This window comes from Pogoniulus pusillus, chromosome 15, assembly GCF_015220805.1.
Source record: "Pogoniulus pusillus isolate bPogPus1 chromosome 15, bPogPus1.pri, whole genome shotgun sequence".
Classification (NCBI taxonomy): domain Eukaryota; kingdom Metazoa; phylum Chordata; class Aves; order Piciformes; family Lybiidae; genus Pogoniulus; species Pogoniulus pusillus.
The window spans coordinates 14,185,667-14,471,094 of NC_087278.1; the positions used below are offsets into that span (position 1 = coordinate 14,185,667).

A 285,428-nucleotide genomic window follows, 5' to 3' on the forward strand; every position below is an offset into this window, starting at 1 on the left:
CAGTATGTCCGTACCATAAGTACGCCTCACCACGTCGCATGGTCAACACCGTAAGAGTAGAGACAAATAAAAGAAACCATATAGTCTAAACCCTTGTTGCCTTCTGGCGTTGAACTCCTTGGGAAGGCACAGAATAAGCCGCGTAGAAGCGGGAGTCAGCGATGGCCGGAGCATACCGCCAGCCCGACAAAGCCTGACGGCGGGTGGCACTCCTCCACAGAGCAAGAGCGGCCCGTCCACTGCCGCCAGGTGGCGCCGCAGCGGCGACGGAAGCAGGGCGGGCGCTGAGAGGGGCGGGCCCTGGCCGCCCGGCGGTCCCGGCGCACGACAGGGCGGTGACGCGCGCCGGGCCGCGCCGGGTGAGGCGGCGGTAGTGGTGGCCGCCGGCGGGTCATGCTGCTAAAGCTCCTGCAGCGCCAAACCTATACCTGCTTGTCGCACAGGTATGGGCCCTGTCTCTGCCTCGGAGGCCTCGTCCTCATGATCGTCTCCGCCCTGCAGTTCGGGGAGGTCAGTACGGCGCCGCGCCGGCGTGGCGTGGCTGCCTGCCCGCCGTTCCCTCTCTCCCTTCCTTCGAACAGTCCCGCCTGTGCCGAGCGGTTTTGTATCAGGGCTTCATTCCCTTTCGGGAGCCGGGTAGTTACCACGTCTTATAAGCAGAGAGTTCCTTCAGCGAGCAGCTTGCAAATGTATGCTGGGTGTATAGATATAGATATGCACACACACATATACAGGCATGTATTTAGCACGTAAGCATGCTTTGCAGTAGTGATGCTCGCGTTTTGTTCCAAGCTATTAACCATCGCGGTTGAGAAGCGCCGTGTGCTGCGTTTTCGGTGTGGCGAGCTGGGCTGGCAGTAGGCCTGCCGTAGCCCTAAAGGCTGCTTCGCTCATAGCCCGGAGAGCAGCTGTGTGGCAGCTCCCTTTCTTCAGGCGGCCTTCGGCGCACTTGGCGCGGGTCGTGCCCGAACTGCGCCCGTGAGGAGAATATCGCCGTTCTGCTGCCCATGCCTGTGTGACGCGGGCGTTAAGTGCCCCCCGGAGGGTTGTTAGGTGGCTTCTAACAGCCTTGGCAGGTCCTGGCAGAGGAGAGGTGATAAAATCTGCCTGCTCCAGGAGCTTCTTCTTCTTTTTTTTTTTTTTTTTTTCTTTTTTTCTTGTGCAGTTTTTTCCACATCCCTTGTTTGGTGATTTTTTTTGCTGTATTTTTCATTTATTTGAGTATTTTGAAGCCGGTGTTAGGTGGTATCTGGGAGTGGCAATCTTTTTCTTGTCTGGAGTTGAAGTCGTTAAATGTCGACTCCCGAACTGCCTGCAGCTCAGCAGGGTCTGTATTACATTGTGGCCCGCTGCATTATTACTCAGTTTACGTGCTATTTAGTAAATTATGCACTATAAAATCTACATTTGCTAGGTGTAAGTTTATACAGATAGGTTTTGAAGCTTCATTTGCCAATTTCTGAAGTCATCGGTGAAAGAATCTCGAGAGGGGGAAAACCACCAATGTTGATTCAATGTGGCATTTCAGAATATATTAAGTATTTAGAGAATTTAAGTGTTTTTGCCAGTGTAGAAGTATTGCAGTGTTAAATGCAATCAGACTGGCAGTTCCTGATTCCTAACTTGTTCTTTGCCCTCTCCCTCATGTTTTGATGGGCGATTTCAGATACAGGAAGGAAAATGAACAGCCATAAAGAATATTATCTGAAACCCTTTGTAGCACAATCAGAACTTTTATTTTGCTTTCTTTACGTGAAGTATTTGTCTGCTGTCTCGCAGAGTTCAGAAGTTCCTGAAACACCTCCAAGCTATGAGAAAAGTAGTTGTATGGTACTCCCAGAAACCTCTTTGTACATGATTATCAACTTGGATCAGTATATATACCTGTTGGTGCTGTGAAACTTTTGAGTGTAGTTTTGCCTTTCTTCAGGACAAGGACTTAAACCTGACAGTAGGGTTTGTTAGAATTTTGAAAGTTTTAAAACCACTTCAGTAGCAAAGTTATGGCTAGTTTTGGTCAAGCTTGGTCAAAATCACTGCTCACTATCACATCTTAGTTTGCTGCTTTCCACACCGTATTTGGAAAGCTTGTAAAGTATTTAAAGAGTGAGCAAAGAACTGTCATTCATGTAGGAGTATATTTTCAAAATTATATATTAAGAAAAAGAAAAGTAACCAGCAGTGGGGTTTAAAAAAAAAAAAAAGAACAAAACACCACCAAAACCCTGTCCTTTGTGGAACAATTATGCCATATGGAACTATAGAAAACTAGAAAGCCTCTCTTCTTTTTTTCTGGTAAGAGCCTGATAAGAGATGTTTGTATGCAGTATGCTTTTCCCTTCTATGATTTAAACTTGTGTATTTTGATAAATGGTGGTAGTTCAAAGATTTACGAGAGATGAGGCTTGTAAAAGTGAAAACTTTCATGTGTCCTCTGACAAGAGTGGAAATGGAAAACACTTATTCAGTGCAGAGTCTACAGGACAGCAACTAATAAAAATATCTAAGACTGCTTTGACAATTAAGAAATCTTTCCAGTAATTATTAGCTCAACTGTTTTTAGCAATGTATGAGGAACTGTCAAGCAACAAAAAGTAGCATGAGCCAACGCTTATCAGACCCTGGTATCTGAGCAGCATTTGCAGTTCTGCTTTTCTCCTACGCCTAGGGACAGCTTTTTTGTCCTCATAGGCAAAATTAAATCTGCCTACTTAGATTCATGCTAATACAAATAGTGATGGCTAGGGCAAATAATTTGAGATTGGTAATGATATCCTCACAACCTCAAACTGGAAAAGAGCTTCATTTCAAGAAAATGAAAACACTTTGAGTTGTATGAAATAACAGTGCATCATGCATGATTCAGATGCATTTCCGCAAAAACACGTAGGGTAGCCAAGTCTAAGTCAATGCACTTGAAGCTTTAGGATGGTTTGGTTGGAAATTCTTTGATGGCCTTCTGTAAGTTTTTTGGTAAGTGGAACATACCAGAGCCGCTGTTATCACCTGTCTAATACAGTCTCCTAATAGAATGTGTGTCTCTCTGCATATTTTTTTTAATGTTGTTCTTTTAGTGGTTTTATAATACCAGAATGTAAATTCAAAGCAAAGTGGCCTGCAGGCTTTATTGCAACACAAATAATAGAAGAGGAGGAAAAAGTTGCAGGAAAAGAATGTGTCAAATGGGAAGACCATCAGTTTTTTCCTAACTCTTTTTAATGACATCAGTCTTGGATGCTGTTGGTTATGGTTGCACAAAAGTAAAAAGCAAAGTTAATGCTTTTTTTCCCTGGAGTGCTGTGTTATTAATACAATGAATTACGTTCTTATTCAAAATATTTCTGTCTTAAATTTTGATCAGTCTGTGTGTCAGTTCATCATTATCAGCAGTAGCAAATGTTTCTGTCCTTCAGTGTGTGCTGTATAAAAATAGGGTATTTAGCAGAAAGATTTGCAGATGAAAAAGTGGGGTAGTGTGTTTTTAAGATGCCTCCTGACTCTTGATGTTTAATAGAGATTTTATGCTCGCCTGGGATATCGTGTCCTTTATACAAAGGGAGCGAACTTGTACACATGTCTTCTTGGTTACAAAGAGACTGTGGCTTTAGCAGGAATTGTTTGTGTTTATAAATCAGCCACATGATGGGGCTTCATTACTCTGTAGAAGGATTTAATTTGCCTTAATGGGCATGAGGGTAAGAGATATGTATCTTCTTAAAAGGGAAGGAATTAGTTTTTATGGTTTTGAACGCTATCTTAGAGAAATTGTGTATTTTATAGTTCATGTAATACAAGAAATAAGCAACAGTAAAATTTTAGATCTGGGAAGAGTGGTGTTCAATATCTTTATTGATGGTTTGGACCAGGGGATTGAGTACAGCATCAGTAAGTTTGCAGATGACACCAAGCTAGGAGCAGATGTTGATCTACTGAAAGGTAGGAGAGCCCTGCAGAGGGACCTGGACAGGCTGGATGGGTGGGCAGAATCCATTGGGATGAGATTTAACAAGGCCAAGTGCAGGGTCCTACACTTTGGCCACAACAACCCTAAGCAGCACTACAAGCTGGGGACAGAGTGGCTGGAGAGCAGCCAGACAGAAAGGGACCTGGGGGTACTGGTAGATACTGGGCTGAACACGAGCCAGCAGTGTGCTCAGGTGGCCAAGAGAGCCAGTGGCATCCTGGCCTGCATCAGGAACAGTGTGGCCAGTAGGACAAGGGAGGTTATTCTTTCCCTGTACTCAGCACTGATCAGGCCACACCTTGAGTGCCGTGTCCAGTTCTGGCTCCCCAATTCAAGAGAGATGTTGAGTTACTGGAATGTGGCCAAAGAAGGGTGGCAGAGCTGGTGAGAGGCCTGGAACACAGCCCTGTGAGGAGAGGCTGAGAGAGCTGAGGTTGTTTAGCCTGGAGGAGAGGAGGCTTAGGGGTGACCTCATTACTGTCAATAGATATCGGAAGGGAGGCTGTAGTCAAGCAGGGGTTGGTCTCTTGTGCCAGGCAACCAGCAACAGAACAAGGGGACACAGTCTCAAGTTGTGCCAGGGGACATCTAGCCTGGCTATTAGGAGGAAGTTGTTCCCAGAGGGAGTGATTTGCCATTGGAATGGGCTGCCCAGGGAGGTGGTGGAGTCACCATCCCTGGAGGTGTTCAAGAAAAGACTGGCTGAGGCATTTAGTGCCATGGTCTAGTTGATTGGATAGTGCTGGGTGCTAGGTTGGACTGGATTATCTTGGAGGTCTCTTCTTGGAGGATTCTGTGATTCTATGATTCTACTGTATTTTCCTTTCAAACACACAGTTATCCAGGTAAAATTGTTGCGGTAGGCCTATACATGTCCTGTCTTGCCCAGACATGTTTTTCAGCTCTCCTTCCTTCTGTTTTGGGGAGAAGCAACTGTGGGAAAGAGGACAAAGAACATGGAGCCACTGAGTCTGAGGGCTCTGGCATGCCCAGGCTTGTTTACATTCTGTGGTAAACAAGGTACACATGCTTAGCTTGTGCCTGCCTTGTGCAAGGCCTATGCTTTTCCCAAATTTGGGTAAAGCAAGCCTATGGTTTCACCTAATATGGTCAAGCTTGGATAACTGCCATTCTGTTTGGTTATTCTATGTCCAAAGGCCCACTAGTCTTGGTCTGTATTGATAAAAAGACTTGAGCAGGTAATGCATTGTGCTCTGCCATTGTACTCATGTGTGCTGTTGCCTACTGCTGTTGCTTACTGCCTTATTGCATCTTGCCATGCTATGCTATGCTAAGCTGTAAGCTGGCTCTGCCACACAGTAACAAACTCAGATGCTCTGAGTTTATTTGCCTGGAAACTACACTGCCTCATACCAGGAACAGTCTCTAAATGCCTCCCTGAGATCAGCCTGCATAGCCAGCATGACATTGTGCTAAGACTGCACATTGCAAGACATTCTACCTACACCTGAAAGTCTCCTGCCAAGATGAGAAGTCCTAGATACACAGAACATCCAGAGAAGCCAGGACAAGGTTAGAGATTGTCTGCCTCCTTTCCCCAGAAGCCTGGGAAGAATCAGGAGCCTCAGTGACTGATAAGACAATAACAGAATTCCTTGAAAGTCTTTGGGTACTGTCTGAAGCTGTAGCTAGCCCCACAAGTTGGGAAATAATATTTTTGTGAGTAAATACTTAAAGCCTCTTGTAATTCACTGTAGCCTTCTGCCATATGCAGAAAGGAGCTCCTTGAGTCCATCTAGTGAGCAAGCAGTATATTGACCGCAAGTGGTATTTGATGGCAGGAACCTTCTCTTCCAGTTCAATTAATGTTTAAATTTTTGCTAGTTATTACTAGATCTAGTTATTCCTCTGCATGTTTCCATGACCTTGTGAAGAACCTATTACTATTAAAATTAGTGGCCAAGTGTGGGGAGAGTTCTGAATATGAACATTAATAATAAATATTAATTTTGGAAAGATATAATCTTGCATTAATTACCTCTCCGTTACAAAAATATACCACCATGCCTTCATACCTGAAGCTGCACAAGATGCAAGTTTTTAAGGTTGGACTTTCACTGTATGAATTACCGTAGCAAATTCATCTTCAAGTAGAACCTAAATGCCTTAGATTATTTTAATCGCAAATTACTTATGCTGCGCTGTATTTAAACATGCATTTTTAGTGTTGAAAAGTTCTCAACGTTTTTTTCCCATGATAGTTTGTTAGTTAAGGAAATGCAACTACGTGACTTTGGTTTGCATGTGTACAAGTACATTTTGGAATGGGAACGTAAAGCTGCAGCTATGTATGGATTAGCTTGTGATTGATTTTTTTCCATAGAACTGGTTTATGAAAGTGCCTGGGAATGGAAGTGGCTGGCAAAAGGTATTTAAGTGGGGTGCAGGTTGATCTTTTAGATAAACAGCTTTGATAGCTGGATGAAGTTCTGCCTTCAAGTGTCTTCCCATCATTTATTGTCTTCCAGATAGGGGAACGTCAAGTGCTCTGTGTTTTGAAGTTTCATCTTTCTGTTTGTTTAACTTGGTGACTTGGCTCACCTTAGGGTCAGGTGAACTTGTATGAAGCTACAAGACGATGGCTGAAATGCAAGGGAATGGAAGAGAGGCTGCAGCCTGGAGAAGCACTTTGTTGTTAGGTTAGTCAGGTTGTAATGTAAGACATCCCCTGAACTGCAAAAGAGCTATTGTGTTTTAAATTTCTGGCCTGGTCCATTAGCATAATTTGATGTGCCTTGGCCTGACTGTTTATTTTCGAAGCTCATATTTCAGAGGTGTGTATACTTCAATCCGAGAGTAGAAAAGATGAGAAACATTATGCAGGTGAGGGTGGGTAGGGATTTATTGATTGTATTGAAGTATATTTGGTTTAGGTCTCAATTTTGGGAAAACATTGCTGATTTTTTTAAAGCCTGAGAGACATAAACCACAAGATTTTCAGCATTTTTTTTAAGTTTGAAAAAAAAAAGTTTGTTTAAATCAGTTGTGCTCTTAAGTTCTGGGTCTGATTACTGCCAGTGTAATAACTTGATCTGGATTAAGGTCTGATGATTTACATATTAAAGGTTAGACCAATTTGTATTAAACTGATTGTGACTAAAGATTTCAAATAGAGAAAATTTAAGTGTCTAATTTTATAAAGCAACATAATTTTGTGCATTTTATTTTTTTTTCTATTTTTTTTGCAGGTTGTCTTGGAGTGGAGTAGAGACCAGTATCATGTTATGTTTGATTCATACAGAGACAATGTTGCTGGCAAATCATTTCAGAATCGGTGAGGTTTACCTGCAGTTAACAGCACTGCACTCTTTACTGTTTGATGAGTTTTCAAATATTTAAATTGAACATCATAGGTGAAGTAGCATACTGTGGAGGAGGACCTTAATGTGTGCACTCTAAATCTGTGACATGTTATATGCTTAGTCATTTTAAAATAGTGAGTTAGTGCATACTATCCCAACTTGGAAAATATTTGGCATTTGGAAGCTCTTAGTCATATTAGCAGTCTACATTTTAAATGCATTTAATTCATCTAGTCTCAAATGAAACATGAGAACTACAATAATGTTAACAATAAAGGGAGGACATGGCATGTTTTCTGTGTTAAGACAGGAAAAGTACTGTTCCTGTATGCTTAGAATTCCAACTTTCAGTGCTTTGTAAATTTATTTTTCATTTACCTTACATTCTCTGTGACATCTCATGAGGGACATGATTTAACAGAGAAGTCTCAAAGCTAGTAAGGAGAAGCTTTTTAAAGCTAGGTGTGGAGGAGAAGTCATAGCGATTTGGAAACCAAGTCATATAGGTCAGTTGTGTTAACTATTCCATGTTTTTTTCTTGTTTCATCATTTGTATCTGAATAGTTATGAGGTTTATTGTCTCAGGAAGTTGGTGGACTGTGAACTGGTAGGTTTACTGGTAGGAAGAAGCTACTAAGGAGATACTATTTTACTCTTCAAGTGTTGGTACACTTGACTGAAAAGAAAAAAAAACCTCAACCCCCAAGAAAAAACCTGAAAGCAGATGCTTAATCTGCCTTGAGGTTTGTTTAGTCACAGGACAGTGGAAATTATCAGATCAGTTTGGTCATGCTTTAGCTGGTGCGAGATAACAGTGTAAAAGTGCATTGCATGGTGTCAGTGAATCCTGTGCATCTCTATAATCTCATCTCTTCCTCCCCTCCTCCATTTTCGAAAGGATGACAAATGAAAGCAGTGTGGTACAACTCATAAGGATGATTATTTTAATGTTTATATGTTTCTTCAGTACTGAAATGAAAGAATGGTGGTTTGTTCCTCTCAATACTAAAATACTTGACTTCTCGATAATTAAGTACAGTGCTTCCATAAAATGGTCAAGTTCATCCAAAACAAAACCACAAGTCTTAAGGTTCTGACATAGGTATAGTCGGTTTCTGCAGTGTGTTTTCTTACTTGGTTTTGGTGGTGTAAACCGCTCTGTAGGGAGTGTTGATTTCTGTGAATTTTGAGCAAAACATTCAGTGCCTCTGGAGGAGCTGTTGGCTGCCTGAGATAAATTTCATGTTGTGTACTTAATGAAGCTGGAAGGAAGTTGTCTACATGTGCAGTGGAAGGTGGAGGATATAGTTGCCTATAAGCTCTGTTTGTTTTGAAGGATGCGGTGGATGGAGACAGACTGTCTCTCCTTAAATCTCACTGTGTTGACCCTGTAGATTTTAGCATTAGAGAAGTGCTGTAGTTTGCTGGACCATCTACAGTTTAGGATGGTATTAAACAAGTTGACACTGGAACTTCTGAAAATAACATTTGGAGCATCCTCCTACTGTCTGGCACTGAGGTTCACCTATGGCAACAGCCTGGAATGTCTGCTGAAAAAAAAACCCTGTAGGCCTCAGAACTTATTGTAGACAAATGGAAAAAAAGGTATCCAAACTCTTTTCGTCTGCTTTAGGCATGCTAGCAAATCTGCAACTGTCCAGAAACTCATCCAGTGTGTTGAATTGTGTCAAGAATGACTTCCATTGCTGTGTCTAGGGTCAGAACTCATACCCTACTTTTCATCGCTGGTTTATTAAATGCCTTGTTGTTAACATCTAAGAGGCATGGTCCTGCTGAGATCTCGCTGGCTCTGTGCAGTTGAGTATGGTTTAAGTCTTTATACTTTCTGCTGTTCTGTCTAATATGAGTGCTGAATTAAAGATGTGCCTGGGTGCTGGTGCTGGTTTGAGAATGATTTTAGTGGGTTCATAGGAGTTAGGTTATAGACTCCTGTCAGTGAAACTTAGACTTCATTTAGTTACTGAACTGTTACAGCCACTTTATGTGCTATTTGGTTTCATGTCTGTGTTGTTTTGTCAAAGGCTTATGTATAATTAATGGGTTATATATATAGCAAAAGAGAAGCTTTTTGCTTTGTCTTGTTTGCAGCGCCGACACCAGGTATTTCTGTTGTTAGATAGAAATTGCTATTGTAGGATGCTACAAACACTTAATATTTTACATCTCATGTAGCTTTCATTTGGATTATGCAGGCTTTGTTTACCTATGCCAATTGATGTGGTATACACCTGGGTGAATGGCACAGATGTTGAACTGATCAAAGAATTGCAACAGGTCAGAGAACAGATGGAGGAAGAACAGAAAATAATGAGGTGGTAATATTTCATGTATTTTTCTCTTTACCTGACAGCAGTAATCTAATCTGTACTATCCCTCTTTGTTTTACTCCTGTGTTACTCAAAGTGAAAATTCAAAGCACATTTCCTCACTTCTTCATTTACTTATTCTCATAGCCTTGTTTCAGTTCTACATTTATCTATGAAGTACTGTCTAATATAAAAATTATTTAAGATACAAAGCATAGTAATTAAGGCTCTTCTGTCTTGAATTCATAAAATGCCATGCAGAGATGTGTTTTGTGTATGTCATTTTGTATGGATTTCTATAACTCAGCTTGTAAATGATACTAAAACTGTTTCTCAAATATATATCCTCTTTCTGTTCCTTATTTCCTTTTCACTCTTCCCTCAGTATTTCTTTTTATAATAGGCTTAATAAAATCTTAAGCATATGCTTCTTAAAGGCTTTTTTAAAAACAGTTAAGATTTGTTGTCTCCCAAACACTGAAACTGAAAAGGAGGAAATTAAGTTATTCATATATAAAGATGAGTCAGCCTTCTGAGGAGGGAAAGACATGTATTGCTGCCTTTGGTGTTACAAATTGTGCTATATTGTTCTGCAAAATCATTGATCTAAGGCTTCAAGCACAAGCTGCTACGGATACCTTGGATTGTGTCTTGTAACCATTCATTTAGTTTTTAAAAAGGGGTTTTGTGTTCAGATAGTCTTTTGGGGCATGAAAATGTGCTAAATGGAAGAACAAGCTTGTTTTTAAGGGTTATAATAGTTTAATTCAAGATCATCTGACATTCAGAAGTGGGCAAATTGATCTGATTTTTGGTGTGATGTGACTTGGAGTACCACTGACAATGTAATCGCAAGTGAAATTCTGATTTTTGTTTTGCTATGTAAGCAATGAAATTATTAGTACAAATTATTAGTACAAATTTTAAAATATATTAGACATGGTCTCTGCTCTGAAAAGCTTTCATATTTATACTGATTTTTCCCTAGGAGTTCATACAGCAAATGTTAGTGTTTTAGCTTTGTCATTGCTCATGCTCTGATTCCCATTTTACAAGGGGAAAACCAGATGTCAGTTTTTTTCTTTTTTCCAGAACACTGATTTGGAAAGTTGGTATCAAGGTTATGAGTAAGACTCATGTCCATGCCACACTTATGATCTACAGGAGCACATGTTTTTGTCCCTTATAGGTGACTTTTATTTCATGCACTTTGAAATCATTTAGCATTGCTAAAAAGAAATGTTTCATGACATCAAAATAACTAGAGAAGACACATGCAACAGTGCTATAACTCTCTGCTAGTGAGTGTATATTTTGTATTGCACAGAAAAACTTGGTAAGCTGTAACTTTTAATATGCCTGAATTGGCATATGTTGTGGTCTAGTGGGAGACAGTAGTTTGATGGATGGTGATTTTCTTTTTTGTTGGTGTGTGCCCTTCTCTGAAATTACTATGATTATTATTATGCATCAGCACTGCATTACCTTTGCATTAATCCTCATTAGTTTTGATGTGCGTATGGCAAATGCATGATAGACCTTAACCAAATATGTATGTGTGATGGTTTGGGTGTTACCCTCCTCCCCCCCCCCCCCCCCCCCCCCCCCCCACTTTAGAAGTCACCCAGACTAGACTCAGCCAGCTCTGGAAGTTGAATGAAGCTTATTATTTACAGCTTAGCAGAATATACAAGCAGGTATTTACAGCATATACAGTCATATACAGAAATATACAAGGTGAAAGGTAATACAGAAACACAGTTCCCCTCCCAGAAACCTGAGTCCCCAGGAGGGGCTCCCAACCACCACTTCACCTTCCCTCTACCCCTCTCAACCTTACCCCAGTCCCAAGGAAGAATGGGGGTTTGGCCAGGGGGTTAGGAAGCAAAGTGGATTAATCAGAAAATCAGAGGGTGAGGTTAGAGAGAGAGATGCAGCTTAGAGCTCCCCAGCAGAAGAAGTGAGTGCTTCATCTATGTTTTGGTTCTTCTTCTTGTATCTCTCAGTAAGCCTATGAGTGAAGAAGACATCACCATTGTTTTCCTTTCACAGCCTGTAATCTAGTTCTTCTCACCAAAACATTCTAGCTAGGCTCAAATTAGCACAGCATGTTAGGCAAAACAGCCAAGCCAGCCTAGTTATAGATCATTCTGGTTTCTTAATGTTTTTCATTTCAATATGAGTTTTATTAAGTAATCTAGTAACAGCTGAAAATCATGTTAGCAACAATCCTGACGCCACATCTGTCAGCATAGCCAAGAATTTTTGAACTATTGCTGTATAAGGGTGAGTAGTGAGGGTTACATGTGTCAGCTTGTGCTTGCCTTGGCAAGGCCTTTGCAATTTTATAACTGGGTTATTGGTGCTTTCACAATATGCTTCTGACTCAATGAACAATCTGAAGTTAGACTAAATTCCTTACTGTTGACTCAGTGTTATTGAATGTAATTGTTTTAACTTTGTAACAGGGAAATCCTTGGAAAGAATGCAACGGAACCAACGAAGAAGAGGTGAGTTTTTGTAGGTTTGGGTATAAATGTGTATAAACAATGTCCTACTTGGTGTTATCTGAAAGCAGACAGACTTAGGTGACCGGAGAGGTTGTTTTGCCTTCCATGGCCTGTGCATACTTACCTTCTATGTCACTTGAAGAGGAGTTTACATCATGATAATAAATATTTTCAATAAAGGGATGTTACTATGACAGAAATGAATGAGCTCCTTTAAAATGTGACAGTTTCAGTCCAGAAGGCATATACTTGTCATTGGTTAGGCATAGTTCCCATTCTGAAAGTGATTTTTTAGTGCATATGTATATTTAATGCATAATTCAAAAGCAACAACTTTTTTTTTTAGTGTTCCTTTCACCTACCATTTGTATACATGACATTGCAAGAATTGTCTGAGGAGGCTTCAAGCCTCTTGTGGTTGTGCTGCCAGGAAGGGACCGGGCCTGATCTGTCTCATTCTTCATTTGGTCACATAGCCTAGTTAGAGATCTTTATATAAGGTCTCTGTGGGCAAACTATGGGAGCGAAATAATGTGTAAAAGATAGTTGTGTTCTGCAGCAAAAGAAGCATGCTCTTAGTAATTTCCCCCTGCCCAATAGATGTTTAAAAAAAGACCAGATTTTGCAGAAGCATCTCTCATTGCATGTAACACTGATTTTTCTTTTAAGTTTTCTATTAGTGTTAAATATATCTTTGGTATTTTGCTGTAGTGAGAAGCAACTGGAGTGTTTGCTGACACACTGCATCAAAGTGCCAATGCTTGTCCTGGATCCTGCGCTGCCGGCAAATGTCACGCTGAAAGACCTGCTGTCTATTCATCCTGCTTTACAAGCTGCTAACAATATGTTCTTTGTAGCAAAACCAAAAAATCCTTCTACCAATGTGACAGTAATTGTTTTTGATAGTCCTAAGGATGGTAAGAACCTACTTGTCAGATCCAGCCAGTTTTCTGGAGGAAGCTTTTTAGTAAGGTTCTCTGAATTAGGGTGGGGTTCTATTACTCCAATACTGAGTGACACTAATTTTCTGTTTGAATTTAGCAAGTCATTCAACCTCTTTTGCCCTCAGTCTGTTTCTCTAGATGATGATGTTAATGACAGATTGCTTATCTCCCAGACAACTGATTATAGGTGATTAGAGTTGCATGTTTTAAAAGACTATTGCAAAACAGGTTTGATACCTGAATATCTGTTGCACTGATAATCTCAGAAGACTGAGGTTTAGACTGGGGAAGATTAGTTCTAGAAATCCTCTTTTAATTGCTGTGAAGTCTGGTTTGAATATTGTACAATAAATTCTGGTCTTGCTCAAAGGACTGCATAGCTTGAACACATGGGTAATTGTTTCAACATACATAAGTAGGATCTTACAGCAGATATGGGCTGCTTACTTTGGTTAATATGTAGTGTCTACCCACAATTACCACCCTCTAGCCCAACCAGTCATGTTTATTTTAATGTTAAAAATGATTTACCACTTACAAAGACAACTCTTCATGCCAGGAATATCCAAATATTTTTAATTTGCAAAGTGTGTCTTAGTTACTATAATATATAAAGGAAGTGGTTTCAGTTCTTAATTTGCATTTTATGTTTCCTAGCTGATGTTGCCCATACTGGAATGTTGAAAGACAGCAGTAAACAGATAGTATGGAGGGGCTACTTGGTATGTATTTTTAAAATACATTGATTAGCTTTTGTATATGTTAAGCTTTTTGTACATTTCTGGAGAGAGTTTCTGTGCTATCTTTCCAGTTTATTTGTGGTAGCAAATGAAAGCTTTTAAAATAATACTTATTTCAGTTTTGAAATGTAAGTGAGAAAATAAACACTATTAAATGTGTTATCGGGTGAAGGAGTGACAGATAGATAAAATGATCTTTATACCTTGTTCTGTCATTTTTAGACTACAGACAAAGAAGTTCCGGGTCTAGTATTAATGCAAGACTTAGCCTTTCTTAGTGGATTTCCAGCTACATTCAAAGAAACAAGTCAGCTACGAACAAAACTACCAGAGAGCCTGGCCTCTAAAGTAAAACTGGTAAGGGTGTGGAGGAAAGGTTGACTTTGCTGGTTTTCTTTTTTTATATATATTTTTTATGATTCAAATGAGATCTCACCTAAGCAACTAAGGATGTTTCTTACTTACTGTTGTAATTCTGTTTTCTTGAGTTGTGAAGAGTAGAAAATAGTGACTCAAATAGTTGCTTTCAAAAGGCCAATTATGTATTCTGTCACTACAAGTTATTAGGCATGAGATTTGGCAGTCTGCAACTGATTTAAAAGTATCAGCCTTACAAGTTTCTTCAGGTGGTTTGTTACACACTGTTGTTTTGCTGAAGTATACTGTATCACTGACTTGCTTAATATAATTTTTTTTTTAGGTAGCTTAGCTTTTTCATCTGTTTTTGCATTTAGAAGAATTATTTTCATAGCGATACAAGATCGTATTGCTTCACAGCTGAATGCTATATTTCTCTCTGTAAAGTATTTCCTACAGTCTTGAGCAAATTGGCACTTTCACTTATCCACCTGCAAGGCAGTGCCAAATCAGAAATTTGTGACTGTGCCATCCGTTAACATTTCATGCCTTCCACTCTCCCCAGTCCTTTTGACACCTTTTCCATCCACTTTTAATAGATAGGTGAAAGTTTAAAAAGCTTGTGAAAATCACTGACTTCTGTTTTGGAATGAAATGTGATTGGTGGTGTGAAAGGGACTAAGACCGGGAAACTTGTGAAGGAGGATGAGTTAGCAGGAATAAAGGAATGTCAGTCCATTGTGGCCCAATGGTCACCTATAGGATGTGCCAATCCATGTTACCACTGGTTTTTGGTGCTTGAGTGAGCATGACTTCCTTTACTTTTTTAGCAGGCTATGTGAACAAACCATGCATTTTTCTATTGCAGAAAAAGTATTGGGTAATTGCTTTTGTATGCTGGTCACACTCCAACTTCAGTGCAAGCTGAATATCTTCTTTCTTGTTTCAGCTTGTGTTAGCAGGATTAGAGTCTTGCTGATGGTAGAAACCTTTGAAGTAAACATATTGCACCTCTCTTCCAACGGGCTTTTCAACAGTGTAATAGAGCTTTTAAACAGCTATTTAAGCTTAAACAGATCTTCACTTTTGCGTTTTGTTTACATCTCTAGTGTATTCATAGAGTGGCTGTGGCTCTTCCTAGCCTTTGTTTTACTAAGTTAATCAGGCAGTGCTCAACCCACAGCATTGTCTCTCTGTTCCTTTTATCCTTCTGACAGCCCTTCCCTGCCACATTGGTTGTGGATTTGGCTCCCTTCAACAACTGACTGGAATTTTGTACAGCATTTTGTATGTGGCATCAGCAGAATTTACATGATTAAAAATGCATAGTAGGTAGCTAGTCCAAGGTTGGCAGAATGTCAGAGGCTTCCTGTGTACTGGATTATGCTCATTACAAACAGTGCTGCCACATTTTGTGTAACCTGTTTTATATCCTTCCTCTACTATGTGTTAGTGCTGTTCATAAAAATTGTTCCTTGCTTTTGTGAATTGGTGGCTAGTTTGAGTGATGGCAAATGTACTCTAGTGTGGCCAAGGCATCCATTCTTTTCTGCCTTATTGGTTAAATAGCTGTAGATACTCGTATGGTAAATCTGCCAGTCCCTGCTTATTTTATATGCTATGAAGCTTTCTTAATAACTTTAATGAAATGGTATGGTTATTGTAGAGAAATGGGTTTATTTTCCAGCAGGAGATGGTATGTCACTTTTGCTGTCTGAGACGCAAGGTTCTTCACTTCAAATTTGCACAAGGAACTTTCTTAGTTAAATCTTCCTGGCTTTGAGCAACCCTTTGAGTGCAGGTTCATCCATTTGTATTTACATTTCTGCTTCCTCACCGCACTTTAGGTTGCAGATTCCTGGTAATTTTACCACATTTGAGTTAATGGAGCTGAAGGGCTCAGAACATCTGTAACTTAACTACCAGCTCTTTTAATTTGTTAAACTTGCCCATCAACACTTAAGAAGTTTGTTCCTGTTTTTTTTTCCCTGTTTAAATTTAAAATCAATTAGCTGATGATTTCTTGACTTAGTTTATTTTCTAGGAGCAGATCTTTTGTAACATTCTCATTAACAGATTGGTGTCTGAAATAATTCTGCCTCTGTCAGTTCGAAGATTATTTGGTGGAGAAGAAATCTGTCTGCTTCCACCTCTGGGAATAAATTGGAGAAATATCCTGGGCAATATTTGTTCTCTGATTTAACATCATAGATAAAAGCCTCTCATAGAAACATAATTCTGAAGAATGTTCCCTCCTCAAATAACACTTGGAATTTCACTCTCTGTCCCTTAGTCCATAAGAGAATGCTTCATGCTTCCTGATGTTTTTTCCCCAAAATACTGTTGCTTTTAATCAGTTACTTTATTATAGTACTTCCTTTGGCATAAGAGTACCTGTTGCAGTTTTAGGTGGTTTTGGTTTTCCTTTTTTCCTTAGCTATCGCCTGGTATGTATTAGTTGTGGTTGTTTCTCCAATTGCATTATCTACTACTGAAGTCAGGGTGGATGATTTGTGTCATTAATACTCCTATGTAGATTTTTGCTTTCTGCACTGTGAAATTCATAGTTTCCTTCAGGAATTGTGCTGTAAATAGGTCAAGCACAGACCTTATTCTTAGACTAGCCTGTATCTCCTGTGCTAAAATAGAGATCTTCCATCTGTCATGAATACTTTAAAAGAAGAAAATACCTAGATTTCTCCTAATTACTTTTGAGCCGTCTGCTGGGATTTTTTTAATTACCCTTTGGTTCTAAGACTTGTGGGGCACTTCTGCTTGAATCTTAAGGGCTTTTTCATTGCAGTAATCTTTAAAAAAATAGTTTTAAAATTTCATTAGATGATCACTTTTGGAAACAATTATGATTCTATATATCTTTTCCATTCCAGTAGGCTCTCTTAGAAAAATAAGTCCTACAGAAAATATGATGGATGAATTCTTTCAGTTCTGTTTGATTTTCCCATGCCCTGCCTTGGCTGTGTTTTTTTCTTGTCATCTGTCATATGTTACCCAGTTAATCACAAATCTTTCTGTTTGTGCTGGTTGTATTTTCCTTGGTGTGTTCTTACCTTTGTGTAAAGATTACAATTGTGATCTGCTCACTATCTGTGCCTAGGAGCTCTTTTTCTGGAATTTGATTAGATATATCTATGTACTGACATTTTATTCTCAGGTATTTACAGTATTCTGCAGTTTCTCTGTCCAGTGGTAATTGTTGTCTATTTTCCTGGTGGTGGACCCTTTAGAAGTTAAATTGAGATTGCTATACCCTGTGTGGTCGTAGTGCTGGATTCTTCCCTGACCAGTTCTCTGTTATTGATAGCAGCAATTTATGTTATACCTGCAGTGAAATATATGTATATAAATGTAAGAACTGTTTTATTTGCAAGGATAAAAACATTTATATACAAAGTGTGGATGCAGTTGTTTTTGTAGAAGTCTTTGCTAAGATCCTAGCTTAGAATCAGTTCTTCATTTAGTGGATATTATAGGTAGACAGTTATGGTAGACAAAACGAAGTGTGGTTTTCTCCTTACCAAAGAGAGACGCCAGATTAATGCTACAGTTAAATAGAAGACAGGTTGTTGAGTTGTACAGTAGCGGAGATCTGCAGCAATTTATCTGCTACTGATCCCTTCTGGAATCTAAAGCTGGTGAAGTGGTGTGAGATTCACAGTGGAGAGGAGGAAGGTTGCACCTGAATTTAGGCTAGATGCATGTCTGATAGCCACCTCCTGATGCTTAATAGGTTTCTGCATGCTCTACATGGTTGCTTCTTAGTGCGATGTAGAAGCAAAGGAGTAATAATTGATAATTTCAATAACGCTGCTATTAAAAGAAAAGCGTGTAGCTGTTAGTGTGTGTTGAATGTTGTGCTGCTTTAATTGGATTGCTTCAGATTGTTTCATTGAAATAATTCCTGAATCCAAAATTATTTGGAATCTGGACCAGGTGTTCCTTTTTCTAAAAGTCTAAAAATCTCTGAGAAAAGTTGCTGAGATAGAATCATAGAATCAACCAGGTTGGAAGAGACCTCCAGGATAAATCAATCCAACTTAGCACCCAGCACTATCCAGTCAACTAGACCATAGCACTAAGTCCTCATCCAGGCTTTTCCTGAACACCTCCAGGGATGGTGACTCCACTACCTCCCTGGGCAGCCCATTCCAATGCCAATCACTCTCTCTGGGCAGAACTTCTCCTAACATCCAGCCTATACTTCCCCTGGCACAACTTGAGACTCTGTCCCCTTGTTCTGCTGGTTGCCTGGCAGAAGAGACCAACCCCCACCTGTCTACAACCTCCCTTCAGGTAGTTGTAGACAGCAATGAGGTCACCCCTGAGCCTCCTCTTCTGGAAGAACAAGAGGGGGTCAAATTGTGAATATTTAGTGTATAATGAAAGCATTTCCAAGTTAAGTTATGTGTCTTGCAGTCTACTCTAAATGCACCGTAACGAATGATTTGGAAGTCTGTTTCAGTATGGAGAGTAAGCAGTGGTGTGCCTATGGATTGGATCTATCGTTTTAAGTTGTGTTACGATAGGTGTGGTGGAAAAAGACGTTTGGCTACTTTTTGAGTTCTTAATTGTGCATTAGTAAGCCACTAGATGGTGGTGTTGTACTGGTTGTGTAGTTGTGTGCTGCTATGCCCCAATTTATTTTTGAAGGCTGTGCACCTACACATGAGGAACAACTTGTCTCATTCTCCAGTGCATAACACAAATGCGCACAGGTAGTGGTCTCTGTGTGTGCCCACACAATGTGTTTTCAGCCTTCTTGTGTTAGAAGGCTGAGGCTCACCTGGTCACAGTGATTCTATGCATCTACCATCTCTGATTTTTCAGCTCTGCTTCCACAATACTTTTGTGTCTGCTGTCCTGTTTTGCCAGGATGAAGATGATCTCTAGAAGATATTTCAAGGGAATAGGCAGTTGCTTGCATAGGATGATAATACCTGTGAGACACTGAAAAATGTGCCAGAGAGAATTCCATTTTGAACATACCAGCAACAAAATATATGTGACTGAAATGCTTATACTCACAATTTATTAAAATCTAGTCATGTCACCAGGTAACTTCACTGAAATCTGATGTGATTATAAACACTCTACAGTAATCTGTTCACTGTAGAAGTTATCTTAATGCCGATGCTGAGCAGTGAAGCACATTTTTCCACTATTTCTTGTTTGTGCACAGACTCTTAGATACCTGGAACATATATAGTGTGTTAGAGTAAGGAAGTGTTTGTAATAAATACATTTAGGAATCTGTGATACTGTTATCTATTTTGCTGACTTTGGAAAACAAACAGAAACTGAATGTTCTTGAATGCTTTTGGAGCTCTAGAATGGTAATATTTTTGGTGTGTTTTATGTATATTTAAAATGAGAGGTTCTAAGGGGCTGTTTGACACTGTTGTATTGCTAAATAAAGCACATACCCAGTGATGGCAGCTTTGCAATCTGTAGCATTTTGGTACTGATATTTTTGGAGGTTGCTAGCTGCAGTCCGTAACTATACCTCAGCCATTTAGCTACCAAAGCCATCCTTTCCACTCATAGGTTCAGATGATTCCCTGGAAGGGATGGGATTTATCAGATTTTTCTAATGGCAAGCCTCATAAGTCAGATTGAAAGATCTCAAATAGCATATGAGTCAAAGCATCAACAGCTTTAAAATGTCACAAGTGAGACAGCTGGTCTTGCTAAGGGAAGGGGTGCTAACTGTGGGACAAGTGGTGTTTTAAAATGACCAGAATGGGTCAGGTTTAATGAAAAAAAAAATCACTTAAGGGTGTTAGAAAATAATTTTTTGCTGGTTTAGAACATGCCAGTATTTGATTTTCCTTAATTTATGAATTGCATTTACAGATCTTATGAAACTGAAAATCTGGTAGCTGTGTTTATTTGTCTTACATTGCATGACAGAACAAAAAATAAATATATTGTCTAATGAATGTTTGTAAGCATTAGCTGTATTTATGGTCAATCTGCTGAAAACATGCACTTTGAGAATCAAAGCACAGCTCTGCTTTTAGCTCATGCTACTTTATACAGTAAACAGCATTTTTTTGGATTATGCTATGTTTCTAGTGAATTGTTTTGATGCCCTGCAATTTGTAAACTACACTAGCTATTAGAGAGAATATGTAGTGCAAGCCCCTTCTTATCATGTGCGTTATGAAATCTGATGCATGGGCTTACTAGTGGCAAGAGATAAAACAGCAAACAGATCAAACAGTCCCCAACTATGAAATGACCTTAACAGCATATTGGCAACTACCATTAAGGACTTGGAGACCCATGTGGATTAGTTCTGGAGCCCTTTGTATCTCATATTTCTGAGCTGTAGGTTGATCTGTAAACCATTCTGAAAATTTCATGCTTCTGACAGTAGCAATGAATTGGTGGCCTTAATTTTCTGAGAAGAGCATTGCTTGATTAAGATTGGAGGAAAAAAAGTACAATTCTTTTGGTCATATAATAAAGATGTAATAAAATTCAAAATTTGTTATTGGGACTGTGGCAATATGCTTGAGGACTTACTGTTCACTGACTCCAGAAATACTATAACATAGATACCCTTACTATTGCTGGATAAAGGCATACAGAGGAATTTTCTTTGGAAAGGGAAAATTAAGGATCTGTAGATGTTCTGTATCTTGAAATGTTTTTCATTTCCCGTTTTACTAACAGTTTTTATGTTCTTACAAATTTGTAGTTCTTTAAAAACAATGTTTACCAGTTGTTGTTATTATTAATTGTAGTACTAAAAGCATGACAAAAGATGCAGTTGGCAGAGGAAGAGTGCTGCTGTGGGTGCATGCCAGAAATTATTTTCTCTTGTATAGTTGCAGCTGTATTCAGAAGCCAGTGTTGCTCTCCTGCAGCTGAATAACCCTAAGGGTTTCCAGGAACTGAGCAAGCAAGCAAAGAAGAACATGACTATAGATGGAAAAGAACTGGTGCTTAATCCTGCTTATTTACTATGGGACCTCAGCTCTATCAGTCAGGTAGGTAAATTCTGCTACAGAATGTGAAGGTTGCAGCATTTAAAAACTGCCAAATAGAGGCTAACTAGTCAGTGACGACGAACATGGGATTTCTTCCAGAAGCTTGGAAGTGTTAAAAAAATCCAGTATTTTGTTGTGTTTGAAGAAAACATGACAAGTACATTGTCAAATTCTGAAATTGAAATTCCTGTTCTCCACCAAATGGAAAATTTTGCTCTCTTTGTATATTCTGATAAAGTTGTGTGCAGTCAAGCCTTGAAAAGCTTAACTGTCTGTCAGATAAGCAGGTTTCTTGTATGGGGAAGGCAGAGAGCTTTATTAAAAAACAGGATTATCTTCTTCTTGATAGATTTCTTAAGAATTGAGCAAATGATAATTACTTTCCTAACAAAAATTTTGAAGACCTGAAATGCAGATGTCTGTAAGGAAAGTTTTACTTTGAATACTTTTGATACAAGCAAGGATGTTCTGTTTAGCAACAGGAAATAAAATAACAGTGTCTGTTTCAACATAAGATCTTTTAAAATCTTGGATTTTTTCCTCCTGTTGGACTTCAGTAAACGCTTACTTCGTAAAGCTTCCAGTCTTTCTTTGTGCCCTGTAAGCCTTGCTTTTGGGGAACTTTTCTTTTTTAATACAAACCTTGAACTCAAATTTTATACTTCCTTGTGTTGAAATTTTGCATTGTTATGTAAATGGATGCTGAAATATGTTCAGTTGTCTTGGTTTTGAGAATGCCTAAGCTGTGTTACTGCACATATTAAATAAGAAGCCTTATTTATAATGTATGGAATCTGCAGTCAACATGGTGATTGTTAAATGTTCAGTTTTGTTTGTTTGTTTGTTTCATTTGGACATACTTCTAGAAATGTTCCTTTTATGTAGCTATAATTGTTTTTAGAAGAGGTCATTAAGTCTTCAAAAATTGGAAAAGAAACATGTAAGAGTGTCATATAACCCAATTTTATTACTTACCTGATGAGTTTCTCATTAAAACGTTTTCTTTCTAACAAAAGTATGAGTAGCATGCAGCTATGTGATAGTGAACATTAGGCTAAATTGTTGAAAATAAAAGAGCAGGGAATAATTGAAGGGCTGCTACCTCAGGATACTTCCAGTGTATCTGTATTAGGTGACATTTATATATGGCCTATGATGCAGTGTACTTGGAAGGCCCCAGCCTCTTCAAACTGGATTTCTGAAATGTGATGTAACTGAATTGAAATGCAACTTGACTTTTGGTCAAGATCAGGAATAACTGAACCTAATCATCCAGGAAAACAGGAGGACATAAGTTTTTCTCAGGGTTTTTTCTTCAAAAGCTGGGTTTACACAAGACACTGTCACTTTGCAGTGTGGCCAAGAGACAACCAAATGATACCAGGCAGTCAGCTGCTGATGGTTGAAGATTGTATTCTTCACCTGGGTATTCAGAGGAATGTGATCCTTCAGAAGAATAAAGGTACTCAATCAATGCAGTTTTATCTTCCAGCGTTTAAATCCTCAAGTGTTCAGGCACCCACGTACTTAGCTGGATCAGAACTGGAGTATTTTATTTAAAATCTAAGAAAGGTTTTTCTCTTTTTGTAGTCTAAACAGGATGAAGATATTTCTGCCAGCCGTTTCGAAGATAATGAAGAGCTGAGATACTCATTACGATCAATAGAGAGACATGCCCCTTGGGTACGACACATTTTCATCGTCACTAATGGGCAGATCCCTTCTTGGCTTAACCTGGATAATCCTCGGATAAGCATAGTGACACATCAGGTAAAACCTGCACAAAAGCCAAATAAAAATCCTACAGTCAAACAAAAATACCAGCATTAAAGTGCCACAAGTAAAACATTCTGTGTCTGTTTTGAAGTGAAGTTATCCCCCCTTCTGCTAATGGCTGCATTTATTTGGATGGTGGGTGTGACCCCTCCTCCCCAGGTTTTTTATAAGTAGATGTGTACATGTTATCTGAAGTCTCAATATTTGGAGAAGTGGACTAAATGAAGGCGCTTATATATATGTATCAAAAATTATAACTTCATCCCTCCACTTAGCCAAAACATGAAGATGTAGTGGGGTTTAATAAAATGGGGAAGAAGAACATTTAATTGGAATTCATAAATACACTCACAGAATCAGTAAGAACCTAAGAAGTTTTTGTTGAGATAGAATGGTTTACAATTACTGAAACTAAGCAGATGACTGTAAAAATCTTACTTGAAAAGAGAAGAGAAACCTTTAAACTTCCTGAATAAGTGAAACAAAAATACTCTAGTAGCTTCTTAATCCCAGTTTAGGACCAATTTTGGTATCTGGACATGCCATAGGAGCCCTGAGCAATCCAAGTTGTAGCAAGATTTCTTTTGCTGTGTACTTGTGAAATCTCTTGAAAGAGATGGGAGAATCCTGACTCTTTGAATGCTGAAACAGATTCAACTTGCTTGAAATGTTGTGCAACCTGTACTGCATGAGAAGTATAAATATGGGTACTTCTGATCCAGTACCTAACAGGAGAGGAGTTTGTGTCTTTGTATCGAACCAGGTGTAGGCATTTTTAGTTAAGCAGCAGACTTGAAAGTGGTTTTGGGGGGGGGGGAATGAGAGCAAAATTTTTCTTCTTCTGCTGAAATATTTTCATTTTTCTTTCATATCTCTCCTTGTTCTTGATAACACTTTTTCTTCTTATTAGATAGGTATCAAATTTATCTGGTGTGCCTGATATTTTTATGGTTTGTGTTTTTTATTTATTTTTACCTTCTGAAACTGGTTTGGTGGCTTTTTGGTTTAGGAAATATTTCAGAATGTGAGTCACTTGCCTACCTTCAGTTCACCAGCTATTGAAAGTCACATTCATCGTATCAGTGGCCTCTCTCAGAAGTTTATCTATCTCAATGACGATGTTATGTTTGGGAAGGATGTTTGGCCTGATGATTTTTACAGTCACTCTAAAGGTCAAAAGGTAAGCCATTGCGAAAGAGCATTCTACCAGAGCTAAATGTAAAACTTTTCTATGCTAATATAATAGAAATCAAAGAAATACTACTTTGAAAGGGAGAACAAATAGAAGGTGATTTTCCCTCAGTCCTTACTCCCCATTTTACCTACCTCATTATTCATAGTTAGAAAATTGTTATCAAATGTCCAGGGTGGAGAGGGCTCTGTCTTTTTTAATCTCTATGTGTGGTGGTATTTGGGTTGCAGAACTACTTCTTTTGATAGTCACTCACAGATTTCTGGCGATGTTATGGTTCCTCTGTCAGGCTACATGCTTTATGTTCAGTATAATTCTTTAATTCTCTCACTTTCTGTTGGAGCCCTGGTATGACCAATGTGATGTCTGACAACTGTCAGTCTTTCCCCCTTTTTAAATTCATTTTGTTTTATGGGAAATCCTAAACACACTGAATGGAGTTTTTCCTGGGAACACTGAGGTGAGATGACATTCAAACTGGTCTAATAGTTAAATATACTATTAATTATCTCTGTTCCAGACATGCGTAATACCTTTGCCCAATCTATGTGTATTTATAATCATTTACTGCAAGATATATGTTTAACATATTAAACAACTGGAGTTAAGCAAGGAAAGCAGGTTGAGCAAACGTTAGCAGTAGTCATGCATAAAAATCCTGGTTGCCAGCAGTTTTCATCCTTGAGCTTGATCTACAAGAGTGACATAAAAATAAATTACACTTAATGTATACTTATTTGTATTAAAGCAGTGAGTACAGAAGATATGAGAGACCACTGAATTGAACATAGCGTGCAGAGAGCAGTGAGAAGGGTTGTAAAAATTTAAGGGTTCCCGAAGATTATTTCAGTAGTTGAGACTGTTAGAAGGCTTTCAGTTTAAAATCTTTAGGGAGGTAGGCATAAAATTGGAAAACCATATTGTTAGTGTGTTTTTATTGTTCTACAGTTACTCTGCCCAGGTATGATGATGAAGTGCTTCAGTATGAAATGGACTACTCAAATCTTGAAACAACAAGACCTAAAGGAAAATGTGATTGTTCTTAATGCCCACCTCCCCACACTTCTATTTTAGCAATCCTTTGAATTATTTAAGTCATAGAGGATCAGAAGCTTCAGGGATTATGTTCAACATGAGCTGCTTATCACATGACTGGTTAGTGACGAAGAAATATTTTGAGTCAGGAGAACAAGCAAACTGCAGAGCTATTTCAGAGTTTACTTTTCTATTACTTGATAAAAGTTAGAATATTGTCACCGGAATGTGACTTGCAGAAGTAGATTTCGCAAGTCCCACTTTCTATTTCTGGACATTGCTAACTTGCTGCATGGCCTTGGGAATTCCTCCTTCTGTTCAAAAAGGATAACATGTGGAAGGTTTAAATGCTCTTTGTAGATCTGTGTGAACATTTAGGGCACAGGAAAGCATTATTTTAAATTCCTATTCCAAGAAACAAGCTCAGATGACTTCTGTTTGCCAGCTCCTGTCTCAGACTGTAACATTGTTCCAGGTTTACTTGACTTGGCCTGTGCCAAACTGTGCTGAGGGATGTCCTGGCTCATGGATTAAAGATGGTTACTGTGATAAAGCCTGTAATAACTCAGCATGTGATTGGGATGGAGGTGATTGCATTGGTAAGACAATAATTTAGAAAAAGTGAGCTGTTTGTTTCTCTTTACAAGAATAATTCTCTATTTTGTCCTATAACTACGAAAGTTGCCTCTTTATTAAGAAAAAGAAAAAAATCAGTTAGGGAACAAAGAGCTTAATTCTTGCAAACTACAAAGTTCTGTGGATAATGACAGCAAATAGTAAGTAGGGCATAGAGAATCTTTCTTTGGGTACCAAATATGACTAGCTGAAAGGAAGGTTTTTGAAATTCATATTATTATTAGATAATACTGTATAATATATAGCTGTATACATACACACAAAATTATGTATTGTTGTACTTAGAATCCAATTAATAACTAGAATCTGAAGCTGCACCATTAGTTTCTAGATGGAATTTTTATGACTGCAGTGTAAGAAAATGAAATTAACTGATGGAGTTATACCACTCTAGGAGTCTGTAATGTCAAGACTGCAAGCACAATAAGAAGTAAATCAGTTTTCTGCTTGCCTTTTTGTAATCGAGACACAATATATTGGGGATTTTGTTGCAACTTTAAGTTGGTTCCTGAGCTTCTACATGGAGGTTGTGGACACTATATTTTACACTAACTCACAGAGCTCTAATTAGCATTTGTCTCATTTTAATTTCACAGATGATAAATAAGACTGACTCTCTAGTCTAGTGTTAACACTGTGGCTTACCATGTGCCTTTCCTCAGAAAGAAGGGTTTGAAATGACTGAGGTTTTCTGTTTTGTTTTCCCTCCCTGTAGGTAACAGTGCGGGTAGTCGCTATGTTGCTGGTGGAGGTGCTGTTGGAGGTATTGGGAATGGACCACCATGGCAGTTTGGTGCAGGAATAAGTGGTGTTTCTTACTGTAACCAAGGCTGTGCTAATTCCTGGCTAGCAGACAAATTCTGTGATCAGGCCTGCAATGTCCTCTCCTGTGGATTTGATGCTGGTGACTGTGGCCAGGGTATGTAAAATACATTGTTGGTGAACTTACTGACCATTTGAGTTAATCGTTACTCTCAGACTGGACTAAGATTCCCTGTGTGAAGTCATGGAGAAATGCTGCTTGCAGATGAAGTCTGATGCTTCTTATAGTCACTAAATCAAACCTGAATTAGTGTTATGTAATACTTTTATTTAATAAAATTATTAATAACCAAGCATGGGTGGGATACTTGATACCTTACGGAGCAGCAAGCACTAAAGTCCTTGCCCCAGGAAGCTTGTGTTTTAAATGGAGAAACAACATTTCAGCTATGCAAACAGTCTTCACCTGAATGAAGACAGCTGACTTGATGATTACCAGCACAAGTTCAAGTCTGGCTCTGGTCTTGCTAAAGGCTACTTTCAGTTTATTTTGATATGAAAGACTAGCAGGAGTGAATGAAGTGATTGAGAGTACTGTCTGGTATAGGCAAGGGAACAGAAATGGAAGAATTTAGGTTGTTTGGAAGAATACAATGTCCCCTGTGTCTCAACCTTGACAGATTTGTTGCTGACAGTGAGGTTTTATTTATGTGATAGTTGTCAGATAATCTTTTTTCTGTTGTAGGAGGGAGAAGTTGGATTCAACCCACCTAAGTTTAGAAGTCTGAAATCAAGATGCAGTCTTGTGGAGAAATGCAACCAGCATAACATTAATCTACTAAAATGGGGCAAAAAAGTGTAGCATGGACGTTTTAGTTGTGACTGATACATAATTTTAAGTGATGTGATAGCAAGCTATTCTGCAGTTAAAGCCTGAACATAGTAAATTATGCAGACTTTTAGAATTACCGCTGGAGTGTCTGGCAGCTTTATATACTTGAGTATATGTGCTGCTCATTCGTTATTGAAGATACGTGAGCAAGAAATAAAGCTACAGTAAATATTCTTTCAGAACACTGTCTCCATGGTAATACAGTGAATCTAGCTGGGCATACTACATTTCCAAAAGACTGAAAGGTAATTGTCACACTGCAAATTGACAGAAATTTGTTTTGTTTCCTCTTTCCTTTTTTGCTCCCCAGATCATTTTGAGGAGATGTACAAGGTGACACTTCAGCTTAATCAGACCTACTATGTTATCCCCAAAGGTGAATGTCTGCCCTACTTCAGTTTCAGTGAAATAGCCAAGAAAGGAACTGAGGGTTCATACAGTGATAATCCAATTATCCGACATGCTTCAATTGCTAACAAATGGAAGACTATCCACCTCATCATGAATAGTGGCATGAATGCAACTGTGATCTATTTCAACCTTACATTTCTAAACAAAAATGATGAAGAATTCAAAATGCAGTTAGTTGTCGAAGTTGATACTAGAGAGGAACCAAAACTGAATGCAACTTCTGTGCAGAAATCCAGCTCTGATGTTAAAACTGCAACTTCAGTACCAGAAGCTGAACTGATATTTGAAGATATTCCTGAAGAAAAACGTTTTCCAAGAGTCAAGAGACGTCGAAATGGCACAAAAGAGAATCTACATGAAGAGGTGTTAATACCCTCAGTAAATGTATCTCTCCTTCCTGAAGATGTTCAGCTAGCACTGCAGAGCCTGGACTTAAAACTATTAAATGGTGATATCACTCAGAAAGGATTTAACCTATCCAAGGCTACTCTCCTGAGACCCTTCCAGTTTTTAACTACAATAAGGACTATTGTAGGCCTGGAAAAGAAGGGCATGCATAATCATTCAGAAGCTCCGAAGAACTATACCAGCTGGCAGAATCCTTATAAGGATGTAAACAATAGCAAAATAAAGTCGATAAACGCAAATGAAGAAGTTCCTTCAAAGCTTACAGGAACACAGAGGACTGTTGTGACAATGAACACAAATAAAGTATTGAATGCACTCATATTAAAGGAAACCCAGAAATCAAAGCAAACTCAGAATTTAGATGCTGGAGAAGATAAACAGCAGATGGAAGGAGGAAAAGGCCGTGTGCAAATGGGAACTACTGTAAGGGGGAGATTAGTGCAAAGAAAATTACAGTCTTATGCTGGAAGCTACCAAGGCTTTTTACCATGGGAGAGAAAGAAGTATTTCCAGGACCTTCTTGATGTGAGTATCGTAACACATCACTGCTTATTGGAATAGTTGCATCTCTCTGCCTTTAGTGCAATATTGCTAATGTGATCTGTAAATTTGGCATGTGCCCTGCCTTTGAAGCAATTACTGAGATTTTTTCAAAGCAAATCTAATTTGCTTGTGCTCTGGGCCTCTCTTAGACATTTCAATTCCTTTTCCACTGCCTCTTCTTTTTTTTGTCAGGTTTACTGTTTATTCTTTGTGTGTTGGCACAGTGCTGTTATTCAGACATACATAACACTATAACAGAAAGCTTACATTTTGTTTTGATTGCCTTCATGCAAGTAATGACTCTAGTTTACTTTAAAAAAAAAAGTAAAAATATACTTGGGTTCCAGAAGTTACATTGAAAGCCTGCCAACAAAGCTGAATATCTAGGCCACATCAAGAAAACATGTAGGAAGCTTCCTCTGCTTCCAGTCAAAGCATTTTGGCAATTTTGAAAACGTCTAGAAGAGATGTTTGTGCTACAGCTGGTAGCAACTGCTTTGCGCTACCCCCAGTAGCAAAGGAGCTATGTTTTGAAAAGCCTACACCTTTCTGTTCATCTGACATGGCATTTTATCTGAGGAATCTTTATATTCATGGTATTGCTGTTTGTGAATATGGATGTATAATCAACAGAAAAAAAGGGTGGTATTATGAATAAATCTAATTGCTAACAGGGACTTTTTGTGTGAGCTGTCAGAGCACAAATACTGATTTTGTGTTCTTCATCAATGTCATTGATGAGGGCACAGAGTGTCTGCTCAGCAAGTTTGCTGATGACACCAAGATGGGAAGCTTGGCTGATACAGCTGAAGGCTGTGTAGCCATCCAGCGAGACCTGGGCAGACTGGAGAGCTGGGCACAGAGGAACCAGATGAAGTTCAACAAGGACAAGTGCAGAGTCCTGCATCTGGGGAGGAATAACAAACTGCACCAGTACAGGCTGGGAGGTGATCTGCTGGAAAGCAGTCCTGTGGAGAGGGACCTGAGGGTCCTGGTGGATAGCAAGTTAACCATGGCACAGCAATGTGCCCTTGTGGCCGAAAAGGCCAGTGGGATTCTGGAGTGTATTAGGGAGAAGTGTGTCCAGCAGATCAAGGGAGGTTCTCCTCTGCCTCTACTCTGCTCTGGTGAGACCTCATCTTGAATACTGTGTTCAGTTTTGGGCTCCCCAGTTGAAAAGGGGCAGGGATCTGCTGGAAAGGGTCCAGCAGAGGGCTACGAGGATGATTAGGGGACAGGAGGGCATGGCTTATGAGGAGAGGCTGAGGGATGTGGGGCTGTATAGTCTGGAGAAAAGAAGATTTAGAGGGGATTTGATAGATGTTTGTAAGTCTCTGAGGGCTGGCCAGGATGGGGGGGACAGGCTCTGCTCACTTGCTCCCTGTGACAGGACAAGGAGCAATGGGTGTAAATTACAGCAAAAGAGGTTCCACCTCGACACAAGGGGGAACTTCTTTCCTGTAAGGGTCACAGAGCACTGGAACAAGCTCCCCAGGGAGGTCGTGGAGTCTCCTTCTCTGAAAACTTTCAAGGCCTGTCTGGATATGTTCCTCTGTGATCTGTGTTAGATAGTATTGTCCTGCTCTGGCAGGAGGGTTCGTCTCGATGATCTCTTTGGGTCCTTTCCAACCACAAACATCCTGTGATCCTATGATCATCAAAATATCAACATATTAAGGAAAGGGTTAACTTTTTTCTTTTTCAAAAGGAAATGAATACAAAGCAAAATGTTCAAAACTTCCATTTTCAGATACTGAAAGGAGTTGGCCTCTGGCTGAAACATGATTTCTTTTTGTCCTGTGTTTAATGTTTTCAGTCTTTTAGTAATGTAATCTTGATTTATTTCTGTTCTGCTGTTTAGGAAGAAGAGTCCTTACTCAAACAAATGTCATACTTTACTGATGGTAAACATTTTGGAAGGCAGCTGAAAGATACATTTGCTGATTCCCTTCGATATGTAAATAAGCTTTTAAACAGCAAATTTGGGTTTACATCTCGGAAAGTCCCTGCTCACATGCCTCACATGATTGACCGCACTGTTATGCAAGAGCTACAGGATATGTGAGTAGGTTTTTGTTTAGAGTAATGTAAAATGGTAGATAATTCCACTTTTCTGTTGATGCTTTGCAATAGCTGTTTCCAATATAATGTTTCAATAAAATTGTATTTTGAAAGAAGAAATAAGGAATTTATTCCAACACGGAGGCTGTGGTAAAATGAGGAAACTTTAGAGGACCTTTTAAAACTCTAGGTGAAAACTTGCTTTTAGGTAATGAACATTCTAGTTGAAGAAACTGGAGTACTAAATAAGTTTACATTCTTACATAGGTTTCCTGAGGAGTTTGACAAGACATCATTCCACAAAGTGCGGCACTCAGAAGATATGCAGTTTGCTTTTTCATATTTCTACTATCTTATGAGTGCAGTCCAACTACTGAACGTTTCTCAGATCTTTGATGAGGTTGACACGGACCAGTCAGGCATTTTGTCTGACCGAGAGATTCGCACATTGGCTACGAGAATCCACGAACTACCTTTAAGTTTGCAGGTACTCTTTCCTTACCAATAACTTTCAGAGTAACTTCAGTCTTGAAGCCCAAAACTGATAAAATGAGTCAGATCTGCATTTCTCCTTGAGTATAGTGTCTGTAACATTTGACAGTTACTAAATTTTATCTGAAGACTATGACATTGTGCTCTACTATACCATTTTCTGTGGAGGCAACAATGAAATTGAATTGTAGCAGTATTGGAAAAGTAGATCACTGGTGTCTAAGTGCAAGAGAGCAGTTAGTATGAGTTTGTTATAAGCCACTGTGAAGAGTGGAATCTTGCTGTGCTTGATCCTTTTCTTGCTCATAGTAAATGACAGTTCTTGCCCTGAGGAATTTGTGGTCTACATAAAGAACTGCAAAAAATGGTAGTGAAGAAGTAATACTAGCAGATACGAAGACCATATGTAATAACTCACACTTCTTACTGGAGACATGGCCTTTGTAGGACATACACTCTAATGGACAGTTGGTTGACAGCAAATTATACTATTTGTTATGTCCAGAGAGCAATTGGCATAAACCAAATAAATAATTTGTCCTTGGAACAGCACACAGTCATTGGCATAGCTGGAATACAGATCTCTGCTTTAGTGTGCTCCTAGCCTATACCTTAATCAGAAAGTTATTTTTTTTCCTGTCCTTCCAGTTCACTTTTCTATTTCTTTGCTTGATTTGGAATTTAATATGGCACTTCTAGTTTGGGAATTCTGTACTGTCCTGACAGGTGTGGTTTTAATTTTAAATTAAAATGACATTAAATAATAAGTTTTATATGGTCTCAGTTCAGCCATGCACTGAACATTTACTTTAGACACACACAGATTTCCACTGAGTTCAGCACTTACTGGACTGGGTTCTGCTGAACGTTCAGCAAGTCTTTTCTTTTTTTTCTTCCCCAGCACTAACATGGAAAATTAAGTTGTGACTGTGCACCTTGGATTTTTAGACCTGTCAATAAGAAAACAGGATTATCTTTCTGTTTCTTTTTTTCTTCATTTTCTTTTAGGATTTGACAGGTCTAGAACAAATGCTAATAAATTGCTCTAAAGCTCTTCCTGCCAACATCACTCAGATCCATGTCATTCCACCAACTCAGGAAGCATATTATGATCCCAATCTGGTAAGAAACATTGTTCTTAAAAGGTCCTTGGTTTATTTTCTGAGCATGTATTTACTGTTCTTGAAAAGCTGTTTTGATTTGTGGAATCTATTTACAAAAAATCTGCCTGTGTGTACATGCAGTGTTATAAAATGAAAATTTTACAAGCTATTTCCTAACTTACAAAATCTTATAAACAGGAAAAACTGAGCTTTTAGAGTATTGTTATATATGGGATTTAAACAGTCATCCTTGTTAGGAAAATTCACTGTTGTCAACCAAAAAGGCAATGTACCAAATACCCCTCTGACTAGTACTTTCTGGTAAAACTTTATCTAAATTTTGACCCAGGTATTTAAAAACAAAACAAAACCCAAAACATCAAACCATCAGTTGTGCATCTTTAGAATAATTCTTTCCAATTTAAAGGCTTCAGACTAACTCCTTTTAACATCCAAAGATGGGCGGGCAGGAACCTCATGAAGCAAACTACATGAAGTGTCTTGCAGGTATGGAGGAACATGCTCATGCACCAGTGTTTTGCTAGGTCCTGCTCAGCTGGTAAGAAAGGACCTAAGGCACATGAGCTAGTAGTGTGTCCTTGCTGCAAAGAAGGCTCATGGTAGAACTTAGCCTGGATTAGGAATGTTGCCAGCAAGTAGAGGAAGGTGACTCAGGACTCTTGAGGCCATACCTGAAGTGCTGCATCCAAGTCTAGGTTCCTCAGTAAAAGGGACACATGGGCATACTGGATGGGCCATGAAGGTCTGGGTCATTTCTCTTAAGAGTAAAGGCCATAGGTGCTGGGGCTCTTTAGCTTAAAAAAAAGCAGTCTCAAGGGCAACATCTCATCAGTCCACATAAATACATGAAGGGAGGGTGCAAAGATGATGGAGTCAGTCTTTTCTCAGCTGTGCTGAGTGACAGGATCCACTTGGCACAATCTGAAAACACAGGAAGTTCTCTCTGAACATCAGGAATCACTTTTTTACTGTGAGGAGGACCATGTACTGGTGCAGGTTGCTCATTTGTGGGCAGTCCAATGAGCTTCTGTGTGTTTTCCAGTCCAAAGCATACTGTGAAAAGGGAGATCTTAGGACTAGATGTTACTTAAGGATTTGAATTCTTTATTTCTAGTTTAGTAATTAAGTTCTCATTTAAAACCTGCTGGGTTTGGAAACTAGAATCTTTAAGTCTATGGAATATTTAGACATTGAGAATTTAATTTCTGCATCAGCCTGTGCTTTTGAAAAAAATGTGTGCATGTACTTTGCTAAATCGATGACCTGGTATTTTATACTTTCAATGCTAAATGAAAGTAAAAATAATTTTGAATACAGGTGATGAGCTTCTGCATAGTAGAAGAGCATTACTGATGCTAAACACTGCCAAATCATAGTACAGAAATCTATGTTGTGTGTGAAAATGGATGTATATAGATGTTGACTGGGGGTTTTTGGTCTTCTTTTTTTTTTTTTCCTTCTTCCCTCTGGACATCCATCCTGCCTTGTTTTGTTATTCATTTTAAAACCTTACAAGGTTTTACAAATATTACAAGGTTTTACAAATATTTTACCCTAAGTTTGAATTCCAGTGAAGTTCTATATAAGGCCATTCTGTCAGCCTGTTTTGAAAATGGGAGGTGTGGATTTGAGAGTCATGCACAGTCTTGAGGCCATTACATCCAGTATAGCCTTGCTTCATTTGCCTCTTTATGAATCAATTCAATCTGCAAAATTCTGTGAACTAAAGACTTTGAAGAGTAGTAGTTAAAGTTGGCTGCTATCAATAAGATGGGATTAAAACTAAGACTCAATAGTTTGGAACAATGTCAAATGACTTTAATCTTTTTGGAGACTTAGTAAAATAGCACTAATCTGAGTAGTAATGCTTAATGTATTAATATTATCAGTCAGTTCAAATAGCAACAAAATAGTGCTTGTGTTAGCACAGAGGCCTGAATGATTTTTACTTGCCTTGTCTGCAACATCTAGATTTCTTGTAGTGAGTCTACTACCACTGAAATACCCCTTGGGAACAGGGGTTTTATTTCTCATTTGTTTCTGTGCACTTTGTGTTAGATTTAAAGCTTCATGTGCATCCACAGATCCAGAGAGCAGTACTGGTGAGCTCCATGAGAGGAGCATCAGATACTTGCCAAATGAGCTACAGTGGTTTTGCAGTATTTGTACACATGGAAAATTGTGGTGTTATGCACTGGTATATTTTTAGTTGTTTGTTTTTTCCCTCAGCAGTTGATTAAGAAACTATTGCTATTCATTCCAGGAGGGAAAAACATATGCAGGCCTTTCCAGCTGAAATACAATTGTTCTACAAAGTGCATCTCTGTAACAGACTCTGTAATTTTCAGTAACCTATAATCTAAGCAATGTTTTCTTCCAGCCTCCAGTGACTAAAAACCTAGTGACCAATTGCAAACCTGTGACTGACAGAATCCGTAAGGCATACAAGGACAAAAACAAATACAGGTATGATGTTATAGTCCTGTGGGAAGCCATGCTAGGTTTTGTGAAGCACTAGGAAAAAGTATAAATACACACATGACCAGAGATTATACATGCATGTTAACAAACCGTAGCTCAATTTATTTTGCCAGTGTAACTGAAGAAACATACTGATACTTATGTATGTTTCATTGTGCAAAATTATATAATTCTGGGTTTTTTTAAACTTAGTAGACTAAATACTTCTGTGCTACTTGTGTCATCTGGAACTATATCCTAATTGGTGTTGTGCAACAGTAAGCCAGAGCATCTTTAAGTGTCTGTGTAAACTGTGTATGTGTTAAGTGAGGGCAGTTAAAGTAGCATAAAACAGAATGAGAGAGCTTGTCTGTAAGTCTGATTCATCTTTTCTTCTACTGAAGCTTAAAAAAAAGAAAATAACAGAAAAATCATTTTAGCCCCTAACAGCCTTGTAGTTTTTCTGCAAGGAGGAGGAATGACAGGTGGGAAGGCAGGGAGGGGTAAGGGAATGACCAGAAAAAGTTTCCATCTCCTTTTGGAAGGACTGAAAAATTATGGTGTTCATGGGTTTGTTTAAATAATTGCATTTGCTTAGGTCTGCCTGAGATCAGGTTCTTAGGTTTGCAGGTTTCACAGAAGAAAGATCTGTCACATGCCCATGAGACCATTTGCTGGCAAGGATCTTGCAGCCTTGTCTCCTGTCCACTGCTGCATCAGCAGTGTTGGGCAGAGGAGACTGGTGGGGCATCTCTGAAGCTTGCAAGAGTGGCCACAAAGTCAAATAAAGCTTTAGAATGAAAAAAGTTACAGATGCTGCTAAGGACAGTTTTTGAACATTAGTGTATATTAATTCATAGTACCTTAGGTTGTGCTATAAGCTTTATGGTATTACAAACAATTCTCTCTCCAAGAGAGTTTATAGTAAAACTGAAAATCTGACACAATGAAATTGAAAAATTTTGAGTTGGGGGCAAGAATTTGCTGTACCAATTTATAGTAAATATATTTATATCATTAGGATATACACTTCTCTTCGGTTTCCTTGAACTTTGATATTAAACAATTGTAACTAATAATTGTGTGATTTTTAGAAATGGAGCAGATTCTCAGGTGAGACTTCAAGGGCTGGGCAAGAGCTTTTCTTAGGTCAACATAAGAAAGGTGAAAAATGCAAGTAGTACCTCTAGTAAACTGGGGTCAAATGTTCCTTCAAACTCAAGGTGTCCTTCAGACATGATACAGTTCTTCATTTGATATAATTGTTTTGTGTTCAAGTTGATGATTAAGTGGATGAGGGAGGTGTTGTTTGCATTTAAGACTGTAGTTTTATATACCCTTCTTTGATTTTATGTTAAGATTTCTCAGGGCTAGAAATATAAATGTGTCTTCTTGTGTCTTAAATATAATTATAATGTAAATCAAGTTGGCCAGTCAGATTAGAAGTCAATAAATAAAATACTACTATTCATTGAACGTGGCTTTAGGTTGTTTTATTAATGTATATTTTTTTATGAGTAAGGTTTGAAATCATGGGAGAAGAGGAAATTGCCTTCAAAATGATTCGCACAAATGTTTCTCATGTGGTCGGTCAGTTGGACGACATACGAAAAAATCCCAGGTATCCTGTTTCTTGGTTCTATGAAGTTTTGAGGTGCTTTTAATTTTCTGCTTCTACGGTTCACATCTAAAATGTTTGAAAACTTAGAGATTAACTTTGCTGGTTTTGAGACTTTCACTTATTGCCATTCTAGAGAGCATACAATTTATACTGCAAGCAATCTTATGATGCTTGCAGTATAAATTGTATATATATATTTATATTATATATATTTATATATATTTATATTTTTATGTTATATATAATTTTATATATTTTTATTATATGTATATATACACTGTATATAAATATGATGTACAGGCGTGCTATTATGGACTCAGCTTGAGACTCCATATATGCATATCCTTTTGTCGTTGTTGTAGTTAGGGTTTTTTTTGCTCTTAAGGAACAGTAGTGTATTATAGTCCCAGATTGTTGGATGGTTTGTGAAGCTGACTTAATTGCTTGGACTCTCCTCCTGCAAAATGTAGTCACACCTTGTTAGCAAAGGAGAGCTCTCTCCTTCTTGCTGTGTTTGAGTAGAAAACAGTAATTGTGCAGTCTCTAAAACCAGCTATTCAGTACCTCTTTTAAAATGAATTAGAAGTATTGTTCACCTGCTGATCTGCCTAAAATGTTTGGTTTGCATCTTTAAGGAAATTGACCTGTAATTGTCTAGGCATTAATTCTAGAATATCCAAATTTAAAAACAGATTTTGATTTTTTTGAGTGGATTAAAACAGTTCTTTACATTTGAAACTGATTAACAGTCTCGTTGCTGCCACTTACTGCGCTTTGGTTTGCTATGCTTAGCAACTTTTCTGTTTGTAAACTGCATCTTCTTCAAATGAGGCTAAACAGGGATGCATGCACTGCAGGTGTGTAACTACTGCATTCCCAGGGCTAACGAGCTTCCAGTCCAAGGAACAAGGTTAGGAAAAGTTCAGGGTGAACTCCCAAAATGGTTACAGTGTAGACACATTTGCCACAACTTGAGAGCATAGACATACCCTACTCATCTTTGAAAAGGAGAGGCATAATTTTTTTCTTGTCTATATAACAATTTGAAGGACTGTTTATCCTCTGTACTTAATTACCTAAAGCAAAGTGGCAAATTGTGCTAGATTCAGTACAGGCTTAGGACCAGTGGCAATGCTCTATGCAGGCCAATTCACATGCTCTCTAGTGTTATTTCCAGCTTCACACAGGAAGTCTGAACTTTGCTTTTCAGAAAGAGCACACCATTACTATAGGGAATGCAGCTGACTGCAGCTACTTACTTACAAAGGTTAGCAATTACAAGGCATATGTCACCAGATATGATTTCTCCCTCTGGGGAAAATGTAAGGGTCTTGTATCTCACAATATAAATAAAGCACATAACCTTGCCCATGTGTGGGAAAGAGAATTTTTGCTACTAAGCACCAGGTCAAAGTGGCCAAGGGTGCACAGCAGTCAAGCACACTAGCTGCTGCTTTAGTTTCAGTAGTTTGCAGTAGCTTGGATAGTTGTGTCTTTCTTATACAAGCAATAACTCTCTGAAACAAGCATTAGTGTGAGCACGCTTATTTGGTCCTGTGATTTCCATATAGGTTCTGTCCAAGTTTCTGTTTTGGTTGATTAAGACTTAAGTATTTCCATTCTCTATTATATTACAAAAGTCCTGGCAGTCGGGTGAAGTCCCCACTGACTGGAAAAAGGGAAACATAACCCTCATTTTCAAAAAGGGTGGTGGAGGCCCCGTCTCTGGAGGTGTTTAAGACCAAGCTGGATGAGGCTCTGGCCAGCCTGATCTAGGGCAGGGAGTTGGAACTAGATGATCCCTGTGGTCCCTTCCAACCCTGACTGATTCTATGACTCATGTTTACCATCTATAGTTGGAGCTCGGTTTGGTCTAAACTGTAACAAATCCTTACTGAAATCATAATGCTGGCCTTCTAACTTGCTGTCTGTATCTAGTGGTGGGGGCTGGATTGATGCAGAGTAGAGCCCATTAGATGGCAGCATTATATAAAGAGAGAGAGAAATGTACTTTTGGTGCAGTTAGAATGAAAATCATATCACTTTAAAATAATGCAGCAATAAGGCAACTGCCAGTATCCAATATGTCAATGTGGGTTTAAAAGGATACTGAATCAATTTTGTTTAAAAAGATTCTGTTTCTATTTCCAGTGTGCCGATACCTTTCTGTGTTATTAAACGAATATTCTAACAGCAACTTCTTGTTTTCTAGAAAATTTGTTTGCCTAAATGACAATATTGATCACAGTCATAAGGATGCTCCAACAGTGAAAGCAGTGCTTAGAGATTTTTATGAATCAATGTTTCCAGTACCTTCCCAATTTGAACTTCCAAGAGAGTATCGGAATCGTTTTCTTCACATGCATGAACTCCAAGAATGGTAGGTTACACAGTTCCTCTTCAAGGCTTTGTTGTGTGAAAATACACCATTTTAGAATGAACTGGTACAAGCCATTCCCCCTCTTTCCCTGTACCCAAAAACATTGTTGTGAAGGAAAGTGAAAATATGGGAAACTATTTGAATGGACTAAAACTTGAGGTTTGCAGGATTTGAGTTTTTCTGGTGCTCATTGTCATTAATTGGCTTTAAACTACTTCACAGAAAAGTTGTGCTTTTAAAAAAAAAAAAAGTAATTCAAGTGTCATGGCTTTCTTTAAGAAAACAAAACCAAAATCTCACTGTTTGGAATTCCCTTTGCACAGGATCTGTATTTTTGAACTGTTGTGTTTCTTACAAAGTGATTTTTTTTTTGTAATCTGTCAGCAATAATCAGCTAGACAATGATCAGAAAAGATACACATCTCTGTTTTTTACCTTATGTGTGAAATTTTTGTGTGTTTACCTCTTGCCACTTTAATAACTTCAGAAATTGGAGTGGTTGATTGGAGAAAATGAGCAAAAGGTCGGCAAGTGTAGTGATAAGTCTGAGACTTTATAGTAATTCTTTTGCTGATCACCAAATAGTGGGAAATAGCTGTTAGTTAGCAAAGCAGAAATATTAGAGGAACTGTAGAAGGAGTCAGAAGGATTGTGCCTGACAAGAATAGGTGTTGATTGTAGTGCTACAAGTCCTGCTGCAGACAGTGGCAGAGTGTCAGGGGGAAGCACATTTCTGCAGTCAAATGTAGATACTTGGTACTGGAGGGTTAAACATATTGTTGGCTCCCTTTTTGAGGACATCCAACAAGATCTTGTTAGCTTCATGGGAAGACTTTATTTTGATTTCTTTATAGCCAAAGCAGATTTCTACCTAGGTGGGTTGAGGCATGCTTAAGTGCTGGTAGACAGTCATGTTTATCAAAATGTTTTACAGAATCTCATAGGACAGCCCAATTTGGAAGGGACTTCAAAAGAACATCTGGTCCAACATGTTGTGGGAGAGGGAGCCTAGATGACATTATCTAGCACCCATAACCAGTTGAATTCTGAAAACCTGGTGGCGAATTCACTCCTGAGTGAATGATTGCTTGTTCAGTGAATGATTGCTCTCACTGCACAAAATTTTTTCAGATACAAAGATGAAACCTTCCCTAGCCCAACTTCTACTCTCTACTACCCCTTGGTAATCTCCATGTGGCTCTTAATGAAATGAGAGCCTCCATTCTCTTCCTAGTCACCCTCTAAGTGCTGAAAAAACTCTTTGCTGTTTATGAAAGCTTTATATATTTGCATTTGTAATACATTAAGATGATTTTTCTCTTCTGTTTGTACAGGAGGGCATATAGAGACAAGCTCAAATTCTGGACCCATTGTGTTCTAGTAATACTTATTGTATTTACAGTCATCTCATTTTTTGCTGAACAGGTAATGTCTTATTAAATGTGTAGCACTTGGTAGATGTATCTTCAAGAATGTATAGGGTGGATTTTTTGAAGAGTAGCTAGGAATTGTCTTACATAAAGGAGTGAAGGTGTTAAATGACTAATAACTAGGTTGCTTCAATTATTAAGTCGTCATGTTGAGATTCCTTGAAAAGAAAGCCATATAAAGAGAGAAGTGTATTCCCATTTTCAAGCACCTTGTGGCTATCAAGTCCATTGTCATTGTGCTAAATGTGGATGCTTTAAAATTCTTTGCCTATTAACACAAATACTGGGAAATTTGCTAAGTCAACAGTAAGTAATACTAATACTTCCTAGTCTTGAAGAGACTTCAGGTGTTTAGAGGCCTTATATAAATCTCATTCCTAAGTAATTGCAGGGAGTTTGAATGTAAAAGATTTTGAATCTGACTTGAAGGAAAAAAAAAGTCCTGTTCTGCAAGCATATAATGGCTTTCTTGAACATGATTAATCCTGCTAAACTTAGAGGGAGTCAATGGAACAAATCATATGGGTAATTCTTTGCAGGTGGGGTCCTTAAGTAACACTTTCCGTGGTCTGATGAAGAGGGTGTAATTCTTGAAAGGTTGGCTTTTGATTATTTTTTTTTTCCCACCTGTAACTTTTGCATGAATCTTTCCTTTGATTTTCAGACTTTGGTATGGAGTAGAAATGGCTTGGTTTGGGAGTACTCAGCTTCAGTAGTACAGCTAGGTATATAAATACTGGTTTCAGTTACTAGTGTTGCGTCGATCTTTTAGAAACTGAATGTTGCCTGCTGTTATATTAAATTAAATATGCACATTAATTTTAAAATGGTCAGAATAGAGGCAGTCTGATTTCTCACTTTCTGCTGGTACTGTGCTAATTGATAAGTCCAGTTGGAAATGTGCACGCCTAGTACATGAATTTGAGTAAATAACTTTTTTGTGCTGCGAAAAAGAGAGGACATTATTAACTTAATTACCATGGATGGTACAGATTTTGTATTTTCTAGGATGAAAGCCTGACCAGCAGTACACCTCTAGCCCAGCTGAGGACTAAATACTGTATTTTTTTCTCTCCTCAGTTAATTGCACTTAAGCGAAAGATTTTTCCAAGGAGAAGGATCCAAAAGGAAGCTGGTCATGAACAAATCAAAGTATAGAAGAGCTTTATTTTGGAGATCGGTCTACCTCAAGATGTGATAAGCATTTAAAATATCTCTTAAGTGTCTTTTATGGTTTGACATTTAGCTGTGTTGATATGAAGAAAACAATCATGCATCTGCAGTTTGAATCTCCACAGCACACTCTTCACAATACAAAACTGCTGGAGCTTTGACAACAAGCAAACAGAATTGCAGGAAATCTATACATAGGCAGATTTCATCAGGTCTTGCTTTTCAGCTGTTAGTTCATGGCCATGTTATCCTTTTTTATAAAAAGGGTTACCTAAAGAAATATAACTGCATTTATTGCAGTGGATATTGCCAACTAGGTAAAATATTGGAAGGCAAAGTTGTTTGGGATCAGCTTAACAGGTCCTTGATCTTGCATTCCAAAACGTTTTGCAAATTTTTGTCATTGCTGCTTTTTTAGCCCTATGGGAAAATTGAGAATTAGGTAGCTTATCAATTTAGGTGTAGTACATGTTTATGGATGTTGGCATTCTTTAAAGCATAGTGACAATGCGTATCTGTATGTGTAATATTTAATTGGGCTTTTTAAGAATTGGATACTAATAAAAAAACCTACTAGTGGTTATTTGAAGGCTACATCTGGTATCCTTTATTCCAAAGAATACAATACTGTTATTTTTGGTTTGATTATAAAAGAGAGTTGTAGTCAAATGAAACTGATCAAGGTGTGGCATTTTACAAGCATTGTAAATATGAAACGAAAGTGCCTCTCTATCTGAATGAGTAATAAACTGCTTTTAGCAATGTGCGGGAGCAGTGTTTCACTTCAGAAAACAATATTTGTAAAGACACAAAGCTTTGGTGTTTTTCAATTTAACAGGGCTTGGCCTTGTATTTTGCTGAGATACCAGCATAGTGCATTTATATGTGGGAAAGGATAAATCTTTTCAAGCAGAAATCTTGATGTTGTATCTCAAAAAAAAAATGCATTAGCTATTACAATTGCTATTTTAAAAAAGCATTCATTTTTTAATCAGATGATGTACAAAATGCACGTGTATCTGTATTGTAAGGTAACCAGTTTGCTTTGAATTTGAATTGTTGTAGCACTTTTTGTTGTTGCTTCTGTTTCAGGGTAAGCAAAAATTCACCCGTTTTGATCAATCACCCATTACGAAACTTTAAAAACTCTTCATTTTCCCTTTAAAAACTTTCAGCAGTAATTTAACGTTAATTTGAAGCATTAATTGGATTTTCAAAGTAGAATCAACATTCTGAGCATTGTAAAAATGCTTTTAATTGTGAAGGTTTTATTTCATGCTGGCTATATATAGTGCTGAAACACAAATACAGCGTATTAAATATACAGTATTTTGGACTAACAGAATACGAGACATTGCAAGAAAACTTTCATAGCTTCTTACACTTCAAACTATTATTAAGTGTATTCAAGTTTTGACTGGGATCTGGTTTTTAAATTATATTTGGCGTTTTAATCAAAATAGTTGGAAAAAAATTGATTGGCAGTTCTCCTGCTGAAGTTCTATATAAATAAACAGATCGTTTAAACGAATTTTTGAAGGTACATTCATGTCTTTTTCAGTACAGTGTTAAGAGCCCAAAGGATGTTGCATAAACTTACTGAGAAGCTTTCACTGAACATTACTCCTGAATTCTGTGTGCACAGTACTTGGGCAGTGAAAATGACTTCCTTGACGTCGTACCCTAGCCTACATACATCCGAACAACCTCGTTTGCATGTTTTTGTGTGTCCTGAATGAAAAAGTAGAGATTTCTTAGAACAAAGGGTAGGACCGGCTTAGAGCAGGGGAGATTTGAAGTTCAATGCTGCATCTGCCAGACGGGCCCGGCCCGGCGCGACGTTGCCGCTTCTGAGGAGCCCGTGGTGGGCGCTGCTGTCCGTGCGCAGTGCCGTGTGTGAGGGCCGCTCCGCTTCCCGCCTTTTCCCGGAGCGGCCGAGGCGGGGCCGCAGCCTGTCTCGTCCCTGCCGCCTTCTCGCCCGCCAGAGGGGCAGGGGTACGTAAGGCAGCTTGCGGGCTGCGATTTGGAGCGAGGGGTTTGGGACCGAGCAGCGTTCTCTTTGCCGCTGGTGAGTCCTCTCCGTGTGAGGCCGCAGGGGCGCTGTACAAAGGTGAGACCTTAAGAATGGGGAAGAGGCCATCGGTGAGCAGAAGGAGATGAATAAAAGGCTTGGGGCCGACAGTAGGGAACAGAGATACCGTGGTGGCCCCTCAGCCTTTTAGACGCCAGCGGCTTCCCTCAGAAATCAGATGTGCTCTAAGTCTCCCTCGCTGCTTGAGATAGAAGCAGATGGACACCCACGATGAAAAGCCCCACAAAAAAATCTCGGAAGTACTGGTTTATTTTACATTTTCTTTTGGCAGGATGAAAAAAGGAGACCAGTTTCTTAGAAAAAATCGTTGTTAAATACACTGTAACAGAGTAGGAAGAAAATCTCATTATGGCACCATCAGGAAGAAAGCATGGAGGAAAAGCTGCCAAACCAGTGCAGGAACATCGAGCATTACCTGCTTACGACTTTGAGGAAAGAAAAGAGCTAAGTGGATCAGAAGAAGATATTAGAGAAGGTGTGTATTTAAGGTATTTTTGTTCCTTTGTTTAAAGTGAAGGTTACAGTATTTCTGGCTGTGAATAGAAATGAAGACACTTCCCTGTTAGTGTGGTTCATAACACTTGTGACAGTTTGCCCTTGTTGTGTTATGTTGATTGGTTAAGAGAACACAACAGCTCTGTGTGGTGTGCTACTGTCTTAAAATTATAGATGGACTATGTAACAGAGTAGGATTTTGTTATGTGATTTTTTCGCCTTATTTTAATGTGGTCTTTTCATCACCTGACTTCCAATAACACTGTGAGATTAGAACAGAAGAGCTCTGCTTGCTTGTATGATGAGCTGAGTTGGGTAGGGGAGTTAGAGACCTAATGCTGGGAGGGTTGAGAGTAATTCAGGAAGAATTCTTTGCTTCAGTCTTTACACCTAAGGCTGAACTCTCCTATGTACTTCAGACTCTGGATGAAGGAGGGGAAGCCTGGAGAAGGGAATGGGCCAGTGCAGACTGGGTTAGGGATCAGTAATACAAATTAAACAAGTCCATGGGGCCTGATGGGATGCACCCAGAGGTGCTGAGAGAACTGGCTGATATTATTGCTCTACCACTCTCCATCATCTTTGCCAAATTGTGGCAGACAGGGGAGGTGCCTGAGGACTGGAGGAGAGCCAATGTCACTCCAGTCTTCAAAAAGGGCAAGAAAGAGGTTCCAGGGAACTATAGACCACTCAGCCTCACCTCCATCCCTGGAAAAACGATGGAGTGGCTCCTGCTGGAGGGCATCTCAAGGCACTTGGAAGAGAAGAAGGTTATCAGGAGTAGTCAGCATGGATTTACCAAGAGGAAGTCATGCTTAACTAACCTGATAGCATTCTGTGATGCCATAACTGAATGGGCAGATTCAGGGAAACCAGTGGATGTAGTCTACCTTGACCTTAGCAAGGCCTTTGACACCATCTCCCATGACATTTTAGTGAGCAAGCTGAGGAAGTGTGGGATGGAAGAGCGGACAGAGAGGTGGGTTAGGAGCTGGTTGCAAGATACAGTTCAGAAGGTGGTGATCAATGGTGCCAGGTCTAGCTGGAGAGCTGTGACTAGTGGTGTCCCCCAGGGATCAGTGCTGGGGCCGGTCCCGTTCAACATCTTCATCAATGACATTGATGAGGGCACAGAGTGTCTGCTCAGCAAGTTTGCTGATGACACCAAGCTGGGAGGCTTGGCTGATACAGCTGAAGGCTGTGTGGCCATCCAGCGAGATCTGGACAGACTGGAGAGCTGGGCACAGAGGAACCAGATGAAGTTCAACAAGGACAAGTGCAGAGTCCTGCATCTGGGGAGGAATAACAAACTGCACCAGTACAGGCTGGGAGGTGATCTGCTGGAAAGCAGTCCTGTGGAGAGGGACCTGGGGGTCCTGGTGGATAGCAAGTTAACCATGGCACAGCAATCTACCCTTGTGGCCAAAAAGGCCAATGGGATCCTGGGGTGTATTAGGGAGAGTGTGTCCAGCAGATCAAGGGAGGTTCTCCTCTGCCTCTACTCTGCTCTGGTGAGACCTCATCTTGAATACTGTGTTCAGTTTTGGGCTCCCCAGTTGAAGAGGGACAGGGATCTGCTGGAGAGGGTCCAGTGGAGGAATATGAGTTTGATTAGGGGACAGGAGGGCATGGCTTATGAGGAGAGGCTGAGGGATGTGGGGCTGTTTAGTCTGGAGAAGAGAAGATTTAGAGGGGATTTGATAAATGTTTGTAAGTATCTGAGGGCTGGCCAGGATGGGGAGGACAGGCTCTGCTCACTTGCTCCCTGTGATAGGACAAGGATCAACAGGTGTAAGTTGAAGCACAGGAGGTTCCGCCTCAACACAAGGCGAAACTTCTTTACTGTAAGGGTCACAGATCACTGGAACAGGCTCCCCAGGGTGGTCGTGGGTCTCCTCTGGAGCCTTTCAAGGCCTGTCTGGATGTGTTCCTCTGTGATCTGTGTTAGATAGTATTGTCCTGCTTTGGCAGGGAGGTTGGACTCGATGATCTCTTTGGGTCCCTTCAAACCTTAACATCGTATGATCCTAAGAATTCGAACCAAAGAAAATAAAGTGGAAGAAGCAGAGAAAAATGAGGGGAAAAGAAAAGAAGTTAAGCAATGCATTGTTGTTTCATTTTGAGGGCATGTAAAAAAAAATTGCACTTCAGTTGAAATGCAGGTCTTATTCATCACATTGTTTTTTGTGTAGTTTGATATAACTCCATTTCCCGATTTAGCCTCAGCAGGGTTTGTTTCTCTTAGTATCTCCTATCATTTATTTGTTCAGACTAAATTACCCCTGCCCAGTTAACAGAAATATGATAGTCATATATTTTTTTTTAAAGAATATACATTTCTGTTTGTGATTTTGCCTTTTTTAAAGGTCAGAGTACACAATTTCAGTATTTATTTTAAAAACTACATTCTTACCAATTGGACTTTTGCAATATGCAAAATAGGCAGTTATTTATTGTTTTTCCCATGGTTGATGCATTTTGATTTGGGAGTAAGGGTGTAGCGGGGACAGAAAAACAAAGCTGGTTGAGACTAGTCTAGAGGAACTCAAGGCAGTGCCAGCTCCAATATAGCCTTGCAGGATTCACTACCATCTGTCAGCTTGAGATTCAAAGTTTTAGGAGCTGCATGTATTATGGATGGGAACTGAGACCCATGAGAATGTTCAGAGAAGTAGCATTACAGAAAAGTAATTACACTTTAAATAACTCAAATGATATCCCCAAAGTAGAACTTGTTTTTGTAAGTCTTTGTCAAATTTGTATTAAGGTGAAACACCAGTAATGGACAAGCATGGAAAGAAGAGACCTTTGGTCAATACTCATGTTGTTGCAGATGATGTGGGGTAAGGTTAGAATTTACTTATTTAGCTATTTTTCAAAATTAGCAAGTTTTGAATAGGTACCTGTTTAAGTTATTTACTATGTATGTTTTGCCTTTTTTTATTGTTAGAAGTTGATTCAAAAAGCAGGTGACATAGTGTCATGGGTTTAGCCAGGGCAAGTAGCTCTAGGTAAAAATGTTACATTTTAGAATTAGTAATTCCATGGTTTCCTTGTAGATACTTTTGAACATGCATTAAAATGATATATTTCCACGAGTCCTTAAAATTATTTTAAAAGGTGATTTAAATTTTAGCCTACATTGTTGATAACTTATTTTTGTCTCTCTGATATTAGCTACTTGAAGATGCTAACAGTGCTTCAGGTGATCAAACTATTGCATGAAAAATAAATTATCTTTACAGATAAAATAATATGAAATTTCAGGGGGTTTGCTTGGGTTTTGGCTGTGTGGTTTTGTTTTGTTTTGTTTTTTCTAACTCTTCTGGAAAAAAAGTGATACTCTGTAGAGCAGATGCTATAAAACCAAGATAAATATTTTCTTTACCTACCATGTGTCTTTATGGACTTGTCAGCTATTGTACCACTGCCTTACATGCCAGTGTTATCATCTTAAAAGTCTTGTAAAATCCAGGATAATATTTGTCTTGGATTTTTCTTACTGTGCCACTCATGCTAACTTTCATGGACTTGTTTTCATTTGATGTTCCAGGTACCTTTAGTGTTTGTTTTCCTTCTCTGTTTAAAGAATGTTCAATTTTATTTACTGTCATCCTTCCCTCAAGACCATTTAAATGCCTAATACTGCCTTTTTACTGGGGAGGAACTTACCAGATTCTAGTGAGTTTTTTTTAAAGCAACTGATTCTAAAAGAGAGACTCCCCCATATCAGGAGAATAGGAGTGTCACTTTTTGGTCTTGCAGGGCAGTAACAGCTATTTGCAAGTAATAGGCACATGAATAAACTTAGCTTTAATCATATGTAACAGGTCTTTAAAGTCAGAAAACAAGCGAATAAAAATTTTGTGCACTGTTTTGTAGGGGTGAAGTACAGAATATGTTGGAAAGATTTGGAGGTAAGTATGTTTACATTGTAATAAATTAAAAGCCAGTTCATGTTTAAGTTGCAGAATTGGCAGCAGTTCTCTACCATTCCTTACCTGCCCATGACAGGGAGGTTGGATTAGATGATCTCTAGGGTCTCTTCCAGCCTAAGCCTTTCTATGATAAAATATTCAAGACTTTATACAAAGTTGTTGTAGCATGTGTTCAGTATTTCTGCAAAGAAAAAAAACAACCTGATGATTTTTAGAAAAAAATACAAGTTGTATCTAAGTAGAGCAAAGAGAAAGAAGGGAACACCTGCATACAAATAAGATGTATTAGTCTAGGTAATTACAAAGGAAAAAAGGAAACATGCATGAGTGCTTTTGACTATCAATTCAAATTTCAAGATGAAGTTTAAGAGGTACTGTTTATATTGTAGAGAAAAGGGACAATATGAGTGAGATGTTACTAATTTTTTTGTTGCAGTGACATAGAAGAGCCTGGGTAGTGCAAGACTTGAGTGAAAAATTAGAAGTAGTTAATAGAAGCAGTTAAATGGAACAAAATAGTTTAAATTCTAGACAAGGAATTTTGGAAGAAGTGTAGTTGTACAGAATGAGCTAGATAGTAGATGGTACTCTCTAAGAAATGTAGAGAAGAGGGAATAAGTAGAGAAGATAATAGGAAAACAAATAGAAGTTTCTAGAAGAGCTAAAGAATGTGAGCAAGTAATGCTAGTCATCTAGTGATGAGAGGTTTTATGCATGTTGCCAAGTTGGATTTAGTTCAGTCATAGTCAGAGCCTCAGATGGATTTACTTGCACTTACATTTCCAGGGGGAATGGTTTTAAGCTGCAGTAAAGTAGGTTTAGACTGGGTCTTAGGAAGAAGTTCTTCAGTACAAGGGTGGTGAGACTCTGGAATAGGTTGCCTAGGGAAGTTGTGGATGCCTTCTCCCTGGGGGGTGTTCAAGGTCCAGCTGGATGAAGCCTTGAGCAGCCAAGTCTAGTTGAGAGGTATCCCTGCCCCTGGCAGGGAGATGGGCGTAGATGATCTGTAGGGTCACTTTCAACCTAAGCCAATCTATGATTCATTGCATACTTAACAGCTGTTTAATACTTCCATTGCATGCACAAGGAGATGCTGTATACAGTCATTACTTGCATGTAAATCATAAGGAGAAAAGAGAAATTAAATAAATTCCATAATTAATCCATGAATTGCTGCTAAAATACATATTGGAATGATTTTGTAGATCTAGCAAACTAGATAGGAAGACGATTTCAATATTGGAAAGCTAGGATTGCTTATTATTGGAGACTCAAAGGTAGGATGGAAGTAAGGAAAGTAAATGGATCAGAGGATGCTCTGAGCTCAAAAATAATAGGTTTGGCATTATCAGGGGCAGATGCCTCAGCAGATTAGAGAGAGGTTTGACAGAGGTTTCCTGAAATCTACAGTTATATTTGTATTGCTGTGCTGACCTTAAGCTATGATTCCTTGAATTTTCAGACATAAATTAATGTGAAACAAACATGCTAACTTACATTAACTTAAATACTTTTAAGCTCTCTCCGAAGTATGAAAATATTTTGTCATTCATTATGTTCACAGTGAGAGTAATCACATGCTACCTTTATTTGGAAATAGAAGTAATCCAAATATTACCCTGGAACATGTGTTTTTCTAGAAAAAAAATACATTTAAAAGTGTCAGCATAACTAAATTCCTTGAAGGTCTGCAAACTCTGAGCTGGTATTGCAGTCATGTAGCTTAACTATCAAAGATTTTTACTATGTGACATAGAAGGATTGGAAAGGACCTCTGGAGTCCAACCTCCCTGCCAAAGTAGGATCACCTAGGGCAGACCACACAGGAATGTATGCAGACAGGTCTTGAAAAGTCTCTAAAGAAGTAGACTCCACAACCTCTCTGGGCAGCCTGTTTCAGTGCTCCATCACCCGTACAATAAAGTTTTTTCTTATATTGCGGTAGAACTTCTGTGTTCCAGTTTATATTCATTGCCCCATATCCTATCACAGAGAACACCATTCAGAAGACATCATTAGATACTAAAGAGCAACGTGTCCATATGCAGTCAGGTTTGTGCAAGGTGTCCCTGTCTTTGAAGAATTTACAGACTGTGAGATACGCAGTGTGAACTGATACAGTGCTTCTGGTGTTGGAAGCATATACATGTGCTTCTTGTATGATGGTATAATATGTTAGAAGTTCATGTTGGGCTGATTTAAGCATACATAATAGAAGCACTGCAGCTACTCAGACTGCCGAGCAATTTCAGTTCTCTGTGTGTGTCTACTCAATGTCTCTACTCTGTCTACATCATTCCTGCTAACATTCTTCCCAGAATGAGAAAAGGTAAAGCAAAGTCACAGCCTAGTGGGTCTTGTTTGGTCTGGCCCCTGAGACTCCAAGCAGATGCTGGAGTAGTTGGTGTGTGAGGAGATTAGGGAAGCAGCTCTCACACCAGTGCCAACAGCAGCTTAAAGGGCTCTGAACACAGCAGCCAGAAGCCTGGATCATATTAGCTTCCTTCCATTAGAACTCACCCTATTTGCTTCTCCAAAGCATCACTCATCAGTGTTTTTAATGAAAGAGACAATGTGTTTTGGTATGCTTGATTTCTAAGTATTCTTTGTTTTTTTAGCTGACATTAACAAGGCTCTCTTAGCAAAGAGGAGAAGATTAGAGATGTATACAAAAGCCTCACTCAAAACCAGTAACCAGAAGATAGAACATGTTTGGAAAATGCAGCAAGACCAACGGTAACATTTACCATTGTTATTCCAAATTGTGAAGTCAAATTCCTTTTTGTGTCATAGTGTGGATAGTTGGTCCATCTTCCTGAGTTAAACAGCAAGCAATGTATCTACTAGCTTAAATATTTCCTCAGGTCCTCTGTTTCTGCTGCCTCAAGCTGTGTCCACTTGGTTAAATGGACAGTACTAGTTCAGCATAGTGCTGATTTCAATGGAGAAACAAATATTTAAGATTTGGAATTTTAAGAGCAAGGTATCTTAAAGAGGTAGTTTTACTTTTGCTTTATCTTTTTGGAAAATTGCCTTTGATGTTGGTTTTGTCTTTTAAACCAGCGTTGATATTTTCCTCTTCAGTTGGAATTTCCTGACACCATTAGGAACAAGAATTGTAGTTTTTTTAACCTGAGTTTTGTATGATTGCTGTCTCCTTATAGATACATAACCCACATAGGCTCAGGAAGTGTGTGTGTGTGTGTCTGCATATTCAGTTTTTCACAGCATACTCAGGCTCAGCTGTCAGAACAACTGTAAATATGGCAACTCATTTTATTCTATTCCATGTATGTGTTGAACCTTGAAGATTGCCTTGCAATTAAGAGCATTTGTCATACTTATGGCTAGTATCTGTTTATAGGCTGAAGCTCAATCATGAGTTCTCCCAGCAGTTCCTGAATTTATTTCAGCAATGGGATGTAGATTTGCAGAAAGCAGAGGAGCAGGAAGAAAAACTAGCGGTGGGTTTTAAGCATGATATGATTTCTGTGGTGTTTTCCTAGGGAGGGAGTATTGTTCTGACACTCAAAAAATGTGAAAACACTTTATGCAGCTTAAACCAACATATGATTGTTTGCCTCAATTAAAATCATTCAAGTGTGGTGGCTCTCAACATTGAAATATTTAAGTTTTGAAATAAGGTGGAGTGCAATTCTTAATTTCATTGCGAGTTTATAAATGGCAGTAAGTGATGCCCTAGGCCAGCATACAGCTTGAGAAAAGATGAGAGCATTCATAGAGAAGGAAGGTGTGTGCTGTTCGTGGACTAAAGCAGTTGTCTTTCAGAACATGCTGCTTAAAAATATGCCTGCACCTACAATAAATGCATGAGAATTTGATCGCTAAATAGAGTATGAGCTATATACAATGCAATATATAATAACATGTTGCTGCATCTTTAGTCCCAGTGCATTTGCAATTTTTGGTGTTCCCTGGGTAGCAAGTTTCCTGGGATATCCTCAAGAATTGTGTTAACAGCAGTCTTTGTAGGATCTCAGAGGGATAATTCAGGTCGTAAGGGACTTCAGGGCTTAATCCAATCTTTAGTCTTTCCCTCATTAGCAAGAACAAGGCAGAGATCTGTATTACATAACCCAGATTTCCAGTGAAGGCATAATTTCTGATTCTGATAAATGATGTTGGTGTTGCTGCCCAAGCACTTTCAGTTAACTAATGCAATTACTTTTTTCTTTTGCTTCTGATGCAGAATGTGTTTCGTCAGCAACAAAAAGTTTTTCAACAGGCAAGAATAGTCCAAAGTCAGAGACTGAAAACCATTAAGCAACTCTATGAGCATTTCTTAAAGGTAGGAGAATTTTTTTTCTTAGAGGGCAACTATGATTATTATATCACTTAAGAAAAGGGAAGATAACCAGCAACCTTTATTTGGCTTATCTGGGGACAAATGTGCAAAGAGAATGAATGGAATTTATTATAGTCCTTACCTCGAGTCTCCAAGCTTGCTGTAATATTAAAACCCTATTGTTCCCAACATAATCTATTTAATCTTTTCTTGTAGAACTCTTATCTTTACTGAAAGATAGGCCTACTAGGTGAGATCTCACAGCTGCTGAGTGGAAGGGACCTCTTCCTTCACATAGTCTATATTGTTTAAACAGGAATGTAGATTGGAGTGCAAAGTCCTGTACTATCGGTGTGTCAAGCTTGTGACAAAATTCAATTATCTGACCTCTGTTGCTGTAAAAATTAAACTGCAGTCTGAATCATGATTTGTTTGTTTTAAATTAACCCTTTGACATTGAACACTTCTAAATTAAGATTATTCTTAACTTCAGAGCATGGAAGAGCTGGAGAAGACCAATGAAAATCTTCTAGTTGGTGCACAAAGTGAACTTCGCAAAGAAATGGCTATGTTGCAGAAGAAGATTATGATGGACACCGTGAGTATTAGATCTGTGAAGAAGTTAGTTAAATGCAAAAATAGAACATTCTATAAAAATGTCCTTTGACATTCATTTAATTAGCTCCAAGAAACTGTATTGATATGGCATTTGTTCAGTGTTATCTCCTTTTCTTGTACCAGCAACAGCAGGAGATGGCAACTGTTCGCAAGTCTCTTCAGTCCATGTTATTCTGATGGCTCATTGGAGAAACAACTTGTACCTAAGTAACATGATATAAGTACAGGCATTAGCCATGGAGAAGTATGTTAAGATTTGAATGTTTTAAAGTTCCTAATAATTAATCTTTTCATGGATTGTTCTAATCTTCTTGTATGAACATGTATTAATAAATTTATTACTCTGGAGGTTATGGACCCCAAACAATTCACTGTCTGTCGAATTAATCTTTAACTACTTAATATTTCCAATAGCATTGGACTGGTTGAATTGTTTCACCTTTTATAATGCCAAATCATAACAAGAGGAGAGCTTTTACAGCTTTTAAATCATAACTTTAGGCACATTGTGCAAATAGACGCATTTTTCCCAAGCTGCAGACTTTAAATGCCAAAATGATGAAAATCTTAAACTGCTCATATACCAGCAGTTACAGAGGTTCACAGAGCATGACACAGCTCATGTGAGATTCTTTCAAGATGATACTATGGGAAACTGAATCTTTTTAACTCTTTGTTAGGCTGGCATTGTCTAGCAATCTCTTACTAATCTCTGTACTATTAAGGGAGTTATGAACTGCTGTAATTCAGCTGAAAAGCAGATTTCTTTTGTTGAATTGTTAGCTGTTTCACAGCTTTATGTGACATATACTCCATTAAGCCAAATCAACATTATGTATTTCAGACTATATGGTTCTTGCAGAACCACTGCTAGAAGTAAATTATCTCATTTATTACTATATTAAAGTTATTGCATGCCTTTGAGATCACAGAATCATGAAGTTGTTTTGGTTGGAAAAGACCTTTAAGATCATTGAGTCCAACCATTACCTAACTCTACCAACTCTGGCACCAAACCATGTCTCATCTCTTCATCTTTTAAACACCTCCAGGGATGGGATTAAACCAGCTTCCTGGGGACCCTATTCTTCTGTGTCAAATATGACCTTTTGCAATTCCATATGATTAGCACTTTTAGGGAGGCATAAGTTTTAAGGATAAAGGATTTCATGTATCTCATTACAGTAAATCATTATCAATTCAACACTTGGCTTAGCTCATATACAGTTTGTTTTTACAGAAAGCCATTATGGCTAAGCCACCTTTACAAATTAGACAGTTCCTAACATATTTAAGGCTTAGATTTAATACAATTACAGATAAAGAAAAGCCATCCACACAGCCACACACACCAATGTTCTGTTTTCATAACAATGTATTTCAAAGCCAGTGCTTACAGATACTTCTCCTCAGCTTAATACCACTTCTTATTCAGAATCAAATCATTTGATGGTGGTCATCCAGTTATGGGAGCCACATTAAGAATATCTTACCAAAATTTCAGCTATTAGGTTGCAAGAGAAGCTTAACAAGCAACTGGCATGGATCTCCTGCATCAGCAAAGATGCAGGGAAGAAGTTACATTGCTAGAATGATGCTAATTTGCTACTGTGCTGATGAGTCTCAGCCCTCTAAGGATGATGAGATGATACTTATGAAATGCAGTTACCAGTGTGTGCTTCTTGTTTTCACAGTATCACAGTATCACAGTATCACAGTATCACCAAGGTTGGAAGAGACCTCACAGATCATCTAGTCCAACCCTTTACCACAGTGCCCAAGGCTAGACCATGGCACCAAGTTTTCTGTAGCAGGTTACTTGTTAGTATTGACTCAGGTTTCTGGTTAGTATTGCTTCTTGTTTCTGCTTTTCTGACAGATTTCTGCATTAGTTTCCTATCATGAACATCTCTCAATCATATCCTTAAAAGTACTTAATACCTATTGGTACATGGCACATTTTTGTGCATTCTCTCCCTAAAAGAGGCTGCCTACATCTTTTCATCAGTCAAACTGATACAGTCTTTAACGTCTTCTCTTCTATTTGTTCATGGCCTAGGTTCAGTGCACTTGCAGATGCCATGTCTTCTGCAGTCTCAAACAAGTGTAGCAAGATTAATTTGGAGCTCATGACAGTGCTAGTAATTTGGCCGTTACTGTTACCCATAAGTGTCCCAGCATATGCTTTTTGGCAGGAGTGTGGTAGGTGGCACCTTTATTCCCCCCCACATTTAGCAGACAATACACCATTTCTAAAGTTCCTCGAGCACCTCACAAAGCCTTTTTGAATTAATGTGCAGCTGGAAAGCTGCAAGGATAATATTTTAAGAACAAACCATAGCATTCTTTATTGTACAGTTCAGGATGGACTTTATACAGCTCAGCTACATATCAGCAACTGCAAGCAGTAACGAATACTTACATTCAAAAGCTTCTTACAAAATTCATATTCTGAGAGTACCTTTTCAAATGAGCCTAAGCTTACTGGGTTTGTTTACAAGTCATGATTTGCTCATACAGATAATAAACTACTTTTGTTCAGCTTTTCTCTAATGCAAACAGCCCTTTAGCTAGCCCCATTATGTTAGTCAGTGGGTCTGTTCTTAAAAGAAAGAAAAGCTGATAATGGGCCCGATTTCCTTTTCTGGACAGTTTTACTATACAGTACAATTGGTTTAGTTCCATGCAGTTTTGTTTGGATAAAGTACACTGATAGCTACAAGAAAAAAATTACATAGATAAGGTAGATAAATGCAGTAATAGCAAACACACTTCAGAGGGAATTATGGATGGGATGCATTGTCACAGTCAAAACAATCACAGTCATTTAAGTTTATGAATTCATTTTGTCATTCACTTGTATAGTTCACAGATATAAATTAGGATAAAGTCACTGTCCTTGAAGTGCACCCTAGAGTCAGTCTAGGTCATGTGTACCATGAGGCAAAAATTATGGACACAGAACCTGACCTTCAAAGAAAAAAAATAAACTACAGCTATTAAGTTATTTACTTAGATGCTAGAGAATGCATGAATCCTAAAGGCACAGTATTAACAGTATTTTGAAATAGAAGAAAATTTTCCTGAGCTCTACCTCCTTCATCCTGTTGATCCAGTAGCCTGTTCTTCAGAAATAGCAGAATGGATTGAGTAGTTTTACCTCATGGATGCCTCATTTTAACAGTCCTAACACTGCAGTATGTATTCATTGATACCTCTGACTACCTCGTCACAGCAGTTCCAAGAATATTAAGAAACTAACTCTAGAAGATTAGTCAGGTGCTTTAGGGGAAAAGTGAGATTCCTCTTTGACTTCTGGTTGGTAGCACTTTGATTTGCAGTCTACATTCATCAGACCAAAGTACAAAATTAAGGTTTTTCAACGGGAAATGGCAAAGTTTCAAATGTGGTATCATGGTATGAAATGGCAGCTGCAATGTCTAGAATACAGGGGGAAATAATACATCCTGGTTCAGAAGTATTCATCTCAATAGAATCTGCAGGACTTGGTATTTAGTAATTCTAATTCATTTGGTAGTCTGTGGCATAGAGTGAGCTTTCTCATAAAACTCTTTAAAAAAAAAAAAAAAGCTTAATGTGTCTCCCCCTCCCCCCCAAAAAAAGTAGTCTGCTCTTCATTCAGCATTCCCCTAACTGCTTCTTCTCTTGTCCTTGACCTATTTAATCAGTCATTATGGTTCTGAACCTGTTCAGGAGCTTGATGAGATGAAATTCTGAAGACATGTATATGAAGATGAGCAGCAATCTGCAGGCATACACCAGTAGCATATCTCAGCATATCAATCAAGGATATGAACTTCAAAAAAACAAAACAGAACAGATTAAAAATAATGTATTTTAATTGTTCCACCTATAAATTAATCTACATTTTAATCTATCCAAGTGACATTTTAACATAGTGGCCTATTTTAGAAGAAAAAAAACACCAACAAAGAAGAAACCCAAATGAAAACACTTACAGAGTCTGATAAACAAATGTTAGTCTGCAGTTAGCAGAATAACTTGAATCACCTGAACTAAAAGCATAGATACGGAAGAGATCTGTAATTTTACTCTCAGATCTCTGTTTCAAGGAAACAAAGCTAGCCAGAACAAGGGTCATTCTCAATCCATTCCTTTCAGTACACTCCAACTAAAGAGCATAGAAAGTACTTACCAATGCTATCCACAGAACAATGTATTCATCAATGAAACTGTTGAAATATTGGTCCAAAAACAGAAGTCCTGGCCCAATAAATGCAGTCTCCTGAAGACAGATTTCACTTTTTGTCATGTGAGCCACCTATGTTAAAAAAAAAGAAAACACAGGAGGAAAAATGAGACAGTGTCAGCAACACACCACTACAAGATGAAGGTAACTACCAGAAAATCTCCACCTTAGTTGTGAAAGAGCATGATGACATGCTGATGTCCTCAGCCAGCAACACCTTGCTGTCCCTGACTTCAGAAGCCATCAGCAGGCAAGCCAAAGGCTGCATAAGTGCTTCAGGGCCTGCTGATCCCTGACAGTTTCTTTCCCAACGACCAAGTAACCTCTTTCCTGGTTGTTCAACGCAGCACTTTAATCAGTGATAACAGCTATTTGCATTATCAGCTAGTATCGTTTTACTTGATAAGAAATGTGTTCATGTCCTTCAGAGTTCTGCATAGCATTTTAGCTAAACTGCAGGTTTCCCACTGTTTTTTCAGTGTGGCATTTGAAGGGTAAGGCTGTGCAAGTGTATTACTGAAAGTACTTTTTGCCTGAAAAAGTGTTTACAAATCTAACTTGAAAATGTTGGCCTTGCTTGGCCAAAAGCTAACTAAAACTCAGGCTTTTGCTTACTTGACAGGACTTGTTTTCACTGTTGAGTAGAGACTCTTTACAGAAATGACCAAGAGAAAAAGGAAAATCAATAGGGACAGAATGTTTTCTCCCTCCCTCACCTTGAACCTTCTGTATTTGGCATACTTAGGGACAACTTAAGCTCACCTTTGATTGAGAGACAGAAGAAGAGTTGTGTAAAAAGTTGGAGACCTAATAAAGGACATATGACAAGTCCATACTAGGAAGCTGAAACATGGCAGAAGGAAGGTAGTAAAAGCACCAAGACTGCCATAAGAAATGTGTGATGGTTTGGGTGTTCCCTGCCCGCCCCCCACTTTAGAAATACTCAGCCGGCTCCAGGAATATAAATGAAGCTATTTATTTACAGCTAGCACAATATACAAGCAGATATTTACAGTATATACAGAAATCTACAAGGTAAAAGGTAATACAGAAACACAACTCCCCTCCCAGAAACCTGAGTCCCCAGGAGAGGCTCTCAACCACCCCTGCACCTTCCCCCTGCCCCTCTCAACCTTACCCCAGTCCTAAGAAAGACTAGAGGTTCAGCCAAGAGTTTAAGAAGCAAAGGTGAGTGGAAGGTGAGGTTAGGGAGCTGCAGCTCAGTCAGTGCCCAGCCAGAGAGTGAAGACAAAATGGTGAGAGTGTTATCTAATGTTTACATTCTTCTTCAGCAAGACTGAGGGAAGCAGACATCACCACTGTTTTCCTTTCACAGCCTATCATCTAGTTTTTCTCACCAAAACATTCTAGCCTTCTTCAAACTAGCACAAAATGACCCTGTCATTCCTTCTTTTCTTCCTTGTGGATATTTGGCGTATATGATTGATATACTAGGAGGTTCCTGTGAACAGAGTGGTCTCTTAGCAATTACAAACCATGTTGAACAGCAACATTCACAAAAAGCCTGTGAGTGTCCCAGTCTAAAGTCAAACCAGAGAAGAGCTGACAACAGCTTCCACTCTAAGCCTGCTAAGGATGCATCTCCCCCTCCTAAAGGGACCCGCAGCAGGGAGTAATTCATGGCTTATGTCTGGTGGGACGTGCAACAGCTACGCAGGGTTGGCATCCATAAAGCAGCTCTGGCAGATTCACACAAACTTCACAGACCCTGGCTCATGTCTCCCCCCCACCCCGCCAGTTACAGCTGAAGATTCTACTGCAGTTTGCTTACTCTGGCATGCCAGAAGGACAAGGCATCCTGAAATAGTTTCAGAAAACTGAGAACTAACCCCCCACCCCATATCCTTTGCCCACTGTCTTTACAGGTTTGCCTCTGGAGCAGGCTATTCTCAAAGCTACACATACAGCACTGACATACACATAGTGATGAATGGGCGATTACAGGGGGTCCTCTCACTGAGCAAAGGAGCCAAGGGGTTTCACAGAATAGATGAGCTCACTCGAGTTCAACCTTAAAGCTCCATCTTCTTACCAGCATTCTCTCTTTAAAGAAGTTAGTAGCTCACTAGGTGAACTGCTGAAAGTCTGTAGAATACCCATTTTGTTTGGAAAATGTCATGCCAGAAAAAAAAAGTCAGCTAGTTGGATTACTGTTATTAGCAATTGTGTAAACTAAGGCAGGTATTTTCTTTTTTAATCCACTGATGAGGTTTGTAGTTGCAACAGAGATAAAAAAAGTTTATCTTGTCATTGTAATGATTAAATTCCTATTTCAGAAAATTAAATCAGACATCACAGCACTGTTACTAAGGCTTCAGGGACCACACTTATGCTGAAGGCAGACCATTCTAGGAGTAAGTTAAACAGAACAAAGTTCCAACCAACGCATTCAACAGTAAATAGGTGTTTGCATCATTACCATCTGTAATCCCGGTCTAGAAGCATGAGCCTAGTTCACAATCTTGATCGTAATGAACCTGGTAATACAGTAGCAGAGCAGAACGGGAAAGCTTGCCATGCACACTGATCCAGTAATCATTAAGCCCAGAACCAGTTTAGTTTTAGGAACTTTAGGACTCAAACAAGATTCCTTACCACCAACTTCTGTGAGATTTTAGCATTCACAAATCCAAATGTCAGGACATACAGGCAAGAATGTTTTTCAAACAGCTGAGTTGTAGACTTTTTGTATATCACAACTGCCAATGTAATAAGTAGTCCAATGTGCAGGGCTGGTGAGAGAACACTTGTTCCCTGGAATACAAATGGACAGAAAAAGTTGTCTTAGGCTTCAGTCACACCACTAGGTCTAGGTTTTATATATATAGCAAATCCCATTAAACAAAATGAGAGTTGTCAAAATCAGGGGAAGCCTACTAGCACTCTGCCAATGCTGTTAGTATCCTTTGCAGTGGCCACTAATCAACTTTGTAAGAAAATTCATTCCTGGTCTCTGCAACAGAAATTCAGTAACAAGTAGAGAGAAGGTAGATAATGAAGTCTTTGCTTTAGCCACCCAACACTTGTGTGCTTGTCTGCTTAACGGATAAAACCTTTGTGATCACCTGAAATGCAATAAATTACGGACATACAGTACTGAAAGCCTTCTCAGATTTTTAAAGCAACTTACTGCTATTGTAGATCCATTCTTTCCAACCCCTCCACCAAAGATAACACGGAAGTAATTGAAAAAAGAAAGTGCTGTTCCACACAGTATGCCAAAAACTGCCAAGAACTTCAGTTCTAAGCCCACCAAAGGAACCTTTGCAGGAAAAACAACAGAAAGATATTAGAAATTAACACCTTTTTAAACAAGTGATTAGAGAAAAACCTACTGATACCTAATAAACAGTTGTTTTATTTGAACTCACTTTCCTGGGAACAAGCTCAAGAGGACAGTGTTTGGAATTTGTTTACTTAGTAAGGAGACAACAAATCCTTTGTAATGTTTAAACTCAACTTTTGAGTACTTAAGTTCTGGTCTAGAAATTCCGATCTTATTGTATTTGTCCTTATGATGTCACTACACAAGCAAAAACCTAGCACAGACTGCTGCATCACCAAAGCATGGGACGGGGGGGAAAGGGTAGCTCACTCTATTTCACTGGCTAACACAACACTGAAACAAAGGAAACACAAACACCATCTGCCTGCTTTGTATTTTGGAATTTGTTATTTGTATGCTGTATCTTTGAATAGTCTCCAGATACAAATTTTAACTAAGCAGTTACCTTTCAGAATCAATTGCAGTTTCAAGGAAACTTCCAAAGGCAGCAAAAGAGTTAAAAAAAGTAGCAATAAATTGAAACCATTAACTATATTTTTGAGAATATCTTGAGATACAGCATAACTAACACATATGTTAATACTCAAGTGAAAAAAAATAATCCACCAGTGCACCTACTTAATTTTTCCAACATGAATGCAAGCTTTAAAAGAAGAAAAAGCATCTCACAGGATGAGGAAAGGAAAAAAAAAATCAGCTAAACATTTCTTAATTGCTAAGTGAACTCATGAATTTATTTGAATTATCTGGTGATTTAATTTGCATTGATTACCAATAGCATGGAATGGTCTCAGCTCTTCCATGTGCTGTAATCAAGCAGAACTGTACATTTCTGAGTAAAGACCCTAGAAAGGATCTCATCCACCAAAGTGCATCTCTAAAGATCAGAATACACGGCACAGATTAAAAAAAATAGATCTTTATATATGGACATTTAAGTTGGCTCTGACATAACTGTTAATAATCAGTATATCTCCTCTGGCATGTAAATATGGATTACCTAACCAAAACATGGATTACTTAATCCCTAACTTCATCCCATGATTTTGTTAAAGCGTTTCATATTTAAATTTTAAAATAAAGTGTCCTAGAAATCACTGAACTGGAATGTATGTCTTAAAGTAAATGATACAAAAGAAATACAACCAACAATTGATTTACTGTTAAAGCTTAAGTATATACAGAGGATTCATTCCGGATAAGAAGTTCCTACATGGCAGATGGGGTCTTTTTTCCCAAGTTCAAGCATGGGAAATCACACCATTACATCTAAATTGACTACAACACAGAGATAATCTACATTTGGACAGTAACCCACAACATTAGACAACTACTAGGCATCGATGGTACTTGCACAGGAGATCTTGCAATACCAGTGGAACACTGAATGCTTACCAAGAACCGAATACTCATCAGGAAGTCTGAAATCTTATTACCTTATAGTCCCATACTGCTGTTCCACCATATGCAGATATCAAGAGCAGCATTGTTATGGCTATCTGAACTTCAGTTACATCAATTCTACGAAGGAAAAAGAAAGGTGAGATTTAGTTAAACAAAAAGGTCTTTTTGTTTTAAGTATAAGACAGTGGGGTGGGGAGGAAATAAAAATAACCACTGACTTCAAATTATCTCCTTCGAAGTACTTTAGATAACATCAATGTATATTGTATGATTTTCCTTGACTGAGAAGTTTACTTTGTATGGAGCAGATCTTTGGCTGAGATATAAAGTTAAATCTATGCTCCTTGTCTAGAGCAAGCTACATACAACTTCAATTCTTAATGAATATATTGGTAATTATTTGAGAATTTTGTATAAATTTACAGACTTGCTGATGTGCGAGTATCAAATCAAAGTTTAAGGCAAGCTCACAGTAAAAGCAACCAAACATTTCCTTTAAAAACATACAGTATAAAAGTATGGACTGTGAAGAGTGCACTAGGACAGAAGGGATTTCTTTCAGTCATCATATCATGAAATCTTGACAGATACAGCCTGCAAAATGTGAGGGCAGTGGACACACGTTTCAGAGGACATAATTTATATCTTGCTTGTACACCCTCTAAAGTCTAGACTCTTATTTCCACCTTTATTTTCCTCCTCAGACAGGATAGCTAACTCTTCACTACTGTATTTGATTGATGAAGTGTTGTAAGAAGACCTGAATATATAAAAAAAGTGTAGTAGAGGCTCATGAGAAAAAAAAATTAAATTGTACTTTCTATAAAACTTTAGAAACGTAGATGTGTACATCTAAACTAACTTCTGTCACCAGCTACCTGATCTTTGTACTGAAGTCACTCGGGAACAGTGATAATGAATGTTTAAATTACACTTCTTTAAGCTGTTAGAATAAAGTTGCTGGTTTTAAGGAATTAGAACCAAAGTCAACAAGTATTGTTACTTGCTTAGCATGTGAACAGCTTGCACAGGAAACTGTTTTCAAAGGGAGATAGGAATCAGCTCTTGGTTAATGGAAAACATTTATCTGATCTTGGTAATCACAGTACCATTAAAGTATCTTCTTTCATTGGAAGGATAGTGATAAAATATGCTTAGTTTTATCACGAGCTTCAGACTCCTAGTCTCAGATGCAACTAGATGATATGCTGAGGTGCTTGTCACTGCTCAAAGCCATTGGAATGGGAATTCCTCCCCTTCCTGCACGGTGTTGTCCTCACACTTGTATCAGTTTTAAGGTGAACCAGTTCAGATTGCTAGCCTTGCATCAACCTTTAATCTTCTGCCTGTTTCATGAATTGACTTGAAGTCAACTGACAGAGTTTGTGCACGGCAGAAACAGGACAGAGGTGCCAGGATTGGGCTCTCCACTCTAATGGGGAGTCATGGCTGCATCTGTACCAACTGAACTCTTCGGTTAAGTCATACAAAAGCATCTGTATGTAAGTGCAAGCATCTAGAGTTTGCAATCTGTAGTACTAAAACCTAGACTTTTGCTGTGGGTGGTGGGAACAGACTTGAAGTGGACTCACTGCATGTGCCAAAGTTCAGTACTTAATTTTAGAGGCTCAGACTGTTGGTTGCAGCATAACCAAATCAGAATCCCAAGATTTTAATTAAACTCTTTGCAGTATTCTACATAATTTGACAACGGCACAGTACTCAGCTGGCTCTGATCCTTCCCTGCCATCATCACTAGGACTCTCTCATCTGTCATTTGACTTCTAAAGTGCTGCTAATCCAAGAAAAGCAGCAGTGAAAGCTTCTGTGTTATTATGTGTTATCATATTGGGAACAATATACTAAATGTCTTCATTTAGACTCCCACCTGTATGCTTAAATAAAAACACAAGCCTTAAAAAATTCTGGCCTGTTCTCACTGAACATGACTAAGTTACCCTGGAGAACAGTCATGTCTAGCTTCAAACAGGAAGCATGAAGTACCAGGCCACAACGAACAGCTTGTACTATCACTGTATTTACACAGAAACCATTAGGTTTTTAATGAAGATGTTTTTACATAGGACAGGAGTCTCAGTGCCTTCTTGACACAGGGGAATCTTCATCACAAAAATATTCTGTGAACAAAATCCTATGTGCAAAATCCCAGAGCTCATGGCACAGTCTATCTCCCCTCAGTATAGTCCTATGTCATGTATAGAAATTTCCCCATTTTAGCCATTACTCTAAAGCATCTATTTTTGTCTGCAGTACAGGTTGTCTTTTTAAACAAGCAGGCTGGGTAAGCAGGCATAATAGTTAGTTTGTGTGATAAAATGCATTATCAGCAAAATAAAAAAAAAGCTCATAGCATTACCACAGGGACAGCTGTATTTTGACAGACATTGAACAGTAGGCAAGAGTAGCTGATCACCAAGCCTTTCTGCCCAATGATGCTCAAATTTGTTAAGGTGCTTCTTGCAGGTTAGGGGTGAGCAGGATGAGGAACAGGTGACTTAGCAAGTGACTACAATTAGCAGAAGGATAGCCTTTGTCTGTCACATACCTCCAACTTGGCTGCTACAGAAGTCTCTGATCTTTTCAGAAATCACTACTAAAGCACAGCTGTTGTTTTAAAAGCAGCAAAAGGCCATAGCTAGGCCACATGCATGAAAGGGTGCAGCAATCCCACTGCATTAGGAGTTACTGAAATTGTTATCTTCTACGTGAATATCGTGACTCCTCTTTCTACACTGCAGTCAGAACAGATGCAGTAAGAAACAGCACCACGCCAATTTCTAGAACAGTGACCTACCACAAAACCTAAAGGACATTAAAGGCAGCATGAGCCAGATTAAAAGCAAAGCCCCCATATAAACCTGGGGCCATAGCTCTACAGAACTCCTTGCTGAAGGATGCAGAGAGTTCACTTTAGTATCTCTAAAAATGCATGTTGTTCAGTGTACCCTGTCCTGGAACTGTTCTGTGGCTAGAGGATTACAAAGGGAAGTACTGCAGATGCTTGCCCTGTCCCTAACTCCTACTTAAGCCTGTTTACACTGCAGGCAAGACTCCTCTGGCCTGAGCAATATGCACTGCTTGTGTGGGTTCTGAGAACAGATTTGCAGGTAAGAGACAAACAAACACATGAAAACAAAGCGTATACCACTAAAATCAGCTGCTAAAAAAGCAAATCCTCTATTCACCATTATGCAAGGGTTTAAAGTTTTTGCCAGGTAAAACACAAGTATGCAAGGAAAGAAGGATGATAAGTAAGAGAGTTCATATGAAGAGCGAGCAAGGGAAAAAAAAAACAGAAATGGAAATGAAGTAGCTAACGGTTTCAGACATTAAGCCACAGGTACTTCTAACAATACCTACTTACTTTCCAAACCTTAGTATGCCTGATACATATGTCTGCCAGTGAGCAGAATAGAACATGAACAGTCCCACAAAACAACAGAAAAACAACCAGTCAGGATTTGTTCCTAGTCGGATTGCTATGCAGGATCCAAGGACAACAAAAACTGAAAGGCAGAAAGGAACAAGTTAGTTTGTATATCCTCTTTTCTTGCAGTTATAGAGAAAACATAGTAATAAAAATCACAAGGTGTTTGACATCACTGTAATTATGTGACTGACATTTACTGCCTAGCTAACCTCTAGGACAGTCCTGGCAGCAGCTACCAAAACACAGGAATCCTTTTCTTCCAAACAAGGGCCCCACCTTCTAGCCTACAGCAGTTATTCTCTCTACTTCTGGCCTTGTCATCTCACATCTCCCACATACACTGACAGCTTTACCAAAAGAGCTCAGCTCAGACAGCTGGTAGTCACACTACTTTGGGAGGTGAGGCACCAAGAATGAGCTTCCAGGGCAAATGCTTCAGCCATTAAGCTTTTATAGTAGTGAAGTAGAAGTAAAGGCATTACCACCAACAGAGGCCAAGTTACAGAAAGTAAAGCTGAGCAAGGCTTACTTTTTAAGGACTCAAACTTCTACTAAGCTCATTTGTCTAAGCACTACCCTTCTCCTCAGTGCCAAGTTAAATGCCTTATTACCAAGCTTTTATTTGGGCACCTCATTCCTAAAGCAGAATCCTCAATTTCACATGCCAGCATCATGTCCTGAAAACCTTTATTTGGCATTGCCTGTACCTGACTGGAAAACACAGGCTATGTATAATAAAGAATCTCTAAACACACTTTTAGGGTATTCTTTGTTCTGTTCACCACCTAGCTCATTCAAAGAGCACGGTATGTGAAGATGCACAGTAAGTATGAGCATAGCATGTTACCTAGTATCTGCTAAAGGCACTTGTAAAACATCATCCCTGGTCAACTCCCTGGGAGTCAGCCTTGGCTGCAGTGACCAGAAAATGGTGAACTTGTCCTGAAAAGAAGACAATATGCTGACCCTGCTCTGAGAAAGGGGTTGGACACGATGATCTCCAGTGGTCCTTTCCAACTTCAACAAATCTGTGATTAATCAGCTCCTCTTGAAAACAATTTGTTTTTAAACTAGGATGGGTAATAGTGGGATAGGACTACCTGTGGAAATCGAGTCGCAACCATGATCAAAGAGTTCTCCTAGAGGAGAACTACTGTTTGTTCTTCTGGCTTGCTTCCCATCAATGGCATCCAGAGACTGGTAGATAAAAAGTCCTAATGCACCCAGGATGTATGCCCAAAAAGGTGCCTGGAAGAGATTCACATGAAAGGTCACTAGGCAGTTCCCAAATTCTGTTTTGCTAAGGCTACAATACTGTTCAGCACAAAACTATGCTACATTGTGCTATTAGTTAATGGAGAAACAAAAATTGCTTATGGTAGTCTCTACATGAATTGTAGTAACTACTATAATGAACTACTCCAGATAAACCAGTGAAACACAGCTCCTTCCAGTTACTTAAAAGAAAACCAAACAACTTTTAACCTCTCTTCTGCTGTTATTTTTACAGCTTAAATCTACAATATTCCATAATTATTTATATTTTTTGTGCTGAAAAATGTTATGAAAATAAATCTTTAAAAAGGAAAATAATAGCAAGACACACACTAAAGTGATAGACATTTAGATGATCTGCTCAAGTTTGCAACATACAGACATGAAATCTTACTATATTTTACTGAATAAGACATCAGCTTTTAAGGAAATATTATTTTCCAACATATAAAAATTGACTACATAGGTGCTTTGGACAAAGGAATGAAGAAATAAATTCATTAAATATGAAGAAGCAACTATCTACTTAATACAGACTATCAGTTTCAAAGCAAGCTGTGAATCACTTATGTTACTACCAGTCTTAAGTTCAAGGGAACTATCCCACAGTAGTACCTTTCAAAAGCATTATTTTCACATGCACAATCAGTATGTCTTTGTGTAAATAACATTTTTGCCTCCAGTAGTTTCCACTGGTATCCTTAACACTTAAAAGCACTGCTCACAGAAAGAGATTTAGGTATAAATGCTGGAAATTCAGTGTGCAGGTTAAACAAGTGAACAGCCAGAGGCAATCACAGAGCTGGATCCCTTCCCACTCCCAGGTAAGGGACAGCTGCTGTGACTCCACATCTCTGTGATTCCTCTCCGGTCACAAACTGACCAATATGACTATTTATTTCCTAAGTCCAGTAAAGACTGTTAAACAGATTTGAACAACAGCTCTAATTTCAGTATGCTGAGATTTGTCCACATTCACATAAACCCAGTGCCACTGCTGGGGAGAAAGGACAAATGGCAGCTGCCAATCAGTTCATAAGCAGGGACAGGAAAAGGCTGCAGAAGAATGCTGCTTGCCTGGAGAAGACACTCACATAATGTGTTTTCTCGTTACTGACTTGAGTTAGAAAAAAAAGCTACACCTCCAGTTGGACTGATCACAAAACACATCCTTCCCAAGAACCAGGACACTTAAGGAAGGTTAGTTCTGAAGAGTTTGGGTTTTTTTGCTGTTAAGACTTCCTCATGTATTCGAGAATGGCTTGTACACTATGTTATTACTTGTTTTGTGGAAACAGATTTATGATTTTTCTGTTGCCCAGTACTTGGATAATTTAATAAAACAGTCCACCATTTAAAGTCAAATGGTTAGCTGTTTCACACAGCTTTGAGGTAAAAGAGTGAAAAAATTAGGGACTCCAGCTGCAGGTGGTAAGTCTGGATTTAAATGTACGGACAAATCTAGAAGACTTAAGAGAATTCTTCCAAACAGGCAAGGCCTTAATCCAAAAATCCTAAGAAAAATATTAATCTCAGATCGTGTTGAAGCTTTGAACAGGTGAAAATAGGTAAGTAGATATTCTCACTCCAATGGATAGTTAACATACTGGTATCAAAAAATCTCCCCTAGAAATCCAGGTCACATGACAGCAGCAATACATTTGATGCTTACCGATGGAATGAGCAGAGTTATTCAGGTTTCTTCTCCCTAGTTAGTCCAAGTAAATGAATTTTGTCCTGGGGCATGAGGCTAAACAGGGAGTGTGTTCTTGGCCATCTTTTGAAATAACATCTTTCCCCTGAACCTGAGGGAAGGACAATGCCTGTGGACAACAGGAGCAGTCTACTACCACCCTGTGTTCATGTACCACTCCAGAGACATATGGAAGAACAGAGAGCTCAAGGGTCTCTTCCTGGTACAAGCTTGCTTGGTCAGATGTTCTGCAGGGTGGCAGCAGCTAACCTGTTGACTCCTGTTCTTCCTTTCCACCTTTCCAAAACAGGCCTGTCGGCCATTGCTCAGGTATTTCAGAACATAAAAGCCTGTTGAAGGTAAGCTCATTTTACTTGCGATACAATGCATGTACCAAATCTACCACAGTAGCCACTCTCCCTGTTTCAGAATAACTCTGTTGTACGAGTAAGAGAGATTCCCAAACAAGGCACTCCTGACACAGACCTGTGAATGAAGCATTATAAGCTGTAAGACTAGGAAAAGCCACTGTAGTCCTTTAAAGTAATAAAGACATTTCCAAGTTCATCATCAATATTACTGTGAAGTGCCACAATGGGGAGGGACCTGCAGTGCTTGACACAGCATCCTGACTGTGAAATACTTCTACTAGTTACAAAAAGATAGCTCAGGATACCTGATTCTAGCAAGTTAACCAGGTCAACCTGCCAATTGTCCAGGACACCAATGGTTTGTTGATTGCAAAAGTTGGGTGGAGCCTAATGCAACCACCTACCTACAACTGGCATAGATTTTAACATTCTTGAAAGTCATCAGGTTCTCCACATCACAGACAAAAGCAGACAGTATCCAGTGCTAAACATGTTACCCAAATTCCTTACTCACTGTGCATTCACATACAGCCTCCATTGTGGGGCACATCACCAACTGAGTCAAATGCCAGTGTGGGCAGTTTCTTATTGATGTGCATCACTTCCACTATTGAAAATACCAGTCATAACAGAAACCTGCTATGGCATCTTTTTTTATCGTTAGCCATACCACTGTATGCTACTGGCATCAGCTCCTGCTGAGACAAATCCTTGGATTCCAAAATAAAATAAGCTCTACTCCTTGACCATCTGGAAAGAGGGGGAGAGTTTTCATCCTCTTTCCAATAAGGATCATCTGTATCCATTAACAACTGTAGTAGAGGCATCTGTATCCCTGCAGTTGTGGGGAAGAGAACAAGATTCTACTACAAACAAGGAAAGAGTTGTCTGAGAGAGCTCAAAGACACAATCTGAAGCATTTAATCTCTAGGCTGTCAGTTCAAATTTAATCCAAATGTCACTTGTGATCAACTATACATCTGGCAGATTAAATGAATGCTCTCATGTTTTTACTGGTAAGATAATAGTTTTCCAAATCACCAAAGGTGCATAGAGGTTTCCAAAGTTCCAAATAACCATGAACTCTCTCTGCCATCCACCCTCTTAGCTGGCATTTCCTCTGCCTTCTCACATGCCTGGCTGTCCATCCAGGGATGTCCCTTGCTAGCTTCCCACGCTGCACACAAGTAGCTTGCAAATTAGAGAAGTGGGAGCATTTGAGAATGCTGACATGGCTGACAGACTCAGCAGAAAGGTCAAGAGGCTCCCAATAATCATCAGCTTTTCACTGATGAGGTGTTTATTGCCTCTGCCCAAAGTTACATCCTGTATATGCAAACATATTACTGGCCAGAGATAGATGCTCTTGTCACGGAACCAGAAGAAAACAAAAACCAGGTGCTTCTTTGCTTCAGTCAAAAAGAATGCCAGAAAGACGATACACACCCATAATCTTGTCACAGATCTGGTACAGCAGGTCAGCTCATCTACTGAACCAGAAGGTGTTAAAACAAAACCATGTGCATATAGTGTTTGACAGGTACGTGTAGCATCCCTGTCCTTCAAGAAAAAGCTCAGGTTGAACAACAGTCCTTACTCTTCTGCTCCTGTGATTCTACCCCAAAGAAGAACATGGTCAGCTGCAAAAGACTACCTGTACAGGATCTCTTACCACTTATTTCAAGCAAAGCTCTCAAGCCCAGACAGTTTACAAGTCCAAACTTTCCCAGTACTTAGAATCAGCCTACCACATTTCATCATAAGAGGGGCCACAGTTTGTGTGGTCCCTCCCTGGAGCAGATACAAAATAGAGAGACACATTTTCATCTTTCCCCTAAGTACAGATTATTTCCCCCTCTTTCGTTCAGCACAAAGCAATAAGTACAACTGCACATAGCAGAAGGGAAGGGGCTGTTTAAACATGCATTACAGCAGAGAGAAATGGCAGAGAGGGAAAAAAAACCCAAATCCAAACAACTACTAATGAAATAATTATACTATAGCCCAAATGCAGGTCATGCACTCCAGGGATTCCCTGCATTTCTTTAGCATATTCTTCTCCCCAGCAAGCTCCCTCTGAAAGACCTCCTGTCCTTCTGTGTTGGGGATCCTGAAACTTTGCTGTCTTACTTTGTGCCAAACACCTCTTTCTCTCATTCTGTACTGAGTGCTCTGTTCTTCACTCCTGGATATTGTCTAGATCTCACTCTGCTTCACAATACTCCTCTACTAGGCCAGAGGCTTAATGCTTCTTCACATTCTTATCCCCCCACATCAGCTGGTTCATACCAGCTCCTCCAGTTCATCCTCTTTTCCATTTCTTTATTGCCTTGCTTTCGAAGCTCAGTTATGTTTTTGCTATCTACGTAATGTCATGCCTGTCAATATCACCTCCTCCTTTCTCTCTCTGGCAGGACAAGAAACCTCAAGATAATTCCTCTTTCAATTTAAAAGGTGGAAGGTTGAGGTTTTTTTGTTTAGAGTGGTGGTAATGGTATTTTAATGGGCTTTTTTTAAAAAGGAGAAAGAAGCAGACAGCACCCCACCAGCATTGCTCCTAATAGTTAAATATAGACCTAGCTGCAGTCATTTAGATTCTCCCCTGCTTTTTGGTCTCTTTAGATGTATGGCTTTCTAAATGGCACATTTCAGCATGGTATGACACCCTTTCAGTGCAGCATTTCTGAAACAATTCTTCAGTTACCCATTACAGGCCTCTCTTCCCTCCTCTGCTCTCTGCATGAGAACTCTTGGACCTCTGTTCACTTTTGTCATCACTGCCCAAATTGCAAATCCATAATTCACCTTTTTCTCTTCCTGTCTTCCTCTGTCCCAATGAGCCACATGGAATTATAGACAACAGAAACAAAGGCTTTAAACAACTCAAATAAGTGAGGCACAAGTAACCTATGAAGGCGAGTGCCAGCAGGACAAATCTTTATCACTGGATGAAATCTTCTGTGACCAAGTTTGGAGAGAGTCACTGCTTAAGATCCTGATGTAACTGCTCCAAGATTTTTAATTAAATATATGTAAATTCAACACAGAGTCATAAGTAGTACTAGCATGAACTTCTTCCCTGAAACACTAGCTTCCCAGGGTATTTTAGAGAGACCTGTGACTGTGCTTGAAGGATTACTGAAGCTTGGCCACCCCATGTGGAACCATGAAGGTAGCAGGATCAGTTTGCTTTCTCACTTTTGAAAAGATGGAGAATTAGTCAGTTTTATTTCTAGTGTTGATGCAAGGAAAAAAATAACATGTCAGTTGTCCCAAGAACGGGAAAGCCTAATGAAGTAACTGTAGCTACTTCAGTCAGCTGAGAGTAAAGCAAAAGAGTTCCCTATCAGATGGTAGGGCCTAAAATGGAAATTCTCACCTAAGTGCTCCTTTTACACACTAATGCAGCAAATACACACTGTTCATATTTAAAGCCAGTAAAACTTTTGATTCCTAGATATTTCATAATTAGTGTTTGTTTGGTGGATTTTTTTGCACAACAACAAACCAGAACACATGCATTTACAGGAGACAGTGATGTTCCTACTAGAAAAGACAACATTACTGAAGCAGACAATATCTTACAAATCAAAAACATATCATGCCAGTCAGTAACAAACTGGCTTTTAGTGGCTACTAAGATGAAGTGGCTACTATGAAGATGAAATGGTGTATTAGGAAATAATGGCTACAGAGTAAGAGAACAAGGGAGCGCTGTACCAGTTTAGCCATTAATTACACTGTATTTGAGAAAAGTAATTGTGAAATTCATTACAAATTCATGTGGTGGGAGATGTCTATGGAGAAATAAGTCTATCAGTTCCTGTTCTAGCAAATAACTTAAGTAGAATCTCTGGCTGGTAACCGCCTAACCAATCTGATTTTGGCAGCTGGAAGGTATAGCAGAGAAAGATTCTTTTTTTCCCCCTAAACTTCTGCTAGCAGCTACTCTCTGAACCACCAACCAACCAGCCACACAAACCAACTCAAAAAACCCACAACACCTAAACCCCAAACCTGCTTGTTACTTCACCTGAGTCTTCTATACACTGCTCCTGCACTTCCACAAAGAGACTCTAATAAGCTCTTGTTAGTGCATCAAGACTCAGTTATGAATGAAAGAAGTGGCTTGACAGTATAGACAGATGATGTTGAAGTGCACTGTGCTGTTAGATCAGCCAGGGATTCAATCACCTTCAAACATTATTTTCAGCTCCACCTTCCTCCTAGCTCTTCCAGCCTGCACATGCTAGTACAAAGCAGGTATTACAGCAGTCCATGTATCACCCATTTAGTGTTCCAACAGTTTCAGCTTTTTAACAAAGCCACCTAGAACCATGGCATCTTGAGTGGAAGGCAATCTGAGTCATGAAACAAGCAGAAGAGAAGTAATGATGACCCAAGTGATGAGGCAAGAAAAAAGTGAGGGCAAGAGGCAAAAAAAACTGTTACAGGATGAGGAATCTGGCTTTACAGTACACATTCATAAAGGATATACTGATATCTGCCCAAACTATAGATTCTTACACAATTCAGCTTCCACAATTAAAAATACCCAAACACTACAGTTTCTAAAACTCAATTTGAGCTTTCTTGGAAGGACTAATTATCTGGATGTCTGCAGCACAACCTTTTTCTTCTAATATCGCTTTCTTTTCACCCTCGAGGGTCAAAAACAACTGAAAATTTACTTCCTGTACTTTCTAAAATTTATTGTCTGAATAGCAAAGAGGAAAAGCTAAAACGAACATCCAGACACAGAGCTGGCACATGACTGATATCTACATCACAAAACTAAGCTGAATGTAGCAGTTCCACAAGCGTTTTAATTCTGGAAGTGCCACTAGAAGACAATCTGCAGTTTCCAACCATTCACTCTCATTTATATGCTCCCTTCTACTGCCTGCAGGGAAGTGACTAGGGTGAGACCAAAACAAAGAACTTTGATCCGGAACCGTTTCCTGACACAAACATCTCTGCTAACACAAAGGACAAAGCAACTAGAGAAAAAGAAGGGTTCTTCTGTTAACAAGGACACTCGAAGTATACAGAAGTTACTAAGAAACCCAAATCCAGCTGCCACCTCTGACATTAGGATTTAGGCCCATCAGAATGCAAGAAAAAACACTGGCCACCCTTCAAGATATTTTACCTACACAGTGCAATTTTCCTGTGATTGTTCACAGCCTAACTACCACGAAGACTCTGCACCAGGAAACTGGTTAACAGCCTGGCAAGCTCCAACAGAGCTCTTAAAACTCTCAGGGAAACTGTAGGCAGCATAAAGTTAACCCAGCATCAGCCCATGTTTTTAACAAGCCTGTTTTCCCTTCAGAAGCTAAAGCATTTAAATGTTTCCCATCTGAGGATGGGAGGCAGTTCAGCCACTGTCAACTAACCTTTCTAGTACACAAACCTCAATTCTGACCTCGCAGATGCTTAAATGGTCAGCTCTGCCCTGCTCCCGGTCACGTCCCGTACCCTCTACTGGCCACTTGCTGTTTCTACCCCTATGGCCTCTCTGTTACAGACTGGAGGAGGCTGAGGCCCCACGCACCTTAGTGAGTCCAGCTACAATCTCGTTCCACAGGATGTGGTGCAGGCCAAGCACCCGATCAAAGCTCCAGCCTCAAGGGATGCTCAAGCAACGAAGGCTAAGGGAGGAGTGGCGAGCCCGCTGAAACTCGCCTTTTTAACTTTATCCGCCTAAGCATTTCAAGCATTCAAATCTTAACACCTATCTCCAGCTTGACCCTTTCTACTCCAAATCTTCTCTCCCGCATCGCCACTCCCCTGATTTCTCGGGACAAACCCGTAGCGCTGCCTTAGCCCTCCTTCCCTCCCATCGGAAGGGCCACGATTACCGCGGCAGAGGCACAAGTGGCAGGGCACCGCACCCTGCCGTGGGCATGGGCCCGAGCGCTCCAGGTACTGTTTCGGGGCGGCTCCCCCACACTCGGCCGCCCGGAGCCGAGCTGCGGCGCCCGCAGCGCAAAGGGGCACCGGGGCCTTGCGGGTTGTCCGTCGGGGTAAGGCCGCCGTGCTGAGGCGAGGCAGTACTAGGCGAAGGCTGTGGCAGGCAGGGGAAAGGGTCAAGCTCTAACGGAGAGACGGCGACGGACTGCGGCGGGCGGTACCTGCTCGGTGGCGCTGGGGCAGCAGGCGATGAGCGGCAGCGCCGTCAAGCAGTTCAGCAGGAGGCCGCTCAGGGTGATGGCGTTGGGGGCCAGTCCCAGAGGGACTTGCTCCACCAGCCAGGCCCAGTAGGGCTGCAACCACGGCTCCAACAGCGAGCGCCCAGCCGCGCTGTAGCGATGCTGCTCCAGGCGCTTGAGCTGCGCTGGGCTGAGGGGCGCGGGCAAAGCCCAGGGCACGGCCATGCCGCCCCGCCGCGGGGGCTGTCGCTCGCCGCGGACCGATGGGACCCGGGGTCAGACCGCCGCCGTTCGGGGCGGGGCTGAGTTGAGGGCAGCAGCAAGAGGCGGAAGAGGCCGACGCCCAGGGGCGGCTTCACTGGAACTGAGCAGCGCCCCGCGGTAGCTAACGCAGGGTGGGCGTCCTGGTCCTTGGGCAGCTGTGCGTTCCTTCACCCTGTGTGCGCCGATTCCGCCTTTGGGAGCCCCGTTTCAGGGCGGGTGGTGTTGGCTGTGGCTGATCCGCCAGCCCGGCCTTGCTATGAAGGGCTGGGATCCCTGGGCGGCAGGGGGAAGCCCACAGTCGTCGAGAGGATGCGCCTCAGGAGGGCCCGTCCTGCCTGCTGCCATTTCCCCGGGCTGGTGGGCAATTTCGACCGCAAGTTGCTGAGGACAGATGTAGAGAGCCTGTGCGCCTGCGTCTTGCCACTGCTGGATGCGGGCGTGGTCCTTGAATTCCTCTGCCCTGTGATTTTCTTTACTGTGATTTCTCACGTTTTGTGATATAGCTGAGGGCCGTGGCAGGGCTGCACGCAGCAGGTGGCTGGGGAGGCGTTTTCTTTGAGCAAAGCATAAAGGCAGGACTTTCCCCGCAGTCAGCAGAACACTATAGCTATGTTTGGACGGAGGTGATCCCCACGTTATCAGCGAAGGCGTCCTCCGCCATTCGGAGGAGACCTGCTGCCCAGGTATTAGCTGGAAAGTGAGGCTGTTCACCGTGTGTGTACCAGCCCACATGCACAGAGAGCGGAGGTACTGTACTTATTTAAAGTTCGTAGAAAGATGGGTGCTAGGTGGTAGAGCCACAAATCAAGCCCAACGATAGCACTAACAGTGCTTTATATACAGTACGAATTACAAAGATATTCTTGATAGTCGTGTGATTTGACATGACATTGATCTTTGTATGCATGCTCTATTATAAACTACTTAATTCGCTATACTTTTAGTTAATTATAATAAGGTGGTCTTATATAGAATATAAGAGCTGTGGAATTTTAGTGTTAAAATCACCATGGGTTATGTAGAGGACACCTTGATCTTTGTCAAAATCTGCCTCTGGTTTATGTAAAGACGCCGTAATGAGGCGTCTGCAAAAGCTGACAGAATCTTTAGATACTGCTCTTAACTACCCTTGTCTTGTTTGTGGTATCTTAACCTTGGCTTTTAGTCATAAAGGCCTTCCATCCTTCTTGTCCTGGTTTCAGACCAGTTCATTATAAGGTTATTCACCCTTAAAATTTTTAACTCTGTCCTTGCAGCATCTCAGGATTGGCAGTCTTGCACGTTATGAGGCACCTGGTCACCTCCATGACCTGCTTGGAGAAGGTGCTTCAAAACAAATACTCCTTTCAGAAATGGTGGCATGTCAAATTACTTGAATTGGTCTTGTGATGGATTTTAGATGCATCACTGAATCTCTAGGATGGTATGTGGTTTCTGAAGGTGGCCAAGGAGAGGTAAGCGCTGTTTGAAGAATGAAGTAGAATGTGTAAAATACAGCCTCTAGTGAGTATTATATCATCTAATGGCATGTTAGAATGAGGAATAATTTTTAAAGTTACTGCATTGTGAGACAGAGGCTGCATTTTTCTATCCAGGCACAACGATTTTCTGGACAGAGTAATTTCCTGTTATTCACATAGAGCTGATTCATTTCGATAAAGTTAATCTCTACTGAAAAGGTCGTGAATGCTTGACAAATGCAAAAGGTCCATTTCAAGATCCCTTGATGTCATATGTGTGTCCCAAGTGCTGTGTTATTCATCAGCTGATTTCACTTAGAGATGACTAAAGTGTGATAGTTGGTTTAGGGGTCAAAACAGAGAAGAGAGGAACTGTCTGCAAAGGAAGAGATAATATATAACATAACAAAGATTCAATAGCAGCCAGCTACAGAATAGCAAAAGGGAAATGTGACAGATGCACGACTACCAGTCCACTGGATTTACAGGGTTTGGAGAAAGATAAAACATTGTTTCTTTTAATATGCTGTACATTGCTGTTGTCAGTGGTTGTAATGGTATTTATGGAGAGATTAATCAAGCCCTTTGTGACACCAATAGAATAAGAAGAGAAAACAAACTGGGAAAAGAAGTGGAAGGGAAAGTACATGGTGTTAAAAGTGGTGGCCACATGAGCAAAGGAAGAAATAGATTCCCTACTGAATTTATTACTGAGCTTGGAAAAGGTTTGTGTTAATTTAAAAAGTATTCAACAACAAAACATAGAGAACATAGAATTTAAGTCCAGTGCATTTAGACTTACAGTACTTCATCAGTATTCAGGATGGATTTTTCTTCCAAGTGCTCTCTGCTTCAGCAAAGTGGCAGCTTTCCTTGTCAGTCAAGTGACACTAAGTACATTGTGCTTAAAATAGAAGGCCTTTTGCTCTAGAATCTCAATATGCAGCAGAAGAAGTTTGTAGAGTAAAGCCTCCCTTAACAAGGCCCTGTAAAAGCCACTCCTTTTAAAAAACATTTTTAATAAAAACATTTTAAAAAAATCTGACTCTCAGTAAAGGCCTCCTTGTGAACAACATATCTTTATTTAAACATTCTTAAAAAGATTTGCCTTTTTTTTTTCTTTCTATGTTTGTGAGTCTGTATGCAGTGAGACAAAAATGAGCTGTTGCTGGCCATGATCTTTAATGCCATTTGAAAGTGGGTCTGTATTTATACAACATTTATGTATGGCAGATACCGTTCCATGGGCAAGGAAAGCAAGCCAGGAGATGACAAAGTATTTTCATCTAGCTTCCTTAAAACAAAACCCTTCTGTTAATTCACTTTGATGCTTCTTTCTCTGTGTGTGCATAATGCTTGGGTCTGCATTTTATTCCAAGTAGTTGTTTTACTTGACCTGTATAAGTCAAACTGAACACCAAGGCAGAATTTCCAAAACCACAACATTCCTGCCAGATATACAAAAGTGTGCTGAAAATAAAAGCCTTATTAAGGTACTACTGAACTATAACCCCAGAACATACTAGTTGATGGAGAGTGTGCCTGGCAAGCAGGCAATACGAAAAATGCAACTAGATGAAGACTTCACCTGGTTTCACGTATTGTGGGAAATCAGGGAACACAACCATAAGCCATAAAGCATTACTAGTTTCACTCCTCCTAGAGCTTTTGCATTTTGCTGTTACTTTATCTGATACATCCAGGTTTGATTTGCTCTCCTCTGTTACTCCTAGGTCTCTTTCAGGCTCAGTAATGTCCTCGAAATTCCATGAGAACTGACTTTGGAGAAATTTATTGTTGGGAGTATTGGGTCGTATCTTCTACAGCATTATATTCTGCTGCTTCTGTTCTCTCTGGGTTGTTTTGTCTGTAGATTTTGTTGTCCTTGGTATTTTCCCAAGCACATTGCATTAACGCTTTCTCAACTCTGTGGTTTTGATGACATCATTTATCTGTCTTGTTTGAGCTAGAACAGAACCCCTTGTCTGTTCAGTGATTTTACTTTTCAGCTAAGTTCTAAGTGACTACACTTTCTGAAGTTAATTGTAATTTTGTAGGTAGTGTCTGTCTCCCAAAGTGCTAATGCTTAATGTTTCTACTACTAAGGACTGGTATGCAGAAAGGCTCTTACTTATACTGGCTTCTATTGAAACCAAGGTCACTGCTGAATCTTGTATAGCACATTGGAGTACCCTAAGTGAAAGGCTCTTAAGGAAAGAGGTCGTGCTTGCAGGGAGGAGTGGAGAGGACAGGTGACCCAAACCTGGCCAACAGGATATTTTGTTCCTTGTTTGTCATGCTCAGGATAAAGCCTAGGAATCACAAGGGTTCAGCCTTTCAATGGCCAGTGTCTAAGGACTCTGTCCCTTCTGCCTTCAATCTCAATTAGTCTCTTCCTGAATCCAAGTCCCATCTGCTACTGAGTCCATCCTGGACTCTGGAGGAGTTTGTGCAAGAAACTTATTTGCGAAGTCCCCTGGGCAGCAGTCCTTAAGAACAAAGGGGTCCAGGATGGTCGGACCTACTTTAAACAGGAGCTCTTGAAGGCACAGGAACTGGCAGTTCCCATGTGCCGAAAGACGAGCCGGCAGGGAAGGCAACCAGCCTGGATGGGCAAACAGCTCCTGAAGGAATTAGGGGGAAGAAAGAGGGTGTATCACCTTTGGAAGGAGGGGAAGGCTTCTTCTGGCATGTTTAAGGATGTAGCCAGGTTATGTAGGAGAAAAATTAGAGAGGCTAAGGCCCAGTTAGATCTTAGGCTGGCCACCTCTGTGAGGGATAAGAAAAAGCACTTTTATAAATTTATCAATTGTAAAAAAGAAGGGCAAGAAGAGCCTCCACTCCTTACTGGACCAGGAGGGGAACATTATAACTGACAGGAAAAGGCTGAGGTCCTGAATACCTTCTTTGCCTCAGTTTTCAACAGTGAGGAGGGAGGAGTTCAGGGCAGGTGGCCTCTTGAACTGGGGGATGGGGTTGGGGAGCGGTGTGTTGCCCTGGAAATTCATGAGGAATTAGTTCAGGACCTGCTGAGCCACCTGGACACCCACAAGTCCATGGGACCAGATGGGATCCATCCCAGGGTGCTGAGAGAGCTGGCAGCTGAGCTGGCCAAGCCACTCTCCATCATTTTCCAGCAGTCCTGGCTCACCGGAGAGGTCCCAGGAGACTGGAAAGTGGCCAACGTGGTCCCCATCCACAAGAAGGGTCAGATGGAGGAACCTGGGAACTATAGACCCATTAACCTGACCTCAGTGCCAGGGAAACTGATGGAGCAGGTTATCTTGGGGGTGATAAGAGCACACCTGAGGGATGGCAAAGGGCTCATGTCCAGCCAGCATGGGTTTAGGAAGGGCAGATCCTGCCTCTCCAACCTGATCTCCTTCTATGATCAGGTGACCCGCTTGGTGGATGTGGGGAGGCTGTGGATGTGGTCTATCTGGACTTCAGCAAGGCCTTTGACACTGCCCCCCGCAGCAAACTGCTGGCTAAGCTGTCAGCCCATGGCTTGGATGGCAACACTCTGTGCTGGGTTAGGAACTGGCTGGAGGGCTGGACCCAGAGAGTGGTGGTGAATGGTGCCACATCCAGCTGGCGGCCAGTCACTAGTGGTGTCCCTCAGGGATCAGTGCTGGGCCCCATCCTCTTTAACATCTTCATAGATGATCTGGATGAAGGCATGGAGTCAGTCATCAGCGAGTTTGCAGATGACACCAAGCTGGGGGCAGATGTGGCTGGGTTGGAGGGGCAGAAGGGCTCTGCAGCGGGACCTTGACTGCCTGCACAGATGGGCAGAGTCCAATGGGATGGGGTTCAATAGCTCCAAGTGCAGGGTGCTGCACTTTGGCCACAACCCCATGCAGAGATACACCTGAAGGGTGGTTGTGGCCAGGAGGAGGTTGCTCTCTTCTCTCATATGGCCAGCACCAGAACAAGAGGACACAGCCTCAAGCTACACCAGGAGAAATTTAGGCTTGAGGTGAGGAGAAAGTTCTTCACTGAGAGAGTCATTGGCTACTGGAATGGGCTGCCCGGAGAGGTGGTGGAGTCGCTGCCCCTGGAGCTGTTCAAGGCAGGATTGGATGTGGCACTTGGTGCCATGGTCTGGCCTTGAGCTCTGTGGTAAAGGGTTGGACTTGATGATCTGTGAGGTCTCTTCAACCTTGGTGATACTGTGATACTGTGACATTGGTTTTGTATGTATTTGTATAGATTTCATTATTTTTTCTTATTAGCATTTTTTCTTTTTATTTATTCTTTTTATTCATTAAAACTGGTATGGGTTGGTTGGTTTATTACTGTGGTGTCACCCCCTGTGCTAGTTTGAAGCAGGGTAGAATGTTTTGGTGAGAAGAACTAGATCATAGGCTGTGAAAGGAAAACAGTGGTGATGTCTACTCCCCTCAGAGTTATGCTGAAGAAGGACCGAAAACATTAGATATCACTCTCGCCATTTTCTCTCACTCTCTGCCTTGGGCTTCTGACTGAGCTGCATCTCTCTAACACACCCTCCACTCACCTTTGTTTCTTAACCTCTTGGCTGAACCTCTGTTCTTCCTTGGGACTAGGGTAAGGTTGAGAGGGGCAGGGGGAAGGTGCAAGGGTGGTTGAGAGCCCCTCCTGGGGACTCAGGTTTCTGGGAGGGGAGTTGTGTTTATTACCTTTTCATTTGTATATTTCTGTCTCTAACTGTATATACTGTAAATATCTGCTTGTATATTGTGCTAGCTGTAAATAAATAGCTTCATTTATATTCCCAGAGCCAGCTGAGACTAGTCTGGGTGATTTCTAAAGTGTCGGGGGGCGGGGAACACCCAAACCATCACACCCTCCCATCTCATAAGTCTTCCTTATTGCCTTTGTCTTTCCCTTTCTGGGAAGAGAGAGGGGTTAATAGATTTTACTTTTTTCAGTGGCCAGCCCAGTCTCAACCGATGACACTAGGAGACACCATCTCTGCAGAATCCCATTAGGCAAATCACCATAAACCAACAGTTTACATTTTATTATTTTCTCTTTAAGGTACAGCAGCCTGGTTTAGATCTAGGAGGAATCCCTTTCCTACCTTACCTTGTCGTTCCTCTCAAAGTATTTTCCAATTAATTTTTAATCCAGAGGCTTGGCTGGTCAGCAGAGTTAGCGAGGGAATGAATTTATAGCACACTAATGGCCATTCATCTTGGTGCTGCCCAGGGGCCGATACCCTGTGCTCCCTATTGGCGCGGCACATCTTGAGCCCGCAAGACAGCCAATGGCAAATGCTGGGTGACGCAGGTCGGGAGGAATTAAGGGCAGTCCAATGTAATGCTTGCCGTACTCAGGGTGAAAAGTAGCTTAGTTCAGCTTGTATTTTAACACTTCTGGTATCTGGCAGAAATTAGAGTGGCTAATTCCATTGGCAGGGAGCCTACAGAAGCTGAGATTTATGCTGGCTTCCGGGTTATTATACACAGTATATTAAGACTGAGCAGGCAGATAGAAACACAAGCATGAAGCTGTAAACATCTTTGCATGCAAAGTGTCCTTTGTGTCCTTTTTAGCTTACTGAAAGGCACAAACTCACAGTAACTATTTTTTGGTGCTGACTATGATGTATCTCCACAGACCGAGACTGTTTTAAATGTGTGCTTAAATGCTTAAACCTGGAGTTTATATACAAACTAACCCTCTCCCACAGCCTTGTGTGCTGTAAAACATGAATGGAGTCCTGATTCACTGATGCAATGCAAGATAAATTATCTGTTATTTATCAAATGTTTCTTCTTAGTAGAGGTGTTGCCTTCTTTCATGTGTAGGTGTGAATGAAAGTGCAGGAGAAAATTGGTTTTGACAGGAGCAAGGTGAAACAAGTGCAGGTGGAGAGATGTCCAGGATCACTGGGAATAGATGATTTCTTTGCACTATTTTCAGCACAGAAGAAATCACAAAAATAGAAAGGAGAGAAAGAAGAAAAATTGTCTCAGAATGAGTGTGGTTTACAGAACAAAGTGAGAAAATGTATTCAGATCCCGAGACTGAAAGAAGTGGTAATTCAAGTGCAAAAACACCAGTTCAACAGGGGTGGCTTGTAGTGACATGTTCTTTTATTATTGCATAATTACTGACTGCTGGGTGTTTGAAAATGTACTGACATCAAATAACCTTCTCATTATCTACTACTGGTCTAAGCAGGCCTTTATCTTTATAAACCATAACTGGAAATCAATCATTAGTCAGCTAGCACATGACCTATCTTGTCTACACAGCTAGAGTGAGAACTGGTAAATAAGTGACAGGGAAATAGGGAATCAACAATCCAGCCAAATTATGTGTGACCTTGTGTTTCACGTTGCTTCAGTTTGCTGGAGGCTTACACACCTCCACTACTGAAATACTTGGAGGTTAATGATGCTAGAGTTGGAAAGGTAACAAAGCCATTTTACCTTATCTAAGTTTTTTTTGTCTTGTCCAGTAAACTTAGTAGTGATATGATCCAAGTCCCTCTTCTACTGTGATACCTGCAAGAGTTCCATGAATTGCCGGGGGTGTAGATGCATCCAGAATGACAAAAGCTGTTTGTGATTGGCATTTATAATATTTTAAATATTGAAAACATACAGACATAAAATTGCATGTGTCTGTAGCGTGTGTCTTGAAGTATGAGCCCTTTGGGTTAGGCAAGTGCTTGATACTGTTTTTCCACAGTGCGGTGGGCTCAGATTCCTGCTTTATAGTTTGTGGAACTTAAACAAGAAATAGGGTAAGATGAGATAGGAAAAAAGGCCCTACGAATACAAGTAAACAAATCTGATAGTTCTTAAACACTTCATATTTATTGTACATTAAATAGAACAGTTTCAGTTCAGTTGAGAGACTGATGGGTCATTTTTAGGAAATCAAAACTTCTAAAGGATATGTTCAGCTTAAATGATCATTTAGTACATAAGTATCAATTATATTATCATATTCTGTTAAACAACTCTCAGGTGAACCAGATACCTTATCAAAGTGGTATGTATTCCAGGGGTGGTATTGCACAGCTACTAATTAATCCATGTATTTTCAGTCTCAGAAAGCCATATTTTTTTACCACCAAGTACAAACTGCCTGCTGCCTCATGTTTATTACACAGCTTCTCCTCTTTCCTCATTAAAAACAGAACACAGTATCAACCAGAGAATAAAGCTAAACATTACAAAACCCATGTTGTCTTCAGTTCATTTCATTTCAGCCACAAAGCAATCCATGCGTATTCTTTCTTTGCAGTAAGAGCAGGTAGGAAAAACAAAACAACACATAAGAAACAGAACAACAACAACAGAAAGGAAAAAGAAGAAGGGGTGGGAAATACAAAGAAGATCTCCAACCACACATTTGTTCTGTCATTGCAAGAGCTAAAATGCTGTAGTTTTGCTACCAATTTCCGGCGTGTGGGAGGAGACGCTGTGGACGGACTCTCACTTCCCCTCAGTTCTGCCTGCCTGCACTTCACGCATATATGAATCAACAATATGCGGAGGCACTCCATCCATCAATAGTCTGAAGAATGAAAGCCCACCTAGAACAAGGAATAAGACAAGATTCAGGTTCAAGGGCCTTGGAGAAACAGCTTCATGCCTTTATTTTCAGGCATAAGCAACAAAGGTTTAGTCAGTTCCCTACTGCATATTTCATTTTGAGATGTGGTGAAATTCATCCCTGTTCAGAAGTCCAGCAGGAGAACTGACTGTTATGTAACCTCTGTGCTGTACAGAACTTTCCTGTCCTCTTGCACAGGGTGAATTTCATGTCTAGGACATCATATATTCAGTCATTTATCTCATCCCATGCAATTGTCTGTGATAAGCTTCAGGTCAAATTACCCTGCTCAATTTCCATCAGACAGAGTGTAGTATATTCAGAGATGGAAGTCATCCCAGAAGCAACGATGCAGAAAACACCTGACTATGAGGAGTTGTGGAAAACATGCAGACATTCAAATTATTCTGATGTTGAATGGTTTATACTTATATATAGCAAAATATTTACCATGTTGATTGAAAATAGCAGGTGAGGTGACATATGTAAATGAATCATATTTAAAAAAAGGATTTTAGTTGTAGGTGCCTTTAGACTGTACAGAGAGGTGATGAAAGTCAAAACTCATCTGCTGGGAAAGCCTGAAGAATCATTTTGGATTAGCTTTTTGAATGAAAAAATAGGCTACATGCAATCACCTTGGATCCAAATGCTTACTCCCTGAAAACTCTGGAGTCTTCCTAGTGCTTAAAGCTATTGGCATCTGATCTCAAAGCTGTGGGAGCTCCTGTGCCAATCCATGGTGGAGACTTGCTCCACGCTTCTTGCTAGTGTCTTCTTTGCTGCAGCAGTCAGTGTCCACATATGCAAGCTCCACTGATAAACAGGAGCCTTTTGTATGTAGTGTTTCTTCTAGCCCTGCCAAACCTTTGTTTCCTGTCTCTGTGAAGCTAATGTTTTTGAGTTTTCTTCCTGGTACCATTCACAGCCTTTTAGCTCTGTGTGGTTTATGCCTGTGGTTTGGCTACTTTGAACAAAAAAAAATTAACCAAATCTATTTTAAATCATTGCACCACAAACCTGGGCTTGTAAGAAAGCCATTGGAAGTATTCAAAGATTTCTTTCATCTTCCGGAAAGAGGGATGTGGCAAAAGGCTTTAAAAACACTAATTTTCAGCAATCCAAGACATTTCTTTCCGTGCCCAGAAAAACATGTATCTAGTGTCTAAACCACTAAAGTGTGCCCCAGGTGGGGGCATCCCAGATGCCACTGATGTAGTAGCAGTAATGTAGTACAAAATAATCTATATTAGGAGTGAGTTTTCAAGCCATTGAAAAAAAATATGGCATGGGAGCTAAACACATGGATATTCTTGTTAATCTCATTGAAATCAAATAACATTTGGAAGGAACAGTAGAGAAAAGATAAATATTTTGCTAAAGACATTAGTCTGCCCTTTCTCAAGGTGAAGGATGGCATTTGTAAGAAAGCTACATACCATTACTATTGCTTTTAAAAATCTGCATGAGTATTCTGTTCTGCAAGATGCAAACCCACTTACTAATAGCTGCACTTACCTTCTGATCCTTTTCAGGAGCACACCAAAAGCTTTAAAGCAAAAGTACATTGGCAGGATGAAGATATCATTGTCAGTGAATGCTTCAGCTAAATGCAATTGAGGTGATACTTACATACAGCATTTATCCCGAGTACAGATTTTAGGAGTTTATAACCTTTATTAACTTGAGGATTATCCAATTAAAATGCTATTAGTTACTAGGGATTATGAGACTGCACTATCTCATTGAACACCATCATTGTTGCAGAACTGCTTGCTCCAACCTTAGGTAGATGCACAATACAAACCAAAAGAAAAAAACATGCTTTTTGGCATTCTTTTAAAGTCCTGTAGTGCAAGCTGTAATGTGAATCATTAATTTTAACATTAAATTAGCTGTGGAATAAATACTTCATTTATGTAGAGATATATTCCTGTATGAAAGTAACTGTCTGCAAATGCAAAATGCTCTTTTAATGCATTTCCTTGCATTTTATTCATACTAATTAATCATGCTAACTCATGCACTGTTAAACTCCATTGAAACATGCACTTTTAGAAGGTAGGGGGTGTCTTACTAAGAGGAATTACTGGAACAAACAATTTTAAAACCATCTGGATTTATATGCATTAAAACTATCATGCTACTAATTAAAAAAAACCCAAACATTTTCATTAAGTGAAATAATGAAAATCATGCCATACTAGGCAGACATTGTATGACCTGCAAACAGACATAAGCTTCATATGCAAGGATCATATGAAAGCTTACCTTAGATGACAATATACATTCAAAAATCCTTATTGTGTAACTAAGGGAGAAAGAGAAAGAGAAGTAACAATTTAATTGCAGACACAAAAGTAGAGAGAAAATGTTGAGTGAAATTATGCTAACAATTATGTCAGGAGGATGTTTTAATCCTTAGTCATGTAAAATATGTAGGAGTAGAAGCACATGAAAAGTAAATGGTAGGGATCCAGTTCCACTTCAAAATGATCATTAATATTTAGAAGCTAGATTAATATGTACAAGTAACTGTAAAACCTGCAATTAGTCTGAGGTATAGATTGGAACCAAATTATGCGACTAATATTTTACAGTAAAAGTTTCCAAACATAGCTTCAAGGAAGCTAACACACATGCATATATATATATATATGTATGTATATATAGTATTTTCCACCAGGGAAAAGAGGCACACACATAACACTGAAGCATATATATATATATATTGAAACTCTGTAAGGCAAAATAATCAAGTACAGACTAATTACATACCTGTGCACTAAAGTAACCACTTTGTCACATATCTGCATTTATATTACGTATAGCATGCTATTTACTCTGTAGGAGCCCTTACCTTTAAGTAAACATTTTTCTTCTATAAAACACCAAGATACATGTATTTGTGTATAAAAAATGATGAGCTTTGTACCTGTTGTAGCCTTCTAAGAAAAATACCTTAATACTTCAAAACCTATAGGAACATTATCTAGCCTCTTAACCTGGTTTAGGTTTGAAATAGTAAATTTGGATGCATAATATACTAGAGACTGGTTTCTGGGCATCTTTGTAATTTCAAAAGTGCACTTTCAATATTGTGGATTTGGGCTAGGTTATAAGCAAATGTGTTTCTACAGAAAGAGCCAAATTCTCTGAACTTCATCAAACCTGAATTAAAAGTAAATTCCAGAGGAAATGGAGTAAAATTGTGTGTTTGTAAGTAAAAGGTTTGCATTGGTTTCAACTGGATCAAGATTTCATCCTTAGATTCTGTAAATTAAGATCAAGCAAGAATTACCATTCTGAGCACTAGTTTGTATCCAAACATTAATCTGTAACAATGAATTCCTTTTAAGCACTGCAAATGACTTTGTGATATTTCTCTTCTTTCAATAATTCTACAGAGAGCTGCGTTTTGAGAGGCAGATCCTGGAAGGGGCCAAATGTTGTGCTCAAATGTAGCCTCAGTGATTAAATAAATTCTTTGTAATTACAGACAGCTCTCTGCCCAGTGGCATAGCAGAAATATGTCTAAAACCTTTTTAACCCTGATGTTAAATACTCATTCTTGATTAATTTGGCCTTCTTTGCTCATGACATTGACATAGCAGTATGCCATGAGATGCTAGCTAGTTTAATATAAAAGAGCAAAAAAAATACACACTTTGCATGCAGAAAATGCGTTTGCATGTGGAGAGGAAGGGAATGAAATGGAATGTCCAGGGTATGCTTATTATAAACCTGATTATTTTCCGACAAGAAGAATGGTTCTCCTGGGTTAATTACTCCTTGATATATCACTGTAGAATCAGAATATTTATAGTGATATTTATTCACATTTGCAATTATTCCCAGTTGATCTTAACATCTTTTTAAACAACATTTCTCATACAGCATCTTTGCTATCATCAGCCTATTAGAATGATAACCAACCTTGATTTTGCTCTTAAGATAAATAATCTCCAGAAACATTTCCTTCATAATAATAGAATCATAGAATCAACCAGGTTGGAAGAGACCTCCAAGAGCATCCAGTCCAACCTATCCCCCAGCCCTATCCAGTCAACTAGACCATGGCACCAAGTGCCTCATCCAGGCTTTTCTTGAACACCTCCAGGGACGGTGACTCCACCACCTCCCTGGGCAGCCCATTCCAATGGCAAATCACTCTCTCTGGCAAGAACTTCCTCCTAACATGCAGCCTATACTTCCCCCAGCACAACTTGAGCCTGTGTCCCCTTGTTCTCTTGCTGGTTGTCTGGGAGAAGAGACCAACCCCCACCTGGCTACAGCCTCCCTTCAGATAGTTGTAGACAGCAATGAGGTCCCCCCTGAGCCTCCTCTTCTGCAGGCTAAACAACCCCAGCTCCCACAGCCTCTCCTTGTAGGATTTGTGTCCAGGCCTTTCACCAGCTTTGTCACCAAAGCTGGCACTTTATCTTAATCTTTTCACTGACCTCAGTGAAGCTGGTAAGAAATTAGATGCTTCCTGCTTGTAATGAGAGATTTTCAACCATATTTAGGGATCTACATCAATAAACTTAGGACACAGGTACATTGTTTCCATGATAAGATGAGTATCCAGCATGTATCATGACATTTGTGTATGTGTCATCTTTCAAGATAGATGAGGTAGAGTTATTATTTTTTCTAAGATCTAAGACTTTTTGCAAGGAGCTAGTATTGAGAAAAAAACAAACCCAAAAGGTGCTATTGTATGTGCAATTGTATTGAGCAGCTCCTAAAACTGCCAGCTGTAAGTTCACTCAGCAAAACTTAAACCAGAAGGCTGAAGAGCTGTCTACATGAAATAGCATCGATATATGCAAGACCTATTTTGGGGAGGGAGAGAATAAAGTGTTGTTATTTTTATTATTGTGCCCGTAATTATCACTAAAACTTCTTCAGGAAATGAGCATTAAATTTAGTAACAACTAGGGGTTTTAATTTTACACCTAAAATAATGCAAGCAAATGGTTTAAAAAGGTAGAAAAATGTAGCACACTAATAACATTCATTGCTACTCAGCTGTTCAAATACTATGGCAAAATCAGAAATCTTAGACTGTTGTGTGAGAAATACCCAGCACATATGTATGTGCTTAAGACTGTCACATATATGCATGATAAAATTCATATCTACAATGCCTCTGAAATAGATAGGTAAAAGAAATTCCAGCCAACATAAGGAAAATTAATTTACTACAAATATATATTGTTGCATGACATAGTGGCCTTTAGCATGACCTATTACCCAGAGATCTGTAACAATAGCACTGCAGATAGTATGTTGACCAGATAGGTAGCATAGCCCTGAACCTATTTGTCTTCCTCAGGCAACAAGCAGCTATATCTCACGATTTTACAATTCCACACCCTGATGGATACTTGCTGGAATAAAGCTTATGAAAACACACACACAATCTGCAATCCACTTCCAGTGAGTCAGAAATCCGTAACTCTTTGCTCCAGATCAGTGTGATGAGCAGCCGTCTGAAGAACCGCCCTAAATGAACAAACAGGCTGCAAACTTAAGAGACTGGTAATTCAACATGTAAGGCAATAGAGGAGTGAAATACGATGTAATTGTGTTTTTATGTTCCAGCTCTTTACTGCTTATTTGTGTTTGTCTGTATCATTCCTTTTACACAGTCTGCCCTGCTTTTCCAAGCTACAGCTGTTGTATTCACTCAGTCTTGTTCCCTTTAAATTCAGCAGTTGAACTGCCAGTCATGTTAACAGTGTCGACACTGAGCCCTTACAATGTCTGTCCTGTGCTTAAGCCCTACAAATCACCATGCTAGGCAGTTCAAAAAAGGGAGTCAAAAGTAATGGCTGAACCTGCCAGGGTGGAGAGAGGACAGTGAAAGCAGAGGTGACCACTCACAGCCCATACCACCCAGAGAGAACCACAAAGATGGTGGGAGACAGTGGGACTGCCTCAGGCTAAGGTTGATATGAAATTGGCTTCAGAAGCCAACCATCAACTAAGGAGGGTGGAGTTTAGGTTGAGAAACCAGCCCATGACATAGTTGATTGGTGGGATTCTAAGAGCCTGTGTTGTTTGGGACTTTTTCCAGAAGTACTGCTCTGATTAAGGTGCCTATGGCATAATATTGCATTTTTTTTCAGTTGATCTTTTGAATACTTATTGCTTTCTTTAAGAAGAAGGCTCTCTTTGAGTCTAGAAGTATCTCTGCTTACAGGCCTTCTGTATTCAGTGGTAAGAGATTTTGTTTAAAAATGGGGAGGGATAAACTAAATCTTGTTCTAATCCTCACAGCCTCATTTTTGTGGTAGCAATGGTATGTTCAACTGCATTCCCAAGGCACCAGAGAAATTGAGGCTGTAGGGTGTGCTGCAACCAGCTGATAGGATGATTAATGCAACCCTCAGATCATGATGCAAATCTCATGCATCCATCTGAGGTTTCCTGTAGGATGAATGATTGAGAGATACTTGAATCTAACTGAGGTGCTACAGTATTTTGGCAATGTTAAGAACTGTTAAGAACATTTTGGCAATGTTAAAAATCTCAAAATTACGGAGTTGGAAGCAATCTTGAGGTGTCAATTGATGCATTTTAGAATCCTAACCAACTGTACTGCTGTCATTCTTCTAAGCTGCTCTTGAAGGCTCTACAACCTCTGCAGGAAGTTGCTCTAGTGCTTCACTGCTCTTAAAAAAATCTAACATAGAGCAGTTTCCACTGCTGGTAAACAATTTCTTGGAAATCACTGCTTGTTAAAAGAGAGTCTGAATGATGACATGGTGTTTGTATTGTGCTTCATCCTGATATTCAGCCAAAACAAATCCCAAGATCAACAAAAGCATTTACATTTCACAATAGCTGAAAAGAGAATTACTGAAGAATAATATGTAATGCATGGCAACATTTCAGTTGGACTTTTCCTAAAATGGAGAGATATTAAATTATTTCTTATCTCTTAAATGTTTTGCAACATTTTGCACATTGTATGTGAAACGTTCTTTGTAAAACAAAAGACAGAAATAAATAGTTTCTCATGTTTAAAATGTAGCATTTGGTTATACTACAAGCAGAGTGCTAAAGGCTAAGAAGTTACAACTGGATCTAAACACACATGAAAACTTCAGGCGTAGCAAACTAACTTGGCCTTTCACTGTAAAGAAATAGATAAAGAAATCCTCTCAAATGATGAGGTCTGCTGTTACACTGTGAAATAGGACGTTTGCTTGTGATTAAGGAAAGCAATCATATGTCCAGGATGAGGACACCATCTTTTAAACACATCATCTCAAAAATAAATCATGTAAATAAAGACACATATTACACATATTTGCATTACATTCATTAAATGTTCAACTTCCCAGACCAAACATTTATTGTAGTAGCTTCTTGCTGGCAGATTTGAGCTGTGGGATAAGAGTTATCAGAAAATACAGAATATAGAAAGCGAAATCCAAAATAAACACAATACAATCCATAAGGTTATTAAATATTATGGTTTTTGCTATAAACTAGCATGAAGGAAATAATATAATTGGAACCATCTTCAGCTAGCCTGAATTCCCAAGTCAGGCACTTCCCATCAGCTGGTTTTAGGCAGTCAGATTAATTTTTCAGAGATACTTAGGTTCTTCCACTGTTGAAACAAAAGCCTGTGGTAGAAGTTAGACCAGCCAAATATGATCCCATATTTTGATAGCAAATAACTTTCTGAAAAGTATGATTCTGATTATTCAGTAGTAGTCCAATTCAGATCCTATCTCCATTCACAATTAGCATTCTCAGTCAATGCTAAGCTACCTGGGTTTCTATAGTGGAAACACAGAAATGTGTTCAGTTGTATAAAGCTAACCTACTTCATCCTCTTTCCCTCTATTTGCAAACTAGATGATGTTCTTAATGTTTTTGCCAAGAGCTCTATAGTCACTTTTAATGGAGTTTCTCAGGTAAGTGACATTGCTCTGAGAATTACACTCTACTATGCTGTCACTTGTGGAAAAGTCCTTGCAGTCACTGAACATGTAACTCAACATGGGAGTTAAAATGACAATATAGCATAAACACAGCATATTGATCACCCAAAAGAAAACAAAGCAAGAAATCTAGTGTATTTTGTCCCAATTGAATTACTCTTTTCATCTGAGAAAGTTAAAAGAGTTGTTTGAGCTCTCTCTTGCACACTTGTGATTGCTGTGTAGATGGTTTCAAGACAAACAGGGCATTTTCAATGTTTTAGATCTCTTACCTTTTACTTCCAGTTTGCAATCAACTTCTGCCTCTCCGAGTTCATTGACTGCTCGGCAGGTGTAAGTACCTCCGTCATAGGGACTTGGTTTGCGAATCTCCAAGGTACAGACACCTTGGTTGCTGAACATTCGGTACCTTGGGTCATTCATTATGAGGACTTTGTTTTTCATCCAAGTTATTTTGGGCTGTGGTTAAAATAATAATAACAAAAGAAAAAAAATTAAAATCACATGCACAAACCTATGAACTGAAGTGTTCAACCACTTTTTGTGGTTCAGTTAAAGCTGAATAATCCAGACATGATACAAACCATATCACGTAGTCACAGCAAGAAAGCTAATTCTTAACACAAAATTAAACACTGTCTGCACCATGCATCTGATTTTAAGTTGTTTTTGTTTTTTTTCAGGGCAGCTATTGTTACATAATTAAAGTAATAAATATAAACCCATTCCTGGTATAATAGGTGCCATGTAATGATAGCAAACATCTGGGCAATGGCTTTTGACTTCTGATTGCTCTCATTCCATAAACATGCATCTTCACAGCAATTTGCACAGTCAAACTCTGACAGTGAAGAGTGAGCAGCAGACTTGTTCTTAAACACTCTCTAGTTCTCATTTTGCTAGGTCAGTTCAGTTTCTCACAACAGAAAGTAGATTACAGAAAAATACAACTGAAAAGAAACTGTAAGATGCATTGCACAGTGGGTCTGAGAACCAATGCAGCTCTGCAGTGCACTTACTAAAGCATAATTGGCTTTTCACAGTATAATTATGGCTTTATTTACTGTACAGTTGTTGTCAGTGTTGCTCCCTGTGCAGTCCAACCTTTGTCACTGAGTTACTGGTGGATTTAGTAACTACTATAATGCCTGTAACCCAGGTAAGCGAGTCTTTTTTTGTGTTCTTTAGAGCTCACACCACTTTTGGCCTCCAGCCAAGCTTGTGAGTGAGAGAAATAGTAAAAAAAGGTATTACAATTTTTGTTGCCAGGTTAAATTCTCTCGAGTTTTAACTGATACTGTTACGCTGTACCTTGGGATTGCCCCGAACGCTGCAGTTCAACGTAGCATTGTAACCAGCTACAGCAAATGTGTTGACTAGAGGCTGAGTAAACAATGGCCGCTCACTGAAGTCAAAATCATCGTAAACTGGATATTTGTAGACTTTACCTATGAAAGGAAAACAAACCATTTAAAAAGAGTGCGTTGGCATGTAGCTAAGTACCCGAGCATCTTAAACTACTGCAACTTCAGTTCTGATCTGCACTGCTTTAGCTGCCAGTGTGACTTGTGATTACACTTGTAGGGGAGGGTGGAAGTGAGCCTGCAAAGTGCCTCTGTCCCTTGGTTATGCTATAGTGTAGATATCTGAGACTTTCTCTTTGTTTTCTGAGTAGATGGTATGCAAAGCAATGCACATCTCTGGTATGTCTTTTCCTGCATGCCCTGCATGTTACAGAACAGGATGGATCCTGACTCATGTACGGGGGGATGGCTTCCTCAACAAGCCTTGTTTGCTTTCTTGCAAGTTGCTTTTCAAAGTTTGTTCTCATAACAGACCGGCTCTGTGTCTGAAAATCCATTTTTCTTTCTGCTTCTTAAAGTGCACTAACAACACATATATCTGAATAGTTGTCGTTTCTGTACAATAAAAACACAGTAGTAAAATGTAGTTTCTGTCACTTTGTCCCTGCTCCACCTTGGAAAGTACCATCAATACATCATCTTCACCCACAAAGTAAGCTGGCATGTAAAACAGCTGGACAGACTGACATCTGCTTCACCGAAATCTGAGCCAAGCTCTTACACTGACTTCAGTACAAAGCCTGATACTTGCTCTCATCACAAGAGTCATGTGCTGAAAAGCAATCCTCATAGTAATACTTTTGTTCATGATCCCATTTCTAAAAGAGAGGTAGGTAGCTTTCTTTTCAATAATGGAAGTGGAGTTCAGTACCCTGGACCTCCAGTCCTTCAGCCTGACTGTATGAGTTGCACAGGCTGGCTTTCCTTCCTTTCAGACATACCAGATGGTCTGGTTTGATTTTCTTCTTTTAAACCATCCGTTTGTAGAATTTCCCCTTCCATAAAGGAACAGTTATTTATTTAAAAACAAAAACAAAACCTTTACAGTAGCATTTCAAACTGACAGTTTCTGAAACGGCAGGATTTCTGACCACAGAAACAGAACTACTCCAGCTCCACCTGCAAGAGATGTGAGGGATTACACTTATCTGTTGGGTCAGGGACCGGAGCACTTGCACAGTTGGTGACAAGTCTCCACTGGGAGGCAGTGACCCACCACTTCTAACAGAACCGCTGCTTTAGTGCTTTCCAGGACTAAAGTCTGGGTGGTCTGGGACCCAAGACCGCACAAAATGTCAGAACACGGGGAACAGTTTCTCATCTATCAGCACCTCCAAGTCCTTCCCTGCAGAGAAGGACTTAAAAGTATTTGTGGACACAAAAAACGAATATGAGCCAGCAGTGCGTGCTCGCAGCCCAGAAGAGCAGACACATTCTGGGCTGCATCAAAAGAAGCATGGCCAGCAGGCTGCGGGAGGTGATTCTTCTCTTCTCTCTTAGGAAACCCCACCTCGAGTATTGTGTTCACCTCTGGGGCCCCCAGCATAAGAAAGACATGAACCTGTGCAATCAGGTCCGGAGGATTACAGGGCTGGAGCACCTCTCCTTTGATAACAGGCTGAGAAAGTTTGGGTTGTTCAGCCTGGAGAAGACAAGACTCTGGGGGAACTTTCTAGTGGTGATGGTGGTGGCTGCAGGAAAGGTGAGGAGGGACTCTATGAGACTGTAGTGACAGAATGAGGAGTAATGTTTTGAAACTGAAAGAGCATAGATTTAGATTAGATACTGTAAGACATTCTTTGTTGTATGGGTGGTAAGGCACTGCAACAGGTTGCCCAGAGAAGTTGTGGATGTCCACTGCCTGGAATTGTTCAAGGCCAGGTTAGACAGGACTTTGAGCAGTCTCATCTAGTGGAAGGTGTTCCTGCCTATGGTAGAGGGGCTGGGCTTAGATAATCTTTATGGTCCCTTCCAACCTATGAAAGTGTCCTACTCATGATTAAAAAAAAACACCTAACAACACCACCACCACCCCCCAACCCCCAAACCAACTATGAACTATTTGGACCAACCAAGAAGTCCTCATATGAAACGTCCAAACTGTTGTACCTGGTGTTTGGGCTAGAAATAGATCTGAGTACTTTATCAACACGTTCTTTACTCCTAGTCACCTTCCAGCCACTAAACAACCCCCTTCCCTTTTGACAAGGAATGGATAATTGGCTGACCATCCTTTGCAATCAAAGCACTCTCTTTGGTCATCGTTGCATCCTCGCTGAGGCCGCACATGTTCTCAGCAAAGATCCGGAAGTAGTACTCGTTCCCTATGACGAGCTCGTTAATGGTGGCACTGGTGCGGTGGTAGTGCTCCATGACTGTGAACCATTCCTGAAAGCCACAAACACAGGCAGTCAGCTTCTCCCCAGTGCTCTGCACTTCCCAGACAGTAACTGCAAGATTCAGCACGTCGGTGGGAGTAAGGTTTTTCACTCAAGGGAGTGTTAACGAATACTAAAAGAGTGAATCTAACAACAATTAGTGGAGTGAGTGATAATGAGAATACCACAGGGCTCACTGGTGAGTGGTGAAGGCCAGATGGAAATTTACTATGCTCTGTTAGCTGAAAGGCCTCATTTTAGGAAATACAGTCTTACAAAGGTTGTATTGTGTGATGCAAGGCAGGCTCCTTCATTCCTAGCCCATGCTGCTGACAGAAAAGATACTGCTGCAGATAAGTAAACTGTAGGGTTGGGAAGAAAAGTAGTAGCACGTCCTGGTCTGCAGTAATGTACCACACAAGGCCAATGCACTAGTCTGCCCCCTGTTCCACCAGCTGGGTGTCCATAAGAAATGTAATTTTATGCAAGTGGTCCTCTGAGATTTAAAGACTCAGCTGGGAAGGTGTCTTTTAGTGCTTTAGGGTTGCAGCAGTAACAAGACATGTGAATTCAATCCTAGTACACAATATCTAAAAATAAACTGGGATGAAAGAGGTTAATGCTAAAAATCCAGTGGCTCTATTGTGTAACATGGCCACAGCAGTGTTTTTACTTTTCTTTTTTGTCCTACATAGCTTTCTTGTTTTTCTGAAGGTTGCCATGGTTGGCATTGATATTTGACCATCTTTAAGAGCTGAAGTGCCTTTTGGGAGAACAGTTTTCTGTAAAAGGCCAGCTGTGCCAGAACTGCAGAATTCCTACAATAGAGAATGTGGGAAGACTATGACCTGAATGATTCATGACACACTGGACCCTAGGCACTACTGTTGTGGCTTTCTCCTTAATACAGTAATTTAGGGACAGAGGATGTCATCGTTCTTGTCACTGTACAGACAAAATCTCTTCTTACAATCTGAAGAGAAAGGGGAAAAAATGAAGAATAGAAAAGGAAACTGTGGCATAGTAAAGACAAACGGATCAGGCCATGATGCAGATCAACATATTAAAGGGGAGGTAGGATGCGGGTGTCAAAAAGACAACTGAAATAAGGTAACTCCCAAAATATTGTTCTAGATTTCCAGTGTCTGTAAATACTGGATTCCAGCTGCAGTTTAATGAAAATAAACATCTCTGTATTGCAGTTTTCCTCTGTAAATTTCAAGGCAGTTTATGAATTACAGATGTACCATTTTGCCATGGCTAGGGAGTGTCAGTGACTTACACAATGTGATATTACAGGTGTGAAACCAACAGGACTACATTTTGATTCTGGTATCAATCTGCTGGCTTCAGAATTGATATTTGGGATTTTTATTTTCTCTACTGAAACAGGAAAAAAAACTCAAGAGAATTACATCCCTCAAATCCATCTGTCCTTTCCTTTTCAGCCTTTCTCTTTGACACCATCTGAAAACATATACAGTTCTAGGCTTTAGATACAGTGAGCAGATGTTTGTAATTTTGAGAGTTGCCTTGCAGTTTTTCTGAATGCTGACAATGCTCTGTCCACCTACTGTGTAAGGCTTTTTTTGTATTTAAAAGGGAGCATTCATGAGTATATCAGCCTTTTAAACATCTCCTTATTACTTACCATACTCTTCTTATCTGCTTTTTGAATAGTGTACCCAGTAATGGCAGAATTGCCATCATCTTTTGGTGGCTTCCATGATAAATTTACATTCTCTCCCCAGACATCCTCAATAGTTACAACCTCTGGTGGGCCTGGGCGATCTGTAATGGAAAAAAGCATCTGAAATTTTCCACTGTTTGCTGTCTCAGTTTCTGTCTTTCCTACACACATCATACACTTAGTTTGATTTTCTCTCTTCCTTACAATGCATACATGCCAAAGTCAACATCAGAAGAAGGCTGAAGTTGCAAAATAAAACTTTTCAAAGTTAAGACATGTCAGAACTATGAAAATCTAAATTTGACCACTTTGTGAGTGTACTTTCTAATGTAAGTTTGCTGTTGAATTGCATGAGGGTATGATACCGTGGAAAAGATTAAGCCCATTGGAGATGTGTTGCTAAAAGACAAAGCCAGGCAGTCATTATAAGGGCAGTGCTACAAATTTCCTCTGTTATGTGGAAAAAAAAAAAAGATAAAAATGGGAAGGAAATGTGTTTTCTTGTTTGTCTTTCAACATTCAGGATTTCTTTCACATTACACTTGTGATGACATTACTATGAATTTGCTACCATTTCTGGCTATGGATAAGCTCAATGGGAAAAAGCTTGCACCCTGGAAAGACCAGAACGTGGAAAGCATAACAGTGGAAAAAAGAGACTGGTGTGTTCCATCAAGCTCTTGCCATTGTGTAAGAAGGTTTACTTAAGAGACCACAAATCTATAGCTAAGTAATTGGATGGTGGAGAGTTATCACCGTTGAGAAAGTCTTTGAGAGTCCTCTGTCTTCCTATAGCGTTGGAATAGATGGAGTCTGCTTCTCTGGCATACCTTTACTTCTGTTTCTCAAAACATACCAACAATCTGAATATCTATTGTAGCTTTGTCCTCCAAATTCTCTACTTCCACTTTCATGTCGTATTCTCCAGAGTGGCTCCTTTCCGCCTTTCGGATGAAGATGATAGTGTCATTTTCAGTGTTGCGGATGTTGATTTCATTCTTGTCAATAGGAGAACCATTTTTCTGCCATGATACTTTTGCCCTTGGTCTTCCCTGTACGTAGCCAAGAAACAATTTGTGTATGATTTTGGAGAGAAAACAGAATTATTTATCATTTTTCCCAAACGTCATTTGAGATGAAATCACATTAATTTGACTAAAATCCTGTTTCTTTTTACAAGAGACTGAAAACATTTGTGAATTCTGGCCAAATTGGACAATTAATTTCCAGTTTCCAAAAAGAAAAAGGAGAAGAAATCAGAAATGACAGAACAAAGTATTTCACCTTCTGGAAGTGCCATATTCTCTGCATTGCCAGTGAAAGAGGAAAGTAGTGAGCTAAATCTTCAGGAATCCTGGACTCTCTTCTTTCACTGCTGTTGGAATTGTTTTTAGCTAGACTGGACTGACATTCTTGTGGAACTTTTTGTCAGCCTAATAGTACTTAAATCAGAGCAAGTTGTGTCTAATTTAGCATGGGATTTGCCTTCCAGAGGCAAGCAATTTACAGATCCTGTCCAAAAAGAGTCATCCTACACCTTTTCTAATGCCTTGTCTTAAAGAATAATCACAGAATATTCCCTTGATTTCTGAAGAGCAGTGTATCTTGCAAAGTACTGCTGATCAAGGGGGGGGGGGGGGTGGTTGGCTTTTAACAGCTTTTAGAAGCCAGATTATGGCCACCCAGTGGCCACCGAGTATCTTCAGGTGTGAAGACATGTAATAGAAATGAATTCTGCCATACTTCTTGCATTTGGAAGAAAAAGGACCCTGCAAGTGGAAAGGTAATCACTGTTGCAGAAGGCATGAAAATGAAGGCTAACATGGTGCAATGAGAAAATGTGCTACATCCTTAGAAATAGCCATATTATAGGTATGATGATTTCAGGGATTTAGATGTGGCAATTTCTACAAGAGGCAGTGAAATTCTGCCTACTCTTGCTTCTCTTTTCCTCTCTTATGACAAGAAAGTGATTAAATTCTGATGTTGTGCCTTGATACCATGTTCAACTACTGCCGGTGTAATTGCTTTGCATTGTGCTAGCAATTATCTCGCATGTGATATCTACTATGAGGATTTATAAATGTGTTTTGCAGGACTGTTGACAAATCAATCTAAGCTAGTTACCCAATTCATTAATTGGCTTAACATAATTTCTTTGAGATGTTAAAGTAAAAGCTTCCAAACACCTATGTATGTCAATGTGCTTCCATATCAGCACTGGTCTTGCAAAGAGAGAAAAATAGGTGAAATAGCAGCAATATAAAATAGAGTATTTAATAAAAATGAGAATTAAAACCAGAATATTTTCTGGTCAGTATTTTTAGGTCTTACCTGGAAGGGAATAACAAGATTCACAGTTTCTCCAACTCTTCGAGTATAGGTTTGTTTTAAGTGTCTTGGTAGACGAATCTTTGGAGGTTCTGAAAAAAGCCAAAAGCTTGTGTTTGCCATTTATCTTTTTTGATTGTTTGTTTTTCCCTAACTGTGCTAGTTTGAAGCTAGCTAGAATGTTTTGGTGAGAAGGATTAGGCCACAGGCTGTGAAAGAGAAAACAATGGTGATGTTTTCACACACAGGCTTGCTGAGAGGTATAAGAGCAAGAATTCAAACATAGATAAGGGAGTTTGAGCACTGCCTGAGCTCTGAGGTGCATTTTTTTTTCTCTCTAACCTCACCCTCCATCTCTCTGATTAATCCACTTTGCTTCCTAACCCCCCTGGCCAACCCTCCATTCTTCCTTGGGGCACAAGGGTAAGGTAGGGGAGTGGGAGAAGGCGGAAGGGTGGTTGGGAGCCCCTCCTGGGGTCTCAGGTTTCTGGGAGGGGAGTTGTGTTTCTGTATTATCTTTTACCTTGTATATTTCTGTATATAAATGCATATACTGTAAATATCTGCTTGTATATTCTGCTAAGCTGTAAATATAAGCTTCATTCATTAGAGCCGGCTGAGTCTAGTCTGGGTGATTTCCAAAGTGTATGGGAGCAGGTAACACCCAAACCACCACACTAACTGAGGCAGCACTGATGAGAATCAGCGTAAATAGGAGACTTTTGTGATCTATAATCCCCGGAAGTGACTAAGGAGTGAAGTATCTTAAATTTCTTGGTCTTACAGTGTCACATTGTAAGTGTGAAAGTGTAAGTGTAAAACCACTATTGTGTTTTTGTAACGCTAAATGTTGGTGGGCAAGAAACTTAGTGCAGCTTTTGAAAAGTAATGTCAAGTGTAACTTCTGCATAAAAAAAGAAAAAGCCTGGAAAGCCTAAGCAATGAAAGCTTGAAAATCAAACAAATACAAAGGCTTAATGAATTTTGGTTTAGTCAGTTTCATGATTTCTGACCCCAACACGATGGCTTTGTAAAGCCATATTGGCAATTTCCAACAATGAGCAAGTTTTAGCCTTAAGAGAAAAAAAAAAGCCCAAGCATGGAAGCAGAGTGTATTTGTGGGTGAGCGTAGGCAGGAGGATCTTACCTATCACTTCCTTGACTAAAATAGGCTGTGGGTGGTACCTGGGATCACTTTCACCAGCGGCATTCACAGCTTTTACTCTCACAAGGATTTTTGAGCCAGTCGGCAGGCCATTGATAGTAAACTTCATTTTGTCTGTCAGCTCTGGGTTAGCCACGATCCATTCATCAGCTGGTTGAAGGAAAAGAGGGGAGAATCAATCAAAGGAATAGGGAATTAAAAATACATCCACGCTGCAAATGAGGAAAATTACAGAACAGTTATAGATGCATGATACTGGAATCAGGACCTCTATTTCACTTTTCTAATTGTGCTATAATGTGATTTTGATTCACTTTTATACTTAGAAGGAATGTCTCAAACCTTAGAGGGTTTCTGCTGATTATATATTTATATTTAGATAAATATATGCTTTTAGAATGCCTATCATTTAATTGTATCAGATAAAACAGATTAGTTTTTTAATTCTGCTGATAGAAAACAAGGGGGCCACAGAATATATTGCCAAAAGCACTCTTTCTTGCATTAACTGCTTCCTTGGAGAGAAATGGGGTTTACAATTAATTGCAACCAGTACTGAATATCCTCGAAAGTAGCACTGGGAAGACAGGAATGAGAGAAACAGATAATATTTCCAGATTTCAGTGAAATGCCATCTCTCCTCATAACTTCTAAAACAGGAAAGCTGTGTCAAAATTATTCATATATCCAGAACATTCTGGGAGCTTTTATCGTACCCCTAGGTAGTCACAAGTAATCCTCAGAGCAATCATATCAGTGCAATCTTTCAGAAAAGCTTCAATTATAAATGATATTTTCTTTTTCAGCCTGTCCTCCAAATGTAGCATCCTCTAACATTGCTGTCACTTTGACATTTGAAGTCAGATTTATGTGGTAGCAAGTCAGTATCAATATTTTCCACATCATATAAAGAAAGGATTGTAAAGTTGGCACAGAAGACAAAGAAACAACTATAAACTAGAGAGCCTTGCAGATTGGGAGTGCAGTACTTTCATAACTGTGTGTCTTACTTTTAGGAATTAAGTTCTCTTTCAAGCTGCTTCTTTCAGCTTCTAGCAGAAGAGGATTACAATCAATGAGTTTCCTGAGTACCTCCCCCACCCTCTACACATGTACTACAGAACATTTCTTAGGCTGTAGCCCCTAAAATTCGCTCTCATAATATCATCTTTACTATCAAAAGAGAGTTTTTCTTTGAATAAAGAACATTTATATCCTTTATTGAATACTGTACCTTCCGTGTTAAAAGGTGGCTCCACCAATTCCTCAGACAGATCTGTCGATATACCTTGTGAGAATCCATCTTTAAAATTAATCAGAGACACCCACTTTCACACAGATGGAGCATTTTGTCAGTGGTTAGCAATTCCTGTTAGTAAGTATGCAAAGATAGATGATGGGCTTTAAAGATTTAGAGGACCCAATTTAGAGAGACTTCAAAGAGGAAAGAGATGGGAAGAAGGCACCTAGGTCTGAGAACAGTTATGCATGTTGCTCACAGGAACGATAAAAGATAAAGAAGGAGGAGGTGCTAAGGTTTGTTGTTCTTTAAAAAAATTAATAGGCCTTATCACAGCCCTGGAAAGGGGAAAAGAGAGACAAAAGGAACATTTGGAAGAGAGAAATGATATGAAATGATGACGGCAGAAAGTATAGGAGTAGGAGGAAACACATCATAGAGGAGAGAAGAAATGCTGAGTAAAAGAGACAGAAGAAGAGAAGTCTTGCAAAAAAACTTGAAACAGAGGAAGAGAACACATTTAGCTAAAGACAACATAGGAGGAAAATGAAAGCAGGAAGAGAGCACATTCAGCTAAGAGTGACATAGAAGGAAAATGAAAGAAGGCCCAAATCATAGGTGATGGTAGATACTATGTAATTACTAAGGCTTCATTTCCTGGACAAAGCTTCCAGTGCCCTGGGTTTCCTGGGACCCTGCACTTGGATATTTTCAGAAAAATAAAAATACAGTTCTAGTATCTGTACATGGTGCTGAATGGGTACACTGGCTAAGCCATCAGAGACTCTCCAAAGTGCTTAGTTACCAACTGTTGAAACAGAACATCTGCAGATGCAATGACCCTATAAATGCAGATAGACATAATGTCCTAGGGCCAAGCTTATCAGACTACCCTTGAAATGTCAAACAAGAATGAGATAGCAGCATAGAGTACTAGGAACTGACTTCTCCAATGTCAACAAGATTTGTTCTGCTCCACATCACCACAGCAAGAGGTTCAAGTTAGATGTTATAAAATGACCCTCGGGAGTTCTGTATTTATGCTATTCACACCTTTGTTTGCAGCTCCGGATCCAGTCCTGATGAATCTCCAGTTCAGTAATATGCACAGAGAACTGGCAAAGTTCCTACCAGAGTTTAGGAAGACCAAGAATCCACCATGTTGATCAAGTTACCAGGTCCAGATTTCGGGGGGGGAATATCAATTTTTGTGAAGGCAAACCAATGCTCATGGTACATAACTTCTCTAAATTATAATTATATGCATAGTCTTTCTGTCTGGAGCTTGTGATTTCTCCTAATGATTGCTATGATACTGAAGTTTTGAAAAGGCCCTCTTTAAAACTACTTCAGTGACAAGGATGAAAGAATGGAGAAGGTAAAGACAAAAGAGTTTACAAACAGATAAGTAAAAGAACAGCAGAATGAATATAGACAGTCATAAGAAGTACCTTGAAATTAAAAAGAATTATTAAACATTATAGAATAAATTAGTTTGAGGCAAAACAGGCACTGAAAGAACCAAGAAAAGGAGGCACTGCAATATTACAAGAAAGGGAAAAAAGGGCTGAACACAGGGGAAAAGGGCATAAATTCTAATAACACTTTTTCCTTTAAAAAAAAAAAGAATTCTACTAAGTTTGCTTCTTTCTAACCATTTTCATAACATATATACATAGAGTCAGTTGTGTATATATAGATGTATATGCATATATAGGAAGCATATATAGATATACATAAACACTCAGAAAGCTATGTAAAATACACTGTACCCATTGTATTTTAACTGGGGTGGGTAAAGGTAACAATAAAATGACAGCCTTGACTGTCATTTTGTTGTATCTTCATTTGTTTTAAGCCTATCTGGAAAAAAAAAAAAGTAAATAATTTGTTCCAATCAGTGGATATGCAATGATCTTCTGTCTAATAGTCCCTAAAAGAGAGATTTGGAAGATTTCTCTAAAAACCATATGCATTAGCAGATATATATTTCTCATCCTATCATGTCACCTAATTTGGATATCACAAGCTGTAATCCCAGAGAGTAGCATATTATAAACCCTTTAAACTTTCCCCCATCATCTTGCTAATGCTAAACAGATGCTATACAGCATACACTGAAGTCCTCACATTGGAAATCTCCTTTATATCCTCATACATCTCACCTGTACAATGGAAACTTGATAGGAATGCTGCATCTTCACATAAGACTGCATGCTTACTCCTTCTGAGCTGTTCCCGCAGCTCCCTCCCAATATATAAAGAAAACCCTTCCTACCATTTCAGCTGTGTCTGCCTTCAGGTAATCTTCTCCAGACCTCTGAACTTCTTGCAGTCTGCTCCTGCTTCTTACAGATATTCAGCTCAATACTACAAGATTCTGAGAAAAGACAGTGGATCTTCTTCACTCCCTCTCCCACTCGCCTGAGTGAGAGCTGAGGCCACTCTGCTCCTGTAGTATCTGACCACTTTTGTGAACTACTGTATTCCTGGATTGTATGAATCTGAAACACGTGACAATGTGAATGACAAGTTCTGTCCTCTACTTCTTGTCTCCAGGCTCTAGACTGCATTCATGAAAAGCTTTCGTTGGAAAAGATGCCTTTACCAAAGCAGATGTCCAACGCAACACTTGATTTACAGCGTAGTTAAGAACAGTAGCCCGTGGAGCTGATGACAACTGTCCCATTCATCCAAACAGACAACATTGCTGGAGTCCTGCTGATTGGGATTCCTTGGACTTGAGGCTATTCTATACTTACTCAGGTGTTGGTGGATTTTACTTTTTAAAAATAAATTTCATTTGATGCCAATTCAGAAGCAAATCTGATGGAAAATCCTGAGTTTCTCATGCTTGATCACCAAAGACTCTTAGTTGTAAAAAATAACAGATATTTCCTTATTCCTTGTTACTGTAATCTCATAAATTTATTCAGTCTCTTCTATTTTTCTCTTTCAGCTCTGCACAGATTTATGTCTTAGAAGGACATAGTAAAAGATCCTGCATCTAACTACACTGACACACTAGAGAAATTCAATATCCAGACATGAACTTTGCATGCCTAGATAACCTCCATAGTCAGCTATTGACTGCATTGGTTTCATGTCCTCAGTATGGGGAAGTAGCACATGAAGTAGCCACTCAGAAATGTGCCAAGACAGGAATTACCACACTGAGGCACTTCTGCTCCTAAATCCCAGCCAACCTGCACATATTTTGGACCACACTTAGGGCCGTTTATTATCTTCTATTCACTCATCCATCTGTCCACTCTTTACAGGATGAACTCTTCATTTAGCTCAAAAAAGAGGATGGTGATTAACAGGACACTTGGTACTTCAGCAGATTATAAGACTTTTCATTTGGATTTCGGATCAAATGGAAAATGGGTTAAGCTACAATCAATGAGTGGGATCTGGAATACAAACCAAAAGAAGTCTGAACAAAACCTTGCTGCTTGAGGTCTTCTGACTGATTAGTATCTCCCTTGAAGTAAGAGCACTGGATTTCCACAGAGAAAAAATGGAGAGAGTGTCACCTGGTTTCACTGTGAATAACATACCACGATCGTTGTCACTTACTTCCTTCAAAGCAGTACTCTATAACATAGCCGTCTAACCCTGCTGCTCCAATGTGGTCTGGTGGCCTCCATTTCATTGTAACTGAAGTATCAGTCACTCCATCCACTGCCAGGAGGGTTGGCGGACTCGTAACAGCTGAAGCAAGCAGGCAGCAGGGAGAAGGTAGAAAACTGTATTACAACTCAAGGATTACATTTATAGTGTGTATTCATAGGTGACAATTTAAATCCTGCCTGCTAGACATTTCTAGTCATCCCTGGCACATCTTTCCCAATTAGCACCAAACTAGGAGGAGCAGGTACCTGTCCTGCATACCCCAAATTCCTCTCTTCTCCCTCTCACTCTGTGAGAGAAGAAAGGCATGATAACCTGTTTCCCCTTCCCCTGCCCTGCAGGCTTAAAAGGGGCAGCAAAAGGTCCTTCCTGCAAATGGGCTGACGCGTGCAGAAGCCCGCTCTGAAATCAGGCTGGTGATTGGCTGTGTTTTTGCACCCAGTGTTAATGGTAAATGGACACTTTGTATAGAAAAAGGGATAAATAGAGCAAGGGTTCCCGCCTTGATAGTTCTCACCCTCTTGATAGTTCTGCCTGAAAGAGCTTCTGCCCTAAGAGTGTCCAGACAGATAGGCTTCTGCTGTGACTGGACCGCCCCTGCTTTTGGACGGCTCCTACCTTTTGTATGGCTCTTGATTTTTTATCCCGTCCCTGCTTTTGAACGGCTGTCCTCACTTATGCACTCTTTTGTGCAAGCCAGCAGGCTTGGCAAGCCTCACGTCCATAGAGAGAGAGCCAGCAGCATCAGTAGCCAACTTCCTGGCTGCCTCCCCGACTAGGGGACCCTAGCAGTTTTTGGCTTTCCCCTGCCGTTCTGAGGGCAGCATCATCCCATGACCATCCCATTCAGGAAGAAGTGCTCAAGACATTTCTGAGTTTGGCGGCTCATCTCGGACTTCTGTGGCATGGATCTCTATTATTGGATGTTGTTGGCAATGTCAGAAGGGTGCTCTTGCAGAAGAATTCAGCAAGGGACCACTGCCGAATGCCTACCTCACCTTCGTGAGTAACTTTCCCCTTAATCTTCTGCTCAGCCTGATTGATAGTGGGGTAAAGCTGTTTATAGCTTAGCCTTTTCCATCTCCTGAATTTATTGATAATATCCTTTTTGTAGAAGATATTCCTGATTGAACTGAGTCTGCAAATAAACTAAACTAATTTTCTATGTAGTTTTGGGTGCATGGTTCCAGGAGCATAAAATAATTCTTTTTTTTTTTTTTATTTCCTGACTCAACCACATTAATTCACTGCCTCCATGACAGTACCTCATCCCATATCTGCTCATAGCCTAACTCAGAGCTAAATTCCTCCTGCTGAAGACTGAAAAGGATAATGAACATGGAAGTGGTAGTTCTGGTCCTTGAAACACACTGATCATAGATTGACCATATCAAAGAATCATAGAATCAACCAGGTTGGAAGAGACCTGCAAGATCATCCAGTCCAACCTAGCACTCAGCCCTAGCCAGTCAACTAGACCATGGCACTAAGTGCCTCATCCAGGCTTTTCTTGAACACCTCCAGGGATGGCAACTCCACCACCTCCCTGGGCAGCCCACTCCAATGCCAATCACTCTCTCTGTGAAAAACTTCCTCCTAACATCCAGCCTATGCCTCCCCTGGCACAACTTGAGACTGTGTCCCCTTGTTCTGTTGCTGGTTGCCTGGGAAAAGAGACCAACCCCCACCTAGCTACAAGCTCCCTTCAGGTTGTTGTAGACATCAATGAGGTCCCCCCTGAGCCTCCTCTTCTCCAGGCTAAACAACCCCAGCTCCCTCAGCCTCTCCTCATAGGGTTTGTGTACCAGGCCTCTCACCAGCTTCAGCTCCCTTCTCTGGGCACGTTCCAGTATATCTCAGCATCTCTCCTGACTTGAGGAGCCCAGAACTGGACACAGGACTCAAGGTGTGGCCTGACTAGTGCTGAGTACAGGGGGAGAATAACCTCCCTTGTCCTGCTGGCCACACTGTTCCTGTGCCATTGGCTCTCCTGGCCACCTGGGCACACTGCTGCCTCATCTTCAGCTACTATCTACCAGTACCTCCAGGTCTCTTGACAGGAGCTTGTTGTGGCAGATGGTGTCAAAGGCTTTGCTGAAGTCCAGGCAGACTATATCCACAGCCTGCTACACATTCACCAGGAAGGTAACCTGATCATACAAGGAGATGAAGTTGGTCAGGCACGACCTGCCCTTCCTAAACCCATGCTGGTTGAGCCTGATCCCTTGGCCATCCTGTAGGTGCTTTGTGATGGCACTCAAGATGACCTCTTCCATGACCTTGCCTTCCCAGTTCCTCTTTCTAGCCCTTCTCATGGATGGGCATCACATTGGCCAGTTTCCAGTCTTCGGGGACCTCTCCATATCATGCTCACCTAGAGCATGACATTGTTTTATTGTAGTGCATCATCTTTCTGCCTATGCATCCTTGCTTTTTGTGTAGAAAAGACTGCAAACCTTCAGAGATGGACGTGCAGTTTATGCAGCACCTAATAAAGACAAGTCCTGAGCAACATAGGTGCAACAAGAACCACAGTCATGTAATTGGATCACTCTAATAATGCATTAATTACAATTTTCTGAATCCATGCCTCTCTATGCTCTTGATTACTTACCTATAGGAACAAAGGACTTCGAAGGCATGCTTGGTTTGGAAATGCCTATTGCATTAACAGCAAATACACGGACCTCATAAGCAACACCTTCAATCATCTTCTTTGGCTCAAAAGTTGTTTCCTTACACAGTTCAAAATTCAGCCTCATCCACCTGGAGCTTTGTTTCTTTTTCCTTTCAATGAAATATCCTATTGACCAAATAAAATCTTATTATTGTAAGTGATAAAAGTCAATAGTGGGGTGTCTATTCGTTGAGTGCCCAATGGTGTTCTTCTTAATTACATGTTAACAGTCACTCCTAGCCTCAGACTGGCTTAGGGATTGCTGTTAAAGAGTGCAAGCCATGTGGGAGTCAACTGTTTGGCTTTCATGGCCACGTGTGAGCTTTGTTCAAACTTCACTTACAACTTCAGAGTGAAAAGGACCTGATTCTGGGTCTCTCTGACTTTTCTCCTGGTTCAGTGTGTTAGAAGGTATTCCAATATACTCAGTAACTTGTTTCTGAAATTTCTGCTAATATACAAACAGGCTAACTGCTCAAAGTTTGATATTATAATAGGTCACCTTTTAAGTAGGGGGACTGGCAATAAGACAACATGTAAAATGGCAAATCTCAAAGCATTAGGAAAGCAAGTACCAAAAAAAATTGAAGATTGGGTAGAACATTCTTGCAATGAGATACTCAGAATGTATTTCTGCAAGGCATAAGCTAAACTTTGATCCTGGAGTGTCCCTTATTTGGGATTGGTTTCTTTTGTCTGTTTTAGAGCATCACAGTGAAAAAAGTATGTACCTAAGATAGGTGATCCCCCATCATTTGCTGGAGGTTCCCAGGTCATAACACACCAGTCTTCACCCACCTCAGTCACGTTTGGTGCCTCAGGAGGATCAGGGACATCTGTTATAAACAAAGTAAGTATTATTAAAAACCTATCAAGCAAACAAACAAAAAAACTTTCTTTTTGCTTAGGTTGAGACACAAATTGTCAAATCAGAAAAAAAAATATGAATAGTTTTTGAAGTCAACAGGACTTCTAAGGAGGAGAGAGAGAGAGAAATTCTTTGTGGATGGTGGTTAGGAAGGAATAAATGCCAAGCTCTTCACCACTTGTGGTAACACAGAGTCTACAGCTGCATGGAGAATGGAGATTTTTAAGGGCAGCCTGAGATGACTGCACAAGTTTGGCCCTTGCAGCATGAGGTGGCAGTGGGCTGAGAATTAACTCCTGTTTAAATCCCACTCTAAGCTCCTGTGTACTTCACTAACACTGGGCCTTAGTATTCTTTCACCTCAGTTCCACATCTGACAATGGGAATAAAATCAGAAGTTTTCTGAGAATTAACAACAGCTTGGTAGTGAGGGAGGAGAGCATCTACAGAAGAGACCCTTCAGATAGAGGAAGAAGAATGTATCTCCTCTTGTCAGAGTGCAGAAAAGGAGGGTTCTTCAAGGAGCATTTATTGAAAAGGTCTGTGATAAGATGTGGCTCATGTGCACCATTCCACACGACTTACCAACCACTTTAATGTTGATTAGAGCTGTGTCCTCTCCAGCCTCATTCTTTAATGTTATTCTGAAAGCACCTGAGTCATCCCTTTCAGCTGCATCAATGACCAGGCAGCTGCTGTCTGAGTATGTTTCTGACCGTATTCTTCCACTGTCTGTGATACCCTGGGAAACAAAGCAAGCAGAGGGAAAGCAGTATTTTCTGGATTTAGAATCAAAATGCTGAAAAGTCAAAATACAAATGCAGTGAAGGGCACTTCAGCAAAAGTACTAGAGCAACCACTGCAAAAATTACAGTGAAGCTCAGAATTTCAGTTACCTAATGATCACAAAAATGACAAAGTAACTGGAGGACAAATAAATTACTTCCAAATATGGTAACTGTCTGGTACTCAGTCCAACCATTGCCTCTCAAAGTAAGACATGCTAGGTTTACTTGCCCCATGAGTAAGGAGATGCTTTTTTCAACACAGTCATTAAACAAGTCAGAAAGAGATTTCACATGCTGACACGTAATTTGGAGTAAGAGCTCTCCTAGAATAATTCCCTATTGAGAGAAGTCCACGAAGGTGACACTACAGTTAGTATTTGGAAAATGGTAGCCAGAGATTTGAGCAGATAGTTTTGACAAACCTACTATTGGAAAATAGTAGCCAGAGATTTGAGCAGATAGGTTTGACAAACCTACTATTGGAAAATAGTAGCCAGAGATTTGAGCAGATAGGTTTGACAAACCTACTATTGGAAAATAGTAGCCAGAGATTTGAGCAGATAGGTTTGACAAACCTAGAAATAATAATGTGTTCTGACTTCCTCATATTGCAATGACAATTTAAATGTGAAAAGTGGCTTTTTGGTATTGTGCAGCTAAGGATTGATCTGTGCAAAGTTTTGCATTAGGACACCAGGTGCAAGATGCCAATTGCCCAGCCTATGGTTTTATTTGAGATTTGACACTCCATCAGAATTCATCATTCATTTTCCAAAACCAGACCTGTCAGCCATTCTGGGCAGTATGTACAAAAGTAGCCATCTGGTAGATTTTCACTACTACCCTTCTGTGTTTTGTGTGTCACTCTTCTTTACAATTTATTTATTGAAAAAATATATATATTTTTGCTTTCTTAATCCTGATCTTTCCTCAAAAAGACCTAGAAGATACTAAATAATTATCCATTTTACTTCTTTTTGAGCTAGGAGAGGGGGTTTTTTTAGGCAAAATGCATTGCTTCCTTATTTTCTCCCATTAAAGTCAATGTCTTTGCAAGGCTAAAGGCTATTTTATAGAGGAAAATGCATCTTGTTAAGCTAAAGAAATGCATATAATGACAATGTACCTTATCGCCTCTACTCCACACCACTTTTGGTGTTGGCTCGCCAGTGATGGGGATCTCCAGTCGTAGTTTGCTTCCTGCCACAACTGTCACAGTGTTATTTTCCCCAAGACCATCCAGGTGGAGTTTAGGAGGATCTGAAAAAGGAGAGATTGTCCAGATTTGCCCTGTGGCTGCCACTTTGGACAGATCAGTGACTTGGTGCAGGTCTGCAGCACAGAGAAACACGCTCTAAGTTTTGTTGTTTGTAGGTGTTTTAGTCGAATGATTTTTTGTTTGTAAGAAAAGATATCTTTAAGAAAGTAATTGTCCAAGGACAAACAACTCACAGTGCCATATAAATTTTGGAATAGTAAGATCATTAAAAAAAAACCAAAACCTTCCTAAGGTAAAATTGTGTATAATCAGGTAACTTCTGAGAGAGATTTCCTTTAAATGGCTCTTGAGAATTTCCCTTGCAGGCTTTTTACACACTTTTTACCACACTTCACTCATCACTGTTCTTATGATTTAAAATTTATCTTAACCCAAATTATTTTTACAAAAGGGAATGATCATTTTTATCTTATTCCAAATGTTCAGAGAACAAACGAGGAATGTCCTCTTACTACATTTTTAATGTATGGGAAGCTATATCAGTTGGCACATCCTTCTAGTGCCTTTCACCCTTCATTCTCTCTGAACCTTGTCAGTACTTTTTCTACTACAGATGTCCCACTTCTTTCAGATTAGAACATCTTCTCTAAAACTTCGGTCATTTAAATTGCTCTCCTTTTGATTCTGAGGTGCTGGTTGCAGTTAAAATCTGGTGAGGTATTGTTGTGGGAAGAGTCAATGCTTTGGTTTATTTTTGTTTGAAAGATTGAGGTTATTAAATAATGTTCTGCTCTACCAAGTGAATAAAACCCATCCAGAAACATTTTCTTTCTAGGTATCATTCAATACATTTAGGGAATAGGTGAATATGCACCTGTTATACCAATCTTTTACCAAACTGACATTTTGCAATGTCAGCAAGCCAGGTCTTCAAAGATGATGACACTGTGTATCTGGAAAGAGGACAGCAACAACTGTTTCACAGAAACTCTTAACAGTGTTTTATATTTAAGGATTTAACTTCAAGAAGACTCTTCTGGGAGCTCCCACTGGCTTTTAAACTATGAGCAGATCCTAAGCACAGGCAAAGTGCATTATGACCAGATCTCTTGTGCTCTGCCCAAGCATCAAGTTTATTTTCTCTGTCAGATACCTGCTTTGAAGAAACAAACTGTTTGCAATTAAGTGTATTTCACACTGCTTTTAATGTCTAAAGGTCAGATGTTGTACATAAGCCATTGTGCCACATACTTACCCACAATGTGTACTTTGCATGGAATATTAACCTCATATTCATCTGGTACAAACATATATTCACCCTCATCATCAACAGCAGAGCTTGCTATAACAAATCTGTGGATTCTGCAAAGAATTGAAAAAGAAACCTGCATAAATTATTTTTGCAGGCTGCTTGAAGCTGTAAGGAAAACAATCTGAATATTAGATCTGCAGAAGTGTGTAAAATAACTGACTCAAATTACTTTTCTGTCTGTTTAGTGGCATTTTAGCTGATTAAATACTGTGTGATTTGTACAAAACAACCATCAAATTATGTAAACAAATCTAGGGGTTTTTTTGTTTGAACAGAGAAGTAGAAAAATACAGGAGTGTAATCTCTTTGACCCAGGAGGTCTCTGCTGCTGCCATTAGTTGGTAATTTGGATGTCAAAGAAGAGATCTTGAGGTCACCTGCTGTGGGAATATTCTGACTTTTCACAGGATCACAGGATGTTAGGGGTTGGAAGTGACATCCTTAGATCATCAAGTCCAACCCCCCCTGCCAGGGCAGGATCATAGAATCTAACTCAGGTCACACAGGAACACATCCAGACAGTTAGAACATCTTTGTGTCAGGATTCAGTTTACTGTTGGTTTGTCAGAATAAAGAAATAGGTGAGAAAAGCATATGCTGCTCTTATTACCTAACTGTGTCTGCCTGTTTGAGGGTATTTTTGGTTTCTACAACTTGCTGTGACTAAGCTTTATTCAAGATAGGACTCACTTCTGTGCCTTTCTTGCTTCCTTTTCCCTCACCTCACGCTATGAGAGTACTTTGTGTCAATTCAAGGGACAGTGGGCACTTGCTCCTTATTGTAACCTAGCAAGCATTATGAAGTTCATAGCCCTTTTAGGAACATCTTCACAAGTGCAGCTCCCGGCTGTATGTTGTAGTTCTGCTAAGCTGAAGTGAGAGGGGTGTCATTAAAGGCACGACCTGTTTTTGTGATATTTTTTAAACTGACAAACTTTCAGTGAAAATGGAAAGATTATTAAATGCAAAAGAGCCTGATATGGCCACCTACTTCACATGGGTGTGGAGCTGGGATTTGGGAAAATCCAGAGACAACTCAATATGAGTTAGCTGCAAGATAGTCCACCGTTTATTGCAAGCATCAGGCTTTTATACTCTGAGCATCAGCGTGCATGTTAAGTGCAAGCCCAGCATGCTACCTAGTGATTGGTGCATCTAAAGGTTGGAATTTGCATGGTCCTCCTACTTGCAGTTCTCTGCTGAAGCTGGTTCCTCATTCTATGTGGACACAGCCCCGCAGAAGTTGTTTATCTGAAAGCTCAAGGACAAGTGTCTTTGAGCCTCATCACATACGCCACTGTGGCTTACTGCGTTTCAATATACTCAGAACTCATGGCAAGGCCTGGATTGTACAGAGCTTCCAGGGACCCATGTCCCCTATCCTTTAACCATTTCTCAGCACATGGGCAGAGATACGTGGTCTGAGTTGATACACACCAAACAGAAGCTTTCAGATACACACACATTTAAAGGCCATATATTTCTATGAATGGTTAACAATTATTTTATGTTACTATTTAATATCCCATGCTGACAGCAACAGCAATGCTAAGAAAAATTAATATATATTGAACTTAGATGGATCAAAGATTTGATTGTTTTCCTCCACAGCTGAGAGACATAAAATGAAAGGAGGCAAGAAGACTTGGGCTTTATGATTAAAAAAAAATAAAATGTTTGAGGAACATAGGTTAGTCTTGGTTACCAGATAAATTTCAGAGAAATACCCTGCATGTTGGCACATCTCTATGGAGTCATTCCTTCAAAAGCCACGTTAACATGCAATAGACATTACCTTCCTTTGTGATAAATCTTTACACGATCACTAGCTTCAACCAGTTGCCCATTTTTGTACCATTTCCCTTCCACATTCTCAGATATCTCACACTTGAGATGGATTTCCTGTCCAAGCCTCACAGTCTGGTCTTCTAGTGCAAGTGATATCTTCAGTGGTCTCACTTAGGGAAACAGAAGCAGAGGTATTAATGCTAATGTCAATAAATAGCTCATGATTCTGCCATGAAGCTGCTACTGGCCTTCACAATAGTCTTCAGATCAGAAAAACATCACCAGTAAAAAATTTTTTTAGTCAAAATATTTGTAAAAGATACATGAAAACTGCATAATTTAATCTCTTTTCATGTAGTCTGATGACTTAGAAAGGATGATCTAATATACCCATGCCCTGATTGGGGAAATTCCATAGATATTGATGGTAGAAGACTTAAGCCCAGGAGCTGTCCTTTGAATGTGCTGCAGGTGGAATGTTTAGCCAGTAAGAAACTTCCAAGAAGTGAGAGACCTGTATCCTCAGACCTAAGCAATACAAGGGATTGGAAGGCACTTTTCCTGTAATCTAACCTCTTTTATAGCTCTCCCAGCTGATTTGAGGTAGTTTAGAGACTTGCCAAACTATTTCTTTACAAGTGAGGACTGTAAGATACCGGTTTCATCTGTTGGGTGGAAAATGCTGACTGGCCATTAAGCTTAACTTCATACACTACTTGAGTTTGAGTTTGCTAAACTGCCTTAATTCACCCTGTGAACACCCGCAGATATTACTAACTTTTCTAAAACTTGAGTCTTAGAACTGGTGGCTCAAATCAGTTCCAATTTCTGAAAGGCTGGGTGCTCTAGACCAGAGTTCCTGCTGAACACACAGTGCCAGCTGTATGCAGTAAATAATCTCTGACGTGGGAAATAAAGAATGGGCAAGGCAGTGTTTTACAGAGAGCCAGCTGGGACATCCTCAGAAGAAGCTGCATGAAAAGAAAGACGATGCAGCTCAGTAGCCATGCAGGATAACCTCAAAGGTATTAATACAACAGCCTGAGTTTGCTGTGCTTAGGGTGCCAATTTGTACAAACCGGTCACAAGCAGTGTATTACCAAACAGTGTATGCTTGTGCATGGTATGATATGGTAGGAGAGGGTGGGCACATGCATTTTGCTAGAAACCACAGGTGTTTTAAAGAGATCCTGCACCAACATACTGAGGGAGCTATATAGCCACACGTTTGTGCTTATGAGTTCAGGCCATTTGGCAGTCTTCCTAGTTACACAACCACTTTTTTTTATCCCAACATACTATTCTTTCTGATTCTGGCTAAAAATCCTTGGTTTGTATTTCCTGCGAAAAGATTAAAGCAAAAGCAAACACTTCCCTTGAAATTTCACTTTATTGACCTATTATATCTTTGAATAAGTAGCTTTGTTTTCCACCTTACTGGGGTGACAAAAAGTTTTCATTGTCTGCTACTGTATACTGCATAGTGTTGGTACGGAAGTTAAATGTCCCTTTAAGGCCTCAGAAAAAGACAAACTAATTATTTGTTTCTGTAAGCTAAGTACACTGTGGCATATGAATACAAGAGCAAGATGGGTGATACTTACAACCAACTGAAAGCTTAGCTTCTGACTGGCCTCCAGTTGTCATCACTGAGTAAGTTGCATTGTCATTTTTTGCAGCTTCCTCTATGACCAAAGTGTGTTTTTTACCCTCAACCTTGATCCGATACCGAGATTTAGGATCATTGGGAAGTTCTACACCATTCCTGAACCTAATACAAAACACAGAATATTTGTTTTCCCAATAGAAATCCTGTGCAAATGAGACTCCTGTAAACTGAAACTCCCAGAGAAGACTTTGGAAAACAAGAAAAAGTTAAATTCAACCATGAATCTGTAAGGACATTTTTGTTGTTGCTACATTTTTACATAATGTTTTCTTGAGTTTTTCTTAATTTCAGATTCACTCCTGCAGAAAAAGCTGTCCACATTTTTGCCTCCAATAAAATATTCTAAACTTTATTCTCAAGGAGACCAATATCTGCTCAAAGTGTGGCTTACCATTTCACATTTGCATCATCTTCAGAGACTTCACAGCTCAGTTCTACTCGTTCACCAACATAAGTACTGGTATCTTCCAGGCCTTTGGTCACCAAAATTGGGGGATCTTTGGAAAAAGAAAACTTCAGATTTATAATCTGAGAAAGAAATCTAAATGAAAGGGGATTTCAGGATCATGCTATAGAAGATGACATTATTTTAAAATGCTAGTATCAATCTCAGTGCAGCTTTTCCTGCCTTAAATCAGGAAAGCAATTTTTCACTCAATGCTAAACCAAACCAAACCAAACCAAAAACATATTTTCAGATTAAGACCCTTCTTGCCTCCCCCAGATCCCTCTCATAAAACTGCATTTTCATTATGTCCTATAGCCCATTAAACACAATGAGATGACCTGGTGACATAACACAGTCCTCTTACTAGTTTAACCCATTCCTGCAGTCAAAATTCAAGTTAATTTAATAGGAAGAGATCATACAATAGTTATTTTATGATAATTATAGGGCCAGTGAGCTCCATTACTTTAAATATGTTCCAGAAATACTTGATGATTTTTTTCTCTGACTGTGAGGTTTGAGCTCCTGAGGATTTTTATTGTACATGTATAATGCCATGAATATTATCAGTAAGACTATCAATACTGTAGAAGCAAAAAGGGTCAGGTAATGGTGACTTGTGCATATCTTTTGATAGAATCTTTCCTTAAATTTGTGCAGATGGAATGAAAACTGCCAGAAAGCTTGATCTAAAGGTACTTGAAACAAAAGTATCAGAGTCATCAGGCACCTAAATGTGGTAAAGCCAACACTATGACAAATGAGTCTCCAAAATGGCTTTAAAATTGTGAAGGAAACCACAGCCCCACTAGATCCCAATGCACAGTATGAAACTAAACTGTCTCCCCATTTCAGGGCTTTCACTAAATTGATAAGTACAGAATAAGCAAAATAAAAGTGGTCAGGGAGCACAAAAATGCAGAGTGATCCTAAGGACTGCTAACACAAGTACACCACCACACTGAACCAGGTGCTCCCTGTTGATTTTTGCTGGTGCCAAAGAAGTCACACCAATGTACCTCAAGGGAAAAAGGAGCAAGCAGGTGTAGTTACCTCTCACAAACAATTCCGTGGAGCATTTCTCATCCCCAGCTGTTACATAATAGCGAGCATCATCTGCCATTGAACAGTTATTGATGAACAAAATTCTCTGGTTGCCTTTGTGCTCAAAAATGTATCTGTTTGAACAGGAATGCAGCAAAGATACATTAGAAAAACTGATGGACCCCTTTTGCTTTGTGTAGAAAGTGATTTAAGTGCTGTCACAGACTTTTTAGCAAAAAGAGCTATGGTGTAGAGTGACAACGACCATATTCTGGCTTTTCCCAAGACCCCAGACATAGGTGATATAAAAAAATAAGAAAATGAGGAGGCTCTGGAGGATGGCAGATAAAATGGAGTCCGAAACTCTAGATGAGTAAAGATGAAAATAACCAGTAACAGGACACCATCCTCATTCCAACACTCTTAACATTTTTGTGAAGTATAATAATAGCCAAAGTTAAGAAGTTAGTATTATTGGTAGGCCAGATGGCACAAGAGATCAGTAATGGGATATGGGCTTTTGGTAATGAGATATGGAGCCTTTCACCTTTATGTCACCAGTTTAGATCTGCTCCAGGTTTGTAATGACCAAAGCTCATTAGCATCTGACAGCTGCTTCAGCAGCCTGGAAGAAATGCACTGGTACATTCAATCCAGGTCCTTCTGCTGGAGAAGTATCCATTTAGCTGCTTGTGAAACAGTTCTGAACTGCTCATGGCAGATACAGAGTTACTCTATTTATTACACATTTTTTGTCAACTATGAATATTAATTGAAATACTTTGTTGACTTTTGCAGCCTTCTGCCCTTTCTCTATTAGAGGACTTTTGCCTTTTCTATAGGACCAGAGGACAAAGTTGTTGTGTTTTTGTGCTCTGGAGAGATATTCAGGACCATTACATTGCTGTGCATTGCTGCTTGCACATTGTTATTCCTAGCTCTTTCTGACCTTGGAATGGGATTTTCTACACCAGGTTGTAAGGGCTGGTAGTAGCCACACTAGGGACTAGGCTCAACTTTCAGCCATTGCTCTACCTGTACTCAAGTGTCTGCACCTAGAAAGTTACTTCCTTTAGATAAAGTCAGGGAGTAAACCAGGAGGCAGGCAATACAGTTGATGAAGTACACAGGGTACACCAGACTGGCTGCATATGACTGAAGTCACTTTGTACTAATGCAGGCTGTTGACTTCATTGTGGGTAGTGGATGATGAGACAAACCTCAATTCTCTTCCTTCAGGTGATAATTATGTGATCTTAAACATCTGTCCTCTTAGCACCCAATTGTTGTAGAAAGATTCTGACCTCCTTCAGACATAGGACTGAGGACAAGAGATTTGTTTATTCATAGTACTTTCTGATATTTTAGAAATTACTGACTAGGAATTTGCTCCATGTTACTAAGGATGTTTAATCAATTGCTCTTGAGCCAAAGAAGCCAATATGCATTAACATATAGCATGCAGTGGACTTTTCTGGGTTGCGAGCATACCCATACCCATTATTTGCACACTTTTCATGTATAATGAAAGCTGGTCCAGCCTGAGCAAAGAGAGATTTATGCAGCACACTTGTCAAACAAGTGCATGTGTACCCATGTGATTGCTCACATACAATAGAAATACTTACTTTGCACTCGGTCGTATTTCTTGCCCATTTTTATACCACTTGAGTTCCACTGTTGGATCTGCTAACTCCACCATGAACCTTACTTTACCTCCTTTGTCCACCTGATATGCAGGATCAAGACCTTTGGCAAAAGCTGTTGTGGAAACCAGGTGTTATTATAAAAGAAGATTAGAAAGCTAGAACATGAATGCTGAAATGACATTGCATCAACCTCATCAAAATTTTCACAATGCATGCACACAATGTGATCTGCCACCCTTCATTCTTAGACTAGTCTACAGAAATCAGCTTGCTTTCCAGAAACATTGGAATAACTGCAAAGCTTTGCAGATCTGATCATCCTGACTATGTTCAAGCTAGTATCTCATCATGATTTTGCAGTGTGACTACATTCTGAATAGGGCTGGATAGACACAGCATTGACAGTTGTGTGTGTATATACACATTTATTTTACATACACATACATGTATACACCTATACATATAACCAGCTATCTATATTTATGTATGTGTTACACCACTCGTGCTGTTTAGTAGCGTAGATGGGAAAAGACATGTCTTCATTGAATGTCCTCACTCAATGCAGGATGGAGCTGGGACTTCACAGAATCATTTCAGATGGAAAAGACCTTTAAGACCAGTGAGTCCAATCCTTATCTACCTCTACCAAGTCTGGTTCTAAAGCATGCCCTTTAGCACCATATCTATGCATCTTTTAAACACCTCCAGGGAGGTGATCCAATCATAGAACCATAGAATCAACCAGGTTGGAAGAGACCTCCAAGATCATCCAGTCCAACCTACCCCCCAGCCCTAGCCAGTCAACTAGACCATGGCACTAAGTGCCTCATACAGTCTTTTCTTGAAGACACCTCCCTGGAGAGCCTAATCCAGTCTCTGATAACCCTTTCAGTGAAGAAGTTTCTTCTAATGTCTGATGTAAATCTCCCCTGTTGTAACTTGAGGCCATTTCCTCTCATCCTATCACTTGTCACAACAGGTAGTTGTAGAAAGCAGTAAGGTCTCCCCTTTGCCTCCTTTTCTCCAGGCTAAACAACTCCAGTTCCCTCAGCTGCTCCTCATAAGACCTATTCTGCAGACCCTTCACCAATTTCATTGCCTTTCTCTGGACCTGCTCCACCACTTCAATGCCTTGCTTGTAATAAGGGCTTGCAATGATTTGAGAGCACTCCCAGATTAAGTGCAAAATGAAATGCTGAAGAGTAAATGTATCTGCATGGAGTAACTCTATTTTAGAGCAGAAGATGTTAATTATAACACAAAGTCTACTTTGCATACTTTTGGATCAGATAACACCTTTCCATTCAACTTGGGGACTTTGTTCTGATTATAAGTGCTGTTTGGCCAAAAAGGAGGGACATGTTTGCTAAATGCTATGGGATAGGCTGTTTATACTAACCGCAGGGTACCAAAGCCACCTTCTGGCTGACTCATTGCAGTAATGAAAATTTAATTGTAGTGTGCAAGTGCTTTCACATGGAAATTAAGAAAGTTTGGATTTTTAAGGGTGTTTGACTACTGAACATAAGAATTTATTCTGCTTTATCCATACCTGCACTCTTCTTCACCTCCCTGCGCATGCGCTTCAGACGCTTTAACATGCCTCTCAGGTCAGTGATACCATACTGAAAAGCAATCTTCTCATATTCACTGGGATTTGCATTCTTCAGGAGCTCCCATACATCTACCTCAGGTTCTTCCTCTTGCTGTTTTACCTCCCTAACAGTAGCAAAATAAAATTATGGGGGAAGAGTTAGCAAGGCTTTATGACACTGTATGGAAAGGTGAAGCTGAATCTACATTGAGGCTAGAAATGGTTTGATCAAAATTTGAAGACCACCATCATATTTTTTTTTTAATTTCACTCAGTCCAAGTGAAATAGCCCAGAATGGCATTCACACCTGACTTTACGTTTCTTCACAGCAGAATTTGGATATACATTTTTATTTGCCTTTTTCTGATGTAGTAAGTTGTAAGAGTTTTTATATTGCTTCAGTATTAAAAGAAAAAAAAAAGGAAAGAAAAGAAAAAAAAAGAAAGAAAAGGGGAAAAAAGAAAGAAAAGGGGAAAAAAGAAAGAAAAGGGGAAAAAAGAAAGAAAAGGGGAAAAAAGAAAGAAAAGGGGAAAAAAGAAAGAAAAGGGAAAAAAAGAAAGAAAAGGGAAAAAAGAAAGAAAAGGGAAAAAAAGAAAGAAAAGGGAAAAAAAGAAAGAAAAGGGAAAAAAAGAAAGAAAAGGGGAAAAAAGAAAGAAAAGGGGAAAAAAGAAAGAAAAGGGGAAAAAAGAAAGAAAAGGGGAAAAAAGAAAGAAAAGGGGAAAAAAGAAAGAAAAGGGAAAAAAAGAAAGAAAAGGGAAAAAAAGAAAGAAAAGGGAAAAAAAGAAAGAAAAGAAAAAAAAAAGAAAGAAAAGAAAAAAAAAAGAAAGAAAAGAAAAAGAGTTTGGAAATGTAGCACTATAATAGCACAGGGGCTAATCCCCTTAAATCCATTTTATCTGTTGTAACCTGAGCAGAGCCAGTTACAGTTTCTGGTGGCACCACTGAGATCTGAGTCTAGTCCTTATATTTAATAATTGTATAAAAATGCTTTCAAACCCTGAGTCCCTGTAACTGCTAACCAGGTGTGACCAGTGAAAGGACAGTGAAATACAAGGGAACCGGAGTCTCATTATAGTTACACCAGTGCTTCTCGGAGTTACTTAAAGTTGGCATATGGATAGGAATTGAAGATTTCCACACCAGCTTGGACTTGCAAGATGGATCTGTTGACTTCCCAGTTTGTCTCAGTCTTAAGAGCAGAAAATGTTTTCAGAGGCCTGTGTGAATAGCATCACCTTTATACAGAAGCTTCAGTACCATATTTACTATCAGCAACTCCAGGCTAAGGCAACCAATAAAGAGAAGCATTTTTTTTTCCACAATGGCAGCCAATATATGAGGGAACAATGGAGGCATTCAAAACAAAACGATAATTTTTGAGATTGACTGCTGAGTTCAAAACAGTGATCTGCTAGAACAGTCCAGGAACTGGAAAAGAAATCTGGATTTTTTTTTCCAGTAAATTCATTATGATCATATCCGGATCATTCTAGGCAAACTAGCTCAGGTATGTAATTTTATGTTTCTTTCTTTTTATCTGTGATCATGCTTTTTTCTCACTGACTGGTGTTTCAGTGAGATTCCTTCTGAATGGCAGCAACTCAAAATCAGCTTGCAAACATATGTAAAAGCTGACACACTCTATGGATGGCATTCTCCTTTCCCAGGGCTGGCCACTTGCCATGCATTCAATCCCTGTCCATGCGCAGAAGAGGGACACTCCATGGGAATTGAGATAATATACCCCTTTAAATGAGGCAGTAGCTGAAAATGAGGATGAGTATCCTGATTTTCAACCAACTTGAAATAATTCATTTCAGATTCTTTTTTTTTTTTTTCTCTTGTGTAACTGGAGAACAAATTTTGACACTTGGAGCAAGCAAACTTTGTTCTGAGACCACAACAGGTTCTGCTGTGAGTAGTGAACAAACAATGCTTGGTATTTCTCAAGGAAACAGATATCTTCACAAAATCACCTTCAGATCTTTTCCCCAAAAAGGTGCATTTCACTGAAAGATGTACTTTTGTAAAAAGAGGACCTAAATGTTTGAGTGCTTTTGAGGTATTGTGCCTTTTGGAATTTCGTGACATTACTGATCTACTGCCTCGATGAAGCAGAACCAGTTTCAGAGTGGATTACTGAGGGAAGAACTGGTTTCTCTTCCTGCAAGATCAGTAAGAAATTAGAAAACAGGCAGTATACAGATTCTATGCATTTAGGACTACTTTTTCAAAGAACATGTTTCAAGTATTATGCACCACAGGTGAAAACTTCTAGCTCTTTCCTTGGTAACCATACAAAAGTTTGCGTTGCCCATTAATCACACAGTAAGTATACTCTGTTTATAGGGCTGTATAATATTGGTCTTACAAAACATGTGAGTTATTTGCTAGTGAAGTGATAATGGCTCTCTTAAATCATGTTTCTTTTTCCACAAAACCACCAAGACCTCTTGCATGCAACTCTCATGTTGTTCATAAAACACCCCACAGGCAATCATGAGATCTGGTGTGTTAAGTTGTATTAGTGTCATAAAAAGTCAAACTGAAGATTCTAATTAGGGATGAGAAGATCAAAAATAATCGAAGTCCTGGTGGATTTTAATTGGTTCAGGCAATAATTTCACTACTTCAACCTCCAGCCATTCCTGTGTGCTTTAGTTGCTTAAATACTATCCTTAGCATCATGGCCTATGAGTCCAATGGGAAATTTTTATATAGTTAATACTGGATGTTTGGGTTTCCTCTTTCAGAGCAAAAGGTAGATAAGACAAAGGATCTAGTTCCTTTTTCAATTCTCTGTGGTCAGTTGCCATTGGTTTCCATGGCATATAGAATTTCTGTGATAAATTTCCAAAAATGACAAATTAACTATCTTGTCTTAACCTGTTAATAGACTAAACTGAATTTAAGATCTGAAATAGGTAAAGGTGTAACTATTGAGACATCAGATGTTCAAGGTAAGAAGAGAAATATGCCCATATTTTTCCCCATTGCACCATTTAAGTTGAACAAAACACAATTGAATGTTTGGTGTGCACATATTGGAACAAAAAGCTACCAAGGATTAATACCTGTGTCTATGGTATGACAGCATAATATATGATTCTTTTGTATCAGGATGCCTATAAAATGAAATTAAGATGTACTAAAATTTAACCCTTGCAGTCTTTTACTTTTCCACCAGGCTCAATTTTCTGAACTGCTCATCCCTGTGTAGGAAATAGTCTCCCTCCACCCTCCATGCAAACACAAAAGAAATGGCAAGTAAACTAAATATTATTTATCTCTTTAGGTTGTGGCTCACTTTTTTTTTTTCCCAGTGTGTTTAAATCTCAGGTTTCTTTTCTGCACACTCAAAGGCACAGTTAACTGAACATTCATAGAGGGTACTATGAGAAGAATAGTTAGAATCATTAAAAAAGTGAAAAGTCAGAAAATTCTTAAGAGGTTATTAATGCTACACCTGACTCTTTTCTGTGTGCTAACCTAATGGTTTGCAATCCACACCTGCTCACTGCATCACTTGGTTCTCACCTACGTTTCAGGAGACCACTAAAGTCAAGTTCTCCTGCATCCTCTTGTCCTTCACCGCTGTTATTAATAGAAAGAGATCAAATCTTTGTTTAATACAAGAAGACTTAGACAACACACATTGCAAGCACTCTACCATGTCTCATATACTCAACACTCTCCAGACACACAAATAGTGGTATTTAATCAACACAAACTTGTATTCTTTTTCACACAAATTATGTTTCCTTAGGCAGTTGTGAAAAATAACACAAAGGTTTGTATTGCTTGGTGTTATACTTTGATGGCAAATTTTTGCAACTGCGTACATAAATTTGCCAAGATTTGTGTTAGATTTCAGTAACACAAATAAATATGAGCTAGTCAGCACAACCAGCTTTGTTTTTCATTTTCATAGTGGATGTGTGTAAAAACAAAGGGCTTGTGCTGGTCTTTTGCTACGAATGTAAACCAAAGATTTGCGTTGTTGGGTGGTGATTCCAACTGCATAGCTGTGTCAAGTTCTAATTGCAAAGCATGACACCTAAGATTGAACATTTCTGTAAATGAAGGAAGAAATCAGTTTTCAATAAAAGAAGAAACAGTACTTTGCATATTTTTACGGATAGACTCACAGTCCTGTGAAGGTGCATTTCTTTCTATAATGTGATCTTAAGCAGTAGGTCTTTACTGTAAAGCACACATAGACGAAAGATTTGCCCTTAATATCACAGTATCACAGTATCATCAGGGTTGGAAAAGACCTCACAGATCATCAAGTCCAACCCTTTACCACAGAGCTCAAGGCTAGACCATGGCACCAAGTGCCACGTCCAATATTTGCACAAGTGGCAAAATCCTGCAGATGTTAAATCAAACAATGCTGATATTTCATCTCATATTTTGCATATATTACTTTAAAACCCCAGAAAATATTCAGGTATCCTCATCTGCTTGAGCAAAATAGTTATTGAAGTATTTTAAAACTGTGCTTAAGAAAGGAGTGCACCTTGAAGGTAACATCTAAATTTACTCTTTAAAGCAAATCCCTCTAAATAAAAGCAGTGATTTCTAAATCACAACTTTGCTTGTGTATGTAAATTAACCAGCTGCATTGATTTTCTGTTTGTAAAACATTTTCACTCTGATTATTTCTGTTCTTGTAAGACTATTCTCTCTGTACCATGTAAAAATGACATCTATACTGATTTGAATCGCTGTGTCATTACAAAGGTAATAAAACTCAAAACAGTGCTTTATCTTATGTCCTCTGCAAGGTGTTATTTGTAGTTTTTCCATAACAATGGCCTTATGACACACTTTCTTACTGTAAGATAGCATAAAGCCATATTCCGTTTTCTTGGAATCGGTGTGAATTTCCTCTTTGACTTAGTTCAGGATTGAGACCAGAAAATTTCATGTTGTAGCTGACAATTTTCAGGAAATATGCAGTAGAATATTTTCATGCATGGAAATATAATTTTCAAAACATCTAAATAAACATACATGTAATCATCTTAGGTATTCCATCTTCCTGGAAATCAATAACACTTTAACTTCACCGCAGAGTGTTTAATATCATGTATACTGTCTTTGGTTTACCTGTTTCATTCTACCCTAAACCCCACTTCTTTAGTTTTTATTTACAAAAAACCATTTTTTTGAGCACTTGATACAATTTTCTGCCAAAACTGGTGTGAGTTCTGTGCATGCTACCAGCATCTGTTACTGAGGAGCTTCATGGGATCACTGTTTCCAGTTACCTTCTTTTGAAAGCAGATCTGATGTCAATGGATGGAGTAGCTTGGGAAGATTCTAGGAAATGACAGCAATACAGGAATTAAGATTAATTTGAAGTTAATATAATTTAGGGAATCATTGTAATTCATCATATGAGATTTATTCAGTTTCCTGCTAAGTGACCACGGTTTGTGCTGCTTCTTTGGAATTGAGTTGCCTTAATTATAAAGCTGCTCAGTGTGAATTTCTCTAAACTGCTTTCTGCAATTCTGCATAGTTAGTGTCTCAGTGATGATTCTCTCTGATTGTCTTTCTGCCCATACACAGGCTCTGCCCTTTTTGTACTCCAATTTCCTATGCTTTCTCTCCTGCGTGGATCTTGGTCTTTCTCAGTATGCTCAGCATCAGAAGAAAGAGACAGCTACTGCCTTATGTTGACTCTCGGTGCAGGGATGAATCCCCTTTGTATGAATTGCTCATCAGTGCTACTTTGAACTAAATGTAATAGGTCTGATCCACAGGTAGTGAATGGATGCCTCTGACAGCTGTCAGTCAGCTGCCAAGTGTCCTCTTAATTGTGACGTCCTTCTCGACCTGTGAAGGAGCAGTCTGGTCTAGGCTGTTTGGTAGGCATGCTTTATGGGTGTGAACAACTATTCTGTCTGCTGACTGCTGGCTCTGGCATTTCAGAAGACATCTTTCTCAATCTGACCATGCAGGTTTGTGTATGTAGTTGCACTGGCAGAAGTGCTCTTGAAGGAAAAGATAATCCTGTGGGTTAATGTTTGCCAGAGTAAGGCCCTTTATAACACAGAAGCAGACAAAGGCATGACTCTCCAATACTCTCCATATTGTGCTGTTCTTTATTTTTGTGAAGAGTGGAAGAAATAGCTTTCTGGAGTGTGATCATACCATGCCAGATCAGGGTGCAAAGCGAGCCATGACCATTTGATATCCCTCTTCTCAAATGTTGCCAGATGAAGCCTCACTCTCTAGAACAGCCTTCAGTCTAGATTTCTGTCTCACGTGTCAGCATTTGATTTGAATTCAACAGTAATTTTATCTACCAGCTTATTTTTGGATAAATGCCTTACATGCTATCTATCCCAATAGTCATTGAAACAATAAATTACAGATGCTTAAGATTCTCTGAATTCTGTGCTAAAAATGTTCACTGTAAGCATTACTTCATTTAACATTTCTGAACAAAAGTAAAGTGGCATTTCAGGTTAAAAAAAGGGAGAAGCGGGAGGAGAGGGAGGAGAGGGAGGAGAGGGAGGAGAGGGAGGAGAGGGAGGAGAGGGAGGAGAGGGAGGGAAAGAAATTTCTATAAGACTTTACAAACACAGGTAGAAACTTACCAGTGACTTCAAGGTCAAAAGAGCAACTGTCAAACTTGTCCTTATAAGAAACTTCACAGCGATAGTTGCCTGCATAGTTTAATTTGGCTTGAATAATATGCATCTCAAATGTGTGAATCTAAGAATCAAACAAAGTTATTCATCAGTATGAGGAATAAATTTGCTCAAAACATCTTTCACACCTAAACCAGGAGAAAGGAATAACTTGGATAAGGGGCTCTGGAAAGAACTTGGAAACCAGGAATGGCAATGGAAAACTTTTATTTCCTCACCACTGCTTGTTGCACACTGGCAGAGCAAGGAAGTCAAGGACAAGGTCAGAGATCACTGAAACCTGCATGGGGAAGCCATACTTAGAATCCACTACTCTTGAATTTCTTAATTTGATCTTTAAATTCTCTTTGGAGCTTTGTTACTGTGAGAAGGAAAAACAAAGACACACCTTAGTGTGACGCTCAAAGGACTCTTTCAGCTGTAGGTGCTTCCCTGCTTTACTGGCCAAATCCATCCATTTTCCTTTAAACCACTTAACATTTGGCTTTCGGAGAAGATCTTTAGCTTCTACTTTGGCTATAAAGGTAATATTCCCACCTTTTAAAAAGGAAAAAAAAGATGTAGTCATTGAGGAACATGTGGTTTGTCAGTCACATCTGTACAAGTTACTTTTACTACTGCTCCTATCAGTCTCCATGTACTAGCTCTGCCACAACTCTAAGAATCAAATGAGAGTCACACAGGCTATGAAAATACTGTAGTGTTACAGAGATTAATGATTTTGGGTTTGGAAGTGTTCTGCCCATGTAAGTGTGGAGATTAAGATACTGAGAAGCCAAACAAATTAGTAGAGGCAAAACTCTATCTGTCCTGGGTGAATTGTTCCAAATGTTTGATTTTCTGTGCTTAAAAAACAAAAAAAGCACAGGTGTTCCTAGGCTACGAAGCATGTAACATGAATAAATTCCACTATGGAAAAGAAAACTTGGACCTCTCGATGCATTTTTATCAATAATTCCTTAAACTGAGAAGAAAGGGAGAAGAGTCTTCTCTAAACAATTATTTCAAAATAGTGAAAGTTAGCTCAATTTTCAGAACACCACTGCCCAGTGCCAAATAAATCCTCCCTAAACGTTCTTTTTCTACTCAGAAACTGAGAAAAAACAACAGGCTTGCAAAATTGCAACACATCTGACAACATCTTTGTGTATCCAAGTACACAATGGACATATTAAGCAGTCTGTACTGAACTTCGCATCATTGTTGATACCCTGCTTAGGGTGCAGCCAGCTTACCAGGATAGTATGGTTCAGGAGTGCAGTTTGGAGGTGAACCTCCTAACCATCCTCATGTAGCGTGCTCTGGTTCACAGCACAGATTGTCTTCTCAGTGCTTTACCTGGATCCTCTGGGGTGGAACTGAAACTAAAGCTGTGCCCTAGGAGTTTGCCACCTGAGTTCCAATTGCTAATATCTGTATAGACCACAGGACTACGCCAGTGCTAGTCCGAGAGTAAATCCCCCCCGAATGGTTACGGCAGAGGTCATCTTAGCAGATTTCCTACAGAGCTGATTATTTCACTCTGCTTGTTAATTTATACACAGCTGTAGGGTTAAAATGTTGACCCAGCAATCTCTAAGCTGCAGGCCTTCCTGACATCAGTAACAATACACCCAACAGCATCATAGTAACTGGCTCTCTTCTCCAGAAGCTATACCTCGTACACATTGTGCTCAGTAAACGATTAGATTTTGAGCTTGTCTTGAATTAGATAATTCGATTTTGCTTCTCTTCATACAATTCTTTTTGCCTTCAGAGAGTGGAATTCACATCCAGCTAAAATCAGTGGAATTACTCACAGCTGAGGGCAGAAGCTGACTGTCATAGGAACTTTGCATTTCTTTCCTGCCTCTGCCTCAGTATCTGACTTTCTGGAGTGGCTTTTGAGTTTGTTTCGAAGCACTTACCAACACTAACTGTACCAGTCTGAGGTTTTTCAACAAACAAGGTGGATCTTTGGGCATCATCACGTTTTTCTGTCTCTTCTCCTTCTCCAACAGACCATACTGAGATGTAGAGAGAGAGAGTCATATGTCAGTTATCTGAATGTCTTTTATTCCCTCCAAAATACACTTACCTGAACTTACTAAACTCTCTAACCCTATTACCTCTCCTCAGATGTCCTGTAAGATATCTATGTTTTTGTTCACACTGACATCCATTGCTTTGCTGTCACATTGTGTACAGTTCCTGTAACAATGCTCTCTGTGGTGACAGAAAATGCAGCTATCAGGGAGGAAGAAAGGGGAACGTGATCAGCCAAGATGGGTACTGAGCATCTCGAATAGCACCAGCATTCAACCATGGGTGCTTTACAGAGGCAGTGCACAAAGGTCAGCTCTTTGTTTTTCAGAAGAGATGGAGGTTCTGAAAACACAAACAGCTAAATGGACAAACGGAACACGTTATGATGCATAGTTTCAGTGTGGCTCTCCCAAGACTAAACTCAGTCAAAATTGTTCAAGCTAGTTTATCCTCTGCTGTTCTGCAAAATAAGGCAGAGGTGAAGCTTACTTTTGAGTTCTGTTCTCTTGTACCTTGCCAAAAGTGGAGAGTTTGGAGATCAGTCAGTACCATATCCTGCCATGTGCATTGGCTGTTACTTTACAGAAAAAAGCAATTTGTCAGAAGGAAATAATTTTGTCATATCTTCAGATGCAGCACCTTTTCTTCTGGGAACTGGGATTTCCAATTGGAAATGAACAATGATACTGAGAGAAGCAGTAAATGATTGATCTCCCCAGGGCTGAGAGCTCTACCATCACAACTGTGTGTTTCTGTTCTTTGCACTCCTCTTACAGCCCTGGCTTTGTGCTGTGCAGTTACATCTCAAATAAGTACATGCAAAACTGTGGTCAAAGCTAATTCCTAACAGAAAAAATGGGGAGAGCAAGACGGTGAATGACATTGTGTTTCTTGCTCACTTTCTGCAGAGGCAAAGCACACGTCTCATATTTCAAGTGAGAGCTTGTAAAGTCCAGGTGCCACAGCTTCTTTTTGAGGGGTGCATAGGGGAAACTGGGTACAGCCAATGCTGCCATGGTAGTAGTAGTACTGAAAAGCAGTGCAAATATGGAAAGGTGCAGCTGTAATTAACAAAGCCATCTGTCTCTTTCAAAGAGAGTTGCATCTCTTTTGTTCCTTCTTGTTGTTTCAGAAGCCAAGGCAGCTTTTTATAGTTATTCCAAAGCTCTTATGGTTCTGGTTTCATAATTAGTACAAATGAGGAACCAGTCATACAATGCTTCTCACTTAAGTCAAATCCTGGTCTCAAAACTAGTTCCTTTCCCTGCTCTGTATTTTCTGTGGAAACTCATTTGCCAGAGGTCAGTTGTCTTTCTACTATGTAAAGATTTCCACTGTTGGATTACTTTTAACTCATAAAAATTTCCATCATCAACAAATGCAATATAATGACCATAGGAAAAGGCAAACTGTGTTTATTATCCTAGAGCCTGCCAGGAATTAAACAAACAAAAAAAAAAGGTATGGAAGTGTATAAAATCTTTGCCTTTCTGTCTTTCAGAGAATTAGGTGTAGTGTGCCTAACAGCTCTGTATGTGCCTGCTTGTACATCAGTTCTTACAAAGACATCCATGTATATACATACTCACGTATATACACTTACACAAAAATATACACACAGACATACACCAACACACACATATATACATACACATCTATATATAATCTCTCCATAATCTAAATGTTTAGGTTACACCAGTATAACATGCTAGTATGTGGAAACAGTGTAAGAACAATTGATAGTTACTGGTGTGAATACAGGACCTGGTCATGTGCAGTAACAAACCTAGCACACCACAGGGTGAGATGGAAAAAGGGTTATTAAGAAATGGAAGAAGCTTACATAGAGTCATTAATTTGATACCACATAACACCTAAATATTATCATCACCTTTAGATATTAACATTTTCCTATTTATTAAACAAACAGAACAAAACGTGGGTTTGACGTTGGCTCAAGGGGCTGGCATAGGTGACTATGCCACGTCAGTAACCATGGTTGAAGTGCTGCTCATTTTGTTCCAGAGGCTGCAAATCCTGAAACCACAAAAGTGGGTGTAATATGCATCACCTGCCAGGGTAGGAAGAAAGAGGTTATGAATTCACTAAGTTTTTCCCACCATCCATTGGCCTGTGAGAAGAAGCCATTCTCTTACAGTCTCCTGGGGCTTGTGTGTGAGACTCAGGTAATCCACTGTCACCCTGTGGATGACCTGGAAGGGCTGGAAGGGAATAGCTGTGTATCTATCTATATAGAAATAGAGATATAGATAGATAGGTATGTATGTATGTGTACAGTACTGATATGTGTCCTGTCTTGTGCAGCAGAGCCTTCTCTCACTCCTGGTTTAGTTCCTAGAAATCTGTTTGCTCTGATACATAAAAAATACGTAGTTACAGTCCAGTACTGCATAAATGATGAAAATAAGACAAAAAGAGTTAGAAACAATTGTATTATGTAAATTTGGGAGTGTTTCATCATGTTTTCAGGAGGGCTCACCTGAATCTTTTCTTTCCGCTGGCTTAGACATCCCATCTGAAAGGGAAGAGCAATTAAGATGACACCAGCTCAGAGATGACAGCTTAACTGACCTCAGATCACCGGGATTTTAGGGTAATTGTCTCTTCATGCAAGATTAGACCAGATATATAGGACCATACCTGTGAGGAGCTACTAATATGCCAAACAAAGGAAGTGAACAGATGGAAAAAAAAGTCAGGAATCTTTTCCCTTTTTCTCTCAAAAAAGTAAATTAGTTTAGTTAAATTCCCATTCAATATTTCTCTTTTAGTAGTTCATGTTTAGAAGGGTTCTATGAAGGTGTCTTTCTTAATGGTGTGTGTAGTTGCAGATAACAGATTAATTTATGTTGTTAAATATGTATCTGAGGGGACAGTACTTAGAATCATTTAAATAGTCTATTTATTTATTTAGATTGAGCAAAATAATGATGAATAGTTAGTTTTTAGGGGGTTGTGGTTAAGAATCTAATTTATATATTTAGCTTTTGCCAATGAGGTCTTAAATGCAAGGAAATGCACTGCTACTGACTTTACAGAGAGCATTCAGCTCTTCAGTTAATAATGCAAATTCTTTTGGAAGAAATCAAGAAAATACAATCATTTAGAGCATGGAGATGAACAGGAGCATGTTTATCATCTGAAAAATCAAAACCAATTTCTAGTGTTCAAAATCTATGTTTTGTCCATAGTGTATTTTTAAGCACATATGAGGCAAGAAATGAAGAAATTCTGCCCGTGCCACATTTATCATGATAAACTTCTGTGTTGTTGCTTTTCTTTTACTGTCAATAATTAAAGGCATTTTGTCTGCCAGATGGACAGCAATGGCTTGGAGCAGTGTGTTCAAACTACCTTATAGGTCAGATGGCTTAAGGTGAGGAGATAGACAATTATGTGGATTAACCTGTTTTGAAGTCATAAGGCATCTGCTTTATTTGTAATTATGGAATTTAGTCTCAAGACTAACCTTGAAAGCATGTTGCATGTTTGTTGATAGGAAAAGTGAAGTTGCTTTCAGAGCTGCTAACCCATATTTTATCTTCTGACATTTGCAGAAGTTCTATGAAAGACCTCAAGGCAGGGCTGGAAAGGAATTTATCTGGTGTGAAGGTCTTGTACTTCTGAACAGAGATTAATTTAATGTAGGGCACTTAAAAAAAAAACTAATCAGTATGTTTTGAGTTCAGTGTAATGGTTTGGACTCTTTCTCCGTTCATAGTCAAGAGGGAAATACATACATACATACACACAAAGCACTATCACAGTCCTAACCTGCTGGTGGAGTACTAACTGAAGTATCATCTTCATCTGTAAAAAGAAATACAAATAGAAAAGCACATAAAGAAATTGAAAGCACAGATGATCATCTGCTTTGTAACAACTATGTGAAAATGTAAAACCTGCAAAAGAAAGGGAAAGAAATCTAAATAGTCAGGAGCATTCACAATGGAAGCCTCAAACTGATGAAGAAAGCTTTGCATAATTCAGTAGGTGAAATGGTAAACCTTAATTTTTCAAGCAAGTGAAAAAAAAAAATGAGATGTGGTCTGTGATCTATTATTAAATCATGAGTTTGTATGAAAGCTGCTGTTTGTTAGAGATGTAATCCACAGTGAATACAAAAAGCCGCAATGAAATGAAGGTCAACCACATATCTGACCTGAGGAAGATGCCATTTCTCTGATGTCCATGTCTGCAATTAGAATGTGCACCATATATGCATTCAGCACCATGAAACCATGATATGCAACAGTTTTAAAAGTCTCCTGTATTTGTACTTTGCAATTTCTCTATCAGAATATTAATTTTAAATGCAAGAATAAACAACCCATTTTTTCTATATTATAGGAAAATCATTTGAAATAAGGACAGAACTATTATCATCACACTGCATTTTCCTTTTAATCACACAAAAAATTGTCTGTCATCCGGTATTAAATCACTACAAGCAATTGTTATCCAGGTTTAAAAAGATATTTAATCTCATACAGTACAGTGGGTTATGTATTTACATAAATCAAAGCCTGAAAAAGATGTGAAGCTGGCATTAAACCTGAAACACTGTAATTACAGTTATTAGAAATCAGAACAAGTTAAAAAACATCTTTACAATAATCTCCTACACATCTTTGAATTTTAGATGTTGAATAGAAACTTCAGGCATATCCATTTCTGATAAAAATATCAAGATGACTTAATGCCTAATGCTAAAAAAAGAGGTATCAATGAAGCATTTGAAAGACTAGAATAAACTAGGTATATTTAGTGTTTAATTCACATGCAATATAAAGGTAACTTGTCTTTTATCTAGTATCAGAAATTCTTCTGGAGAACATTTCAAAGTGGAAGAAACAAACTGAACAAGAACAACTTCAGGAAAATATTAACCCTCAGTGTTAAAGAGAATTCTCTCAAAAAATAAAATTGGGCTTCCACAATCAAATTTGAACTTTGAAGCTATCCTTCAGTTTTAACCTTAAATTTATAAGACAAATTTATAACAAGACAAATGTAATAACTACAACAAAACCATGTGCTTGCCTAATCACTTGAGGCTAATTGAAGGTCTTTTAAAAGAATTTAGCTACTAAGATGTAACATTTTACTCATTCCTTTTTAATGATTCATCAAACTTCTTTCCAACTTCTTTTTAAAAGCCTCTCAAGAGGACTGTGTCAGTTGTAAAGGGTAGGATTAATGTGTGATCTTCCACAAATTATTCTTATTCACAGAAAAAAACAAAAATATTTTTTTAGTGGAAGTGTTCTCACTGCCCACATCATCCAATGGCACAAGCAGACATTGGAGATGTTGATTTTCAGCGAAAGCATAGTGATAGTAAAGTCATGTCAGATGTTTTAGTGTGTACTGGCAACTAAATGAATGCAAGGCTAAATAATTGCACTATAAATCTCTCTCCGTGTTTCATGAAAGTATCAAGTGTACTTTCATTCTTTTTGTCAATAGGGCCACTGTTGTGGTCGATGATGGCTTAAAAGGGTACAGAACATTCTTTCTGATACAGTCAGTGTGCCCAGGTGGCCAAGAGAGCCAGTGGCATCCTGGCCTGCATCAAGAATGGTGTGGTCAGCAGGAGCAGGGAGGTCATTCTGCCCCTGTACTCTGCACTGGTTAGACCACACCTTGAGTGCTGTGTTCAGTTCTGGGCCCCCCAGTTTAGGAGGGACATTGAGATGCTTGAGCGTGTCCAGAGAAGGGCGACGAGGCTGGGGAGAGGCCTTGAGCACAGCCCTACGAGGAGAGGCTGAGGGAGCTGGGATTGGTTAGCCTGGAGAAGAGGAGGCTCAGGGGTGACCTTATTGCTGTATACAGCTACCTGAGGGGTGGTTGTGGCCAGGGGGAGGTTGCTCTCTTCTCTCAGGTGGCCAGCACCAGAACAAGAGGACACAGCCTCAAGCTATGCCAGGGGAGATTTAGGCTTGAGGTGAGGAGAAAGTTCTTCACTGAGAGAGTCATTGGACACTGGAATGGGCTGCCCGGGGAGGTGGTGGAGTCGCCGTCCCTGGGGCTGTTCAAGGCAGGATTGGACGTGGCACTTGGTGCCATGGTCTAGCCTTGAGCTCTGTGGTAAAGGGTTGGACTTGATGATCTGTGAGGTCTCTTCCAACCTTGGTGATACTGTGATACTGTGATACTGTGATCATAAAACATTTGATGTGACACACCCTATATTATGGTATATCATAATGACATTATTAAAGGCCCACTCTATTTCACTTCTCTTTTTTAGAAACATTTGAAAACCAAACTCAACAAGGAGGAGTTATTAGTTTTTCAGAGGGATTGCTGGGGTTTCTCCAGGGTAGCCTATAATTTCACAAACACAAATCAAACAGACAAGCATTTCAGAAGTATCCATACGAAAGCACAATTGAAAGTGCTGTATGTGCAAAGAATGTGAAAATGATCCATGCCAGTAGGATTCTTTTGATAGATTGGTAACAATCAATCCTCGTATCTCAGCATTTTAGGGCTAAATGAACCAACTAGTGAATGAGTATGAAAAATGGTTCAACAGCTTTAACTGACTGGGTTTTTTTGGCATGAATGTTTGTTTATGTTAGCAATAACTGCTATTTAAAGATGACAAAATTCACAAAAATATCGAACCATGTGGTTGATCTGTACTTTTTGGGTTACTGTCCTTACCTTCTGCAAGTAAACTTTTAATGGAATGCATTTGACAATCTGTTGCATGACAAGAGCAATGTAGGTATGAAGAAATCACAGTATCACAGTATCACCAAGGTTGGAAGAGACCTCACAGATCATCAAGTCCAACCCTTTACCACAGTGCCCAAGGTTGACAGTAAACCAGTAGGATTATTACTCTATAGTGATTTTTTTTCTGGTTTCTATTCATCTATGATGTATTTTCATTATCAAATAGGATTTTTACATTTATTTCCTCATATTGAAATGATCATATTAACTGAGGACCAGGTCTCTTGGAGGTCCATCAGGAATAGAGTCCTGTAGGAGGAAAGAAGTAGCTAATCTAAAATTTCTGACTGATAAGACAGTAAAAGTATAGAAAAAGCTGTAAAAACAAAAGTAATAACTACTAATTTATGTATGAGCTGCTGATAGGAATTTTTGACCCTTCATTTTCCCTCGGCTTGAAATAGGCCACACAAATGTGGGAGCTGCTATTTTGTCTTCAGACACATTGCTGATAGTATTTTGCAGGAGAGACAAAATCATACCAGTCGTGTATTTTACTTGCTGCTTCTTAGCTGTTTAGAAGAACACTTGAAAGCTGTGTGTCAGAAAGCCTGACACTACACAATCAAATGGGAATTTTGGAACTGGCTCCACTGAAACAGCATCTCAAGATTGATCTAATCAGACAACAAAGCCAAGAAATTAATTACTCTTTCTTGTTATTCCCTGCTCTCACTCAACTGAGAGCCAATGGAGATAGCATGAGAGATATGCCAAGTGTGTATGTGCAGAGTGGTAAATAGGGAAGAGATGATGTTTTGCAGTTTTAGAGTGACTTACAATTTATCTGGACAAGTTCAAGGCTAAGACAAGAGGTAGATGACCATAAAGAGCAAAGCCTTATCTTTATTAATAAATAGAGAGTAATTTGACCCATGTCCTGGGTTATCTTAGTTTATGCTGAAGTTACTGGGCACAGTTTAAGCAGTCTGAGACTGAGTTTAAAGTTTAGTTGCTTTCAGTTTTGCATCTGATTTTCAAAGTATTCAGTGGTCCCATCAAGGGGACTTGGCACTTTGGAAATGGTAAATGAATGACATACATAGAGCAGTGGAAGTTTAGTGGAGGGATAAATGGATAAGCAAAACCTGGGAAGACATAATGATGAAACATGCAAATGTTTTAGTAGGTGGTTGAATGGAACCTAGAGAGAAAGGTATCACGAAAACATGCAGAAAGTTTAGTAGTCCTCTGAATGGCTGGATGGGACCTAAAAAAGGAATGAGCAAATTGATATAAAAAAATGAATTATTATTTCAGCAAGTGGGAACATGATTATGACAAGACTCAATCTGTAAGACAATGCTAAAATTAAAAAAAAAAATTAAAAGGCAAAAGAATTTAAAGCAAGTGAATAGTGGATACTCTAGTAAGTTTGGTGGGATTTCTACTGAGTCACTTCTTTTCTCTGAAAAGAAAACAAATTATCATGTATATCCTGAACTTTTAACAATAATGGTTTTGAAATTTGAAATGCTCTAGAAGATTATTCTATGCAAAAATATTTTTTTTACTGATCTGACCTACTAACTTATAGCAAGACAAACAAAAAGTAGCAAAGAATTTATTGCACTGCCATCACTTAACTTTACAGTGAACATATAGGAACATAAATATGTAATTGCACACAGACAATAAATACTAAAGAGAAGTAGAACAGCAAAACAGACACACAGAGAAGTATGCTCTATTTTCCAAACTTCTGCTGTTTACTTTGTCTTTGAAGTACAAAGTGAAAATTATGATCTGTGTGGTTTACATGGACTACCAAACTCTCCTTTTTTAGTGCAAAGTTCCATCACAGTCTGACTGCACTGCAGAGAAGAGCTGACCTAGGCTGCTGTGGTACACTCATCTTACAGGGAAAATAACTTGAGAGTTTGGAAAAAAACCAACCTTTTCCTGGTTTGTAAATTGTTCTCACCATTACAAACATTTTCTTCTGGCAAACAAACAAGAAGAAATCACTCTAAGAAAAAAATATGCTTTCCCACACTTAGTGAAATTTTGCAGCAAAACAGGAGTTGATAGGAACAATTGCACTATACCTAACTTAAAAAAGACAACCCTCCACATTACTACCAAGTGTCTATCAATGACGTCTGCATTTGCTTTGCAGAGGTAACACTTTTACTGGAGCTTGGCAGAAGGTCATCATTTCTACCAATTTGTGTTCAGCCTTTCACTGGTATTCCTGCTGAGGTGGCTGCTGGCACCATTGACCATAACTGGAAACACTTCCCGTACTGGGACCTCAGACAATTTGTTTTATAACAAAATCACCCTATAGAGGGTAAGCACAAAATAAGCATTTTCCCCCTTAGGAAATAACTGTGTCCTTCACTAAATTTAAACCAGAAACATTGTAATGTATAAAAAGATAATAGGAGTATTTGATAAGATACCTACCATGTTTTCTTTGCTATTCAGTGAAATGTAGGCTTGGAAGCAGTTGGGAAAATATTTTTCATGTTCAGTTCAGGGACAAATATTTCTCAGTTATCAAAATTAAAGCAAGCTGAACTGACTGCTGGAATAGCTTGAGGCAAGATCTTCGTCTTTTCTCTATCATTAGGCATGCAAATTATTCATGAATTATGTTTCCATTATCAAGATGACAGATTTGATTACTCACACAAAATTTGGTGTGTCAAAATAATTGCTCGATGCAAAGATAGCTGGCAAAATAACATGCACAGAATCCTGCTTCAGCAGTTTTCTTTTCAAAAGAATACTTGAATCACACGCTCTCACTGTTTATGTTTTGACTTTGATGAGAAAAAAAGTCATGCAAGCCTTTGCCAAATAAATCTACAAGCATCAAATATGCATTCAGTCTGTCTGTAAGGCAAGAATTTGTCTGGAAGGTATCAAAAGCTGGAATATGTTTCAACCAAGCCATTTCTTGATTTGCCATAAAGAAGCATAACCATGCCAAATGAAAAGCAAGCATCCCATCAGTTTCAGCATATTTAGGTCTGGTTTAGCCTTTTATCTGAATGAAGAAAAAAAAGATTGTTCATTTAAAAAGCTGATGATGAGCTGTTTGAATTCCTCTTTGGCAGTGAGTACAAAAAGGAGTGCAGTTTGTCACAGTTCCCTCAAAATGTATCTTCATACCCAGAAGAATTGCCAAAAGAGCTGGAGTTTAATCTTATCAGCACAAACAAATGTATCAAAACTGGAGCTGATTTTTGCACACGTTGCTAGTGGAACAGTCCTATGTTTGTTCACAGCAGACAGTCCTCCAAGACACATTTCAGAACTTGTGAGCTCAAATACTGGACTTTCAATGAGAACAGAAAGGCTTATTGTGTGGTTTCATAAGAAAAAAAAAATCTACTGGACTTTGTGGAAAGGTAAAACATGCAATAGAAAGGTTTTGTGGGAGAATAGAAACAGCTTAGAGTATAGGAGACTGTCCACTTTAATTTGAAAGCTACCAGTGTATATGATACCCGAGTGTTAACAAGTGTGGTCAAGTATCAGCATCCAAGCCCACTTAAACATGGCTTTCTGCTCATGCAAATCACTTGAAATCTGATCTAGTAATTAAGCAGTCCATATAAATATTGTTGCTAAAATGTCAGTCTTGCTTGCAGAAGTTTTGAAGATATTCATAATTATCTTAATTCACTTGTGCTGGATAAGTCATGCAAAAAATGGATCCAGGAAACTTCTGAATTTTGGCACTAAAGATCTGCTTTAAATCTCAAGCAATCCAGCATCAGAACAGAATTTAGGAATATTCTCTTTAGGGTCCATTTTTCAAATATGTTTTCAGACTCACCTTTACCCTTTTCAGTTCCACCCTCCTCTGGTGATTTTTGTTCTGTTTGGGAAGGACAAGTATATTTTTGAGAGGATCTTAAGGTAAAAAGAAAAACTTACACAGTATTAAAAATAAAGAAATAGGGGGTTTGTTAGTATTGAAACCCCCAAATTATGAATTATTGCTATACAGATACATGTAATATGCAATTGTAATGCCACAAAGCAATGTACAGCTCTGCATATCAATGCATTTTCTATGTTTGGAATGAGTCATCTAAGACTGATGTTCCTGTACACAGTAGAAGAAGAATAGTGTGATTTTTACAAATAGCAAGTGTTAGGCTCTTCTCCTTGGGATTAATTGCAAAGCCTTTGAAATGAGTGACATATCATTGTGAATTTGAATGGAATTGTAAGAAACATAAGATGCTGCCAAATATTTGTCTGCCAGAGCTCCATAGAATTGTAGAATCACCCAGCCCTGTCCAATCAACTTGACCGTGGCACTAAGTGCCACATTCAGTCTTTTCTTGAACACCTGCAGGGACGGTGATTCCACCACCTCCCTGGGCAGCCCATTCCAATGCCAATCACTCTCTCTGGGCAGAACTTCCTCCTACCATCCAGCCTATACTTTATCATTATAATAATATTTTTTCCTAAAGCTATTTGGTTTTAGCTTTCTTGATGGAAAGTTGCCATCCTGTCCTGTACTCCAAGAAGGTGATCATGAGTTATCTTTGACCTCATAAGACTGGACTGTATTTTCTACAAAACACAAATGTTTGTGTTTTATTTGTTTCAGGATTTGATAGAATTCCTGTTCTCTTTGGCTTCCTGTCCAAATCAGTTTGTGTAAAAAGTCCTTTAAAAACTTGTTAAATCATATAAATTCTGTTCATATGTGTAGGTGTAGTCAACATTCTATTGCCTGTTTACAAAGACTTTCTGTGGCAAGCTTATCTGGCAATCACCCAATAGAACATGGGTCTGGGTGAAAATCGATAGACTAACATCATCAAGACATTAAGAGAACTTTTGTATCATGGAGGAAACAGCTGCAAGAGCCATCTGATATTTTGAGTGTCCTAATTTCTTGTCCACATGTGCACAGATTTGGCAAATTCACATAATTAACATAATTCACAGATTGATATGGGTTGGAAGGGACCTCTGAGATTACCAGTTCAACCCCCTCCACTGGAATAAGTTCACCTAGAGCAGCCTGCACGGGGCAATGTGGGTTTTCCATGACTCCAGAGATGGAGACTCCACCACCTCTCTGGGCAGCCCATTCCAGTGCTCTACCACCCTCAAAGTAAAGAAGTTCCTCCTCATGTTTAGATGTAACTTCCTATGTTGAAGTTTTTTCCCCTTGCCTCTTGTGTTGTCACTGGGCAATACTGAAAAAGACTCCTCCTGACACCCTCCCTTTATGTATTTATAAGCATTGAAAAGATGTCCCTCAGCCTTCTCTTCTCTGGACTAAAAGGCGCCAGGTCCCTCAGCCTTTCTACCTGAGAGAGATGTTCCAGTTCCATAACAAAAATATAACATATGAAAATAAAACTTAAAATTTGGAAGACAAGTCCATGTTTTGGAAGAACAACAGATTCCCATATGCTTCTGTCTGGTTTCCCTAAATTTCCAAGGTTCATTTGTCAGGTTGTCCAACTTGGCCAGATGATCAAACTTCTTCCTTTTTAATGGGGATTTTCCTATACTAACGCTTCCCTTTCCAGCTATGAACTGGGATTAGTTCACTGTTCTTTGCAGGTAGTAGCATGTCAAAATCCCGTTTAAAATCTCCATAAGGCCCAAGTATACAAATCTGTTGGCTTGATATTGAGATCTAGAAGGAGACCTTAAAGTGGCTTCCCAAAAATTTCTGGTAGTTCATACGCTGATCGTGCCAAAGAAAATAGTTATGTTACTGCATTTAGGCTCTTGAACAATTTCCCTCTTTGTATGAGAGCACTTGGAAATCCAGGCTGACAGCAACTTGAGTCAGGCAGAAGGAAGCTTGGAGAAGTGACCACTGCTTTCAGCTTAGAAATAGTCCAGCTTGATATGACTATAAAGGCCTGATGATATTATACTTGTTTCATAGAAGAAGTACAGGTATGGGGACAAAGCCCAGGATTCCAGGAGTGATCACAGATTGAATCATGTGTACTTAAGCAGAAATGAAGATGCTATTGATTTTCAAATGCTAACATTTGAAAATTATATTTTTAATATAGTGCTTCAAAGACACTTTTCCTTTCTGTCTACAAAAAACAGTTTCTCAGTGCATTTGTACTTAAAAGTTAAGGTTGATAAATAGCATGAATTCAGATACAGAGTGCATCAGATAAGAACCCTCAGTGTGAATATTTTGAAATTAATTACTTTAATATCAACTGGACAGATTTTATGGTTGAGTAAAACACAACCATAATGAAGAAACATCATTTTTCCTTACAAATATGTGCAAAATGAAAGAGTTTACCCTAACATAAAAATAATATATGGGTTATTTAAACACAAAACTCCTTGTGGCATATGATGATGCTATGTCCAGACATTGCTGCTTTTTAATTAGTATATCATTTAAACAAAAAAGTTTTGAATCAGTCTCATGGAATGCCAGTTTGCAAGACTGCAGGTAAATGCAGGTTTAACACCTGGGGAGTATTTATTCTGTTTGTTATTGCTGTTTAGGTGGTTATACAGAGTAGAAAACTCACCAAACAGTTAAATTAGACATGAAGAATGTATATATGTAGTAACCAACATCTGAGAATATAACTCAAGTTACTCAATGCAAATAGAACCCAGAAGGCAAAGGCTTGCCTACTTTTCCAGTTCCCACTAAAGGAAAAGTAGCAGCTTTGCACAGATCTTCCATTTTACCTGAAGCCCTACTCTTTCACCCATTCCAGCTTAGACAACCAGACTCCCCAAGGTGATTGCCTATACATAGACATCCAGTGACATTTTAGACAGGTTATCCAGGAAATGTCAATTGGCCGAGCATGTATGACCCCAGGATCTGCTCCACTGTTTATAGGTGGAGCACTGCTGAACATCTTGGACAAGATGCTTAATCTTCAGGTGGCTAAAATTAGGTAAAATGAATCCCATGCTTGATTCTGTAAACTACTCATGGCACACTTTTGAGGAGAAATGAAGGATACTATTTTGGTGGTTAGATGGTGTTCTTTATCAGAGATGACAGCATAATTTAGACACAGTATTTAAGCAGCAATAATTTTCTTGTATCCTGAAGGACATTTGCATCATCACACAAACAAACCTTTCACAAACAAAAAGTGAGTCTGAAAAATCAATACACAGGCAAAGTGAAGTAAGAACATCATATTTGGGCAGGTTTTCTCACTTTTCATACTTTCCTCTTGCTTTCAAAAGGACAATGAACACAAACTATATTAGGGCTATGTACTGTCTAGTCTCATGAAACCGTTGTTAGTGTTACAGCATAAATTAGTGATTTTTACACTAACCTGGAGGTGGTGGTGGTGCACTTTCAGTTTCAGTCTCTGAAAAATGAGGAAAGAAGACAGTTATTTAGCTTCAAGGAGAAACAAATACTTCTAACACATCTGATACATGTTTGTTGAACTGAGATATCGTTTGGATTTATTTAATATTTTAATACAGTTATCAAATATTTTTCTTTGCTTTCACACACACAATACATGGCAACTTCAGAGTGACACGGCCAGAGGTCTGAAGCTTATCACCTCAGAAGAGAGGGCACTGAATTTCTTCAGTCTGGAGAGAAATAATAGCATAGATTCTCAGTATCACCTAGGTTGGCGTTTTGGTTTTGAGCACACAGAAGCTCTTTTACCTCTTCCAGAAAGGGGTAAAAGAAAAATGCTTTGCAGAATTGGAGAGAAATGCAGAATTGCATTAAAAAAAAAAAAAAATATATATATATATATATGTAAAAGATACAGAATGAGTAAATCTGTAATACACACCAAGCAGCCTTCCCCCCAGCCATACCTTAATACCCAGGACTAAGTGCTCCTTTCTTCCCCCCAGCCCCATTTCTCCTGAATTCAGGTCTGAATTGCATAGAAAAAAAAATATCCAGGCTGCTCAAGGCCACAGATAGGCTGCTCAGATCCTCCCCCATAGCAGATAAGATCTGACACCTTCCCAGGAGAGCAGAGGAGGGGGAAAAGAGAAGGAGCTGGCTGTACAGTCAGCTTACAAAGACATGGCAGAACAAGCCACAATTTCCTGGCCCCTGTCTAGCCCTCTGGAGGTCTGTACTGTATAATTTAAGACATCTCAGTGCCTCAAACCCACGAAAGTTGGAAAATATCTTTAAGGTAAGCAAGGCCAATCGTTGAACTAAGACTGCCAAATCCACAGCTAAACCATGTCCCTGACTGGCACACCTCCATGTCATTCAAAATACCTCGGGGGGTGGTGACCCAACCATTTCCTTGGGCAGCCTATTCCAGTGCTTCATAACCCTTTCAGTGAATAGAACTTTTCCTAATATCCAATCTAAAGTCCCTATTACAAGAGGGATGTGGAGATGCTGGAGCATGTCCAGAGAAGGGCCACGAGGATGATCAGAGGGCTGGAGCAGCTCTGCTATGAGGACAGACTGACAGAGTTGGGGCTGCTCAGTCCGGAGAAGAGGAGGCTCAGGGCTGATCTTATTACTGTCTACAACTACCTGAAGGGGCATTGTAGCCAGGTGGGGGGTGGCCTCTTCTCCCAGGCAACCAGCAATAGAACAAGGGGACACAGTCTCAAGTTGTGCTGGGGTAGGTATAGACTGGATATTAGGAAGAAGTTCTTCACAGAGAGAGTGATTGGCATTGGAATGGGCTGCCCAGGGAGGTGGTGGAGGCACCGTCCCTGGGGGTCTTCAAGAAAAGACTGGATGAGGCACTTGGTGCCATGGTCTAGTTGATTGGTTAGGGCTGGGTGATAGGTTGGACTGGATGATCTTGGAGGTCTCTTCCAACCTGGTTGATTCTATGATTCTATGATTCTCAATAGAACTTCCTTCCAAGTAGCTGTAGAGAGTGAGGAGGTCTTTCTCCGACATGCATGTCATCTACCTGTATATATTCATAGAAGCTTATATAGGTGGAACCCAGTACAGTTCAGGATCTTCTGGAAATTCCAGTTTATGGCAGTTCTGGAATACCATAGAATCCAAGCTGAATTTCAAGTTTAGGTTTGATTTGTGTAAGTCAACTGGTCTTGAACCTATGCTTATATATAATGCTTCTGGCAGATAGTATCTTATGTTTAAACAAGAGTTCCACTGACTTGTATAATATCTGATATGACTTTAATCATGTAGGGTAATCAATCCATTAACTGAAGAGGATCATGCACAGTGAATCTAGAGACATTCATCCCATTTTCACCACACCATAAGATCTGAAGTTCAGTGTTCAGTGCAGACAGAAAGAGAAAAAGTCATCTTAGCTGATTTTCATGTGACCTACAGTATGTTTGGTTTTCTTTCTTTCAATCACATTTTTAAATAAGAATCACTTCCTTTTCCCATATTAGATACAACACCCAGGCTTTTCTGTCCAAATGTTATCCTTCTGGAATGACACCAATCCAGAAACAAAAGGACAAATTAATTAGATAAAATTTACCTTTAAAGGAAGCTAATTTTCAACCTATAAATGTCTGAGGACTAGAGGCTAGTTGAAATCAGTGATATTTATACAAGATAGTGCATTGACTTACAGCTCAACTGCTTGCAAGATTTAAGAGGTTGAAATCCTTAACTGTAACAGTAGATGGCTCTTACTAGCCTTTGTCATATTATGGATATTAACCTCTGAGACCTCATACCAGGTCATATTCAGGAAAGAAAGTTGAATTTCTGCCACAGAGAAGTGCTGGTAAGGCTGTTCCTTTGCACTCACATCTAAATATAGCTAAACCATGCTTGAGAAAGGTAAATACTTTTACAAATGTAAGTTTAAGCTACATCTGTGAGCCTGATACAGTTTGGGAACTTCCTGCCACATACACAGATGGTACAGCAAATCCTTGTCAAGGGACCAAATAGAATCCCTTGCTACTGGCACAGGGCTCAGAAAGTCATGGTACCCATCAGATAGAAAGCAAGAATGTATATTCAAGACAAATAGATATGAAGACTGATATTAATAAAATGGCTTTATTTAGACTCAGAGCAGTTTACTTTTTCTGGTCTAGTTACCATCATACCAAGTTTTGCACTGAGACATAGGAAAATCTTTAAAGTTCTCATACAAAAATATGAAAATTGCACCACAAAAAGTACATTCTTCAAACACAACTCCTTTTCTACCTTGACATTTCTCACCACTTCCACTGCAAATAAAATAACATGTCTGTGGCATGGGAGCCTATTTCTTGTATGAAAAAGTAATAGCAGAGAATTATTGACTGTACACAAGTCTCTTTGAAAGGTAATAGCTAGAAGTGGAGTATTCTTACTCATCATCAGGAGCTACAAACTTATACTCTTATGAAACTAAGTACTTTCCAAGCTCAAATGAATGGATTATGAGCTTTCTGAGGGACTTGCCTTGAGTTTTTATTTTGTTTTGAAAGGTATTTCATGGCTTCACCACACAATACAACAGTACTCCTCAGTACTTATCTTTTTAGTCCTTTCTTACCTAGTAGTAGACATAGATCTACAGCACGTATCAGACCTGAAACTCTATTATTGTGGTCTAAACTTCATCTCATACGTGCAGACATACATGGGGATATTCAATACCTAGCAACATCATGGGCAACCTACTCTAGTTGACCTAGTTCCTAGCAAAGACATTGGACTGATGTCTAGAGGTCCTTTGCAACCTCAGATGTTCTTCAGTTCTCTAACAGGATGATGACTAAAGCCAGACCAACAATTCAATGCTTTTTTTGCTAAACCATACTTCAAGGCTGTTTGAGCTACTGCTAGGAGAATGAGCCAAGAATTGAGCTTGAGGGAGAGACTTGAAGTATGGTATGGGAGTATAAAAAGGAACGTAGAGTTCCCGGCGCTGAGGGTGGCAGAGACATGGGAGATACTTCAACATAATCTTTTGGCCATGTGTGACCCCTTTCATGGTCATGTTTGGCTTACAGTTCCATTCCTGAGGACAGCCAGGAAAAAAAACATTAATAGCATTGAGTAGTTTCCACCTCCCTAAAGAATGATAGCCCTCTTTGGCTGACCTCTGCAACAGGCTGGTCAGCCAGAAAAGGGCTCTGTGTACTCAACCAGCAGCTTATGGTTGTGCTCCTTCTCTAGGAGGCATGCTCACTGGAGTCCCTAGATGCCATTCTTGACAGCCCCATTGCCTAATATGGTCCTCCCTTGAGGCACTGTCAGGGGTACTGGCAGTGGAGAAAGTGTTGTCTCCAGCACGCACTCCTCGGCCATTTAAAAGAGGAAGTGTTCTTCACTGGGTTGTAATGATGGCTCTTGAGCTACAGGGGAAAGAGGCTGTAGAAAGTCCAGTTACTGCTGGACTGATACTGCAATGTCAAGTGGGCCTTCTGCTAAGTAACTAAAGTTAACTTCTGCCTTGCTGTTTCTCAGACAAAAGGCAGTAGTCTCGTTTTTGCAGTTCATTACTTAAGAAGCCAAAATGCTGCATTTCAATAGGCAACGTCTCATTAAACACAGACTTTGAGTTATTCTTCAACTGTGAAACTTGCAGAACAGTTTGCCATATATACTTCTACAGTAAGAAATGGAATTATTTTAGAAGTCCTTTTTACATGGCTACTCAGAAAAGACAGTGTATTAAGTGTAGTTAACAAACAAAGTGGAAGAACAACTGCCACTTAAATAACTTCTCTAGAAATGCTTTCATGCCTCAGCCATGTCATGAGATGCATTCAGGATCCAGTTTGACATAGGATATGAGCACTTAAAGCCAAGGCATTTTCGTTTGTGATTTATAATTATACATGCACGCATACATTCTTGAAAATCACCAGGAGCTGCAACTTGACCCATTACCAACAATTTTCCTTCACTGTTTGACATTTATTTTGTTCATTTTTTTTTTCAGATAAAGACTTAAAAGCTCTTCCTGTGTATACAAGCTTTAAAACAACTAATGAGGTTACCCATGTGCTAACATTATGGAACTGCCTAAGATTCATGTTAAATTTGGACTCTCATTATGTAAAATTTCAATTCCCTTTTAGGTCTGGCTGCTCTGACATCCAACCTGCATCACCATGGATACAGGTATGAAATCTGTCTGTCAAAGAGCACGAGGATGGTCACTTAATGCTTTCTGTCAACTTCTGTCAAATATAAGTAGGTGGATTAAGCTTGTGGACACAGCCTCAAGGGATCAGACAAATATAACTATTACGTAGGCATTCCTAAAGTGCTGACTGTGCTAGTCAGACAAAAATAGACAAAATACTAGTTTGAGGAGAGAGCATGGCTCACCCCAACCCTTGTGCAGGTGTTGTGTGCAAGGATTGTTCCCTATGTGTGGCTCCTACATGAATGAGAACTTCCATTGTGGCTCAAGGCTTTTTCCTGAGATAGATGTTGTGCTGAAATGTGGGCAGAAAAGGACCAAGGATATGGAACAGCTGCTTGACAGTTGTCATGTCCAGATCTTCAGCAGAGAAAAGCAGTAAAGCTTCTTCCTTTCAGTATTACATTCTCCACAACCCCCCCGTGGTGCTCTGAGGAAGAGGAATGCCTCAAAATGGTTTGACCATTTTTTGAGTCATTTAACTCAGGCCAGTATGAAGTCACAGTGGCATCAGTGACGTGATTAAGAGCCATAGCCTCACCTTTTGGAAGATATGAACTTGCCCAACGAACTACAGAGATTACCAGAGCGTGATGGGAAACATGTGGAGCCCAGGCTAAATGAACTGGGAAACTGAGGGCTTGATTCAAAGTAATTCATAATCAGTGTAAGCACTCTTAATGTGTTCAGGTGAACTTAAATTGAAGTGAATACTATTCTTATCAATAATGAGTAGAATACTTAGCATTTTACAAAACCTGAACATCACAAGTCTCAATTCTCCTCTGAGAAATAACCTGATATGTGTGCTACTTCCACAGATAGTTGTCAGTCTGAGTGGAAGCAGGAAACTGTGATAGCACATGCCATATTTGCTTTTTTTAAATGAATATCCATGGGCACTTTCCATAGAATCATAGAACCATGCTACTTCCAAACTAAAGCTACAGAAACTATTTTAACTAGACTGCAGTCCTGGGTCCTGAGAGCAAAAGTAGTTTGAAAGGACTGAGGCAGTGGTGCTCTGGTGGCTGCCTAGGTGAATTGTGGCTAACAATGCGTGTGAGCCAGATTGATAACTTTGTGAATGTATTTCTGTTTCCTGTTTCCACTTGTGATGATAGTGTAGACAGGGGCAGCTGACTGGTTTGGGTTGCTGTGACTATTTCTTGTCAGACATGAAAACAGCAACCATAGTTTAAATACTGACATTTATTTCAACAAAGGGAACAAACCAGCATATTCACTGAAGTTATTTCTGTATTCCAACAATTAAAAGCTTCATAACCCAGTGATGAATCTTTGAGTAGGGATCAGAGAAAAAATAAACTTTAAAAGCCAGCTTGCTTAAAAAGTTAGTTTTACATATGATTGAAATGCAGCACCTTTCCTAATGAATTTCAGCTTATAGGGAAAAAAACCCCAAACCTAAGGATAATAAATTAGTCCCAGCATATAATCTCACCTACAATACTTCTGTTTCAGGAGTAACTGAAATATTTCCAATTATAAAGGATTTTATGGGCCACAAGAAGTGGTCAAACCATCTTACGATAAATGCAGAGTGTTCCTTGATTTAAGGACTGAAAAACTGAGTGAAGAGTTGGAATGAAAGCCTAGTAATAGCTAATTCTGTGAAATGCATGAGACAACAAACAGTTTATAGATCCACTTGAGGTGCTGGAGCATAATAGACACTTCCAGATTCCATCCATAATTATGGAATTGAGCAAAGCAATTGCTTCTTTGATGTGTTTTCCTTGCACTTTGCATTTTTCTAAAATGATGCCATTAAATCAAATCTGAGCTTCTACAGCCTTCTCATTTCTTATGGACATCTTGTTTTCATATAGGTATTGGTCACTAAGGAACACTGTGACCATGACCTTGAGCAAAAGTAATTTATTTAATAAAATGAATAATGACATTTATATATTCTCTTGTGCTTATGCAAGTAGACTGCACAGTAAAGGACTATGTCATCCATGCATTGAGCTGCCCTTTTTTAATGTCTAGCAGGTAGAAGGAAGCCCTTGGCAGGCAGCACTCTCATCACATGGTGCAAGACTTCTTTGGCAATCTTGAAGTTACTTATATACTGTAACTGGGATCTAGAAGGCTGTCAAGTGTTGACAGTATTTTAAATAGATAAATAAATCTAAAGTTGGTGCCTTTAGTCTAGTTATCAAGTTCCCATGTATTCTCAGACTAATTTTGGACCTACTCAGCCCACAAGGCTCAAACACGGAGTAATCAAATTCCAATCATATTTCTTTTGTGTCTTTTTTCTCTCACTTGATATCAAAGAAATGAATCCATGAAAGTTAATTCCTGAGCACATGTACATCTAAGAGAAAATACAAGTATTTATGCTTGTACCTCACAGATCATAGGTGATCAGTAGGCTACAATTTGAGCACCACACTTTCAGTTTTATGACTGAATGTTTTTCCATTGGGCTTTTCACAATTGCAGTTTTCCAACTTATTCCAATTTTTTTTTAAAAGTTTTTTTTTAAATTTCTAAAACTGAAATGTTGTGATACTTTCTAACCTGTAGGCAAAATTCTGCTGGCTACACCATCTATACAGGGTTTACTGAAGTGACTCACAATGATAAGGTAATTCAGACTGCCATCCTAACTGTGCCTCTATGAGAAGGCTTTGTCAGCACAGCTGTACCTGCAAAGCTATTTAAAATTTCTCCAGTCCTGAGCCTGTGGCAATATTGATTTATATTTCATCCACATGTCAATGTGTTAAATTTTATTTTCAGGTTTGGAAGTAAACCTGCTTGAATGATCATTGAAAAACTTGTTATAAATTGGGCTGAATGCAATCCTAAATTTCACCAGGAAAATTCTTAGTAGGCATTTTTGCCATAATATTTGCAAAGTGGAAATTGGGAATTCCACCCAGAGTCAGCATCTTCCTACAAATGGTAGCTCAATGATAGAAAGTCTCAAACTTTCCTGTATTATGTCAACATCTCAGTTTATATACTACCAATTTAATGTAAGTCTGAAATGATTCCCCACCCCTGAAATTCTATATTCCACATCTATTTGTTCTCACTCATCTGAACCATTCTTTAATGATGCTTCACACAATCTGCTAAATGATTTTGGCTCCAGTTGAACAGGAGGAGAAAACTGACTCCAGAGATTGCCAGCCAGGTGCGTATGTCTAAAGGATAGAAACAGATTTCCTATTTTCTTCTGTTAGAAAGGTGACAATAAGACAATCCTGAAACACACAAACTGGACTTCTCAATCTCATAGATTTACCTCTACAGTTTCATACCCTACGGCTGCTAAGTCTCAGCGGTTTGCACACATTTCTGTCTTCTGCTGTACTGAAAAACGGCGAGAGGTGTGCTGGAAGCTCAGGAGAATTGCCCACACTGTACTATAGTTCAGCAGTGAGTGTTTACATTGCCTTTTTTTTCGGAGCACATGCCGAAAAGGTCCCATTAGGTCTGCGAACGGGCTGACGCTACTCATCCGCACCTGATGCTCTGGCTTCGTTTTCCGATGACCCGCAAGGGGCGCTGCTGGCTAACGGCACTACCTGTATCCTGAATCCCCTTCTGTCCTGGATTCCCAGAGAGCAGAGAGGAGCCAGAGCAGGTCTGGTTCTTGTCTTCAGGTTAAAGAATAGTAGTGCGGTTCATAAGTCAAAATCCAGTGGTCTGTATTTCAGTATTTGCAGTGCCAGAAGGCACCTGGCGTTCAGGAGACAGCCTCTGCTGTGTAAGCACCAAACGTATTACGAGTGAACACAGCACAGTTCATACATTCTTAGATTCATTATATGCTCCAGCAGATTTTTAATGTCTTAAATTGCCTGTCAAATGTATTTTTTTTTAAATGAGAAATCAAGATTTACAAATTAATCTTAGCCCAGACAAGTGAAATCCATGTTTTAAATAATCCAAATCTAATTAATCGTTGTTATGAACTTACTGACCTCAGCAAAGTGATCCTGTATAAGAAAGTATCATGTTAAAAAATAGCCTTTAGTCTCCATGTCCTATCCTTCCTTGCAAGAGTTTATTAGTAGTTTTTCTCTGGAAGCAAATATTTGCATTTAGTTCAAGGGATTCCTCAGAGAAAAATAAAATCAAGAGAGACCATAATATGATACCAGAGACGCCAGTACACTGAGTAATGCTAGTCTGTTTTCTGAAAATTGCCCAACATAATAAAGTGGACCAGGTTATTGGGCTGAAAACATCACAAATCAAAGGACTGCTGCTCAGAAGTGACAGTAATTTGTACCTCAATTATAACAACATAATTTCAATGACAGTTACACTTCTAATGATAGGATAAAAGTCAGCAGTAATATTGAAAGGGCAGTTATTTCAAGAGATGAGGACTTAACCAGTAAAGAACTTCCTTTTAAATTGTCCAGATAATTTCCAAACCAGCTCAGGAAGCATATTCCTAATTTAGAAAAATGTCTTCATTCCTCTTGCCCCTCATCACAACACTGTTGTTTTGGTGAACTGTCCCAAAATACTGTACTTTGAAGCAAAGAAACCAATTACAATATTGCTTTATGGAAATCGCATTTTGGACCAGATGCTCTGCATAACAGAAGTGAGTTCCACCAAAGACTATGTCTTCTGTTGTTCTGTGGAATCAGCTGGGTTGAGAGCCATGTAAGAATGCACAGATAGTGGGATTTCATTCCCCTCAGAGAGCTTGACTCTTAGGGGAACGTGAGAGCATTGGCATAAAACTACGGTGATGTGAACTCATGCAATATAACTTATTTCAGCAAACCAAAAGGAAGCATTTGAGACATACTGATAGGTTTCCACTTAACCAAATTTCAGACTAAAACATTTCAACACTTAAAAATAAAACCTGTGCATATTCCTATTCCACACTTCTCAAAATTTCAACTCTTCTTCGGTAATCAGAACAGAACCAAACATGCATATGCTGAGATTTCCCCAGGACTGAATTTGTCATCCTACTACCAGATCTTTGTCAAAGAAATTTGTACTATAACTGTGTCACAACTGTCTCCAAATTCTGAGTAAGAAAAGCATTTGCTTCAGGTCTGTTTGACACCTGATATTCTGTGATCTTTTCAAGAAGGAAGAGTCTTCTCAGACTTCAGACAAGACTACTCTTCTGTCATCTGCACTTCAGCATTCTGTCTCCTCTTGAGAGACAATGTCTTGCAGAATGGGATTGTAATGAGGAACCCTGACACATGGCTGTAAGGCATATGGGTGAGATTAGAGATCCCTTCAAGTAGCTAGTCACTAATAATCCATTACTTAGCCTGAGTATTTTACCCAGTGCTAATTTTCAGTCATCAGTCTTGTGGAAAACTACTTACTCAAGATGAAACAGAGGACAGTAGCCTCTGATTTCTTAGTTTACTAAAGGTAACTCATATTTATGGACTACAAAATTCAAGCACTGCTACTTTTTGTGAGTGTTGATGTTGCAAGACATGACAACCAAAGATGTCTGAAGAAGAATTTTAAATACCCCATACATAACTGGCAATGCAGGAAAGCTTTGTGTCAAAGTTGTGCTATTGCTGACATCAAGTGCTAAAACAATCAGAAGTTACCCTAAAGCTCAGAGGCTTACTTATTTGATGAGAATTCCCAGTACTAACTTTGGAATTTTTTGGGGGAGGGGGTGGGGTAAGTTTATTTGCATAGGAATAGTTATTGTTGATCAGATGCCTTGAATTCAACATTGGACCGAAAAACCTTTAAGAGTGTTTTGCATATGTGGAGAGAAAGAACTTTTCTGTGAGTTAAAATTTAGGATGGTTAAGATCCCAGAGACCCATGGTGCCAGGTAAATCTTTGGTAGATCCTACATCAGTATTTATGTACATGAAAATCATGTATGTCCCTTTGTGGGTGTTAGGGATAGGAAATGACATACATCCTTCTGTGTTAATGCTATGACATTTTCTACCTCTCAATCCTGCTCTGTAGCATGGAAGATAATGATGAGAATTATAAGCCTTTACTTAACAAAAAAAATCACTTAACTTTTTGTTTAGGGAAAAGATCATGTTTGCAGACAAGCTGTGAAGATTTGCATCAGTAAATCACTAAGTGATACGTATGAAAGTAAGCTCTTGGAAAGTATGCTGATAAAATGTGTTTGAGATGCTATTGTAACAGTCACAGCTCACTGAATATGCTGTTTCTTCAGCTTAAAAAAAAGGCTATTGGGTAAGAGAGAAAACTTCATTGCAAAACAAGGAAATACAAAACAAGGGCAAAGAGAAAGGGGCAGAGGACAGAGGTCAGATTTCCCCTTTAAAAATAGGGCTAAGGAAAGCTTAGATGAAAGATTAGTAAGGCTGGAGGGAATGCCATGGAAAAAATGTCATCAGGCATCTGACCCTCTGTGCCTTCACTGGAGTCTGCATCTGTGGAGGAGTGGCAGCCACAGCCTCCATTGGTATTACGCTCCTCTTTGGGCCTAAAATAAGGTTTTTGGCCTAGATACTATGTTCTTACAAACACAGAAGATATCAAATGTGCTACAGGATGTATATGTATATCTCCATCTACATGAATATCACAGCACGAGACCCAGAAGCTATCAGTTACCAAATTACACTATCTGCCTGGTATTTCTCGTGTGACTGTTCCTAGATATCTCTAGCCACAGATATTCTCCACATCACCAAGGACACATCTTTTCTGTAATATTTACTAGGAACAATGCTTTAGTGGTACTGCAAACTAATAAAGCTGTTGAAAATTAACTGCAATGCAATGCTGTGCACATTCAGGTGTGCAAATTGTTTGAGATGTTTCTTTTCAGGTGAGAAAACGGCGGAAGAGCCTACCAGAAAAACATCATCAGCTTGGACTGATAAGGGGAAGTTTTTCTTCCTGTTACAACAGTTAGAACTGGTACTAAGGGCCATCATTTGTTCATTTCTCTTGCACAGGAAAGATCTTATGGCAGGAAGTTAAGAAAATGAACACAAAAATACTCAAAGGCTGGGAGTTAACAACTGTTCAATAACTATGTCTTGCTACTCTTTGTAGTCCACTAGCACACTTGAATAGGTGAGTTATCGGGGAGCAAGAATTATCTCATCTACTGAGCCAGTAAGCTTTTAATTTTGGGTCTCTTTCAGTCACAGCAGAATCGGTATATTTAATTTCATCACAATTTTGGGGCTTTGAGAGATGACAAAATCAGGAACAGGCTGTTGCTCTGGGTTTGCATGTTGGCTGCACGAAGCAGGGCTCTTGTTCAAGAAAACAACCCTTGCAGGAGCTGTTTTGCAAGTTGTTTTTGCTCAGCCCTTACTTAATGTATTCTAACCAGTCAGTTTAATAACAATATGTGGAGAAAACTTGTCTGAAGTTTATGTCTGTATTCACAGCTAAGATTTATAAACAGAAATCTATGAAAAAATTATCTGCATCTGTGTCTCTGTGACTGCAACCTCCTCTTGTCATTTATGACCAAAATTAGGAAGTTATTCTGAGCCTGCAAAGTTATGATAGTGTGTATTTTAATACAGATCCCTCTCAGGAAGCATCATGGTACTACTGCACCACATTTTCAGACGCTCACTAACCCGACCATTTGATCCTACAGGGAATTAAATTAGAATGGAGCTTTTTGTGATAATCACCTGATCAAAATAACTTGCTGGAGCCATCACATATAATGACAACTGCCCTGAGAAGTAGATCACATGCTATTTTCAATTACTAATAACCTCAGGGGCTAGAAAATGATGTAAAAAGCATTTCCTAATCTCCAGGAAAGGGAGAGCAATGCCTTTCTTGGACATATTCCATTGTTGCAAGACATAGCAGGACACCTTTCCTGCTGAAGTATCTGTACGATTTTTGGACCATACAGATGGGATGGGGTGGATTCTAAATCCTGGAATGAGTCACTCAGACATGGTCCTATGTCCTCTGTATGTAACTCTCTGCACTGCGTGGAATTCACATGCTGGTGTAGTAATTTGCGTGTCACTGTATTTGTTGGGGTCTTTCCTGAAACAAACTTTGCTCTAAGGCAGAGCATGCACCCATATATAAGATGGTGAACTTCTTGGAAATTTTGAGGTTTTTTGAGACTGGGTCATGTTTGATTTCTGTTTAACAACCCTCTGACACTATTCCAGGATGTCTAATACCCTTAATTAGCCCCCATCTAGAAATACTAGAGATCAGACTATGCAGCATCTCGGTATTAGAACATGCAACACCACCATGGCTAGCTGAAGCAAAAGTCACAGGTTATTTTGGCACTTGGAACTGAAAACACACATAAAGCAAGAGAGGATTGTGGGAGCAACAGATCTTTTGAGAGGCCATCCTAAGGCGTATGCATGTTAAACATCCCAGGTCCCACTGACTGCTCTTTGGAGATGCTGTTAGCAATACAGACAGCGCAGGGAAGCCAGAGAGAAACCACTGAGTTTCTCTCTCATGAATGCTGCATTTTCTAGAGTTCTGAGCGGTCTCTGAGCAGAGGTCTATCTTCATACTTTCAGAGCTCACAATAACTTTTTCTATGTCTCTATAGCTTTTCAAAAAACAGAAAAGAATGATTGTAACTTTTACCAAAACATGCTTGCTAGAACAGCTTCATAGAACAGAAAATTCTGTTGGACACAGAAGAGGATTTTGCCTAATTCACTCTCTTCTTCAGAAATTTTTATCTTGGCTAAACCACCTACAGCTTCACTGAGCTCTAGGAGATAATGCCATACCAGACAAATTAGGACTGTAAATTCAACAAACAGGAATTCATGGAAATCTCTAAACCTATGTGCATTTTGTGGAGCACATTGAAAATAATCAGAATTGCTTTATTATTTAACACAAAAACTTCAAGGAAGGTTTTCCTGCTCCTCTACTCTGCCCTGTGTGGCCTCAACTGGAGTTCTGTGCCCAGTTCTGGGCTCCCTGGGTCAAGATGGACAGGGAACTAAAAGATCTCACTTAGGAATAAAGGCTGAGGGACTTGGAGTTTTTAGCCCACAGAAGTTGAGGGGGGATCTTTAAAATGCTCATAAATACTTAAAAGTTGGATGTCAGGAGGAGTCTTTATTTAGTGCTGCCCATTGACAGTACAAGATGTACAGACACAAACTTAAACACAGTGAGTTCCATATAAACATGAGGAAGAACTCATTTACTTTGAGGGTGGTGAAGCACTGAAACAGGTTGCTCAGAGAGAAGGTGGAAAATCCATCTCTGGATTCATTCAGAGCTCATCTGGCTGCTGCCTTGTGCAACCTGCTCAGGGAGAACCTGCTCTGGCAGGAACTAGATGGTCTGCAGAGGTCCCTTCCAACCTCTATTGATCTGCGATTCTGTGATAAAGAGTGCCTGTTACTCATAGCTACAAATGACCTTGATGTAATCAGTCATTCTCTAACAGCATAAAGCTGTTGGACAAGATGAGAGTAAGCTAGAGTAGAAAGGAAAAAGAGGAACAGGATCTGAACAGGAGTGGGACTTCCCATTTCCTCTCATCAGTGGAAAAAATGCATTTAATTTTGAGTTGATTTATGCACTGATTTTAGCCATGAAATCAAAGATATTGACTCCTTCTTATAAAAAATAAAGCAAGTAAAACCAGATGAATCTTGAAACAACAACAACAACAACAAAAAAGACAAAGAACCAACCAACCAACTCACAAAAAAAAAAAAAAAAGGCAGTGGCATTTCTTATTTTGCTTTTAATTTTTGTCAGTGCACTCAGAAGATGACAGAGGGTTGCACAATGGAATCTGGGCCAAATGTAATCCTGCCTTTATTGAGGAAGAGCATCTGAGTATCGCATGCAAATAATACTGGAGTTGAACTTGCTCCTTGTCCTCTTGTGAAATTAGCCATTGCAGAAAGTTTTTAAACACTAATTGAACAATGAGGTCGTTCTATGACCTTATTGTTAAGGGAGACATGAGTATGCCTGTGGTGTGAGCTAGGTGTCCAGCTACCATTATAACCAATGTAATTAGATTTTTATTCACTAGAAAACAGCTGCTTAAGGCTCAATGAATTTTCCTATACCTAGGCAATCAATGACATTCAGATGATGTAGCATAGCTTTCTGGTTTCTAGCTGCTGCTTCAGATCTCCCATAGGTTCTGAGTCATATCTGCCAGTCCAAAATGGCATTCTGTGTAACCTGGAGTGTCTTGTATGGCAGTAGACAGCTATGTTCAGGCAACAGTTGGCTAATCAGCTGAGCAGCAGTCTAGGCTCTACTGACTGTAATGACCTGCCATCCGTGACTCCAGTGGGAACAGTGACACCTGATTCACTTGCACACACTTCCATTTGATTATTTGGTTCTTAACCCAGAGATGTTCTGTGACAATGTGAAGACCATTAGGATCTTTGTACAGCTGCAAACTTAGGAAAATTTTCAGTTAAGTAGCATGGACATTCATGTCAGATCACTCCTCTTCCCTTAATTATTAAAATAGCAGCAACTCTTCAAAGCAAAAGAAGAAAGTTTTTTTATTGTTGGTTTTTTTTTAATATCTTTATTTGGTAGTTACAAGGAGCATCAAACTGTGCCAGCGAATGATGGAAAAAAAATGGCTTCAAATTTTGGTTCTCTTACAGCAGCTACAAAGAGAACCCCCCTTTTTTTTCCTTCAGTCTTCAGAAGTAGCACTTCAGTTATGACTGAGAGCAGAGAGAGGACTAGATGTGAAGAGGAGGGACTGTTTCTCAGCCACAATGCTCCTAGACTCAAGAGACAAAACTATTTGCAGTGGGAATGAGAAAACTCTACTTATAATTGAAGTTAATGATTTTATCCTTTCACTCTCTCCTTTATTTTACAGATTTTTACATTCAGTACAAAGTCACCTTAGTGTATGAATGAGGACAACCTTTTTTCCCCTCAGTCCACATAAATTATTACATTAGGGCTTGTAGCTTACTGGAATCCCCACATTTTCCTCAAGTAATGAGTCTATTGCTTGTTCCCATGACAGGAGAATTCTCCTCAGCAGATTATCTTCAAACATGATTTGCTCTTCCACTTTAAGGCACCTTCTGGATGTCCCCTCATGAAACGTGGAATATGTTGTGTAACATATTCTCCAAAGACCACAGCAGCTACTAATATTTTGGTAACTGAGGTCCCCAGATCTCTCTGCTGGTTTGTTTTGCTTTTGCTAAATGATCAGAGGCATTCCCATCTTGTTCCCATCTAGATGAAACTAATATGAAGAAATTAATCCAGGTTTTTCATGGAACAGAAGTGTACTGTAGCATGGTTGTTTTTTTTTTAAAGCTCTCTTAAAGTGATATATTTAGGAGGTATGAGGGGAAAGAGCTGGGCAGTCCTTTATTTATCTTCCCAACAGGTGCAGCACAGGGAGGCACAAAGACAGCATTTGCTAATTTCAGTTTTGCCAAGTACAAAGCACTCCCTGATCTGCTGAAAGTCCTTTCCCTGCTTTTCTCCTAAAGTCGATGAGGTTTTATTTTAGTGTGACAATATTAAAACTCATTCTTGTGCACAGATGCACTACTTTTTGCACAGAGTGGATGAGCTTTTCAAGTCAAGGCGGATGCATTTTGCATTGTCCTCCTATATTAGGATTGAAATAAAACCAATGCATAGTATAAGGAAAAAACAACTAAGTAGTTCCTTCAATGTACACCATAATGAAAGAAAAGTTAAAGACTTCAAAATAAATTAGATTTGAGTTTTGGGGTTATTTTTGCCAATGTAAGAGTTTTTTCAATGAAATGACTCTGATTGGAAAAGTAGTCTTAAGAGCAGTGAAGGCAGAATTCCAAAGAATAAATGTGAGATGCTCTGGTATCTTAGAAGGAAGTGTAGCAGAAATACTTAGAAATTAGCAATGGGAAGGCAAAGACAGTTGAAGAACAACTCAATTTCTAGTGTGCAACAAGATCTCTGCAACAGGATCAGAAGGACACTGCTCAGGATGGGAGCAGGGCCCAACCTAATAGATCTCATTACAACAGTTAAGCACACTTTTGCTTTCTGTTTGTGAGGGCTTTAAATTTATTAGCTAGAGGTGATGAAGAGAAACTTTCTAAAGAATTGAGAGAGAAAATAAGATAAGGGGTTAAGGTTTCCTCCTTCTCTCATCCACCAGAACCCATTCACCTGACTTTAATACAGTGCCTGTAAATGATATGCATGGGCTTGACTTTGAACGTGATCTGGCTCTAGGACTGAAGGTAGTTAGAAAGAATGGGAGTGCATTTTATGGTTAGTCCTGCAGAGGGGCAATGGTGATGTCAGAAGATGGATGTCTGTGTGCTTTTCTTTAACCTCACTGAAGCATGCATCTATGCAGCAAGAATAGCAGAGACTGCACTACCTGTTTTGATGCCGTAGTAAAATGATTATACACATCCAGTCTTCTGCATGGAAAGCACTAAACAATGCTATACACAAATTCATATGCTGGATTCCTGATTTTTTCAGGAAAACTTTCCATCAGCAGTGTTCATTTTGACATAACCCAAATCTGTATTATTGAAGCTGAATTTCCATTTAACTTCTTTTGCACCTCTGAAAAAATTTCTGTCTTTGAAAATATTATATTAAAACAAATCTCAATGAACTCTTATCCAGGCTGGTACTGAGATTTATTTACCACTGGAATGCTACTCTACATGTGTATTTGTGCCACTTATATGACTATTTGACTTGATTGACAGTGTCTATTATCTCGATGTACCAGAATGTGATATGGGTTTAAAATTATAAATATGATGGCAATATTATTATAGGAGAATCATGCAATGAAACAAATCCAGTAATATTTAAAAGGTGATAGAAATAAAGGCTGTTTCAACTAGGCTTCTTCAGAGAGAACATTGTGACCTTATCTCCAAAAGAATCACTGGTTACCTTCTTCCAAATTCCTTTGTGTCTTGGAGATAGTCCTTCTAACAAACAACATATGCACATAGCTTTCTTCATAATGTCTTCATTTCTATACTCTTTACAGAACAAAAAACCTTCTACTAAAATGCTGTCTCAAGTAGACACACTGATTTCTAATCATCATAGAATTGTCTCAGTTGGAAAAGACCTCTAAGATCATGGAGTCCAACTGCTGAATTGTGATTCCTTGCCAATATGCGGATGTTCAGGCAGTATACAAAACCCTTAGAAAACTAAGTTGGCAGATGGCTGATAAATGTTGTGGCTTAAAATCTGGAATAGTCGCTTAAATCATGGCCATGAATTATTTCATAGCTTGAGGAGAATAAACAAGTCAAATTTACAGAGCTGCCTACTGCAGACTGACTTGCACCTGTCCCTGTGGGATGATGCCCACAAATAGTTTGAAATGGTGGCTCTTGAGAGACTTGGCACTTCTACAAAAGCATATCCAAATGCTTCGCCCTGTGACAGTTTAAGAGGGCACCTAATTAACGGGCAGCTCTTATTATGAATATTGGTTAAAGGAAAAGAGAGTGAGGAAAGATTGACTGAGTGATTACGATAAATTACAGGAAGTAATTGTATGAAGGAGGGCTATTTTATTAGTCACCAGGAAAACCAAAGGCTGTTAAATTTCAATGCACTAGTAAAGGTCTCTGGCAGCACAGTCCTATCCTCGTCATCCACTGGGATCAGTTAACCCATTGATATAAACTTCATGTTGCAAATACAAACTATTGAATAGGCTGAGACAAAACTATCTTATAATAGCATGACCACATTCTTCAAAGAAGCCACAGCTGATGCAATATATAGGACTTCAACTTTTTCGGAGTAAATAAAGGCCTTAAATCATTAGTCATGGAAGCCTGCTTCTGCAGTGACAAATTCCATCAGGCTGAAGTGCTCCAGCAGCCTTCTCTAAGCTGAGTGGTGTGTTTAATTTGGTGATCCTCTTTGTTAAGAGTTCATTGCGAGGCTATACTCTCACCAAGTCAGGAAATTTCTCACTTTGGTAATCTAATAACCTTAAAATAGCTCAAAGAGCATTTGGCCTGAAAAAAAAGCCTGTGAGCTTGCTACAGCACTGCCTCTGAGAAATCTAGCTGTGTACTGCAGAGACTGCAGCGACAAAAATTGCAAAGCTGAGATTCTCATAGTACTCAAATGTTAGCTCATTGTTTGTTTCTCAGCTGCTCTCCTGTATGTGCTGTTTTTAATTGGCAGGACCTATGAGAATAAGGATCATGGGATCATTCATGTAGATAGCTTCCTTTGGAAATGGCCAAAGAATATTGTTTAGGAACTCATGTAATGCATCACCCTTAAGCCTCCTTTATTAATTCAGTTTTCTATTGTAGCCTTGCAACAAGTTCTCCAAGGGTTTCTCAGAGTCCTTTTAATGATACATTCCAGAATGTGCTTGGTACAAGTTTTGCCTTCATTAATTAATCACTTTAAATCCTTAACATCTAGAAACTACCTTGAGAAGAGGCATTTGAGGAGTGTGTGAAATTCTGAATTCTTACCAATAGAGGTAGTACAAGTAGTAGCAGTGGTATTGTAACATTATTGGTACCAAATATTCTCACCATTAATAAAGCACTTGCTATACAAGGAAGCACTGCTACCAGCTCAGGTGGGGTCTTGATCAGTGAGAATTCTTTGGGGAGCATCTAATCTCTTCAGTACAGTAAGATAAACCTGTTATCGCTCTGGTCTACTGGCTGCAAATAAGCTCGGTGCAATAAAGAACAGTCCCATCTATATGTATCACTTTTCCAGAGCTCATTACTACTTCTGAATTCTGCCTCTATCAGGACAGAAGGCTTCATATTTTTTAGGTTCCTGAATATTGATCCACCAATAATCACATTTATTCCACTGTCAATATAATGTTGTTCAGAGTTGCTCCACTTACTTTGCAACATAATCACGAAGCTACCTTTGTAATCTCTGTATTAGATGAATATCACTGCAACAATCTAGTCTTAAACAGTAACCTTTAGAAACAAGAAACTCCTAACAAATTTTCTCCAAAGTGCCTATCTTTTGAGAGTGCAGAAATACCTTAGTTGTTTTTTTTCCAGCTGGCAGCCACAGAACACATTCTGATTAAACTGTGTAATATCCAGTCAAATAACAGATCAAATAAAAAAGACACTTAATACATGTGTAAATCATTTGAATTACAAATAAGACACCCTAGAAGGGGCTTGGCTCTAAGTTTGATATAGAGGATTAAACGCCTGTATTAATACGTGCACTTGGTGTAGCTATTTTCAGAAGGATACTTCATCTATCATTGTCCTCAAGCACTAAGGAGGGCCAGTAAGTAAAATGATCACACTGGTCTGTCAACACTACTTGCTTAAGACTCAGTCATGCAAGAAGTTTAGTCTTCATATGCCCCCAACTCAACAAGGTGCTGAAACTACCTAGTGCTTCTGGTAGTTATTCTGCCCTTCCTTGCTATAAAACCAGAAATAATTTCCAAGAGACTTCTAAAATAAAGCCAATGCTCTCAGTAGCTCAGCATTAAATCAAAAGTACTTTTTCAAACTACACACAGAGGCCTATCAGATATTTCAGAACCGATGGGAAATAAATGCTGTTTAATTACTTATGTAGTTTTCACAAGGTTATCTTTAAGATCAAACTCAGTTGTGCATTTGGGAAGGCATTAGGGAAACTGTCTGCATACCTCTTCTTTGCCAACACCTGCAAAGCATTTATAGTTTGCACACGTATGGCTTTGCTAGAGAAAATTACCAAAACTTCTCACCAAAATATCTAAACTTGAAAGAAAAATAAAAGAAGGGCTGCAGAATTAATAAAAACATTAGAAGCTTATTTAGCTTAAATTCAGAACAGTAAACAAAGAACTGGTATATTTTTTTTAAGTTATGAATTAAGAGATCCTGGGCATTTTACACCTCTTAGGCCAGCCCACAGTGGGCAATCTGTATCCAATCCTTCTGTATTTTGCTAGTGTCTGCATGTTCAGTTTCTTTTCTACGCATGCAAAAACATCACAAAAGAGGCAAATATGACTTCATTTCACTGTTCTTACACCTAAAAGAATTTCTACAGTGCTGCAAAATATATTCTTCCAGTTTGACCTGTACAGAAAAACTTACCACATTCTTCACTTATGCATTAGACATAAAAAGTATGTCTTCAACAAAGCCTTCAAACTATCATCAACATATGCTTTCTATTCAGTAACTCAAAAGAACTTGATGAAAACATATTAAAAAGTTGACCTTTCAAACCACAAGAAAGGGCTAATCCTTGTTTTTCAGTCTAGATATCTTAGCTGTAAGAAAACCACTAGCTGCATTACAAAAATCCTGTTGTCTGTGAAAAGTGAGTAGAACATTTTCCTAATCAAGTAGTTTGACAATATTTCTGCAAAGCCGTTGTGCATTGCCTAAAACAGCTTGAGGTCAAAGCCATTGTGTGCTTTACCCCTAATTGGAAGTAATTTAAAAGGGTGGGTGATCTGTAGTGGTTACTTGGCTATAATTCAGGTATTATTTCTTGCTGAAATATGCCAGATGGGCTAAAAAGTGTTTATGTGTGTGCTCATCATTCCTGTAACAAAGAACCATTCAAGTAAAGTTTATTGTACTTACCATCTTTCTTGGTGGGTTCTGGCATTGTTACAAGAATTCTTTATTCCCAGTGAGTTTGAGCCTTTCGGATGCAGTAAGTAGTAGACCCAAGTCCAGTGGAGAGAGAATGCAGATCACTATGACAAGCAGAGGGTAGGAAGAATTCCTCTGCTTTATATACTGCGGCTGAAATATCAATCAAAAATAGCACCTCCTCTCTTTTCAATGCACACACTTTGAAAATCGACAGTTATGGGAACTCCTCTCGCATCTGTTGTCTGAAGCCTCTGCTCCCTTGGCTTTTGGAAGGAATCTCTGCTGCATTGCATGAGGCTGATGAGAACATCTATAGCTTTCTAAATTCAGCTGCCTTGCAAGCTTTCTGTGTCTCTCTCTGTAACATGCAGACACACATACACACGCAGACCGAGAGTGAAAAAGTGACTGGCACACTATTAAAGGGCCTGTTCTGCTTGTAGAACTTACCAGAAATACCTGGGTACATTTATGCCTTTTTTTCCCCCAAAATAAAAGGGGCAAAAAAGTATAGACTGTATGCCTGCAGTGAAGCTTCAATTCCTTCCGTTAAGAGAATGTGGCATGCAAAGACAGAGTGAGGAGTATTTTGTACTGATGAAGAAAGAAAAATTACTGTGTTCCTGTTTGGAACATCGAAGACTCTCAATACCTCCCTTCTGTTTACATCTGCTACACTTGCCTGGGTCCTTTCCCTGTAGCCATCTTCATTTTGGCTTTGTCAGACATTAGTGTTCCTCTCAGCGCTGTTACCTCATTAACTGAAGGGGTCACTGCTGAGAGCTGAGAACTCGTCTTTTCCACTCACACAGGAGATGTAACACTCCTTGTCCTTGCCAAGCCAGGAAACCAAACAGAAGGAATGGAAATCCTATCTGTAGCACACGCACTCAGCCACTAAACTAAGCCACTGGGTTGCCCTTCTCTCAAACTCCTACTTAAACTAGGACTACGTAAGCAATAGAAATGCAGGTCAAGTTAATCAGGTTGTACTAGGATTTATTTTCTTATGCCCTTTTTTGAGACAAAATTGTAGCAGCTGGTGCAGTAGATAAAGTAGTCCTTAGGACTTTCTTGCTATTAAAACACATGTTCACATAGTTATCACAAATCATTAAGAATTAGACTGCTAGACAGACTGCTCAGTGTCTAAATACACCAAAATGTTATGGGAAACATGTTTCATGTCTTTAAACGAGAGTTAGAGATGGAAAGTGGTCATTTGATTCAATGCCTCTTTATCCTGTAACCAATGCATGGTTGTTTCCTCTACAATCTGTTGTTTTCTGGCCATTTAGCTGACTAATAAATCTTATCAGGGATTGGCTTGCCTCCCGTCCCTCCCTCCCTCCCTCCTTCCCTTTCCTTCCTTCCTTCCTTCCTTCCTTCCTTCCTTCGATCATCTCTGAGCTTAAACTTCTTTGATCACAGAGATGTCTAAACATACTTACAATTATCTACCTACCTATCTATCCTGTACATTCTCTGCTAATAAATGCATTTATTTATTCATTCTATGAAGTTCAGAATTTTTTCCCTGCTTCCCTGTATATGGCAACCATTGAACTGACTGGATTGCAACCCATCTTGTGAAGGAGTCTTGCCAGAAGATGTCTAGAATCATAGAATCATAGAATCATAGAATCATAGAATCAACCAGGTTGGAAGAGACCTCCAAGATCATCCAGTCCAACCTAGCACCCAGCCCTAGCCAATCAACTAGACCATGGCACTAACTGCCTCATCCAGTCTTTTCTTGAAGACCCCCAGGGACGGTGCCTCCACCACCTCCCTGGGCAGTCCATTCCAATTGGGAAATCACTCTCTCTGTGAAGAACTTCTTCCTAATATCCAGCCTATACCTACCCTGGCACAACTTGAGACTGTGTCCCCTTGTTCTATTGCTGGTTGCCTGGGAGAAGAGGCCACCCCCCACCTGGCTACAATGCCCCTTCAGGTAGTTGTAGACAGTAATAAGATCACCCCTGAGCCTCCTCTTCTCCAGAGTTGTTGAGCAAGTGAAAGAGCCATAAAAAAACCTTCTTGCTCAGCTGCTGGTCTACCTGCCAAATGATTGAGCCAGATCCTTCACAGAAATCATGTGGCAGAAAGAGCTCCACCTTGTTTCTAGCACTGCTCCTGTGCCTCAGCGGCTAGGACAAGATGCTGTGCCACACCCAGGCAGCCCTTCATGAAAGTACCCTAGCGTTAAAAGCATCCCTATTTGCACAGACTGCCTCATGCCTCTAGGTAGAAACACCCCTGATCATAACTTCATATTCTGATTCCATAATAATTTCATTTGTGACCTTGTATTTTGCCCTTTCATAAAGAGCACATTTTCTCAGCAAAGTTTATTCTCAGCACAGTGTCACTTTTGTGTACCACTGTAAGCCCTCTCCACAGCCACCTCAGAGGCCAGACATTCTAAGCTTTCTGAGCTTTTCATTACCGTGCTTGCCTCAATTAATCTTCTGTGGTCTCTTTCCAAAATATGTGTCCTATTTTAGCTCAGTACAGCTCCTTGAGTGGTTTCCAAACAGCAGCTAACTGAGATGTCAGATAATTAAATCATTCTCTCATCTGTTTTAGAAAAAAAAAAAAAAATCACTTGCTCAAACATCCAAAGTCCTTATTTACTTTTGCAGCTGCTAGATCTGCATCTGTAAACTTCATATTTGCTGCTATTCCTAGGACTGAAGTCTTTTGCTTACTTCAGTCCCTATTTTAGTAAGTCACTGTGTCTTTGTTTCCAGAGAAAAATCTTCATCTTGTCTCCAGGCCAAAGAATTAAGACACTCCCAGAAGATTTCAGAGACAAATCTCTAACCAGACTATTAAACCAAATGCCAGACTCAGCCAAATGATTTAGTTTTAGGTATACCTGTGAAAAGCAAGGAATTTAGCTTGATGGCCCTTCGGAATCCCTTCCAACTGAAGTATTGCATAATTCTATTGAAACAATTTCCACTGAAACATGTCATGATATTGGGGAAACTCAATCAATTAAAATAAGAATGCTGGGCAGAAACATTCAGTTTAGATGAGACTGGGATGAGATTCCCAGTCCACACAGGACAAAATCTGGAAGTAATCCCCAAAACACTGGTGTGTCTTCATGTTCTTGTTTGAAAATAAACAGTATCTTGGGTTTGTACTAGTAAAGAACCCAAAGGTTTGAAATTTTCATAGAATCATAGGATTGTTTCAGTTGGAAAAGACCTCTAACATCATTGAGTCCAGCCATCAATCTAACACCACCACAGACATTAACCCATGTCCTGAAGTGCCATGTCTACATGGTTTTGAACATCTCCAGGGGTGGTGACTCCACCACATCCCTGGGCAACTTATTCCAATGGCTGAACACCCTTTCAGTAAAGATTTCTTTCCTAATATGCCAGCTAAACCTCTCCTGGCACAATTTTAGGCCATTTCCTCTTATTCTATAAGTTGATACTAGGAAGAAGAGTCCTATCCCATCCTCACTACAACCTCCTTTCTTGTAGTCGGAGACAGCAATGAAGTCTCCCCTCAGCATCGTCATCTCCAGACTAAACAATTCCAGTTCCCTCAGCTGCTCCTCATAAAACTTGTTCTCCAGGCCCTTCACCAGTTTCATTGCCTTTCTCTGTACATGCTCCAGCAACTCAATGTAATGTAACAGAGAAGCATTTTTCACCAGTTTTAATATTTGGAGCTTTGGACTCTCTATTAAACAGTGATTTATTGAGCCCAGAAGTGAAGGATAAAAAGCAGCAGCACACAGAACCTTCCCTTCCATCAGAAGGAACTCATAAATGCATTCCTCCAGGAGTCTAGAATGCGGTTTGCCAGTGTCCAAGGCCCAGCCAAACCCCATGTCCCCGCCCAGCAGGCAGAGGGCCAGAAAATCCTGTTCTCCATGTATTGTGAATGACATCAACGTGATGTCATTTTGTGCTCAGGTTCTGCCTTTGCCACATACACTGTTTAAATTTGGACATTATAGCTTTGGGTGAAAGTATTTCTTTTGATATCAGTGATAATCTGCAGTGCATTTTTTCTATCAGTAAAAAAAAATTAAAACAAGCAAACAAAAAATAATTCTAATTTCTACCAGACTGGCAGGTGAAAGACCTAAAAGGTACAACTCTAAAACACACAGCTTCTGCTTTTGCATGGGACAGAAGTACCTTAGTATGGAAGAATGCTGCACTTCAGGACAACTGTTATTTTTTAAGTCCCTGTATAATTTGCACAGGCTGTCCTTTTCCTCTGGCATATTTGCTGAACTTCATGATCTTGATAAGAGATACCTGGATTTGCCTGGCCAGCTCAGAGTAATCACAGCCTTGCACTGTAGACTAGTGAGGAGAAAAGACCTTCCTACTCTGTCATGCACTCTGCTTTTCTACCACACAAATGAGACATGACCTTGGTTGAGAAGTGACGAGAAATACTTTCTGTATAGATGTAGCATCCACAAATGGGGTCTTACTCCATGTAGCGAGATGAGGGAAGATTAAATCCTAGATTGCTTTTTTTTTCCAGGACAGTCGGCTTGGAGACACTTCAAGGCATGTACAAGATGTCGTTGACAGATAAACACCACTTGTCATCTTTACCTTCTGCCTTACAATGACCCCAAGGGTGACATTACTGTGTAAGCAACACATGCCCCATGGTGTCCTATGGCAGTCAGAGTGTTTCCTTTCTGACAGTAAATTCCAGAGCACTGAGGCACTCAGCATCAAAATCCAGACCTAGTCCCTAGGTCAGGGCAGCAGGCAAGGCAGCAGGAGCAGGAAGGAGAGCAGCTTTTTTCCTGTCAACTGTGTGGCTGGATTGGTCAGAAACAAAATAAGGTGAGAGTTACTAAGGAAAAGTGAAATGAATTTTCACCTCAACAGAGCCAGAGATGACTTCAGTCTAATTTTAAGAGGGAATTTGAAAGAGGGCCCTGCAGACAGGAGAGGAGAAAGTCACAGCAGCCCAATTTTTAGTTCTTAAGTTCCACACTTGAACCTGGGAGCAGCTCCTCACCTAAGGTATGCCTAGGTAAGCAGACCCATGCTGGGCTTACATGCTCTGTCATGCTGAAATCTGTCTAACTGTGAATGTCTGATGCAGTTCATCAAACAGAAGTTTCTCCAGTGCTTCATTAAGCATGTGAAATTGAGCTGAACAGCTTACAAAGACCACATGATTTGCTCCATCAATTTATGGTATCACCAGCCCTAGCCAATAAGGCTTGGGATGAGAACAATTCCCCTTCAGAATTACAAAGCTAGGGCTCTTATCTCAGGCTCCCTCTAAGAACTGCATTTTCTGTGTGTGTTTTCTTGTGTGAGTGTAGCATTTCACCACTGAACTCAGATTAATTTTAGGTCATTTTCAGTGCATTCAACCTGCCTTAGTCTGCAGAATTTCAGAAGCATATCACAGTATCACAGTATCACAGTATCATCAGGGTTGGAAGAGACCTCACAGATCATCAAGTCCAACCCTTTACCACAGAGCTCAAGGCTAGATCTGTGGAAACTTAGCCCTGGCAATTCCTCAAATCAGGAACTATTCCACCAATAACACAAATTTGCCCAAATTACTTTCTCTGAGTCTGCTTCCCTACTGGTTATGATGAGCATGTTCCACAGCCAAAACTCTGCAGGTACCTCTTGTACCCAGAAACGCACACCCTCTATTATGGGAAATGCTAGCAGGTAATCTTGATTGTTCCTGAGACAGCACTAGAATTACTTTAATGACAGAGTTTGTAATTAGTGCTTATAGAATATCAGTCTTCTATGTTAAAATTGTTGCAAGACTCCAAACAAAAGTACTAGAAATATATTGGAAAAAAAAATTCTTCTCTCTTAGAATTTTTAATACTTCAGTCTTACAAATCTTAGTACTTCATAGAGGTCCATAAATCTTTCAACAGTTCTGCATGAGTGAAGTAAATCCAAGTGTCAGAAATTCCTTAGTGTTCAGAGAGAAGTATGCAAGTCTCAGCCATGAAGGGGCTGAAACTAAACTTCAAAATTCACTGTATTTCTTATCCTGGGACTCTTGTCAAAGTGGCTGTTCCCATTCAGATTGCCACCAGCTACAGTCACATAATGATTATTTTGTGCAAGTATTTAACAGAAATGCGTTCAATTCCCAGAGGTCCAAAGGTGTTCATACACCTCATCACAAGCATCTTCCTTAGCTGGAGTGAGCCTCAGTTCTCCCTTTGCAAAGAGGAGATGATAACAATTTTTTTACCGTGTAGCTGTCATCATATCTTCTTTGTTTCCTTAGAGAGTATCTGCACAGTGGAACCTTAACCTGAATCACTGCTATGACATACTATTGCTACCTACAATGTCTGAAAAAAGCTAATGCATATGAATAGATGGAATAAAAACCATCAAATTCTGTGGCTGGTATTATCTTTTCTCTCTGAACTCACTAGTTCTTACCATAACTGCATGGTAATTATAACAGTATAGCATACTGTGTTAGTTTGTTTGATGTACTAATGGTATAGTTTCCTGACACATGTATTCAAGTGCTGATGCAGATCGTTGCTATCAGCATGGACCCATTCTCCCCTCCTTTCTGACTTCATCCTCCCTCAGCTTAAAGGTCTTGTTCTTTTTCTTGTGCTGGACCTAGTAATGCGCAGGATGAGTCAGCTCAGCTTACTGACCTGAGTGAATCATACTCATGTGGAGCAGGAGGTGCCTTCTTTCTGCTGGCATAACTTGCTGAAGCAACACTCTCCAGCAGCCCTATGATCGCTAGATGTGCAAAGGGAGCACACAGCCACAGGCAGGGGAGTGGGACTGTCCCTCTTAGCTGCAACCTACACACACATAGTGTTAGGTTTAACAGGAAATTATACCCTCGTTGTGTCCCAGGTCTGCAGTTCATAGACATCCACTTCCTATTCTGGAAGATAATTGAGACATGTGTGAAGTGCTGCATATTGATCTCTTCATTCCAAAGACGTCTGATGCACAGAGATAGAATTTTCTTTAATTTCTCCAAACATTTTTTTATTTTATATTGGATGAAATAGAGCAAATTCCTTCCAGCCTTCCATGAACCCCTGGAGGATGCCCCTGATCCACGGCGGAGAGTGAACGTGGGCTACAGGAGACATAATTGAAAAGTCAGCACCATCCACTGGGAGCACAAAGTAAATCTGCAATAATTAGCTGTGAATCTCTGCTTTGGTGGAGGTCTTCAACTTCTTACTAAGAAACAAAGGTTGTTCAGTTTTTGTCATTTCCTCTATGAGCTCGACCAGTCCTCATAACTTTGTGGTTTGCATTGAACTTGATGGATGCTGAAGATTTATCTTCTTCCTATGTACATTATGTAAGAAGAAAAAAGAGCATACTCCCTTGCCATACTACCAAATGTAATCTTTTATGTGACATATTTAATGTAGGTGAATTATATGAATGTGGTGGCACCATGCCAGCTTCCTTTATGAAACCTTACTTGCTTTAAGAGGAATATGACGCCGGCTTCAGCTAGCATTTCCAAAGTCTTTGTAGCCTCTTTTCACCCTGAGTCAGCAATGGGATAAAAATTAGTGGTGTCTTTTAAATGAGTAATGTTGGAGATTTTCTTGGGGAAAACTGTATGTATGTAATTCTGACTTGGAAGTTTTTGAAGACTCTCCCAGATGAATTCTAAGGATAGGGGCTGTAACTCAAAAAGTTACAGGAAATGCTAAGATTAGAGATGTAAAAAGGTTGTTAGAATTAGTTCATAATGACTTAATGCATTACAAAGCTTTACAAACAGACTTAATGCATTACAAACCTTTACAGTTTGGTGAAAATTTGCTACAAGTAATATTTTATATATGAAGGAATAGAGACAAGTCATGGGATTTGAAGATCCAAGCAAAGTGTTGGGTCAAAGAGCAGAACCCCAGAAATATGTTTCTCAGTCTTTCTCTTTGACTGCTAGATATATGCTGTCTTCTGGATCTGTAAACACTGGAAGAGAAATCCAAAGGCAATGTATTTCTCTTTTGCCATGAACTGATTTTCCCTGACACTTTCTTACTTCTGTGAGATTCTTTGTGTTTAAATCTTTGTGCGTTCAGTGCCAACTTCTACATGTGAACTTATCTTTCCCAGCTGTGCAGTCACTGGAGATCTAGTCATAGGACTCAGCTCAGCTATTTAAACATGATCTTACACAGCCATCTTAGAGCACCCTCTGGTATCTGTCATGGCCTCCTGTTGCCCCTGTAGAGCATGTGGGTCGTCAATAAGTCTGGTGTCGAATCCATCTCTTCCATATGACTAAGTAAGCTCAGGCACCTCTGATGGCACTTAGACCCATGTGTTTAGGGAATGGAACTAAGCTCCTATCAAATGTGCAATGCAGAAGTGAATTTTAGGATAAGATGTCTCATGTCATGTCTTTAAATAGAGATACCTTTTACAATGACCATCCCACATGCCAGTGCTCCTGTGAGCCCTGCTCAATGCATCTGTCATGGATTCATGATTATCAGAGAGTTTTAGGAGTCGCTGTCCCTGGAGGTGTTCAAGAAAAGCCTGGATGAGGCACTTAGTGCCGTGGTCTAGTTGATTGGATAGGGCTGGGCAATAGATTGGACTGGATGATCTTGGAGGTCTCTTCCAACCTGGTTGATTCTATGATTCCATGCTAAAATATTGGATGCCCCAAAATGAGCAATCTCATGTGCTCCTGTCCTCTTCCAGATGTGATATCAGTTGTTTTGTGTATGCCAGATGCCAGGGCTTGCGCAGCTTCTTCATGAGTGGCCACAGCAAGTCAGCCCAGTTTGGCTTTCCACCTCTGTAGTGGCTGTACACCTAGAGAGTTGCTTGGCAGTCCAAGTCTTTCATCTGTGCATGCATGAGCCACCAAGCTCCACCACTTCTTCACCAGCACCTCCTAGACATACAGTGCATCTCAGTGTACAGAATTTACAGTCTGGGTTCTGACTAATCATTTTGCAGTGGCACAAAGATGGTTTGGACCAAATCTCTTAACACTAACCTAAGTTTTGCTGTATAGTTTATAAAAAAAAAATAGAAAGAAAGAAAAGAAAAAAAGAAAGAAAAAGAGAAAAAGAAGGAAGGACAAGAGAAGAAGGAGAGAAGGGGAGAAAGAAAGAGAGAAAGAAAGAGAGAAAGAAAGAGAGAAAGAGAGAAAGAAAGAGAGAAAGAGAGAAAGAAAGAGAGAGAGAAAGAAAGAGAGAAAGAGAGAAAGAGAGAAAGAGAGAGAGAAAGAGAGAAAGAGAGAAAGAGAGAAAGAAAGAAAGAAAGAAAGAAAGAAAGAAAGAAAGAAAGAAAGAAAGAAAGAAAGAAAGAAAGAAAGAAAGAAAGAAAGAAAGAAAGAAAGAAAGAAAGAAAGAAGGAAAGAAAGAAAGAAAGAAAGAAAGAAAGAGAGAGAAAAGCTGGTACTGTAGGAATGCATCTATGATAAAAATTCTTCTAAAAATAAACTCTTCCTGCTCAAGTTAGAGCCTGAGGCTTAGGGTATTAGCAGTATGGAACCGTAACAATACAAACATATGAGAATCCCAAATGGGCCTGAACAGCATTTGTGCACGGTGCCATCACTGCTTTCTTACATCAGTTCAATAATCCTTGTGAGATTTCTTCCTCAGGACTTCTCCCTTGGATATTAACTGCATAAGCTGGCAGTCATCTGCTAGCACCTAAGCAGGCATGACAAACACTTTTCTTTCAGATACTAAATTAAAACAAAATAAAGCAAAACACTTCTGTGGCTTGAAGTAAATCTGCAGTAAAATGATCATTTGCGTGCTTGAGAATGCATCTAAGACACCATTAAGAAGGCTACTGACAAACACCTAGTCTTAATTCAGATGCAGCTAGATTTTCAGGACAATGAGAATTTAAAGAAGATTTTAAGTAAAAAGATGAAAGTTTTAAGTTAGAACTGAGAGGTAATCCTGTTTCTACAAAAAAAAAAGGAGTTGTGAAAGAAAACCTTTGGATGTTGTGACAGAAAGAGATGCAAGCAAAAAAAAAATTAAGACTGGATTAACACATCTTGAGGGATTAAGACAGTAGGAATATTAAATGTAGTTTGGCTTGATAAAGAAGAAGGAAGCAGTCCAAAGCAATGCAAGATTCCACAGAGCAGCGTTATTTTACTGATAACTTGAGCTTTTCTTGGGTTACAAAGTGAGGTTAAAGCACAAAGGGATATTTGATCTGAAGGTGATATAAATAACTGAATAACTGCAATAGCATAAACCACCACAATGCCAACTACTATGTTAGATTAGCCATACTAGTTCATCAAGTTTTGGTATATGAACAAACATTTGGACAGAAATAGGCTTCTCTCCAAGTACTTACCCCACTGAACGTAGCAGCTTTCCCTGATGCAGATGCAGGTGGGAATGTATGAAGGAAAAACAGTAAAAAAAGAAGAGGGTTTTATAAACCATTATGGTCCTGGGTGCAAAGGAACATCCAACCGCCCACAAACAGGCATTGACTTAAGATTTTAGACCTCTGTCCATAAGATCTCATGCTCCTACCAGCTATAGTCTTTAGCTTTCTCTGGGTTTAATTCCCTGTGTGCTGTTCCATTATTGGCAGGATCTATCGTGACTGCTTTTTAGAATTTTCCTCCCCTCTTCAGTTTGACTGAAAAAATCTCCATCTTCAAATCTCCCACCTTGTATGTGCAGCCCACCAGTTTAATGATGTTCCTTTCTCTAATTGTCCCAGTCTACCCACATTTCTCATCAACAGTTTTACATGCAGTGAAGCTTCTGAAGACACATTTCTGAGTCAATGGGGCCCTCCAAATGTATTAATTCTGCCACCAGCAGACATGCAGGGGGTTGGAATGCGGTGATCTTTGAGGTCCTTTCCAACCTAAACTATTAATTGGTTCTATGATTTTATGAAAGTCTTCAAACATACTCTGCAGTGAGCACTGTGTAGCAGACATGGTCCACTCAGTCACCTGATGAAGCTGACAGTGTCAAACACAGATGGACAATATAAAATCTACTAACTTTCCTTCTAGGTGGTGTAGCTCTGTTCTTGAGTTGTTTCACTGAAGTGTTTTTTGGCTCAACCTTTCTAGACACCTCCTCTTCATTGACATTGCTTTCCTCACTGGAGGTATCACGGAGGTTGTATTGCACTGGCAGTATCTCTTGGCACAGTGTCAGTCTGACTCATCTTCCATTTCGTTACAGGGTCAGAAAACAGCTGCAGCTGTCAGAGGTTTGCAGTTACTTTGAAGCATTATGATAAAACTATACTTACTAAATGATTCTGCTCAATACAGCCTTCATGGTATCAGAAAAAGAATACAGGAATGAAGTCTCTTGTAATGCCTTACGACCATAATTGCTCAGACTTGCTCAAGCTTGAGCAATTGCATCATAAACAGGAACTGCAAAACAACAGCTAACACCCTTTTGCAGGATGAAGAGAAAAACAACTAAAAAATACAACAGTAGAACTGTAAAATATAGTATAGCATAATATAACACATCATGCAATGTAGACATCTTTACAACTTCATTTTTCGCTGCTACATGATTTATTTTTACTGTGGAACAGAAGTGTTTTGTGAGTGTAGTAATTTTTCCTTAAATTTGTCATTCCTACTTAAAAGGGCACTAACAGGAATCATTTCTTACCTTCTGCATAACTCCTGGAATCATTAATATATATTTTATAATATATATATATATATATGCTGAGTACATTTTTTCATATGCATCTGATTTACAGATATGTACATGCAAACCACATCTCAGGTGCTGAAACTCTCCATTTATTAAAAAGAGCATAATATCAGCACTTAGTCAAGTATTTGAACAACTTGGCTTGCAAGAATAACTTCAGTAATTTAAAAACAAGAATTTGCACTACAGAGATGAGTGCATTATAGGTTCTGAGATGTAAGCCTACCCTTTTAGATGACACCTACCCAGCATTTAAACTAAGTAGCAGCAGTAGATTAAGCTGGAGCAGCCAGGAATACAGCATAAGCTGCAGAATCTGCACGAGAGATTGGATAGGTATTTGGAGGGGTTTTGCAAGCTGTACAGAGCTCCATACCTGTGTCTATACCACAATCAGTCTTTGAGACATGTTTCTTAACACAACAGAGAGGACAGGGCAGACTCTAATCTTTGAATGTGCAGTGGTTCAGCACAATCTACTATTTCTGAACTTCCCTGAGAACAATAATGTATCTATTTCCACCTACTCAGCTAGGAACTGAAAAAGAAAGGTGTACTGCCAAAGCTGGAAGACATATTACAGCTATTTAAGAGACAATTTTTACACCCTATGTTTTCCTAAGGGCTCTCCTTAAAATTAGCTGGATTTATCAAGTGCAATTATTTATGCTATTTTGAACAGATCTTCCTGCAGAAATCTTTTGCAAAATTGTCAAAGGCATTACAGACTGAACTAGTCTTTGCTGGAGCTTACAAAGATTGCACAATTGCTACTATGCAAGATAGGAGACACTCGATGTCTGAGCAGCCGTAGGCATAGGCTGCTTTGTATTGTGCTCTTGGAAGTGGAGAAATCAGAGTGGATATATCTGAAGTCAGATAAAATAGGAATTTTTCGCAATAGCCCTTGGCTTTCCTGCATTCTGTTTTAAAGATCTGTTTAATTTTTATTTATCTCTGTATGCACCACTCCTGGCTGCAGCTGGAGCTCTGGATGAAGAGTAGCTGTTTCTATTCTCCTTGCTAGAAGCTACAAGCACACAGAGTGCCAAAAATACTAGATCAACTGTTTAATGAGAGGTTTCATTTTAACTCCAGCCAAGATTCTCTGGTAGGATTCGAATAATCACTGCAACTTTGGCACTAAGCTAAACTAGACACTTCTCTTACTGCCTAATTCAAATCAAATATCTGCACAGAGAAATGAGAAACCTTTTCCATGCAGCTGGGGCAATTGGGTCCTTGGATTCATATAGCAGATTTCCACAGGGACAGCTCAGACCTGGTGTGTAAGAGGCAGGCCACAATTGGCTCTGTCCCCTTGCCGCTATCTGCCGTGCAGAATGAATAAGCTACTGTGTGAAAGCAGATTAGTAACAAATTGCTCCTCTCTTCTCCATAGCTCCTGGAAGCAAGGATGATGCAAGAAGGATTCTCCCACTCAGAAGTTTGCCGCCGACTCAGACTAGCCCAGCTTATCCACCACCTGTTCCTCAGATCTGTGGCCAAAAGTGACATTCTTGTCCAGTTACATTAAAAAAAAAAAAAGGAAACTCTTACATCACACAGGAGCTGGGAAAGAGGAAAAGCTTTTTGCTAATCTGTAAAAGAGGACAGCACAGCACAGCTGTGATGCAAGAAAATAACAGCAACGTTCTTTCCAGGGTACAAGAATGAAAAAAAGAAGTCAAAGCTCTTATTAAAGAGATGATAGCAAACAGTTATCTAGCAACACTGACACTTCTACACACGTTCAGAAGAATTCTGTAAATGTCAAAGGTTGCAAAAGAGACAAAATACAAACCCAGAAATGTTGTGATCCTTAAAAAAACATGGAGACATTACTGAGTAACTCTAGCTTGGCAGCCTCACTTTGGTTCCAGGTAAAGCATTATCAAATCCTGAGAGAAGTATCTATTTTTAGATGGTTAGAGCAGACCAATCTATTGACTTAAAGCCAAAAAGGATTTGTGAGTTGGACAATGCCAAAGAAATCTGATAGCCTTTTTTTAACATGGTATCTGAGTGGGTGGGTTTTCATAAAAAAGAGCTGTGCCATATGGAAACAGTTTTAATGCCTGGATAAGAATTCAATAAAGTGACAAGCAAGCACTTCACATCCATACTCTGTCCTTAGAGAAAGACCTTGTACTTCTTTAAAGGGCATCCTTTTATGCAGGTGCTTATTTGCAATAAGACAAAACAGACTTTGCTCAGCATAATTCAGAAGATAAATACAGAACAGACATAGTAAAAGACTGCAGACTCTGCCACTTGGCATTTCAATCTCTTTCACTCTCCCTCCTCCACCCTTTCCTACTCTTTATTTCTCTCTTTCATACCTAGGTTCTCTTCTCCTTCTCTCATTTGTCCTCTCCTCTTTCTCTTTCTCCCTTCCCTTGTCTATTCTAAATTTTGCCTCTCTCCCACCCACTCTTGCATATAAACACACACATTCATGCTCACTGGTTTGTTCGAGATGCTGATTGCAGGCAGTTGAGATGAGCTACATTGTGAAGGACCATGTTTAGAAGAACTCAGAAGAAAGAGAAACTCAATATTGAGTGTCTCAAGAGACGTTTGCAATTTACTAAAGAATTAGGCTGATGTGGTGCAATGTTCACACAAATCTTTTTATTGAAATAAACACTGAAGTTGCTCAGAACTACATCAGAACAGACTGCCTGTACTTCACTTCAACTGAACTGAGCTTGGTGAGAATTTTCTCTTGGTGAAATTATGTATGTGCCCCTCTATATGCTTGAGCAGAGCTATGGCAAGTTTAGTTTTGTTTGCCTTGTGCATTGGTTTTGAATTCAAAACAAGAATCAGACATGGCTTTTCTTATGTGGGATCAAAGGAAATTCTTTTGTTCCATAAGCCAATAAAGCAATGGGATTGCATGCTAATGCCTTCTCTTTTTTCATGTTGGAAGATGCTAAAACCACTTTGATTTTTCTTGCAGTTCTATGAGACAACATATTAGAAGCTGCATGCTGGGAAAAATTCAATTGAAAAGGAATGTTCTGGTCTCAGCTGCCACCATAGCTCACCCATGGAACAGCTAATTTCACCCTCCCCATCGTCCTCAAAGCTTTATCTGTTTGCTGCGGTACAGCTTCATGTCTCACCCAAAGCATTGTGGACAGCAGGCCACCGTGAGGTTGCCATTCCCTCTGCTGTGCTCTGCTTTGCTCTGTCCCTACTGGCAATGCAAGGTCATCACTCACGCATGATCAAGTTCCAAAATGTTTTAATAAGACTTCCTGAACCACAGAGCTTTTCATCTATCTCTCATTCTGTGGCACAACATCCATGCTCTAATACTTCTGCCCAGGTAGATTCTGAGAGCATTATAAATTTCTCTAGGATTTCTGGATCCCTATAGTGGCCAAAGAGATTCATGGGCAAACTTTCAGGAGAATGGCCACACTGGTTTTATAGAGCATGTACTCATGTCTCTGTCAGAATGCATGGGAGATCCAGACAGAAAGGTTACAGAAATTCTAGAAAATCCCTTGAAGTGTCATCATTGCTTATGAATTTGTGTACAGAAATCTAATACACAGAGTCTGCCTGATTAGACATAGTTCTGTGCCTAACTGCTGCCTATCAATTTCTTTGCCCTTTATGATTAGAAAAAAAAAGATATCAAAGGATAAGCTTCTAAAAATGGCTGCGTCTGGCATGGAGAGTTTAATCCCTGCTAACACTACAAATTTTATGCAGTTACTTCTGTGAGCACTGTGCAGAGCTGCAGTAACCTCTGAGAATGAGTCCTCTTGGAAACATTTCCACCTGGGTTGCTTCGAGTGCCAGCTTTACTTCCTTGCTGACAATCCAGCGCAAAATCAGCTTTAATGGCTCTGGGTGGGACTACAGCAACTGTCTGCAGGATAGTGCCCTCTCTCTTACATTTAATGCAGAGCCACAGTGTGAGCAGCTGTCACAGCTGTAACACACGTAATGATACGTGAAGGAAAGTTCATGCTCTTTGCTCTGCTGTGAACATCGAATTGCCGCCTTTGCTTACCAGTTTTAGAAGAGGACTTGTGACTTAATCAAAACTGAGAGCTACAGGTCAGGAAAGAGGCTGTGATGAACAGCAGTTCTCCCTGCACAGAGATTTTATTGCAGAAACTGAGTGAAGCCAAAATAATAGCAAACCAGGAAAAAAAGTGCAGGTTTCCCCACTTCTAGGAAACCTTGCAAGCGCTCGGTTAAGAAAGCAGTGTGAACCATGCAACCATGGGTGTTGCATTTCCCCTCTCTACCAGGGCTTACTTAATTTCTCAGCAGCAGAATCCTCTGCTCTCAACACATTGCCACTTCCAGAGACCAATGATGGAAGTTAAATTGTCCAAATTGAGTCGGATCAGGTTGCTTTCTTTGCTACAGTCTAGTAATACCCTCACAAATGACTGAGGCTTCACCCCCAACTGATTCCCAGCTATGCCTTACTTATCACTCCTATAAAATATTACTAATAGCAAATACTATAACACAAAAAGAAATTGCAAAATCTGATTTCATGCAGCCCCTGTGTTAAGGCAAGGTCTCCTATTCTGGTATGCCTCCTGTTTTCATTCTGACTTGGCCACAGATGCCGCCAGGACTGAAGAAAGCATACACGTATGCCATCCCTGGAGGGCATTGCTTCATTGCCCTCACACTCCCAGCATTCCTCCTAACAACTGAATTGAGTATTCTGTGCTAACGTATCTGGTATCATAGTGGTAAATGCTGAGTTTTAAGATGGCAGATGTAATGCTTTCTGGGGAAGCTTAGAGAGGAGCTATGGAAGAAAATGATGCAATTTTTACTTTACTTGTGAAATGACTTTTATATATTTTTTATAACTGAAAGACCTGAAAACCTCTATGAAGATCATTTTTTTCTGATGTTTATGTTGTCACTGCTGGCATTTAATGATGGGGCTGGAATGATCTCAATAAACTGTGCCATGCAAGGAAATTAGAAAGAAATTCACAGGATTTTTTATTTAGTAAACATAGTTTGCTTTATTCCTGTAGGATTTTCAGTGGTTACTGTTATTACGGATGAGACTTTGATACTCCTAATAACACCAAATGTTATTTTGGGCATCCATTCACATAATACTTTTGTAAGAAAGAGCTATGGCAGACTACCAGTGGGATGTGATTTGATATGAGTTACTTACCAGGAACTGACATCAGTGTTTCTATTTTCATTGCTTAAAAATTTCTATACAAAGCTATAAAACTTTCATGTCTAGCAAGAGGAAACAGATGAGGCATACCTTACACACAGATATGTGATGCAGTTAGTGGAAAAGTGAAAAGCTGATACATTAACATTGCTGGTGCACAGAGCACCGAGTTGGCCTGGCTAAAAGCATGCTAAGACTTTGTCTAGGTCCACCCAAAGTCAAATATTAATTGATGCCATACTGTTGGTAGACAGTGAGACTAGGAGCTTTTGGGAGGACTACAGAGAGGAAACTTTAGCAAGTGTTGGGGGATGGGAACATGGGATTGGAAAAGGTCAAAGCATGAGAGACGACCAGAGAGGACTGTAAATGATGGAGAGAAAGCCTTTAGGCATGATATGAACAGTACAGTAAGCTGAGCACATGTTAGTGTAAGGTTCCTTGTCAAAATGCCATAGACGTGCTCACGGATACAGTTATAACAATTGCTTTATGCCAAAAAGAGAATCTTTCCTTCCCAGAGATGTTTGTGTCCCCAGACCTCTGAAATAAAGCTTTAGCGAAACTAGTGAGCATGTTTGTATCCCACCTGGCCTCCATGCTGCAAAAAAAATTAAAACTAAGGACCGTGGCTTGCAAAGGATCTTTCAACTCACTACAATCAGGAGTTGTCATTTATCTGGCACCTCAGTTCTTTTCCTAAAGTGGAGAGCAGAGCAAGTCTTCTGTCCATGTGAGTAAAGCGTGGCTTAAATTGCATACAAAGAGCACCAAAGAAAAATTATTAGCTCTACTGTAGTCTAATTTATGCTCCTTATTTGCAGCACTAACATATTCAGATTAATTAACCTTCAAAAAAATGGAAGCTTTAATAGAAAGGATTTAAAGGGGCTTTAGTGTTGAATTTTGCAGACCTTGCCAAAGTGTAATCTGAAGTCTCACATTTTTGTTCCCATCTTCAGCATGCCAGAGCTTGAAACACAAAGCTAGCAGTCATCATCTTGGCTATGGGTCAAGATCAGCTGAAGTCACATGCAGAGGGTGAAATGGTGAAGGTGACATTGTTTCTACCTGTCTCAGGAAAGGAAGTAATGAGCTCTGCAGTAACCTGTAAAGCCTCAAGATCTTACGTTTGTGGCAAAAACTCTTTGCTTCCAGTTTCCACATCCAAATAGTCTCTTTAACATCTAGAGTAAGAAAGTGCTAGGCAAGCCTGGATGTAAATTCATCACTGACCTGGGACATAGAGTGCTGTGCTCTTTGATCATATGATTGACAACTGGCAAGAGCCTGCATTGTTTCTCTGTTACCTAGTGAGTATATTTGCAAGGTATTAGGAGCACGACGCGTCAGCACAGGCCAGGAGAGAAAGAGGGTGAAGACCAAAGGGCAATAAATACCCCTATCCAAAAGGGTGCTTCACGGCAACATTAACATGAAGAGAGGATCAAAAACAAAGACTAACTTTTAGTACCCCTTACTCTGATGGAGTATGAAGGAGGTGGGTCTGAATGCACACTTCACAGTGTGCTCATTCCTACATGGGGCACACCAAGCAACACATTCTTGTGGAATTTGAAAAGCTGATTTTGTGACTCCTAGGCCAGACCAGTCATAACTAGGGAATTAATGAACTGAGAGCTGTTGCGTTGTGATCAAAGCAGTATATGAAGACTTTGCATGACTCTTTATGAAACGCTCTGACAAAATACTTTTAACTCCTCCATTAGAGGAGTCCATTAACTATGACACAGTAGGACAAAGGCTTATGTTTGTGTTGAGCCCTAATGCAAGTAGCTTACAATCTTGACAGACTATGATTCTGAAATGGGAGCTCCTCTGCTTCCAAATTTCTCTGGCCCAAGTCTCAGTCTGATGAAAAAGACATTTCCCTGACCCCAAATCCACACCTGTGCCTGGTTCCAGGCCTATGAAAAATAAGAAAGAGAGATTTCTGCCAGCAGAAAGTCAGAATATCACCTTCTTTATGGTGTATAGTGCTTCTTTCTTCCAGTTTCAGAAGAACACGAAGGCAGTTGTGAGCAAGTGGAAAGGTGTTTATTTTTCAAGTGGACTAGTTGTTAATTTTTGTTGCAACTAGAATTAATGGAAAGCTCTGCATGGCAACACCTTTTACACCCAGTGCTGGAGAGTCAGGTTGCATGGGTATTTGACTTCCAGCCAGCAAAGGGTGGCAAAAGTCTTAATCTTAACAAAAAGGAAGATTGATGTGGGTTCCCTGGAACACCTGCTGTTGAAGCCAGTAGTGTTTGGGGCACTCTTTTGCCTAACTGAAGTTGGCATGAACTGTCCTCTTGCCCTTCTCTGAAAGAGGATCAGGCCCTTACTGGATAAGATTGATAGGAGCAATCCTGCCATTGATTATGTGCTGCTGTCCTCACCATGTCAGAGGGCAAGCCAAGGGGTGAGTTACAGCTTCACAGGGACTCTAAAACGTGAGAAGGTATCAAACTGATGGACACACACTGGACATCAAAGCATGCTGTTTCTGAGAGGAATCAGTGCAAAAAAGCAGAAAGATATATGCTTCCAGTTATTTGCAGCCTGCAACAGGCCAAATCCTGCACAACTGTTTCATTAAAACGTCTCTTTGATTAGTCCAGGTAAGGAAATGTTATCACTTATACCACTGAAATCTACACTTGTGTAATGCTTATTCCAGAGTAAGTGTTGATTTTGCAGAGGCCCATGAGGAATAGAAACGCCCATGAGGAGAGAGGAATACTACTATAATAACATAGGTTTAAATTTCCAGTTTAATATATAATAAGAGAACTTCCTTCTGCAAACAAGAGCTACATAAGAGGTGGCTTTCTTTGCACAGAGGTCAGAGAGAGAATTAAATACTTCCCATGTGTCAAACACTACTGTGAAGGATCAATTATACACTATTTTCGAGTAATTCTGTTTGAGACTGTGTTTCACAGCACTTCCCAGGATGTGGTAGTGTCTTTCAGTCTTTAAAATGGAAAATTGCAACAGCTTTCACCTCAGCTGCCTTTGTGCCCATGAATAGGAAGGGCAAGTTGCTCTGTAAGGAAAAGGGGGCATTAACAAGGAGGAACCAGGCAGAGGTCTCACTGACATGTTAATGGTGCTGAAGTACTCAACCAAGCTGAACAGAACAAGTCTGGTGGCAGTAATCAGGTTGGACACAGTCCAGAGTGATGAGCAAGGTCTAAGGTAACATCAAGAAGTCAGTCCATGTCTCAGGGTGAGGGATTAACAAGATATACGGCCAAGCAGGGCATGGATGCAGCACATCTCAAACAGGATCAAAGTCAGATTAAATGCAGCTCTCAAGCAAAATGGGAGAGCTCCTACTGAGACTTCTTTCAGCTTCTTCTCAAAAAGCTTTCTTCACAACATTTTCAAAGACAAACAGCTGTTTATCAAACCTGGCCCTGAGCCTAGGCATCCAAATGCATGGGAGGGTTCTGATGATCTGTAGCCAATCCAGCACTTTCCACAGGATACATCATAATGTTACAGTGACACCAAATAAATTCTGCAGGTTTTATGCAGGACTGCTCTTAGTCAGATGTCCAGACCTTCCAAGGCCTTTTGAGATGTTTAAAGCTGATTCTCAACTGGTTTAACTACTGTTAATTCAGTGGCATAGCAATTAGATTGTATTTTGTCCCAGCATGCCAAAATGCTGTCTAAATCCTTTGCCTTAGTCTATGAAGACTGAGAGGCTCTGCAGACCTCAGAGGTCCAAAGTAATCCAGTTGCCTGGAACCAGCCAAGAGCAAACTGAGAGCATTAGGAGCAGAACCAAAACATGGCTGCCTCTGTGATTGTGCAGAATTCCAATGGCTAAACATCATCTTTTTCTTTGGGTCTGTCTGCAGGTTAGCTACTTGTAGTGGATGAGGTTTTCCTCATTACAAAGCATAGTGCTGCAAACACAGAAGATGGATTTTTCCTCAGTGTTTCAATTCTCTCCAAATGTATTACTCTTCCAACAACCTCAGCTCTCCCAGGATGTGGCTCTTTTTGAAAAGAATGTTAGCCACAACATTGCTGGCTGCAGATTGGAACCTCCAAATCAAGAAGTTTAAAAAACAAATTAAAAAAAAAACAATACTAGTATTTTTCATCCAATTCCATTAGTTTTAAGCCAGCTCGTGTGCTTTCTGGATCTCCACAAGACTAATGAGCTTAGCCAACTCTGTAAAGAATTGTGTCTTCTAGTTGTGAATGAATTCTGCTCTGATAAGGCAGAAAACTTGACCTAGACCCTCCATGCTACTAGTACTTCAAATAGAATTGCTGAGTTTTCATTTCTTTCAAAAGAACATACTACATGGCCCCAGTTCTCTGCTTGGAGACAGTACCATAATGATTAGCTACCTTCCACTTTAAACTGTCACTAATATTCCCCATATGTAAATAATGCCTCCAATACTACACAGATACCATGACAAACAACCAGCTGTCTGTCGTTTTATTTCATTGTGGTTCTTGAACTCTTGGCTCAGGTTATGTGTTTCTGGAATGTCTAATAAGGAATTTACTTTCCCATCCATCAGTTTACACTCTGTGTGCAGTTTGATGGCATCTTGTTAATACAGCCTGGTTGCACTGTAATTCACCTTATAATCCATTGTATCAACACCAACTGTTCAATGTGCAACTTCCTAATGAGGTGGCTGGTGTCTCTTAGGCACTGTACAGCCTTGTGAGAGTAGTGTTTTGAAATGTATGCTCACCACCAAGGCTGGCTGTCTTGAAGCTTCTGACTGTCATAATTAGATATAATTTCTTCATAATTAGATATAACTTTCTCATTAGGAAAAAAAAAATCAAAACAAAATAAATAATCTGCTCAGGCAAAAGGTCTTTATCTGCTTCAGAACTGCTGTTGCTCACTAATGTATGCCACAATTCAAAACTGAGGTGTGTATTGAATAACATGAAAAACTTGTGCTACTTCCATGTGTGCTGTGTGTGTCAGTAGAATATTGCTTACCTCCCTTTTGGGCACTTCCAATGCATGGGTTAGATCTTGTTAATTGCTTTGCTGATTTCTTACAATGCCTTGGAAACTGCAGGAAGCTGGACCAGCACAAGGCAAACCTCTGTGTTTAGCTGCTGGACAGGCTCAGGATGCTCACCTGCTGCTGAGTCTGTGGACATCTGGCCACACTCATGCATACTCTACCTGCAGGCACAATGGTGATAATGGTACTATTCACAATCATAGAATCAACCAGCTTGGAAGAGACCTCCAAGATCATCCAGTCCAACCTAGCACACAGCCCTGTCCAATCAACTAGACCATAGCACTAAGTGCCTCAGCCAGTTTTTTCTTGAACACCTCCAGGGACAGCAACTCCACCACCTCCCTGGGCAGCCCATTCCAATGCCAACAACTTCCTCCTAACATCCAGCCTGTACCTCCCCCGGCACAACTTGAGACTGTGTCCCCTTGTTCTGTTGCAGGTTGTCTGGCAGAAGAGACCAACCCCCACCTGGCTACAGCCTCCCTTCAGGTAGTTGTACACAGCAATGAGGTCCCCTCTGAGCCTCCTCTTCTCCAGGCTAAACAACCCCAGCTCCCTCAGCCTCTCCTCACAGGGCTGTGCTCCAGGCCTCTCACCAGTTTCATCACCCTTCTCTGGACACGTTCCAGTATCTCAACATCTCTCTTGAGGAGCCCAGAACTAGACTCAAGGTGTCCTTTGCAATTTCCTTGTGAAGGTGGTATATATAAGACACGATCAGACAGCTGTATTACAGGGTAGACACTGTGTTGCTGGTGATGCACTTTGGTGTTAGAGGTTTAAGCCTCGCTCGAGTAAACCAATGAGGATTTCACCAGGTACATTTGCCAGCTTTTGGTCTAAACCACATCACATGAAACTGACAGCATGTCAGCAGCGAAGACAACTAGAAGTTGGGTGATTTCAGAAGAAGTATTTCCATAGATGGCTAGTAGTTGACTGTGAATTTCAAGTGCAGGAGTAAATCGGTAGCTCACAGAGAGACCTGCTAGAACCTAAACCCCCCGAGAAAGCCATGCAAACGCCCTCTGCTGTCACTGTAAACAAGGGATTTCCCTACGTGGTGCCTTGTCTTCTGTAATACACGGTGAGACCTTCATCACATACCTAACTGAATCTTACAGGACATATTTCAGACTGAAATGCAGCATCCTTGTAAAACTCACTGAACATATAAACTACAACCATTGTCCAAAAACTATTTGAAACATAAATTTTGCGTTATGCTCTCAGACCCTCTGCAGTCCCTCATGAATCTGTTCATGCAAACAGACAGCAGCAGGCACTTACAATGACATTGTCCTGAGCTTGTGCACAGAGTTTGCACAAACTCAGGGCAATGCAGTTTACAGAGACTGTTGGAGTTTGCTTAGACTTTTGTTTTTTTAAAGAAACTGGGATAATATCCAAGGTCAGTGAAACACAACTAGAAAATATCCTGAACACCCAGCTTGAGCTCCAGTGTTACCCTGATGGATCAGTGAGTGTTCACAATCACAGCATCACAGTATCACACAGTATCATCAGGGTTGGAAGAGACCTCACAGATCACCAAGTCCAACCCTTTAACACAGAGCTCAAGGCTAGACCATGGCACCAAGTGCCACGTCCAATCCTGCCTTGAACAGCCCCAGGGACGGCGACTCCACCACCTCCCCGGGCAGCCCATTCCAGTGTCCAATGACTCTCTCAGGGAAGAACTTTCTCCTCACCTCCAGCCTAAATCTCCCCTGGTGCAGCCTGAGGCTGTGTCCTCTCGTTCTGGTGCTGGCCACCTGAGAGAAGAGAGCAACCTCCTCCTGGCCACAACCACCCCTCAGGTAGTTGTAGACAGCAATAAGGTCACCCCTGAGCCTCCTCTTCTCCAGGCTAAACAATCCCAGCTCCCTCAGCCTCTCCTCGTAGGGCTGTGCTCAAGGCCTCTCCCCAGCCTCGTTGCCCTTCTCTGGACACGCTCAAGCATCTCAATGTCCCTCCTAAACTGGGGGGCCCAGAACTGAACACAGTACTCAAGGTGTGGTCTAACCAGTGCAGAGTACAGGGGCAGAATGACCTCCCTGCTCCTGCTGACCACACCATTCCTGATGCAGGCCAGGATGCCACTGGCTCTCTTGGCCACCTGGGCACACTGCTGGCTCATGTTCAGGCAGGTATCAATCAGCACCCCCAGATCCCTCTCTGTCTGGCTGCTCTCCAGCCACTCCGACCCCAGCCTGTATCTCTGCATGGGGTTGTTGTGGCCAAAGTGCACATTCAGCATCTATCAAGCAATTAGCTATGGTTGTTCAGATGTGTCCCAGAATTCAGTGGCAGTTCTCAATAACAACAAAGGAGAGAAGACTACATCATTTTGTTTACATCTGGCACTCAGCATATGTGTTAGGAAACAATCCATGGGAAAGTTTCTTGTAAAAAAGCTCATCACTGAATATAGTACTTTGTGTCCTTTTTATACTCACTAAGCCACGTACTAACAGTAAAATGGCACAACACAGCCCTGTGACACAGCAGATCTCAGCTTGTAAAAACGTAGGAATGGGTAACTGAGTGCTTTCCCATGAGACAGCATTCATCTGCACCTGGCACAGTTGTGCAGTGTGACCCATCTCCACTGGAATGCACATCTGGTAAGTGTCTGACATGCTGGAAGCAATTTTGATGTGTGCTCAAAGTGCTACCAAAGGGGAAAAAATCACTGGAGATTAATTCAAATAAACTAAAATACAAGAAAATAATTTCCTAGCTGGAAATTAAGAATCTCTCCCATCTTTGGTCTGACAACCAGAGTGTCCGTCTATCTATCTATCTATCTATCTATCTATCTATCTATCTATCTATCTACCTACCTACCTATCTATCAATCTATCTATCTACCTATCTATCAATTTATCTATCTAAAGTATGGCATAGATTAAACAAGATGGGACAGATCAGTTAAAAAGATGCTCTGCTTCTACCTCTTCTACAGAGTCTGTAAGGCTGTTGATGTAATTCCTTCATAAAAGAATTTAGAAGTCTAAATATGAAAGACAAACTTTATCTGCTCTTCATGCACCACCCTCAGCAATGCTGGAAGTCACTGCAGCCACACTTATTTTGGAGAAGACATTGAGCTGCAGCTGTGAAACTGACTGGTTCAGGGCAGTTGACAGAGACTTCCAGATGTGCTGGCATTAGGCATATACTGTAATTTTGTTGGTTTCATATCATCATCCTCATCACAAGAGTTCTGTATCTGCCATAGCAGGAACCAGCCAGGTAATAACTTCAAAAGGAAAAGTTTTGCTTCTGCCCTATCTGCATCAGTGCTTTGCATGAATATAAAAATTAAACTTGGAGGAAAACAAACAAGCAGACAAGACCAAAACACAGAAAAAGGGATGCGCAGATGAAAAACTACCTGGAGGCCTGCGAGTGTCACAAACTCAGTGTGAAAAGCTGTCCGTTAGTGCCATCTTGTGGGCCCAGTCACCACCCCCCCCCAAGACCCAGCAAAGCAAACGAGGCAAAGCTCTTTTCACCAAGGTGCCCGTCAGGAGGGCAAGGCTGAAGCTACAGCAGATATACAAGGAAATGGGACTTCTGCTAGCCTTAGTATTTGCAGGATCCTGTCATGTACAAGGTCCTGCACTGAAGTTGGGAGAATCCTTGTTATCAATACAGGCTGGGTGATGTGATAGAGAGCAGTCCTGCAGAAAATGACTTGGGAATACTGGTGGATGAAAAGCTGGCCATGAGCCAACAATGTGCACTTGCAGCCCAGAAGGCCAGTTGCATCCTGGGCTACGTCAAAAGAAATATGCCAGCAGATCAAAGTCATTCTGCCACTCTCCTCTATTCTGGTGAGACTTCACCTGCACTACTGTGCCAAGCGCTGGGCTTCTTAACACAAGAAGGACATGGAGCAGATCCAGAGCAGGACCACAGAAATAGCCAGAGGGCTAGAGCACCTCTGTTATGAAGACAGGTTGAGATAGGTGGAGCTGTTCAGCCTGGAGAAGAGAAGGTTCTGGGGACACCTTATAGTGGCCTTCCAGTAACTGAAGGGGGTCTACAAGAAAGCTGTGAAGGGACTGTTTGCAAAGGCACAGATTTCCAGTACAAGGGCCTGAAGCATCATGAGGCACAGTATTAGCTATATACAGAATTTCAGTATGGGGCACATTGCTCACACTGCTATATCCTTCAAAGTGGAGCACTGAGTGTGGGAGCTGAGAGGAGCCCAGCTTCTTTCCCATCCCTAGGCTCTATGCCAGGATCTTCTGAGGCAAGATGCAGTCTCTAAGCCAGAGGTGGGTGCAAATATAGGCAGATGAGCATGAAGGCAGGCTGCTTTCTAGACTGATTTGGCTGCTGGGTGTTATGAGAAAGGAGGCAGGAGAGAGACAAAGGAGAAGTCAGCACCCAGTCAGCAACGGGCCAGTTATCAACAATTACACAAATAGGATAAAGCTGCTGTCTTAGAAGCTGCCTCTCATGGTTCTCCAGAGTGCTTGGCAACATTGCATTTTGTCCAAGCCTGTGCAGATGGGAGGGAGAAGATGCGTGCAGGGGCTGAGAGTGGGAGGACAGTGATGACGGGTGAGGTGTACAGGAGACTGCATTTAGAATCTAAACGCTTGACAAGCACCCACCTCAGTTCTGTTTACATCTCCACACGTAGCTTTTAATTTCCTACACACGGTTACATGGCAGGATCCTGCAAATACTGAGAACAGCAGAAGTCTCATTTCCTACAGTCAGTCTTTTGCCTTTTGGTATGGCTATGACTTTAACATTAATTTATTGTACATACTGTATACCTTAGAAATTGATATGGTCTTGTATTAAAGGTATTGAGAAACAACGAAGCCACCACATCTCTTGGTGTATTGTTTCAGTGGTTAAAAACTCACAGAGTCAAAACCAGCTACACCTTATTTCAGGCCTTAGTAAGTCTAGGTCTGTGCTTCAGGAATTTGGTAACCTTATGATTTTGCTTAATGATTTAACCTATTTTTTCTAGATTAAAGCATTGCTAACAGTCAAGAGTCTTTTCTGTATGTAAGCTCAATGTCAGTGCATTGCACAGTTAAATACTCTTCTGCACAGCCACAGAACTAAAGTAAGGAGCCTCTAAAATCAATCCAGGTGCATTCACTTGGTGGAGTGGAAGAGAGGAAGAGGATACATTTTTACAAGCACTGTCAATCCCCATCATTACTCCCGTGGCTGAAATCTGTCTCTTCCTATCCACAGATAATTACAATTCCCACATTTCTACTCTACTGAATGTCCTTCAGATCTTCTCTGTACTCCTACAGATCTTCTCTGTACTGTTACTGCAGCTGCTGGTATAACATCTTCCCTGGTTGCCAGGGAATGTCAGTGAATGCTAATTCTGAAGTTAAAAAGGTAACACAGAATCTGAATAAGTATTTATTTTCTTAGCAAGTAAATGAGGCTGAAGAAAGTGAGTCCAAATATATTGATATGTAAGCAGTTTTACACAAAGCAGATTCTTAACCCAGTATATGTTGACAGCTTCACAAATGGCATAACACCAGTTTGCAATGGTTGATAAAAGTGCAACAACTAAATTGTACAGTTCTTGTCAAATTTCTGTACATTGGACATTTGAAGTGTTGTATTTACATATGTGCTTACACAGTGGTGGCATCCCAACTGAAAGACCTCAGTCCTTTTCTAAGAGCTAAGCTCCCACTCTGTTCAGTGCTAGATCAGGATCATTTCTGTAAGACCAGACGCATCCTTGTGTCTATTTTGTAGTAATATTTGCATTTTACAGAATACTACACTCAAAATTAAAAAAGAACTACACAGTTATGACCTTCTTATTTTGGCAGTTATTTACTGAATTAACATCTGGATCTGTCTTTAGTGCTAAGTGATTAGGGACTTGGCTAACAGTTGCACCTTTGTGTGGACTTAATTATTCAACCAGACATTCCTCAGAAAATACCTCTTAATAAAGAACATTAAAAAAGGAGTCAGTTGCCACATGCAGTTGGCAAATCTCTTCCCTTTCTGACTCGTGTGCACTCAGCGCATAAGGAGTGTATGCACAGTGGTACAAGAGCATCTAAATTCTGATTGGAAATGCTGGACATATGCATAAAACTTCCAGTGAGCATTGTTAGGGTGAGATCTTTGATGCCCTCTAGCAGACAAAGGCCTTGTTCTTGATCTTGGAAATATCAGCTTGAATCTGAATTCCTTTGCTTAACATCATGCTCTACAGCTGACTCTTCACTAGTCAGTGGCCATTTATCATTAACTTAAAAAGGAACAAAAATATCATTTTTAAAACTCCCCTCTTTGTGTGTTTGCATAGTATCTTAAAGGAAAAGTCATGTACAGAGAAGAGTTCTTGTGCCAGAAACTATTGCTAGATAACAAAGACCAGCTCACGTGAAAGCTATGTTTAGCTGTTAGCATGCTGTAACGCATAACCACTGTTATGCATGTAATTGCTGTAACTGAGCCAGTCATCTGCACACTGGTAGTCTTGATTAGACTGAATGTATGGATGACAAACTGTTTCTTTTCCCAAGAAATAAGACGGAGTGAGTCTCTGTAAAACAACAGCACTGAACTGGTAGGTCAACTTCCTTCGAATTTTAATGATTTCACCTGTTCTTCCATAATTCCTCAGTGCTCTGGCCATTTTCTGGTATGTCATGATCTTGCGGTTTCCCTTTCTTTCTCCCCACAGCTCTGCAAGTTTCTCCTTGTTTTTAGAGACGAACTGGAAGACACCATTGGGTTTGTCCACCCATTGGATGCAGTTTGCCATAGCTGGATCATATAAAGACTCATGAAGGTACTCAAACAGTCGAAGTTTTTTCCTACCTATTAAGAAATAAAGAGCAAGAGGTCAGAACTTTGAAAAATACAAGGAGTTTTCTTTTTTCCTGAAAGGGATTTTACCAGGTAAACCTAAAACCCTGTCACAAATCATGACAAATATCTGGTGACTTCACTGTGTACTAGGTCTCAGAATCCACTATCAGCAGCCTTCAGATGCATGCTGTGCAGATGTATGGTCAAGGACTCCACTGCAGGAAGCTGAATCCTCAGCACAGGAAAAAGACTCTATAGTGCCAGTCTGAATGTTTTTGAATAAATACTTTCCCTGATTAACCAAAACTAAAATATTTTGAAGTTACTCTCTCTCTTTTTTTTTTTTTTTCCAGGGCTGTTTTGGGGATACAGAACACAGAATAATTCAGGTTGGAAAAGACCCTTGGGATCATCACAGTTCACCCCTAAACCATACCTCCAAGCACCACATCTAAATGACCTTTAAATATATCCATGGTTAGTGACCCAACCACACCTGTGAGCAACCTATTCCAATGTCTGAATGCAAGGTAGTGTCTGATATAAGAAAGGGTGAATGGGTAAGCAGAAAGAGCAAGAGAGCTTTGAACCAGCAAACTCAGTCAATAGGAACTACACTGGCTGTTACCCTGTTGCTTTCAGCAGAGGTGCAGGGGTGTCAGCTTGCATTCTCATGAAGAGCAAAGCACAACTGCAACATTTTTTAGTACACTAAATGCTTCTCCCCACAGACTTAGCTCTGATATGTTTGCTAGTGAGATCTGTTTAGTTTCACTTAGATCTTGTGCATCCCTCTCTCTGAAGTACTTCTAGTTCCCTGCACAAAGTCAACAGTGACCAAGAAGCTGCCGTAAGGAGGAAGAATTAAGATTATGAGGCAAAGAGGAACATTTTGGAGAAAGGAGAGGCTATGCAGAAAAATGGTTTGCACTTTAACTAAAGGTGGAAACAGGCAGCTGCACCTGAAGTTCATTAAGTCTTGTCTTGCATGGCTATTTTAAAATAGGAATGGGAGAAAAGTGACAGTTGCTAAGGAACACTGAGGTCAAGCCAAAACATCTGTTAGGGATGACAGTAATTCTGCATCTGGTGGTAAGGAAAGAGGAGAGAAGTGACAGTCGGACTAGGAAGAAGTAGAGCCTGAAATTAGAGGTACTTTCCAAAAAAAAAAATTAATAAAGTTTCATCATCTAAATAAAAAAAAATGGCCTGTGACTAGAAGTATATATTTTACTAGAATCAGTATTATATAAAATTAGTAAGATGAGAAACTTGAAAGTAAACTAGTGAAGAACACTGCCTGGTTACTTGAAAAAAATTCAGTAGGTGACCTCCTCAAGTACCATTCAACCTGAATGATTCTATAAACCTGTCAAACTATGGTTTAATAAATAAGATGGGGGAAAATCAGCAGACTGCAAACTAAGTCTCTGCTGGAAAATGATAGTGTAGCCATTGTTAATCTGCAGCAACGTCTGATTTCATGCTGTCTGGCTTTGTTCAACTGTTTCTGCCCATGCTTCTATTTCTGGAATCATTGTCTATGGCTGATGCCTTGGTTTGAGAGGGTTTATTTGCTCTTATGTGGTAATACAGCTACGTTTCTAGAGCCCAGCTGTTATTTCCAAAGTGGTACAAAATGTGGACACACCAGTTTGAGGTGGGATTAGTTTATAGATCCTTGTACTGCATCTGATTGCACAAGCTAGTGATGTTCATTACCAGGCCCTAAACATTGGTCTAAACTAGCAAGGGAGTATCTGCAAGTTTTAATGTGGTCACTGGAGAGAGGAAAGTTCCTCCAGAAGGTGATTTGAAATTGTCCTGAAGCAAGCTTGCTCTTTCTAATTCACATGCATTTCTGATGTACCTCTCTTGAGCTTCAGTTCAGAACATGGAATGATCTTGACGAGCATGAACTCAGTTTCTTTCAGAGAAAACCTCTCAAAGATGTTTTCCAAAATATCTAAGTCACTACACCTTTCAGAACCTGTGGCCAGATTACAGATTGTCTTAAGTAAAGCCTTATGAAGCACTTTATACACAGATCTTAGGTCCTCAGTACTGATTGCTGCATTTGCAGATCTGTTCCCAAAGGGCTGCACCAGTTCCTAGTGCACAGAAAACCTCTCCTGTCTCAATAGGAAGCCAAGAGTACAGTGGACACAGTCCTCTGAATCATAGTTTCTGGCAAGGAACACATAAGAGAACACAAAAATTCCTTATAAGAATAGCCACTCATTATAAACATTTACAGTGTCACCTTCTGGAAAAGAAAACTGATAAGAATGCAATAGAAATATAAAACATAAAATTAACAGAGTAGTAACATCTTAAGCTCAATTCAGATACAGGCAGGTACAATTCCTGAGTGAAACACTAGGTAAGACTTGGAAAAGCAACAATTCTGGGTTGAAAGTTTTTCATCTGAAGTGGTGAATTTTAAGTGCCAGAAGTACAGAACTTAAAAGCAGAGGTTACTCTTCCCACAGTTTCAAGGAATTTGTAGTAGTAGCAGCAGTAGTAGCAGCTATTAAGCAACAGAAACCACAGTGTTCAGCCTCAATGGGAAGAGATTATATCAAAAACTGACACCATGTGGTTAAAGTTGAGAGAAGGGGATTTCAAAAAGCAGCAAAATCAGGAAGCTACTGAAAAGGACCCCACGGTCAAAAGTAAGTACAACATCTCAGAGTGGTAACTATAAAAATCTCCTCTAGCAGAGCCATAGAAAGGAAGCTGAATCCTAAACAGAAAAGAAAGAATGCAGTAAACAAATGAAGTACTGTGCATGACCTATTCTTTGCAAAATGGATACCTGCTCTTATCAAGCAGGCAAAAGTTGTATTAGAAACCCACAAGAAAGCCACTGCTTATTGGAACCCAAGAAATAAAAGAAGTTTCTAAGGTGGATGAAGCTTTTATTGATAGCTAGGTTTAATTCTCTGCACTGGACTTCATCCCAGATGATCTGAAATTACAATCTGGTTTGCTTTTCTACATCATAAACAAGAGGACAAAATAAGATGACAACAGATTTACCTTACCTTATGAGATTTAGTGAATAGGAATAGAACACTAGCAGCTGTTCTCTAATTACTATTTAATGTTAACTTATTTTTTCCTGTTAAAGTAAAAAACAAAACCAACCAAACAAAACAAACCAACCAAAAAACCAAAACAAAACAGGAAAAGGATAAACCACAACCCACTAAGAGGTTTTGTAAGTCACATAATGTCCATATCAAGACATATTCTTTGTACACACCTTTTCCTGCTTTTGGCTGGCCAGCAGTAGCATGCATCACTTGGGTTTCTGCAGTATTCTGCAGCATATTGTAGACAGTCTCATCTGCATAAAAATCCATTCCACTGTTCTTTAAGAATTAACACAGAAAAGAGTTACTAATAGAGTACATTTGCTGAGGAAAAAGAAACATGTAGTAATTAACTGCCTGAAGCCATCAAAACACAGCCTTTTATCACCTCACTTATGGAAGAGTCCTCAGCCAAGAAGGCCTGCAGTGTACTGTACCAGTGACAAGCAGCACTAATTTATGTCCATTGGGAAGGACTGCCTGTCAGAGAGGAAATTACAGTATTACTTTGGAGGACAGAGTAATTACCTTACTCTGGACCTTCAATTCTTCTACTGGACCCAGCGGAATCTACTGGACTCTGTTTCCAGATTTAGTCAAAAACAAAGGCCACATGGTCAGTGGCCCCTACAGACTCTGTAGCTCCTGTGCCACGTTGTGTCTAATCTGCTGGTTGGAAATTTACTTTTGTGAAATCTATTTACCTGAAATTATCTCCCCTGCAATATTCATTTTTCATCACTCCTGGAGGTCACACTCTCAGTCTAAGAATTAATATGGACTCTGCAGGCTGAAGCTCAGCTCAGAGTCCAGGTAATGCTGGGCTTTCCAGCACTCTTAAAGCAAGCTGCTGTTGAAGAAATCAAAGGTGTGGTATTGTTTCACAGTGGCAGAAGAAATGTGGAGGTTGGAAGTTGCTGTCCTCTGCCTGTTTCTTGGGAAAAGAAAGAGGCCCTTTTCCCTATCATACCAGTAGGTTTGTTCGTTAGTTATGTTACATGATGAACCACAGAAGAGCACCAGAGGCAAATGGCTAAGCTGACTGATAAAAATAGACTATTAAACATACTTCACAAATATTTCCTAAGGGCACTTCATCTGAATCATACCTGGCCAGACCAAATTTCTGTTAGAGTTAGTGTAATGATTTGTATTAGAAATCAGAAATGAGCAGCTATTTTCCCATTTTTCTCTAGCTCTGCTGTCAATAATCAGCTCACTTACAATCACATTTCTCCAGCTATATCCTTGGTCCTCTGCAGATGGTGTTACAGAGTAGCCGGGACTTGCTCGGTGGTGGTGATGGTTGATCACAGTTAGGCAATTTTTATAACCTGAGAATTAGAAAGATAGAACAGAAACTGAGTGAGTAAAAGAGGGAGAAGAAGGAAAAACACCCAAGCCATTTAACATGCTGCTGGGTCTGTCATAAAAACATTTATTCAAAGGCTGCCTTCTAGACAACAAATTCTCCAGAGCCAAGATGTTTCATATCAGCAGGTCATCCAATATAACCTCTACTATTGCTGCTAATCACACCCTTGGGTTGGTTTTGTGTGCCTTCAAGATTAAAAGTATTATTTATTAAGCTCAAATGTCAGCTATTTCATAGTCTCGTGAAATAGTTTGGTTAATGGAAAAAGAACACACAAATAGATCACCAAACATAAGGAATGGAATAATTACAGATAATTACAGAGAGAGTGATTTGCCATTGGAATGGGCTGCCCAGGGAGGTGGTGGAGTCGCTGTCCCTGGAGGTGTTCAAAAAAAGGCTGAATGAGGCACTTAGTGCCATGGTCTAGTTGATTGGGCAGGGCTGGGGGCTTGGTTGGGCTGGATGATCTGGGAGGTCTCTTCCAAACTGGTTGATATGATTCTATTCTATTCTATAATACAGGTATTAGAAAAGAAAAAGGCATGTCATGCATTCTGCATGTTCTGCAGGCCATTAGTACAATGCAAGTCAGAGTCTCCAATTGTGAATTAAGTGAAGGAGCATCAGAGTATCTGCAGTGTCTGAAAGAAAAACATGGAAGGATCCCAGGATCTTAGAATATCTAAAAGCAGCAGAAGGGAATGCTGGTATCATGTGCTTGGAATAAATTATCCACTGCAGGTAGTCAGCAGAAGATTTTGAAGGGTACATCTCTTTCACATGGAAATAGGATTGCAGCTGTGGAACATACTAAATGCTAAGTCATGAGTCGTTAATACCTCTCTCCACTGACCCTAACAACAGATACAGGTAAAGAACAGTGCAAGTGGGTATACAGTGGGTCCTGCAGCATGTGCAAATTACCTGTGCAGTGGAGCTGAAAATTTATTACCAGCTGAAGATATGGTTTGGTTGGTCTTATTTACATTTCAGAATGTAGTATATACTACATAAATAAATTTCCTCATATGAAATACATGATACACAAAAGACAGTAGATGTTTTGCTCTGAACTTAGAGGGTTTCTGATGTAGCCTCCTATTTTCCTTTCCTTCCACTTCTACTTGCAATGTCAAAACACCAAACACAGATTTTAAATTTTATATTAATTTAATTGCCAAATTCTTGCCTAGAGTGGAACAATTTACAGCTTGCTTGTCTTTAAATTTTGTAAATATAAAACTCTGAAGTCCAAGAAAAAAAAAAACATTTCCTATCAGTTATACAGACTCAAACTAACATTTCTGAATTAATATATTTTAAAATTATATATATAGCAATTGAGACAATTAATTTCATTCATTGGATTGCTGAACACCTTATTTCTCTGCTCCCCCCTACCCTGGAATTCATTGTTTTTTCACACCTTAACAGAAGGATATTTTGCAATTAAAACATTGCTACTGGAGAATGGTTGTTGCCATCCTCTGATTATAGGAAATCTGAGCTCAACACATCTAGGCTAGTACTGGGGGGGAAGGTAGAAGAGGACTGTCCAACAGTTTTGCTGTGCACACCACACTGGGCAGTAACAATGGAGAACTGGAAACCCTCCAAATAAATGTCTCCCTTTCCATCCTCCCATCATACCCCTCTGCTGACCATTAATCCACCTCTGGGAAATTAACTCTCCCACCTGCATGCTTCAAGATGTATTTTCCTGTAAAAATACAAAGTGGTCAATGAAATTGAATAAAGATGGTCTTTTTTTACCCAGTGGACACTGCATTTCTCTGTCAGAGTGCTGCTGAAGTACTTCTAGAGCATCTTCAAAAGCCTGGCCCAGTATATCTTGGTCAGGAAAACTCTGAAAGAACATTTTTCTGTCAGAAGCCAGAAAATACCAGGCTGATTATTTCAATATTACCAGCTGGGAAATCCCAAATAAATATGGTGAAGATGCAGAATATCCATCCTTCTGGAATATGTATCTTGCAGGCACTGAGGCATTACCATAGTCATTTACTATTATGAGAAAATTCTCGCTCCTTTGAGAAGTTTCTTTGAGGTCAGTGAGACAACTCACACAGGTAACATTACTCACTAGAGCAAATGTTTAAAGGTTCATTTCCTTAATTTGCAGATGTTTACATAAAGGGTGTTATTGCCACTGAAGGGTTTTATAGTGTGCAATACAGAGGTGCGTCTGCCTGTGTAACACCATTTATGAAGCCAAAGTTATCGTTCAATAGCACTGACATGACAAAAATCATTACACACAAGTTATGAAGTTGTTATGCAGAAAAAATGCTGTACTATGCCAGTTTAGGAAACCTAGAGTGGATTTTCAGAAAATTACTACAATTTTTTAACACCATGTCCCAAACAGCTAAAAAATACCCCCAAATTCCAGTTCGGCTATGAGTTTTCTGAAACATATTTGAAGCACTCAACTGTGAAAAAGAATGAAGGCATTGTAGACTTACCATTATTCAGAGAGAAAAGCTTGATTCCTGTTTAAAATAAGCAATATTTTAAAAACTGTTAAAATGCTTAAATTAATTTTAAAATTGTAATTATAATAATCAATGTGTCAGTATTATTCCCATTCAATCTTGGGTTATGATCTCTTTGACAGCAATTTCAGCAGATACAGGACTGGTCTCTGTGTAATGTTTTAAAATGCAAAGGAGAGACAAGATCCATAAATATAAACGAGGATTAATTTTGTCTAAGACTGACTGAGAATGTTCTAAAATGATAATTCTGCCTCACACAAGTATATTATAAAGTACTGTCAAAATCTGTTAAAAGATTTTTTAAATCTTGGTGAGCAAATTGTATATAGTGAAGTCCTGGAGACTCCATGAATTGATTCTGTAAATTGACCTTGCCAAAGATTTCAGTGCTGCAAGTATTTCAATAACCTGATTTAATTTTATTCCAGAACCAGAATGGATGATATTAATCCTCTAGCTGCAATGGTGGCCACAGATTCTTGGCATTTAAAGCTGTAGAAATTAAAGATGAGAATCTCATTTGTAAAGATCCTGTCACAGCGTTCCCCTGATTTAAGCAATTCACTTTTGTTAAGTTTCTTCAGTCTACCTCAAACTCCGTATGGATAACCTCGATAGAACATTAGCAGTTGCTGCTGATGCCTTGCAGAACCTAAAATGTGCAAGCATTGACAGGGTGCCATTGAATGGCCATACCACTTACACAGCTGAATCCACACCAAAAAAAGTCATACACCTAAGTTCTAAAAAGTAAGCCTAGACACTTACCTAGAATTTCAGCTCCACACACCAAGACAAGAATCTGTCTGGTTTAATTAATACATGAAAGACTGAGTTCCCACAACAATGGGCTGGCAAAGGGGCTGCATTAAATAGCTTATTTTAGGGAAGTGTTTTGGCTAGGGTTTTTTTTTTCTTTTAGAGTAAAGGTATAGTAAACTGCTAGCATGGCCTTTCATTCTGCACATAACAAGGGTGATTTGTACTGATACTAAATAAAATCAAACGTTTTAACTGTTGTCCAAAACCTGCAGATTCTAAGCACAGGGAAAGATGTTGCTGTGGCACATCCTAACAGATCTGTGTGGTATGCCTAGGGCAAAATCCTGTATCCTTCATCCGTCTCTTACAGACTGCAATAGACTGAAGGTTTTACCTGAATCTCTGGCTTAGCTCTGTGCATGAAGAGGACCAAATTACACATAAAATATGACTTTGAGAGAATTTCTGAACTCTGCTTTAAAACTCATGTTTGTAGCCCAGGCCCAGCTTTAAAGCATTAATGGAAGCATTCTGTAAAGGATTGGACAAGAAGTAGCTGCTAAGCTGCCATACACTTTCTGAGCACCTACAACCCATGATGCTGCATCCTACAGAATGAAAACTCTCTGTTTTTCATTACAAAATTTCTTATTGCTGTTAAAATCTGTCCTGTGTCATAGCTCTTTGCAGTCAAGTCTGCCAGAGGTGCATTTTACAAAACATCCTCAGTATTTTCAGAGAAACTGGTTTAAAATAGCAATTAAAACATTTATCTATACTCCCTCGGTCAAGAACCAGAGTCAAGAGCTAGCCTGGCTATGAAGGCTGAGTGGAAGCAATTTGAAGCAAAGTTTGAAGCACCAACCAGAGGAAAGGAGATATATCTGGAGTACAGTTGAGCCTGGGAAAGGGGAAGGAAAGATGTTTTAATGTTTGTCTTCTTTGGTTCCCAATACTCAAATCATCAACTAAATATATTAAGGCAATAAATTAAGCTGAATTCCCAAAGGACGCAAGCAGCTGTGTGGGTGTGTGGCTGCTGGCTGGGGCAAACACACCCTCATAGAAAAAAAAGGGTCAAGGCTGAGAGATCAAAGCTAATGGTTCTAAACCCATTAAACCAATCAATCTTACTAAATCAAATTGCTCAGTCAAAACATTCTCGTTTCAAATAAGAGGCTACATAAGACAGTCCAGAAAAAGGTTTGTTTTCAGAAGAAACAGGAAAGTGTCAAATATAGTCCAGCATAAAAACAAGAGCAAAAGCTGTCTCATAGGGTAGATATCAACTCTGTAATCCATTTGTACTTGCATCTTTGGCCCATCACAAGCTCAGAGCAAGGGCTAATGTTACCTCCCTGAAAAGCCTGTAAGGGTTTGGAAGAAGCACAGTGAAGCATAGCTCAGGACTGTCAGCTAACACTGCTCACTCTTCAAGAAATCACAGCACAGGCAGGCAGCACGCTGGCCTCTATCAAGGAATGTTACTACAGGAGAAAGCCTGCTTTGATTTTTGTGTTGGATGGGAAGATGGGTTAAACACAGAAGCCTGAGAAAAAGAACTTGCTATTTGCATTTCAATGTCTCAAACACTCATGTGCCTGATAGCAAAATGTGAGTATTAGAAACCACAACATCAAGCTTTTCTCCTTCCTCTGTGTTTTGAAAATAAACTTCCAATAACAGAGCAATTGTTAAATTACAGAATATTCTTTCACCCCTGCTTGGGGTTAGTTTATAGAATTTTCACCTCTCTGAATAAAAACCTGAACTAAATAATCGATTACAGCACTTATTGGAGGGCTTAAGAAAGCATGAGGACTCTTGCATGAGACATTGTTCAAATGTAGAATAAAAAAAACAGTCTCTCCCTTCCTCAAGTAATGCAATACTTACAATGGCAAGTTTTCTCACCAGGCATTCATAGATTTCTCAGAGGTTTTGAATAGCAGACAATTTGTATCTGCCCAAAGAGCACAGATAGAGCACTCAGTGATAGACTGCACTTCATGGAAAGAAAACAACTGGTTGCAGAAATGGATCTGTCACAAGGAGTCATTTATTCATGTATAACAGACTGCCTATCAGCTCTACAGTCTACAGAAATCATAAATCAGTGACTAACAGGCACAAAAAGCTTCTGTGCTTACACATTCTTGCCCTTGGCAGACCACTTTGCCAGTCTTTTTTTTGGCCATGCAGCGCCATAGTAATATTTGCTATTAATCCCTAGGGGTGTAAGTGCACAATAATTAGCCAAGCACAGATGCTGTCTCCCTGAAAGTGGAAGAGTTGAGAGATTACATGCCTGTGCTCAGCTTCAGAGCCTAACCATGCTGACCAGTGAACTTTCAAATCTCTGCCATTGTGCTGCTCTTGTCCACTCCATTACAAAGTTCAGAAGGAACTGGGAAGTTTCTTGCAGCAAGAACACAGCCTTTTCTCTGCACAGGAAGAAAACAGCTCAACACACTTAGAGCTCTTTTTGTTTCAGTGGTAATAGATTGCAGTGGTAATCCAGGCACAAGTGTTTCACAGTGAATCAGTCTGCAACCTGAACTTGAAACTAGTGGCTTAGAAAATGCCTGGATTCATACTCTCAGCCCTGGAATCCAATGCAATTTAAAACAAAACACTAAACAAGCATGAAAAAGAAATAAATATTACTTAATACCAGCCTAAGTTAGCCTGATGCTAACCAAGATTTTGGATGGATAATTTAGTTTAGAATACATACAGAAAAATGACTGAGAGGGAATATAAAAATCAAACCCACAACTATAACATGATCTCATGCAAGAAAATCAGGTGATGGAACTGGGTATAACGAATTCCATTTCAATTGGGAGATTTTAGCCTATGCATTTCAACAAACATGACTGTTAATTCAAATACCAGATGATGAGGCTATATCATGAGTTCAAACTATTCTCACACATTACAAACCATTCTACAGATGGCAATCTCTGTCCAATGCAATGTAATTGGTGCAGTTACAGTCGTGGTTCCTTTTAGCCAGTGGAAATTGGCAGCCAAAGGATCGCTGATGATTTGTACAAGTAGAGGTTCTGGGTCAAAGTTGACACTAGCATAATTTCCAGTAGTGTAAGGGGAAACTTGCTATGCCAGCACTAATGTGGCACATTCCTCGTTGACTTCTTGACTTGTATTTTTTTTCCCCTAGGTTACTTTATAAAGCATTCCAGCTGTTTAGGTATCTTTGCATTTTAATCTTTGTGAGAGCTCTTTATAGTTACTTTCAGGGCAATAATTTTTAGGAAGAGATTTGTTGAACCATTATATCTAAGTATCTAATGTATGAAGATTTTTCTTTCCTTAAGAAAGTCATTTTAAATGTGTTATAAATTGAATTTTGAGCATAAAATGAGATATTATCTCAGTCAGATTAATTTCCTTACTTTTGAATGTGAAACTTTTGCATATCATGCTGGGATTCCCATCTCAGAATCATGTTTTTAAATTACAATATTTTGCCATTTAAATGCTTTAATCCCTTCAGAGTTAATAATTTTTGGGGTCTTAAAGATCCAAAGGGAAAAAAATGTCTTGCTATTTCATAAGAAACTACTCTACTTTTAGAGTATTTCAGAATTACATATGATTATCCTAATTTAAGGGATATAAATGGAACCACTGCTCTCTACTTGAGTCTTAATGTTTTTCTGCTTTAAGAACTTATGATCCAGCCTTAGAAGCCACATTTACTTGACCAATTTTACATCTGTAATTCATTCCATTTAGAGTTGTCAAATGATTACAGTCATAAAACTAGGCATTTGGGTAAATCATCACAGAGGTCAGGTTTAAACAAGGAATTACCTCTTCTGAGGCTGAAAAAGAGAAGTGCAGCACAAAGGCTGAAGTTGCATGTGCGGGCAGATCAGCTCTTTGGTGGAAAACCCACACCTAAAGCCCTCACTTTACAACTAGACCCAATGTATTGGCCCAACTGTCCATGTCAGCAGAGCTTCTCAGGAAGCTGCTTCTTCAGCTCCATATAACCAAAGGAAGTGAGCTTCTGCTGGGAAGCCCCACGAAGACACAAAACCAGAAACCACAACAGAAGCACAAGGAACTAATAACAAAATATGCACTGGGGGGAGGGAAAAATTCCACAACCCTAACTAAAAGATTTTAAAGCCAAACATAGATTAGTTACTTTGATTAATGGACAGGTATTAATGAGAGATACTTGCACAGTTACAAATTATAATGGTATAGATACTGAGACTGGTAAAACATTCACAAAGCAATAATACTTCTTTGGAAAACCATCAGAGTAAGACAGGGATTAGTGTGAGTGTTTCATAAAAAAGAAAGACTATCATTAGAAGATGAGTAAAAATGGAGATCTTTTACTTAAAGACAAAGCAGACAGGAAGAACACTGAAGGAAACTGAAAAAAGATCAGTCTGGGCTGTCAGCCAGCAGAAGAAATGCAGCATAGGAATTTCTCTCCAGCTCTTTCTGCTGTAAATAAGGTACCTTGACAGGATGGCACAAATTTTGCAGTGAGCAACAGGAATGGCAACTGTACTTCCCAGCAACGTGAAGATACCCCTATTTTTTCTATTAAGGCAAAATGTGGGATCACTCCCGTGCAAGTTATTATTACACTACCGGACTGGCACCACAACATTAACAAAACATTTAAGCATACAACCACGAAAACCATAGCAGTTCGAGGCTCTGACAAAACATCTGTTTTCAGGGACAGACATCTATTTTAAGTCCCACCAAGGAGCTGGATAAATATTTCCTGTACAGGTCTGAGATGAAAAAAGTAGAGCAGTGATGACTTCAAAACAGTTAATCTGAAAGGAAAGATGCTGTTTGGCTGGGAGGAAGAAAATCATAGATGGTTGTGAGAAGTAACCAGTTGATATAGTTCAACTGGAGGCACAAAAACATCTGACCTTACAGTCAAATGCTTTGAAGAAAAGTAGTTAAAATACAAAAATACTTAAAGCCATTCTTGGTGATAGAAATGTCATATTAAAATAAAATAAAAAAAAAACAACAACACAAAACCAACCAAACCAAAAAACCCAAACTGAAAACCCAAACAAAAAAAACCAAAACAACACAAAACCACTAACCAGCACATTATCTCTTTATTGAAGGAGTAGAACGAGGGCAGATTTCTGCCCAATATCTAGATAAAACAAATAAATTTTAAGGAACTGTATATTGGTAAAGGAAATTCTTTATAAATAGAATTCCTCTCCCTACAGTGCTCTGAAGGTGGCTGAAAAACAGCTGTCCAAAATAATTGGTCTTTATGCTCTGAAGAGCAGTTATGTGGGCATAAAGTGCTATGACTAGCAAATAAATTCTTCCTATATTATCAGGGAAGTGCTGAAGAAGCACTTAGGTCTTTGGGGATTTTTACAAACTGCTATTAAAGAAATCCTGTCTCTTGATGGTAGGGTAAGAGGCATGTTGGTATAAAATTGTTTCTTGGCTTGGAATCCTTTTTGAAAGACATTTTTCTAAAGCTGAATGGATTTTGCTTTCAAAGTTCAAGTGATAACGTATTTTTGCAGGGGCTTCTATTTGGCCCACACTCTTGTTTCCTCCCTTGGGCAGAGGGGAGCCAAATCAATAGATGCCAAAGATGGTGAAGAGAGAAGACTGGCTTTTAAAGGATAAGGAGAGAGCAAGCTTGAGGAAGGGAGGGGGAAGCACCAACATCATCCTGTTCCTGAACTCCCAAGACTACAGTGGAGCTGAAGATTTCACCTGGATGCTTTATGCTTCTCTGCTGTAGCAAATATCCATGAAATTCTCTGGTGAAGAAGGAAGACAGCAACGTGGTTTTGCCATCAGATGAGTAGTTGAGTGAAATGATGGAGATGCGGGTGGCAGACTGAAGGATTTTTTTTTTGTACCAGGCATTTTCTACATATTATTTTTGTTAACTGAGGAATATGAAATCAGGGCATGGGGGAGCTTCTGCTATGAGAATGTGAAACCATTCCAAAGACAGAAAATACCAAAAATTAATCACCTCGCTTCCCTCCTCCTTAAATGCATATTTGAACATTTTTCTCTGAAGGACTCTACTTTTTTCTGCACGTTGAATAAATCTTGCTCTAATGGTGAACTGGGAATGTTTAATAAATGAGACCCATTTGCAGAAACCCTGCTGCATCTGTTGCAGAAGTTACAAGTTGTCTAGTGAATAAGGAAGAGAGAGGATGCTCTCAAAATTAAAGCAGCTGAATGCTACCCCTGGAGAAGTGGGTTCTGCCCTGTCTCTACCACAGAGTTCCCAAAAGATGCTAGGCAAGTCCCTTTGAAGAAACTTTGACAGGTGGTCACTTACTGCATGTTCCTCATCTTGGGGATTCCTGACTTGAGACCCCACTATCAGATTTGCAGAAATGCTGAGCAGTACTAGCTGTAAGTGTAGTCACAGAACACTGGTCTGAGCCCACAAACTGCCCATAAATGCTGAACTCTCCCAAATATGAGTTGTTAGGTATCTTGTATCAAATACACACAATTAGTGGATATTCATCAATTCTCTTTGTGCTGCCAACAAAGCAGGGATAATAGAATTATTTTCACATCACAGTGCTCTTATGAGTATAAATATCTTGGTGCTTGTATAGAATTCATGTGTTGTAATGAGGGAAGCATAGACAAGTCTATAAAGAGGTTAGCAATTCTCTCTTAAAAGCAACATCTGAATATGTAGTAAATAAGGTTCAGGGATGCAATCAGCATTGAAATCCCACTGGGTAATTTAGTGACTAAAAGGGCACAGCTCCATACAAGCACTGAATGAAGGAAGGATCTTACAGCAGAAACAGCTGGTGATCACGTCAAAATAATGAACATGTACACAGGGAGGGCAAATCAAAGGTGTACCAGTCAACTTAATTACAATATGTTGTAACTAACTTTTGATTACTTTGTTTGATCTTAGTAGCCTTTTAAAAGGAGTTTTCACATGAGCACAGACAGCAGGGCTGTGTTTTTACTAGTTTCTTACTTTAGAATAGAATCTCATCTCTTTTATAAATAGATACATAGAATCATAGAATCAACCAGGCTGGAAGAGACCTCCAAGATCATCCAGTCCAACCAAGCACCCAGCCCTGTCCAATCAACTAGACCATGGCACTAAGTGCCTCATGCAGGCTTTGCTTAAACACCTCCAGGGACAGCAACTCCACCACCTCCCTGGGCAGCCCATTCCAATGCCAATCAGTCTCTCTGGGAAGAATTTCGTTCTGACATCCAGCCTACACCTACCCCGGTACAACTTGAGACTGTGTCCCCTTGTTCTGTTGCTGATTCCTGCAACATACATACATAGAAATAAAATTTATATATATATATATATATATATATATATATATATATATATGGCAAAACCCCAACCAAAAGACAAAAACAACAACAACAACAACAACAACAACAACAACAAACATCCTGGCTTCCAAAGGGACTTCTTCATCCTTAACAGAAGGTGGTTTAGCAGCAATGACTTTTTTCCCTAAACTTTTGGGATTTTCCTAGATTTTTGACTCAAAGAGTTATTTCTGCAAAACAACATAAACAAACATGTAATCAATTCAAGGATCCTCAGTATTCACCTCAATTTTATAAAGCACCAAAACAACAAAATCTCAGATTACAGGCACAAAGCATGTACAACATTTCACAGAATTAACCAGGTTGGAAATGACCTTTGAGATCATTGAATCCAATCTATCTCCTAATACCTTCTAAAATGTCTCAAAGCTGAGGGAAGGGGAATCTCTAGGAGTGTTTACAGATCAGAGGTGACAAAGATATCCCTAGTACTCCATTTTGGAAAGAGTCTGAGCTGAGCTTGTACATAAACTTCAATGCAGTATTACCCTCAGCAGCACTAAGGAGGGAAATGGGATTATTAAATAGCTTCTGTCTTTGTGAGAACTCTGAAGAGCCTGAGACATGCCTGTGGCACATGAGCTTTGGCACACCTGCTTTTCTCATTTCATGAATTTGTGTATTTTTCAGCTGTCCATGGTTGTCTAACACAAATATGACATGGAGATTTTGATATGTGTAGTGCTAAAAAACTGCACTGATATATTGGAGCAGAAAGAAATCACAATTATAAGCAACATTAGAAGCATAAAAAGAATATGTCTACATTTCTCTCTGTCCAGCATTTCAAAGCAATGAGATTGCCAGTAGTATTTGCCTACAGTTAAATATTAAGCATCAGTGATAATAAATCCCACAGTGATAATAAATCCCACAAGTGGCCATTTGGAGTTCTTTTTTTTTTTTTTTGCAATTTCAGAGTACAAAGATTGCTGAAAAAAAAACATTTGCTTGTGAAAATGGCATAGATCAGTAATAACTTTGGAACCAAAAGGTACAAAATAAGCCCACCAAAACATCATCAGCTTGGATTAAAATCACCTCTATTGCAAGTATGGGATTCCCACCAGAATGCTGGGAAGCAATTGTAAATCTATTTTTAGAAGACTTAGATGACTCAGCAGTGTTTATTACAAGAAAGTTCCTCTTTATTTAATAGAACTTGAAACTCAATAACATATAGTAGCACCATTTGGGCAGGAAACAAAAAGCAGTATTTCCACATCCTACATTTCTGCAGACATGCTAGCTCCCTGATTACTTTGAAGAAGTAAATGCAATCATTACATATACAAAAAAACCCAAAAAACCAACCAACCAAAAAAAAAACAACAAAGAAAGAATGTGATTTTACACAGGAATTAAAAGGAATTGTGGAGGTAGATAGCCCTTATACTACACAGGTAGATTGTCTTTGCGTGGCAAGAGGTTAACAGCAGTTCAGTTGATAAACACATTTGTTCCGTGTCAATGTAAGACTTGTCTTGCACAGATCAACCACAGATAGTCTATGCCACTCAATCTTGTTAGTTGGAACAGGCACCTGGACAAAAATCCCTCTCCTGTGGGTCATATGACAAAAGAACTGAAGATGAATAGACCACTGTTGTGGTAGGCCTCATAGGCACAAAATAGGCTTGTACATGTCCTGCCTTGCCTAGGCATGTTTTTCTGCTCCACCAGAGAGGCAAGTGAGGAAACAGACACAAAAAGGATCTGGAGCCACTGAGTCTGGCCTGCCCAGGGTCCTGTGGTAAGGTACACACACTTAGCCTGTGCCTGCCTAGTGCAAGGCCTGTGCTTTTCCCAAATTAGGGAAAAGTGAGCCTGTGGCTTTGACTAATATGGTAAGGTTTGGCTAACTGCGATCCTGGTTGGCTATTCTGTGTCCAAAGGGCAGTGAATCTCGGCCCACACTGATAAAAGGAGATACACAGGTCAACAGCCTGCTTTTGCTTCACTCCTTTGCTTCCCTGCTTGGCTTCCCTGCTTTGCTTCCCTGCTCTTTGCTTTGCTCTCTCTGCTGTGCCCAGCCCTGCTGCAATTGCCTACTGCCTTATTGCTTGCCTGGTAAACTCCACTGTTGCGAGTTGCCAGGAGCAGACCCTGGATGTCTGCATGTGATCGGCCTGCATGGCCAGCGTGGCATTGTGCTGAGACTGCACCACATCTGCCTCTGCACCTGAAGGCCCTGCCTAGAATTCCTGGATATATACACAGATCATCCAGAGGAAGCCAGGAGACAAGGCCAGAGATTGTCTGTGTCCTTTCCCCAGAAGCCCGGAAGATTCAAGCCTCAACGTCCAACAAGACAGAGTTCCCTGAAAGCATTTGGGCACTGTCTGGACTGTGGCTAGCCTCCACAAGGGTAGTAATAATAATCTGTGAGTAAATGCTCAACGTCTCTTTGTAATTCTCTATTGCCTTCTGCCATAGAGCAGAAAGAGCTTGGGCCCATCTACTGGGCAAACGGCGTATTGGCTGCAAGCTGAGTTTGACTGCAGGAACAGTCTCTTCCAGTTGAATTAATGTTTATGTATTTATTAATGTTTATATATTTTGCTGGTTATATAAGATGCAGATATTATCCATAGAATGTTTCCATAGCCGTGTAAGAACCAAAATATTATGAAAATCAGTGGTCAGGGGTGGCGAGAGCTCTGAATAGCAAAATTAATAAACAATATTAGTTTTGAAAAACATCATCTTGCATAAATTAATTTCCTCTCCACAACAACCACTCAGAAATGATGCTTTTCTTCTGCACCAGCACTACAATGTGTTGCAGAGCGTGTTGTCTGTCTTTGGTTCTGCTGGAAGCATATGCTGCAGAATGCCCCTTATCTGATATCTCTGAATACATTCCCATTTTGCTGCTTCATTTCCAGTTAAACTACACATTCTTAAGTGCTACACGTAGTTTAGTCTCCCTTGACCAAGCATCTTTAATGGTAGAACTCAATGATCTTGAAGGTCTTTATCAACCAAAGTGATTCTACGATTCTATTTATTTTAGCTGGACTTTTAGACAGCTGTTTAAGATAATATGAGTGTGTTAGAAATTAGAAAAATTAGTTACTCATGACTGTGAGTGGAGATGATGAGCTATTTCATCCTTTCTGTCTCATGTCCCAAATTAGCTTGATGTTATAAAAACACCAATAATTTAGCCATAAGTTACTGAAGGGTTTTTCAGCTACTATGTGGAGACACAGAATTTCCATTCACAAGTATTGTAAGTTACCATTAATATACATCTTCATATCTCTGGTAGAGATTGGGCAGAGATTAAGTCCTTACCAAAGGAATTTCAAGTTTTGTTTAACACATGAGGAAACATCACATGATGTCTACCTGGACTTCAGCAAAGCCTTTAACACCATCTGCCACAACAAGCTCCTGGCAAAGCCGGCAGCTCATGGTTTGGACAGATTCACTCTATACTGGATCAAGAACTGGCTGTATGGCAGAGCCCAGAGAGTGGTGGTGAATGGTGCCACATCCAGTTGGCAGCCAGTCACTGGTGGTGTCTCCCAGGGATCAGTCCTGGGCCCAATCCTGTTCAATATCTTTATTGATGATCTGCACGAGGAAATTGAGTCCAGCATCAGTAAGTTTGCAGATGACACCAAGCTAGGAGCAGGTGTCGACCTGTTGGAGGGTAGAAGAGCCCTGCAGAGGGACCTGGGCAGGCTGGATGGGGGGGCAGAGGCCAATGGGATAAGATTTAACAAGGCCAAGTGCAGGGTTCTGCACTTTGGCCATGACAACCCCAAGCAGCGCCCTGGTGGCCAAGAAAGCCACCAGCATCCTGGCCTGGATCAACAATGGAGCAACACAGGGATTGTCCCCCTGCACTGGGCACTGCTGAAGCCAAAACTGGAATCTTGGGATCAATTTTGGGCACTTCACTCCAAGAATAACATTAAGGGGCTGGAACATGTCCAGAGAAGAGCAAAAAATCTGGGAAAGCATCTGGAGAACTTGTGAGGAGCAGCTGAGGAAGCTGGGGTTGTTGAGCCTGGAGAGGAGACTGAAGGGAGACCTTCTGGCTCCCTACAGCTCCCTGCAAGGAGGCTGGAGCCACACGAGGTTGGTCTCTTCTCCCAAGGAACAAGGGACAGGACAAGGTGAAATGGCCTCAGGTTGTCCTAGAAGAGGTTGAGGTTTGCCGTGAGAAACAATTTCTGCCCTTTGAGGGTTGTCCAGGCCTGGCCCAGGCTGCCCAGGGCAGTGCCAGAGTCCCCATCCCTGGAGGGGTTTCGAAGCTGTGGGAATCTGGTGCTGAGGGCTATCATGAGGCCATTTGCTCCTGCTGCTCTATGTCTTGGAGCATCCCTGAAAGGGACCTGGGGGACAGAGCCACGAGAAACGAGACTGGCTGCCTTCAAAGAAATGGAAAGATTCCCTACCACATTAACTCCTGTGATTTTAGGATTGAAGAAGAGTGCATAACTCAGTCCTTACAACAACAAAGTAAAGGAGACATTCAATCTGTAGAGAAAAGATGTCTATATCAGATATTTTTTGGAGGTTTCTGGGAGATGGAGGAAACTAATGTAGAAGGTGGTGGGTCTGTGGGAATACAATACCTTTCCGAGTGTATGAAGCCAAGAACAGAAGCATATGGCTCACAGTATAATAGCAGGCATTTAGACCTGCACTAAGTTGCTAAAAGCTCAACACACCCAAACTAGATCTGTGTCGATAACACATAACAGCATTGCTAACCATACTGTGAATTTTCAGCACCCAATTACTTTCATTTTCAGATGCAAGGCTTCTTGAAACATATTTATGCAGCAAATCAAATGGTACATATTACAAACTCTTGCATGTACCATTATGCTGGCCTGTTCTCAGGCAGTCTGCACTGGTATCCTACCCAGACTATACTGTTAGTATCTGAAAATAAAGCTAGTCCTGAGACCACAGTAGAAAATGAGGAGTCATCTCGCTCTCTGCAGAGGCTGCACCATTTCTGGGACAGCCAACAGCCCCACAGTCTGGCGCTGTTCACGTACTGCACCAGGACCGAGCTCCCAGTTCCCTGACTGCAAGTGGTGGATGCACTGTTAGCTGGTTGGTTTTTACATTAGTGTGCCACTGGGAGATTTTGGGGGTTGTAGGTGTAAGCTTGAAATGGTGTTGACTGGTCCAGACTTCAGAAATACAAGCTAGAAGTGAAGGAATTATAGTACATAGAAATTACATATTACAAATAAATGCAATATATTACAAGCAGGCCATTATAAGCAGGCCAGTTGCAGAGAAGATCACTGAACGTTTATTCAAGCATTTAAAAGTAACAATACTGTCAGACCATCATGAGGAAATCGATTAGCCATCTGAATGAGTGTTTAAATGTAGGTTGAGAGGCACTCAAAGACATTTGCAAGTAACCATATCACACTTCTAAGCTTCTGAACTCTGAGAGCCAGCAATGCAGCTGTATCAACCAGAAGCTTATGTTTCACCAGAGGATATTCTAGCTCACGATTGTGTCTAAAATTTGTCTTGTTCTGCCCATTTTCTTTATATCATCTTCCACAACAGACAACACAAAGATTGGAGCTTCACCATGCCAGCTAGGAGAAGGGCTAAAGCAAGTTGGTGGGGTGGAAAGTGGGGGCATCATGCACTATTATAATAATGCATCTTTTAAAGATGTGTGCAAAAATTCACATGAAAATCATTAAATGCCTGCATGTTGAAGATTACTGAATGCAAGACTATGAAATGATGTCACTGTTTATCCACCAACTATTCCTAAAAGTAAAGATATTTGTCTAGTGACTGGCACTTGAAAATTTCTGGAGGGAAGTTTTCATAGTGCAACACACCAGATGTTAGCAAAGGTGGCTCACTAGAACTGTAGCACCTGAATTCCCACACTTACTAAGAATCTATATACTCTGAGTTCAGCAGCTGTTCAGAAACCACAGCAACTGCTCGCAAGGAGCTTAATGCAGAGCCAGTATACACAGCAGTCAGAAACTGCAGGTAGAGTAGCTCATACACAGTTAACACTACAGCAGCATTTAAGAAAACAGTTCGAGCCTTACCTTTAGAGTATTTGAGAGGTGAAGTGGTGCCACTTACCTCACATGCCTGAGGTCTAATGTTACTCTTTCTTGCTTTAGAGGTAGTCAATTTTACAAATTAATGACTTTTCCATTAGCAGAAAATTCTTCTAAAGAAGAAGAAAGTACAGTTTTGCTTATATAATACATAGGTAGGGAAGTTCTATCAAATCAAAGAGGTACTTTTTTCTTCCTGAGGAACATGCCACAAAAAAGCTACAAGAAACGTGTGTGAGAGGGGAATAAGCTGTGATTTACTTTGGTTATATGTTTGGGCATGGGAAGGTACTTGCATCAATCATTGTCTGTTTTCCTAGATTTGTTTTTGTTTTCATGAAAAGAAAATGATAGCTCCACTACAGAGCTTCGAAAAACTCATGCTAGCTGCTACGCAGGAACAGCAAAGTGAACTTCCTTGTGATACAGAAGCACTTTGGAATGAATTGCAGTGGTGTAGAGCTACCTGCAAACACCACTCCAACCCAAATCTTACACTGCCCTCCTTTGTACTTCTCTCTCTCTAATGTTGTCATCTGCACTGGCATAATGACTCTGACATATAATTTTTGTGATGAAAAAGCTGTTGTATTTCTGCCAAATGAATGCTTTGAGTTTTTTTTTCCTGATGCATGACGAAAGGAACTGTGAAGGGGAAACACAGTTGAAACAGCTCCCTCAACAGCACAGTGATGCTGGCATAGATGTTTAACATGTAAAATGTTGGGCAACAAGTTAAACCAGATGGATACAGAAAGTAAATGGAGGCCCGCTGAGGAGAATGGGAGTTGTCTAGTACTATGCTGATTTCAATGCTTTTTACTCTAAAGAGTTCCCTAAGTTTTGGGTTGGTCACCACAGTCATTATGCAGCTGTTACCACACATGCAGCTTGCTACCATCTTGCTGCAGCTGTTGCCTCCTGCAGCTAGTGCCTTCTGCATTCTCGCATATTAATCCTCCAAAGTTTCATCAGTATCCACTAACTTATGGAAATGGTATAAATCAAAATTCCAAGCTAGAAGGTATAAACATCATGGGCTTACCCCAAAATCTTTTGAAGCTGACGTGATTAATGGATTTTAAATCAGAAATTGAACCAAGAAAATGAACAGCATTCTTTCAGTGTTTCACGAAAGCTAATCACTGGACACAGAAAGAGAGAAATGAAGAACTGTAATGCTACAGCCTCTGACATTGCCTCACAGGCATCTACTGATGGCCTGTCAGAGGCAGGCTACAGATCTGTACAAGGCTCTAAGTGACCTAGTATAGCTATTCTTCTGTTCAGTGCACTGGTCTAGATTCCCATTTTGTCAAACAAGTAGCAACTAAGATGAGACAAAAGGAAAGGTGCAACAGAACCTAACTGTCCAAAGAAGGAAGCAGCCTGGATTATTGTTCAATGAGAATTACCACCTACTTTAACAGTCCCTATGCCTACTGCTGCCAGTCTGGCTTAAATAATGGTATTTTACATCACTGATTTACCATAATTTAAGTCATGCCTCTGAGTGAAGGTGATGTAGCACAGAATGCCAAAATGATCCAGAGAAAGGCATAGAAAAAATGAAAATATGGTCCCTTTCTAAGGAATTTATGAGTTCCCAGAGGGTGAACACACTGTTGGGTCACAGCCTGGTGCTGTTGTACCAAACCTGGATTCTTTATTTGGTGTGCAAAATCAAATCAACACAGAGTCAAGATATTACATTTATTCCAGTTCTGGACAGGAGAGGGTGCTAGGTAAGAATCCCACAAAACTGTTACACAGGTTGAAATTCACGACAGATGTTTATACAGTAAAATATATTAGCTACACCTAATGTCAGCACTGACTATCTAGCCATTGGTTAGTCTCTTTCTTGCTTCATCTTAAAGATACATCAACCTTTAAATTCATTATGCATGCTCAAAGATTAAAGGGGCTTCTCTAGCTAAGCGGTGTGATTTTTCACATGATATTATAATGAGGTAAGTTCACAATTAGGGCACCAGCTTGTGGCACTTTGTTGACTTTACCAAAAAAGTCAAAAATGTTAAGTCTCAAGGATGTGAGTCCAATGTTTTAGGAATCTCTAGCCTTTGATCCTTGGTAAGTTTTTTCTTGAACCAATTAACTCAGTATACCCTGAGTAGTATAGTAGCAAAGTAGACAGTGTAACTTGTAAATGATCATCAGTGCCACAGCTGCGGTGCATAAGGATGTGGTGACACTTTGCAGCAGGTGATCCTATGAGCATTGCAATCAGGGTGCAGCAGATATATGCCCAGGATCGAGACTTCTATTTAGATGTTGAATGGAAAGGAAAGTGACAGTGGCCTTCATGATGCAACATTAGAAAACTGACTCAGGTCAGAAACCTTAAACTGTAAGATTTTGTGATGCCTAACGTTGAATTCACATATCTGTCTTCTTCCTGTAATCGAAAGTGATGAAGGCACCTCAAATGGCCAGCAGGTCAAGGGATTTTGGTGAGACCTCATGAGGAGTACTGTGTCCAACTCTGGAGTCCTCAGCACAAGACATGGACCCGTTGAAGCAGATGTAGAGGAAAGCCACAAGAATGATTAGAGGGACGAACACCTCTCTTATGAAGACAGGCTGAGAGAGCTGAGGTTGTTAAACCTAGAGAAGACTCTGGGGAGACCTTATTGTGAGATGGTGACAGACTTTTTCACACAGCCTGTAGTGATAGGACAAAGAGTAATGTTTTGAAACGAATAAAAGGAGAGATTTAAACTAAATATAAGCAAGGGTTTGCTTGTTTTGTTTTTCTTATTGTTTTGTTTGTGTTTTTGTTTTAGGTCGTGGGTTTGGTCTTTGGGTTTTTTTTTGTTGTCGTTTGCAACTAAGGCGATGCAACACTCCGAGAAGTTGTCCATATTGGTGATAGATGTCCCGTCTTTGGAAAGATGTCCCTGTTCATCGCAGGGTGGTTGGACTACGTGACCTTTAAAGCGCCCTTCCAAACCAAGTCAGGCTGTGAGTCCGTGACTCAAGCGCCATGGAGGTCTCCCTTGAGGCTGTCCCCTCAGATTACCCCAGCGCCGCGACGAGAACGGAAGCAGCTCTTAGTGCCACAAACAAGCCACGGCACCAGGGGGGTTCTGTATCCTGATCCACCTCCGGCCCCTCCCCGGGGGCGTCGTCCTCACTGCCCAGGCGGATTCCTGAGCCCGTATCCACTGCTGCCGGTTTCGTTTTCGTTTCCTCGCCCGGAAGGGTGCGTTGTTTTCGGGCGGCACTGCCCAGCGCCGGAGAAGGTCGCAGCAGCAGCACAGCGGCCATGGCGCTCGCCGATCAAGCCCTGCAGGCTCTGTGCGCCAGCGGCGGCTGCCTGGAGCAGGGCGACCTCCGCCGGCGCCTGTTGAGCCGCCCCACGGCGGAGCAGCTGGCGCTAGTGCTGCGAGATGCACAACGGTTCACGGTAGTCCAGCGGCCCGCTGAAGTGGGATCGGCATCGGCAGGGGACGTGTCGGTAGTGATAGCTACCACCCCCGTGCGGCTGTGCCAGGACCACGGTGCCGGCTGCGGGGGCCAGTGCGGGCGACTGCATCTCTGCAAGTACCACCTGAAGGGGCTCTGCCGCAACGAGGAGCCGAGGTGAGGTGCGGGGGGCGACCTGGGGCGCCTCCATCGCCGTCCAGGCCGACGGCGGGAGAGGCCAGGCCCTGGCGGGGGACATTTGACTGGGACTCGGGTGCTGTTCCTTAACACGGGGCGCAGCAGACGTCCTTGGGGCGCTTTTTTTCACTGCGAGTCTCGGCGGTCTCCCCCGCGAAGCCTCCTGGGCGCCGCGGCTAGTAGCGGAGCTGGGCGCTGCAGCAGCCTTTGCCGGCAGCCCTAGTGCCTTTGGTAGCGCTCTCACAAGGCCTCTGTGGGAAATGAAGTCTTTCGGAGAGAAAACTTTGGCGACATGCGGCGGCACCCGGGCGGGGTAGCCGCGACCACTTCCGCCTCTCGCTGCGCCGGGAGGGCTTGGGCCGGGAACCGGCGTGTCTGGTGGGGTTCGGCCTCGGCCTCGTCGTGTCCCCCTCCAGTGGAAGGATCTTGCTGCTCCTTACGTGTCTTTGTTATTTTGTTGTTGTTGTTGAAAGGAGAGGGGCACTGTCGGTGGCTTCGCGGTTGGGTTGCAGCACTTCCTCCTCAGTACACTCGTTGCTTTTGTTCTTGCCCTCTCTCCACCGCCTTCGGATGAAAGGTTTACCCGCGCTGCGCCGTGTGGCAAACCTGCAGAATTTGTGCTGGGTGAAGCTGGGGGGAGTGTGCTTGTTGGCTTGAGTGGGAGTGAGCCTTGCTCTGGCGTCTCGGGGTGCTCTTGCCTGTGGTTGTCAGCTGCAGATCAAAAATGCCGATATTGTCAGACTACACTAATACTATAATGACTGTAAATCAGTTATCCTCAGAGTAATTATGTAATCTGCTTAGCGAATTACATAATTTATAAAGGAGAGCTACAGATTTTTCTGAAACTGACTAATTTTGTGTGCTTTGTAAACCGCTTAGTGTAAAACTGACAGAGTAGTGTAATAGTGCTAGTTTGTTGCACTCATTTTGCACTTGATTTTCTCAACTTGTAGGAAGGTATGCAAGTTTGTTCACAGCTTCCACTCCGACCACAATCTCCCTGTTCTTAAACGATATGGACTTCAGAATTTAAATAGTGCTGAACTTCGCCAGCTTCTGCTTCAGAACGACCCTTCCCTCTTACCAGAGGTAAGACAGTTTCTTAGCCTTGCGTTTCTGAGACCATCAAGGTGGAAGAGATTGATGCTAGATGGAGACGTTAGGTATTAGTTTAATTAGCACACTGCAAATCTGATGCTTTAAATCTCCAGCCTTTTTTCTGATCTGTGATGGGCTGATCCTAGCCGGCATAGCCTCTCACTTGCTCTCCTATCCTCTGCCCCCAGCAGGATGGGTAAGAGAAAACAACAACAGTAAAAAAACTTGTGGATGGATATAAAGACAGCTTAGTAAGTGGAGGAAAGAGGGAAAGAAATGTGTTGCACAGGAAGCTAGTCACCACCTCCCACAAGCAGACTGATTCCCAGCAAGTCTCTTGATGAGGGCCACCGTGTAAGAAGATCACACTTCACTTTATAAAAGCTTTTTTGAAGTATGTCTTGGTATAGTTTGAAATGTGGCCATCTTGGGCTAGCTGTCCCGTCTGTGTCCTCGCTTAGCTTTTTGTCCACCCACAGCCAAATAGGGCTAGGAGGCCAAAGGAGGGAAAAAGAAAAAACCTGGACGCTGCAAGCAGTAGCTGAAACATTGTGTTACCAGCACTGCTTCGGTCATGAATCCCAAACATAGCATTGTTTGGTCTGCCATGAAGGAAGTTATCTCTGTCCTATTTCTTACTATCAAATTGAGGTCAAAAAAGTTGACTATTGCAAAATCAGAAAACCAAAGAGTTCAGGTAGTGAAAATAAAATGCACTCTCTTTCATTTGTATGACTGAGAACAAAATCCCATCTCTTTGAGGGTGTCTGTAAGATGGTTGTTGTCTGTTAAAGATTTAGCGAAGAGCAGGCCAAAGGAGCAGCTACCAAATAACCATTTGGAAAACAGGAAGAAAGAAGAAATTGATAGAAGTTTTACATATAAATGTAAACACAAAGCTGTAAAAAATTAAACATTAATTCAGGCAATCTGTATGAACACATTGTACTTGAAATATGGTTTTGTTGTGTTTTTTTGCTCCCCAAGGTCTGCATGCATTATAACAAAGGTGATGGACCTCATGGAACTTGTTTCTATAAAAAGATATGCACCAAACTGCATGTTTGCCAGTACTTTTTGTGGGGACAGTGCAGATTCGGCAGCAGCTGCAAGCGATCCCATGACTTACGGAAGTCAGAATGTTACGAGAAACTGGAGAGACAGGGAATGAGCTCAGACATTATTGAAAGACTACCCTTCATTTATAGGAATATGTATGACATACAAAATGGCAACAAAAGCATGTATGACTCAGAAGATGCCAAGTCTTCACTATGTAAAGGTAAATGATGAAATTTTTTTATAACATCAAGAGAGTCACTGTAGTGAATGTAAGTTTCTTATAGATGTCACTGAGAGAAAGAAAACTGAATTTGCATCTTGATGTGTCTTTCAAGAGGGATCTTGCACGTATTTACACAGCTTTGTGACTTGACAGGTGAAGTGGATATGGGTTCCTGAGAACTGAAGTGCTTGATGTTTATAAAAATCTTAAATTTGGGGTTAGAAAAGCCTGATGGGAACTGGAAATAGATCTATTTTCACCAAGAAAAAAAACAGGGATAGATAGATTGTGTGGTTATATCCATTCTTTCAGTGTAGTAATGTCTAGCACAAGGATTCACAGACAGTGCTATCCTAGGTAATTCTCAGAGATGTAACATTTTATTTGTTCTTTTCTTTTGAAGTTGCTTATAATTTCAAGTTAAGTATAATTTAGCAGGAAAGTAACTGATAACAGAATGGAAGATCCAAATGGGTATGTTCATCTCTGCTATTTTTTCTGCAACTCTTTCTTTGTTTAGTGAGGTGTGCTTTAATTTACAGAAAGGCCTAATATGAACACATTGTATTTTATAGCCTCTAGTGTGGACATCTGTGTGGAATGTACAGTCAACTCAAGTCCATCTAGAAATGTGAAGGCATTGGATTCTATTTGTATTTTGACATTACAGCTAAAAACTGTACCTGCAGAATTTAGCAGTTACAGGAAAGTCAGGTTCAGAAAGGATGGATTAAGGGATGAGAGCTTTGAGCATACAGTGTTATCAGTCTTCAGTGTCTTTATGGAGCTGAATGCAGTTATGTAATTATAAAGACCGGGTTTAGACATCTTTCCCTACTTATAGGTGTACTTTTAGGAGGGATTGTTGAAACAAAGTGTATTAATAATGCATATAATTTTCCTGTCCAGAGAGAAAAAACAGCTGTAGCCAAGAGTCCCCAGGTACAAATGATGATGAATTGGAACAGATCTGTTTGTATCATCTATACAGAAGTTGTAGCTTTGAAGGTAGGTTGTGACGATAGCAAGTCCAGTCTAATTTCTTTTTCTCATGAATGCTAGATATCTTTTACACCAAAGGGAAACCTCAGAGCTTATGTTTAATGTCATGGTAATTTTGAGTGCTGGTACTAAAGTGTTTGACCCGCCCAGTGTACTAAAGGAGCCAGCTTGTTTTATTCTGAAACGTGTAACAGTCACTTGTGTTGGAGATTGGGTACTCCACCTGTGTTCACCTATGGGATTGCTGAATGATAGGAGTCCCATTTCCAAATACCTAGAAAAGAGATTATACTTTCTTCCTTGCTTTTTCTAGCACTCTTCTGTTCCATCTGTCTGAGCTGTCTCCCTTTCAAAATGTGCCAGCTTGTCTGGGAAAAAGGCTGCTGTGCCAGCTTCCTTTTCCTTTGCCATCCTTTTCATTCTTCATGTTCTTGACCTGTAGGTAGGTGATGTGTTGCACACCTCCTTCTATGAGCTGTGCAGTCTCTTTGACTTTCCCTGTAGTTAAGTTGCCTGCTCTGTTACGAAAGGTAGTCTCAGGTTTATGCATCTGTGTACTAGTGATGCAGTCTTCACTCCTGTTGAGGTGTGATTGCATACTGACTTTTCAAATAATTTTTGAGTAATACTTGTGATATCTGGGCCACTACTGTCACTACTCCTGCTCCTGGTGAGGTTTGAACCCTTACAGACTTCTGAAAGTTTCTAAATGAGCTACCTTCTGTCCTGAAACTAAACACTGTAGTGGTTGGTTCTTTTCCTTGCTAATAAGACTTTATGGACAAGTGGTTAAGCACAGGTATTTGAGTCTACACGATGATTCCATACATGCCTTTGTTGTACACGAGCTTGTGATCTCAGTTCAGAGCACGTTTTTGTCTCTGAAAATAAAAAGAACACTTCTTCACCACTGAGCTCCTGATAGCAATTTTGATGCATAATCTGGTAGGTACAGAAAGTGAGCTTCTGCCTAAGCTCAAAAATTAAGTTTTTCTTGTTCCCACTGAAAAATTCTGAACCACTGCTTGTGAGGGTTACATAGGTGAACACTATGCATTTGATATTTCACCAGCTAGGTGTTCAGCCCTGAATTGTTGGAGTTTTTCTCATAGCCTGTATAAGTAATGCATCTCTTACTTCTTAAGTTCTTTTTTAAATATTTATAGACAAGTGTATCAGAAGTCATTTTCACTTGCCATATAGATGGCAGATCTCTGATGGTAATACCTGGAAGGACTTGAAGAATATGGAAGAAATAGAAAAAGCATATTGTGACCCCAGGAATATCAGGTATAAACTCTTGTGAAATTTTATGAGTTTGCTCTGTTGAACCAAGCCTTTAGTGGCTAAAAATTGCTGCAATTCTATTCTGATCATTACATAAGCAGCTTCGTTTGGTACTCTTCTACTGGTTTCACTTGACTTATCCATTGTGACTTAGGCCTGGAGTTCATGTAGGACCCTCTGGGTTGTGTGGGGTTAACTTTCTTCGTACCTGTATAGTGCCCTGCTCTGGATTTCTGACAGTATTGTGAATGTGCCATTGTTTCAGGTGTTGCTGCTCAGTGCTTGCCCAGAGTCAAGGCTGTCTTTTTTTCCCACTCTGCTCTACTCTGCAGTGGGTAGGCTAGGAGTGGGCAGGTGGCTGGGAGAAGATAACTGCAACAGCTGACCTGAACTGACCAAGGGGATCTTCTGTACCATATAACATTTTGTTCAGCAATAACACCTGAGGCAGAGGAAGAAGATCGTTTTTTGGTTTTTTTTTTGGTGCTCAAGGTGGCTTCTTTGTGGAGGCTGGCTGGGCATTAGATTGTGTGGGATGGTAGTGAGCAGTTTGCTTTGCTTTATTTGTTTACACACACCTCTTCTTCACATATTGAACTGCTTTTATATTGACACACAGCTTTTCTTCCTTTCGCCCTTCCTGTTTTCCCTGTCGTGCAGGGAACAGGAGTAAGAAATTGCATTTTGTGTCAGTGTTTTGTACATTCTATTATTACTATTGTAATTATTAGTTTAGTTCTATTTTATTTCAGTTATTAAATTTACGTCATTAGCTTTACCCTTCCAATTCTCTCCCCAGCCTCTGAGGTGAGGGAGGGTGAGCAAGCAACTGCCTGTGTTAAAACCACAACACCTATAGCCTAATATCCTTTTGCTGTGCAAAAATGTGTAACTATGTCCTACTGTTGCTACCGTAGGAAGCTTTAATCCTCAGTAAGAATGACTGGGAAACTGCAGAGAGTAGTCATTTTATCACAAGTATTTGTGGGAATCTGTTTGGTTAGAGCTTGTCAGTGCACAACTTGACCCCACAATTAGTTGTAATCTCCTCTGTCTTCTGAGATGGAGGATCAAAAGGTAGCATGAAATTTGTCCCTCCTGCCCTGTTTTTCTCCAGTCTGTATTGTGGAATATTAAAATGCCTTGTGCACCTGGAGAGAGCAGTACTTTTGGATACAAAAAAAAAAAGAGAATATAGAAATACCCATAAGAATATGGAAATAACAAACCAAAGAGTTTTGAAATGGTCTCTTCCAACCCTGATGATACTGTGATACTGTGATACAAAGAGGGCATTGGAAGGGGCTCATACCAGTATGATGTGTTTAAGGCTGGAGAATTTCCCTATCCCTCTTATATTACATTAGAGGCTCTTTCAAGTCCTGCTTAAATTAAGACAGTGTTCTATTTAGAGCATAGCTGGTTATCAATAAGGTAGTTGTGTGCCTTTTTCACTGTTTCTTATGTAACTCACTAATTTGATAGTGGTTACTCCTCATAGAACTGATGTAATTTATGTAATGCAAACTGTACCAACACAAGAAAAAGCTGAGGTTGTTGTGGATACTTCCATTTTTTGTTCTGCTTTTAAGTGATGTTTGCTCAATTTGCAAATCTGTGGTGGTGGTGCTCAATTTGCAAACCTATGTGTAAAGCTTCTCAAACAGCAGTGGATGTTTTTTTCCTCCTTTTGTGTCTTTTTACAGCTATAAAAAAGGTGTTACCGAAAGTGGCTTTGTCTTCTCACCTATCTGTTTTCCGCAAATGACCTGTGCGTCTGCAAAGGTTAGACGTCTTTCTACAGCCTCTTCAGTGACCAAACCCCCTCACTTCATTCTTACAACAGAATGGATCTGGTACTGGAAAGATGAATATGGCATGTGGCAGGAGTATGGGAAACAAGTAAGTGTGAAGAAATTGTTAGACTCTCAGCTCTGTGTTAAAAGTGCAGAACTATTGAGAAGTGCCCAGTGTTTTTATCCTCCACCCTCTCTCTTCCTTCCTTTCACTCATACTGTACAGATGGACTTTAGAGGCCTGATGTGATCTTTTCCCTGTGAATTTGGTTGGTTCAGGTAGGAGAGTGCTCACTAGTGAGTCACATGTATTATTGACAGTGAGTCATGCCAAATAGAATCACATTAATGCATTCTTTTCATTGCTTCAAACAAGGCTCCAAACTCTGTGTGTCCTTGATATGCTGTAGTTGGTGAATGTGCAGTCTCACAGCATGCACTTTGTAGTGTAAGCTTAGACTTAATAAAACTTGGGTTTGTTTTAGGGGCAGTTTCGGATGCTTAATATGTGACTTGCCTGCTAGCTACTGCCATGCCCAAAAGCTGATACCTACTTCAGTCACCATATAATATGGTAGTTATTGGGTTTTAAACTTGTTTATAACAGACCAGGATAATCTTTTTTCCCTCTGGTTCTGGCCTGACAGAATGATGTTCATGAATCTGCTACTGTGTCCAGTAACGACCTGGAGAAAGCTTACATAGCCAAAGGTTCTCCAAAACTGAGCTTCAAAGCTGGAAGACATGAATATGAACTCAGATTTGGAGGTAGGTTCCATTTGCTGTGTGTTTCTTTTGTTTATTTGTTTGTTTTATGCGTGTTTGTTTATTTTTATCATTTTCTTCTTCCCTGCCTCTTTCCCTCCCAGATGTTTTATTTTTAAACTGCATTACTAGAGGAGATGGGAGGTAGACATTTGAACTTTGAACTGCAGTAGTTACAGACATAGCTTCTGTCAAAGTTCTCAGGATAAAAGCTGTTCACATAAGCAACTGTCACTCCTATTCCTCCAAACCTCTTATTTATGAGACATTCTTGTGCTAGGTTTCATTTGACAGTCCAATTGTGACATTGCAGTTGATGCAAACACCAACACAAACAGTGAGAGACAACTGGAAAATTCGGCAAGCCAGCTTCTGTTCTGATTTAATTGCTGGGTTGCAGAAAACCAATACTTGTGCAAGGTGTAGAGTCCATATGACCCTTAGTGTTTCAAGATGTGTGTAACTGCTTTCTTCCCATAGCTCAGCCTGTCTGGTACAGATAAGGAAATACCTTGACCCTGTCAAAGTAGGAAGGTGTTTCCCAAGAGTTCAGAAAACCTAAGCCACTTGTGGTGGCAGTGTCTTTTCTAAGCTGTTGCCTTGCTAGGTGTCTTTTTCAAAAATCATAAGGAATCAACCTGCCTAGAGGTCATTTTGGTGTAGTGGTTTTTGATTCAATTCTCTGTTGCTATCTCATTCTGCATGGAAATAAACCAACAAAAAAAACAACCAAGCAGAAAGGGCATGTGATGTGTTTCTGATTTATTTGAAAGCAGTGCTGTAATCTCTATAGTCTGTAGAAACTTTTTGGGCTAAGAAGGGAAAACTGCATATTAAGTTAATCCCTTTTGTAAGGTTTGGACTTCTTTAGCAACTTAGCATGCACAATGTCTTCCAAAACTGGGTTTCTAGGCTTGCTGGTTCCAAGCAGTTATTTTTTTTCTGTGTATCTGTCTCTAAAGATAAGGCCTCATTCTTCTGGCTGCTACCTTCTATTAGTTGCTAGGATGATGTAACAGTAGCTACAGACATTCCAAGATCCAGAAATAATGCTTCTAAAAGTCACATTGCTGTGACTTCTTTCTGTTGGTGGTCAATAAAAATGGCCCATGATAGCTACTAGGTTGCATTTACAGGGCTTGAAATGTACGATTACACCTAGTATACACAAAATAGTATCTTGATTACAAACTGAGGAGGGAATGTGATCCTTGGAGGAGAAGTACATAATTGTTTTACAGTGATCTCTTTTGGTTGTGTGGCTGATAGAACAGTGAGAGGAAAATACCTACCAGTGTCTATTGTTTCTTCTGAAGTTAGAGCAAAACTGAAACTGAAATCCTTCTCAGTGATTACGTCACAGGCTGCTCTGTCTTCCCACTCTGTTGCAAGAAAAAAATATCTCAGTGTCTTTTTGTCAACCATTTTTAACAAAACAATGTAGTGCCAAGATTTGCTGCAGTGTGAAGGCTTTCTAAGATGTCTTTCTGATTGTTCACTGTTTTGGGATTTTTAATGTCTATTTTTCCAGACATGATTCAGGAAAACCTTCGCTACAGAACAAAGAGAGAGGTTTGCAGAAGACCTAAATTTGTCTCTCAGGCAGAAATGGAAAATATAAAAAGGTAAAAAAAAAATATAAAAAGGTAAACTGCAGCTTCTCATTCCAAGGTCATGATGGATTTAATGCTTGGAAAACACTGCATACACAATGCATGTAAATAAAGTGAAGGAATAGCTATTAAGGCAACTGTAAAAGAAATTGAGAGGAAGAGGGACATAGCCTACAACAATAGCTAGCTAGGGCAGTATTGCAGCCTGGCCAACAGTGTTCAAGAAACTGGAGAGCCTTTGTAGTAAAGGAAGCTTGGGTTTGGCTACAGAAAATGAAAGCACAGAAAATAATTCAACATGTAGCAGTGTTGTAGGGAGCTGCTGACGAGGCAGTTGTCTTACCAGAGATGGAAGCCGTAACAGTCATGTGTGCCATCTCTTTTCGACATCTGAAATCAGTGATTTTCAAAGCTAAGTTCAAACTTAGAAGCAATTCTTTTTAGAACAATCAGTCAGTCTTGAGAGGAAAAGTAACTGTTTTACAGGGGAGAAGTTTTACATAGTTGCTTGCTTAACACAGAAACATGCATCTAAGCAGGGTAGTGAAAGTAGAGGGGAGGGCTGCATCTGTCCTGTTTCTATCACTGATATAATACTAGATGCATTTTTATTTACTCCAGTGTAATAGAGCTTTTATGCATCCATTCAACTCTTTGCAACTAAAAGAACTACTTTAATGTTTTGTAAGTGTATAACTGTTGGTTTTTTCTCATTTGGCATCATATTTCCTGCTGTGAATCTTGACGTGCTTTGGAACAAATATTTTCGTGTATTGAATTGAAAATACAATTCTGAAATGTTTCTGTATATGTTCAGTTGTTTGTAGGTTCTCTCTATACTTGGCAAAAATATTTAGCATCATATGTACATAAAATGTAGGAACTATTTCTCTATATGTTCAGTTGTTTGTATGTTCTCTCTATACTTGGCAAAAATATTTAGCATCATATGTACATAGAGTGTTGGAATTTGGTGGGTGTTTTTGTGACATATTTCTAATATTTTGTAATGTACAGGGGCTTTAAACACACAGAAGAGTTTAAGAGCATTCCAGCTCACTGGGACAGATCTGCCTTGCCTGAAGTGGGATTCAAGGTTTGGAGATTTTTGCATTTTACTCTCAGTTTTGTGACATACAGGTTTGTTACATCACGAGTTCAGTGTTTCTTAGTAGATGACTATGTCTTATGTATTGTAAAGCAGAGATGGTAAATTTGAGCCTAATATTACACTGGGCAGACCTTGAAGTTAAACTAACCCCAAATTTAAACTAACAAATGGTGGCAATATAACCATGGTAACACTGACTTTCACTGCTGCTATTTATTCTTTTGCTTGACAAATTTGCCTGAAGCTTTTGCTGTATTAGCCACGACTGTTGCTGGTGCTCAGGATGCATAGCTCTGATATCCTAACTTCTAGCGAAGCATCAGAGATAAATCATGCCTCTAAACTTTAGGGTACGTGTTCCCTGAGCCATGTGTAAGTAGACTGTTGTATTTTTATGGAGCACTGCTGAAACTAGCAGAGCTCAGGCTAGGATCATTCACTAAAGTGCACCATAACTCCAGTGGAATGAACTTAGGGCCATAGAATTGTTTTGGTTGGAAAACACCTTTAAGATCAACAGGTCCAACGATTTTCTAACTCTTATCAGGTCTGGTGCTAAGTCATGCCCCTTAGCATCGCATCTCTGCATCTTTTAGACAGCTCAAGGGATGGTGATTCAACCTGGGAAGCCTATTCCAGTTTTGGTAGTCTTTTCAGTGAAGACATTTCTTCTAATATCCAATCTAAATTACTGGTGCAACTTGAGGCTGTTTTTGCTCATTCTGTCATTTGTTACTAGGGCAGGAAGACCAACACCCACCTTGCTGCAACCTCCTTTATGTCTTTTTACCACTGATTACCTTTGCTGACTTCCTGCCTGCCTCCACCACCCCCTTTATCAGCTCTAGGGAATACATCTACAGAAAAGGTCTTTTACAAAGCTTGGAAATTACTAACCTGCAAAATGTAAATCCTCAGGAAATTGTCAATAAAACCAGGCAAGACTAATGTTGACATTCTTAATGTTCCTAGGTAAAGCATGCCAGTAGAGAACCTTTCCTGGCTTTCAGGGCTGACATGTAAGGAACCCTAATGGCAGTATGTCCTTACTCTTCCTTAAAATGGTGGATTGAGTAAAGCCTTTTCAGTTTGTTTAAAAACATGCCAGGCAGTTTGTGTCCACTAGCTGTAGGGAGCATGAACTAGGAAGATCTAAAGAGCGCAGGTGTAGAGGTACTCTTTGATTTGCTGCAACATAAGTTCTCCAGTCTTTTTTTATTGATGTGTTCATTTCTTCTATGTATTTAAATAGTGTTTGATATATGTATGCAAATTTATCTTGTCCAAATATTAAAAAGGACTGAATGGCTGCTCAAAACCATGCAGCTCCTTTTAATGGTCTGTTAGTGAGCAGTCTGGGTGTCTTAAACTCCCAGGAGTTAGTGTTCCCTGGGTAAGAGCTCACTTTTTCAGAGATCTCTAATCTGCTTTTCTCCCCAAGGGTACTTTGGCTGTTCACACCTCTTCACAAAAAAGACTTTTAAAGGTCTGAGTAGTGCACTAGGTAGGGTGGCTTTGTTATGATTTAATAAAAGATGAGACTACCTTTTTAATCTTCCTTGCAGCTGATCGAGCTTGACAGTTCTTCTGAAGAACACAAGAAAGTCATGATAGAATTTCAACGCACAATGCCCAAAGCAGTTATTAAAAGGATTTCTAGAGTTCAGAACCCATCTCTTTGGCAACTTTATCAATGGTATGTGTAAAATACTGCTCTGGTGCATGCATGAATTTGGTTGTTTCTGCAGTTAGCTGTATGCTAAAGATCGACACCCACAGAAGCTGTTTATCAGAAGGCTCAAGGACAAATTCCTCTGAGCTTCTTCACACACAGCGGCTGTGGTTTTACTGTGCTTCAATACTCAGACCTCACATCCAAAGCTTGATTGTACACACTTCCAGGGGCCTGTGCCCCCATTTTCCAGCCAGTTCCCAACAGTGGTTATAAGTCATAGCTGGTGCAAACACTCGTTTGTAGCTAGTTAAAATGAAATAGCCCTCAAAATCAAATGCAAAACTCACTGAAGGACAAGCCTTAACATGAACTCCCGTGTTTGAAAAAAACCAACATAATACTAAAATCCCCTCCCCCACCCCACCCACAGAACCAGTGAATTATTTTTTTAATCATTAAATATCTGGAGGCATTTGTATGCAAGGAAAGCAGGTCTGTATACAGCCAGACAGCAAGATACCATCTACACCCAAAGCTTAGGCCTAAACCTGGGAATTTTCAGGTTGTACTCTTTTTGTAAAATTGTTTCTGAGTGCTAGTGTGGCAAGAACCTGTCTGGGTGCAACCATTGTGCAACTGCAAAGATATTACTTCTTATTGCAGGCAGAAGGAACAAATGCAGAAGAGCAATAGCGGAAAGGCTGTGGATGAGCGATTTTTATTTCATGGGACCAGTAAAAAATATATCGATGCCATCTGTCAGCAAAACTTTGACTGGAGGATCTCTGGCCTTCATGGGACAGTCTACGGCAAAGGTTGTTTTTCAGTTCTTTCATTAACCCTAGGCTTGCTAAAAAGTTCTCAGTAGTTACTGCAGAAGTGTAAAGTTTGAGGACACTCAGTGAATTTAGAGCTTCTCTGTGATGGTCTGGACAATGCAGCTGACTTTGGCATTGATCATTTGGAGTGTACTGAAGGGTTTGACCTTGGCTCTGTCCTTTCAAGAAAAGGCAAGCTTAGGAGAGGCCAATTCTAAGGATGGTTTCTCCTAAAGTTTAGGCTTACTTATGTTCATAGAATCATAAAATCAACCAGGTTGGAAGAGACCTCCAAGATCATCCAGTCCAACCTAGCACCCAGCCCTAGCCAGTCAACTAGACCATGGCATTAAGTACCTCATTCAGGCTTTTCTTGAACACCTTCAGGGACGGTGACTCCACCACCTCCTTGGGCAGCCCATTCCAATGGCAAATCACTCTCTGGGAAGAACTTCTTCCTAACATCCAGCCTATACTTTCCCCGGCACAACTTGGGACTGTGTCCCCTTGTTTTGTTGCTGGTTGTCTGGCAGAAGAGACCAACCCCCACCTGGCTACTACCTCCCTTCAGGTAGACAGCAGTGACATCCACCCTGAGCCTCCTCCAGGCTAAACAACTCCAGTTCCCTCAGCCTCTTCTCATAGGGTTTGTGTTCCACGCCCTTCACCAGCTTTGTCACCCTTCTCTGGACACGTTCCGGCACCTAACATCTCTCTTGAATTGAGGAGCCCAGAACTGGACACAGTACTCAAGGTGTGGCCTGACCAGTGTTGAGTACAGGGGAAGAAAAACCTCCCTCGTCCTACTGGCCAAACTGTTCCTGACACAGGCCAGGATGCCATTGGCTCTCTTGGACAGCTGGGCACACTGCTGGCTCATCTTCAGCCTACTATCTACCAGTACCCCCAGGTCCCTTTCTTCCTGGCTGCTCTCCAGCCATTCTGTCCCCAGCCTGTGGTGCTGTTTGAGGTTGTTGTAGCCAAAGTGCAGAATCCTGCACTTGGCCTTGTTAAATCTCATCCTATTGGCCTCTGCCCACCCATCCAGCCTGTCTAGGTACCTCTGCAAATGTTGCAGTCTTCAGTCTCCTACAGGAATATAATGTGGCTTTATTTGTTGTTTCAGGCTTTTTCCAGGAGAGTAAATACCATCCTGGTTACAGGCTTTTTGCCTTGTTAAAAAAGTGTATTCTTTTATGTTGCACTTTAATCTGAAAGGATTAATGTAGTCAAGCCTGACTGACTATCCATATACTGGATTGGATACTTCACGACTATCTGGAATGTTCTAATCAGAATTAGTGGCCTCTGTCAAGTGAGGACTTGGGTGAGACTGGGAAAGGTGGAGGTCTAGGTGAAGAGAAAAGCTTTCTAAGGAATACACTAAGTTTAAAACCTGACTTGTGCAGGTGTTCAGTGTGTGTGCTGTGAAAAATCAAAGGGTCATTTTCACTAAGAACGACATACAGTGCAAGTGAAGGCTTTGGAAAAGGATGGTCATGAACTGCTTGATGGATTCTCTTTCACACAGTACCATTGCCATTCTGTGATGTCTTACTATCTTTGTCTTGGTGCCTTTACTGCAGGAAGCTATTTTGCAAGGGATGCTTCTTACTCTGACAACTACTGCGTAGAAGACAGATACGTGAGGACCATGTTTATGGCACGGGTGCTGGTGGGGGAGTTCACTACTGGTAGTTCTGCTTTAGTTCGGCCTCCCATGAAGGACAACCAGAACTTCTATGACAGTTGTGTGAATAACTCTTCAAACCCTTCTATCTTTGTCATCTTTGAGAAGCAGCAGATTTATCCAGAGTATCTCATTGAATACATTAATATGGCATTTGCAGAAATGCTATAGCAGCAAAACCTATCATTGTCATCTTTAGCTGGTATAAACATTGTTTCAAATAATGGCTTGGAGAAAGTGATTTTTAGAAGTTGTATAATTAGGTGAGTGTTCAGAAATATATATTCTCTATTCTTTCTGTGCCACAGAAAATGAGAGGTAAAAAGATAAAAATGATGTCTTAGAATTCTTAAAATCCTTTGTGTCTCCTATTTTTTATAAGGCATCACATCTCCTTGCATTGCTAGGGACTCTTAACAAATTTATTAGGTGCATTTGCAGATGGTAGTAACAAGAGGAGTGGCTGTGACTGACAAGTTTAGACAATATTTTGTTATAATTGTTTCAGGGTAGATTTTTAAGTATTTTTGTTGATCAAAATCTGTCTCCTCCTGCCTGTTTTAATAAAAAAATAATAAAAATTGCATTGTCCATAATCTTTTTCCTCTAACAGTAGACTTCACCAACAAAGCCTTACAAATTAAGCTGCCTTGGTGAAAAGGAAGAGAAACTTTCTTTCACTTGTACTTGTTTCAAATGAGGAAAACAACCAAAGACTTGAAGCATTGCAAGGGTTGTTTGGTGCTATGCTATTCAGTTGACTTACTCTCTCCAGTAAATGCTGTGTTTGGTCAGTAAGAACACAAGGTTTTCATGACTTCCACTGTGCTTACGAATGAGAGTGCTGGCCACTGTTGTTGAGGGGAATCATAGAATCAAAGAAGAGGATGCAACTCACCCTGTCATTAAGAATATCACACTTAGGTATGAAATGCATTACTTGATTAGCAATATCCTGTTTCAGTTGAGTAGCTTCATGGTTCTCTCAGAGCCGCTGGGAAGGACAGTGAGTGACTCCCTCATTAGGTGTGCTGCCCCTTTGCTTGCAGGAAATACACTGATTGCCTGTGTAATTGAAGTGTCTGGACTTTAGGGAAATGTTCTTACTTGGGAAGTGGTCTTCAGCTACAGAGCTGAAACTTTAAAAAAAAATGAAGATTAAATTGAAGATTGCACCCAACAAGAGATAGTGCTAGTCTTGAGCATTTATGTATACACATAATGAAAAAAAACAACCTTGAGCTGTTAAGTATTTCTTAAGTTTAAAGTTGCTGATGCTCAGACAGATACTTTATTACAGTTTTAATGCTCCTAAATTTTGAATGTTTCTTAGCTATACTGTATTGCAAAAGCCTTAAGGTATACTTTGGATAGGAGGAAAAATAGCCTCATGTCTACCTATATTCTAGAAACACTTCTTAATTCATCTGTGTTGTGGAGGCAGGGAATTAATGTGGCCAAGTCAGGAAGATATAGAAAAATAGAATTATTTTATTTTCCTGAAACCTGTCCCCAAAACTATATACAGAAAATAATTTAGTTCTAATTAGCAGATTTAGTTTGATTGAGAAGATCTCACAAGGATACCATAGATAAATTTGACTATTTTAGAAGTCAGGAAATGAAAAGGCTAAGCTACTAAACATAATATTCTCACTATTGATCAGGCTGAACCAAGTTTACTCACAGGTGAGTTAGGCTGTCTAAAAGAAAGGGTGGTCCAGATGCCTGTCAGCTCTCTCTTTCAAAGGACATCCGCGGCTTGTTAGCTTGAACAAAGGGTGTTTATACTGGGAAGCTGTCCAAAGCAGAGATGGTCCTGTCCCTCAGGAGCTTGTCCCTTGGAGCGCCAGGGGACTCTTTCTGCAGGAACTATCCAGGCAGGGAAGAACTCTAAGACGGGAACCCCAGGGTGGGAAGTCCCCCAATATTTATACCTTCCTAGACAAAGAGTCGAGTTACCACTTCCTAGGTGCAAAGACCACAGCCAGTCACCAGCCCTACTCCAGCGTGGGCATCTGCACAGGTCACCCCTCATGCCCGAAGGGCTCTTTGCTCCCCCCGCTTCACACCTGCAGGGCCGGGGGGCAGAAACAGGTTTTTCGAGCCTTTCCTCTCTCGTTCAAACCACGAAGGAAGAGGAATTTTGGGGTATACAGGACTCCAGAACAATCTGGATGATGACTAACAGGTGTACTCTGGGCAACTTGATTACTTCAGAGCTGTGAACTAGGAGCTTAACCACTAAGGTGGAGTAAAGCTGTGCAAAGCTATTTATATGAAACATAAAGCCAGTAGCTTGATAGCTGAAGGAGAATAGTCCTGTTTGCATTTAAACAAAGTGAAGCACAGGCTGTGGAAAAGCAAGATGACTGTATGCTTGCTTCTGAAAGATCTGTAATAGAACACGTGATAAATCTCTTGTATCATAAATCAATACTAAATTCATTGAGGAGGATGATACCATGTATGAAAGCTTTCATATCTGTGCTGAAAAATCTTATTCTACCAAAACTTATATGTTCAAGGTAGCAAGAACATGTACTAGTAGCATGTCTCTCTTCCTCTGAGCGTAACCAGCATTTCAGGTAAGAAGCAGAGCAGTATGTTAGCCTGTTGTCAGAGCTTGTTAAACATTTTTTCATGGAAAAGGTTGGCCTTTTTTTTTTTTTAAACGTTTTAATGACTTTTTAGTATTTTTAAAACCTCAGTTCTTGGAGCATGTGTATGTTGCAAGTAAAATAACTGGAATAAAATGGCTGGTTGTGTTACTTTAACAGACACAAAAAGTAAAGGATACGGTTTTCCACTTTTGAAACTGCAGTGGTAACTTTATTGCATAGAGTGAATAGGTATTGAAACTGCTAAGTTCCTTGTTAGGGCTTTCTCTCAATACAAAGCACACCACGTTTCATTATGTTTCTGAGCTCTTGAAATCTTACTTAAAGATGCTGCTGTTAAGTAGTGGAGTTCCTCTGCAACTGTTTGGACTGCATTTGGACATCAATGTTTGCATTAAAGAACTTTGTACAAAAATTGATATTAACACCCTTTTCTAAGCAGAAAGATAAGTTGTTGTGGCCATTTGAGCTAGATTTCTAGCTCAGACATAGGGGAGAGGTGACAGTTCTGGGGATAGGCCATATACTGGCAACAACGGATAAGTTAATATAATTTCATTGGAGCATCAAGCACAGCTTGTACCTTCCCCTTGCTGGTTTCTGTTGCTTCAGCTGCTATCCTCCCCCACTGCTGTTTTGGCTGCTTCTGCTTTGCTGCTTTGCCGCTGCTTGGCCTCTTCTCCATCTTCATTAAGCTTACTGTATTTCTCTAGTAGTTTATTTCTCCTTATACTGTTATATTTAAACTATACAAAATACAATTTCATCTTTCCCTGACTTTCAAAAAAAAGCTGTGTTGTGGTGTGTTTATTCTACCGGGGGAGGGATCCACCCAAACCCAGTACAGCTGTGATAAGAGGTCTATCCTGACAAAAGTGATGGCAAGCTGGCAGAAGCCAAATGACTTTGCTTTGCCAGTAGTGCAGCATGGAGCATGTTACTTGATGAACCCCCAGCCTCCCACATGCTGGGCTGGGTAGGTGTCTGGCAGCTACCCAGGGTCAACCCACCATACCGTTTAATGAGTAATCAGATTTGTCATGATATTCTGCCTAGATTTTATAGGATGTGAGTGTCAAAATCCTGTCTGCAAGTGGCAGTAGCAAAGGAAAGGCAGGCCACCAACCAGTTGGGATACCTGCAGTCTGGCAAAGCAGAGGCAGTGGATAAAAAGAGCTTAGGTGGGTGGCATATACAGTATTGTGCTTGGAGAAGACCTGTGCTTTACTGCTTAGAAAACATTGCTTAGCACTGCCATTGAGTCAATGGGCAAAAGGCAGTTGTAGAAGTGCTGCTTTACTTGGAGTACTTCCAGTGCAAAATTCAGGCAGGATGGCTGCACCAAGGTTACTGGTGCTTATCACTTCCAGAGGACAGGCTTCATGGGTCTGAATAGTGCCTTGCACTTCTTGTTTCAGGCCAGGTCATGAAGTCATTTCTACTTGGAAAAATCCTATCAGTTGAGGGAATGCGGCTTCCTCCTTGAAAGCAGCCAGCTGTGCAGGGAGAAAACAGCTTCGAGACTGAGCAGAATTTAATGGGAAAAAAGCAAGGTCATTACAAACCAAGCAATGAAATAAAACACTTTAGAAGTCAGCTTTAATTTTTTAAAATGTGTTTATTTCTGTAAATATACAGAAGTGTCTGATATTAGGGGAAGCTGTGTCCAAGACAAACACTTAACAAGAGAAAACAAAAAGGTGATCATTTCAGAAAGTATCAGGCAGAGAAATTTCTGCAGCTCATTGCCAGGTAAGAATCGATAGTTCAAATCTGCAATCAGTGCAGCATGATAATTTTTAGCACCCAGCCCTGTTTTTCTAGGAATACTATTTATAAAGTATAAAACTGTGAAGGTTTTCTATATCAGAAGTCTCATTAAAAGCACCATTTTAGCTTTTTATACTGACAGCTTGCTGTGATCACTGCACAGCCCCAGAAAATGATTTTTAATAGAAGCTTTACCAAGCAGCCTCTGCTTCATATTGGCTGTTGGAGAATGACTGAAACCCTCTTGTAAAACAGACATGCCTGGATTTAAACAAACCTACAGCTCAGCAATGCAAGACAACACACGATGTTTTTGAGGGAATTATTTTAAATCAGCCCCCTTGTTCCTCCCTAGACTCAAATGCTATTGACTGAAGCATGCTGTACCAGAAATGCTAGTAGTCACCATATATCTTATATATATGTCACCATATAACTTATAGATCTCAGTTATGTTTTGCAACACAGTTTTGGTTTGGGTTTTGGGTGGGGTTTTGTTTGGGTTTTTTTGATAGTTCTATGAATCCTAAAACCAGCTCTGCTTAGGATCAGTTTGGACTGTGTTATGTGGGTGCACAAACATTGTGCTTAACATCACAGTACCAGTTACTCTTGGAGAGATGCTGTCAGCCTTATGTCTTGTTTTTTTCTTGCAAATGTGTGTTCCTAGGAGGCTAGAGTACCTGTCTCTCAACACAGCTTTTTTGCCCTTCAGTGTACTTCAGACTACTTGAAAAGCATGAAGGTGAAACTCCTTAAACTTTACAGAGGGAGATTAAGCATTGTGCAGGTGACTCAGCTATTTTTTAAGCAGAGTTCATGGTAAAATCCTTGGATCCTAGGCTTTTTGCTATTACTGTAGTGCTTCCTGGGCATTTTCTAGAGTGTGGACTTACAAGTGCATGAGAAGGATGTGTGAGATAATGAATTCTAATTAAAATCTATTGTAAAGTGAAAGCATGCTTAACACCTGCTCTATTTATTGAACTTGAGCATGAAGAATGCATTCTCAGAGATGAGTGAAAGAAAGTGTAATGTAGAAAAGCAAGTCAAAGTGGGATGCTTCTTTACAGATACCATTCACAGCAATTTCAAAAACACCAAAAGGATTGTGGAGCCCACATCTTCTTTGAAAAAGTTGATGGAGGCTCTCTCAGAGGAGGACAGTGAAGTAGCATCTACTGACTATCACTGAGATTTAAGCTCCTACTTCTCTTTGAGATTTTGAAATACAACTACACCCAGTGAACCACTCAATAAAGGGTCTGATCCCAGGAGGCTTCAGGATGTGTATTTTTCTTTTGGCGAGATTCTAGCATAATATAGACTCCATTTTTTGGTCCAAGTGTGGCTTTTGATTTCAGCTGCAAAGGAATCTGAAAGGGAAAAAAAAAGCACCTTATGTAGAGGTGTATGTGTGTGTTTGTGTGTAACACCAGGATTACTGTGAAAGCTATAAAGTAGTTATTTTACAGTCAGCTGTGATAGTATAATATTAAATAGAATTACAGCCAGAGGCAGAGGCACTGGTTGCCCAGGCATACTGTAGATTTGAACAGAAAGAAATTAATTCTGTAAACTCTAGAGCTAAGTGCCAGGTGCAATGTATATAGCAATAGGCATATACTAAAGTGCTGAGGTCCCATGAGACATACACCCATCCTCAGCCTGTGTAAATTGAAGTATTTTGACTGCAGTGCTCCCCACTAAGTCATGGTTGTGTAACTGTTTGTTTTCTTGGAAAAATCATAAAGGTTAAATCATGTTTTGATTAAAACATGCAGTCCAGGCCTCTTGCCCCTCCTTATTAGGGAAGCAGCTCTAGCAGTTTCTCAAATGAAGAGAAAGTCACAAAGGTAAATCAATAACTCACTGTCAACTCCCTGAAGTTGACAAGTGTGGCCTTTAAGCCTCTGCATATACAAACCTCGGTCTCTGGACAGGTCTTAAATTGAAACTTCTGCAAAATCCTCAGCAGAGTAATTTTTGTCTCAAGCAAACCCATTTTCATGCCAATGCAGCCACGGGGTCCTGCCCCAAAGGGCAGGTATGCAAAGGGGTGTTGTTCCTTCCTGGCCTCCTCTGTAAACCTAGAAGGTGCAGAGATGTAAAAAGGTTGAAGGAAGACTTTTTTCTCACGATACCATGTTTTTCATTGACATCTAAAAAAATGATTATGTCAATTTGCCTTAATGGACAGGTCAAGGTCATCACTGACAGATCATGTCCTGATGGGATTGACACCCTTAAGCAATCCAAAAACTGATTACCACCATCAGTCTCTGTCAGCGAGTGATTCCAGGAGAGGAGAGACAAAATCTTACCTCCAATTTATCTTTAATGAATTACCTTCATTTGATGAACACACTCTGAAGAATGAGAACTTCAGGTGCAGATACATTGCCTGTGTAGACTTTTACATCTACGAGGGAGAGATTACAGCTAAGAGAGAAGTCACGGCTGCACCGTGAACTAACTGGGATTAGCAGTGCTGTGCTCTCCCTGCTGTGCACTGCAAATGCACAGCAACAGCAATTTCTCTTTGAAGTTTGCAAGGGGAGGTGAAACTCATGGGATTGGACAGGCCATGAAAGGCAGTTATTACAATTCAGTAATTTAATTCAGCTCGGAAGCAGCCCTTCTTTCTACTCTTGGCCCAAAGAGGCCAGGTTCCCTCTTGGGAAACATTGAAATTGCACAGTTCTGTTCTTAGAGCTGATGTACTTCAGACCAAGACAGATTAATGTGGCAGGCTATATGCAGATCTGCATCAACTGGCTAGCTGTAGAATACTCGATTAACCAAAAAGAAATGAGTCTCTTTTTTCCTTTTTATATTTGCCACAATGAGGGAAACAAAATTCCTATTTGAATAGCAGTACAGAGAACGGGGAAAGTAAAATTTATCTGCCAGTATGTGCTGGGTTTGGCTGGGATAGAGTTAGTTTTCTTCAGAGTAGCTGCTGTGGGGCTATGTTTTGGATTTGTGCTGTACATCGTGTTGGTAACACAGGGATGTTTTCATTGCTGCTGAACAGTGCTTACAGAGCATCAAGACCCTTTTCTGCTTCTCACACCACCACACCAGCAGACAAGCTTGAATTGCACAAGAAGCTGGGAGGGAACAAAGCTGGGACAGCTGACCCAGGGATATTGCATACCATGTGACATCATATTCAGTGTATAAAGCTGGGGGAAGAAGAACGTTGAACCATTGAAGTGATGGTGTTTGTCTTCCCAAGTAACTGGTGTGTGCGACAGAGCCCTGCTTTGCTGGAGGTGGCTGAGCAGCTGCCTGCCGACGGGAAGCAGTGAATTAATTCCTTGTTGTGCAGCTTTTGCTTCACTTGTTAAACTGGTTTTACCTTCACCCGTGAGTTTTCTCACTTTTGCCCTTCTGATTCTCATCCTATCAGGGAGGAGTGAGTGAGCAGCTGTGTGATGCTTAGTTTTTTGGCTCCAAATGTTTGAGATAATGATGAGTTTCATTGGAATGTGGCGGGCTGAATGTATAGCTGTTTTTGCTGTTTAGATATTAATTGGCAGGCTCCTGTGCTTGCCATGAGGTTTGCTTGCCTTACTGTAAATTAGAGGCTAGTGCTTGTTAGTGGCTGCATTTTGCTCTCACTGCTTGCTGTACTGCTGTACTGCTTATCTTCTTGCTCTGCAGTGCCTGGGAACATTTTGATAACAGCAATGGCAGTGTGTTTGGGCTGGCAGATGGTCAGGGCATCGCTGCTCTTTCTGTGCTGCTGGACAGACTGGAACTCCACTGTCAACTAAAGGGACTGTGATCTGTGGATGTGTCCCATGTGGGAGCAAGACAGCCCAAAGCATCTGCATCTGTAAGTCCACACCACAGCAGGTACAGCTTGAAGCATCTGTGGCTGTGCCTAAGTGTGTGCTGCAGCACATATACCTTGAAGCACCACTTGCTGTGCATGAGGTTATGCTGCAGTACCTCAAAGTGTGTGGTCATGAATAAGCCCGTGACAGAACAGCTACACCTCTGGAGGGATGGCAGTCATTGGTAAAGCCATGCTGGAACAGGTGCACCTTAAGTGACTCTGGATAAGTCTATGCTGCAGCAGGTGCACCACAGAAGAGACTGTGGCTCACAGGTAATGCTCCACTTGGAGCAGGTCCACCTTTAAGGTGCTGTAGTCTATGGATAAGTCCAAGCTGGAGCTGGGGCAAAGGGAGGAGTTCATCGCAATGTTCAAACCAATGGCCTGGTCCAAAAGGACCAGAGGTAGAGCTTGTAATGGAAATAACTTTAAATTACTGTAACCTATGATCTGAGTGGCATGTAGGCATTCCTACAGCAGGAGCCACCTGAACCGGTATAAGAAGCAGTGCCAAATGCAACACTGACCTGACCTGAACTGGCTTCGGTGCCAACTAACACCACACAACGCACCACCTCTCCTGGCCTAAGTGACCACCATGAGAAACAGAGGCACCACTATTTGAGGATTTGGAAACCTCTGAAAACCTGTACCACATTTCAACCTTGACCCAACCTTGTACCCTCTGTGGCAAGTGCCACAAGTGGCATCACCACTTGCCTGATCTGGTAGAAGCAACATAATTTTTATGATATAAATAAAACTGTGCTCCTGTTGGTGGAAATACTGATTCTGGTGAGTGTGGCTGTGAAGGAGCAGCAGAATATGGTGTCTTTACTGGACAGGCTGAAGTGCTGTGCTCACCATAACACATAAAATGGCATTTAAGGTAGGCCTTCAGTCTAAATAGGCATAAATATGGATTTCAACCTAAGAATGGAAAGCCCTACTGCACATACCTCTCAGGAATGAATTTCTCAGGTTCTGGCCAGAACTCAGGATTGTGGTGGAGATGTCCAACAGCAACTTCAATGACAGCCCCAGCTGGAATATGTTGTCCCAGCACAAGAGAGTCTTTAGCTGCTTCCCGAGTAAACCTGCAAGAGCAAGTGTCATGTATCTCGGGTGACTAATAAAGGTGAAAACACAGCAGGAAGGAACAATAAAAGTCAGTACCTGCAGCTGGACTGACCCTGCAATTTTGAGAATAATACTTTCCCAGTAGAAAAACACAGCAGCTCTTGATGTGTGATGATAGTGTCTCCTCAGGTTGCAATATCTGCACCTAGAAGCACACAGCTTCAACTCCAGTGGCTAACTTTTGCCCTATTCACAGTAAAGCTGTATAAACTGTTTGGTTTATAGGTTTACAAAATGCTAACTGTTGACCTGCAAGTTTGCTGCTAATGTTGGTTTCAGACTCCTTTTTTTTAAATTAAAAATGTAGATTAAATTTGTCAGTCATGTCTAGTAACAGGCAGAGAGATGAAGCTGGTTGGCTTCCAGGAAAAAAAATTGTCTGAGATACAGTTTTGAGCTTGTTTATTTGAGAAGTTTCCTCACACCTGGGACAATATCGGCAACTTGGCAAGGAATGTCTTCAGTATTAGGGCTAATGTTCTACTGCTGCTACAAATATACAACCAATTCACAAGCCTTGGAAAAGTACATTTCACATGACATTAGCAAGAAAAATTTCCAGTGTCCTCCCACCCTGTGGTGACAGGTGACAGAGTAGGATTGTCCTCAGGAACATGACAAGAAGACTGAGAAAAGCTGCCTGCTAAGGACAAGCTTGGGGCTGTAAACCTTGTGAAAAATGGTGTGTGGGTGTGCATGTGTGGTGGCAGATCCTGATTCAGATCTTTTGGTGCTTGGGAGGTTTGCTACAGACCTCAGAGTAGCCCAGAACCAGGCAAGCATCCTGCTATCTAGCTATTCCCTGGCACCAGCTGGCAGCACAGGGGTGACACAATGTGCAGGAGCTCCCTTTGCTGATCCCTGCAGTGAACCTAAAGAGCTGAACAACGACTTCAGTTTTGGGCTGTCAGTTTGGTATCATTACAGGAACACATTCTTTCATCACTGTCACCCATCTCTCATAAACAAAAGAAACCTCATTTTACCACAAGCTTCACTGCTGCTGAATTTCCCCCTAACTCAGCGTTATCCTGGTCATAGGCAATTAGCATCTTTCTGAGGCACTGGGCTGACCTATCCATTCCACATCCATCAAAGTAAAAGCCAGATCAATAAACACCACTGACAATGCCAAGAGAAACTTTAGAACAACTTGGCTCCATTCTCATTCTGTTTACCATATGACAAACATTGATTGTTTCCCAGTGTTTCAGCTGAAACTCAAAGATCCCTGAAGCTTTAACTGGCAAAATAATTTCCACTTGTATGCCATGCATAACATAGCAAAGCTCAGTCTTCTCACCCAGAAGCAAGTATCTTTGACATTTACTCTCTGAACAGTCCTGTAGATGTCCATACAACGAGCTTGACTTTCAATCTTTGTGAACATATAAAAGAGAATAAGATCCTAAGCTTTTTTTGTTTTAAGGTACTTGCAATCAAGGGGTAACTTTTTCAAAGGCTCTCCCAGCACGCTTCGTTTTGGCTCCTTTCCAGTCATCTGAATTTTCCCCTGGGCTTTTTGAGAAGCAGAACTGGCTGACCATTTTGAAAAGCCCCATCCTTAACACCTGCATTCATGCTTATGATAATCTGGAAAGTTGACATTCAAACAGTTTCCTCCTTTTCTCCCCTTGTTTGCATTTACTCCGTGTCACTCAGCTGAAACCAGCTGCGGCAAACCTTGCAAAGTGCAATGGATGCAGCCACCAGCTAGCTATGCTCTTACAGCACAGTGCAAAAGTGCAGGGCTCCAAGTTAAGCACACGTGCAAAACACAGGGTGGTGAATGTGCAACCCTCCCACAGACCAAGGGCTTAATGACCAACAGGCTAGGGTAGGCCTTTGCTTTACATCCCCGAAGCCTGAGGCATACAGAAGCAGAACCATCTGCCTTTCTTGCCGCAAAATGGCTCCATCCTCTAAGCTTGGGGGGTGTGAAGAATGACAAGGAAGTAATCTTGGCCAATTTGTACAAAAAATCTGCTTCAGAAACACCAGTATTAGCCAGTTCTCCTCCAACAGGCCACACTACATCTTCCAAATGCACAAGCAGTATTGATGTTGGCACGGAAGTCAAGGGCACATTGGTCTTCCATCAGCAGATTTCCATTTTATAGAGCTTGTGATCTGCCCTGTGGAGTCAGAAGTGTGTGCAGGGAATACCTGAATGCGGGTGGGTACATGCGCAATGTCTCTGCAATCACCATGTCCAGGTAAGGGAGTTCTTGTACGTTCTGGTAATCAGGAACCATCTGAAGAGGCAGGGAGAAAGGAACAATTACAGTTTCTCACATTTGAGTGCCAAACTCATCTCAGATTAACTTTAAATAATCTATTTTTCTACTGGGTATTTTTCCTGTAGAAGAACTCAGTGTCTCATCTAAAACAGTAAATGTTAAAATTATACATCAATGTGGGCAGTAATTAAATGTGTGTGTAACATTCCCTTCATCATCAAAACGCTTTGGTGCACAGCCCAGCTGAAGACATAATAATAAATCTACTTGCTAGGAAGTATTAAAAACAAGGCATTACAGAGAGCATTAATAGCTACAGCAGAGCTGTTGTTTTATACATGCACTAAAATTTACACAAGACCCTTGTTTCTCCCCCAAAACAACAGCAAGGCAAAGCAGGAGCACTTGTTCACAAGGAACAGCAAGTCCCCTTAGGGATTCTTGGGGATTGTGATGGTTTGGGTGTTCCCCGCCCCCCCACACTTTAGAAGTCACCCAGACTAGTCTCAGTCGGCTCTGGGAATATAAATGAAGCTATTTATTTACAGCTAGCACAATATACAAGCAGATATTCACAGTATATACAATTATATACAGAAATATACAAGGTAAAAGTAATACAGAAACACAACTCCCCTCCCAGAAACCTGAGTCCCCAGGAGGGGCTCTCAACCACCCCTGCACCTTCCCCCTGCCCCTCTCAACCTTACCTAAAGAAGAATAGAGGATCAGCCAAAAGGTTAAGAAGCAAAGGTGAGTGGAAGGTGAGGTTAGGGAGATGCAGCTCAGCCAAAGCCCAGCCAGAGTGCCACAAGATGGTGAGAGTGTTATCTAATGTTTTTCCTTTCTTCTTCAGCAAGACTCTGAGGGGGGTAGACATCACCATTGTTTTCCTTTCACAGCCTATGATCTATTTTTTCTCACCAAAACATTCTACCCTGCTTCAAACTAGCGCAGGGATGGTGCAGAAAACCCTTTGGCCCTTCTTACTTACAGAAACAGAGCCAAGTACTGGTGCTGTAAAGCTCAACAGAGGGGTGGGAGACAGCACGGGATAAACCCAGCACCCCAGTGAGGAACAGCACGCAGCAGCAAATTGTTCTGTTGAGTAGAGAGGGCTGAGGTATACCTCAAATCCCACCCAGCAGGACTCCAGTAATGCCTGGGAAGAGAAACCTGTTCTCTCCTGTGGCCCCTCATTGTGTAACGCTGCTTAATTATGCATGGCAGCCCATCCCTGAGCCCACAGTTTCACATCTACAAAACCACCAGCTCTTGCTAACAACTGATAAGCATTAAAGGCCAAAAAAGGCTGTAGTCAGGAGACTTTGCCCTCTAAAAGGTAGCAAACAGACAGCGAGAGACATCACAATGCAGACAACTGCCAGCAGCAGTGATACAACTCAGCTCATGGATGAAGAGGGAATTTCTCCCACTATTACTCCTCCTCAGAAAAGGACATTGTCCCTGTTTTATTCAGTGCTCTCAGCAGAGGGCAGCCAAAGTACACCTAATAGCGTCGTCAAGAAGCGGAGTTTTGTTTCAAATTAGAGCATCGCCTAAAGACTGACACAGGCTAAATTGGAGAAAAGCACAGACGTCAGACTAGACTAAACCTTTTATGAAGATTTGGGGCCCCTGCCGTTCACAAAGGGGACTGGATTCTATCCTTCCTTTATTTACTACAGCACTTTTCATGTATAATGCATATTTTATTGAATTTTCATGCAAAAACATATGGTACATACTGAAAATACTAAGCAGAGAACAACTCCAGATGGCACGCAGAAAAGGCATACAATAGAACGAGGATACCTTGCTGGATTAGGGTATCCCACTTATGCAGCACTAAGCCACCATGCACCGTTTCACATTAACTGATACATTCTATTATCTCTCTCGGGGTTGTTGTTGTTTGGGGGTTTTTTGTTTGGTTGTTTTTCTTTTCTTTTCTTTTCTTTTCTTTTCTTTTCTTTTCTTTTCTTTTCTTTTCTTTTCTTTTCTTTTCTTTTCTTTTCTTTTCTTTTCTTTTCTTTTCTTTTCTTTTCTTTTCTTTTCTTTTCTTTTCTTTTCTTTTCTTTTCTTTTCTTTTCTTTTCTTTTCTTTTCTCTTCCTTTCCTTTCCCTTCCTTTCCTTTCCCTTCCTTTCCTTTCCTTTCCTTTCCTTTCCTTTCCCTTCCTTTCCCTTCCTTTCCTTTTCCCTTCCTTTCCTTTCCTTTCCTTTCCTTTCCTTTCCTTTCCTTTCCTTTCCTTTCCTTTCCTTTCCTTTCCTTTCCTTTCCTTTCCTTTCCTTTCCTTTCCTTTCCTTTCCTTTCCTTTCCTTTCCTTTCCTTTCCTTTCCTTTCCTTTCCTTTCCTTTCCTTTCCTTTCCTTTCCTTTCCTTTCCTTTCCTTTCCTTTCCTTTCCTTTCCTTTCCTTTCCTTTCCTTTCCTTTCCTTTCCTTTTCCTTTCCTTCTTTTTTTTCCCACCTCAGGGACAAATAAAAATAAAAGCAAACCCAGAGAAAGTTGCCTGCAGAGACTGAGCAGAACCAGTGGGTCTGCTTCTCTCTTAGGGAAAAAGCTGCAACTCAGTTTGTCAGTGGGTGAAGGATTTTACATGTAAAACGTTATCAATGCAGGAGGTACAGACTGCACCGTCAGCCTTCCCCATGTTGTTTATATATGGCAGCAGCACCTCTGGACTCCAACGTTTGGCTTAGGTCGATGGTTATCAGACGAGGAGACTAAAAGCCACAACTGGCCACAATGCTGTGATAACCGCGGCTCAAAGCCGCGTGAGGAGCTGTGCTCCACTTCATCTGAATGGCTAAAACCAAAGGCAGAAGGATGATTTTATCAACCTTGTTTTGCCGAAGGGGGTCCAAGAGCTACTCGATTTCACATAGGAACTCAGCAGCAGAGGCAGGAAAGGAAGAATGATAGCAAATTTCAGGCCCTTGTGCTAACATTTCCCTTCTCCATGACCACACCGGTGTACCATGCTTTGATGCAAAAGAACGCTGTGGTGCATATTAATTTTCTGCCTGCTATTAGGAAGAAGTTCTTCACAGAGAGAGTGATTTCCCATTGGAATGGGCTACCCAGAGAGGTGGTGGAGTCACTGTCCCTGGGGGTCTTCAAGAAAAGACTGGATGAGGCACTTAGTGCCATGGTCTAGTTGATTGGATAGGGCTGGGTGCTAGGTTGGACTGGATGATCTTGCAGGTCTCTTCCAACCTGGTTGATTCTATGATCTCTCTTCCAGAATTTTCCTCTGTCCTTTTTATACTCCTCTCCTGCATCTCTCTGAATCCTGGATCAGCATCTAAGTCCTGTCTTTGCACTCCTTCCTGATTTCATGGCCAGGCTGGCTGAGCTAAGAGTTCAGGCTCAGAATAAATGAGTGGCGGAACCAAGAGCACGCTGTGATGCGTTCAATTCTCTGAGCCGTGCTCTTTCCCTGGCCCTTCCTGTCTCTCTCATAATCCCTCTACTTACTTCTGGAGTCAATAATTAAGATAATTATATGGTAACCTGATATAATAAGTAGCCGCTAAATCAAACCATACATCAACAAATAATATAACACTAAATTATGGGGCTTTGATTTGCTATTTCAAATAGCTTCTATACCTTCAGGGGATTAGCAGTTCAGAAAACAAACCAAAGGTGCAAAACCAGCTGATTTTAAGAAAATTCCTTTTGCTTACATAAAGAAAAAGAGGTCAGTCAAATGGCAGCACAGTGAACTCTGATATCACAAGCATGGCAGACACATCAGTCATTTCCTACGTCCGATACAACCTAATTATTGGCATTTCCATGCTTTTAGCATCAAAGTGGCTGGACCTAATTTAGTAGTTGTTTGCAAGGTCTGACCTATGGCTGTGTAAAGTACACACTGGCCAAGTATCTCTGTTCAGGAAGGACGGTTTGTTGCTTATTTTTGCCTTTCAAAGCAAATATTTTCCACTTGTTTATCTACTCCCTCTCTTCAAAATATTCCTTTAGCCAAGCACATTTCAAAGGAACTTAAATATGCCTTTTTTTCTCAAAGATGCCACTTTAACCTCCTTACTATGGATTGCTTTTTTTCATTAAGAAAGAGATTCCTTTCTGTAACAAGTAGAGATGTGGGGAGGAGGCCCCACACTGAATGTAATAAAACATCCTGCATTTTAGTTTTGCAATCACTGCTTGGCACAGCAGCTTGTCTTCTGCTTTGCACAGCCTTGCAGTATCTTTTCCTGTTGATGTAGAACTGAAATGTCCATGTCACATCTTGAGACATTTCTCTGCATGCATGTCTCCCCTGTTTGATTTTCAAGATGTGGTAGTACACCCTCAACCTTCCCAGACCATTCAATTACTTCTGAGGTCTAGAATGCGTTTACATTGGGCACAAACTCTCCTTTACAACTGACTGAAAATCCTAGGCCTCTATTCCCTAGAAAAAGCTAGGGAATTATTTCTTCACCCCGAGGTGAAAGACTAGCAGTGATTATAAAATTGCCTGTGTGCTAGAAGGATGATGTGTGTTTTAATCTCTGTCTAAATTCCAAGAAAGACAGCTGCCTTCAGGTCCACCCCTGCTTTTCAGTACTGGTCTCAGCATTTTCAGGGCAGGCAAACCTATTTTTTGCCACCATTCTCAGTTAACTTTTAATTCCTCGATGAACATCAAGGGAATCGAAGTGTTGACAGGAGAGGTCTGGCCAATCTTTCTGCTGCAGTTTGAGATGTTACTACTCCCAGTTGCTCACTCCTTTTTTCTGGCTGTGGCTAGTGTCACCAAAGCCAAGTGAGCAGAAGGGAACTTTACGCCTGCACCTCAGTTCCTTCCATACAACATCCAGTATAAACCCTTCTTCAGTGACAGTTTAAGAGAGATACTAACTTTTCCCCAAAGTAGATGATGAGTGTGGCACAGATTCTACTCTACCACCTCTGTTTTGGGAATGGTGATCCAAGTGCACACCAGGTGAATGAGAGATTTCCACTTATCCTCTTGGTCACGGTCTGGTGGTGCTCAGCAGCCAGAAATGAAAAAAAAATTAAGAAAATATTTTATGTAACTGACAGAGTGTGACATGCACCTGAAATCAATTTGGAAGCAGCTAAGCCTGCAGAAACCACATTCCTCATAACTAGTGCTGCTGAGTCATGGCCTGAGACTGAACTGGCTGTGGTTTCTGAGGAACCGCAGTCCAAACTGAATGCCTCAGGGACAGGTGTGACTGTGTCAAAGTCCGTGTCAGAGAGATGAGGAGCAGATCTGCTTAAGTGCAGATACAAACCCATGAGTTATCTGTGTATGCATAGCTACACAGCCCACACTGTCTTGCCTCTGAAGTGTAGGCTTTGGTTAGGAATGGGATATGGTGAGCTAAAATCATATGGTGAGCCAGCATCACCTCCAGTGGCTCTCATCCCACCTTCTTCCTTTCAAATTGCCAACATTGCTATTTAGACCATAGCCATGGTGAGAATTCGCAATCAGGTCCATAATATTTCTTGATCAAATGGATCAAAATCTTATGATAGATGAAAGAATCTGCCTGGGGTTTTGAGCTCTCATCGTCCACATCTAGGAGCTGCTTGTTCCCTAGCAGAGCTAGAGCCTGAGTGCTATGCCCAGCCTGGGAGAGAGAGAAGAAATGCAAGAATACTATGTCATGTTAGACTTGTCCCATGACCTTACTAACAGCCATAGCAAGAAAGGAAAGGTTACAGATAGGACAGCACTCAAAATGTAGATCAATAAAAAGAGGTGAGATGGTTCAACAAGCACCAACCCATAACTTACTTAAAGAAATCTCGCCTCATGTTTTACCGCTTCCACAATAAAATGCTGTAAAGCACCAAACTAAAACCTCCCTACAATGCCAGGCAGTAAAACAGGGACAAAGTCAAAGAAGTAAAATTTCTTGGCTCTATCCTTAAAACTTGGACCCAGGAAACCAAACCAACCAAATGAAAAAAACGGCAGCCCTCATGTAATACTTACTGCAAAACCTCCTCTCTGCTGTCTGTGGTCCAGCCTGCACCTGCCAAATGAGATGTTTGTCTGACACACAGCATCAGGCAGAAACTGATCTTGCCACTGGGGAAACAGGACCCTGACAGCTCCTACTTGTCCCAGGTCATGGCAGAAGGTGTTGCTTTAAGATAGCAAAGACTACACCTAAAATCACCAAGTGTCTGCTGGCCATTTCCAGTGACAAAAGCCTAGAGAAGGGTATTTTCTAGCAAAATAGTTTTGTTCTTGACTACAGAATGGAGAACAAGGTTCAGGAATGAAAAGCAAGACAACAAGCCTGATTTTCAGATTAAGATGCAGCAGCAAGAGGCCTCCTGGGCTGCCTAGTACCTTTCCTCTTGAATCCTTACAGCACACCTTGGTAGCACTAAAACCTCAGCAGCAGCATTGTGCCTTGTCACATGCTTTCAAAAATGAACACTAAAGCAAGTCCTCAGTTTCATTCCCTCATACTTCTTTCCCCAGAAGTGATCAGAGACTATCCAAAACATGTACTCCCAAGCTTTCCCTTCATTTCTTTATTCCATTCCTACTATGCCTGCCACCTCTAGCATCTGCTTGTGTTGTCACTGAAGTGGAAATACAGCACTTCCACCACTGGTGCATGTTTACTAAGTCTGAGAGCATTACTGTGTTCACTGAGGCACTTCCCAAGCTTCAACAGCATTAAGTGCTTCAGACATTTCAACTGCCTCCTGACTCCTGGTAAAGACTGAGCATGCCAAAAAGCTTTGGTGGTACAGCTCTTTGGTCAGAACACCTGCCAGTCACCATGGCACTTCTTTACCTCCAGCCTTTTCACTGGGTTCACTGCCTTGCAAGTCACACCAGTGCAGGCAAAGGCAGAAGCCGACTTGCAGGCCAAGGTCAGAGGTGGTGGGAAAGGCTGGGGCAGCAGTTCCGCACTGATAACCACACTACATGCAGACCTTGCAGGCACAGTCCCTCCATTACATTGTGCAAATCCACCCAACGCCCTGGGGTTGTGTTGGTGTAAGGGAGAGGAAAATGTGGTTCTAAGTATGTGCCCAATAGTGCTGGGGAAAGAGGCAGAAAGTCTAAGGTGCCATCAATGCCAACTCTCTTTAATGTTACTTTGCTTTTTGAACAAAATGCTTCAGCTCCAGACAGAAGACGCTGCACTACCTCCAGCAGCTTTTGCAGTGTCTTCTTCATAGTATCACTGTTCACAAGGAAACTTCTGTGATATAAAAATACTTTCTGAAACTGCTGTCCCCAAGCCAGACAGATCAACAAAAATGCTGCAACCAAGGCAGTCAGAAATTATCTACATTGCTACTGAAACACGGTGATTGGCAAGAACAGAATGAGTGCCATCAGGTAGAAGATCTGGAGAAAAAACAGGCAGGAAAAAAAAGAAAATCATTAAGGAAATACTTAATCAGGCAAGCTACAAACAAAAAGAAAGGCCAAAAAGGTCTGTTTCAATCTTGGTTCTGTAAATTTGTAAACCTCACCTAGTTCCACATTCCTCTGCCAAGAGAAGTGGGTGTCCTTAAACGAAAAGTGAATAAATAACTGGGAGTGAGACCAGGAGCTTGGGAAGGAGCATGTCCCTGCTCTACCAGCAGTGAATGGCCAAGCAGCTTTTACTACACAAATATTCCTCCTTGGATTCTTTACCTTTGGTTTGGTGAAGAGTAGCTCCCCTCCAGAAGCAGCTCCCTCCCTACCTGTATGCAAAGTGTATCTCACTCCACCTATTCATGGATGCGATATCGTTTCTGGCTATGCATTGTCGCAGGCTAAGCCCATCACAGACACACAGACCATCCATTCTCACCTCCTTAAAAGCTACTCAGCCCCCAGGAAACCCCTCCCCCATTTTTCTCCTCAGCCCACCAAGGCTCAAAAATCTCTTTCTACACTTGTCTAACACAATCAAAATTTCTACTTGGGTGGCAGAAATGCTGAATGGTGAAGGATCCCAGTGGGAGGGAGGCAAGGAGGAAATTAAAGAGGAGAAAGGGCTGCCAGAGGCCCAAAAGACTGAGAAAGAGTATTATAAAACTGGGGTAGGTCTGTCCGAAGGGCATGTCACCAGTCCAAAGCACATTAAGCACTGAAGTTCATGCAAGACTTAATCTTTCCTGCTATAATGTCCCTTGGTGGCTGCTGCAGACCTGCAGGAATAAAGAGGAGGGCTTTTTCCCCCCCATCTCAGCAGACAGATGATTTCATTTAATCATTCCTGCTCCAGCTTGTATTTTCTGTATGGAGGTGAAAATACTTTAAATTAGGGCCTCGCCTATAAAAGATCCACGTTTTTAGCTTAACCAAATGTTCATTTCCTCATGTTACATTTAAATGAAAAGGCATCTGCATAAGTTTTCATGCTGCAAACAGAGGTTATCATATGGCTATGTAGTAAGGTCCTCTTCAGTTGTTCTTCATGTCTACGGCCTCATAGGCTTGGAAGCCTTAGGGAAGCCTTAGGGACCAAGAGGTGAATCAGGTCCAAGTATGCAGTTTGGGGAAATATCCCCCAGAGATCATAGTTCAGTTTATAAGGAGAGCAGAGCTTTACACAAAATAAATCACTTTAGTATCTTGTCCTTCTGCAGATACTTATGTATAGGCTTGAGCCAGTGGCTGCTTAAGTTGTTGGCTTCAGCCGTTGGTGGGTGAGACCTTTTCTGCATTAGTAAACAGGCAAACATTCACAGCAAAAACACCTGCAAGACTGCCCCATCCATCAGTGTAATTATGATTTGCTCTGACAAAGGCAGGTCAGTTTTGATACCGTACAACATTGATACAGTGCCTGATGCTTTGGAAACATTTTATGTACATTAGGTGCAGTACAACAATCATAAAACTTTGCCTTTTCATAGTTGCTTTTCGATCGAGGCTTGCAAAGCATTTGGCAAACATTAATTAGTTGGTCATCTTTCAAATGCATATGTCAGATGCTCCTGGTACTCCTCACCTCTACACAAGGGACCAGCAGGGGTGCTGAAGACTAAGGCTAACAATTTGTAACCTTAAGAACTGAGCACCCACCAACTCTAGCCTTCATAAGTAGCCTGAGCATGACTCCCTGTAGAGGTTTAAATCAGAACAAACCAGGTTAAAACAAAGCAGCAGGTTAACCTGTCTATTTTCCCAACACAGAAGGGAGGGAAAAACAATGCACAGAAACTCAGGATTGAGACAAACAAAACAAAATAGGAAAACAAAATGAGATAAGAATAGAGTTTACTGAGCAAAATCAGGTAGTACAAAATGCATAATAACCTATCTGCAGAAAAAGCATGGAGCAAAGCAGCAGCAAGCAGAAGCAAGCCAAAAGCCCAAGCCAGAAAACTACTCCTCCATCTATCCTTGTCCTGCCACCATCACAGCAGAAGAGACAACATCCAAAAACCCAAAAGCAGCAACTGGAACTGGAACAGTAAGCCTCCCATGTTACAATCTGAAATTCAAGCCCTATAATACTTTGCTCCAGCTAGCATTTTGGTTTCTGAAGGCTAGCATGACTTCAGCATGTTATGAAAAACAGCATCAGATTCAACTCAACCTAAGAAACAAGCCCATTGCATGACATTTAAATAGGTCTTCAACAAAAAGGAGCTTGGTTTGCTTTTAGCTGCCAAGATCATAAATCAGGACTGAAACTATCCTTGAGAAGCTGATGGCACTAAAAGCACAGAAGCTTTTCTGGTATCAGAGTTCTGAGTCCTTGCTGCAGACTTCTTGACCCAGGCAGGATATACAGGTTAAAGCCACACTCAGTCCTAGCTCCAAATTTTAGCACTTGGCCTTTCTACAAGGCACGACAGAAAAGTTTGTTCCTGTTGAAAATTTTCACATGTTAACAAAAAATACAACAAATTAAGACAGAAGGAGGAGAACTTATTTGCTGATCAAAACTATTCAATGCCTTTTCTTCTGCTGCTCTCTCTGGAAAGTGCCAACTGCTTTGGGTACAACAAATCAATCTAAATTTGGTATAAGAAAATTCTTGATAGCACTTGAAAGACCTTTTGTGTTTTGTCCCTCCAATGCATGAAAAGGATCTTTAAAAATCCGAAACACCTACATGCCAGTCCAAACCCCACTACTGCAGGCTCCCTGGGGAGCTGGCTGGGGGCAGTGGTGTTTGCTACCCTGAGACTATCCCACGACAAACGTCTCTAGATAGTCAGATAAAGCTGTCTGTGACGAATGCTGGCAGATGCCTATTCAAGGATTTATTTCCTCTTCTTTGCTTACTCTATCTCTTCTCCATCTGGAAACACAGACATTTCCCTAAGCCTGTTCATGCTTAGATTTAGTGAAGCCATCATGGTGTCATGTTCTGGCACTGTTTTGTGTCTTTGCTTTCCTCTGCCCTTTGTAGAGCAGCATGGTTTGGCTGTCCATCTGTTTATGATTTACTTCACACAATGACTTGGTCCTGATTACACTGATAGGCACAGTAGGTTATTTGAGGGCCAAGTGGACCTCTGTAGCAACATTTTAACTGTACCCAAATAGCAGAGCATTTCCAATTAAAAAAAAACCAAAACAATAGCTAATAGAAAAAAATCCACTGGGACATCCCCCAGGAGAGTTTTTTGCTTAATCCCAGGAAGGAAAAACAAAAGTTTAATTTACCTGGAACACTTCTGCAATTATCAGTGTCCAACTGATCCACCAAAACTAAGGTGAAGACAAGAGGAGACCTGGGTCTTTCAGATGTTTATAGATGCATATTGGAGAAAAGGTTATAAAGAAGAGCATTCCATTCAGAGGGCATATCTTTTGTGGCTTCTGTTAGCACAGACCTCAATCACAGTGCAGAAAACCTGTGCTGATTTGCACCAGCTGAGGATAGAGCCTGGGACAGGCAACCATTTGGGGAGCACTGCATCCTGCCTATCTTCCCCAGGTTGCTGCACTTCCCAATAAGATACTCCTCCATGCATCTGAATCATTCTCCCTCATAAGCACACAAGAGAGAGGGGAGGGGGGGAAGGCACAACTTAACTGCAGGATAAAGTCACAGGGTCAGCAGTAAGAAAATAAAGAATTCAGTTGTAATCTGAACAAGGTAATTTCTAGCATGTTTTAGGATGATATAAGACTTTTCAGGGAAGGCAAGTGGAAAGTATTGCTCGTGATTTCTTCTGCTTTATGAGTAAGCTGCTTTAGCCTTTATTTATTTATTACTTCACAGTCCCACAATGGTCCTGGTGTGAAGACCAATTTGCTGTTCTTTCTCTCTTGCTTCTCCAGAATATTTTTGCTTCTTGAACCTGACCCTTTTCTGTCTCAGTGCCTGGCCATACTTCCAAAGATACCCTTATTTTCACAATTCCCCACACCTCACCTCTGTGCTGCCATTTTATTTACAGCCATACTACTTTAACACTCAGTATTTTATCTTTTCTTTTGTTCTGCACCGAGTTGCAATAGCTCTGAGGTGCAGGGTAACCTGGCCAGCATAGAGGTACCTACCTGTGTTTGAGCCAGCCCTGACACAAAGGCCACTTGATCCAGATGCCACTGAGACACAAAGGTGGTACCCACAAAGTGACACTTCACAGAGCACTGTGAAGCCAGAAAGGTACATAAACCATAGCAATTCCACTAACAATTTTAACCACATAAAATATAAAATAAAAGATGGTGTTCTTTGCCCTTTTTAGCACAAGTTGTACCACAAAGATCTATGAAATGTAGAGGTTGGCTAATTTGTGAGGAGGGATTTTCTCAAAGACAGAACATAGTTGTAGGCTTTTCCTGTAAACAGCCTATCACACACAGAGGAGCAGCTAGGCAGACTCAAAATATTACCAACCCAAATCACTCAAAGATTATGAGAGAGGCCCCTACCTATTCAGAAACTGGCTGGAAAACACATGAGATTTATGACAAATAAGATTTTTAACTTCATTTGCTTTCTGGCTTCTGAACTGGGATTCATTATTTCAGTCTCACCTTTTCATCTAGAAACCTTTTCCCCCCTTTATTTATGCATTGATTTTTGTTTTAGTAATGAAAGATCAGATTCTGGTTGTACACCTGACTTCAGTGTCAAGTGGTTTGAGAGAATACAAAACAAATACCAGCAACTTCCAGTGTGATGGCAAGATGCTGGTAATATTCTATTTACAGAGCACCATGAGCTATCCCTGCCTGCCCTTTTGCCCATCTGCTGCTAGAAGCACACAGACCTTTAAAAAAAAATACAAAAGTCTACAAGACTGTGAACTCCATGTGAACAAACATCTCAGTGGCACGAGCTGCCCTTCTGAGTGCTCACAGTTTTGCAGCATTTTTCAGAGAGGAACGTGTGTGGTACTACTGTGTGAGGGACCTCCTCTTGAAAATGCCAAGCTGGGCACCTTGGCAAACCTTGGCGCAGAATGAAACTGAAACATGCAGACAAAGTAACAGGGGGTAAAGTGTGCTGAGTCTATATATAACACTTTGTTTCTGCTGGGTACTAGAGATGGACTGGGGAAGGAAGGAAGTTAAAGGGGAGAAAGGGAAAAGAAAGATAAATTTCAGTTGCAAATCCACTTATCTATGGCTGGAGCCCAGACAGCTGTGTGACTAAATGAAGAAATCTAATTAAAAAGTGAAAAAATGAAAATCAGCATAAAAAAAAAATCAAGACAGAGAAAAAACAGGATTTCATGTATCCCACACCTACTCTGATATATAAATAGAGACTGACTGATGAAGGGTGCTTATTATTTCTTTGCCTTACTTGTGTGTAAAAAACCCTACATTTCTTCCACTGAACAAGCATGCTAATCACAAAGTCCATGGTATGTTGTTGCTATTCCAATTTTGTTGTTCTAGTATAAATGGCATCATGCAACATCTTGGTAGTGTCAGTCACGTTAACACCTATGATACACTAAAAAAAAAGAGTTTGGATCAATTATGAAGGAAAAGCTTTTGGAAAGCAGGTTAGCTAGGATCATACTCTGCCTTATACCTCTTGTATGAAATGCAGTCACAGAAACTGCAAGTGGATATGATTTCCTTTTGCATCTCTTGCATACTTAGACCTGCCTTCTGCCAGCATAATTTAGAAGAACCTTGCAGTTTCCCCTGCCTTAGCTCCTACAGCATTTGTGATGCAGCTCAGAAGAGCCAGAGCATCTTGCACTTCTGTCCATACACACTGCTCCTCACACATTTGCTTCCCGTTTCACATTATGGCAGAGTGAGAGCGACTGGTTTTAGTACTTTTGGCCTCTCTTCATGTGTGCACACATGTATGCCTGTGTATCTTTTGTAACACATCCATCAGTTTGAAATGGTATAAAAAGACCAAAAAAAAATATTTTTTTTTAAATCTCAGAAGATTCAGAGTGTCAGTGCTGCAAAGTCAGAAAATTCATTCCAAGTCCTATTTATCTAGGTCAGGATGTTGGAAGACTTTTTCTTCCCCACATTCCACATATGCACATCACCTTTTTTTTGCTCCTTAGTACTACACAGGCTGGGAGCTGAAGAGACAGAGATGATGGCTTGCTGCCTGCTTCCAATGACCTGATAGAAAAATCCCTTTTGTGTTCGTTTGCAATCGAGTCTTGTCTCATCCCGACCACAAGAGATGCTTCAGCCCGTATACTACAAATACCGTGCTGACAGTCTGTGCATATAGCTCTGCCTCAGTGCCACATCACCACTGGCTCTTCTTTAAAGTAGAAGAGAAAAGCAGCCCGCAAAGCAAGGAAGAAGTTAACAAAAGGCTTCATTTATCTCCAGCTGATACCAACGTGACAGCGGGAAATGCGGGGTCAGATTCCAGGCACATTATTGCAAGGGCAGGAGGAGCATGGGGAGTAGATGTTGTGTGGTGAAGCCACGGGGCTCACAGTCAGAAGGTCAAGTCCTGACACAGCTTTCCAAGTGAATTTGGAAAAGTCTCTTCCTCTCCTCCAGCACATCTAATAAGACTGGTAAACCTTAATTATGAGATTGTGTGGATACTGTTGGCTTGCTCAGAGGCAGGCGGTGCACGAAACTGCTGCTCAAAGACTGATCATTACACCCTACGAACAGTAACTCCCTGCTTGCTTGGGGTTTTTTAATTCAAAACCATGTCTAAAGTAAGCCTTGGCAGTTAACACCAGCATTATACATAACAAAGGTAAATCCCAAATGGACAACAGAATTATTGACAGATAACTGAACAGAAATTTTACACACTCCTTCTGTGGAAATAAAGAAGTGCATTTAACCTACCATTAAAGCTTTGCTTTACAGTGTGCAATTGCTGTGGGAAAAAAGTTGTGATGAGTGTTATACACTCACCCACACACCAGCAAACAGGCAAAGAAACTCACCATTTGCCTAGCTTAGCATGGGAAAAATAGCTGTAATTTGAAGTTTAAGGGATCTGCTTTCACAGCTTATCTATTTACAGTGCCCTTGGGTCCCAAACAAGAGATGGACTCCATGGGGATCCTCCCTGCTCCCTGCACCTCTCAAATTTTGAAGAGAGAATCATGCAAAGAAAGTGCTGCTGCCCATGGAACCTCTGAAAGAGAAGCAACACCAAACATGCTCCCTGAGTAGACACCAGAATAGTAGACACCAGTGCCAGGGTGCAGAAGCCAGGCCTATGATGCTCTCAAGTCCCTGTCTTCCCAGAATCCAGAGGGAAAGCTATTGGGACAAGGCAACACCACTCTACTGTGTGTGGCACTACCAGCACATCTCTAGACCAGCCTGAATGGTGTCTCACTATTTGATTAATTTTCCCCTCATGATTTTTTAATTTCATTAAGGTGAGTTTTTATTTCAATCAAGTGATAAGGAGCAGCAAAGCTTCTCACCAACCAGGGTTAGCAGGGATGGAGCCAGTTCTCTGCTTGGTGTTGGTGTGCTTCCTCCTCACTTGAGCTGAAAAATGGCTCAAGTTCAGAGAGTGCTGTGCACAACCAGGCTCCAGACAGGACACAGCATGCTCTGAACAGAGGGAAATGAAAAGGATATAGTTTCTTTTGTCAGATCGACTTGATCTTAATAATGTTTACATATCTGAATGTCATTAAATTACAGAGTGCAGAAATTTAGCACAAAGGTCCTTTCTCTGGGACTATCTAGGTTTGCTGGTTAGACAACAATAGAGAATAAACTGAACTAAGCAAACCCAACGACTGCTGCTAAGATGCTATTCTCAGTTAGCCTATATGCTGAGCCTATAGAGAAGGCAGCATTTCCTGTCTCTCTTGCTGACAGTTCAGTATTAGGACACAAAGGCAGGTCACTGTCCTTGGTGATATGGTAAACAAAGATAAGAGCTGAAAGCAACAGAGTATTTTTTTAACCCTGATAATTCACTCAGAATAAATTCCACTGTGGAGAGATTTATTGTTTACTTAGCACTCCTCAAAAGGGCTCCTCGGGAAAGCAGTCTCCTTCCCGTGTGCCAGGCACAAAATACACGTTTCAGCTGAGGGCACTGGCCAGGCCTGCTCCGGGCAGCTGCTACTCATCCCTGGATTCACACACACAAAATGAAAGCGAACCTGCTGGAAAAATGCAGCTCCAAATGTTTGCCCAGATCTGCTTGTTATCCTATGTTGGGAACTTAAACAGATGTCTTCAGTAGGCAGCTGTGCTCCTAAAAACACTTTGCCAAAATGCCAACAAAAAAACCCCATTGCTTTCCCTTTCTGCTCACAAAATGTCTGCAGAGGAGCAGCATAAGAGTGAAGAGACGTCAGTGAATTTTCTGACACCCTTAGTAGAGGAAGGATCAGTTTTCCTCCACCTGTCCCAAAGAAAACTGCCCCATTCTCTTCCCCTCACTGCCAAGATTGTCATACTTTTTATGTGTAATGGCTCATCAGCTTAAAGCAAGGCAAGAGTTGAGTATTTACTGATTTGGAGCCCAGAGTATCAGATAAGAATTTGAGAGCTGTGGGTGACACCACAAAAGTGGCCATTCAATCCTATTCTGACTCCTCTTCCCACTTGAGAAGCAGCAACCATAGCTGTCCTCCATACTGCCTGAGATCTCTCCCAAAGGCACATTTGGTAGATTCCTCCTAGCCGTAGTGGACCTAACTGCAGACTCAGCTGTATTGCATTAGGCAAACTGCCCTCCAGAAGAACATAGAGTCGGGACTGGGAGAATAAGGCATTGCTCATGATTTGTGTTATACATTTGACATTCCCTAACTTTCCACAGGGCCTTTGGACTTCAACAAAGACAGGAACCCTTCAGGACACAAGGAGATTGCAGCAGGCATGTGCTTGCTCTTTTTTCAGCTGGTCTCATCAGCTTTTTGTAGCTGCTCTCCTGCCTGATAATGTAGCAACTCAAAATATGGAAGCAAGTTGTGCTATCTCTTCCAAGGAAGCCTTTTCCAGGATCACTCATAGATGACAAAATCAATCAGAGAGGATTTTTTTATGAAGGTCAGTATACACTCTACCACCATGCCACCCAGCTTCTAATATCCAGGGCAGACAGGGTTTGTCAGTACAAACAGTGGTTCTTGTTGCAAGTATCCTCTTCTTGTATGGAGAGCACAAGTGGAATCTGAGCAGTTGTGGAGTCCTGAAGAAAACAGCAGTAAAATTAAGCTATTCCTCTGCATTGCAGACCACTTATGAAAAAGGAGAGGTAGGCTTGTCTGAGGCCATCACCTTCAAATTACACTGCGGGGTGTATCTGTTGTGTCCTAACCCTCATTTCATCTGCTTAATATCAAACCAAGGCCCTGCACACACATGACTAATCTCTGTGCTATTTGTATAGCACACAGCATGTTTTTATTGATATGCTTTTGATATCTGTTAGAGCAGCATGTACTTATTGGCAGAATGGTGCTGGGACTAAACCTTACTTTCACCTCAGTACAAGTGCACTTTTACTGACTCTTTTCACTGGACCCATTTATGTCAATACAGTGAGAAGAAGAAACAGTATTACGAGGACACTTTTGCTAGGGAATCGTATCTATGCTATCATAGAATCATAGAATCATAGAATCAACCATGTTGGAAGAGACCTCTAAGATCATCCAGTCCAACCTAGCACCCAGCCCTAGCCAGTCAACTAGACCATGGCACTAAGTGCCTCATCCAGGCTTTTCCTGAAGACCTCCAGGGACGGTGCCTCCACCACCTCCCTGGGCAGCCCATTCCAATGCAAATCACTCTCTCTGGCAAGAACTTCCTCCTAACATCCAGCCTATACTTTCCCTGGCACAACTTGAGACTGTGTCCCCTTGTTCTGTTGCTGGTTGCCTGGGAGAAGAGACCAACCCCCACCTGGCTACAGCCTCCCTTCAGGTAGTTGTACACAGCAATGAGGTCACCCCTGAACCTCCTCTTCTCCAGGCTAAACAACCCCAGTTCCCTCAGCCTCTCTTCATAGGGTTTATGTTCCAGGCCCTTCACCAGCTTTGTTGCCTTTCTCTGGACATGTTCCAGCATCTCAACATCTCTCTTGAATTGAGTGGCCCAGAACTGGGCACAGTTCTCAAGGTGTGGACTGACCAGTGCTGAGTACAGGGAAAGAATAACCTCCCTTGTCCTACTGGCCACACTGTTCCTGATGCAGGCCAGGATGGAAGAACTACATGGTATGTCTGAACTATGTAAAAGTGAGGTTGCTAAAATCCAGCAAACAAGGTTCCATCCAGATAGGTATATGGAACACACTCGACACAAAGAAATGTGCTGGGTTGGAGCCTTAGCGACTGCCAAAGGAGTATTGTTCCATCAACATCTACCACTTCTCATAGATGCCCATGCCTTGTCAGTAATTCCTCAAAAGAACTTCTGTTTAAAAAGAAACAAAATGATAAACTTCAGTGCAACATCTGAAAAAAAACACCACATTAAGTCATTTGCCAATTTCTGCATAGGGAAGGGAAAGAATCAGCCCCATTTTAAACAGTGGTGACAGAAAAGAGCCATAGAGCAGATCCCTTGATGGCAGACTTACTTAATTTGGCTAATAGACTGGGTTAGAATTTGTATAATTATATCAGATGAGAAATCTTTGTAATTAAAACAAAATTAAGGTATAATGTAGAGGCATTAAATCAAACTAAAGATGCTTGTACAGGAGAAAAGAAGTTATGCTGATAGAAGCAGTTTTATACTTGTATACTTCCTTGTATACTGGGAAGTTGCACGGCATTAACTGCATTGGTTTCTAAGTTAATAACACTATCAGCTACAGCTATGCGACGTGTATAAATGTGTAAAGCTATATCCATGTGTACACCCACCCGCATCCTGCTCTGCCTTCAACACTGTACACAGAAATTTACTGTTCTTTTCTCCAAGAGCAGCCATTTCAGCAATCTGTAACACAGAACAGGCAATCCATAATCATTGTTTTTCAACAAGGATCTGATTCTCAAACAAACAAACAACAACAAAAAAAAAAGAGACAGATTAATAAAGCATCCATCCACACAGTACTGGCTAAAGCTTTCAATCACAAGCCGCTTCAGAACTGAGCAACAGAGTCCTGTGTTAAGACACCTGCTCACACAAACACACATCCACACACAAAGGAGAGACTAACATTTATATTTCCTACTTTGAGAGACAGGAAAGCTCACTTTGCATCTGCTTTTTTTTTTTCCTCACCAAGAAGAATAATTTTAATTACAGTCACTTGGCAGGAAGCCAATTTGGCTTTTTTAAAAATGACATCTGTCTAAGCATTTTTAAACTTCCTGCTCGATGTAACTTCCTTCATTTTATAGAGCAACACCCAGGCAGGGCAGAAAGGAAAAGGGAGTGGGAAATGATTTATTAATTTTGCATGTTAACTCTTATCAGGTATATCAAGTGGTTCATTGTTCGGAGAACTGATGGTACAGAGAGCAGATTTATGGGGGGAATTTAGGACTCAAGCAGCCTGGGAAAGGGGGGGAAAAAAAGGAAGGAAAAAATGTGCATGGAAAAAAAAAAAACACAGTTGCAATTTAACCCCAGAACAACTTAGCAGTTTCTGTTCCACAGACTGATCTTCCTAGGTTCAGATGAACTTTTAATTCTTTATTTTTCAGAAAAAAAAAGAGAGAGAGAGAGAGAAAGAATAGAGAACAGGGGCAAGAGAATTAAAACTGAGACCATGAGCCATCAAGGCCAGTGAAGTTCCTCTGGGCTTGGGCAGGGTCTGCACTCAAAGCCCACATTCCAGCTGGCAGAGCCCCCTGCTTCAATCAGGTAACTGGGACAGGAACAAGGCACCCCAGAATTACTCTGAACCAAACTGACCACAGGAAAAATAAACATTCACTTTTTGGACTCTAAGTGTTAAAGCTGCCTGCCCTCTTTTTCATTTTGCCATTAGTTGTGGTCTACAAGGCTGCATCACACGGCTTGCTCCTCTGCTCCTCTCTGAAGAGCTTGCTGAGCTGCGTGGTGAAAAAGAGGAGGCAAAAACACCACCAGAGAAGGAAAGACGAACAATGCACAAGCAGCAAGAGGAGAGAGAAAGTACAGGAGCTGAAAAAAAAAAAAAGCAGATGTCACAGCAGGAAGAGAAGGAAGCAAGGAGAGAAGCAATGGTGGACGAGGTAGTGGAGGAGACACCCCAGCAGCAATCACAGCTTGTCAGATACCTTTACATTTCCCTGAGATTTAAGAGGGTGCCACAGGGCTGAGGCCAGGGGAGGGCCGGGGCCCAGGCTGCGCTGGGGAGCAGAAAGTGGAAGAAACAGTGGGCAGTGTGGTGGAGCATGTTTTATGCATCCTTCTGGCCATTCATTCCCTGCTCTGTTAGAGCTCAAGCCACAGGCATGTACCCACACCTGGCTAACGGAAGTCCCAAAGGGATGGGATTTATAACACACATCAGACACTCAGCCGGGGTTAGCTATGAGGGTATCTGTCTCTTGGCTGGCCCCACTGGTGGGACACAGGTAAGCTTAATGAATTGGTAATGTCTTGACACCAAAGCTGTATTTTCATTCTTTGCCCCAGACAACCCAGACTTTATTCTTTCAACTTACACATTTTCTCAAGTAGGCTAAATCATTTCAGGGTACATAAACCACACAACACAAGTGACCTGGGAAAACCAAGTCTCCCTCCCACACTTTTTGCCTCCATGCAGATCTAACTTACAGCCATCCTGAAAGTGCTGCTAAAGTTTCCATGTGATTTTTAATTTCCTGGTCCTGGCTGGAATCAGAACTGTGAGCGCTGGAAGCCTCCAGAGGAAAGATTGATATTGTCACATTCTGCCCTAATTTTCTGAGATTCAGGAGTTTCAAAGAATATCTCAGCTCTTTAAGTGTTTAGAGCCTTTGCTCTTACAAGCGGCTTACTGACTTCTGACTTGAATCAACACAGCTGGAAAATGGAGTTTAAAAATACAACCTTGAAACCTCACTGAAAACCAGATGTTGCCATTGAGCAGAGCTACTTGTGTTAATAAAACACTAGCACTCCTGCACTCCCCAAAATTAATAGCTCTCGTAGACTTCCCAAACTGTGCTTTATACCAGAGAGAAAGTAGGAGGAAAATAGTTTAAGATTTGAAGCTGACTGTGAAGCAGTACAGTTCTGGTGCTTGGCACTGGGATTACTGGGTAGTAAGAAAGATCTCTATTTTCAGGGAGGACAGGCTGTATATGTTATTTGGCAGGAAGCAATCAGGACCAGCAATTGCAACATTACTGCTGGACCCACGGTCAGCTGAACGGTAATGATGTGTTACAGCACATGGTTTGGCGTGGTGGTGCCAAACACACAAATGTAGCTGACGTGTGCCTGGTGTCATGTGCCACACAGTTTAAACAGGGTCAGGAGTTTATGCCTACCCCCAGGGCACGCAGTGTTCCCCCAATGGTACTTATATTGTAGCTGTAAAAGAAGACATCTCAGCACTGTCACCGTTAAAAAAAAAAAGGAAGACGACGACGACGACGACGACGAAGAAGAAGAAGAAGAAGAAGAAGAAGAAGAAGAAGAAGTTGTTGTTGTTTTGAGGAAAGCTCTGCTTACGAAATAGCAGGACTTTGCATAGTCTCATCAAAGATAATTTTCTGTCAGCTGCATATATCACAGGATGTAGCTGATAAGCAGGAATGCAAGCAAGAACTGAAAAACAACAGTGGTTTGTTTAAACGCCCTGTTTCATCTTATTCAGCCAACATTCTATTATGAGCCACGGGGGGCCAGCTTTCTGAGGCCACCAAGATGTCAACAGTTGGAGAAAACATTCACTCAAATGCCCCTGGGGTTGCTCTGAAAGCAGTCACTGACATGACATCCACGGCCTTCTGCAACAGAAGCAGCAGCACAGATTTGTTAGCAGGCTACTTGAAGTTACCACAAACCAGAGAAAACTCTTGCCTTTGGAGAAAAAAACTGACCTCTGTCTCTCCTTCCCATCACACACAACATCCTTGTCTTTTCTTCTCCCTTGGCATAGCCCATGAAGGGTCCCTGGAACTGACAAGGAGTGCAGAGTAGATGCATGCATCACATGGACACAGCCCATGTGCCATGGCCACTGAGCAAGTAGGCTAACTTGGTTTGGTCTGAACCAGATGCCAGGAGGAAATTTGATTTAAGTCCTCTTGTATTGTTGTGATCAAGCCCTAAGACCACTGTCAATACTGACAGGTTATACTAATACAATTAGACTGAATTGCTGATATAATTCAGATTACTGTGAACACTGATGTCCCGAATCTTTGGGTGCTTTATGTTTAGCAATAATCACAAAAGTAAAACAAAACTAGAAGTATAAATATGATGAGGTGTTGCAAATGTAGAGCTGTACATTATACATAACGTGCTGAGTGTATGCAGTGTACTGATTGTTAACAAAACCAAACCACAACACCTTTCACCTGGTAAACTTTGGCCATTTAAAAACAAAAACAAAAACAGATGGGAAAGCTGATTCATGAAAAAGGTAAAATGTTTTCCCTAAGGTCACAGATCACAAATTCAGTGCTAGAAAAATCATCTCCTTAAGCTAATTTCCCTACTTTGTCACCAGATAATATTGGCTACACTACACTTGAGCAGTAAATTGACTTTAAAAAACTCAAGGGCATTAGCAAATTATAATTAAGCACACATTCTGCAATGAGATGAATTGTTTTTATAATAAGAGGCAGCAAAAACTAGTGCCTATAAATTGCTCATTGTAGGAGAGCACTATTCCTTCTTAGAAACAATGACAAATACTTTTGCCAGATTTTGATGATCCAGATGTGTGTGCATGGCTGTGCATGTTTAGAATACAGTCAAAGCAGTAACAGCCTGGCTGTGCTTACTGGTGTGTACCTTCATGGAGAAGATACGTGATGCTAGATCCAGAAAACACTTCAGGGTTTAGTTTAATTCAGAAATACACAGTATTTTTTACACTAACACTCTGGTCTTCAAGAAAAGACTGGATGAGGCACTTAGTGCCATGGTCTAGTTGATTGGTTAGGGCTGGGTGATAGGTTGGACTGGATGATCTTGGAGGTCTCTTCCAACCTGGCTGATTCTATGATTCTATGAATAAGCACATGAATTGTGTTTCCTAGAGTGGATGACTTAAGCAGAAGCCCCAAAGACACCAACTGGCTTTGATAACTGCATTGACACATAGTTATTGCTTCTTCGCAGTTAGATGATTATGAAATCATCATGATGGTGGTGACATACCATATTCAAAGTCTGATCCTTAAAATGAGGTCTTAGATTAGGGCAATCCTCATAAATACATATTTTGGTGTTAAAGGACACTGAACATCTAAAGTGTTCATTCATGTTGGTGGAGACTGCCAGTCGTTAGTTCTGACAGAGTTAGGCATCTATTTAGGTGCTTAAATACAGAGTTAGAGTCCTAACTTTAGGTACCTATAACTGAAAATACCACTGCTAAATACTATTTGTGTAGGCTAATGTTGAAATACTACTATGAACTTTTCCATAATGTCAGAAAAAGCAGGAGATATAATAAAAGTATAATAATATGTTCTCTTCCCTAATGCCACTCAGTCAAGAATCTCAAACATCCATTAAGAGAAATACATGCATGCTCCATTTACCACATGAACGGGCTGTGGTCTTAGAGAAGTCAGAAATGAAGAAACAAGGAGTTCAAGTAATGTTAGCCAGCATCCACTGCCCAGACAAGAGACCAGCCTTTCCCTCTCTGTTCAGAGAAGGATGAATAAGATGACTCCCAGAATATTTCCTGTGGTCCTTCTGAGAAGCCAAACATTTGGGCATTGGAATAGACAGTCCAGGGAGGTGTCTGAATGATCATTCCTGGAAGTATTTAAACAACACAGATGTGGTGCTTAGAGATACAGTTTAGTGGCAGGTGGTCTCGGCAGTGTTAGGGTTATGGTTGGGCTTTTCCAACCCAAAAGGACTCTGTAATTCTATGATCGTAGATGCTGTAAGTGAGGTCTGACTGCATGACAAAGTTGATAAAAACTCACCCACCCACCCACCCCCAATACTAATAAAGGAAATAATTGTGTTGTTCACTGTACTCTTTACTGATTTGTTCTTAAATCAGTCCAAGCTACTGCCCTACCCTGGCAGGAGGGCTGCTCAAACATATGCTTCTGCAGATGATCCAGCTGGCACAGGGTGAAAAAGGCAGCCATGCACAAAAAAGCTGGCCCACATCATCTTCTGACTCTGAAGATGCCATTATGTCTGTGACCCACTCCAGTTCTTATGCCCTACAATTAAGCTGTGGTATGATGGGGCTGCTTTTTGACTCGCCACTCTGTCATGCAGCCATTTCTCTTCCTCAGGATTAACTGTTTAGTTTCTATCAGGGTGTAGCTACTAGGACAAGCATGTTACAGCTTCACTGGCAGTACTGTTGATTAAGCAGTTAAAGTACAATGTGCTACATCAACCTAATGAACAAAGCCCTTGTTCATTGATATATCAACAAGACCAAAGCGGCACACATCAGGTGGAAAAGACAGCTAAGGGATGTCTCAGCAATCATTAACTTTACAGCTACAAGACTTCTTATATACTCTAGAAACGTGAGATGCATGGGTTTACAACCCTGAAAATCTTACTGTCTTCCCCTTAGAGCTGTACAACCAGAGTCCAACTGCCAAGAGTCAACTGCCAAAGCTGCGTGCAGGCTCCCACACAAGATCACTGCTGGCATGTGTGCCCTGCCAGAAGGAAGGGCTGGGTGTGATGGTCCTCTTGCTTCATGTCTCCCAGGCTGTCCCTAGGTCAGCCAAGGGATAGCTGCAGCCCCACCAGGCAGCCTTTCTCCACGGCAAACCACTTGGGCTCTCCCTGCAGGGGTGTTAGCCCTGGCTAGTTCAGGGGGTAAGAAAGCAGGCCTGTGAGCTGGATTCAGCGTGGGCACTGGATGTGAGCGGATAGGAGCCTGCTGTCAGACACAGAGGCATCACACCGTCTGCACCCAGGGGCCAGGACAAACAACTCTCACTGCAGCAGCACAGACCAGAGAGCATAAAGCCTTCATTAATAGAACAACGAAGAGCATCTCATCTGGGAGATTGATGGCATGGTAAAACACAAGGAGCTACTTCCTCACAGCCCTGGTTTTGCCAGTAGTTACACTGCTGCTGGCAGGCCCAGTTCTTCTGAGAGTGACATTGAGTTTGAACTCTACAATCCCTGCAGATGCCTTCAAGCACCTCAGGGAGAAGGCTTCACATTGGCCCTGGATGGCTTTTGACAATCACAGGGCTGCTCCATGTTTAGAGGAGAGCAGTTTGGGTTGATGAGGACTGAGGATGGAAAAGGGTTAGCCCTTCCTTTTCCTTTCCTCTCTTTTCTGGTCCTGTAGCCTTTGCCATGACTGTTAGGAGCACACACAGACCCTGCTCGCTGACTGACACTGCTGCAGCAGAAAGATTGAACAGCACAGGGAAGAACTGCTTTTGCAAATTCAAATACCCATCTCTTTATAATATAAACAGTTCATCTTGCTGAAGCAGCAAAGTCAGGCACTGATGGGTATGTCTACTTCCATTTCACCCAGGAAATGAAAGATCACTGTCACTAGCCTTTGGACAGATGACCACCTCTGTGTCTGTGCTGCTGAGCTGGTACTGTGGGCACCAAGCAGTTGGCATCAAGCTGTGGGGGCTCAGACCTAGGCAACCACTGCTCAATATGCAAGCCTACCTCACCTGAATCACCTTCTAAACCCCCAGACTATTAAATGCTGATAATCCTGCATGACTGCATGCTTTTCTTATTCCCACCCTGCAGCAGCTCCTTGCCTCTGGGAAAGCTGAGGTCTAGCCCCATCAGAACATTACAGCCTTCAGTGAAGTCTTTATGAGCCCCATTTTCCTGCTGGCACTGAGTGGGGACAGTGCCTTGGGAAGCACAAAGCCCAGCACCACAACACAGCACACCAGAAAGGACATAGAACCTGCACAGCAGCCCGCAGCAGGGATTTCCCAGTCAATTTCCAAGCTTGTAAAGACAAGTATAAGGTAACCTGTGCTGAGTGTGAACACGGCACACTGCAAAACTTTACACAGTCCTTTATAAGGCAATGGTGGGTTTTGTTTGTTGTTTTTTGGTTTTGTTTTTTTTTTCTTCCTGTTTGACAGTGTATCCAACCAAAATATTCTCATCTTCTTCGCACTGTTTGCACAATAACCTGCACTGGGTTTGGTTTGCACAATAATGTCCTAATGTCCTCACAGAGCTCCATCTTTTTGTTTTTGTACATGTATAGACACACAACATCTGCCACAACATTTTCTGGTGTAATCTTCACTCGTTAAAAAATAATAGACTATGGAACAAGGAAATATAATAAAGGAGTTAACTATTCCAGCTGAGCTTTATTCCAGTTGTAAATGAAGTTATTAATGCTTCAGACAGCATAAATAGCTACACATCTATTTTTAAACATCTGCAATTATCAGTCTGCTAACTATTAGTTTGCTTCTTTAGACCTTTCCAAGTTGGCTTAACTATGACACAGACAGCATTTATTTCTCATTTAATCCTAGCTATTTCAATTGGAAAAAGGTGGCTGCAATGAGGGTGACATTTCTGCAATGCTGCAGTACCTGTCAATATGATATTCTGATTTAATATGGAGGTTATAGGACATATATGTTTTATTATGCTCTGGCTATTTCATGACACTTCCAATTACAGGATTAATAACGTTGATGTTAGGAATCAGAAATAAACAATAGCTCATTTAGTGGTTTATATTCACTGAAAAACAGATTATCTTTAATTTAATTGAATAATTAGTTATTGGTGAAGAGCTCATGATTAATTACAATTTACTTGCATAAGCAGGATTTTGAAGACCCTCTCTATTCAGTGACAATGAAGAAATAAGGAAGGAAAAGTTGCATCCATTAAATGTTCTGACTTCAACATTTTTATTATTAAAAGTGGTTAAAGGATTTGAAAAAAAAAATCTTCCTAATACATTCAAATCAAAACCTGCTTCAGCAGAGATGGTTGCCCTCTGAGGCCTCTGGGCTACATGTCCACCTCCATCGAGGACCCTCTGGATTTCAGCCTGAGGCTTTGGGATAGAGCATCAACTGGTGCCAACCAGCATAGCTCCTTTGAGGCCAGTGACACAAATAATAAAAGCTTCAATTTAATCAGGTATTTGTATAGGTCATCAAGAATATTTTAACTTCCCAGCCCTGGCGAGGGGAGCTGGAATAGAAGATCTTTCAAGGTCACTTCCAACCCCTAACACTCTGTCATTCTGAGATTCCTAAGGAACCTGGCTGACAAAACTGTGGGATTGATTGAAAAATACCAGACAGATCTATAACAGTCATTGTATAATCAATCAAAAATGGATGCATAAGGATTGATTTATATGACATCACATCACAGCTATGTTAATAGTATCCATGAATAGCATAAGGAAGCAAACATGTTTATGCAAGTAGACATCTTAGAAAGACAGCTCTTGCTAAACCACTGACTAGGTGTTTTGCTCCACTGCTTTCATTTTTGCTTGAAAAAGGGAGTATGAAAGGACTTGGATATTGGATAAAGAAGCTCTTAAGAAATGTTTTCAGGCCTACAGATGCTATATGTACTTTCTTCCTTAAGGCATTCGTTCATTTTGGCTCATTTTGGCTCCAGTCTTAGTAATCCTTGACCAGCTCAAAGACCTCAGAGAATTTTCATGAGAGGGGAGGAGGAACGACAAATTCATCACCACATGGAATTCACCACTGACAGCAAAGCAGTTCTGAAATGGATCAAATCATTTTAGCACAAAACACCACTGCTTTTCCACCTGCATTCAAGAATGCAATGGGTGGTAAGACTCCTCCCAAAATTACAAGGGTCAACTAGGTGGAAAACCAAGGTGCAGACACTACAGGTTTCCAAAACCACTTAACCTGCGTGACAAAAATAATCCCAGTGCAGTTGATCCAACACCTCTCCTGATTTTTGTTTTTGTTCTGCATGTCTCTGCATGACATTTTCTCCTGAGAATGCTTTATTCCTTACATTTGGATGGAAAGGATTTCACTCTGCCCCTTTCTTTGCAGTGCCCCCTAAACCCTAGTTCAGAAGCATACTTTGCCCTTTTCCTCCCCTCTCTCCACCAGGGCATAATTAAAAGAGAAAAAAAAAATCATTTACAAGGTGGAAGTAATATAACAAATGATGCCTTATGGGGAAACCCCACTGCTCTAATAAAGAACTAGTAGGATCCTGAGATCATTCCTTGTAGGGGAGGGTTAATGGAGGCCCTGCTCCTTCGCATCACAGTATTAAGCTTGACATTTTTAAAGGAGAAAACACTCCCCACTAAAACTTAAAAGGCTTTGCCTACAGCACTGCCTATATGTAGCACTTCTCTTACAATGCAAAGCTAAAGCATGGGAAGCTATAAACCACTCTGCAGTCACTGTCAGCAGACAAAGGACTTTCTTTATAGAAAGCCAGAGACTGTAGCAAGAGTTAAAATAAACAGTTAAGATTATACAGCTCACTTCGTTCTCCCTTAGGAAACTGAAACATCCCTTTCATTCTACTCCCGCTCCCCCTAAATCAAGTTCAATCCACTCATATGAAAGGGTCACAATTCAATACCCTCAAGGAAAACATATCCCAACTGTGATGTGTGCTGTTCCTATCTGAAGACATTGGAGGTCAAGGCTGTACTAAAAGAGCAGCCAAACAACACATGAGCCTGGAGAAGTTAAGCAAGTATCCTTTGCAGCAGCCGTCCATGGGAATCCAAGGGAAACCTTGAATAAACTGATGGCTTTGGGAAAGTGACTCTGGACTGTGTGCTGGCAGATTCAACCACTGCCTAACAGAAGACTTCTGAGAAATTAAATTTTCAGAAAAAAATAGCACTTGGAAAAGGCTCTCTTTTTATGACTTCCTCTGACACAGTAAGCTGTGAAAGGAAAATGCCTTTCTATAGTTTAGGAAGATTTCACTCACTATTAAAAGGTTAATGTGAAAATGAAAACCATTAAAAAGATATCTGTGCTCACCAGCGTACTAATAACAGCTTTGATCATTAAAGATGAGTTTTATTTAACAAACGCCCTGTTACTGACAGGACTCAAGATCTTGATCTCTCTTTCTTCCTGTGATACATCATAATTGCAGCTAGTGATGTTTTAATAGAGGTTTCAAGCAGGCTGTGAAGGCATGGGACATGTTCCATGATCTGCAAAGTGTTGGTGACACATGGAGAAGGAGTTTTGTGAGTCCTTTCAAATGAGAATCCAAGCATCTGATTCCATGTGAAGGCACATGCAGTGATGACCCATGTAGTCTCCCTGGGTTCTTAAGAAAGGAGTACAAAGACTGCATTTTCCCTTGATGATATTTGTTTAACTTTCTCAATTTTACTCAGAAAGAGCAGTAGGCTCACTTCAGCAGGCTGCACTCAGGAGTGTACCACAGAAGTCAGCGGAAGCAGCTTTATGAGACAGTGCTGCTCTGTGGTACTAAGTTGGGCAGGTCAGCATAAGGCTGTGCTGTAGGCAAGCTATGTATTGTGTGTGTATCTGAGCCAGACAAAGTTACTGGTTCCACTGCCCATCACCATCCTCAACCCCTCTGCAAGCTACTAACCCCTCAGATCTTGACAGATCTGCTCAGTTAATTGCTCTCCACCCATTCAGTCCAAAATCATTACTACTTTATGATGAAGTCTTACACTAAATTAAATATCCTTCATGCTAAATAGGGTGAATTTTGACTGAGGCAGGTGGGGATGGACACAACTGCACAGGCTTACAGATTTTAAAGGAATGTAAGCTGTGGTGCAGGCAAAAGGTTGGTTGACCTGCCAGGGTAGGTATAGGCTGGATGTTAGGAAGAAGTTCTTCACAGAGAGAGTGATTTCCCATTGGAATGGGCTGCCCAGGGAGGTGGTGGAGGCACCGTCCCTGGGGGTCTTCAAGAAAAGACTGGATGAGGCACTCAGTGCCATGGTCTAGTTGACTGGCTAGGGCTGGGTGATAGGTTGGACTCGATGATCTTGGAGGTCTCTTCCAACCTGGTTGATTCTATGATTCTATGATTCTATGCTGCTGCCCTGTGTCCAACTCTAGTGTATCTGGAGGACCACACAGTTATATAGTCAGAAACTTTGATGGTGACCTTAGGAAACATCCAAGCTCTAGTCTCACAGAGGCGATGCTGGGAACCTGAGTACTAAGGATCCTCATCAGTTCAGTGGTGTTTCACTGAAGACCAATGGTCTACTTACCTGCAGTTCCTGTATTAGGCTGGCCACGGCTGTCAAGGAAAATAAAAAGTGTTTCTATAAATATATGAATGGCAAGAGAAGGGCCAAGGACAACCTCCAGTCCTTATTAGATAGAGAGGGGAATATAGTGACAAAGGATGAGGAAAAGGCAGAGGTACTTAACACCTTCTTTGCCTCAATCTTCAATAGTAGGACAGGTTGTCTCCAGGACAGCTGGACTCCTGAAGTGGCGGATGGAGGCAGGGACCAGTATAGTCCCCCTCTAATCCATGAGGAAGAAGTAAGGGACCTGCTGAGACATTTAGATCCTCACAAGTCCATAGCACCGGATGGGATCCATCCCAGGGTGCTGAGAGAGCTGGCAGCTGAGCTGGCCAAGCCACTCTCCATCATTTATCAGCAGTCCTGGCTCACTGGAGAGGTCCCCAAAGACTGGAAGCTGTCAATGTGATACCCATTCACAAGAAGGGTCGTAAGGAGGAGCCAGAGAACTACAGACCTGTGAGCCTGACCTCAGTGCCAGGCAAGGTCATGGAACAGGTAATCTTGAGTGCCATCACAAAGCACCTACAGGAGGGCGAAGGGATCAGGCCCAGCCAGCATGGGTTTAGGAAGGGCAGGTCCTGCCTCACCAACCTGATCTCCTTTTATGATCAGGTTACCTGCCTGCTGAATGTGGGGAAGGATGTGGATGTAGTCTACCTGGACTTCAGCAAAGCCTTTGACACTGTCTGCCAAGAGAAGCTCCTAGCCAAGCTGGCAGCTCATGGTTTAGACAGATTCACTCTATACTGGATCAAGAACTGGCTGGATGGCAGAGCCCAGGGAGTGGTGGTGAATGGTGCCACATCCAGTTGGCAGCTGTCACTAGCGGAGTGCCCCATGGATCAGTGCTGGGCCCAGTCCTGTTCAATATCTTTATTGATGATATGGACGAGGGGATTGAGTCCAGCATCAGTAAGTTTGCAGATGACACCAAGCTAGGAGCAGGTGTTGAACTGTTGGAAGGTAGGAGAGCCCTGCAGAGGGACCTGGACAGGCTGGATGGGTGGGCAGAGGCCAATGGGATGACATTTAACAAGGCCAAGTGCAGGGTTCTGCACTTTGGCCACAACAACCCCAAGCAGCACTACAGGCTGGGGACTGAGTGGCTGGAAAGCAGCCAGGAGGAAAGGGACCTGGGGGTACTGATAGATAGTAGGCTGAAGATGAGCCAGCAGTGTGCCCAGGTGGCCTAGAGAGCCAATGGCATCCTGGCCTGCATCAGGAACAGTGTGGCCAGTAGGACAAGGGAGGTTATTCTTCCCCTGTACTCAGCACTGGTCAGGCCACACCTTCAGTACTGTGTCCAGTTCTGGGCTCCTCAATTCAACAGAGATGTTGAGGTGCTGGAAGGTGTCCAGAGAAAGGCAACAAAGCTGGTGAGGGGCCTGGACCACAAACCCTATGAGGAGAGGCTGAGGGAGTTGGGGTTGTTTAGCCTGGAGAAGAGGAGGCTCAGGGCTGACCTCACTGCTACCTGAAGGGAGGCTGTAGCCAGGTGGGGGTTGGCCTCTTCTCCCAGGCAACCACCAACAGAACAAAGGGACACAGTCTCAAGTTGTGCCAGGGGAAGTACAGGCTGGATGTTAAGAGGAAGTTCTTCCCAGAGAGAGTGATTGGCATTGGAATGGGCTGCCCAGGGAGGTGGTGGAGTTGCTCTCCCTGGAGGTGTTCAGAAAAAGACTGGATGAGGCACTTAGTGCCATGGTCTAGTTGACTGTATAGGGCTGGGTGCTAGGTTGGACTGGATGATCTTGGAGGTCTCTTCCAACCTGGTTGATTCTATGATTCTATGAAAGTAGTTAGCGTCTCTGGCAGCAATATACAAGTATTAAGTTCCTTCTGTCAGTTTAAGCACATAGTACAAGCTTTTAAGAATCTGTGTCCTGTTAGGTTTTTGAACACCATGTTCTAGGGTGGGAATTCTCAATGGTATTGTAGCAATAATCAGAGGAATAAGGACTGCAGCAACATTCTCTCAGGAAATCTGCATTGCTCTCTGGTTCCTATGCAGCAGGGATGTGTAAATTATTCAAATGTAGCATGCTAGAAAAGTGGGGTTTATGAAAGTAAGTACATTTGCTATTTGAGAAGGAAATAATGCAGAAGGAGGTTTTTAAAACACATCCACAACTTTTTCATGAAGCAACAAGTGGAATTTGTACACAGAACTATTTACTGTAAAAATCTGATTTGTTTGTTTCTAAACATACACATATTTTCAACCAGAAACACCAGAGACAGGGATACAAAACAAGTCTGAGAGACTTAGAAGTGCTTTAAAATATGACAGTAACTGATGACCTGTTCAGTGGTTTTACTAGTAGAAAACTCTAAATTTTAAAAGTCATTTGACTTAAAGCAAACTTGGGCTCATGTCCATGATATACATTTCTCTGCTTCTTCTAGCATGCAAGAGAGAAGCAGGGAATTACAACTGACCTGCCACAAATCTTCAAACCAAGTTTGAGACAGCATTTAGAAAGCTAATGCTGTGTGACATGGTTAGCAGGTCAAATGAAAGCAAACCAGCGTGTGAAAGTAAATGATGTAAAATAATTATGTTTAATTTGGGGATGTAGAACAAAGCTTCCATGGCCATGTTGTTGCCTTGAAAATAATGCCGGATGGATTCAGAACTCTAAATGGGAGAAAAAAACTGCCAGTGGCAGCTGCACTTTTAACTTGAGTAGCCACGTGGGGAAACCAGGGGTATGTCTTCAACCAGGGTAAATTGCCTTAGCTCTGAATGGGACCTGAATTCAGTGGGAGTCTATCTGTTCACTGACTACAGTGAACTGTGTATTAGACCCAAGAGTGACAGGTTTCCACAATTTCAGAATGCTCTTTTCCTCATTAAAAGCTACTTACTAGTGACAGCAGGCAATGTTAACCTAATGAACAAAGAAGTTCATTACTGACAAAAAGTGCTAATGCATTTTTATTCACCATTCATGACAAAATCATCTTTAAAGAAAGCAGGGTGAGACCCTCACCCCCAGCTGCCTTGGACAAATTCCTCATACAAACACTATGGAAGACCTCCAACAACTGCCTTGCAAGCATAAATGCAAGGACTACCTTGGGCTGGGGAAATTTGAGAAGTATCAGTGCTATGAAGACTTTATCTGGCCTTTTCCTGAAGATCCTGCTTTCATTTAGATTTCCCAAGGCTCTCCATATTAAAGTAGGTGTATTCTTTGCCCCAGGCAAGCTAACACAAGGACAAGATGCAAAATGAACCTTCTCTGGGTTTTGTTGGTTTTTTTTTTTTTTCTAACATATAATATTTTAAGACTTTGTGATCCTATCTCCTTTGTCCAAAACACACACAAAACTTCTTAGAGTAAGTCCACTAATGCAGAGGTACCTGCTGAGTGAGTGTCAAGCCATGTACTGGAAACTACATCAGAAGCAGAAAGGTCAGTGAGAGCTGAAATTCACCTGAGTGACCAGGTTAATGCTTAGATAATTAACTCATCTTGTTGTCTGGGCCAAGGTTACTTAGCTAACCAAAAGCTAAGCAAACCTTGGTCTTGGTTATGCAGCAGCCACACCATCAAACATAAAAGTATATACACAGCAGGCCAAATACAGCATCCTTTTTAGTGCCTGGCATTGGTAAAGATGTTGCTTTGAATGTTTCACACTTGTTTTGTTTGACCTGTAGGCTGTTGGCTTCTTATAGCAGAGACAGATGAAACCTGCCATGAAACCAAGAGCAATGCAAATTGCTGGCACTCGACACACCCCATATATAGCCACAACAGTACTTAAAGAAGTAGCAACAAGACCACATTGGTATGTTCACCAATGAAGGGAATGACTCAGCCAGCTTCAGAAAGGGACACCAAAGAGAAGACTGTGAAAGCCAAAACCAGTATCCAGGTGACAAATTTCCACTAAAGGACAGTGAGAGTTGGGCTACAATAGCAGATGCAAATGGCAGTTATCTTGCCCAACTCTACCAAATTCAGCCTTGGAAAAGTAGCTACTAAAAAGCTTGGCCTAAATCTTCTCTGTCCAGCACCCTGAAGGATTACTGAGCTTTAATAAAACATGCCTTGAGGTGTTCACCTCAGGCCTGCATAAGAAGGAATTACACAAAAGACAGTCCACAGGACACTAGGATCACCAATTCCCGAATGGAAGATGTGTCATAACAGAAGGCAGGAAGTGAACTTTGGGCTTGAATCGCCTCAGGACAACCCAATTCAAATGACACCTGAGAAACTGCAAAGAAAGGAAGGACTGGGAGGTGCTGGAGTCACCATCCCTGGAGGTGTTTAAAAGAAGGCTGGATGAGGCATTTAGTGCCATGTAATTAAAAGGGTTAGGTGATAGGCTGGACTCGATGATCCTAGAGGTCTTTTCCAACCTGGTTAATTCAGTCACACCCTTCAGCTTTCCAAAACCCATTCGGTATGGAGCACACCACGGGCAGAAGTTAAGAACAATGGTATTGCACCACACACATACCACCCAGAAGCTGGAGTCGCTTTTGAGACACTGCTGGCCACATTTTCAACCCCAGTGCTAATAGCTAAGAACAAGAGATGGAACTCTCTTAAATACAAAACAAACTCAAGCCCTAGCTCCACTCTCCTGACACCAAACTCTTAAGCAATACTGGAACTATTAGGAGTGTTAATTGCTCTACAGCTTCAAGAATTCAACCTCCTGAGAGCATGCATTAAAAGGTAATTCTGGCTGCCATCTCACAGCACTGTGGTGAGCAGGAAAGCTTCACAACCTGCCATACAGAAATATAGTATTCCAGACAGGAACACAGTATTGCTGTAAATACCATCATGTCTCAGAGCAAAATCATAGTGACAGGTCCTCTGGTCTGCTGCAGTTTACAGTTGCATCAAATAGGGATGTGTGTAGGGTACAGTAACTAATAACAGGTATAGATTTAAAAACAGAGAAACCCATTATTTGTACAAGTGATTCAGGCTGCAGAACTGAAAGGCAAAGCGTATTGATGGACTCTTGAATCTCTGCATGTTGATCTTATTATATTAAAAAATTACTTTATTCCCTTTTCCACAATGACATGTTTGCTTAGCAGGCATTAAAAAAAGGAAGAGAGGGAAAAGGGTAAAGTAACAAAATCTACAATGACTGAAGCTAAATTTATATGCACAACAGACAGATAAAGCATCCCAGGGGACCTTATCAGTTTTACACAATAACCAACAGGCTGTTTCCTGTATAGAGCAGCTTAAGGTCGGCGGATGTTTATTAGAGGCAGAGGGGAAAGGAAATGCAGTATCTTTGACTGACACAGCATGGATATACGAGAAGTGCTATTTATGCTTTTGACTAGAATAAGAAACACAGTGACTAAGAGCTGTCTCGTATTTAATATTCCCATTAGTGCTCCAGGAACACTGAGCACCACTGTCCCAAAACTGTGTGTCTTGTTTACTGTTCCTGACAGGAAATATTAGAGGGTAGGAAGAATTTAGGCTTCTTCAATCCATTATAATCTCTCAGTTAAGAACTGCTGGGATAGATCAACCTCTTTCTACTCCTTTGATTTTTTAAAAGGACACATTAATTATTAAACATTTCTATCATGTCCAGTGGGAATCCAGACTAGGTTTGAGGCCACATGGAATACAGCTCTGCGGTATGCTAGAGAAATCAGCTGTCTGTGTGTTAATTCTTTTCATTCCTGGAAGCCCTGTAGAAACAGAAGAGAGGTAGGCATTTGGCCCACTGTGTTTCTATGAATCAAGCTAATATATTATTCAATCAGGAGGTTTAGAAACACAACAGGCATGGGGGAAGTGGCACAGGGACATCCTGTTTTATCACAGCTTTCCCGCCTGTCTAGCTATGAGGAGGAGCTTTAACTGGAGGTGAGACAGCAAGACAGAAAACTAGGAATGCACCCAGTATTTCAGAGACCCTTCCCTAGAGAGGCAAACAGGCATTTGCTTGCCAATGTCATGCTGTGGTGAGCTCCATGAGTAGATCCTCAGGGCTCGATTGTGCAGATTTAGCTCTGTAGTGAGCCTTGGGTACAGCCACTGGTGTAAGATTTCAGCTGTGGAAGGGTAACAGAGCACACGATGCTTCATGTTTCATGAGTAAACAAAGCATACAGGGAAGCACCTTGGGAAAATGAGGCAATTTGCTTCTTGGCTGGGAGAGGAGAGAGAAGTCAGTGTCTGCTGGAAATGCTGGAATGAAAGGAATGATATTTCATTTTGGTGATTATAAACTAGCCTGTTGTATGTAACCAAATACTTCTTTGGCTCTCCCCTCTGATGAGAGACAGTAAAGCACAATCATATTTCTCTTACTTTTTTTTAAACTCTCATTTGCTCCCACAGTGCTCTCGAGACAAAATCAATGACCACACTGCTTTACCTGCCACAAGACCACAAGGTTTTACCTGCTTTGGCAGAAGAGATGACTTCTTTCATGAATCCATGCAGAACAGACATAGTTCCTAAGGTCAGTGGCACACAGGATTTTCTTATTCCCAAAAACCTTTGGAAGGACACAATGATGACGGCAGGGACAAGGATGAAATGGAACAAGCACTCTTCTTCCTCAGCTCTGGGACCATACAGGCTTTCAAACAAGAAGGGGCATGTGCCACTCTGCTATAGGGGGTGTGAAGCTGTAAACATCATCTGAAAAAAATAGTTAATGATTCTTTTCTGCAGAGATAAAAAGAATCACTCCTTTTTTTTTATATTACAAGTAATATTCTGAACAAATTGGATGGAAATTTACCTGCCTCACAAGAAGAGTCTCTGCTGTAGTTTGGAACATTGACTTCTAATCATAATTCACTATCAAGATGCATGTTGTATAATGAGCCTTGGATGTTCAGAGGGTTTGATTTCTGCAATAAGTTTCTAAGGAGAGCTCACCTCCCATAATGGTATCATACTGGTATGACTGTACACTAGATGCACACAGCCATCCTGAAAGACTGAGTCTTATTCAAGTGCCTAAATGGAGAAAACTTTCAGAGGCATCAAGTGCAGTTAGTTAAACATGTACCTTTCATAGAATCATAGAATCAACCAGGTTGGAAGAGACCTCCAAGATCATCCAGTCCAACCTATCCAATCAACTAGACCACAGCACTAAGTGCCTCATCCAGTCTTTTCTTGAAGACCCCCAGGGACGGTGCCTTCACCACCTCCCTGGGCAGCCCATTCCAATGGGAAATCACTCTCTCTGTGAAGAACTTCTTCCTAACATCCAGCCTATACCTACCCTGGCACAACTTTCCTGCTCCACCCCACAAGCTAGACAGCATCTGGGTAAAATGGCAGCAGGACAAGCCTCAGACCACCTAAATCCATCATCTCCACTCCAGAGATCAAGTACTCCTAGGGACCTTGACACCACTTATGCCCTGACAAACCACTCTAGATTCAAACCTCTTCTCTATACCAATGGCTGGCAGGGATTGATGCTAGGGACAAATCCCTAGCATTTATGTAAGTATTTGCACCATGGGAATTCACCCAACAATGTCTGGAAAAAATATCTATCCTCACCTAGAGATATCAAGCACTGAGTTGAAGATACCTCCACTGACTATTCTGGAAATGGTAGGCCAGTGGAGTCCTTCAATTACTGCACATCTCCAGCTTTTCAAACAACGGAGAAGCAATGGATGTTCTAGAGTTCAGCTTTGAGGAATACAACTCAACCAGCAGTAGCAGCATTTCTTTCCCTTCACAGTCTTGCTTTGAATAAAAGCAGGGATGTACTGAATGAAATGACTGAAGCTGGACATGGAACGAGTTCACTGCGAATCGTATGGCTACAACAAGAGTATGACATGCAAAGCCTTCTGTATGGCAGGAGGGAGGGAAGACAGGTGTCTCGTGAATTATGAGTAAAGTGGGACAATTTAGGAAAAGTTTTAACTAAAAAAAAAAAAAGGAAGAAGAAGAGACCAAAAGCCATTAGATACATAACCTTGTAGTCTAATACGGCCATAAATTAACAGCTGCACTATATTATGTAAATTTATGTTAAATTATTCACTACCTGTCACCGTAGCCCCATAAAAAATCTACATACTGACATTTACGAAAAATGACATCTTCTGATAATAGTTTTGCTACGTATTTCAGTGGCTGCAATTGCCTTTTAACCATCTTGACTGCTGCTGAGGCAAACACTACAGAAACAGAGACGCTTTAGCAGGTTTAATGAATTCATCATTATTCACGGATTCGCCCTCCAGGGGGGCAATGTCCATGTAAGCCAGAGTCCTTAGGGCAGCACACTCCTTCCTCCAGTTTCAGAAGTTGCTGGAGAGGAGCCAGGAAGGATCACACAGGTCTCTCCATCGCTCCAGCTATGAGCTGAAATCAGATACCTATAAAGGCCCTAGCTGCACCCATTTAGTGTCAGATGTGCTGGCTATTAAACACAGCAGGTTCATGTTCAAGGGATGCACAGCCCAGCTTGTCCTCCTTCACCGATAAGGAACCAAAGCGATCAGACAGTTTCTGAAATCTGAATCAGAGCTATTACTACTATGAGACGTTTCCTGCATCAAACCTGGCCTGAGATAGTCCTTCTGCTTTCCAGCTGTGGGCCTTGGCTAACTGTGACTGATATGCAGCTCAGATGTCCTAGGAATCCAGACTTTAGGGGGCACAGCACATAGGGACATATTATTAATGCTTATTTAAATACAATGAGTTTGGGAACTTGTGTGTGCTTCATCCTCCACAGCCTCTGAAGCAGCAAGGCACATGCAGCTTCACTCATTTTATTGGGGCACCTATGTTAGAAATGGCTACCTTGGGCTCCCTTTATCCCTAGCCCAGGAAGAAGGAAAAACGCATGAAGGATCATTCAGACTTTATGTTGGGACACATTTCCCTCTGCATGTGTCCTTCCTCAACAACTACGAAGGGAGCCCATGATGTGGGTTCGTGTGAGCCTCACACAGGTTTATCTGCCTCACAACGCTACTCTGCAGAGACGGTGAAGCCTGAAAAGCTGTCTCTGGCTCTTGTCTTCCTCCTTAAGGGCAAGAAGCTCTGGCTCAACCCTCCACCCAAGGAGGGAATCTGACTGGTTTTACTATTCTTTTGCTTAGCTGCCCTTTAACATCCAGCTTAAGCACAGATAGACCTGCACTCACAGAGCAACCATTTGCTAGAGATGATTGTGTTGTGACTTGAGGTGGTAATAGCAACCAGAGTTCACTGAAAGACTGCATCTTGGGACTAAGTCAAGGACAAGGAGAAAAACTCTGAAGTTCACTGAGAAATAAGAAAGAAGGTTGGTTTCTTCTGTATCTTCCTGATAAATTTGGAGTACAAGCTAAGAAAAGAAGCAGAGAGCAAAAGATAAAAGGGAATAGAGGCACCCTCCTATTAAGCTTCCAGGGTCACTGTCCCAGATTTGACCTTGTAGTTCTGCTCAAAAACACTAAACCAACATTTCAAGGATGGGAGAAAGGAAGAGGGGGTACATATTAAAAAAAGAAAGAACAGAGAGAGGGAGGGGGAGGGAAGGCAGAAGAATAAACAAGCTTTTACGACAGCAGGAAGCTCTCTCTTAATTCTGAGATAATGAAACGCTTCTAACCAGGCCCAACTGCTGAATATTACAAGAGCCATCATCTCGTGTGGATTGCATGCAGCTTTATTTTCTACTCCCCTGCATGGACTGAATATGATTCACAGCACAGTCACAGGAAACAGTCATTACTATTTATTTGGAGCGAGATGAGTGACTGCTCTAAACAGCATCAACTGCACCTGCAATAGTGCAGAGAATCTTTTTTCATTAAGCACACCCATGCCTTCTTTTTTTTTTCCTCCTCCTTTTCAATATTCTCTTCACAAAGAGCATTTTATTACAGTGCTGGCTGTGTAGTTCAAAAAGGGAAGAGGCAAATTTACAATGATCATTAGAGAAGAAGCAGAAGCATGGCAGCAGATGCTAGCTTCACCACTCTGTGCACACAGAAACGTCCCCGCACCGGGCACATGCCACACAAACAGTGTGTACCCAAACACGAAGAGACAACTCATAAGGCATAGCCAGTTACAACACAATTATAACAAAATTGTACTTGCTTGGGAAACCTCCTCACCCCCATTGCATATTTTTGCTGTGGCTGGAACATGTCAGAACACCCTGAACTCACTCTACTCCAAACAGCCCCAAAACCCAGCTCATCTCCCCTCAACCCCTAGAGCAGCTAGTATTGTTTTCTTTCCAAGACTCTCACCATTTTGTTGCAGTAATTTATCTTTGGCTACACAGAGAGCCTGAGCAGCCTGCTCCCCAGCTTGCTGATGCTCTTTTCCTGCTGTACTTTAACAGCCAATGCCCAAGCCCCTCTGTTCCCCAGAACATCACACCTATAAGGTGACAGAACCTCAGCTAATTCTCACCCTACTGTTATTCCCCACTTTGGCAGTCTTGCTGATGACAGCTTGCTTTTAGACTCCTATTTTGAATTTAATACATAGCTACAGAAAATTTGAGGCTCTCAAATCACAGATCTCTCACTTGTCTATAGCCTTTGCTGCCCAAGATTATGCGCCTGATGTGCTCACAGAAAATGTCCTTGCTAGCAAAATCCTCTTAAAATGGCACAGCTCTGTATTCTGCTGGTTTCAGGCCAGCAGTAAGGAGATGCCAAGGGCATTTCATCCCTTTGCTGTAGGTATTAATGTCTCAAGTACCTGCATCCTGCAACGCCATTAAAAGCTTCAGGAGATTAAAAGTGTGGGTTTCCTTGTTTGTCTAACAAAGTAAGGATCTTCATGGTATAATGGATTGCTCTTGAAAACTAACACTCCTAACAGTGGCAAACATGCACTGATCAGATTGTTTATTCCATAGTGTATTTGGGTACTTATTTTTCATAAATCATGTGTGGCCTCTGTAGCAAGTCTGATTTCAGACCACAACACTTACAGGAATGTTCTCTTTCTAGATGGTCACTGATGCTACACATGTCTCAAAGAAAGCTCCCTCAGGAAGCTATTCAGAGCCCAGCACCCTCATGCATGAGGAGCCATGGTGAGACCAACAACACAAAATCATAAAGGAGGTACAGAGACAAAGGGAGACAGAGGGGGAAAGAGGGGAGCAAGGACTTCACAGTCACCTCTACTCCCTTTACACTAGAGTGGTGTGGTAATCACCCCCTGTA

The 285,428-nt window shown here is 40.5% G+C and overlaps 7 protein-coding genes across 15 annotated transcripts in view; 3 read left to right on the forward strand and 4 right to left on the reverse strand.

Annotated features, from left to right (window-relative positions):
* The first annotated feature begins 323 nt into the window (after window positions 1-323).
* Window positions 324-43,105, forward strand: GNPTAB (N-acetylglucosamine-1-phosphate transferase subunits alpha and beta). Of its 5 annotated transcripts, XM_064155459.1 has the most exons (22): window positions 324-510; window positions 7,174-7,259; window positions 9,501-9,623; window positions 12,083-12,124; window positions 12,836-13,041; window positions 13,726-13,790; window positions 14,031-14,165; window positions 21,017-21,178; window positions 22,769-22,948; window positions 23,964-24,134; window positions 25,657-25,780; window positions 26,533-26,736; window positions 27,782-28,815; window positions 30,695-30,894; window positions 31,162-31,381; window positions 32,395-32,508; window positions 34,891-34,976; window positions 36,493-36,591; window positions 38,804-38,971; window positions 40,306-40,396; window positions 40,941-40,998; window positions 41,482-41,569. In XM_064155459.1, the coding sequence occupies exons 1-21, from the start codon at window positions 394-396 to the stop codon at window positions 40,986-40,988; spliced, it is 3,675 nt and encodes a 1,224-aa protein (XP_064011529.1). In that variant the 5' UTR covers window positions 324-393; the 3' UTR covers window positions 40,989-40,998; window positions 41,482-41,569. The 5 variants fall into 5 exon arrangements, with proteins under 5 accessions (XP_064011529.1, XP_064011526.1, XP_064011528.1 ...); XM_064155456.1 differs by lacking the exon at window positions 40,941-40,998 and having other exon boundaries at window positions 41,482-43,105; XM_064155458.1 differs by lacking the exon at window positions 40,941-40,998 and having other exon boundaries at window positions 9,501-9,620; window positions 41,482-43,105.
* A 101-nt stretch (window positions 43,106-43,206) lies between these two features.
* SYCP3 (synaptonemal complex protein 3) lies at window positions 43,207-53,390 on the forward strand. The gene is made up of 8 exons (XM_064155464.1): window positions 43,207-44,141; window positions 46,929-47,004; window positions 48,044-48,078; window positions 50,718-50,835; window positions 51,464-51,563; window positions 52,310-52,408; window positions 52,899-53,003; window positions 53,147-53,390. The coding sequence occupies exons 1-8, from the start codon at window positions 44,015-44,017 to the stop codon at window positions 53,198-53,200; spliced, it is 714 nt and encodes a 237-aa protein (XP_064011534.1). The 5' UTR covers window positions 43,207-44,014; the 3' UTR covers window positions 53,201-53,390.
* Window positions 53,063-75,525, reverse strand: CHPT1 (choline phosphotransferase 1). 2 transcript variants are annotated; one of them, XM_064155462.1, is made up of 9 exons: window positions 74,893-75,522; window positions 66,517-66,664; window positions 65,351-65,492; window positions 61,998-62,082; window positions 60,406-60,537; window positions 59,871-60,029; window positions 57,201-57,326; window positions 56,730-56,840; window positions 53,063-53,226 (listed from the first exon to the last, which is right to left on the reverse strand). In XM_064155462.1, exons 1-9 carry the CDS (start codon window positions 75,133-75,135, stop codon window positions 53,182-53,184), a joined length of 1,191 nt encoding a protein of 396 aa, XP_064011532.1. In that variant the 5' UTR covers window positions 75,136-75,522; the 3' UTR covers window positions 53,063-53,181. The 2 variants fall into 2 exon arrangements, with proteins under 2 accessions (XP_064011532.1, XP_064011533.1); XM_064155463.1 differs by lacking the exon at window positions 56,730-56,840 and having other exon boundaries at window positions 74,893-75,525.
* Window positions 75,526-84,064: 8,539 nt separating this feature from the next.
* MYBPC1 (myosin binding protein C1) lies at window positions 84,065-133,923 on the reverse strand. Its single transcript, XM_064154856.1, has 29 exons — window positions 133,893-133,923; window positions 133,505-133,540; window positions 129,592-129,690; window positions 128,073-128,221; window positions 127,631-127,748; window positions 126,293-126,344; window positions 124,554-124,610; window positions 120,974-121,140; window positions 119,401-119,533; window positions 117,782-117,906; window positions 116,672-116,777; window positions 116,216-116,382; window positions 114,619-114,781; window positions 112,767-112,873; window positions 111,419-111,552; window positions 110,090-110,246; window positions 109,368-109,472; window positions 108,574-108,762; window positions 105,906-106,040; window positions 102,318-102,386; window positions 101,066-101,233; window positions 99,922-100,010; window positions 98,444-98,639; window positions 97,549-97,688; window positions 95,748-95,907; window positions 93,467-93,603; window positions 92,428-92,614; window positions 86,463-86,502; window positions 84,065-84,171 (listed from the first exon to the last, which is right to left on the reverse strand). The coding sequence occupies exons 1-28, from the start codon at window positions 133,921-133,923 to the stop codon at window positions 86,492-86,494; spliced, it is 3,387 nt and encodes a 1,128-aa protein (XP_064010926.1). The 3' UTR covers window positions 84,065-84,171; window positions 86,463-86,491.
* A 58,554-nt stretch (window positions 133,924-192,477) lies between these two features.
* Window positions 192,478-200,370, reverse strand: SPIC (Spi-C transcription factor). The gene is made up of 5 exons (XM_064154816.1): window positions 200,333-200,370; window positions 200,134-200,228; window positions 198,207-198,316; window positions 197,153-197,261; window positions 192,478-193,893 (listed from the first exon to the last, which is right to left on the reverse strand). The coding sequence occupies exons 1-5, from the start codon at window positions 200,368-200,370 to the stop codon at window positions 193,466-193,468; spliced, it is 780 nt and encodes a 259-aa protein (XP_064010886.1). The 3' UTR covers window positions 192,478-193,465.
* A 17,992-nt stretch (window positions 200,371-218,362) lies between these two features.
* LOC135181938 (protein mono-ADP-ribosyltransferase PARP12-like) lies at window positions 218,363-233,479 on the forward strand. Its single transcript, XM_064155465.1, has 12 exons — window positions 218,363-218,734; window positions 219,712-219,847; window positions 220,844-221,138; window positions 222,051-222,149; window positions 223,310-223,433; window positions 225,137-225,332; window positions 225,874-225,994; window positions 227,523-227,616; window positions 228,622-228,700; window positions 230,281-230,411; window positions 231,054-231,205; window positions 232,795-233,479. The coding sequence occupies exons 1-12, from the start codon at window positions 218,418-218,420 to the stop codon at window positions 233,067-233,069; spliced, it is 2,019 nt and encodes a 672-aa protein (XP_064011535.1). The 5' UTR covers window positions 218,363-218,417; the 3' UTR covers window positions 233,070-233,479.
* Window positions 233,480-237,117: 3,638 nt separating this feature from the next.
* The window catches only part of TBXAS1 (thromboxane A synthase 1), a 278,058-nt gene continuing 229,747 nt past the window's right edge, over window positions 237,118-285,428 (reverse strand). For all 4 annotated transcript variants that reach the window (XM_064155470.1, XM_064155469.1, XM_064155467.1 and 1 more), the window contains 4 exons: window positions 244,443-244,531; window positions 242,096-242,233; window positions 239,217-239,379; window positions 237,118-238,665 (listed from right to left, as the gene is read on the reverse strand). In XM_064155470.1, coding sequence (XP_064011540.1) covers window positions 238,543-238,665; window positions 239,217-239,379; window positions 242,096-242,233; window positions 244,443-244,531 — 513 coding nt within the window. In that variant the 3' untranslated portion in view covers window positions 237,118-238,542. The remainder of the gene's footprint in view (window positions 238,666-239,216; window positions 239,380-242,095; window positions 242,234-244,442; window positions 244,532-285,428) is intronic.

Excerpts from the sequence above, each read along its gene's own strand:
- SPIC (XM_064154816.1), bottom strand. The coding sequence starts at position 200,370 with ATGCCTCAGTGCCTGCAAGATACATATTCCAGAAGGAT. Across the intron at positions 200,229-200,332 it reads GATACATATTCCAGAAGGAT|GAGTTTTCCTGACCAAGATA; the intron begins GGATATTCTGCA and ends AATGTTCTTTCA. Across the intron at positions 198,317-200,133 it reads AGAAATGCAGTGTCCACTGG|GTTATAAAAATTGCCTAACT; the intron begins GTAAAAAAAGAC and ends TCTAATTCTCAG.
- GNPTAB (XM_064155456.1), top strand. The coding sequence starts at position 394 with ATGCTGCTAAAGCTCCTGCAGCGCCAAACCTATACCTGCTTGTCGCAC. Across the intron at positions 24,135-25,656 it reads GTCACTCTAAAGGTCAAAAG|GTTTACTTGACTTGGCCTGT; the intron begins GTAAGCCATTGC and ends ACATTGTTCCAG. Across the intron at positions 40,397-41,481 it reads TCTCATTTTTTGCTGAACAG|TTAATTGCACTTAAGCGAAA; the intron begins GTAATGTCTTAT and ends TTCTCTCCTCAG.
- LOC135181938 (XM_064155465.1), top strand. The coding sequence starts at position 218,418 with ATGGCGCTCGCCGATCAAGCCCTGCAGGCTCTGTGCGCCAGCGGCGGC. Across the intron at positions 221,139-222,050 it reads CAAGTCTTCACTATGTAAAG|AGAGAAAAAACAGCTGTAGC; the intron begins GTAAATGATGAA and ends TTTCCTGTCCAG. Across the intron at positions 227,617-228,621 it reads GAAATGGAAAATATAAAAAG|GGGCTTTAAACACACAGAAG; the intron begins GTAAAAAAAAAA and ends TGTAATGTACAG.
- CHPT1 (XM_064155462.1), bottom strand. The coding sequence starts at position 75,135 with ATGGCCGTGCCCTGGGCTTTGCCCGCGCCCCTCAGCCCAGCGCAGCTC. Across the intron at positions 56,841-57,200 it reads TTGTTCTGTGGATAGCATTG|TTCATATCCTTGATTGATAT; the intron begins GTAAGTACTTTC and ends GTTTTTTTGAAG. Across the intron at positions 53,227-56,729 it reads CTCATCAAGCTCCTGAACAG|GTACAAGTTGTTTCTCCAAT; the intron begins GTTCAGAACCAT and ends CATGTTACTTAG.
- SYCP3 (XM_064155464.1), top strand. The coding sequence starts at position 44,015 with ATGGCACCATCAGGAAGAAAGCATGGAGGAAAAGCTGCCAAACCAGTG. Across the intron at positions 48,079-50,717 it reads TATGTTGGAAAGATTTGGAG|CTGACATTAACAAGGCTCTC; the intron begins GTAAGTATGTTT and ends TTGTTTTTTTAG. Across the intron at positions 52,409-52,898 it reads TCTATGAGCATTTCTTAAAG|AGCATGGAAGAGCTGGAGAA; the intron begins GTAGGAGAATTT and ends TCTTAACTTCAG.
- MYBPC1 (XM_064154856.1), bottom strand. The coding sequence starts at position 133,923 with ATGGACATCAGAGAAATGGCATCTTCCTCAG. Across the intron at positions 116,778-117,781 it reads CACGGAATTGTTTGTGAGAG|ATCCCCCAATTTTGGTGACC; the intron begins GTAACTACACCT and ends CTTTTTCCAAAG. Across the intron at positions 106,041-108,573 it reads GAAGTCCTTTGTTCCTATAG|CTGTTACGAGTCCGCCAACC; the intron begins GTAAGTAATCAA and ends TGCTTGCTTCAG.